We start from the raw sequence: 258,693 nt of genomic DNA on the forward strand, positions 1-258,693 counted from the left end.
AAGATACTTGTGAGAAAGCAAAGGCTATAGAAAAAAAGAAAGTGCTGGGAAAGGGGGAAGAAACCCTTTGTATTAAACGATGCCAGTGTAAAGAGCTGAGGAAAGTTTTGTATCATGAGAATGATGGTCACCAGAAACCATTTTTACTTCACCAAAAGCATTTGCAAAATGGAAATTCACTGTTGTAACTGACACTCAATTTCCCATCTATAAATTAGAATTCTTGGCTTCCAAGTGGGTCTGTCACTGATAAACTCTGAGGCTATGTGTATGAAGATTGATTCCAAGTATGGATGGACAACAATGAATTGATCCATATCCTAATAAGAAATAAGTTGAAAACTGTTAGTCAGGTATAGTATTGGCCAGAGTTTGATTTTTTTTTTTATCAACACAAAGATATGAATGGGGATGTGTGACGTTTCCTTTAGAATTTGTCATCGGGGAAATAAATGTAAAATATTTGAACCAATCCTCCAACCCCCAACTATATTTACCAAACAAAATATGATTGACTTGATAACTGATGCCAATATAAGGTATAATTGGGGAATCTGTAAGTCAACAGAGTAGATTATGAACTTCAAGGAATCAAGATTCTCTCTTCTGAGAGCATTCAGAACTTTTAATGCCTTTAGAAGACCAGAAAAGCATACTTTTGAGTGAATGGCAAAAGTTCTAACTCTGATATAAAATACTGTACTAAGTTATCACTCATTCTACACAAAATATAAGATTGTAATTAATGATTAAGTAAATATTCAAATGGACCCATGATTTCATTGTTTTGGATGTTCTTGGTAAAGATAGAGATAAAAATACATCTATACCTACCTATTCTGGATGACTGTTCTACATGTCCTCCCATAGTTCACCTCAGTGAATTTAGCCAGCATGTTAGTTTCCTGATAGTACAAAGACACCCAGTAGTAGTTGTGTGATCTGCCTGTTGTCCTTTCTCACAAGAACATATCAGTTTCTTTTATGATAATACATTTTCCTTATAAAATATTTTACTCCTGTTTTTACTTTTGAAGAAAGAAAGAAGGAAGAAGGGGAAGGGGAAGGAAGGATAAAAAGAGAGTAGAAGGGAAGGAGAGAAAAAAGGGAGTGAATATGGGAGGGATGAAGGAAGGAAAGAAAGATTTATTAAGCATCTACCATGTGCTAGGCACTGTGTTAAATGCTTTACAAATATCTCATTTAATTCTCACAATAAACTTGGGAGGTAGGTGCTATAATTATATCCATTTTACAGTTTTAGAAATTGAGGCACATAAAGATTAAGTGACTTGCCCAAGGTTACATAGCTGGTAAATGTCCAAGGCTAGATTTGAATTCAATTCGTTTTGACTATAGCTCTAAGGCTGTATCCCCTTACAATCTAGCTGACTTTTTTTTTAATTAATAAAAAGATAGGCTTTTGTTTCTGAAAGATGGTTGGAGTCATTAAAGGATATTTGTAATTTCCTGAAGACAATTCAGCCCACTTTCTTCTTCCCATTTAATTTTTTGGACCAACTTGGTATCCATTTGTACTTTCTGTTCCAGGTGTACATAAACTATTGAACATGTTGTATAAGTTGTCCATCCAACTCTATGTCATATTCTTCTTCATCCACTTAGTTTTTCCAAGTGCACAGCCAGATTAAATTCTTGAGTAGTTACAAATCTTTTCCAGGACACTCTGCAATGTTCTGAGACACAAACAGAAGCATCTGGAGGACCTCATTATCCACAGGGAACCTCTCTTCAACCTGGATCTCCTCTATCAAAGCAGAGAAATACCCTTAAGTAAACATACTTTCCCTTGTTTGATTAGAGGTTCATTAACAAGGTTATTTTGATCTTGATCAATTACTAGTAATTTTTCAAGGAATATTGATATTAATATGTGGATGAGATAACTTATTGGAAGGTGACTTTTTCTCTAAGAAATAGAAGTTCGGTGTTTTTTTTTAAACATCAACAATGTGTATATTGGGAATTTGAGCTCTATATGGTGATGTACATAATGAAATAAAGTTGTATTCTACTAGAAAATCTCACTACTGAAATTCTGGCTATTCCCAAACAATACCTGCATTAAAGAAGCTCTCTCCATTTGTTAAATATTAAATATTATAATTTAATTAAATTATATTCATATTAAATATGAATGGGAATGTAGGCATACGTAAGTAGTCATTAATATTATCTTGTTTACCTTTTTGCATGTGTGTTTGTTAATATCTGAGATTTTCCTCACACCTTTTAATATATTACCCTTCTTCAGATATTTTGTGAATCAAGCCCTCAGCACTCCTACAATAAGGATCTATTCTGTATACTTTGTCTAATCTGGCAGATGTGGTTGCTAAGCAACACATATTTATATTTAATAAATTGTGGAAAACAGGAGAACTATGAAAGTATTGGAGATGGGCAAATACTGAACTATTTTGTCTTATTTTTTTTAAGAGAACAGAATCTGCAAACTATAAACCAGAAAGCTTGGATTAAATTCCTAGGAAAATTCTAGGACACTCATAAAAGAGATGGTTATTGAACATCTAGCAAAGGAAGTAATAATTACAAAGAGCCAACATTGCTTCATTGAAAAAAGATCAACTAGTACTCCTCCAGATTATTAAACTGGTAGATTATATGAATGTTGTAGAAAGACTTTAACTAGTCTTTCTCCAGAAAGCATTTGATAGAAAGATCCAGGAAAATCTGTATTCAAATCTTCCCTTTGACAATACTGGCTATACAATCCTAGACTCCTTACTTATTTAGTCAGTGCTCTAATTCTCTAAGATAATTAAGTGGCATAAAACCTATCAAACTGTTATTGGTAATGGAAGCTTCATATGAAAGTTTCCTAAATCAGTAACTTCACAGGTCCAGTTCCTATCCTCTATTTGACAAACTATTCATATTATTCTTTTGGAAAGGTAGAGATAATAATGCATTTAGAGTAAAATCCAATCTGTTGAATGACTGAACTCAAAATATAATTGTTTATGGTTCAATGTCACTTTGGCAAGAGATCTCTTGAGGAATTCCCTGAAGATATATGTTTGGACTGGTCTTTTTAACTAAATATGACATAAATAAGGATTAGTTAACACAGTGAATTAAAATCATGATCTAAAAAAGTTTTAATAAGCTATATTATTTCACTTAAATAAGATGAAATTCAGTGATGCTGTATATAGTATGTCTAATACTTGGGTTCAAAGAGTCTACTACACAGGTTCATGATGGAGGAGACATATATAATAGCTTGTCAGCAGTGACAACCCAAAAAGCAATATGATAATGAGCAGCATTTGTGTGGTAAATCCCCAAAAGGCTACAAAACCATGCATACCCTTTGACCAAGCAATACCATTATTAGATCTGTATTCCAAAGAGATAAAAAAAAAATGAAAAAGACCTATATGTACAAAAGTATTTATAACATCTCTTTTAGGGGTGGCAAAGTTGGAATGACTAAACAATTTGTAGTATATAGTATACTATACTATAAGAAATGATGAACAGGATGCTCTCAGAAAAACTTGAAAAGACTTACATGAACTGATGCAAAACAAAATGAACAGAACCAAGAGAACATTACACTCACTAACAGCAATATTGTACAGGGATTAACTGTGAATGATAACTATTCTCAGCTATACAATGATCCAAGACAATTCCAAAGGACTTATCATCTCCAGAGAGAGCTAATGGAATCTGAATGCTGATTGAAGTATATTTTTTAAATTATCTTTCTTGTAAATTATGTTTCTTGTTTATTTTGGTCTGTATTTTTTTTCACAACATGACTAATATATTTGTATAACTACACATGTATAATCTATATTCAATTGCTTGCCTTCTTAATGACGAGGGAAGGGAGGAAGGGAGAGAATTTGCAACTCAAATTTTTTAAAAATATATTTAAAATTGTTTTACATGAAATAAAATATTAAATTGATTAAAAAAAAAAGAAAGTTATTTTTCAAAAGTGACATAGCTCTCAGGGAAAAAAATAATAGTTCTTCTCTAATCTGTCCTCATCAATTTAACTAAGTCAACATTTATTAAACACCCATTATTTTCTAGGTACCTTTGCTTAGTGCTGGTGAGACAAAAAAAAAAAAAAAAGCAAAAAGTCCTTGCATTTAAGGAATTTACAATTTAATGGGAAACACAATGTACAAACAAATATGCACAGAACAAGCTATCTGCAGGACAAATAGGAAATAACAAAGAAAAGACACTGGAATTAAGAAAGGTTGGGAAAGGCTTTCACTGAAAATTGAATTCATTTGTGAGAACTACAGTTAGATCAGGATATTCTTAAACTAGAAATAATCCTGAGAAGGATCCACCAGGATTGGTTGGAAGAACTAGGGGTGTTTAACCTGAAGAAGAGAAGAGGAAAGGTGGGGAAAAGATAGCTATTTTCAAATTTGTAAAGATTTGTCATATAGATAAAGGATTAAACTTGTTCTATTTGACCTCTGAGGACAAAACTAGACATAGTGAGTGGAGGTTGCAAAAAAGAATATTTAGACTTTCTATCAGGAAAAATAACAGCAACAACAAAACTAACTTTTCAACAATTAGAGCTGTCCAAAAGAAAAATAGGCTACCTCTGGATCACTTTACTTAATCGGGCTTCTTTCCAAGTTCAAAACTAATTTTATTTTGCACTGATTTTCTCTGCTTTATGAAACAATAGTGAATATTACATTCCATCATTCTTTTCCATAAAATTTTCATATTATATTTAGTTTATACATAGTTTAAATTTTAAATTGGTGTCAACCTTGGCTGCCATGTCTTTCTGTTGGGCTTCTACTAAAGTGCTTCCTAATAAAGGTACTTTTTTAGGGTCTTTTGGCCTCCTTGTTATGAAAATTGGTATAAAACAGTTAAGACTTCTACATGAAATTATTATAATGAGAATTTTTTATCCATTACCACTTTTTAAAATTAATATCTTATCTGAACAAGCTAAAAATGAATTGTTTCAATTACATGCCATAACTTTTTTCTCATTTTTCTCTTCTTTTAACTTTATGCTAATTTTTACCTTTGTTCTAGCAAGGTAGTAGTCTTATACACTATACACAGAGAAGCTGACAATACACAAACAAATCATTTCTTGTCCATTTCATTTTTCACGATGTTATTTGCTGCTCACCATGTCTAGCACCCATTGATTCTTTTCCTGATGAATATATTCATGATGTAGAGTGTTGAGGCTTCCATGAAATCCACAGGTCTCTCTCATTCCTTATTCCTTAGCATGCTTTTCAATAATTTCCAATATCTGAAATATTACTACATTTTTGTATTGAAGTCACTAGTTTCAAAGTATATGATGATTTAAGTTCAAGAGTCTTACTGAGTTCACAGAATTCTACTTTTTCTTTCTTTGAAATATATTGGTTCATAAACTGCAATTATTTCCAAAGTAGCTAGAGAGCAGCTAGAGGGCACAGTGGAAAGAGGGTTGAACTTAGAATGTGTATTATGTGTATAATATATTGTTATATGTTATTATATAACATATATTATTATTTTTATCTTATTATAATAAGGTCCTGGACAATTCACTTAGCCTCTGTTTACCCCAGTTTCCTCAACTATAAAATGAAGATAATAATAAAGCACCCACCTCCCCAGGTTGTTATTGATGAGGTGCAAATGATGAGGCTAGTGGTAGTGAAGAGGTGTGAGAAAGGAATCCCCTTTGGTCAGCGCAAATCCAATGTGAAAGAATTCGCAAACCCGAAAATCTGTATGGCAAAAGGGAATTTTATTGTTTACTAAGAAGGAAGCTTTCTTAGTAGTCAAAACTCCTCATTAGGAATTTGGTACTGAGAAGCCAGCTTTGTTAGGAAGAAAGACTTCTTAGTGAGTAAAGGGGCCTGTTAGGGAAATAACAAAGGTTAACACTGAGAAGAGAACATCTTCATAGTGGGCAAAAGTCCTGGCAGACAGCTTTGTCAAGAAGAGAGCATCCTTGAGAAAGCAAATTCCTGTTTTGGACTTCTGCAAAGATTTGGTGTTCAAAATTGTCTTTTATTAGCCTTCTGAGGCTCAGGCTTCAATTCAATATTGAATGAGATTCCTTCAATGTTGTCAGTGCCTGGGGCTTAGATTTCTAATAGAAAAAGATCATTTATTTTAGGAGTTGAGCTACTGGGAGTGGTCCCAGACTAATTTCCAACTGAATGAGACCACTTAACTGGGTATTGCCTGGGAAAGGTAATCTTTTCCCAGGGGCTGGGAGCTCCCCAGAAGGAGATCTGGAACCCCCCCCCCCAAAAGATCTGTTTACTTCATTCTGAGAATAAAATGAGATAATAATTGTAAAAGCATTTAACACAGTGCCTGGCATCTAGGAAATGCTATATAAATGTTAGTTATTATTATTGTTTAGCACAATTATTATTATAGTGGTACTTTCAGTACTTATGAACCCTATAATGATTAAATATCCCATGCCTTTGAGACCATCCTAAAACTTAACCTTTCATTGCTTTGTCTAGTCTTCTACTCAATGGTAACTTCATTCTTTTTTTTTCCAGCATAAAAAACTAAGAAAGGAAAGTAAAGGGCTTCATCTCTCTCTCAAAGTGCCAGATAACTCCTAGAATTGAATTTGAAAGAGAAGATTCTAAATGTAAGGTAGAAGGTGTGGGAGAAATAGAGAGGATGGCCAGTGAAAGGTTGGACATAAAGAAAAGGGTGTCAAGTAGTAATTGGCATACTATTGGACCAAAAAAAAAAAAAAGACGGAAAAAATCCAAGCTTTCTCAGACCTTCAGCACTCCATTTTCTTAAGTTTTTTTTTTTTCCCTCCTGTGAACTTCTGAGTATCTCTACTATTAACACTTTTTAGCATGTATATCTTTCATAGCATATTCCCTTTAGTCCAACCATACAAACTCTGATAGTCATCCCACTTTCCAATTTCAGTGATAAAATTGGTTCTCAGAACTAGGCTGGCTATACCTCCCATCCCTTATGGTTCTAGAGAAACCCCTGAGGTATGAGGGGTAATTCTTTAATGTCATTTGCTTAAAGCCCTACTGCTCTGTTACACACACACACACACACACACACACAGATTATCATTTAGTCAACTGGCCTTAAGTAGATTTTTTTGAAAAAGGGGTATTTACAATATTACAATAAAAAAAAAGTTATTACAAAACAGCTCTTTCCCCCCCAAAAAAAATTTGTGATATGTTCTTTCACAAGTACAGAGTCCAAAGGACTGTCAGATGTATTATATATGTTCACATGAATCACCTAAAATGGATTGCAATTTTCTTTTTTGACACATCTTTGTAAAGTGGTAGTTATGTAACTACCTTAAGAATATAGTAGAACTCTTTCTAATTGGTATCACACCAAAAAGCTTCAGTCCCATTCTTCAAGGAATTGCCTCTTGCCACTCTTTCCTTTCCTTGCAGATCCAAAATGGATGGGACAGCTTGAAGACCTGCATTTGAAGCTTGTCTCTTTTATTTACTAGCTATGAGATCCTGGACACCTGTAAAATAATTGGAATCAATGGCTTCTGAAGTACATTTTAGATCTAAATCTAGGATTCTATTATATCTCACCTGAAAGAACAGCAGTTGCTTTCCTGTTAAGTATATCAAATTCCTGCTTCTTTGGGACAGCTTGATAGCTAGAGTTTTGTTTTGTTTTGGCTCCAAGTGTTTAGAAATAGTCCCTTATACTTCCCTTTCTCCCTTGTTTCAATACAACAAACATGTTAAGTAACTATAGTTTGCTAGGTATAGTTCTAAGGGCTGGAGAATTGTTGCTGTTCAATGTCTGAATCTTCCTGACCCTATGCACCATAGCATGTCAATGCTTACCTGCAGGGTTTTCTTAGCAAGGATTAGAAAAGTCTGCTTTTTCCTTCTCCAGTGGATTAAGGCAAGGTTAAATGACTTGCTCAGGATCACATAGTTAATAAATGTCTGAGGCCAGATTTGAACTCAGGATGAATCATTACTGTAGAGAGTCACAGTCAGTGGGGAAACTATGGGTAAGGTATAAGACCCTTCAGCCCAGAGGGAACCTGCTGACAATGTCTGGTTTGGCTCCTCATCTCCCCTAAGGGCTCTCAGCCTTCCTGAAAAGACAGGGGATGGCCGACAACCTGTGTTGAGATTGAAGCAGAGTGATACCAGGGGGCAAACTATGTACAATAGCAAGTTGTTTGGTAGTACCACATGCATAGTGTTGTTTTTGTTACATTATATAAAAGGGGGAAAGTCCCTGAAATAAACGGACTCCATTTTCCCACCATCCTCCGCAGTCCCACCTCATCACTTCCCCACTAGGAAAGTATATTTTAATCATCCCAGTGTGGGGGCTCTAGAAAGCAGGACACAACACATTACCAGTCATCTTGACTTTGCTCTGTTACTGGTCAGTGGTGGTTCTAGAAGAGAGAGTGAGGCTGATGACTTCAATCAACTCTGCCTAATTTAAATCCAATTTATGCACGAATTAAGACATCACCATACCATTTAACCATTTCTATTCTTAAAGCCCTATGGGATGGGCAAGCAATAAAGCAATAGATGTAGATATACTGGGCTCTGTACTTGCATCCCTGTGCATAAGTAGACTAGGATATAGGGCCATCTTTTCTTTGGAAGCAGCAGTGGGATTCAGCAGCCCCTTGGGTATCTAAGTAGCCTTTTAAAGATCTCACTGCTCACCTCCATGTGTGGGGAAAGGGATAGAAAAGATGCCCTAAAAATTGCCTGCTTATCTAACCCTGATCTGATTACCACAGCAGGTGGGGATTTCACCCTGTGATCAAGATACTAAAAAGTGTACAAAAACTTCTAAAAAGTTGATTCCGCTTATCATCAGTAGATGGAATGTATGCACACTTAAAGACATTCAAAATCCAATTGACCTGAAAAAAGAGCACCTCTTGTGAGAAAACTCAACAAGTATTACATCCAAATAGCACTCCTGAGTGAAACAAGACTGACAAATGCAGGCCAATTTACAGAAGTCAGAACTGGATATCCCATTTTCTAGAGTGGCTGCAGTGAAAGGGAGCGCCATGAAGTTGGGGTAGGTTTTGCAGTCAAAACTAATCTAGTAAACAAACTCACATACTTTCCAAAAGGAGTAAATTATCATTCATGAAGATGTGATTGCCACTTGCAGGAAAAAACCATCCCGGCATGTTCTTACCATGACAAACCCTGATGAAGTCAAAGAAAAATTTAATGATGATCTGGAAACCCTAATCATCAATGTTTCAAAAGAAGATGAGCTAATAATTTTGGGTGACTTTAATGCTAGACTAAGTTCAGACTACCAGACATGGCAGGGACCCCTTGAGAGGAATGGAGTTGGAAACAGCAACAGCAAGGGCCGTTTACTATTGAAGACTTGTTCATCTTGTGATTTTCCCATCATCAACACTGTATTCCATTTACCTAAACGCAATAAAACTTCACAGATGTACCCTCACAGCAAATATTGGCATTTAATAAACTATATTGTAATGGGCTGAGGCTTGAGTTGATGCACTGAGGTCCCAAGCACATGAGGCTAAATAGTAATTGGACCATACTCTATTAATAGATAAGCTTGGAGAGAGAATGGCCCCCACCCACTCTTTGTGCAAGTCCTGATGTGTTGTATAGGAAATGACGATTTTGGTGGGTGGAGGCAGGGGAGTGGAGAAGGAAGGGGAGGAGAGACCTTTGGGACGGCCATTGCCACAGTTGCCGACACAGTTGCCTCCATGGTTGCCTCGGCTCGCGTCGCTCTCTCTTAGCTGGCTTCCTGTCGCAACTGCCTATATTTGCTATCGCAATCTTTCTTGCCTATATTTGCTATAGCAATCTTTATTCACCTCTTCGCTTCAATAAATATTGAAGATTTTCCCCTTAACCTGAATTCCTGACTCCGGCTGACTTAGGTGATGTGGAGAGACCCAGAAAGTGGTGAATGGAAGGGACCAGATAGGCTAACTGCTTGGGGGAGAGGGTTTGCTTGTATCTCTACAGGTGGAGAAGGAATCAGATGGGTGCCAACGAGCCGTATTCGCCTTGTCCATCGCAGAGAGACGGAGCAGACCCTTGAAACGAAGGAGAAGACCCAAGAAACATCGGGTGGTTCTGTTGCTGATTGTGCTCACCATTGAAAGAGTGTGGCAGTTATGACGTTTGACTCATGGACATAGAAAATCATTGGACTTCAAAACCCTCAGAAATCATTGGATTCTCTGAGACATAAGATTGTTGTAGGACTTTAAAGCCCTCAGGAATCATTGGATTTTCTGAGAAATGATAAGACTGTTACACGACTTCAAAATCTGCTGGAATCATTGGCTTCCCTAAGACATAAAAAGACTTTTGCTGGACTTCAAAAACTTGGGGGATCATTGGATTCCCTGATATGTGAAGCAATGGACAATAGACTGGTTTTGGACTATCTCTTGGCTGCTGAAGAGGTGTATGTGTGACTGCTGTTTACATACTCTCCTTCTAGGACTTCTGGCAATCTTTTACATCATACTGTTGATTTATATTGTTTGTTATACCGTTACTTGGGTGCATAATTCATGTTTGTTACACCACATCAAGCCTGCACTGACTGTGGGAGAGTCATCACTAATAGTCTCTGCGTTGTTGCTATGTGCTATGTGTTCCCATGCTGATGGGTTTGTGCATAATAAGACCCTTGAGCCCAGAAACCTGCTAGCAACCCCCACTTCCCTTTGGTGCTTTTCATCTCCCTTCCTGAGATGTCAGGAGGGCGTGATTATCTCCTTTTTAGTGCTTTCACCTCCCTTCCTGAGAAGTCAGGGGGTCGTGATCACTTCCTTTTCGTGCTTTCACCTCCTTTCCTGAGAAATCAGGGAGGGTGTGATCACCTCCCCTTGGGGGCTCTGACCTCCCTGAAGAGTCAGGATGGCATGATCACCTGTGTTCTAAAACAAAAGAAAGCGGGAGATGTAATGGGCTGAGGCTTGAGTTGATGCACTGAGGTCCCAAGCACATGAGGCTAAATAGTAATTGGACCATACTCTATTAATAGATAAGCTTGGAGAGAGAATGGCCCCCACCCACTCTTTGTGCAAGTCCTGATGTGTTGTATAGGAAATGACGATTTTGGTGGGTGGAGGCAGGGAGTGAGAAGGAAGGGGAGGAGAGACCTTTGGGACGGCCATTGCCACAGTTGCCGACACAGTTGCCTCCATGGTTGCCTCGGCTCGCGTCGCTCTCTCTTAGCTGGCTTCCTGTCGCAACTGCCTATATTTGCTATCGCAATCTTTCTTGCCTATATTTGCTATAGCAATCTTTATTCACCTCTTCGCTTCAATAAATATTGAAGATTTTCCCCTTAACCTGAATTCCTGACTCCGGCTGACTTTAAATACGCGGTCATTACACTATATGATTGTAAGAAGAGACAGACGGGATATAAGAATGACAGATGTGTGGTGTAGAATGCTGTACTAATCATAGACTTATCTTCTCCAAGGTGAATATTCATATTCAATAAAATTGGTGGCCTCAAGGCAAAAAGACAATTAGAAGATTAATCTAATTAGCAATTTAGAATACTCCTCTCTGAGAGGGAAGAATTTGTTGACAAATTAGAAAATAAATGGAGCCAACAATTGGAAACAATGGAACAGAAAAGGAGTGAGCAGCTTTCAGAGATTTAATGTGCAGCACTGCATTTGCTCATCTAAGTCAGAATAGTAGCCAACATCAAGCCTGATTTGATGAAAATGATGGGGAAATTCAGAAATTGCTAAATGAAAAATAAGAACTTCACTAATATACCAGCAGGATAATTCATCCATTTCTAAGAATTCATCCATTTCAATTCCATCAAAAGTAAAGTACAATCGAAACTTAGGTGGGATTTTTGGTTCAGTAAGAAGACAGATGAAATTCAATTTTATGCTAATAGTAACAGTTCAAAGCATTTTTATGATGCATGAAGGCTATTTATGGGGCAAAGACCTAGCGCATCTCAATTACACAGTGCTAATGGTGCTACATTGATTAGTAATAAGGACATGATCCTAAGAGACAGGGACTGAACACTTCCATAGAGTTCTCAAGAGATTGTCATCAATCAACACTGAAACTAATGACTATTTACCCTAAATTGAAATCAGTCACTTCCTAATTGAAGTTCCAACTGAAGAAGAGGTTTTGAATGCCATTAGTCTACTTTCATGTGATAAAGCACTGCGTGTTGATTCTATTCTAGCTGAGATTTATTAGGTCAAGTTGGAGCTGGGGCTGGGGGTGGGGGGGTGGGGAGGAGGAGGGGGAAGAAAGGGGTAGAGGAGAAAGGGGGGTTTATTGCTCATACAAAAGCTGACTGAAATTTTCCAGATTATATGGCAAGAAGATATGCTCCCAGAGTTCAAGAATGCCTCCATTATCCACTTTTTATAAAAGTAAAGGGAATAGATTGTCCTGTGACAATCACAGGGGTATCCTAGCCATTGTTATCAAGATTCTTGCCAGAATCCCCCTTATTAGACTGATCCGGGGAAAAAGGTCATCAATTATAGCAAATGGTGAATTTTTTAATGATGTGGATAAGTTCACTTACCTTGGCAATACACTTTCCAGGAATGTCCACATTGCTAATGAGATTGACACACGCATCAACAGAGCTAACTCACTGTTTGGAAAGCTCCGAAGGAAAGTGTGGGAGAGAAATATAAGAAACTACCAAACTGAAGATCTATAGAGCTCTTGTGCTGACCTCATTGTTGTATGCCTGTGAAACCTGAATAAAAAACCAGCACCATGCCAGAAAACTGAATTATTTAAATCTGAATTGTTTTAGGAAGATTCTAAAGATCACCTGGCCAGATAAAATATCAGACACTGAGGGCCTTTCTTGAACTAAACTGACAAGTAATCTAACTCTTCTGCAGAGAGCACAACTCCATTGGGAGAGCCGCATTGTTCAAATGCCAAATGTACACTTGACAAAAAGATTATTTTATGGAGAACTCACAAAAAGTAAGCACTCACAAGGTGATTAGAAAAAGTGATTCAAGTACACCCTCAAGGTCTCTCTTACAAACTTTAGAATTGATTGTATAACGTGGGAGACACTGGCCAGGACTGCATGCTCTCCTCAGAGAAGGTGCTGTGCTCGACGAGCAAAGCAGAATTGAATTAACTCTTATTGCATTAATTGAATTAATACAAGATGCACAAAGTTAGAGACGCAATCCCAAAAGTTCAAAGGAATTACATGTATCCAAACAGTGGCAGAGCATTTCAAGATCATATTGAGTCTCACTCACACTGAGAATTTGATCCATTCTGATTCTTAGGAAGATTGATATTTTGGTCTTTAAAACAACAACAACAACTCTTAACCTTGTTCAACAGTTCTATTTGAATTTGTGCCCAAACTTTGTTTTTCTTTGAGGATTTCTCTGTAAGAGTTTTGGAATCATTCTTTTCTTCTGGGATTGTGAAGTGTATGTCACTATTACCATAACAGCTCTTTATGACAGGATACTTTGTACTCATTTTTTCCAACCTACTTCCTAACCTCATATTTTATGTAAACATTGAGTTCTGCATATTGCTTGACAGAATGACTTGAGTGTGTTTATGTTTTTTAGGATACTTTTGCTACTTGAGGTTATTGAATATTATCTTCTTCTAGGACCTCAAGAACAGTTCAGGCTAGGGCCCTGCAAGCTTTCAGTATTCTCAAAGTTCCTGAATCAAGGGAGACAATATTTACAAAACATTTAGGAAATTGTCAAGCACATCAGAGGTACTTAATAAGTGTGTCATTCATTTGCTCCTTTCCTTCCAGAGTAGCTTCATTCCTAGAAAGTCTTCTCACTGCCTTTCTGGTAAGTTTTATAAGTTCCTGATTTGAACTTGAGTTTGAGCAACACACCTGTGAGAAGGGCCCTGGTTGGAGCTCCAGTGAACTACTGTTGGACTCAGCCAAAATAATTTGGAAATTTTCTGCTGGAATGACAAAACTGAATATACTCCATTGTATTGTGATTCCTACCCTGCTTGTTCTCCCTGCAGCCTCTAGACTAAGCTGGAAACTAGAATTATGTCTCTACTCTTCTCCTGGGGTCAGAGCCATAGAGGCACTGCTTGGTTCTGACTTTGCTTTTTCCTCAGTACATAGCCTAGAGTCTATAATGGGACCATTATTCACTCATTTTGCACCCATTATGGCACATTGCATAAGATTGGGCCTTATTTTAGGGTCTGGTATACCTGGGATACAAACTCTCCTTTTGTTTTTAAGGTTTTCACACAGGAGAAATTACTTGTATAATGATTTTAAGAGGAAATTTTTAAAGTAATAAGTTCCTCCTTTAAGGTTATTAAGTAATTGGAAACTACTTTTAAAAATCCTTCTATTGGATTTGAATCTGGAAAGTATCTTAAAAACATTTAACCTAATCTTTCATTTTTCAGATGAAGGAACTAAAATATATAGATAATAAAATAATTTGCCCAATGTCACACAAATATTTTTTAAAATTTGTTTTTAAAACTTTTAGTTCCAAATTCTCTCCCCTTTTCCTTCTACAATCCCCTCTCCCCCCCCCCATTGAGAAGGCACATGTGAAGTTATGAAAAACATTTCTATAAAAGTCATGTTGTGAAAAAAAACATAGGTTCTCCCCTCCCAAAGAAAAACCCTCAAGAAAAATAAAGGAAAAAAAGTATGCTTCAAACTGTATTCAAACACAATCAGTTCTTTCTCTGGACAAGGATAGCATTTTTCATCTAAGTCCTTGAAATTAGGCTTGGATCATTGTATTGTTGACAATAGTAAAATCATTCACAGTTTTTCATCCCAAACATTGCTACTACTTTGTAAACAGTACATTCCAGTTTATGTAAGCTCATGAAGGACTTTCCAGTTTTTCTAAGAGCATCCTACTCATCATTTCCCATAGAACAATAGTATTCCATCATAATTACATTCTACAATTTATTCAATTATTCCCCAATTGATGAGCATTCCCTCAATTTTCAGTTCTTGGCTCTAAGAAAAGATCTATAAATATTTTTGTATATATAGGTCTTTTTCCTTTTAAAAAATTTATCTTTTGGGATACATGCCTAGTAGAGGAGTATGCATACTTTTATACCTCTTTGAGCATAGATGATATCTTTTGATCATTTGGGAATTTTTTATAAATTTGACTTGGTTCCCTACACCTTTGAGGAATGAGGCCTTCACAGAGAAATTTGTTTCAATTTTTTTCACAATTACTATTGCTAATTGTTTTTCCTGCCCATTTATTCTATTCTCTTCTTTCACCCTCTTCCTCTTCAAAAGTGTCTTGCTTCTGACCACCTCCTCCCCTAATATGCCCTTTCTTCTATCCCCCCCCTCCTTCTGATATCTTCTTCCCCTCCTACTTTCCTGCCAGGGAAGTTAGATTTCTATATCTTTATTGAATACATCATACAGAAATCAAGACAGAACAGTGACTCTTAATTTATTAAGATGGGCTAGTTGTAATTAAAGCTTTTTCACTAAGGGAAAAAAGAACATGTTTTATAATTTTCTGAAAAAAATGAAATATTTTGAACATCTCAGCAAATTGCCTAAGAACAAACTGGCCTAGGTGCATTTCAATGGAATAGGTCAAAGCTTTAGGGTCAATTAGAGTAAGATCAAGCCAAAAGCGACTCCAGTACTATATCAGTGGGTGAGTTAGATAGATTCCGTAAGGATGGGGACCATATCAGGTGAATAAGTATTTATTAAGCATTTGTCAAATTCAAAGCACTCTGCAAAGTACTAAAAATATAAATAAATACAAGAAGGGGAAAAAATAGTATTTCTGCACTCAAGAAGTATACCCTCAAGGAGTATTAGTAGAAGGAAACATATAAATTTTTCTTTATATGAGGGAACAGGAGAGGTACTAACATGGAGGAACTGGGGTAGAGAAAATCCAGACAATCAGGAGTACAGACTGGAGGAGAATGAAGACATCACTGGCCTGAAAGTTTTCCTTAAAATATTCTGAAAGATGCCAATCACATCCAAAAAGAGAGCCTACTGAGTGTGGATCAAAACATAGTATTTTCACCTTTTTGTTTGTTTTTTTTTTCTTGTGTTTTTTTTTCTTTTGGTTTGATTTTTCTTGTGCAACATGACAAATATGGAAATATGTTTAAAAGGCTTGTATATGTTTAACCTATATCAGATTGCTTGCTGTCATGGGAAAGAGGGAAGTGGGGAAGGAAGAAAGAAAAATTTGGAACACAAAAGTTTCACAAAAATATATGTTGAAAACTACCTTTACATGTATTTGGAAAAATGAAATACTATTAAAAACAAAATAAAATAAAAAAAATTAAGTTATAGAAATGCAGGAATTCTAGGGACAAAATATTCATGCTATGTACATCATTTTCCATAAAATAATACTACAGTTATCAGTACATAAACATTTAATCATGTACGACTTATTTCAAACTAACTGATCTGACTTGTAAAGAAAGCATTCTAGAAAACTAAATATATTCTGGGATGGGAAGAAAAAAGAAAAGATTCACATAAAAAAATGTTCTGAAAGAAACTAGCTAAATAGAAGAACATGAAATAAAATATAAACTTATTAGAATCCTTACAAAGTGATGTCAGTTGCCTAATTTAGCATGGTACTTAGCAAATTCTCTAGCTCACTAATATATTTAAGTACTCATTGGAGTTCACACTTTTGGGAGATTCACAAGTCAGAAACCCATAATCTCACTCTCAGATCCCATAATACCACTCTCTCAGAGGAGGAGTCAACCTTTGGGAGATCATATATAAGAAGCTGACAGAGGCTCAGTTGGAAGTTCAGTTGAAAAGATTGACAGGGGAGCATCAGTTGGAGATTGAGAATCCACAAGTCGGAGTTGAGCTAGAGGCACAAACTTCAAGAGCTCTTGGAATCAAGGAAGGAGAAAATAAATGTTTGGATTTTATCAGCTGGCTGTAATTTGATTATTACGTGGAACTAAAACCAAGGCTGCCTCCAGAAACCTCCCCAAGAAACCTGCTCCTAGAGAGAACCATTATATTTTAAAGAAGAAAACTTGTATCTCTTCTACTACTGAATACAATATTCCCTATACAATGGTTGCTCTAGTAATGACTGCCTAATTGAATTCTAGCTCTGAAATAATCTAAGTATATACACATTAGTCCACTTTTCTAGGGATGGAATGAGTCAAGTGGAAGCAGCTGGTTGCCAAGTCCCACCTCCATTAGGCATCAAATTCTATTGCCTGTTAACATGGAACAAAATGATTTTTAAAAAACCCTTGAGGTCCTACTGATATGGGAATTTAGCTGATTTGTTTTTGGAGGAATTTCTATAATCCTAAGGGTCCGTGGAGGCAGTTGTAGATTTTTAGTACTAAAGAGGGAAGCAGACACCATTAAATCTGGTTAAGCAAAATACTTTTGTGTACTCATGGGAACTGAATGCCATTTCCATAGCTCAAATGAGGACTAATTCTACAATCATCATCTTCATTGTCATCATAATTTTAATAGTTCATATTTCTATAGCATGAAGCAGAGAGGTTGAGTCAGATTTGAAAATAAGAAGACATGGATTCAAGTTTTGTATCTAACAAACTCTGGTTGTATGATTCTGAGCAAATCACTTGATCAATATCCTGCACAAGACTTTAAAAAGAATTGCTTCTTTGCATTGATGGGAGATTTCCATGGTGTTATTCTAAACCAAATCCTTTTTATAGTGTTTTAATGTTTGCAAAACACCTTGCATTCATTTTCTCTTTTGACCCTTATAATAACCCTGGGAAATAAATGTGACTTCCTCTACAATTGAGGAAATTAAGACTTGAAGAGATTAATAGACTGCCGTGTATCCACATGACTAGTAACTATCAAGGTAGGATTTTTTCTGGACTCTTCTGAATTCAGATCCCAACATTGCCTTCCAAAAGTGGACCTGAAGGAAAAAAAAACTTGCTTTTACAAAACATACCTTTTCTATTTAAAATGTTTTTATTTAATATCTAGATAATCATAACCACATGATAGTGTAATGGGTCAGGTAGCAAAAATGGAGAAGGAATATAAAGACTGAGGTCACTTGAGATGAACTTTTTTTAAAAAGAATAAAGAGTTTCATTTTTTGTTAAAGGTGTATATGTGTTAGAGAATGAAAAACCCAGTTCAGCCACAGAATATCTTAAAAGCCAAGCAGTAGAAATTTTCTTATCCCACAAGTCTAATGTCCCCAAAACACCAGAGACTGAGAAACACCTGTTGAAGTGAAAGATAAGACAGTTTAAAAGCATTCAGTCTTCAGCTGTTTTCACATGTATGGGCTGTCATAACCAGCCTGAAGGTAATGTCACAAAGTGGGCATTTGGACCAATAGCAACTGAACATAGCCCCATCAGGTCCCAAACCAGAGACCTGCCAAATGGCAACCCATTTCTCTCAGATCAAATTATACTTTCAGTCTGGCTTCTGATAGCAGCCAACTAGATGGCACAAATGTGTGAGACAAAAGTAGTCAAATGTGCTCCTGACTGCGAGACTTTAGAAATGTTTAAGAATGACATTCTTAAATGAGGACCATTATATAGACCCCCAAATGGAAGCTGGTAATGGAAAAGCTGACACTGTCTGCAGAGAAAGTCTTACTATAAGATTGGACATCATTTCATTTTTCATTATCTCCTCTTCTTCCATTCCCCTTCCCCCTCCTTAATTTTGGAATCAACCCATAGCAATTCATCTATTTCCATAAGTTGATATGCCAGACTAAGACAAATCCCTATGGCTAGCTAGCTGTCTTTTCCATTTTCAGTTTAAATTTCCCATGGGGACTTGTAATACACTCTCAGATCATTAATACCTTTCACTTGCAAATCCCTCACAACTTTCTTAGTACCAGTGCTTGTAGCTTACCTGTCATCTTTCATCCACTCTGCCTAATGAGGAATATATCCTGACTGCTGGGATCTTAACCTCATCCCATCCTCCCTCCTTTCTCCTTCCAGATTCTTCAGCTTTTGTTAATCTCACATAGTCCATTTAACCAATGCTATTACATATGATCTATGAGATGAAGCAAACTAGGAAGAGGTCCGAAGCCTCTTTCCATTCTGAAGTGACACTGGCAGAATTAAAATGGGGTATGTAGGTGGAAAGGAAATGCAAACAGTGCTCAGAATCATACGGTTTTTAGATCCCTATTAACTCTTGGTAATCTAAATGGGAGATTTCTTGTCCAGTGACCAATAAATGTATGTACTACTAGAGAAACCACATTACATCAGTAATGATATTCTCATTATAAATTTTAAGTGAAATCAGAACAAAGAAGGCAGTTGTAACTAAATGGAAGGATGGCTTAAAGGTTCTCCTCTGAGAGATGCAAAGGAATGGGTAGAATGGATATAATTTTATGTCCAAAGGCTATGAGAGACATAAATTTCATGGGATGCTTTGAAAACATAAAAGCACTATAAAAATGGCTTGGTCTAGGATAGCACTGTTGTAGAGAACTCCTGGGGTAGAAACTTCTTCTACCAGTGTAAAGAATCAAGGACTCATCAATGTTTATGATAAACATTTATAAAAATAAAATATGGACTTGCAGATGGTTGCAACTTGGACACAATATCTGTTGCAGAGGATGTGGAGAATTCTACAAAAAATTAAAACTTTCAAATAAATTTTATATGAAATAAATTTAATGTGTAATAATCTCAATTCAAAAGAAGACATAAGGGAAGCCAGAAAAAAACAAGTTGAAAATATGATTCATGAATAAAAATAAGAGAAGCAAAACTCTTTCAAATCTTATAAAAGCCTCTTATCTATATGGTGTAGATATTTTATTGAAAAAGAGAGCCATTAGTAGTTGAAATAGTAAAAATGAATGGATGAATGAAAACACATTAACAAAGCATTTACTATATGATAAGCATATGCTGAGCACTGGGTGGATACAAATATGAAAAACAAGACAATATTCCTTATCAAAAAGATATTGGACTCAGTAGCCCTCTGTATTCCTTACTGCTATAAACCTATGATCCTATGATCCTTGCTCTCCAGGACTTTATATTTTAAAAGGGGAAGATGATATATTTAGGGGCATAGTGACCAAGGAGTATTTTATTATTGAGAAGTCAGAAGAACGATGAGTAGAGTAATAGGGCAGTTATATTCCAGAAAAGCTTGTATATTTGATTGGATTATGATTTCTAGAGCTAGAGATAAAATGAGGGGTGTGTTGTGGGTAGATATACTGCATCATACTATAAAAATGAATGAAGAGCATCTTGGTGGGTCTACATCTGGTTAATTACGGGAAACCTTCACTATTCAGGAGCAAACAGAGGTCCAGAACAAAAAATAGAGACCAGATCTCAGGCATGATATGAAGAAATCTGGGTTATATACTGTCTCTATATGTAATTGATTAAAATCCATCAGATAAGAAATGACTGGTTAGCCAAATAAAAGTCATTTCCAAATTCAGCTGAGAAGGTACTGAAAAAAATCAAAACCAATATAAAAGCATAAGAAAGAATAAAAATGAGATGATAGAGATACAACTTGGGTAGTTCCAAACTGTTGATGGCCCTAAGAAGAAAATGAATGAAAAAAAAAATATTTAGACTGATAGCATTTTCTAAAAAAAACAAAAAACCCCAAAAAACAAAAAACAGATCGCCAAAGATTTCAGGAGTCACTTTAGCTACTAGACCTAATATCCTAGCTAAAGAGACTTACAGATGACACAAATACAAACTCACATTATAAAGTTGAAAAATCTTACAAAGAAGGATGGTATGAGAAGTATTGCCTCGAAAAGAAATATATAAAAAGCTTTTTAGAAGACAAAACTACACTAAATAATTCCAAGAACATTGGAGTCTAAGAGTAGAAAGGAACATGAAAAATAGAAAAGATCTATCTGGATGTCTATAACAAAGTCTTTCCCTCTATCAAACATCTACATATGTGACAATGTTCCATTAGATTTTGAGGAAGTAAAAAAAATTAAGTATAAGTAAGAAAAAAGACAGGAAAATCAGTGATCTAAGCTAAGTATGAAACAACAAAATATGTTCTAGAGGTGACAAAAAATTGAGGGCACTGAAAGACTGATTATCAGTTTGTCTAAAAAAAGAAAATATTAAGTATCTAGGGGAAAAACATATCTTATAATCTTCTCTGAAGATAATCAGGATAATATCAATGACTACCTAATCATACATCTACTTTCTTTTATCAGTGAAACCTCTATGAAAATAATTTGCATGTTTATAGAGATATCCTTGAGAAATGTTTTTAATTAAAGCTTTTTATTTTCAAAACATATGCATAGATAATTTTCAACATTTACCCTTGTAAAACCTTCTGTTCCAATTTTTTTCTCTCTCCCTTCTCCCTACCCCTTCTCATAGACAGCAAGTTATCCAATATATGTTAAATATATGCAATTCTTCTATACATATTTCCACATTGATCATGCTACACAAGAAAAATCATATCAAAAAAGAAAAAATGAGAAAGAAAACAAAATGCAAGCAGACAACAACAAAAAATGAAAATACTACATTGTGATCCACACTCAGTCCTCTCTCTGGGTGCCAATGGCTCTCTTTTATCACAAGTCCATCGGAATTGGCTTAAATCACCTTGCTGTTGAAAAGAGCTTCATCTATCAAAATTAATCATTATATAATCTTGCTGTTGCCATGTACAAAATTCTCTTAGTTCTACTCATTTCACTCAGCATCAGTTCATGTAAGTCTCTCCAGGCCTCTCTGAAATCATCCCGCTGATTGTTTCTTATAGAACAATTATATTCCATAATATTCATATATCATAATTTATTCAGCCATTATCCAACTGATGGGCATCCACTCAGTTTCCAGTTCCTTGCCACCACAAAAAGGGCTGCTGAAAACATTTTTGCACATGTTGGTCCTTTGCCCTTTTTATGAAGATCCTTGATAAATGTAAGTGAAAGGATTAGACAGGCTTTTAGAAAAGGTGTTCCACAGCAGATTATGTAATTTTTCATAATAATCACACAAAGTATAGAAAGAACTAATATAAAATCCACTGGTACTTGTTTAATAGTTTAAAAAATAAACTAACTGATTTACTAGAACAAAACTCTGTCTTAACACCTAAATTCCATAGTGAATAGAGTACTAATCCTAGAGTCAAGGAGACTTGAGAATTCAAAACCTGCCTCAAACACTAGCTTGGTAACTAATCACTTAAGTTATTTTAACCTTCTTTTCTTCATCTGCAAAATGGTTCATTTTAGTACCTACCTAATAGGACAATTGTATGAAAAGCTACTGAAATAATATATTTAAAGCAATATAAAAATTATTAAAGGATTATAAATTATTCATATATGGTGTTATTACAATTCATAAAATATGCTTAGTTCATCTCCTAAGCATGGTATCAGTATCCACTGCTATACTGGCATCTCTGAAACATGATAGGAAAATTCAAATTCAATGAATTTGACATTAACAGTTACCTGTTACCAGGTAACAGTCCTGGTGACCAGGGGTTCATTGACTCCAGATCTAGTAGATGTTGGAGGTCATTAGTTAACCTTTCATTGAGCTCAGCTATATGGTTCAAAGGTTCCAAGGTGATTTTGCTTGTGACATACTCAAGGACACTCTGAAGAGTCAGAATGGAAAATAGGTGGTCAATGGAGAAGCCATTACCATCTTCTAGAAAAGTGACTCCACCAAAATTAAATTGAGAGATTGCAGGACCACTGGACTTACTCTGACTTCTACCTTTATAAGAGATGAGAGATCACTTGAAAAATAGAGTTAAAGATGTCATCATGTCTGCCCCTTATGCTGATGCTCCTCTATTTGATATGGGATTTAACCATAAGGAATACAGTAATTCCATAGATTTTTACTAATTCTTCCTGCTCTAACTTTTTGGGCCCCTGGTCAATGTCAGTGACATAACTGATACCCTGAAGATAGTAGGTGGCCCCTTTGGCGAATTGTATTGTAAATGCTGAACAAAACATAAACCTTGCTTTCATTGAAGCTGCTAAGGCTGTGAGCAAGGTCATCACTGAGCTAAATGGAAAACCTTCTGTGTTCCTACTCTCAGTGCATCTGTCATGGTTTCTGAAGAAACCTGCCAAATATGAGGACATCAGGAAAACAATGAAATATCCATGAAATTCTCTTGAAAAGCTTCTTGGGCTACATAGAAGACCAGATTGTGTCCTGTCCCTTTTACAGTAATACCCTCTCTTCTATCTTTGATACCGAGCTTGATTTTTTCCCTGACCAAGATGTCAACCTCATTTCCTGGTATGACAATAACAGTGGTTATACAGATTATATAGTACAGTGGCATCAAAATCAAATAGAAACAGATCACTAAGGGCCATATGTTGTCTTAGGAAAGCACAAGTCAAAATTAGTCATGTTTTATTGTATTTTAATTTATTTTTTAAAACTTAACATGGTACCCTCAATTAATTATTTGACACCTCTGGTATAGTAAACTTCAATGCTCTATATGGCATCCAAGGAATAAAATAGAAAGCCATGAATGTTTATCCCCAACCTAAAAAGGAATACCATCACTGGAGAGCATACATCCAAATTTATTGGTTTATACCCACTACCCACAACATATCCTGCCATTATTTTTGGAGGAGAAGAGGAAAGCATATTATTATAATGTATGCAATCAATAATAGCACCACATATTGGAAGAGAGGACCCACTATGCTATACATACTCAAATTATATCTAAGAACATTAAAAGTAGAAATGAAATCTTTTTAGAGATGATTTGCGTGACTACAAGTCTAGCTCTCTCCATGATGTTCTAGTTTTGCCAACTCCCATTTTCTCATATTTTCCCTTTGACATTGAAGGTTGCGTAATTTTCTAACCAAGCCTTTTAAAAAAACAATACATTCCCCTCTGATTTACCCCCTACTAATGATTTACCCCCTTTTAAATGACCCAGTACAATATATTTATAATTCCTTTCAGCTGTCGTTAAAAGAAATCTGTTTAGAGCCTCCACCCTGTTCAGAATGATCTCGCTAGGCTCAGCAGTTCTGACACCCCCCCCCATCTCCCCATCCTCCAGGCCCTGTACTGTGGGCTCATTTGCATTGATTCCTTAAACAATGAGGACCACGGTCTGCTCCCTTTAGACTGCACATAGTGTTTCCAAAGTCGGTCACAGTTTGGACTCAGAACAAGGGTCCCAGCAGGACTTGGGCTGGAATGTTTTGATTGTTAATGTCCAAAGTTGGTCTTCCCTCTATCTTTTATGGGAACAAATTCAGACATTATACCCAACTGGAGTGAAAGAGAGAGAGATGTTTTCCTCCTGCTTCTGGCTGACATGTGTTACCCTGCTGTTAACCTTTTCCCAGACTGCTTCAGGCCTCTCTGCCCATGTAGCCCCTTTTCCTGAGTAGGCTTTCTTCAGGGACATCCACCTGCATGCCTTTCCTGGGGCCTGAAATAATATTTCAGACCACCATATACTTTGCAGGGGTTGCTATTTTTACGCGTTCATGCTTTTGCGTACCTTTCCTGTAAAGCAGCTTGGGGGAAAAGAAAAAAAAGAAAAAAACAACCTGCAAAGGAATGGTACTTTATAAATCAAAAGAATAATACTAGACTGTACTGTAAAAATTGGAGGCTGTAAATAGTCTGGCACACCCATGGGGCTGAAGGAGCATCCGAGATGGGATCTTAGTTCTAGGAAATGGCAATACTGTCCTCTAGTGGCCAACATAGCCAGTCTCAGAATCCACAGGTCACCTTGAGTTTAGCATCACCCTGACCTTATACCTTTTCTAAGGAACTGAACCAAAGCCACCAAGAATTTTCTGTGCATGTGGAGTGATGGAAAAAATACTGCAGGACAGTTAAATCCAATAAAAAGACCATTTTAAGAGTCAAAAAATTTCCATATACCAAAATAAACATTTCTAAAAGTACTAACTTATGTCTATTTTTTTAAACAAAGAAACGTATCATTTCTTCAGTTTTGTTATACAATGTCTTCTGAGTGCCTCTCTAGAATATACATAACAGTGTATGTATGTATAATATACATAACAGTTAGACTGTCAGAAATACCAGATATGGAGTTAGAAGGACCCAGACTCGGGATCAGGTTCTTACTACTTGTTTATTTTTTGTAAAACCAGAGATGTTTTTTTCTTTTCTTTTTTCTTCCTTTATCCCTCTTTTTCCTTGCCTTTCCTTTCCTTTCTTTTTCCCTCTCCTCTCCTTTCTCCTCTCCTCTCCTCTCCTCTCTTCTCCTCTCCTCTCCTCTCCTTTTCTTTTTCGTCTCATTTCCTCTCTTTTCCTCTCTTTTCCTTTTTCCTTTCCTTTCCTTTCCTTTCCTTGGCTAGACTAAACTAGACTAGATTTCCCTCATTAGTTCAGTCTGGAAGTATAACAGTTACCCATTATCCCATCCCACTTTGATCAACATGGAAGCTTTAACTGGCTCCATTTTATGATTTGAACTATGGGCCTAGTTGCCTTATCCTCTTGGACACCATATTGGCATAAGGCTTAGTGAAGATATCAGAAGTTAGCTTCCCTTAACTCAAAACTCTAGAGCTCCAGTAACAAACCAACCTCAGCTTTCCATCAGCATTGACTACATAGATGTGCCACCAAACCCAGCGGGGTAATTTCTTGGAGATAGGCAAGCAATTTTATCCCTCTGAGTCTCATCGCTATAATGGACTAAGATCTCTAAGAATTCTGTCTTTTCTAAGTTCTGTGATATAAATTCTTTTGGGATGAGCAGACTGGAATTATCTATGGGAGGGGCAAGGTCATCTAGGAGTACCTTTTCTTGGATTAGTTTTCAGGATAATGGTAGAGGGAATGAGGTGGTATAAAGGTTATAGGACGGGGGTTTGGAAGACTTAGGTTAAATTCCTACCTCTAACATAAATTAGCTATGTGATCGTGATGAAGCTCGTAATCTTTCAGTGCCCCAGACAACTTTTTAAAATTATGAATTATAAATGAATTCTCAATCTGCATTAAAAGGGAGTTTTTTGTTTTTTTTGTTTTTTACTGGTCTTACCCAAAGGAAACCAGAGATCAAGACCAAAATAACCATAATGGTATCTAGTACAGTCTCATGCTTACAGTAAATATTGAGTAAAAATTTGATGATAAATTCTACCTTTAAAATTTTAACAAAACATTTAATTTTTTTTACTGTTATTAAAAATATTTCCAGCATAGGAGGATAAAAATATGGGAAATTTGATGGTCCATAATGACTTTTTTTTTTTTTGGCTGGGGCAATTGGGGTTAAGTGACTTGGCAGGGTCACATAATGACTTTTTTTTAGAGATTCTAAGATTTTACATTTTATGTCATGTAGTGTCATTAACACTTTGTAATCTTATATGAATTATAGTTTCCCTCTTTTACTTTGTAAAAAAATGTGAATCACCATGCCTTTCTCCCTCTGTTTCCTTTCCTTTCCTTTCCTCTCCTTTCCCCTCTCTTTTCCTCTCCTCTCTCCTCTCTTCTCTTCTCCTATTCTCTTCTCTCCTCTTCTCTTCTTTCCTTTTTCCTCTCATTTCCTCTCCTTTTCTTCTCTTTTCCTTTTTTTTTCCTTTTTCCCTCATGAACATATAATAAATATTAAGAAAATGATACTTGTAAGATTCTTCAAGAAAGCATTTGTTCCACAGGGAATTATGTTCTATGACTAAAAAAACTGAGAAATGGATACTATTATTTTCTTTATTTTATAGTTGAGAAAAAATGAGAGAGAGAGAAGTTAAATGTCTAAAATTTATCCATTTAACTTCTAAGTTAAAAGTCTAAGGTTAAAAAACCAAATTTGTGCTAAGGTCTTTCTGATTCCAATGCTAGCTACTACTTCATTTATAATCTGAGGTACCTACCTGACCAGGGGGAAATATTGTGTCTAGACATAGTACTTCACTGATGCGAATTGCTTTACACATTACTATAAAGTACTAAAAATATCACACAGAAAACAGAAATAATACTCTTGTATATTTTATATCATAAAAGTAAATTTAGTGAGAAGTGATAGCAATTGGAAGAAAGGTATTTTTCAATAGAATGTTTATTGAAATATATTCAGAAATGTTAAAACTAAAGAGCAAAGTACAGTTTTATGGCATTCTAGGGACATTAATTGAAAGAAATTCCAGCTTTAACTTACTCAGAAATGTAATTGCCATGCTCTTACATTTCAAAGTCAAAGAAAAATAATTCAAGGTGCCAGGAGGAGATAACCCATTTGTTAAAGAACAGAATCAGTACCACCCAAGATTACAAGAAGAAAAAAAAGTGGATATAATGCAATAAAAAAATAACAGACATTTTCTGAGCCCAAGGACAGTTGTTTAAAAACTAGATATAATCCTATGAGGGAGGGGGAATAAATTTTAGTATAAATTTTTCAAAAATTGAATTTGTATTTATCTCAGTGAAGAGAAAGAAACCAAAAAAAGTCAGTGATTAGGATTATAGTCTCAGACTAAGAAGGGGAGCATAGAGATCAACTAATCCAAGTTTCATTTTACTGATGAGAAAACAGAGATACATGAAGAGATCAAAGACCTTGACTTATTTATAGTCATGTAGAGAATACAAAGAATCATTGAGATTTGAATCCAATGCTCTAACTCCAGATTAAAGATGTTTTCTATTCTACCATACAAACTCACAAAAATTATGGGATAAAATAGCTTTTACAGAACCACATTCCCTGAAAAACTTCATAGGAGTGTGCTAGTAAATGTTTCTCTAGGGGGAAAAAAAGTGTGCAGAAACACTTTTAAGATTAAATCTGCATTATTAACATTTCATCAATACTTTCTTAGGTCTAGACAATTAACAAAAGAACCATATCAATTTTTGATTTGCAGAGTTTGCTGATTCTAAGGTATAAATACTCTCATTGAAAATTTATCAATTAATTTTCAAGCTATTTTGACACCAGTACACAACTAGTACTGCAAAAAGGGCCTTCTTTTTGGATAACCAGCCTAAAGGTGTCCTAATTGCTTTGTAGTCTATCTAACTTTCTCAGTGTTTTGCTGGTTAATCATAAAAGCCAGAATTCAGTTAGTTAATACCTAAAGTGAACAATGTTGCTATACTCATTCCTCTTAAATTCCCATTTAGGAAGGTGCATTGGGAAATAAAGATTCCTCAAACTAAACTCATGAAAGTTTATGAATATTGCAGTCTTGGTTACTGTGGGAAACCACAAGAGACAACTGCACAAGGAAGACAGCCCACCCAGCTTTACCAGCAAAAGTAATTAAAAAGAAAAGACTGAAATTGGCAAAGACAGTTATAGTTAATATTGGAGGGGCTCTGGGAGAGCTACAAATTGATCTATGCATTCTGAAAAAGTAATTTGGAATTATACTAAAAATCAAACAAATTTTAAAAAACACCCTAGAAAGTCTATTACCTTTGAATCCAGACCAAGAATCTCACTGGTAGATCTATATCCCAAGATAATTAAAGATAAAAAGAAAGATCCCATTTACTCCAAAAATATTAATTATTGTCCTCTTTACAATATAAAAGATGAGGACACAAAGTAGGTATCTATAGTTTAAGAAATAGTTAAAGAAATTATGATATACAAATGTAATAAAATATTACTTTAAGAAACAACAAATTAAAAATGAAGAGAAATATGGAATAACATATAAACTGACACAAAGTGAATCAGAGTTAAGAAAACAATGTAAGGATCAAAACAATGTAAATGGAAAGAACAGTTTTAAAAATATGTAATTGTAATGATCAAGCTAGGCTCTGAAAAAGATCTAAGAAAATGTTCTCTCTCTCTTTATTTCAGAGGTGGGAGACTATGAGTATGGAATAATAATAACTAGCATTTACATAGTGCTTTAAGGTCAATCCGTAAATTGCTTCACAATTTCATTCATCCTTATACCAACTGGAGATTAGTGCTATTATCATTAGCACTTTACAAATGAAAAAATTAAGTTAAGTTCTGAAGGTAAATTTGAACTCAGTTCTTCCTGATTTGAAGCTAATCCATGAGGCATCTAACATTTAGTGGATAGACAATGGATTTTTAAATTAGAAAGTCCTTTCAAATCCATTGCATTTGCTGTGTAATCCTGAGAACATCAACTAACATTTCTATGCCTTATTTTCCTCATCAATAAATTGGGAATAATAATAACTTCTATCTCTCAGAGTTCCTTTGAGAATAAAATGAGATTATATTTGTAAAGCACTTTGCAAATTTTAAAGCTTTATACAAATGCTATCATTATATATTGTACCCATTAGATGCTTCATATATAATGAATATCGCTTATATTGGACTAATATGGTCAAAATGCTGTTTTATTTTGATAAACAGTTTTATCCTTTGCCCCTAAATTTTTTTTTGCTTTAAGGGAAGATTAATAAATAGGGAAAATAGGAAAGATGAATAAGCTTTATTAAGTGGCTGCTAAGCACTATGATAACTGGAGCTAAGAAGGAAGATATTTGGAAATGAATTGTAACAAATTGATATCAATTTTCATAAAACAGTAAAGTACTAGAGGTTTGGTTACCATGTAACAAGAAATTTGAACTAAGGTGAAGATGGCCTCTTTTACTCACTGAAATATAAATTGCTTTCTCATCTGTCCCTGTGTCTCATTTCCAACTCTTCTTCCTCACTTCCTGTGTCAGATAATCTCACCTTTATTGTTTGTAAGATGAGGGGCTTGGACCAGATAAGTCATCATTATAGTCTCTCCCAGTTCTAAACCTTGTGATTCTGCCAAAAAGGCAATATTATCCCATTGAACATTCTTGTGTGCCTGGAACTGTTCTAGGTTCTTAGACTACAAAGGAAAAAAAAAATCTAAAACAAATAGAAAATCTTGCCCTCAAGGAATTTATATGGTATTGAATGAACTAAGAAAGGTGATCTTTCTCATAAATAGAATCCGTTGGGGAAATGATGGCTGGGTTAGTTTTGGCTCCACCTGAGTCCCAAACAGGACCACACCTCTGTTGCTCCCTCTCCCCAGGGGGTCCACCTTCCCTGTTTTGTCCCCCACTACCCTGGAATACACAAGCACCCTTGCTATCTGCAGCTGAAGGTGGCTACCCCAGAAGGCTAGGGCATGCCTCATGTCTCAGATCAACTTACTTTATGAACAGAACAGAAGCTAGACCCCACAGTCAGGATTCTCACAGCTGTAACCTGGGAACTGAGGGAACAATTGTTGGTACCAGTGACCAAGACCTCTTTCTGTGGCATAGTGGTTTGGCACATCCTGAGACTGCTCAGGCAGGCCCTACATTATGCTGGTGAGCAATCAGAAGATGTTTTCCAGAGGAGCCTGGGAAAGGGGAGGGACCCTGAATTATAAGGGAAAAACATTAAGAGAACCAGATCTAAAGATGCAAAAAAGGCCTCTCAAGAAAGTCAGGAAATGGCTAAGGCAGAATGAAGCAGGGCTGGGAACTGGGTGGGCTGGAGAAGCATCTCGGTTTAGGTCATTTCTATCCACTAAACTCACAGTCATCATGGGCTAGGCTTGTATCAAAGTGGGTATAGTGGAGGTCACTCCTTTCCCACAATCCAACTGAATGATGGCTGTGTGACTTCATCCCCAACTTCATTTGCATCTGTTGTTTGTAGGAACTCAGAGTCAAAATGGTAAATTTCTGTCAGGCTTGGGTAATTTCCTGTAAGGGCTTTGTTTTTGTGCAGTGGCGGGGAAAGCACTGGGACTTGAAGCTGGAAGGGGAAAGAAGCAGTCTGGTGGAATAAGCCCTGTATCTGGGGTAAGAGTACCTAGGTAGAGCCCTACTTCTGACACCAACTAATATCTGTGTTTCCCTGGTCAAAATTCATTGAATCTTAATGGTACTGAGTTTCCTCTGCTATAAAGTGATGTGGTTGGAATACATCAATTCAGGTCCCTGCCAGCTATAAATGTATGATCCTATAAAAAGGATCTTTCATGATAATCAATCACCCTTTATTAAGTACCTCCTATATGCCAGGAACCATGCTAGGAATACAGAGAGATATAAGCCGGTCCCTACTCTCAAGGAATTCATGTCTTAATAAAGAAGGAGACAACACGGTAAAGTTGTACCACAGTTCCCTTTTAGTGTCCTGACTCAGTTTCCCTAATTGTCCTGATTCAGTTTCCCTAAATTGGCCTGGCTTAGTTTCCCTGAATTGTTCTGCCTCAATTCTTAATTGTTCTGCTCAATCCTCCTGGTGGCACTACCCCTCCCTCCTAGTCATCATGATCCAGATAAGGAGAAAGATCTTCTCTCTAAGACCTCATGACCCCAGATCTTCCCTACTTATCAGAATGTCCCGTGCTTCTCCCCATTCTGTCATAGTTCTTCTTGATCCCAACTTATCAGAATGTCTGGTGCCTCTCCCCATCCTGTCAGAACCGGATTGATAGTCCATCCTGCTCTCAGTGCTCTGACTCCACCTCTGCTTCAGTCTACCCTGGTTTCTTGGAACCACGTGCATATATACTTCATGGGAAGTATGGATTGGTGGCTGGATTCTTGCAGATAATAGTCACCCTTAGCCCTGGGAGCAACATGCCCCCAGGACAATCTCTCCCTCTCAAATAAAATATTAAAAATCTCTCTAATCTCTATCTTGCCTCTGTTTCTCCAACATTACAGTAACAAATACATACAAAGGAAACTACTTTATGACTTGACTTATAACTTGAGACAAGTCATGTATGTAACCTTTCTGAGCTTCAGTTTCATGGTCTAGAAAGTAGATCTAATGATCTTTAGATTACCAATCTTGTAGAGTTGTTTGGACAACCAAATGAAATTAGGTATAAATATGTTTATGAACTTGAAAGCTATTCTTATTACTGAGTTTGAATCTTTGCCCTGAAGATGGAATAAAAATAATTTCCTAAGATAATTTCTAACTAGTGATATCTATTTTTTATCTGATATATTTAGTTATTTAGGATCATGGAAATAGAGATAGAAATTTCCTGAAAAACTATGTTTTCCATCCCCCCCCCTTTTTTTTTTGCAGAAAAGTGTATTGAGAACTCAGAGTTAGGATGGAACATAGGTCCTCAGATTCTAGAAAAAAAGGCTTTTCTACTATCCTGTGAAGGGCCTCGATAGGTACCATATCTGTGGCCATTGATTGTGAAAGGAATTGTGAGTTTGACTTTATTCTCAGGTATGTGACCATTCCTAAAAGGTGGTTTCAGATTGAGTCACATTTAGCTGGTACAATCTGAAATAATGAGGAAGTGCTATGTTCATAGGAGATAGGCATTGCTAATGTCTACACCCTAAAACCTGAGTGGCCTCCCTGAAAAGCTGGATCCAGGGCCAAGCAAACCAGAAACAGTTCAAAGGGATGCCTTTATGAAAACAAGCCAGCACAGATAGTCCCGTCTGTTTTGACACAGGGAGAACTCAATCCAAACAAACACACTCATATACTTTGGAAAGGTTTACAGAAACCTAGAGAGGGGAGTGGGTAATGAACCCATGTTGTCACTTTTCCCAGCCTCCCTAGTCTTTGCCCCAGGCTTGTTGCCCTGAAATTCACCCCAACATCACCATCTTTTACCTTTTCAAAGGTAGAGTCAGAGATCTTGAGGATGATTCAGTGATGTATGCTGGTAATTGGAGGAATTGGACATTTTAAAAAGTGTTGATTGATGGCTACAATTTTTTTTCAACTTCTCAAGGTTTGCCAGAATAAGGATATAGTAAATGTAGGGACAAACCTTAAGTAAAACTGTGATTTTATCAGCCTCAACAGTTTTCCTAGTTGCAGTTCTCCTCTATTGTATGCCTTCCTCTTAAGGCACCGAACACCTTAATGTGCTCTCACATTACCTGACACCCCTCCTTCTCCTACTTTGTATCTCCATCAAAAGGTAATTTTGACAAGTCATTCAGTCAAAAGTTATTCCAACTGAAAGGGTAACTTTTGGCATTTTAGTAGAAAACAAAAACATAAGCCAAAGAAATAAAGCCATGTGATCTTGCCTCTGACATTATTATCTGTGTGGCTTTTGAAAAGAGACTTATTCTTCCTCTGAGTCAGTATTCACATCTTTAAAATGAGAGTGTTGGGCTACATAATCACCAAAGTTCCTTCCAACTCTAAAACCAGGATTTACTAATGAAATTTGTACAGGCAAATAATAGGGAACAAATGACTATTGTGATTATGCTCATTGATTATAAAACTTTAAATTTTTCATACAGTCTTGAAGGTTCTCCTCCAATAAAGTGATTCTCATGCCTATAATAGAATTATATAAGATTTGTTAAAAAATCAATCAATAGAAATAATTCTCATCATCACTATCTACTTAGATATAGAACAGACCAATGACTGTCAAAGCCATTGTTATTGAAAAAGCACAGAGTAAAATTGAGAAGAATAATTTCCAAAAGGTGAAGGACTCAGGTAATCCTTTTTATGGTTGGCATCATATCATGCCTGGAAATATTGCAGAACTTCTAAAATGAAATCTACAATTACTCTAAAAAGTTTTATGTAATTGTAGACAGAAAATCAAAAGGATGAACCATGTCTTTTGTCAATAGGGCATGCTCAGAGTTGCCCTGTCTACTCCTGACTAACCATATATGGCTCAGTGCTCAAATACATGGCTACAGCCAAAAGCAGGAAGGACAATTCAATGTGTGCTCTATTATTTTCTAATAAGAAAATGATAGAAAACTTACAGGATTTTGTCAACAACAACATGTAGCATGCACAGAACATGTAAATGTACAACAAATTGGATCCAGAATTAAACAAGAAGAGAAGAGCGGTCAAGGGATTGGTTTCTGATAATTGCAAAGTCTTTTTATTGACTCTGAATTTTTCTTTGAAAGGCCGACTTTTTAAAGACCAACATTCTTCAAGTATTGCATGAGTGCAAGTCATGGAAAACTGGAGAACTGAAAATGAAAATTACCCAAATGGTTATGGACTAAAATATAATGGGTGTGAGCAGGCTGCAATATATCCCAAACAAAGAATAATGAAGAAGTGGAATAAAGTATGTATCATAAAAGATAAATGAGATTTTTTTAAAAATGATAGGCTGATCTTACATTGAGAGTGAGGTATAACCATTGGATAGATAGCCTGTGTACTCTATGGGTACCTTCACAAGTTTAATAGAAATTGAAAAAAATCCCCTAAAAGTTTGGATTGATGTTCTGGGACAAACCAATGAGAGAACATGGACAAAAGTCACTCAAGAGCCACTATTATGATTGGTTTAAAATCTCTATCACTGGAGAATTATATTTCAATATCAAGCCTGTAGTTGGAAGAAAGATTGAGAGAAGAGAGGGAGACCTTTCTAGGCTCCTGAAATTAAAATACATAAGTGGTTACTTATAGTCAGCTCTCAAGATTTTAACATTAACTGGATTTGCCCAAAAGAGACATTTATGGAAAAGGGACCATTCTTAACAAGATAAAATTCATTCCTGCTTTAAAAAGCACTACCAAAAATAAAATGGGAGAGTGAAAGTGGTAAGGATGAGGTTGCCAATAGAAAGGAAAGAAAAGAAGTTTATTGAATCATTTTTAAATGATAGAACAAAGGGCAGAAGAATCACAGGGAAGTAGAAAAACTGAAAGATCCATATTGAATTTATCATATCCTTCAGAAGAAAAGCAAGTTCTACATAATTGAGAAGTATAGTTTCATATATCATCCCTTTCCCACCAACTCAATCTTTTTTTTTCCTCACCCTTTTTATGGTAATTGCCATTGCCATTTTATAAAGCTCATTGAAGACTTTGGAAATCAAAATAAGTAGCCCAAAAAAAAAATATTCCTTGTGTCCCTGTAGGCCACCATTTGACATCACCTTTGAACCTAGAAATATAAAGGCTTCATGCTTATTCCAAAGTATTCAGGCAATCTGAATACAGATGGACATTGTTGCTTAATGGAAAAAAACATTGTGATGTATTAGAAGACCTAGATTTTCATATCAGTAACCAAACCAACAGAAATCATATGATTATCTCAACAAATGCAGAAAAATCATTTGACAAAATACAACACCCCTTCCTTTAACACTAAAAAGCATAGGAAAATATGGAGTTTTCCTTAAAATAAAAAGTAGCATCTATCTAAAACCATCAGCAAGCATTATATGTAATGGGGATAAACTAGAAGCATTCCCAATAAGATCAGGGATGAAACAAGGTTGCCCATTATCACCACTATTATTCAATATTATGCTAGAAATGTTAGCTTTAGCAATAAGAGGAGACCTAGGTTTTAATCTAATTCAGACCTCAGTTAGCATAAAAACATTCTGTATCTCAATTTTGTCACCTTCAAAGTGGAAATAACTATAGATCTAAATTATTTATACAGGTATGCTTGTATTTTTCATTCACTTGTAAGGCATGAAGGGAACCTTCCTTTGTTTTATATCTGAGGAAATGGGAGATTCAAAGAGGTTAAGTGATTTGCCTAATGATAACTAATTGCCATGGCTAGAATCCAGGTCTCTGAGAGCTTTGGACTGATGGTTCAAATTTTTATATTTGTCCTGACTCTCCTTTTGATGCAAATACTTATTCAACTTCTAGAAAAGGTTTGTTGGTTGAGAAATTGGATCGAATAATTTATAAGATCCTTGCACTATGAAACTTTGAGGCTATGAGCTGAAAAATCTTAGAAAATGAAAAGCTTTTTTTAGGATAATGCATGGTAGAAAAATTTCTAATCCCTGTATTTGAACTATTTTAATTTTTTATTGCATCATTGTTTACATGCTTGAAGCTGATCAATATAATAATATAAGCCTATCCTCCTCCATTGCCCCATTTCTATCAGGGTTTACTATCAAAGTTCTCTTGAAAGTCTCTGACTGGTTTTAGCATCCTAGTGTGCCCAGAGTATAAGGGAAATCTATCGTAAAGTGGCTGAATAATTGAAACCATCCAAGTTGATGATTTAGATTTGGAAGAAACTTTTAAAAGAAATGTTATAAGTGAAGAAATTCTAAAGCCATTCATAGGCAAAACCAGGATTCAAAACCTTGTTCTCTGATTACAAATTTAAGAGTTCCTGATATCATTGTGGAAGAGATTATTCTCTCTGATGATTAGGATTTACTTTTTAAATCATGGCATGTCATCATCCTTCTCCTCCTCCTCATCACTAAGCATTTATTAAGGAACTCCATATAGTCACATAATGAAGGATTGTGATGTCACAAAATTATTGTATAAATGGGAAGAATATAAAGAAATGTTATCTGACCTAGATAAAATGTTGCACTCTTTCTCTAAATAAATGAGTTGAGATTATGACAAGGATCATAAAGGTAAACCAAAAAAAGAATAGTTGAAGCCATCTAGTACTCACAGATAAGGAGACTGACACCCAGAGAGGTTAGTTAGTTCAAAGTCACAAAAGTAGTAAATGACAAAGTTTACAAGAAAAAATTCCTTCCCCTACCTCCTCCTGTTACTCCTAGAAAAATGATCTATTATTCTAAAATCTTCATATTTGCCTCTGAATGATCTTCTCCTAGACCTTTGCTATATTTGGTTACATTAAATGTTGCCATTTGTAGTTTTTTTAAAAAATATGTTTTACCTACTGTCTGTGGCACATTTACTGTTTTCCATACTTGGGTTGGATTAAGCTTGGGCTATCCATGTCCTCTTAACTAGTCTCTAGTGTCTTCAAATTTAAATTTCTTTTTGTTAATTGAGACTAATACAGATCTCAGTGGAGATGTAGTCTCTCCTTTAGGGACTGCTTGACCAATAATTACATCTTTGCTGAAGCCCCTGTGACCAACAGTAACACTTGTGAAACAGCTGGTTAGGGTTAAGGGTTCAGACCTGTTAAGGGCTCCATCACTTGCCTACATTAGAAGGTGTTGGATGTTCCCCTCTCTGGACAATAGAGGCCCAGCAATTTCAAAGTCTTCTATTTCCTCTAAGAGAGCTGAACAGCTGCAGTAATGAAAGAGTCCTTTGAAGTGGTTTAGGCATCAGAACAGGCAGACAGGCAGCTAGAAGGGTGGGCGTCAAGCAGGCCCTGGAAAAATTCAGGGGGTACAGACAATGAAATGGAGAAGGTTGTGGCTTTTCACAGATTATCCAGGATAGTCGCTCCTGGGAGATAGCAGAGTCTGGATAAAAGGGGCAGTCCTGAGAAAGAACATCTGTTGCATTAGAAATGGGTGAAGGAGTTTCACATCTAACATGGGAAAGTGCAATAAACAAGTACCCTTAACTGAAAACAGCATTTATGGGCTATGGTCCTGAGACTGGTTGTGGTTTAATCTTTTGAACAGAATGAGCAAGAGATGTGGGGAAAACAACAACAAAAATTAATGATTTATGGATTCCCCGCCATGCTTATGGGTGGCCATTAGATCTAAATGTTAAACCAGGATCACAGAGGTGGATTCAACTTTTATGTCTGCTGCTTACTATCTATATAATTTTGGGAAGTCATTTGGCTGTCGTGGGGCTCAGTTTCTTCATCTGAAAAATGAGGGAGTTGAGTTAGAGCTCTGTTAGAGCTATGATCTTATGATTGGTTGAAATGATCAAAACAACCAGTTGTTTTGGTTTTGTATGCAGACAGGTACATAATAATTGGAATAGAATAAAAATCCAGATGGAACTGAACTTTTAGTAATCAAAGGAATTTAAAATAAACCCTAGAAAGATTTTTTTGGATGAGAGGATACCAAGAGATATAATTTCTACAATCTAAAATTAAAAGGTAGAGTTATCTTTTCGTTAAAGTAGTATCTTTATTGGAGAGAACTCTGGGCTGGGAATCAGAAGATAGTCCTAGGGATGTCTGGCTCTGTGACATTAGGGAAGCCACTTAACCTTTCCAACCTTCAGTTTCTTCATTGTATAATAGAGGACTAGTTGATTTGTAGAGTAACTTTCAATTATAATATTCCATCAGTTATCATTCTGGGATCAGATCACTTGCGGGCAACAACACATTGAAGAATGAGGATGAATTGAAGAACTAACAGTCTGCTGATTTTATGATCCATTCATTCTTTTGGTTGGTCATTAGTTTATTCAGTACTGTCAATTAGTCAATAATTATTTATTATTCACCTACTAAAAGGCAAAAGACAATCTCTGCCCTCTGAAGTTTACTCTCTAATAAGGGAGACCACAAACAATCTATAACATCCTCCCTCCCTTCCTCAATCCCTCTTTCTTTCTTCCTCCTTCCCTCCCTTCCTCCTTCCTTTCCTACCTTTCCTCCATTTTTTTCCATCTGATCCTTTCTTCTTTCTTTCCACCTTTACAACTCCTTTCCTCCTTCCTTCCTTCCCTCCCTTCCTCCCTCCTTCCTTCTTTCCTCCCTCCTTTCCTTCCTTCCTCTCTTCCTGTCTCCTTTCCGTCCTCTCTCCTTCCTTTTTTCCTTCTTTCCTCCTTCCTTCCTTCCTTTCTTCGTCCCTCCCTCCCTCCCTTCCTTCCTTCCTCCCTCCCTTCTTCCTTCCTTCCTTCCTTCCTTCTTTTCTTCCCTTCTTCCTGAAACTAATCATACATAATCATGAATAATAAATGATAATGCTCTTTTTTCCTTTTAGAATATCTGCTTCACAATTCCAATAATTTGGGATGGAAAGTTCCAGTCATATCCAGAGAGTGAATTGTGGAGACTGAAAGTACATCAAAGCACAGTATTTTCACCTTTTTGTTTATTTGTTTTCTTTCTTGGTTTTTTTTTTCTTTTGGTCTTATTTTCTTGTACAATATACCAAATATGGAGATATTTTTAAAAGCTTAGACCATATCTAACCTATATCAGATTGGGAAGGAGGGAGGTAAGAGAAAGAGGGAGAAAAATTTGGAACACAAAGTTTTATAAAAATGAATGTCAAAAATTATACTAACATGTATTTGGAAAAATAAAATTCTGTTGAGGAAAAAATTCTGCCTAATCTGGAAAATAAGAGGTGTGTATTAGATCAATAGTTCTTAACCCGGATTTTGTGGGGAGGGGAGGAAATTTTTTTAAGATAACTTTTTCTAACATAATTGGCTTCTTTTGTAATACCATATTTTATTTTTTGTTTTTAAAATATTAACCAAAAAAAGGATTCTTGATACAAATAAAGATAAGAATAGTTTCAAGGAATAATTTCTAAGGTATTTTCTAGTTCTAAATTCTATAATTCTGTGCTCCCATCTCTTGAAAGCAAGTCAAAAACAAACATATATGTGTATATACACACACAAACATATACATACACATAATATGTAAGTCTAAATATGAGCCAAGTTTTGATTCCCTTGGTGGATAGTAATATTACAAGTGACCGTAGTAAACTATATATTTGGAGGAAGAAGATGGAGAGTAATAGTGAACAGTGAGAAAAAGGATGGGACCTTTATAAACTTCTGAGGAGCCTGGCTGGCATCATCAAAATGTGCTTGTTTTCCCAATCCTCCTTTTGTGGGATATTCATTTAATTAATCTTTAAATTCATTTATGAAGCGGGGTGGGGAATGGGGTAGGGAAGATGCTAAGCTACTTCTCGTAAGGATGAAAAGATGAAAGCCAATCCCTCCATGTTTTATAGAGGAGGGAGCTGAGGTCAAGAGGCTGGCTTTCCATAAGCCCTTAATAACAAAGACTTTTTATAAGAGATGATATTTTCCCAAGTGTTTCCACCAAATTTCCAGGCACTGACTGAAAACTTTGGGTAACATAGAGGCCAGCTGATCCCTAGAGTGTATTTGACACTCCATAAAAGTTGTACTAACTTAAACAATTCCAGCATGACTGTCCAGTGAGTGAAACTGCAGACTGATTGTCCATGCAGTGCCTTAGGATGACCTGAGCTCACTGGAGGTTTTAAAATTATCAATAAAATTAAAATTATGAAAAAATGTGGAATAAAATTTTGATTTGAACTGAATAAACTATAACCACAGAAATAGAGGCACAAAGATGGAAGTCCTAACTGTGGAAGGTTACAGTTTTCCTTGCAACCCATTCTGCTTAAAGGTACGTTGTCTTTCTTAGAAGTCCAAACCTATGATTTAATTAATATGAAGAATATCTGGTGTAGAAACTTCCTACACCAAGACAGATTGGCAGTCTGCTGCAATTTATAATGTTAGAAATTTGCCTGGGGGCATTGAAAGGTTAGTATATGCCAGGATAAACTCAGCTCTTGTTGTCAATAATAAACTTTCAATCCACTCTTCAACCTGAAGGCCTCTCATATGGCCATATATTACCCCAACAATATAAGTAGCTATGTTGGAGTTCCAGGTTAGTATTATGTGGTATCTCAAAAGAATTTGCAGGTTTAGCCCCATCTCCAAGTCAAGGGACAAAGTTTATAATGGTAATGTCGATTAAAGCTGTTAAATTCCTATTTTTTTTAAATTTTTATTTTTTTATATAACTTTTTATTGACAGAACTCATGCCAGGGTAATTTTTTACAGCATTATCCCTTGCACTCATTTCTGTTCCGATTTTTCCCCTCCCTCCCTCGACCCCCTCCCCCAGATGGCAAGCAGTCCTATATATGTTAAATAGGTTACAGTGTATCCTAGATACAATATATGTGCGCAGAACCGAACAGTTCTCTTGTTGCATAGGGAGAATTGGATTCAGAAGGTATAAATAATCCGAGTAGAAAAACAGAAATGCAAGCAGTTTATATTCATCTCCCAGTGTTCTTTCTTTGGGTGTAGCTGCTTCTGTACATCCTTGATCAATTGAAACTGAATTAGCTCTCTTTATCGAAGAGATCCACTTCCATCAGAATACATCTTCAAACAGTATCGTTATTGAGGTACATGATGATCTCCTGGTTCTGCTCATTTCACTTAGCATCAGTTCATGTAAGTCTCTCCAGTCCTCTCTGTATTCACCCTGCTGGTCATTTTTTACAGAACAATAATATTCCATAACATTCACATACCACAATTTACTCAATCATTCTCCAATTGATGGGCATCTATTCATTTTCCAGCTTCTAGCCACTACAAACAGGGCTGCCACAAACATTTTGGCACATACAGGTCCCTTTCCCTTCTTTAGTATCTCTTTGGGGTATAAGCCCAGTAGAAACACTGCTGGATCAAAGTTTGATAACTTTTTGAGCATAATTCCAAATTAAAGCTATTAAATTCCAAAAGAAGTTAGCAAAGAGTCAGGAGCAAGCAGGTAAATTTATAGGGAAAAGGAAGAGAAACCAGGTGTTTCATGTTATTGATTTGCTAATTTTATGGTATAGAGGTGGGAGTTAAATAGTAGTCTGGTTCTCACTTTGTGTGCAGGTGCACAGGTACAACCCCTATAGTTCCCTGGGCAAAGCTCAGGGATGGGTGGGGGGAATCCTTCTGGAAGTGTGTTTTTACACCTGAAATGTCACTAAGTCAAGTGGCAAGCACACAATTTTGTTCTGCACCTGTGTTAACTTTAAGAACCTCATTATTATTGCTCATTAGTCTGAAAAACCCCATTATCACTGACTAACAGGCTGCTTTCTGACAGCCAACAAGCTTTTGGGTTTAGCATCCTGGATATAAAGTAAATTGTCAAGATAGTCTAAAGGGAAGAAATATATAATTCCTAACTACATCATTCCCAAGCCAGGTAGCCCAAAAGTTATCCCTGAAGAGCTGTTCCACATCAGCTTACATTACCATTTCTTATCAAATTTTGTTCACGATACCATTGAGAATAAAAGAAAAGGTTGTATGGGGTGGTGTAGCAGTGAATTCAGAGCTGAAAAGATCCAAAAAAAAAAAAAAAAAAAAACTTTTCTAAGTACCACCTGTGTTCAGAGCCTGCTAACTTAGCATGTCAGAGATATAGGAGCCAAAAGAAATACTTTTCATTGATACTGTTGGGAAAAAATGCAAGGGAAATATTGTTATATTCCACACAGACCAGGAAGTCAGCTTTTCTTAGTCTACTTCCTCAATCTCTACATTTGTCATGAATAAGATAGGCTTTTCTGGGTGGGTGGGCTGTCAGAATGGGCTCAGCAAAATTGTATGATTATATATTTGGTTCAGTCTCAGTCTTCTAGAAGAATATCAGGATAGAATTCTATCTATAGTCTTCACCTCAAATATCTATAGTCAAGAGTAAAATATATTCTAAATAAAAGGCACTTTCTGTAATCACTCTTAAAGAAAATCATAATACTTACTTCACTAGCATCAGATTAATCCTTTTTCACCAAATGCTGAATACATAGAGAAAAATATCATGGATATTTTCACTTCTTCATTTCTTTCTGAGATCTGCTCTTAACTCTCCAATTTTTTTTCTCCAGAATTGTCCAACAGCCTTCTCACCCTGGAAGATCCTTTTGCCTTTCTGATTCCTTCTTCTGATTGGTAAGTTTTTCCCAAATTCTTCATCTTAAGAAAAAGAATGACTCTTCACTTCTTTCCCATTAATGGCATTGTGTTAGTATTTCATGCACTCACATACACACTTTTCACCTTCCATGTATATAGTATTTTCCTCCATTAGAATATAAGCTCCTTGAGGGTTGCCTTTCTTTCTTCTTCTGTTTGTACTCTTAATTCTTAGCATAAGGTCTATCACATAAGTACTTCCAAAATGTTAATTGGTTTGAGATGGCAAATAGCTAATAAACCTCTTTATCAAAATAATCAGGAAACATAAATAGGAAAAATTACATAGATTAGATATGTGAATAAATACATAAGAGCAAATGAGTTCTTCAAATGGTAGCAAGATGAGATCAGTTTTTTCCTAAAAAAAGATAGTACAATTAATCTCTATGAGGAAATTCTATTCTTATCAATCTCTAAGGGTTGCAGAAGTTGGAAATCAAAGTGAGGCTAGTTTTTCCACATTTGAGAATCTCTAGTTGACGATTCAAAAGTTCATACTTGCTTTTCTTGACCATCTCTATCCAATTATTTCCCTAAAGTGTTCATCCAATATATAGATACTTGAGAAATCAATCAGTAATTACTTTTCCTTCTGCATACATGTCGTACAGTGCAACAGGGTTGCTCCTCAGGGACACTGCCCCAAACTTGACAAAAAAGAGTTTCTATCCATTTATCTATCAGATTGGTTCAGAACTAATTTCATTGGTAGGAGGTGAAGAGGAATTCCTTCTTCCAATGCAAGTTGGAAAGGTCTCTACTGTTTACAATCTTAAAGACTTGTCTAAACCACTAGATTGTGCTTCCCTTTTACTGTGAAACAGATCTTTCTTGTCAACCTTCTAAATTGTCTTGGATGGGAGAAGTGTTTTATCCCATTCTTTTGTTGGTTCTGCTGCTCCAAAATTCATTTTGAGACATTGTTATAATTGTTTAGAGGTGAATTTGGGAGAGTTCAGATGTGTTTCAGCCTTACTCTACCATCTAATCTCCACTCTTAACATACACTTATTAAGCATAACAACAATTAAGAGAAAAGTTATTAAAACCTTTTCACCTGGAGGTTAAAGGCCTCCACTCAGAAAACTTCTACAACTCCTCTCTGAATTCACCTGAATATGTTGGAAAGTAAATAGGAGAGGGAAGAAGTGAGTATATCTCTGAGTCACCAACTCTGTTCTACAGAATATGATTCAGATTCTAAGGAAGCATGAGGAGAGAAGTTATTGTTACCATGTCTGACTCACCAATGTTATGGGTTTCATAATGATCCCTAACTCTTAAGATCTCCTATTTCTGTAACAACTTTATTTTTTTTTATGGTCATTTCTGTAGGCTCTCATTTTTTATCTTGGTTCACTGTAAGTAGAAGTATGTAGTCTACTATAGAAGCAACCCAGAGCTCTGACTCCCAAAATCCATTGCTATTTCTCTTCGCGTTGGGAAGGAAGTCTCAGTCTGATGACAATTGATCAACTTTCTACACTTCCAAATGGTGGAAAGGAAATGTTTCTAAGAAACAAAGGGGGGGAAAAGAAGTTGGGGAATCCTGAACCCTGACTAGTCTCAAAATTATTTGCCCCAAAGGAGTTTCTGGGGTCTTCTTAGCTCCCACAGAGATAGGGCATCATTAAAGAAATCCATATTGCATATGAATACTATAGTATATCATGGTGGTCTTACTTTATTCCCTTTGGTTTTGTTGGTATTTTGTACCTTTTGACTCTACCTCATTGCACACTTCTATGATTTCTAATGAAATAGAAATCATGCTCACAGTTTCCAAAAACAGGGGCAGCCCAATTTTCTGTGTTCGCAGGAATGAGCCTTATTGTTCTGTCCACTATTACACCAAAGAAAGATTTTTTTTATTAGAACAGTTTTTGAATTAATAAAGATTAGCTATGTAGAAGCCTACTGATTCTTTACTAGTTATTAGTAAATTCAGAAATCAGACTGAAAAATAAGCTAACAGAAGATCTAAAAAATTTTGTCACTGAATAAACATTACCCTTCAAAGATAACAGAGAACAGTGTGTGATAATAGATCATGGTAAAGTAGAAATCATATTTGATCTGAGTTAGAAGAGACAGGTTCAAATTTTGGCTCAGCCACTACTGTAAATTCAAATACTGTTGTTAATTTTGGCACTTGTCAATTTTGTAATTCAGTGAATTTGATATTTGGTACATTTCTATGAGAAAAAAAATGTTTCATCATTTGAAGCTTGCTCAGGGCAATTAGAAGGAATATATATAGACAGAGGGCACAAATATGAATTGAATATGAAAGGATGATATCCAAAAGAAAATAAAATTAAGGGCTTAGAGAGGAATTCATTGGGAGAAAGGGATAAGGAAAGGTAGAATAGGGCAAATTTTAAAAAATTTAAAAAAGAAAAGTTTTTACAGTGGAAGAGAAGAGATGTGAACATAGAGGAGTGAGTAAAATTCACTCTCAGCAGAACTAACTCCAATTGGCTATAGAAATCTATCTCACCCTACAGAAAAGTAGGAAGGGAAGGGAATAAAAGAAAAGGGGGTGATAGAAGGGAGGGCAGATTGGGAGATTTAACAATCAAAGGCAGAATGCTTTTGAGGTCAGACAGAGTGAAAGGAGAGAAAAGAATAAACAGTGAGAAATAGGATAGAGGGAAATGCAGTTAGTGATCATAACTGTAAAAAATTGAAGCAAATTTCTCTAATAAAAGTTTCAATTTTAAACTTACTAAGAACTGAGTCAACTTTATAAAAAATAAGAGCCATTTCTCAATTGATAAATGATCAAAAGATATAAATAATTTTTCAGGTGAAATAATCAAAGCTCTCTACAGCCATCTGAAAAAATGCTCTAAATCACTATTGATTGGAAAAATGCAAATTAAAATAATTCTGAAATACTATCTCATATCTATTTTATTGGTTAATAGGATAGAAAAAATGGAGGGGATATGGGAAAAATAAGGCATTAATGCATTGTTAGTGAAGTTGTGAAATGATTTAACTATTCTATAGAGCATATTCTTTGACCTAGCAATAACACTAGTAGGTCTGTATCTAAAAAGAAATTAAAAAAACAAAAAGGAAAAGGACCTGGATGTGCAAAAATATTTATACTAGCTCTTTTCTGGTAGCAAAGAAGTGGAAACTGAGGGCATGCACACCAATTGGGAAATTGCTGAACATATTGTGGTGCGATTGTGATGGAATATTATTGTGCTATAAGAAATGATGAGCAGGATGGTCTCAGGAAAAACCTGGTAAGATGCATTGAAGTTGTTGCAAAGTGAATTGTACTATATACAAAGTAACAGTGATATTATAAGATGATCAGTTGTGAATGATTTAGCTCTTCTTAGCAATACAGTGATCCAAGACAACTCTGAAGGACTTAAGATGAAAAATGCTATTTGTCCCCAGAGAAAGAATTGGTGGTGTCTGAACACAGATTGAAGCCTACATATATATTTTTAAACTTTTTCTTGAGCTTTTTCCTGTCTGTTTTCTTTCATAACATGACTAATAAAAATATATTTTGTATTACTACTCATGTATAACTTATCTCTAATTGTTTGCCTTATTAGTGAAGGAAGTGGGGAGGAGGAAGAAAGAGAATTTGAAACTCAAAGTTTCAAAAAGTTTTGAAATGAATATTCAAAAATGTTTTTACATGTAATTGAGGGAAAATAGAATACTAAACAAAAAAAAATTAAGTTATCAGGAAGGGGAGGGGAGCAGAGAATTAGAAATGTTTGGAGAGGAGATGAGATTGTAAAAAGCAAATAACCACTCCACTCAAAAAAATTAAAAAAAAAAAAAAACTAACCCCAAACAGATCATCAAGGAAATGATCCATTGCAAAGAGAAAGAAAAACTGTTGGAAAGTCTGGGTGCATTGTGGCAAAAATATTCGATTTAGCATAGGAAATAATAATATTAAAAAGAGACAGATGATACAGGAAACAAGTTGTCAATATCTAGTTCAAGTCTGAGAATTTATATTTAACAGATTCAATCTGTGGAGAGTAAAAGTTGACAAAGAAAGCATTTTATGAAATTATTTGGGGGGCAAATTCTTGAATTCCAAATTGCCTTTCCCAAAGATATACATAAAAGATCATAAAGTTGTTTTAGAAACGTTAGGAGAGCTTCAAAAATTTTTTTTAATTTAAAGGTCACTTTTATTGAGTATATGGCAAGGTTTAAAAATATGCCTAATATTAAAATTAATTTTAAAATAATTAAAAGTTAGAAAAGCCTTAAGAGCATTTCCAAAGTCTGGCTAATATTCACATAATATAAAAATTGCAGAGGAAATTTTATAGTGAGCAGGTGTTGGAGATAATTAAGTGAAGAAAGAATTCAAACATTAATTAATAAGAATTATGAAAAATATCGTTGAATTATTTTCTTCCCCATTGACGTATTTCTAAATTACTCACAGAGTAATATTTTTAAAATCCATTTGTTTTAAGGAACAAATAGAAAATTGATTTTTATTTTTTACCCTACAAGATAGAGACATGGTTGTTGTTGCTCTTGAAGAGGACCATGACATCAGGGAGGGGGTGCCATGACATGAAAATAAATTGGAGTTAATGAGGAAGGGCTGTGCAAAGTCACCAGCCTCTTTTTCTCCTCTGGAGCCACCTGGCACCAGCAGGAAGTTATAGATCAGGACGACTTGAATTGGCATTCACTTTTAGATTTTCCTTTTGTTTTCTTTGATTTTCATTTTTTTTATTTTGGGGAGCTTATTAGTTTGTCAATTTTCTACATTTTTACATTTTAAATTTTGTGCTCAATTCATAACATCATAGATTTAGAGTTGAAAATACCCTTGGGGGTTATTAAGTCTAGACCCCTTATTTTAGAGAAGAAATGAGGCATAGAGAATTTAAGTGGCTTGTTCAGGGTCACATAGTTAATAGGTAATCAAGGCAAGATTTGAACCTGTGTTCCTGATCTAAATTCAATTGCTCTGTCTACTCCACCAAAGTTTCTTAAACTGTGAAATGTGACCCCATATGGGGTCCTGTGACTGAATGTGGGATTTGCCAAATTATCATTTATTATCAGTAAATGTTTTATTGCATACTTATTTTATATACCCAGTGTTATATAAAAATTTCTCAGGTGAATAGTCATGAGTGAAAACCATTTAAGAAACCATGCACTACACTACTCAACTTCTGATTATTCTTTGATATTCTTGGTCTCATAATTTTTCCTTTGAAACTTCATTCAGCTCTATCCCATAAGTTTTGACATGATGTCACTATTATTTTCTTTAAGATAATTATATATTATTTTTATAATTTGTTTTTTGGAATTATTTAAGACAGGATAACATTTAGTTTCCAGTTAAGTAGATATTCTTTGATCAGATGTTCCTTATTAATTTTAATATTTGTTGTGGTATAATCTTTTGGAGTTTTTTATACTTTAATACACAAAAAGCATAGAATGTAGAAAATAGCATACTCTTTAATATTCTTATTTAACAAATTGTCTAAGTGATGACAATGAAAAAGGGGTTGTGAGAAGTTAGTGACACTAATTCGGATCTGGTGGGATTGTGAACTGGTTCACTATTCAGAAAAAAAGATAGGTAATTATGCAGGAAAAGTTGCTGAATTACTTGATCTTTTGACCCAGAATTTTCATGACTGGAACCATATGCCAAGTCGCTTATTGGCTACCAAAAGAAGATCTATATGGTCAAAAATGTTTATAGAAATTCTATATATCATAATAAAAAGAAAGAAACAAAATGTTTGTTCATCTATTAGGAACTAGGTACATAAATTATGATATACAGGTATGATAGCTTCTACCAACAGAGTTGTTATAAGGAAAATGCTTTACTTTATCACTTCCTAATCAATATGCTATTCTACTTAATACAATTATTCTAAACCTTCTCATCTTTCCTCAAGCTTATCCCTTTCTCCCACCCTCTTTCTTAGTTGAGGAATCGATAATCCCTTTTCTCCTCCTCTCTGCAAATACTGTTACTCAAATATCAGTCTCCCCACCCCTTACACTATTATTTCTTCACCTACTATTTCTACTTCATTTTTTATTTACGCAAAGAATTGTCCCTTCTCCTTGCCAAGGCAAACCTTTGTGTTTGCACATTTGATTCTGTCTTCTCCAGCAGAATGTATAATCTCTATTCTCTCCAGTCTTCATTCTTTTCCTATCTACTAGATTCTTCCCTACTGTCTTCAAATATACCCACATCTTACCCATCGTGTAAAAAAAAAAAACCCTTATTCGATCCCTTTACTACCTCTAACTATCATCCTACAATTCTTCTTTCCTTTACTAACCTCTTTAAGAAAACTTCCAACACTGGGTACCTTCACTCACTTCTAAATCCTCTGTGATTTGTATTACAAGCTTGTCATTCACCTAAAACTATTATATTCTCTCCAATTACTAATAATCTCTTAATTGTCAGACTTTTTTTCTTAATTCTCATTCTTTTCAGTAGCCTTTAATACTATTGAGCACTCTCTTCTCTTGGATATTATTGTTTCTACTGGTCATTGTAACATTGCTCTCTCCTTCTTCTTCTACATGTTTGACTGCTCCTTCTCAGATTCTTTTGCTGGTTCTTCATCTGTGTAATAATAACTAATTGTAAATTCCCCCCAAAACTCTGTTCTGGCCTCTTTTCCCTTCTTCCTCCATATTATTTCCCTAATCATCTCATCTGCTTCTATGAATTCAATTATTATCCCTTCCCAGATGATTCCAGATTTATTTTATGCAACATCAATTTTTCACTTGAACTCCAGTACCAGCTAACTAACTGCCTTTTGGAAATCTCTAACTGGATATTGTGTAGATATCTCAAACTCAATATGTCCAAAACAAAATTGATTTCTGTGCTCTCACACCTTTCCTTCTTCCCAAACTTCCTTGTTGATCTCGCAGGGGTCGTCAAACTACAGCCTGTGGGCCAGATGTGGCAGCTGAGGATGTTTATCCCCCTCACCCAGGGCTATGAAATTTCTTTATTTAAAGGCCCACAAAACAAAGTTTTTGTTTTTACTATAGTCCAGTCCTTCTACAGTCTGAGGGACAGTGAACTGGCCCCCTATTTAAAAAGTTTGAGGACCCCTGGACCTTATTACCACCCTCCTGGTTATCCAGACTCCAAACTTCAATGTCATCCTCCAGTCCACCCCCAAACCCTTGTTTATTATTTCACATCATCTCGCATACATGTTTCTTTTTTTCTACTTCATAGCCATCATTCTGTCCAGGCCTTTATTATCTCATTCCTAGATTCTGATTTCCTCTACTTCAGTGACTTTTCTCTGAGATTATCTCCCATTTATACTTTATCTATTTTGTATATTCAGCATTGTTTACAGATTGCTTTCCCCATTAGAATGTGAACTTCTTGAGGGCAAGGACAACATTTTTGCCTTTTTTTGTATCTCAAACACTGAGGCTTTAGCCTGGTATATAGTAAGCACTTAAGAAACGCTTATTGACAATAGTTTTTACCATTTTTTCTTCTTCATTTCCCCAGTTCCCTATCTAGAGCCTGTCCGTGGCACTGGTGAAAATTATCTCTGCCAGCATTGACCTCTACTACCCAATTTCCAGATGTTGACTATCTGGACCCAGACATCTTTGAGGTGGATACTCAGAACAGTGCTCTACAATGAAGGGTTTTAACTAGAGTTAGAATCAGAGGACCTAGCTTCAAATCCTCTGTGCTCCCTATTTGTGCATCCTTTTCTAGACTTCAGTTTCCTTTCTATAAAATGATGGAGTTGCACTAGATGACTTCTGAGATTCCTTCCAGCTCTAAATCTATTATTGGTACTCTTGTGTGATGCCCTGCACAATGAACCCTGGAGGATATGCTGCTGGAGTGTTGCTCCTCCCTCTCCCATTTGAACCCAAGCTATTGATGTCAGAGAACTAGAAGCAGATAGAAAATTCAAAAATACGCAAGCACTGGGGCCCATTGTCAATGCTTCCACCAACCTGCTATCCTTCCACAGGATTTGGAGCTTAGAGGACATTAGAGATAAATATTTACATGTGCAAAATCTGATACCCATGGAGTTGAAGTGGTTTATCTAAAGCCACACAGTAAATTGTCAGAGCTAGGACTGATTTCTCTGACTCTTAAGTTGAGCATTCTTTCTAATATACCAGCCTTCCCAGGGTCCAATGAGATGTTTATTTTAGCCCAAGGAAAAATAAAAAGTTTTCCTCTGAGGAAGGGGCATCCAAATTTATTGTGAGAAAACTAATGGGCTCTTCAGCTATTAGGTAGGCATTCAAGTATAGCATCCATGACATGACTCCTGAGACTACATAGATGTTCTTTGAGAACAAATAGATTCCATTCTAAGAGACTCTGAGCTTTGGTTGTGGCCAATACATTCAGAGCTGTGTCATTTATCACTCCTAACTAGGTGGAGTTCTATTTCTTGTGTATATGTGCATGTGTGTAAAGTTTTTAAAAATTAAGTCTTCAACATTTACTTTTATAAGATTTTAATTTCCTTTATTTTTTCTTTCTTCCCTCCCCCTTTTCCCAAGACAGCAAGCAATCTGATATAAGTTATACATGTACAATCATATTAAGCATATTTCCACATTAGTCATGTGGTAAAAAGAGAATCAGAACAAAAAGAAAAAAAACACAAGAAAGAAAAAAAATGTAAACGGTATGTTTTGATCTGCATTTAAACTCCATAGTTCTTTCTTTGGATTTAGATAGCATTTTCTATCATGAGTCTTTTGAAATTGTCTTAGATTACCTTATTGCTGAGAAGAGCAAAGTCTGTCAAAGTTGATCATCCTCACAATCTTACTGTTATTGTTGTCAATGTTCTCCTGTATTAAGGGACAGGTCAATTCTCCGAGAGCCCTGAAGGAATTTCTGGGCAGCCTTTGCTGACACAGGTGTTGCAGACTGGGAATGAGATAAATGGGAGGCCAAGGGAAGAGGAGAGAAGTCAGACAACGCAACAGTCTCTGTCAGAGAGGTCAGAGAACAGCAATTGCCTCTCAGTCTCCTTGTATCAGACTTTCACACGAGGAGATCCATTCTGCAGGTCTGACTTGGATCTCCAGCAGCCATTGTCAGGTGGCTCCCATGAATTCCAACAGCTCCCGCATTACAACACTCATGGGTCTGCTCATTTCACTCAGCATCAGTTCATTTAAATCTTTCCAGGTTTTTCTGAAATCTGACTGCTCCTCATTTCTTATAGAAGACTAGTATTTCATTACATTTATATGCCATAGTTTGTTCAGCCATCCCCCAATTGATGAGTATTCTCTTGATTTCTAATTCTTCGCTACCACAAAGAGAACTGTTACAAACATTTTTGTACACATAGATCCTTTTCCCTTTTTTACAATCTCTTTGGAATATAGACTTAGTAGTGGTGTTGTTGGATTAAAGAGTGTGCAGTTTTAGAGCTCTTCGGGCATAATTCTAAATTGTTTGTAGAAGTCCTATTTCTAAAGTTGTATGTAAAGAAGAAAAAGACTTTGTGGGAAAAATTAACTGGTGTTTTTCTCAGAAAGAATTCTAAAGCATTCCTCTAAGGCAGGGTTTTTTAAACCTGGAATCCATTAGTTTTTGTTAATATTTTGCAATAATTGGTTTTCTTTATGATCCTGTGTATTTTATGCACTTAAAGACATTATTTTGAGAAAAGTTTACCCTGATTTAAGATATGAATAGATCTAGATGTTATTCTACAAGAAGTTGAATCTGTAGAATCCAGAATGGACCTACTACTTGAGTCAGTGACAATGGGAGTTGGAGGAAGAAAAGCTTAGCCTAGAGTAAGCAGTCCCAAAACCTTTGACAGAACACTAATGATAACACAGAGCTGAGCATAAGTACATTTTTGTTAGATATAAATCTTTTCTAGAAAATAAGACATTAGAAATTTCTTTTCTTTTTGAATAATGTCTAATTCTGATAGTTTCTCTTTTAACTTCCATTATGGCTAGGGTTCTTGCAAATGGAATTGGCCTTCCAAGTTTTTTGAGTAGAGATCTCCAAACCAAGAAAACATCCTACCACTAATGGGTTGGTTACCTGAATGCTTTTTCCATGGATATCTCTGAGTTCACATTAGTTGTAATTAATTAAAACATGTCCCACTTATCAGGGTTCCTAAAATGAATACAGCTAATCCATCAGCCACAAGATAAATAAAATATCTTTGTTCTAGTTTGACATATAATAATCACTTATGTATTTTTAAGTCAACACAAAAAAAAAAACCACTTTGATCTGACAGTCTATTTTTAAAACCTAGAAGTACATGTAACATAAGCAATCTTTACATAGCTTTTTCAATATGTCAGTTCTGAAAACAACACCACTAGTTGACATGAAAGCTCTGATGTCACCACTGTGGGGGCCATTATTGATTGTGGCTATATAAATGTGCTTACACAGCATATTTGCTTTCAGGTGGTTTAACATTATTTTTTATTCTTTCATTTGCAATGACTGAGCTTCATGGAAGGTAAAACCAGCCATCAAAAAACTACATACCCAAAGCAAATTTCATTAATCTGAGCTCAAACTAGAAGGCACAAGTAGAAGCTATAAGGAGATACAATATCTCTTACTCTAGAAAACAAGCTACAAAAGTATATGCAAAAGCACAATCCTTAACGTAAAGACATATCACCTTTATCAACCTGACTGAAGTTCCTAGGAGATGAGAAAATAATTCAATTGTAGAGAAATAATTTCCCATCAAGTTTTGATGTTTTTATAATAAATCTGGACATGAGTTAAAAGAATAAATTTCAGGAAGGGATTAAAAAGTAGAAGTGACTGAGATTTGGCACAAAGGAAAATGAGGATAAAGGATAGAAAATAAAGGATGGGTTAAGAGAACAAAAGGTAGAGTAATGTGTAATGAGAACTAGGATGCAGTAGGCTCAAAATTTCCATAGTACCTTGTAACAGAGAAGACAGAATTGGGTAAGAATCCATATTTGGGGAACAAAACAAGAAAAAAATATATCTTTGTAAGATAAACAAGATGTAGTCACATGAACACATGTTATTCTCTCTAAATTACATTTGCATCAGTGTGCTAGATTATATACACATATACATAGATGCAGAATTATCTTCTGTTAGTGTTGAGGAGGGGGAAATGAAGTCAACACCAAGTTAGATAATGAATCATTAACAATAAATGCGAAAATATATACAGTAGCATAGCAGGCCAGAATTACAAAGTTAGCTCAGGTGGAAAGCTAATGAAGAACTACTTATATAGCAATCATAGGACTATGAGTTATCTTCCTGTGTACAGATTCTGGATAAATTTTAGGGTCTTATAACTATAAATGTGTACACTCTTACCTAACTCCATTGCAAGATACATCTTCCCTATGTTTGAGAATGCAGCATCAAGATTCAACTTTAACTGTCTGCCAAAGTTATTAGAGATGTCCAATAGAAAAGCATAATGAAATTATACATATACATATATATACATATATAGATATATATATGTATGTGTATATATATATCTATATCTATATATGTATATATATAAAGAACTCTGAAAACTTTAAAGCACAATATAAAAAAGTAAGGGAAACTTAGGAAGAACAATAAGACTTAAATCTTTTATTCAAAGAAAAATCATATCCCCTTGGAAAATTGATCACAATGATTATGTTCATATATAATCTACTGTGAGGCTTAGGTCCTTGCTTATATTTGGCCTGACTCATCTGCTTTCCAGCCCTTCTTCCCCATACATATTCCTGACCTGCTGAAACAAGAGAACATTAAAAAATAAGAACTTATAGTGGGATCAGCCCCACAAAACTACAAAGTTATGTAATATAATTCCAAACAATTATATAACATTCCTTTATAAACTTAGACTGAAATAATTAACTCTGCAAAGCTAACACTTCCAAATATCCCTATTAAAAGCACTCAGCTAGTGTTGGGGCACTTTCTCACCCAAGTGTAGTTCTTAAAACAAAAATCTAAACAAAATACATTTCCAAAATAGACTCATTTCTAAACACCAAAGTACTCCACACTCAGGAATCATTTCGGATCATCATTGATGAATTTCACACCCTTAGTTTGGTCTGGGGCATCTCAAATTCAGGCTAGAATCTAGCGAAATGGACCTGATAAAGTGGATCAAAATTGGAGCTACATCCAGCCAGGCAAGAAAATATCGGGGTAGATTTTCCTTGCTCCATAGTAGAACACACTGTTCCATAAGGGGCTTAAAATCAGACCCTTGTGTCCTATTTAGCATTTGAATGAATGCCAGGACCCTGTGGTATAAGTGATTATTCATGCATGCATTGGCTTATAACTTTCCAAATCCACTGCATATCATCAGCTAAAGATAGCCTAGTAATATAAGACTTCAAGCATACAGTTGCTTTCTCTTTTTTCCCATAAGGAAACCAAACTAAACATTGTAAGCATAGTCACATAAAAACAGGAGGGGAAATCAAGACTGGAACAAAAATGAATAGGCCAAAGGAAAAAGAGGAGAGAAGTTTGATGGCAAGAACTTTTGAGAAAAGAGGCAGTTTCATGCCCGGCTTTCCCAATACCTTTCCATAGGACCTTGGCCAAATTCCATAATCTTAATTGCCTATAGTTCCCACAAACCTGTAAAATAGGAATAAGCATTTTATACATATTTCTTTCTTGAAGCCATATTGGAAGTATTCGCCAATTGGACATTGGAAATGTGAGGAATATGTCAAGAACATTTGATCAGTCTTCACTTCTATTTACCAAATCATCCATAAAACAGTCCCCTTCAATATTAAAGAAAGAGCAGAGACCCAAAACAAAGACATTATTGTAAGTGATCACAGCAAAACAACTATTTGAAAACAGGTACCTGGAGAAAGTAAATGAAAAAGTGTGCATTTGCTACAGAATTTGGAAAGTGATATAGAATTTGGAAAACATTTTTCATTTAAAAAATATTTCATGTTTTTCTTTTTTTAAAGACTGTGGTAGTTTTGCTTTTTTTTCTCCTAAAAGTATAGTTTGTATGCAAAATAGTTTATTAGTCACAGGTATTTCCTTTATTCAATCTAATGAAATAGCTTAATAGATCATGGAATAAACTTTTCTAACTGGGAAATTTGTCTTTCTTGTACACAGAAGAACTTAATAAATGCTTAATCCTCATTTGTTAACAAGTGAATGTATTGATTTTCCTTACTTTAAAGTTATAAATTCAGTTTCATGTGTGACTTGTCATAACTAAAGTTTATTCAGACATTGTACTTAGTACCCCAAATCACTTAGGACTAGAAGCAACTCCTTCCTTTTCCAAGGAGAGTTTGCCTGCTTGCTATGAATTTGGATATAGTCATTCACTGATGATTTCAGAACTCTAACAAAATTAGAACAAAGTTTGAAATCCAGGGGGTTAAGAGATCCTGTCTTTGACAGCTTTCCCCAACTGTTTCAATTAGTAACAATCATTGGCTTGTATACTGCCAGTACACAAAGTTTTTCCCTGTTTTATCATGAATGAATTATAATAATCATGAAAATAATTCAGTTGTAACATAAGCCAAAGTAGTAAGTTTCTTGCACATACTATATTATACAAAAAAATTTTTGCCACAAAATCTCCATGATGTAATTCTCATAGCTTAAAACTTACAAGTAGTTTTCCTCCTCCACTTCAAACACAATTTCAGGTTTGAAAATTTCACATCACTTCCATCTCTAGTCCACCTGCCTAACTGAGCAACAACTAACATTACGGTAAGCTCCATCTATAGAGAAAGCAAAAGGCAGCAGAAAAAATTGTCTTCCCAAAGTAAACTACTATAACCATCTCAGACATAAGGTAAAGGATGTGGGGTTCTGGTATTTACACCTCCTTGGGAACAACAGCTGTTGGTTTCCTCTTCTGGGAGCTTCCTAACTTAAATGTTTTTTTTCTTTTTAAAGCAGCTCAGTAATACAGTTAAAGAGGTGGAGTAACTTCATTTGGTAAATGCCTCCAGTCATTGCTGGGGTCAAAACATCAGAACTGCTGATTTTTCCAAAATGTCCTCAAAAGGGCAGCAACCACAGCAGTTTTCCTGCAAAGGAAACAAAATAAGGATCTTATTGATTCAGCAGTACTTTTAAAAACTAATAATTACCTGGTTATACCTTCCCCTATCCAGGAAAACACACACACGTATATAAGTGGGAATAGATATGTATATAAATATAATACACACACACACACACACACACACACACATACATATACACATATATTTGTTGTTCAGCCATTTCTGTTATGCCCTATTCTTTGTGATCCCATTGGGGGTTTTCTTGACAAAGATACTGAAGTAGTTTCCTTTGTTATTTCCTTCATCTCATTTTACAGATGAGGAAACTGAGGTGAACAGAATTATGTGATTTTCCCAGATTCACACAGCTAATAAGTGTGAGGCCAGATTTGAATTCAGATTTGAATTTCCTGACTCCAAGTCCTCTATTCAATGTATCATCTAGCTGCCCCATAAGAAACCTCTTGCCAAATACCACTGTTTACAATGTTTAAAAAAAAAATTGCAAAACAGACTCTTTATTTAATGTGAATTGGGGAAAGGGACAAATGTTTGCAGGCTGCCCATTAATTTCATTTTTTGTTATTCATACCCTGGGGATCAAATGCAGGATGGCCATCATGCATGGGAGAGTTTCCACTGGTTTATGCAGTCATATCAAAGACTGAACAAGCCAGATCTCAACCATCTCCTTTGTAAAATGATTATGGCTCTAGAGCAATATTCTCATAAATGGGTCAAGAACTGAAACTGGATAGAAGAAAGAACAAGAACTGAAAAGTTGTAAGGTTGATTTTCATGGTATTTCCTTCTAAACATCAAATTGTTTCTAACAAAGAGTAAATTTATAACTTACAACATGGATTTTAAGTCATATTCATTTGGCTTTTAAAAATCTTTTATTTTTTCCACTGAAATAGCTATTTGTCACCAAATTTTAAGAATCAATATTATCTTAGGGTTGTACAATCTTGACACTGTTGAATGGTAATATGGAGCTTTCTCTTTTTTCTTTTATCTGAACCAAAGTTGCTTCAAGCATTAGTACTTTGAATTTGTATTTATTTTACACACATACATAGTCCACCAACAATTAAAAAAATACAAACAGATTAAATCTTGAGCCATATACCTCTTTGATTCTTCATGGTCAACTAATGGCTTGGAAAAATTGCTATATGTTTCTATTTAGTGCTTACAGTAGCAACAAAGCTACCAACCACAATATACCAGAAAGGTACAAAATGTCTCCTGCCAGGATTGTGGTGGGGGCTTATTTGATTTTCTATGGTACAGTGTGATTTTTGGGAACCCAGGAAAAATGGGTGGCTAGTACAAATGACCAGGGTAAAAGAGGAATGTATTAAAACCTCAAAATAATATCTTATTCCAAAAACAAATTGAAAATAAATCTAACCATAGAACTCAATACTTCATTTTAAATCAGTCCAAATGCTTAACCCTATCCCATAGCAGGCATCCCATTGGAGTTGAACTTGATTTCAAGAAAGTTGGCTTTCATATTCCCCCCCACCTTTCTCCATTCCCTACATAACCAGCCCTTGGTAACTGGCTCTTCTTAGAATCTAACCTCACTTTCGCCCACTGATCTAGTTCCCACAGTGCTTCAAAGGTAGCACCCTTCTTTATGGTGGGAAGGTGGTTTGCGGTGAACCCTCAGGGTTTGTGACAACTAGGAATGGATGGTTTTTAACCAGCTGAGAAAATGTTTCTGCAATAAAAGGTGAGAGAAGAAAAGGACAAAGGAACATGTCCAGTGTGATATAGCCCTAAACTATGAGGATGAGGATGAGTGTACAAAATCTGAAAAGAACATAAATTCAAGTAAAGAGGGGAAAGAAAAGATAATCCAGTCTCTTTGGTCTGCTCTGTATAAAATAAAAATAAGCCCCCCTTTTTTTCCCTAATTTTCTAACATTTAATGTCTTCAGAAAATTCAATTCAACCATTCTAAATCCTCTTTTACTTTCCTTTTGGCCCATAAGCCATTGATTACTAAATAAAAAGTCAATATGTATACAGCAAAATATTCATAGTAGAATTTCTTATGGTAGCAAACTAAACAAAATAAAATAAAATTTAAAAACCAAAAAACTAGAAACAAAATAAGTGCCCATATATTGGGGATTGACCGAAGAAATGGTTGCTTTAATGCCAGTGGCTATAACTGTGCTTTAAGAATCAAAGAGGACTTCAAGAAATGTATAAATTGACTGAGTGAAGAAGACCAGGGAACAATAATCATATGACTATAATAGGTGAAAAAAACACTAAATCAAAACCCAACATTGAATAATTGGGATGAGCAATCTTGGCCTTGGAGAACAAGTGATGAATTGTTGTATTCTCCTTTCAGGAAAATTGTTAGTGTTTCAGGGATTATGAGCATGGAAATTTGCATAAACTGTGAGAGAGAGTCACCATATTAGTTCCTTTTACTTATATGTATCTTGATTAGGAGAGGATCCATTCAGTGCATTGAGTGCATTTATGTAAAATAAATGTCTGATATAAATGTAAAAGTCATCAATCAAATTTATTATTTCAAAAAACCAAAATAAAAAGAGAGGAAGGAAAAACACAGTTAAACATCAATTTTACTCTTTCACTCAATAGTTATTAAAAAATACTGTATATTCAACTCATGGTATACAAAAACAACAATAAATAACACAAAAGCTCCTTTTTAGATTCTTTTCTAAGCCTTCTCTTTTCCAAGATAAATTAAGCTAGCTCTTTAGTATGTAAGTTTCTAGAGGACAGGATTGTTTTCTATTTTAATTTTCAAATATCAAAAACATTTTCATTTTTGTCTTTGCATTCTTGGTACTGAATATAGTACTTTGCATAGAGCAAAAGCCAAATAAATATTTGGTGACTGGACTGGTTCAATCCAATTCAAATTCAAAGATATTTTTCAATGAGTACAGGAAAGTTCTCACTTTCATATAAATGAGACAATTTTCTCGGATATTTTCCCTTGTTATATAAAAGGAGAAAACTGGAGGGACCCAGACAAACCTTCCATGTTGGAACACTCTTCAGCAGGGTCCTGGGTGACCAGTTACTGAGCTTCAGAACTTCGGTTCTTCTTTTTCTAGGAAAGTCACAAGATATTTTGAAAGACATTAGAGCTCTGGTTTAACTTCTCACTTGTAATATGAACAAATTTTCAAGTTATTTGCTATAAGGTAGAAATGGGGTATCTCTCCCTTCTTGAAATCCACGGGCTTTATGCCATCCCCTCCTCCATAAAGCCTTTCCTTATTTCCTTAATCAAAAATGACCTTGCACATGGCATTTTGTTCTATAATTCTTTAATTAATTTAGATGGTATTATTTTGCCTATGCCTTTCCCTCTTAATAAAATAAAGAACCATGAGTTTATGAGTCATGTTTTCTACTGCAGAGTAGGTATTTAACATTTATTGAACATTCTACCATGCTTCTATAGCTTCTTTTGTTCTATTTTGTTTTATAGTTAGAGTGTCACAAAAATCTTAGTGCAATTTTAAGCTATCAATGTTTTTTAAAGATTAAAACAGAAGTAAAATTTTTGGAACATGTTATACTTTGCAGATACCAGTGTATCACTTGGGCTAATAGTATATCAAATACTAATGTGTCACTGCATTTTTCATTCTTCATCCCCTTGGTTTTTCCTCTGTGGATTGCTAAACTAATCTTTTTTTTGAACAACTGAGGATGTTATCTGAACTGGCCTGTTGTGTTCTGAGACTAAAAAGTAATACTAAGCACCTAAGAAATCCTTCATTTATTTGTGTTTTGACAGAATTACCAACCAGCTCAAATACCTTTGGCAAGCATATGTTTCCCTGTTGTGTGCATTACAGAGGTAACAGTTCAAATGCAGTTTCAAGACACTCACTATCTGTGTAATCCTGGACAAATCACTCTGTCCCTATCTACCTCAGTTTCCCCTTCTATAAAACCAGGAATAACAATAGTAACCACATCCCAGAATTGTTATAAGGATGAGATTGGATCTCTAAAGCACTTTGTAAGCCTTAAAGGATTATGAGAATGTTTACTATTTTTGCTATTGTTGATTTTTGATACTCAGTTGATTGTTGAAAAAATGCCTTTTTATATTTATCAAAGAACTTGATAAGATCTTAATATATTCTTGGAATACTTTTTTTTAAAGATATCTTTTAAGATTGTATTTACTCTACTAGATAGAGGTATACTACTAGCTAAATGGCATGCCAGAAAATTAGGCCAGAATTCAAATCTGAACTCAGACACTTACCAGCTATGTGACCATAGATAAGTAACTTAATCTCTATTTGTTTTAGTTTCCTCAACTGTAAAATGGGGATAATAATAGCACCTGTCTTCCAATGTTGCTGTAAGGATAAAATGAGATAATATTTATGAGGTACTAAGTATAGTGTCTGGTGCATAGTAGGCTCTGAATAAATGCTAATTTCCCTCCTTCCTACTAAATCAAATTATGTATTGAAAATTTTTAAAGCAATAAATGCAGGGTGAGGTTGGATACTATAAAGTTTACAGTTAATTATGTGACTCTGAAACTGTAGTATGCTATAAAAATTATATGCAAAAAATTTACCTATTTGTCATCTTTATTACAAATAACCTAAACATATGCATAAATTATTATCAAAGATTTTCCAGAGAAGTAGCTTATTGGTAATGCCACATGTAATCATTTGCATTCCTTTGATATTTTACTTCTAAGGCCCCTCCAGCTTTTAATATTCTTATAGATACCTTAAAAACCAATCACTCACATGCAATTGAGAGGAAAAATAAAATATTATAACAATTTTTAAAACTATCATTCAGTAGCTTTAAAATTATATCTCCTTCAAGACAAAATTTTATACATTATTTGGTCATCTAGTCTTCCTAACTTTGTAAGTTGCTTATCTACTTCCTCACATCACACACTGGATCAACGAAATGATTGATAACAAATGCAGAAGTTCCACTATTAGCCATCCAAATTGGCCTTGCTGCTAATCACCAAACTTGAGACACCATTTCTCCCAAATATGCCTTTGTTTTCTATGCTTTTAATGTATCCCCTTTTGCCCCCCCTTAGAACTCTCCCACCTTCCCTTTATCCTCCCAACTGCTACTGCCTTCTCCCCTTAATTTAAATGCCTTCTACCTACTTCACATATATCTTGTATGTAACTAGTTATTTAAATGTTCTCTCCCTCATTAGAACATTTTTTACTTTCTTGGTATCCTCAGAACTTAGCACAGTGCTTTAAACATTATTGGTATTTTTAAAAATCCCTTTTCACTGAATGGAAAATTAAAGTTCTTTTCCAGTGATATCTTACCAAAATCCCTCCCTGATTCTCCCAATCACTATGGCTTTTTCCCTTTTTAATTTGTACCTCCTAATCAATGTAAGTGACCTAAGACAAAAATGAAGTTTTTTTCATTTTTTGTATGTTAATTCCCAATATTAACAGAGGCAGAGTTGGGCTTTGAAAATGTCTACTGTATAAAATAGAAAAATCCTTTTTCTGGTCGTGGGTCCACCATTTATTAGCTGTATGATTTAAGTCATAATTCACATTGGGTCTCAGTTTCCTCCTGAATAAAATGATAGAGATGAACAAGATGAAATCTAAGATTCAGAATAGCTCTAAAGTTCCACGAATCTGAAACTATCATGTGCTCAAGAATTCTAAGTTAAAAAAAAAAGTTTTAAACCATTTGCATTCAACTTAGAATCTGAAGGCTAATATGACACATAGCAATGGAAAGAACTTCAAAACAGCTGCATGAGTTTCTAACATCTGGTCAGCACAGTAAAGAAAAAGTTTTTTTTTAATTGCAAAAAAAAATAAAGTTGGCAACCTGTGAGCTGAGTCTGCGATGAAGATTATGATCTGACAACCAAGGATGCTTCAAGGCTTCACTTGCACTTATTCTCCAGCTAAAAGAGAAAATAATAGTTTTGTTAAGTAAATAAGGCAGGTCAGCCTTGGAATTCTATAAGGCTCCTGAAGGAGAGATGGCATTCCCTATCTGAGCACTCCCTGGAAAACAGTAACAAGTAACAGAAATATCATGAATTTATATTGTCTCTTTACTCTCAATATAACAAATAGTTCCTCCTATTACTTGACTTATATTTATTTATCCTCTTCCTGCAAAATAGGCAACCATAGGCAAAACCAGTGCTGCTCAATATTGATATGAGGGGATAAATGAATCCTACAGCAAGGGATGGAACAAAGAATCTCCATTTCTGGAGAACTTTTAGAAGGAATTAAAAATACCTACCCTGAATAGTTTAAATGTAGAGCTCCCTGATTTTCCTTTAATTTTCTTATCTGTATAACTATGCTAAACATCCAATTCCCATTTCACCTTGCTCCATCCCATCCCCACTAAAATATAACCTCTTTGAGAGGCTGTATCATTTGCTTCCTTTTATTCCCAGTGCTAATCCAGGGAAAATCAAGTCCCCTAGCACTTCTATGCCTCTAAAAGTCAACTCCTTTTAATCCAGCTTCATTCTTTTTTGTTCTCTTCAGTATGAACTAACGATTATTTAATATAATAACATACAGAAGGCTTATCATTTAAGTACTTGGTTAAAGTATTTCTTGGCAAACATAGGACTGGAGCAAAAGATGACAATAATGTTCTATCTATAAAGCCATACCAAAATTGTAAATTGTGCTAAAATAATTTGGTATTATTAGGCTGAGAGTTCCCAAGGATTCCCAACCATTCCATGGTATATTGGCCACCAATGCAGGTCAAAGTTATGGAATTTATCACAATTACCTCTTATCCTTAATCAGAAGCTTAGAGATGAATTCTTTGCCCTCTTCAGATGTGTCTTGGAATTCTTCTTCTTCCAAGTCCCACCTACAAGCTAAAATGTTGCTTAGTGTCTCAGCATCATTATCACCCAGAAAAGGAGACAATCCACTGAGCCTGAAAGACAAAAATAGAGAAATTTTAGAATGCCTACAGATGTGCTATTTCCCTTGACAATCATGTATAATGGATGGAATGATGGACTTCAAGTCAAGATAGATCTTTGTTTAAGTTCTGCCTCAGACACACTAGATATGACCCTAAATAAATCACTTTTTTGTCCAGGTCTCAGTTTCTCAATCTGTAAAATCAAGGTGTTTCCAGTGCTAAATCTATGATCCTCTGAATTCAATTCAATTCACCGGTCATTAAACATCTGTTTCAAATACTGGGGAAAAGATAAAAACAAAACCATTTTACCCTAGACAGATAGGTAATGCACTCAGGAAAGAGCCCTGGGTCTGGATTCAGGAAGAGATGAAATGTTTTGTTTGTGGAACAGCCATGATGCCAGAGTCACTGGACTGAGGGATATATGTTGTAAGAAGACTGGAAGAATGGTGGAAAGTTAGGTTACGAAGGATTTTAGACAACATTTAGTCTGATTTTTCCTTTGTGTCTTTTGTCTCTTCAATATAATTAAACTTATCTGTGAGTATATTGTATTGCCAAAGGGACTGTGATCTCTTTGAGGTCAAGGCTATTATGTTTTTCTCTTTAATACCCAGCACCCAGTGAAATGTTTTATGCAAAGCAAACATTTAATACTATACTTGGAGATGAAACTTGGTTCTATGTCACATTGCTGACACATAATCTCTCATCATCATCATCATCATTATCCCAAGCTCCTCGAGGACAGAGACTTTTTTTTTGCTCTTTTTGTCCCTGGGACCACGCACAGTACCTGGCACATAATAAGAGCTTGTTAACTTTGGATTAATGGATTTGGATTGGTATAACCTTGAACAAGTTAACTGACTTCTTTGAATTAAGCATTTTTAAAATGGGGATAATCATGCGCTCACTCCTAACTTCAGAGGAACTGTAGGAGGAAAAGGTTTCATGTACCTTAAAATGATAAATAAATGATTGTTGAATTAAATATACGGGTGACATATCAACTGAATGTAATTTTTAAAAAATAACAGTTTGTATTTCCCAAGATGTAAATCCTAAATAGAAAATATCTGATGATTACTGTGGCACAAAGTAAGGGAAAACACCTTCCATGAAAATACCCTTTGGTGTCTTCAGAATTTCAGTTCCCCTGAAACATCTAACCTTGTGACTGGAACATGCAAGTAGACTGACCCACCACTCACTTGTTTTGCAAATGAAAGGTTGGGGCATATTTCAGTTCATCAATAGTGCTCCTGCCTGTCACATGTAATTTTAACATCCTGTTGAAAAAGGTCATCTTTATTTCCATTTTTACTTTGTTCCAGTAGACCTTCCCTCCAAATGAAATTTTCTGCTCTTAAATTTTTTAAGGGCCCACCAGGCAGTCACTGATAGAGGATTTGAATCTGCCAATACTATCTAGAGCTGCATGACCATACAGCTCAGGATCATAAGAAAAGGCCTCCCAAAAGTTAGAAAGAATAAACAGATATAAAACAAATAAACAAAGCAAGCAGCCAATCAGCCAGGAGTATAGATTCCAGGTTATACCCCCTGGTTAGCGTCCTCCTATCATGCTCTTATATAAATTTGGCTTATAAATAACAATTATTTCATTAAAAAGTGGCCAGGAAAGTGTCAAGAGGCCCAAGAAATATCCACATCTTGCCAACTAAGTGCAGAGCAGGTATGCAATAGAAAGGGTGAGACAATATTGATAAAAACTAACTTTGTTCATGCTTCCCTGGGGAAAATTAAACAATCAGTCAGCTAGTATTTATTAAGTACCAACTTATGTGCCAGGCGCTGTACTAAGCACTATGGATATAAAGAAAGGCAAAAATTCAGGTCTTGTCCTCAAGGATCTCACAGTCTAATGAGGGAGATATCATGCAAGCAATTATGTACAAAGAAGATATAAATAGCACAATTTGGGGATGATCTCAGAGAGAAAAGCACTAAAATTAAGGAGTGGGAAGACTTTAGTTGAAACTTGAAAGAAGCCAGGGCAGCATGGAGGCGGAGATGAGATTAGAGAATGAGGATGTATACATTTTCTTTATTGAAATAAAAGGGACAAGGAGACATGTTTTCTCCCTCCTCAAATTACCTAGTGTTTTTATTTATCTGTAGAGTGGTTTTATCCATCCTCCAGTCTCATCTCCTCATTCTCCCTCCCCCAAAGAGAAGCACCTTGAGAGCAGAGACTATTTTTCCCTGGACCAATACTTTGCCTTGAACATTTTTGGACTGGATGTGGGATTTCATGGTGAAGAGATCTTCTAGTGAGGGACTTCCTCTACTAGTGGAGATCATCTCCTCACTTGCCCATGGCAATAAAAGCTTAAATAACTTGTCCAGCTTCTCATAGCCGGTTTAAGGCAGAGCCAATGCTTATATCCAGATCTTCCAGAATCTGAGGCTTGCTTTTTAATCGCCAATGCCCCATGCTGCCTCTTGCATTACTATGTTTTTTAACTGAACTGAGTAGAATTTGCAGTCCAGGAGAGAGTGATTTCAGAAAAAGAGAAGTATCAAATTATGTGTGGAAAGTGTATATAAGAAGGAAATATTTAATTCCCTTATTCACCTAGATCTTCTCTGCCTTTGAGAAGTGTCAAGTATACACTAGGTACTCAAATTATAAGAATAATGTTTCTTATTACTGATGCTCGCATTAAAATGCTCTGACTTCTGAGTCAATCCTCCCTCTCATGTCACCAAGAAATGAGCTACACTAGCATATTCTTAGTTACCTAAATTAATGAGCTAAGGATAAGGCAATGTGTAGGTGTCTGAAACAGAGGAATGCTAAGGAAACTCTGATGACTATTAGCCATGATGACAAAGAATAAAGATTATAACGGAAAAAAATAACCATTTATGTAGTACCTTCCATGCTCCCAGTATCATGCTGAGCACTTAAAAATATTATCTCATTTGATTCTCACAACAACCCTCAAAGGCAGGTGCTGTTATTATACACATTTTACAGTTGAAAAAATGGAAACAAATAGAAGTAAAGTGGCCCAGGGTCACACAACTAGTAAATGTATGAGGCTGGATTTGAACCCAGGTTTAACACTCTGTCACTGCACCACTATTAGAAAAGGGACCTCAGTAATCTTTCATTTGGCCATAGACTCACTTTTACCTCCAAAATAAGAGGGTTGAAATATAAATTATTCAAACCATTTTATAGTTTATTTTGGAGTGGCTTTGATGATGGTGGTGAAATGGAAGCAGAACACAGATTGGGGTGTGAAACTTTAATTTTCATTACATGGTACCTCCAGGCAGTTAGTTACCTTGTCCCTTTGGTAAAGGCAAATACCTTGATTATAGTTTCATATATATTATATGAGACATAATATATTACATATGTCTATGTATGTATATGCACGAATATGTATATATGTACATGCAAATGCAAACATGTACATATATGTGTGGGGGGTTTTGTTTGTTTTTTGCTGGAGGGTCACACAGATTTGAGAAAGTAAGAATCTGGTCAAAATAGATCATACACAGAAAAGGACTTTCTCAGAAAATAGCCTGTGAGCCATTTTCTGTACTCATTTTAGGACTGGGACAAATTTTTCTCAAACCAGCTAATGTCAGAAAACCACAGTCAGATCAGAAGATTTGTTTTAAGGCAACCCCTGAAGCAGAGCCTCAAACAGTATAGACCAAATGTAAGGAATCAGCATCCCAGACAGAAACAGACAGAAACTGTGAGCTGATAGACTGCATAACAAACAATGGCTTCAGACCAGTCACCAACTGAAGGTCACATAGAAAACAGCAAAAGGGCTTAGTCAACCTTGACTGAAGCCACAAATCAAAGAATAACCCTCACATGTTCTGTGTGTGGAAAGTACTTTCCAAATACACCCACACAGAGATAGTAATCGCCCATCAGTGGGGTCATCTCTGAACAGTAAGGTCACCAATACTTCTTTAACAGCAGACTCCTCGTAAACTGTCCCTTTCTAATGAATCAAGCCTGCCTGGGAGTAGGAGAACAAGGGAAGCTAACCTTTTCCAGTGTGTTCACTGAGAAAGAATGAATTTATTGTAGTTGTATATTGGTTCCTAGAAAGTAGCATTTGTTCTCATGTACCTCAAAATTAGTTTGTAATTAAGGATAGAAACCAGAAATGTGATTTCATTCATACAAGGAACCCCTCGATAGAAAATTCCCTCCACAATTCAGATTGTCATCTCCTTTGTGACTTGTCTAGGACAGCTGTCTATGGCATTTCGCCATCTAGCTAGTAGAGGTCAGAGGCAGCTCTTGAACGGGGATCTTTGTGACTTGAAGGACAGTTCTCTGGACCCTATGCTACACTGACTGCATTTTATATATGTAACCAGGGCTTGTCTGCTCATGTCCTGTCCACCTAATATGGAAGTACCTTGAAGTCTTTGGTGCAAGCCCAGATTTGCTAACATGGAGGTCTCTGCATCTCCTAGTGCTGGGTGGCTATAATCTTTTTTGACTGGCTATCTATGCTTTTTAAACTGGAGAGACTGAAAAAGTCTCACTCTTCAGACTCTCTTCTTTTGCTCTTTCTAGTTTCATCTGGAAGGTGAAGATCCCAGTTTATCCACAGCACAAATATCATGAATGAGCTAGAAAGATGGGAAGGACTTCTATGTCTACTCTCTCTCTTTTATCCCAACTTCAAATCAAAGGGCTTGGAGATGTTCATTTCTGTTTTTTATTTGTCCTCAATTCCAGGTGATAATGGCAATAGTCACTGTCCTAGGAATTCAAGCCATGATAGCTTTGAGCCTGGTTTGAAGGTGAGATAGTGTAGCCAGCCCCTGAGAAGCCAGGGTGCCTAGGACTCAAGGGGACTGAGAAAAGAGTTTGGACTTAGAACTGGGATAGGGCCTATAGGAACTGAGCTAAACTCTGAACTAATCTCTTTCCCTTCCTCAGAGATGGAAAATCATGTTTTCTACATATTGAAGGAGCAAATTTACATAATTATGATATGCCCTTTAAAATAAGTATTTCTGTATAAAAGCTAATCTGATTATTTGGAACTAGAGTGTCAAAAATTACCCCTTCCACTTAGAGTAAACATCATTAAAGGGGACTGGAGCCATAGTTAAAGAGCCTACATACCCTTAATCTTTAAGGATACTGGAGAACTCTGAGGGAAAGATGAAATCTAACTTAACTTGATTTTTTTTTCAAGTATCTTCTCAAGGCACCCAATTTTTCACTTTCCTTTGGTGTCTTGTCTTTACCATAGATTGTAAGTTCCTTGAGGGGAAGTATTGTCTTTCTTTTTTTCATATTTGTATTACCAGCACTTAGAACAGTGCCTGGCACATAGTAGATACTTAATAAAGACTGTTTGTCTTTCCAGGCAGTGTGGGTCACAATAGATAGATAGACAGATATATATACATAGATATGTGTGTCATATATGTGTATGTATAGGTGAATATGTATATATACACATGTATATTATATATGCATATATGTGCATGTATTATATAATGTCTTCTGTTTATTTATCTTGTACATGTTATATATATTACTCCAACACACAGAATGTTAGCTCCTTGACGATAGGAAATATTTGGCTTTTTCTTTATATCCCTAATGCTCCTAACATAATATCCTGTACAAGGTATATATTTAATAAAATGCTTGTTGATTAATCTCTGTGGGATCGGATGTAATGTTTTTATATAATTAATTTGTAAAAGACATTAACTTACTATGTGATTTTGTGCCTCAGTTTTCTCCTTTGTAAAATGATGAGTCTCAAACAGGATTTTTTTTAAATCTCCTTTTAGCTCTAACTTTTATGATGTTATCTATTATTGTCCCATCCATCCATCCAGAACAGCAAAATCTATTGCATAGAATGGGGATGAGAACAGTTTTGCAGATTCTGATTTTAGGCCAACTTACAGCATGTAGGCAATCACACCAACACTCCACATATCAGTAGGAAAAGAAACAAAATCATAATTCACAACTTCAGGAGCAAGAAATTCAGGAGTCCCAAAGTTCACTCTCAGTTTTTCTCTGGGTTTATATCTGCAATTGAGAAGAAGAAAGCAATGATATCAGAAATTGTTAAAAAGTTGAGAAAAATATTCACTCTGGTTGCTGTGACTGAAACTAGATATCAAAGGAAAATAACTTTTGCCTCTTTCAAGGGTTTCCATAGAAATTGTGGGAGTTTTAGTACTTATTTTTCATACTATATAATGATAATGACTAGACTTGTGATTTCATAAATTGTAAAGAATTCCCTGGTTAAACAAAAAAAAAAATTTCCCTCTATCAATGTGGGTCAAAACCTTTTCCACAAGAATAGCATAGAGACTTCATTAATGAACTGAAGGACAGGGCCTCATGCTAGTATTGTATCAGACAGATCTTCAACCTAGGAAGGAAAGAAGGAAGGAAGGAAGGAAGGAAGGAAGGAAGGAAGGAAGGAAGGAAGGAAGGAAGGAAGGAAGGAAGGAAGGAAGGAAGGAAGGAAGGAAGGAAGGAAGGAAGGAAGGAAGGCAGACAGAGACAGAGAGACAGAAAGACAGAGAGACAGAGAGACAGAGAAAGAGGTTCTTTCTTTTATTTTTGCATCCCTAATACCTAGGTATTTTAAAAAGTAGGTGTTTAATGTTTGTTAATTGACTTAAACAAAGTATTCCAAAAATCTTAGTGCATATGGCTAAAAACTATAAGACTTTTGAAATACCCTATATGTGACCTAAGATATCATAATAGTACTTCCCTTCCAGGGTTGTTGTGAGGACTAAATGAGATCATATTTGTAAAGTTATTAACATAATCCCTGGCACATACTGGGTACTAAATACTTATTCCCTTCCTATAAAAGATATGCATATGTAATATATAAACACACATACATAAGTTGTGTGTGTGTGTGTGTGTGTGTGTGTGTGTGTGTATACACACATATAGATATCACACTCATACAGGTAGATGGACCTGGAATCAGAAAATAGTTGGTTGTTGTCACTCTTGGTGACCCCATTTGGGTTTTTCTTGGCAAAGATTAACTGGAGTAATTTGTCATTTCCTTCTCCAGTTCATTTTACAAATAAGGAAACTGAGGCAAACAGAGTAAAATGACTTCACTTGGGGTCACACAGCTAATAAGTGTGGGAAGCCAGAACTCAAGAAGAAGAGTATTCCTGACTCCAGGTCCAGTGCTCTATTCACTGTACCACTAAGTTGTCCTGCAATCAAGAAGATGAGTTCAAATCCTACTTGAGATATTTTAGTATCTGTAATTCTGGAAAACCACTGAAACCAGTTTTTCTCTGTTTCTTCATTTATGGAATAAGGAAAATAATAACACCCAATTTCAAAGATTTTTGTGAGGACAAAATGAGATATTTGTGAAGTGCTTTGCAAACTTTAAAGTACTATAAAATGCTAATTATTATTATTCTATGTAAAGTTACACACATACACACATACATACACACAAAATCTCTAGAAGTACTAATACAAGACTGTCAAGTAAGACTTCATTAAGCCTCAAGTAAGGCTCATTAATTTATTGATAAAGATAGATGGTCATTAGAAACATCCAATTTCAAAGAAATAATTAATATGCTAAAATCTGTAAAACTTCCTGTTTCCTTAAGTTTTTTTCACACTCTCTTGAAATCTTATTTATACTATTAATTGGCTTCAGTAGACTCTCTCTTCAGAGAGAATAAAGGTGAATTTTATACCCAAGGCAAAATATCAAACATTTAAATTAGCAAAGCCTAAAATACAGATTCATTATCACAAGATGCTTTGTGTTTTACATTTGAAAATACTTTCAAATGATGGATTTTTCAAATGATTTTTACATATTCAGAGAAGCACAGAACTAAGAATGATTTAAGTGTTTCAAATGATGTATTTAAAAATATTTCAAACCTGAGGAAAGTACTTATGCTATAACAGCTAAGCACACACAGACGTACCTTCTTGCTAATCCAAAATCAATAATTTTAATTTGTTTGGTGTCTCTACTCACACACAGGATGTTTTCAGGCTGCCAGGAGAAAGACATTAGAAAGGATAGCAGTTATCATTCAACTGAATTTTACTTGAACCGTGACTAAATATAGGACAGTGCACAGGATAAGCCTATCAAGGCTTTTGGTCTGGCGCACATTTGTTTTTGTGGGTATTTTCTTCTTTAATTATGTGGCAGTTGAGGTTCTAGGTAGTCTGCCAAGATCGCCTTCTCCTCTTCATGGTTTTGCCATTTAACATAACACATAAGTTCAGACATAGGCCTTCTCTAGGGAAGTAAGGGAAGGGGAATATTACTAAGATGTTTTCTCAAATTTGACATTTAACTTCCAAAATTATTAAATATGATTTCTACCCTAGTTGGGGGAGAATTCTCCTACTACAGACATATGTTTTCAACCTAGTTCTAATAGCTGGATTTCCTTATTAGTCACACTGAAAATGAAAGAAAATTATTATATTCTTTTGATACTACTACAGACTTACCTCCAGTACCCTAAAAGCATATTTATATTATTTTTTATTCTTTTTCACATTTTTGCAATTATGGTCCTAATGCTCACATCCTATAAGTAATAAGTCTTTCTCTTGAAATGTGGAACTAACTCTTATTTCCAGAGTTTCTTCAGTGAAGCAACAAAAAAAGAAATATTAGAAGTAATAGAATGTAGACTTTGTACCATCTTTCATTTCAGCATGACACAATTTGTTCATTAGAATGATCCTCTTAGATTGAAAGAACCCAATCATATAGCCAAGAAAGGATTCCCTAATGCTTTTTCACTAAAATAAAAGTGGAACTCTAAACTTAGCTTAAAATTCCACTGAAGAGCACTAGGGATTCCAGTGGGGGCTTGGAGTCAAATAGACCAAGCTTCTGATACTTCTGCTATAAACTAAACTATGTGAAATTAATAGTCATCTTTGTCTCTTATTTTATCATCTGTCAAATAGTTAGAATGAGGTTAATCCTACCTTTACTCACAGAGTTGTAATAAAGATTGAATAAGAGGATAATAGATATAAAATTGCTTTGAAAATAAAAAAATGAAGGGGCAGCTAGGTGGTGCAGTGGATAGAGCACCAGTCCTGAAGTCAGGAGGACTTGAGTTCAAATCTGATCTCAAACACTTAACACTTCCTAGATGTAAGACTCTGGACAAGTCACTTAACCCCAATTGCTTCAGCAAAAAAAAAAAAAAAAAAAAAGAAAAGGAAAGGAAAAAACCCTTCCAACTGCAATATATTATTGCTAATTAGAAGACTGTGCAGAATTTCTGTTTCAATATTCAAGAATTTCTCTTCCTTGAATTGAAGTTGGGTTCACTGAATTTCAGACCTTTTACTAGAATAAGTCCAAATCACATTGTGTGTAGACATTTAAGCCATTAATTATTTCTACAAATTATCTCTACAGCTGCATGCTCCAATGACTGAAAGACAGCATGCAACAAAGGACTTCCATCCTGGACTTGAGAGTCAGGAAGGCCTGGATTCAAATCTTGCTTCAGATATTCATTAGCTGAGTGACCTTGGGCAAATCACTTAATCATTCATTCTGTGCTTTAGTTTCTTCATCTGAAAAATGAAAGGGTTGGATATGATGGCCTTTAACATTCTTTTCCAACTCTAAATCTAAACTCCTATGTTCAATCATATTGAAAAGTTTTTGAAATACTAAAGAAGACTTTTGCAGGATAACTTTACTTTTTAATATTTTGGAGAACAAAATCATCTGGAGCACTTTTTCAATGTCATTTATGATCTGTAATTGTTTTTTTTCCTTTGTCATTTATTCAAGCCAATTAAGCCCAAGAAGTCCTTGACTAAATAGTTCCCTGACTACATAGTTCGCAGCAAATCCTCAATAGTTAATTGATTATAAACTTCTATTAAGAATCATTAGATCTATAGCTAAATGACTATTTCCAGACCCCTTTAGAGTTCCTTTAGGACTTTCTGTGGAATATTCCTACTGCATTAAGAATTGACAAAACCACATAGAATTATGCTCATTTCCTAAGCAAATGCTCTGAAGTGCTTGTAAAAATCTCTATATACTCTTGGCCCCGTCAAATGCACTAGAAATAGAGATGGACAATGCATGTACATAGAGGAAGTTAGGAGCCAGATTAGAGCAAGAAAAATGAATATAAGAAAACCTATTTAAATGGTTCTGCAAAAATGTATACATTTACTTTCTTTTTTTTTCTTTCTTCCCTCCTTCTTTCCTTTTTCCTTTTCCTTACTTTCCAATCTTATTAAGTACCTCTTATATATACAGCACTATGCTGGAGGATACAAAAATATCACTAGTCCCTGCCTTCATAGAGCATGCATACATATTCAATTGTTTTCGTAGTTATAACACTGCTAGATTTGGCAGCTAAGTAGTACAATGGATAGTTGTTATTCATCGTCTTCTTGGAAAATGAAGGGATGAAGTCATGAAAGAGAGGGAGCGTTTGTCGCTGTTTATTGATTTTAAGTAGTGATTTGCTGATTATAAGTCCAATTCTGAGATTGGAAGTGAAGAGAAAGAAAAGCAAAGTAGAGGAATAAATGCTTCCCTCACCTCTAAAAAGCCCTTCTTGCTCTCTCTGGCAGCCTGACATGAGCCATTCCTCTGCCTCCTCTGCTCTGTTCCCTAGAATTTCTGTAACATGTGCCTAACTATGCAGTTCCCTATCTTTCCAGCATATTACTCAATTTTCTATCATCCCTGGCTATCAGGAACTTGAAAGATCCCTAGAGATTCCTGAAGATTCAGGAGAGTCAACTTGCCTGATTTCAACTAGGAGAACTGATTTGTTTGAAATCCTCCCACACACACATCTGAAAATAATGAAGAGAAAACACTCAGGAGACTGCTAACCATTCCAGCCAGGCCTTTAGTATTCATGACATTGCCATGGGAGCTGCATAAAGGTAGAAACCACGTTGTAGCTGAACTCTGGATTGCCTCCAATACTAAGCCCAAGTTATTTAGCAGGTGCTTAATTCAATTGTGGAATTGTTTGTTGAATTGGACATGGGGGACTCCTAATAATTGGCCCTGAAAGATTAGGACAGCACAAATAAGGGTGGAAAAAAATTCAAGGAGAGAGTTCTTATCTCCTAAGTTAGCTATGATATAAGTAATGTAACTGGGCAAGGCATGATGTCCCATGGGGATACAAATATCTGTTCAGGGCCAGATGGAAAAAGGTTAACAGTTTACATGATACAAAGCACATACTCTACCTTCAGGTCTAAATGAAGGATGTACATCTGATGCATGTGTTTTATCCCCTCACAGATCTGCTTGATGAACAGAATAGTATCCAGTTCAGTTAAATTGCAGTTTTCGTCAATAATTCGATCAAACAGTTCACCTCCATCCACACTATTGAGAGAAACAGCATGAAAATTTTAGGGTGTTTTTTTAAGTATTTTAAGTATTCATTGAATGCATCATAGAATACTGAGTTGTAATTTATATTCCCTAATTACCACAATAGAAAGGCATCAATCACATCCTAGTGGAAAAAAAGCTAGCTAGCTTTTCTATCAGGCAAACTTGAGTTCCAGTTCTATCTTTGCCATATCCTGGCTGTGTAACTCTGGGCTATTGATTAATCTTTCAGTGTCCCCAGAAAACTATCTAGAACTAGTGATGATCTTTACTCGAAAAGGGAATGAAATCTCAATTCCAGACAAAACAAACAAAAAACACACTAGTCCCCTCCTACTCTGCCTCCCACCAAATCTTTGATTGCATTTTATTAATGCCTTTGTAACAACTTTTTTTATGTTGTTTGTTTTCTTTTTTTGTTTTGGAGGTAATTTGGGGTTTAGTGATTTGCCCATGATCACATAGCTAGTAAGTGTTTGAGGCCACATTTGAACTTCGGTCCTCCTGACTCCGGGGCTAATGTTCCTAACATTTTAAACAAATATATTTCAGCTATTCTTGTTTAACTATTCTGCTTTTGCTCCTTTAGCAGCTTGCCTCTTTAGAAAGGAGGTCAAATGAAAGACTTGGTTTTGCACATTTATAACATTAACTTCATGGATGTTAAGACCTGCAGAACGTTTTGGGCAATTAATACAAAACTTAAGTGAGTCTTAATTTATTATGTTCTAAGTATATTATGAATCCAAGAACAGCAACCAGGATAAAACCTGAGGAAAGACTAAGTAGCAGGTGAAAATTAATAGAGAACTGCTTTAAGTAAGTTAGAGAACTATAAAGCAACTAGGTAGTGTGGTAGATAGAATGCTGAACTTGGAGTAGGAAAGTTCTGAGTTCAAATTTGAATTTAGACATTTGCTGTGCTATGCTGGACAGGTCACTCAAACTTTTTGTGCCTCAGTTTTGTCATCTGTAAAATAGGAGCAAAAATAGCATTAGCATTCTAGGGTTCTTGTAAGAATCAAATAAGACAATTTTTGAAAAATGTTCTGCAAATTTTAAAGTGTTATATAAATGTTAGCTAGTGTTATTATTATATTCTGGATTATTATTGAACTGTAAACTGCTTATTATAAGACTGGAAGTTCCTTAAGGGTAGGGACTAAGACATTTTTTCCCTTTTTGCATCTCTACTACCTAGAAGAATGTTATGTACATAGTTTTGAGTTGAATCACAAGTTTATGTTAAGGATGCAACTATTTTCATAAGCAGCAATTCTAAACTCCCAGTGCAAATGTTTCAGGCAGAGTTCATTATTGTTATTAAGGACTGTTCTCATAATGTTTAATCTGGATAACTCCTATTTTTAAAATAATTTAATTTTATTTAATAAATGCTGGAATTAGAGTTCTTTTGTTATTGAAAAATGCCTTTAATTTCAGTGTTTTAAATATTAAGCTCTAAAATTTGATGAGTTTGCTATCAATAGTTACATTCAAGATAATTGACTTATCTGGCTCAAAAATGATATACTGATCAGATATATATGATCTGAGGAAGTAGAATTGTTAAAGTCCTACTCAAGTGTTTAGTCATTAAACATTCACTAAGAGTTTACTATAGAACAAACACTGTGCTAAGCAATGGGATGGGCACGTGGTAAGTGCATAACAAATACTAATGGACTAACTTACTGACTAACCTTCAAACTTCTGAATGGAAGACCAGCATGGGAAACAGTGAGAGGAAAGCTGGGCTTCCCTGGATCAATTTTGCATCCTTGCTGAATATCCTTTCTCTGTGTTGGCTAAGTAAGCCTCCTTTTGATAACTATTAAATGGACAAGTGTTTTATCTGATTCCAATCTGGAACATAAGCTACTACAACATGCTTGGTCTATACCAAGGTGACCTTGGTTCTCAAAATTTGTCAGTAATACCCAAGTTCTGCCAGAATGTATAAAGATCGAAAATCTTTGATTATGACCCTGGCAAGAGATAGTATATCAACTGTCCAAGGACCAGCCAAGGTAATTTCAGAGAGGTCCATCACCACAAATTAATTTTATATATATATATATATATGTGTGTGTGTGTGTGTGTGTGTGTGTGTGTGTGTGTGTGTATGTATGTATGTATGTACTTGGCCATGGTAACTCGAAAATCAGCAGCTAGATGGTGAAGTGAATAGAGTACTGAGCTTTAAGTCAGGAAAACTCACCTTCCTGAGTTCGAACCTGCCCTCAAATTCTAGCTATGTGACCCTGAGCATATCCTTAAATCTTGTTTGCCTCAGTTTCCTCATCTATAAATGATCTGGGGAAGAAAATGGTAAAAAATCCTTCTAGTATCTTTCTCTAGAAAACACCAAATGGAGTCACAAAGAGTTAAACATTGACTGAAATGGCCAAAAAACAAAACTTAAGAATAAGGCAGATAAGGGTGGTGATTTCCATCAGCATATTTAATGTGTAAACTAATAAAATCAAAGAATCTTGGAGTACTAAAATCAGAATAGGATGAGAAAAACACTGAGCCTGGAATTAGTGGACTTCATCTGCAGTCCATCTTTGCAATAGGACTTTATGATCCCATAAATACAAGATCCCATAAGTAACTTATGCAACATAGAACATATAGATCTTTGAAACAACCACAATCAATAAGCAATTATTAAGCACTTATTAGTCCCATTATCATACATGGAAGAATTTATGAACAATTTCTCCAGAAGAGTGGAAAGAATTGGAATTGAGAGAGGAATTCAAATACCTCTTAGCTGTATAACCCTGGAAAAATCACCTCATTTACCTTTCAAAAAAAGTGGAAATAACACTACCCATTTCACAAGGCTACTGTGCAAAAAGCACTTTTCAAACCTTCAACTACTTTGCCAAAGTAAGCAATTATTCATAAGATCTTACAGTTTTCTTAAAAGTCAGCATCAACAACCCACAAATCCTGCAGTCTCTAAAGGGTTACTGAACTACAACAATAACTGTAAAATCTGGTGGAAAATATTATCATTGTGGCAATCTAAGCTTTGAAGGGGAAATGGAAAAGGAAGAAAGATAGGGAAAGTCAACAAGGAAATGAAAACACATACTATTCCATCACCAGGACAATGTCATTCTTGGACTCAAAGGCATCATAGAGCTGGATGAGATTCACGTGGTCCAGCTGGTTCATGACACTGATTTCATTCTTCACTTCATCCTGGAAGGAAGGAAGGAAGGAAGAAAGGAAGGAAAGAAGGAAGAAAGGAAGGACTCTTAGACCCAGGGCTGTTTAAAATGTAGCAAGAATGAGGAGGGGGAAAGTCCGCATTACTCAGTACATACTTTTTCCTTAACCCCTCTGGTCTTAATGATTTTGGCTGCTAATTTCAAGCCTGTGGCTTTTTCTTCACATTTGTGTACTTGGCCAAACCGCCCTCTGGAAAACAAAAATAGCATGAATGACAATGTGATCACACAGGTCTAAACACCAATGGTCAACCCAGAACATGGCAATCGTTTTCCATTAGATGTTTCCATGTGTTCTTAATGAACAAATCAAATGAGTACACTATTATCCTGGTGGTTTCACTTTTGAGGCCATATGGGCAGGCCAGCAGTCCATATCCTGTACCAGATTCCATCCAATTTTAATCTTCTAAATAAATCCAATCATACTGAACATATCTGGATTTAATAGGGATAGCTCTGCCAGCATTCTAATATAATCACTCTTGCATGTGGGCTTGAGCTTAAAATGCAAAAGACTGAGATTTCCAAAGTTATATAAGACTGGGTCGCTTTGATCTCATCTTTAACTTTGCAAAATAAGACACGGTCTGTAACTCAATGAATTCCCAATTCTAAATATTATTTCTCAGTTTGAAAGCCAAAGAATGGGACAGTTTCTAACTAGGTTTGAAACTGGCTTGTTTCAGAGATGAATCAACCTAATTAATGCTGCATTTAGCTACCACAACCCCTTCAACCCAACCTTTCTTAACCAAAAACAAGAGATGGAAAAATTGCTAGAAAATCAGGGTAGAGTAAAAGAGAGAGAAAGAGGGAACATTCACTCTTCATCTGCTGAAATTCCGGATAATTTTGGAGGTAGGTCTGAAGATTTAAGGGATTTTAATAATAGCTCTAGAACTCAGGCAAGTAGTAGCAAAACTGAAAAGCCATGTAAGCCAGACAGATATTATTCCAGTAGACGAGATTTCTCTGGCTCATCTTTTTAAAGTGTTTAATTATATAATATGTTTGGTTACCAATTCTAGGCTGGCATCCACTTAAGAAGATCTAGAGATTTTTCTTCATCAACACATTCTCTGCTGAATAAATTCTTATAACAAGTATTGCTTACCCTCCTAAGATTTCCCTCCTGTTCACAGTATAAAGACTATTGATTGCCATTTGTCTGGCTGTGACAATCCTGTGATCAAACGGAGCAGGAGGAGCAGGAATATCATCTATAAGAGGAAGAAAAAAAAGAGAGAGAATTATCTCTTAAATTCCCAGTTCTTCCAATACTGCCTATTAATATACTTCATGCTGAAATTTTCCTCATTTCATAATCAAATGAACACATGTTTTATTCCTAGTGAATTAGAACTTTAAATACAGTTTTCTCTTTTTTAATGCTAATATCATGCATTACAAAAAACAGAAAGTTTGATGCTGATATTTTAAAAGAAAGTATCTCAGAATGGAGGAGTTCCTATCTGTGCTATCTTTAAGACCCCCAACCTTACAAACATCAAAAAGAGTTTAAGAATTTCCAGTCTGAATATTGTACCATTGGATCCCCCTCCCAAATTCTAGACCATTTCAAACACAGAATAAGAAATTATTTGGAATATCATCAAAAGCATTACTGAAACTGTAAGTTATTTTAATCAGAGTTGAGAGAAAGAAAAAAAAAGTAGGGTTTCTTAATGCTATTAATACTTTAAAAATTTATAGATCACTTTCCAAACTATTTTAGACTTTAAATAAAGTCCAAGGCACAAAACTGATTTTCCCTTACTGGAAATGAAACACCCTGTAAAATTGAATAAATTTTAATTCTAAAACTACTTAAGTTTTCATAGTTCCTATCCTTTCTAGTGGGAAAACAACCTGCTACAGCTTGAATTTAATCAAGCATCATCATCAGATAACAATAATTCCTTAACGGTCATTTTCTTTTCTATTCCTATCTCTTTTTAAAACTGCTAATTCATTCTTTATTTATCACTCATGTATCCATTAATTTATTCCATTCATTCTTTCACCTTCATTAAATCATACCTTACTTCACTCACTCACTCACTCAATAGGATCAATACAAATGAAGCAAAGGACTCAGTCCTTTACCTCCAAGACCTTCCAATTTAATTCACTGATACAGAAGAAAAATCCCATTAATCTAAAAAGAGAAGAATCAAACTCATTTGCTGTAGATTCAAAGCCCAAACTATTAAAAACAACTGGTGCTTTTCCCAAATAGGTGGGTGACATTGACATCTCTGTACCTCAAAACATTCCCAAAAAGATTAGAGGAGAGAAGTAATCCTTAGGGCAGAGATTCATAAACTTTTTCCTCTTGGAACACCTTTTTACCCAAGAAATTTTTATATGACCTATTTTTACATAAAATAGGTATAAAAATTTACTGATAATAAATCATAATTTTGTGATCCCCCTTCACTTACAAGACCCCATATGAGGTCATAAATCACAGTTTAAGAAGCTAGACCATAGAGCACAAGATGACAGATGAAGAGGTGAAGGGAATGGGCTGCCCCCTATACTGGCACGACTACCTCCACAATTAAACGCTTCAAAGGCCTACCTGCATTTTAATACGCACTTCCATTCACCATAATTTTTTTTTTACAGATGCCAGGATTTCTAGTTATCATTCTAGTTATATTTTCCACATTTTATTTTGACATTTCAAATATTATGAATGTGAAAGAAAAAGAAGGTTATTAGAGAACTATGTAATTGGGTTCCATCAATCTCTACATTTTTAAAAAATAGAGACTTTAAGAATATTTCAGTACTGCCTATAGACGAATGGTTCTCAAATTTTTGTTTTCAGTGTCTTTATACTATTAAAAATCATTGAGGATTGTTTAAAGAGCTTCTGTTTAAATGAATTATGTTTATATTTACCAGATTAGAAATAAAAACTAATTTTGAATTTGTAGACCCTCTGAAAGGGTTTCAGAGATACTTTGAAAGTACTGCTTTATGTTTGTAGTGGCTAGAAACTGGAAAATGAATGCCCATCAATTGGAGAATGGTTGGGTAAATTGTGGTATATGAATGTTATGGAATATTATTGTTCTATAAGAAATGACTAACAGGATGAGTACAGAGAGGTTTGGAGAGATTTACATGAACTGATGCTAAATGAAATGAGCAGAACCAGGAGATAATTATGTTCTGCAACAATACTGTATGAGGATGTATTCTGATGGAAGTGGATCTCTTCGATAAAGAGATATAATTCAGTTTCAATTGATCACTGATGGACAGGAGCAGCTACACCGAAAGAAAGAACACTGGGAAATGAATCTAAACCATCTGCATTTTTGTTTTCCTTCCCGGGTTATTTCTACCTTCTATATCTAGGATATACTGTGGAATATTTAACATGTATAGGACTGCTTGCCATCTTGGGGAGGAGGTGGAGAGAGGGAGGGGAAAAATCGGAACAGAAGTGAGTGCAAGGGATAATGTTGTAAAAAGTTCCCCTGGCATGAGTTCTGTCAATAAAAAGTTATTAAAAAAAAAAGAAGAAGAAGAAGAAAGAAAGAAAGAAAGTATTGCTTTAAACTATTAGGCCAACTACAATTTTTTTAAATGATTATGGAAATAAGATTATATGATGATCAACTGTGATGGACTTAATTCTTTTTAATACTGAGGTGATTCAGGCCAATTCCAATATATTTGTGATAGAGCCATCTGCATCCAGAGAAGACTATAGGGATTGAATATATATCACAACATAATATTTTCATCTTTGTTGTTGTTGTTATATGATTGCTTATATTTTTCTTCCTCATTTTCTCCCTTTTTGATTTGATTTTTCTTGTGCAGCATGATAAATGTGGAAATATACTTAGAAGAATTGTACGTGTTTAACCTATGTTGGATTATTTGCTGTCTAAGAGAGGGGAGAGGGAAAGAAAAAAATTTGGAACATAAAGTATTGCAAGGGTGAATGTTGAAATCTATCTTTGCATGTATTTTGAAAAATAAAAAGCTATTATTATTAAAACATAAAACAAAATAAAATGACTGTTAAGAAGAGTTAATGCTGGAAAATAAATATTTTCCTACCGAATGGTATTGCCAGATCCTTCCCTTTGTTAGTAGGCTTTACTAGATGGCCATTTTTAATCCTAGATGGCTCCTGAAACTTGCCTAATAGGCTGCCAGTGGATTGTTTGATCTTGGTGGGCTCCTTAGCTTTGCATTTTTCAGCTGTGCCCTCTATGTCAACTCTGCTCTTCTTCTTGTCATCAATGAGAAGGCCTCCATCATTCACTCGCCGCTTACTGCTGTGGTCGGCTACAGCTGCTAGTTCAACATTCTGGGAAAGGGGCCTTGTGGATTGACCTCCTGGGGTTATTGCTGAAGAATTATCTAGCTTATTGTTGTTATGTCTGAAAAATACAATATTGGTAAAGTTCTAAATTTTAAAAAAAGGTAAAACAATGGACTCCATTAAATGATATCACACAGAAAGAAAATGCTAAAATATAATATATTTTATCTTTTTTTAACAAATAGTATTCTTACAGAATTAACTTTCAGACACTTTCCTCATAATAGCTATATGTATAGACTGATAGATAAGCATAGATAGATATAGGCTATTTCTATCTACCTATGTTATTTATATATATAATATACCCATATATGCCAAACATCCATACATATATATGAGATATATATACATATGGACATAATATCTATATACATATAATACATATATGTCTGTGTGTGTGTGTGTGTGTGTGTATGGGTAGGCAAACAAATGCAGAGATATACTGTTTTCCTCCAATGTAAGTTTGTTAAAGACAGGGGCTATTTTGTTTTTGTATAGACAAAGATTTAAATTTCATGTAATTGGATATATGTGTATATATGTATATGTAAAACACATACAAAACAGACACAAGGTAATCTTGTAGGAATGAAAGGAAGTTGGGGGAGGGAGGAGAAGGAAGGGAGAAGAAAGAGTAGGTAAGTTCTCATGTGGAAGGTATCACTTGAGCTATTCCTTGAAAGAAATCCAAGGATTCCAACATGCAAAATCTGACTCATTCCAAATCCATCTAATTTTCCTATCATCTAGGTCAGAGATAGAGTACCTGCAATAGCCTCAAACCAGATTAAACTGTAGTTGTGAAATATTTGGTAACATAAAAATACAATAGAACATAGATAATGTTAATATATAGTTTTATAAGTCAATATGCAACCTGCAGGGTTGCATGTACTAAAAATGGTACACGGGTCTCCCATTTCTATTTGACATTACTGATCTAGAAAATGTCACAAAAGAAATTTTGTTTATCAAAATATTTACTTATAAAAACTTCATTAAAACCTAGGTAAACTATATTTATAGCACTCCCCTACTTGAAAAAGAAAATAGAGTTGATCTATATGAATTGCTCTTAATGAACAGGATATAAATAGGTTCAGAAAGGTAAGTTACTTTGAAGATCACACAAGAATGATAAAACCATGATTCATTTCTTGTTTTTTTTTCCTCTAATAATCAACATTGCCTAGAGGCATTATTTTATTCATTTTTACTATGATTAATTTTCATTAGATTCTCAAACTGAATGTGTGTCTGTGTGTGTGTGTGTGTGTGTGTGTGTGTGTGTGTGTGTGTGTGTAGGGAGGGGAGGAAACAATACTAAGGACAGTAACAATAAAGTTTTGAATAATACCCATTATGAGACTCAATGTGATAGAAATTCTACAGATTATCTGTTTTGGATTATAGATAAGCTTTTCCTGTAGTCCTTAAAATAAAACCTTTACTTTTCTATTTGCAAAACTGACCAATATCATTTTCATCAGTTTCTGTAAAATCCAGCTGTGAGGTGCCACAGTGGATAAAGTACTGAGCCTGAAATTTGGTAAGTCCAAATACAGCCTCATACAGTCTACCAGCTGTGTGAACCTAGGCAGATCACTTAACCTCTGTCTTCCTTGGTTTTCTCAATTGTAAAATGGGGTTAACAAGAGCACCTACCTCCTAGGATTTTTATAAGGAAAAAATGAGGTAATATTTGTAAATAGCTAGTGATGTAAAATAGTTAGTGATGATGATGATGATGATTATCAGGTGGACAAAAAAGAAAAGGTAGCAAAAGAAGATAGATCACCTTTAAGGATGCACAATCATTTACCAATTGTTGAGGCCATGAGTGTCATCTCTTAAATGATTACTTTCTTTAATGGAAAAAAGTAATAGCATAGGACTCGGGATAACTTGGGTTCTGGCTCTAACTCTGTCACTCATCAACTGGCTGATCTTAAGAAAAACTTTCCATAGGATTTGAGACTGGGGAAAAATCTCAGAAAATATTTAGTCCAACTTTCTCATTTCATATGGGAAAATTAAAAATTATATGACTTACTTAAAGCAACACAGAGGGTAAAAAATCTAATCAAAACATGGAGCCTGGCTCTCTGACTTTAAATAATTGATGCTTTTCTCACTGAAACGCTTCTGTAGGTCTCAACATCCTCATTTTCAAAGTGGAGATAATAATACCATCCTTGCCTAGCTTTCAGAGACAGTGTGAGGAGCCAATAAGATAGTAAAGACAAACACTTTACACATTTTTTGTAAAATGGCACATTGGACATTATTGGTGTGGCTATTCATTGAATGTCTGAAATCATAATGAGCCCATATGGCTATTAAAGAATAGCAAGACAGTCTGTGCTTTAAACTAGAGGTGTCAATCATACAGCCCGCAACAGTGCTGTGTACTGTTTGATCAAATGTCACTAGGAAATATTTAACAAAATAAGTTAAAACATAATAGAACACAGATAATGTTAATCTATATTTTTCTCAGTCAACATGAGGCCAGTAGGGATCCTTGTATACTGTTTAGTGACCTCTGTTTCTTTTTGAGTTTGATGCTACTGATTTCAACTCGACCTTGCACAAAACATTTTCCCATCAGTTTTATTAACTTGCTGTATTGAAAGCAAATTCATATACCTTTCTACTGTTTCATTTACAGCAGATGTTGATCCTTTCTCTCCAGTTTCCTCTTCACTGCTATCTCTTTTAGCATGAAGCTCATTTTTCTCTCTTTTGGAGGTCAGACTGTCTTGAGATCCTTTCACATTTCCCAGAGCTTTGAGTTTTTCCACAATATCTTGGTTATCTCCACTGAGGGTTACCTCTTCTTGCCTCCCCATCTTTGTTGCACCTTTTCCAATAGTATCCTCTTGATACTCTTCTCTGGAAGTCAAATCTTCTACCTTGTTTTGAAATCTTCCTGTGGAAGAACTTTTCTGAATGAGGGAGGTACAGGCCTTTTCAGCATTTTCCTTATTGAGTTTATGAATCTTTTCTTTGTCTGAGCAGGCTTGGTTCTTCTGAGTAGATCTCTCTAGAAGCCAGTACAAATCACAGTTACTTTATTAGAAGATCAAGAGATTAGTATAATTTGATGACATAATGGGTTGCCATTTCCCTTTCTCTTCTCCCCCTTCTCCCCTGCATATATGTGTGGTTATACAAATATATATAATGTGCATATATTATACATGTGCATATATATGTGTATATATATATACACACACATATATATATATATACATGCATACACACAGACCACCACATTTTTATTTGGTTCTGTGAGTTCTATAAGTATAGAGAACTAAGACTTCTAGAAACTCCCTCCACTGATGCAACACTATCAATAACTCATCTATGGCTGATAGTCTTAGAAAGTTGCTTAGTGCACAAAAGCATGACTTATGTGATTTGTCTTGGATTATACAGCCAGTATGTGTCAGAGGCAAAATTTAAGCCCAGGTATTTCTGACTACAAGCTTATTCTGCCTCCCATCAAATACAATATTATACATCTCACCACACACACACATTTATACATATGCATTTTTTCCTCTTAATAAATATAAACTTTAAACAGAGCTAGACAAAATAAGATAAAGTAATTGCCAAATAAATTTTTTAAGTATTCCTTACATGCATTTGATGAAAACTAGAAGCCAAGTAAATATAAATCAAAGAATACAGCCTCTGTAAATCATACTTTTTAAGCATATCTTTCATGTGGTCAAAAACAACAATTAAGTTTAACAAAAATCTTTTTATCCTTGAATCCTACCTGTGGGATCTAGAGTTCTCTTCTTTATAATACATGTTTCCTTCAGGCTTAAATGATGCCACACTGTCTCCTTTGCCTGTGGATATACAAGTAAGGTATTATAGAATGTGCTTCTAGCATCTAGGAAATGCTCCAAAGTCACTGAGAAGAAGGTTAATATGAATTACAAATAAAATGCTACTACTTTCAAGAAGCAAGATAATCAGATTTTGAATTGGCATGGATCTGGGAAAACTATTCCAAATCCTTCCTTTTGTAGAAAAAGAGATTAAATATATATAGCAATTAAAATGTTATGATTTGTAATTGCTTAGTGGAGGAGGCCCAGCTTTAATTAATAGATAATGAATTTTACTTAACATATTTAGCCTGAATAATTCTGTTGTTTTCAGTCATGTCTGATTCTTCATGACCCCATTTGGAATTTTCTTGGCAAAGATGCTAGAAGGAACTGAGGCAAACAAGGTTAATTACTTGTTCAGGGTCACACAGCTTGTAAGTGTGACTGGATTTTAAAAGTCTGGATTTGAACTCATGAAGATGAGTCTTTCTGATTCCAAGGCCAGTCAGTGCTTTATTAGCACTGTACCACCTAGCTGTCTGAGTAATCCTGACCTGTGACTTATTTTGCAAAGATATCATTTGTATATAAATAAGTTTTTTAACCTTCTAGAGGGGATAGTTTTCTTGGGCAAACAGTTCTGACAATTTTCTTTGCACTGTTAATGGGCTGTAGCAAATTTTGTTTACAAATCTGAAACTAAGGTAAACATTAGTTCTTTTGCTGTGTCAACATAATAAATTCCCAGTTTGTAGAGTTCAAATTAAATGCGGGAATTCTTTTTGTACATGGGTTGGGTACACTTTAAAATAGAATCTAATTCTCTTATTATTATTGTATTCTATCTCTCACTCTGCCAGGATGTTTTAATAAATGACAACTCTCAATATATCAAGTAAAATCAAAGCTCCAGATTACAGTCTTCACTCTCTGTTATATGCTATATGTTCACAAAAATTAAATAAGCCATGGTCTGCTTCCAACAGCTAGTAGCCTTAACAATCACCTATCTGGAAGCAGTGTGGTACAGTGGGAAGAGCAGTGGATTTAGAGGCTCAGAAGAGCTAAAGGTTGAATTTCTTCTCTCCAATTTATTACCTGTGAGACTTTGGATACTTAACATCTCTGAGCCTCAGGATCCTTATCTATAAAAATGAGATGGCTAGATGAGATGATCTCTAAGGATTCTTCCATTGATACAATTTTGGTCCTATGAGTGTTAAAAAATATTTATCAAACACTTATTAATTCATTCAATTTAGCAAGCATTTATTAAGTGTTAGGCACCAAAGATCCAAAGACAAAAAGAAATAAAAAGAAAGTGTTCAAGATATATGCATATAAGTAAAGAGAAAGTATATAGCAAATAAATGCAGATAGCTTGCTGGATGTGAAAGGGGAGGAAGAATTAATAAAGGAAATAGGAAACCAAGAAAAGTCTTGTGATAGAAGCTACACTAAAATTGAAAGGGTGTTTTAGAACGAGTTTGACAGATACGGAGGAGTACAAAGATATATTAGCCAGAGCTAAGAGTTATGATAACCCAGAATTTCTACATACAAATTCTAAGAAGTGGAGTTAAGGAGGAATAGCATTCCAGACATAGAAGATAACCTGTGCAAAAACTTGGTGCTGGAAGATGAGAATGTTATGTATAGTGAAAGATTGTCAAGCAGGCCATTTTTGCTGGAATGCATAATAAATGAGAAGTAGTGTGAAAAGGTCTAGAAAGCTAGGCTGCAGCTACAATATAAAGAGTTATAAATGCCAAACAAAAAAACACTTTTTTTGCACAAGGCCCTTCACTAGGTAATGTCTGTAATAAAAAAAAAAAAAACCCAAAACATAAACTGTGATGCTATCCCCCCCACTGGTAAAGAGACCTAGGAGAAATCACCCAGAAAAGTAAGTAGAATCCGTCTAGGGAATTTAAAGGAGAATATAGACAAGGATCTGTTTGTATGACAGATGAGATGTCATGAGATGATAAACAGGAGATGTGATCAGTACCACTGAAAGGAATGATCACACCCATCAGTTCACAGATCCTTCAAAGCATTCCTAGCATCTAGTCGGGTCTTAAGTAGAATAGGCCCTCAGTATATATTTGTTCAATTGAATTGTTGACATCAGTAATATAATCAAGCTTCAGTTATCTTGTACCACCTGAGACTACCAGCTGGCAACCCCGATTGCTCTGGAGGGCAGGTTTGGTCTCAAGTGAATAAGGAGTGAGCCTGTTAACAGAACTAGTGGGACAGAGGCCCAAGATTTGATCTTGTATGTAGACATGTGTCAAAACAACTGGGTATTAACCAGCATCCCTTTAAGGGATGAGAAAGAAGTTTTTTCCACCAGGTGAGAATACTGGAACATCCCAAAGCCACAAAGGTCAAAGAAAGATTTAGTTTAATTCAGTTTCCAGGTGTGAATTCATAATGGGTCAGTAAATGAAAGGCAGCTGCACAGGATTAAAGGATTGCTAAGGGACACTATTTTTCACTCAACCATAGATTTATAAGTCACTTTTTTGAGCTATTAAGCAAATCCTTAGCCTCGAATTGCTCCTATTCAGCCTGATGGAATCATAGCTCACAACAACTACAAGTATTAGTGGGAAAGATTCACATTTATGAAGTGTCTATGGGGAGAGAAAAGACCAGAAAAGGAAAATGCTTGACTGAGAAAGAGGAAATAAAACAGGAAATTAATGAGTTAGAAATAAAGTCCGAGATTTCCTTAGATGAGGCTGGGCAGTATGGTTTTGTTGGTGTGTTAGTTTTCAGGGAACAGTAGATTTGGTATCAGAAGACCTTGGTTCAAACCCTAGATTTTCACTTACTATCCATGTGGATTCAGGAAAGTCACATGACTTCTCTGGGTTTAAATTTCTTCATCTCTAAAAGGAGGAGGTTAGATTAGTTAATCTCTTAAAACTGCTTCTGGCATTATGACCATTTGAGCTAGGATTGGTACAGTTAGAAGTATCTCAACACAAAAGTCTAGCTTAACTATAATGTTTAAAGGCTTTCACCCAAATCAGTAAAATAAGAAATATCTTTTAACTCTTCCAATGAGTATGTCTTTGGAATTATCCTATAAATTTGTAGGTAGTATTGTTGTCATTCCTATGGAATGTAATTTAATTCATGGTTTGTATTTATTTTCTATGGGGATATTCATAGTAATTTGAACATGCCTACATAATTGGTACTCCTTCCCTACTTCCTTCTCATTCTGGAAGATGCTTTAAATGGATTATGTAGAGTCTTTCATTATGTAGTAGGTATTTCAGCATGACCTACCTTATGGACCGGTGCCTTAAGAAATAGAGTAGGGGTCCTAGAGAGTGAAAGAGCAATTAACTCAGTCTGTTACTCTCACCCCCAGGCAGCTCAGGCACTTGGTTTTTTTGGTACCCATCCCAGAGTAATGAGTCTGTTCACCAGAAAGGCATATCTAATATGACATGGTAATTCAGACACAATCCAGGCTTTATTCTGCAAAGGTAATTGGTCTGAGATTTTACCCATCCTTTCAGAAGTCTATTTGAGAGCTCCAGTCATAACACCAGGAGCCATTTTCAAATCATTATAGTTCATATAGTTTATAGCTGTCTCTAAGTGGAATTTCTAAAAGCAGTGACATCATTCTTGATCCTCAGCAGTCAGACATTCCAGTCCACATTTAGAAATACAAGAGTAATACCCTCCCCCAAAGAATCACTGTACATTAATAATATCACATGTGATTATCAACAAGAATGACTTTCAAAATGCAGACAGCGTCATTTGTATTTCCTGATGTAATACTGACATCTAGAGGAACTTTGTAATAAAAAGACTTCCAACAACAACAACAAAAAAAGGTTTTTTTCCCTTCTTTTCTCATTCTAACTCCCTGATAGAAAATTCAACAGTAAGCAATTTCAGTTGCTGTTTCTAAAGTATAAGATAAACACTAAAATAGGAAAATAAAACATTTAAAATAATCGCACTCTGACACTTTCTACAGGAAATGGTTCTAGAGTCAAGGGACCTGGATTCAAATCCTACCTTTGAAGTTTACTATTTGTATGACAGATGGCTTAGTGAATAGAGTGCTGGGCAAGTTCAAATCCAGTTTCAGATACTTACTAGCTGTTAGAGCTTGGGCAAGTCAATTAACCTGTTTTTACCTTCATCCCCTGAATAAAAAAAAAAAATTCAAACTACTCTAATAACGGCAAGAAAATCCCATATGGAGTCACAAAGAATTGGACACAATTGAAACAAATAACAAAACTGTGTATTTCCGATGAATATTATGCTATTTTTATTTTTAAAAAACCAAGGAACCATTTAAAACAAAGAAAGATATATAAACTCCACTCCCATCCCCTTTCCCAAAGAAAAAATCTTCAAGCTCCCAGTGAAGGGGCTCAAGGGAAAAGGAGATACAAAGAGACCTTGACATGGAGAAAACAGGAAATGTTTCAGCATTAGTTTCTGTCCTGACAGTACTTAATCAACCCAAGAAGAATCACTTCCAAAGTCCTTCCTTTCTCTCCCTTCTAATGCTTCTGAGCTCTCAATGGCTTCTTATAACTCTAGTTCCATGCTTCTTTTGCTTAGCCTATCAGGAGCTAAGTTCCTCTTTGAATATCTTTGAGTATCAAGTGAAATGACTTGTCAAGATTACCCTCAATTATGGTCTATCGATTTTTACCCCATCTGTTTCCTTTTCTCTTAATCCATAAAACTAATTTGCACTATATAGCACAAAGAGATTACCTTGTGAGTAACTTAATATTTTATTGTCATCACTTTCCTATCATTAGATCTCGCCTTTCCCTGAGTTTAAGGGCAGCTAGATGGATAGTGGATAAAGCATTGGACTCACTTTCCCAAGTGCAAATCTGGCCTCAGACATTTTATTAGCCGTGTGATTCTGGGCAAGTGTGATTCTGTTTAATCCTATTTGCCTCAGTTTTCTCATTTGTAAAAATGAGCTCAAGAAGGATCCAATATCTCTGCTAAGAAAACCACAAATAGGGACAAGAAGAGTTGAGCACAAATGAAAAAAAATTGTTTGAACAACAAATCCCTCTGAGATTACATTCCATCTACTTTGTAATATATTTCATATGTATATAATTTTTGCATTTTGTCTCCCATTAGGACATGAGTTCCTTGGAAATCAATTACTTTTGCCTTTTTTGCCTATTTCTACTACTTGGCATATAGGAGGAGTTTAATTTACTGACTGACTTTCAAAGAACCACTTTTTGACAGTGGGATGAGTGGCAGCCTACTGTATTTTTCTTTAATAGGGCCTGTGATTCATCAGTTTGCTTCTGGAGAAGAACTGGCCAGACTAAAACAGATCAGCACTTGTGCAGCAACTTGTAATCTTAGAGGGTTACCTAAGGGAAACGGATTTGTCCAAGGTCACACACACACAAGTATGTGTCAGAGGCCATCCTTGAATCAGGTCTTCTTGACACAGACCAGCTCTCTCTGTAAACCCATTCTTCATTTCAATGACAACTTTCTTCAAGGTTCCTAAAGACATTCACCCATAGTTATCCGGTTAAACAAATGATGGGAGACAGTGGAAGACCCAGAGAAATAAAGTCACTTGCTCAAAGTTAGCAAGGATTAGAAATAGGATTCTATCCTCTCTGTCCTATTTTCTAAGCCATGCTGTTTTTCAGAATCTGATTTCCTAAAGTCTGTGTGTATTTCATATGAAAGGCTCTTACTTAGGCAGCAAGGATCAGGGCATTCTAAATACATTTACAAGGTTTAGGGGGAAATGCTTTACTTCAGTTTGGACTCTTTTTTCTTTTTTCTGAAAAGCATTGCTTTCTTTAGAAATTAAACATGCCAAATGAAATATGTAAGTATATAATTTGTAATAATAGTAACAAAAACATGCAGAGAAGAAAATAAGATTTGAAGGGAGCTAACACCAAACAATATATTTCTGCTATTATTTTGTTAAAATGACTAACATCACAAATTTAATGCTGGAAGGGACTTTGAAGGTCACCTTATCCAATTTCTTCCTTTTACAAATGAGAAAACTTTAAAGGACTCATCAAAGATTATATAGGTAGCTGTTGTTCAACCATTTTCAGACTCTTCATGATTCCATTTGAGGTTTTCTTGATAAAGATACTGAAGTGGTTTTCTATTTCCTTCTCCAGCTCATTTTACAGATGAGAAAACTGAGGTAAATAGAAAATATTTTCTCTGGAGAAAATGTAATGGAGACAGAAAGGAATACACTTTCTTTTCAGCAGTTCATGGAACCTATACAAAAATTGACCATGTATTAGGACATAAAAACCTCAAACTCAAATGCAGAAAATATTTGAGGCAGAATTTGAACTCCTGCCTCCAGGCCCAGCACTCTCTCCACCTAGCATCCAATAGATAGTGGCAGAATAGTTAGGCTTCAAATCCATTGTTATTTTGCACTGGATAATGCCACATTTCCTCCAATAGATTATAAGTATTTTGGATTTTGTAGTTGTTTCCCAACTGATTTAATTTTTTAAATTCAGTTTTCTTAAACTAGATTTTGATAGTTTATAACTTTAGAACATCAATCTAACCAATGTACATTTGTCAATATGGGACAGCTATGAGATTGCAGTCACACTTATGCAAGAAATTTTCCTGCCTGAACAGGAAAAATAATTCCCTAAACTGCTGAGGAACTTGTTTCTGCTTTGCCTGAGCCTGTGTCTAGGTGACACAGTAGATAGAGCACTGGATCTGGAATCAGAAGAACCTGAATTCAAATCCCACCTCAGCCAATTATCAGTTAAGTGATTGGAAAAGTTACTTGACCTATCTCAGCCTCAATTCCCACACACACACACATAAGATGATAATAATAGCACTTATCTCCCACAATTGTTAGGAGGATAAACTAAAATTATATTTGCAAAATACTTTGAGACTGAAAGTGCTATATATAAAGGCTACCTATTTTTAATTATTCCTTTTCCTCTGCTTTTTGTTATCTTCCTTTAGAGCCAAAGGGCAATGAAGAAGGAGAATCAGCAGAAAAACCTAGAGAGACTTACATGAACTGATGCTAAGTGAAGTGAGTAGAACCAAAAGATCATTGTACACAGCAAGAAGGTTATGTGATGATCAACTGTGATGGACTTGACTCTTTTCAACAATAAGGTGATTCAAGCCAATTCCAATAGACTTGTGATGGAGAGAGCCATCTGCATCTAGAGAGAGGACTGTAGGGACTAAATATGGATCACAACTTAGTATTTTCACCTTTTTGTTGTTTTTGCCTTTTTTCTTATTTTTTTTCCTTTTTGATTTGATTTTTCTTGTGTAGCATGATGAATGTGGAAATAGCATTAGAAGAATTTCACATTTAACCTAATATTGAATTACTTGCTCTCTGGGTTGGGGGAGGGTGTAGAGGAGAAGGAAGGGAGAAAAATTTGGTACACAAAGTTTTGAAAAGGTGAATTTTGAAAACTATCTTTGTATTTATTTAGAAAATAAAAAATTTATTATTAAAAAAAAAAAGGAGACTAGACAGAATTTCTAACTTCAACCCACCCAAAGACTTTTTTGATATAGGCCATTTGAGTAAATTAGACATTGATTGTCCTATTTCCATTAATTTGTATGTTTTATTAAAGTCAGCTGTGAATAAAAATAGGCAAGGACATATGGTAATACACTGAAGTTTGGTCCTAGAAAGCAGAATTATAAGCAATGGGTATAAATTGCAAAGAGGTAAAATTCGGGTTTGCTTTAAGAGAAAATTTCCCAATAACTAGAGCTACTTAAAAATGAAACAGGCTCTCTCAGGGGAAAAGGGATTCTTTTTCATTAGAGGTCTTCTATCCAAGGTTGGATGAATATCCCTTGGCTATGTGAGCATTGTTTTTTGAACAGGGATTGGACATGATAACTACTGAGCCTCTTCTAATAAAAAAAAATCTGTGATTATGTAATATATTTTGGGACTATTAACCCTGAGTATTATGCAAATTGTTTTGTAACCTTTAAATTATTTTATATTAAAATAATTAGAAAGAGAACATGGTCGAAAGAGAATATGGTCTAGTGGGGAAAAGGCTAGTATTGGAGCCAGAAAGACTTGGGTTCAAATCTTACATCTGATATATGCTAGCTGCATCACCCTAGGCAAATGACTTAACTTACAGGAAAGTAATTGTATCTGTATTGGTAGAGAGGGTTTCCATAGAGGGAGTTCTTCATGCTGATGGAGTAATAAGTCCAGACCAAAAATCTCAAAAAAATAAATAAATAAAACTGCAGAAGGAATGCTGACCTGCCCTGGTAGCCTCAATGAGTATTCTGATACCCACAAAATCACAGGTTCAATCCAAAATAAATTATCAAAGGACATAAGCTTCTTAATAAGACAGGCACTTCAGTCTAAAAATTGAATGGGATGCCGGACATGAATTGACCCTTCCTCTCCTATACCACATGTTCATCCTGTGTGTGACAATATAGTTCATATTCTGAATTTCTCACCTGAACCCAAGAAGCATTCCATTACAGAGCACACTAGAATCCATGTTTTCCTGTTAGTAGTAGAATCATTTAGAGAGGCTTGAGCTCCATGAGAAAAAGTTTCTGAGTAGCTCCTCTAGCAATCCCACTGGACCAAAGGCATGTTTTTCTCACCAAATGATGTAGAGACTGAGCCTTTATAGAGACAGACCTCACACATCTCTTTTGATGTGATTATACTCTAATCACAGAGCCCCAGAGCTTGCCTGCTTCCTACTCATTACTTGGGCTAGCTACTTCCCAGCAGAGTCAATGCTTTTCAAACAGCTGGGCTATGTTTGATACCACTGGAATTCCTTTTTTTTTTTTTTCTTTTTTTGCTCTGAAACCCCTGGCTAAGGGCAGAAGTCACATGCCCTTGCCAGATGCCTTTAGGGGATCTCAACATCATTTTATGGGATGCCTAGGCTTTCACACACTTCATACTGTGGAATCAACTGTAGGATATTCCTTTTGACCTTCTAACATCTTCCATTTGTGGAACACAGTCAGACTAACGATTTACCTGCCTTGTACTTTGTGCCTTTCATATGACTGCTTAATGAAATTCTAAAATGAACACTTTTTAAAGCAGTTGGAAGTTAATATACTGAAAAAGGTAGACCCAAACGTGAAAACTAATGAAAGAATTGTAGCCATTTATTCCAACCTCATTTAACTTCTAGTAAGTTCCCGACAAAGGAAAGAGGAAAACAAATCTTAAGAGAAAATTAACAGAGGAAATATAAAAGTAGGAAAATTTTCAGGAGAAATATTTAAGTTTGGAGCACTAAAAGATGATTGTATAAATAACTTATAGGATAACCCTAAAAAATTGCTTCTATATGAGCATTCATTCCTCCTCACAGCAGACTTTTAATTCCTTGTGTATTAAAATAAGAAAATATACCTGATTACTGCTATCAAAAAAAAAATTCCATCAAAGTCAAGTTGTTTCAAGGTCTATAGAGAGAGCCACAGTTTAAGACAGGCAAGATCGGAATGACGGGGTCCAGGAAAGTAGAATGTTTTAATGACCTCAGATCTCTGTAAATGAATCTTCACTGGGCTACTCAAAACATCAAATGTAATCAATCACAATTGCCTAAGTAAACAACTCTGCTTGGAAAACTAGACCTTTATGATATATCAACAATTAGGTGAATCATGCCTCATTCAGGAGTTAAGCAATAATATCCTCATTCATTGTCCATATACTGGATTTAATACTATGAAAGTTCTTCAAATTTAAGGAACTGACCTTAAGAGTTAATGACGACTTCTGTCAAATTATGATGCCTAGGTGATTTAGCTATGTTACTATGATGATACAAATCAAGTAAAACATGAAATAATCTGTCATTATCTATTTCTTGTGAGAAAAGACTATAAACTTTAATTGGGTGTATTTTAGAAATGCCTATTAAGATTTATATAATGGGTAACCCTTTACAGAGAACATTTTTAAAGCAAAAATGAATTTTTTAAATGTATTAAGTTCTCTATCTATAAAGATGAGATAAAAACCCCGAAGAAGATAGTTGGGCAGCAGCTATACACAAATGGGGCATGTTAGGTAAAGAGAAAGGATCAGAGAAGCAAATTATAAGGCACATTTGATTTCTACCCAATGACTTTTCTCTTTTTCATTTATCTAATCTTTCTTTGTTAGTTTCAAAAGGACAAATGAAAATGTTTGGATAATAGAAGATACAATCTTGATCTGAAACAAAAGGGTCTAAGTTCCAGCTAGTCCATTTATGAGAAGTATTTAACTTTCCTAAAACGGGGATAATACCATGTGCTCTATCTCTTATAGGATTGTTGAGGAAAGTGATTTTTCAATGATCAAGTATTATAAAAACATGAAACATAAGTGTAAGTTAGGAATTTGACTTTCACTGTAGACATATAGGAAAACATTAATGAGCATTATTACTGAGCATATTTCATGTGTTAAACAATATTCTTCCTTCTGTTATTTATTTGATATTTAAAGGATTTGTTTAGGAAAAAAATCTTATTTTCAACTCATAATCTTTCCTCCTCCAACATGGAAGATATTGCAACTTCCCTACTCATATCTCTACCAAGAGAGGAATTCCTTGCTTCTTTTAATTTCTTGTGTTTCTTCTCTCCTATCTACTTCACAAGCAAATCTTGTCATTTCTCCGTGTTCAATATTATTCCATCATTTCTTCTTGTACTGCTTTTCTTGGGTTAGTCATTTAGGCTCTTGGAGCTTTGGAGTTTCTGATCTCTAAAAAGAGATGGTAATATTTTCATGGTATAATTGGAATTAGGAAGACCCTGGTGCAGTCCTTACTTCTGAGCATACTGTCTGTGATTCTGGGCAATTCACTTAATTTTACAGAATCCTAATTAACTATCTAAGCTTCTAAGAGACATATGAGTTGCCCACAAAACAGGGTAAAGGAAATTGCTATATTGGAGGTCCTCTCCACTGAAAGTTCCCCATCTTAATGAAATATCAGATCTTGTTCTTCCCTTCTGTCTCAATGAAATGATTTTTGAATCTCTTTGAAATAATCTATTTTCCTCATTTACTTCAGAGGGTTGCTTAAATTCACAGCCTGGTAAAGTCTTAAAGGATATTCAAAGCCCTCCTTAAATACATGATGAGGCTCCTATGGGTCTATGATCATTTGATCTATAGCTAGTAATCTATAAAAAAGGAAGAACTTTGGGACCTCTAGTGGACACCAGTTACTATTGTACCTAAAAGGATAAAGAGTATATGTTATATTACTTTTCAGTCAAATGAAATATTTTAAATTATGGCTTTAAATAATGAGTTCCTTTAGAGAGTATTCTATTTTTAAAAACTGATTAATAAATAGCAATTTGAGACATGTATCCATATAAATGAATATATAGCCATATGCATATGTATATAGCCACACACATTTATATATTCTATATATTCTATTTCATTAGTCATTTCAAATGAAAGTAAAAATTAAGTTATTGTTTCTTTATGAACATTTGACTTTTAAAAATGAGTCTTAGCTAGTTAAAATTTTATTTTATATAGTTCAAGGACTAACCAAGGAATGTTTTAAATGAAGCTTATAATGTTTTTTATTCACCTAATAAAACCCTTTGATTTCTTCCCAGTGCAGATGGCTTTATAATAAATTATTTCATATTGTGTTCTTGGTTTACATTTTAGTTTTTTACTTTAGGGTCTTTTTTTTTAATTACACCATCTATCTCTTATCTCCTAATTCCCAAAATAATGATTAAGAGTTTCAGCTCTTTCTCTCACAGTGGACCAACATATTCAGGAGAAGGTACTGTGTGATTCCCCAAGAATTTCTATTTTTCATACAATGAAAGTAGTGTGTGATTTGCTGAAAAATAAAGATCTAAGTCTTCTTGTCCTTACTCTCTGATTCATTTTCTGTATGACTTCAAGCAAAATACTTAAACTAATGTTTTTGCTTCCCCTCCATTTCTCCAAATAATAGGAATATTATAAAAGCTAGCCTATTCAAGGTTTTACAAATAAAATATATGTGATGATTAATAAAAAGCTGTCTTTTAAATATGCTTGTGTTAGACCAGCCCCCTGATAAGTTGTTTTTGATAGTGGGATGAAATGAGAGATTTAAAAGTTAATAAAAAGAAATTTAAATAGCAGAAGAGTAGTCTAAAACAGTATTGTCAAACTCATATAGAAAGAGTTTATTATCTTAGAAAACTACAAGTTAATATTATCTATCTTATATTTTTTGGTTAAACATTCCCAATTACATCTTAATTTGATTCAGGCCCTATTGCAAGACTGGCAACTATCATTTACAAGAATGTCTATTGAGGACAACTTGAATTTATTCAAGTGAGGAAAGATGCCCTTCTTTCTGAGGTACCCATGGTGATCCACCAGCCAAGTATCAAAGTGTGACTGGATCTTTCATTATCACTTTATATAAAGAGAACCAATAAAGTAATATCAGCATTCCTGTATCTTTGGCCCTCTGAGTCATTTAAGACTTAAGGATAGTTTCCAGCATTTAAGGAAAAAGTAATCTAACATGCCTGGGGAGAAAGTGGAAAATAGAGAAAAAGTCAGGATATTGTCTCCACCACAGGCTTCTTGGAGAACTCATCATTTTTCTAAAGGAAATGTTTGTTTGATGAGGTCTTGTTCAGTGTCTCATATAACTGGTCCTTTGGCCATAGAAGGATGATTGATCCTCATGCAAAGATGGAATTGTTGAGTTAGATCATGCTTCTCCATGGCTGAGCAATATAGTTTTAGGCTTCTGTTTCTTCCTGTGTCACTTTCTCTATGTTCTTTTGTGTGTTTCTGCGAAAACCTTAGGTTCCAGGCCATGTTGCCTAAGATCTTGAGTACAAACCACACTGAAAGATTTGGTGGTAATGAATCCCTGTTGAAAGCTCAATACAAAATGCACTCGACAATACTTCTAAAGCTCTCCCTGATTTACTAAGTATGCTTATATCTGAAGTCAAAGATTCTGTAAGTCAGAGGTCATAGGACCCTGATACTTATCTTCCTCCCTTAAAAAAATACTATCTATATAGAGAACCAATGCTACATTAAATATTTATTTGTTGACTTAATGATTCCATTCTACTAAGTTTATCTTTTATATAAATATCATATAAATATAAATATATTTTATAAATATAAATATGATTATATTATGTCTGTAATATAAATTATAATGTAATTTTCTAAATGTAAGTTTCTAAAATCTAGTACATAAAATCATGTACTCTTACTGGGGTGAATATAATCACATACAATTAAATTTTTAATAAATTTATTTTGATGATATTACTATATTGTGTTTGTTATTTTAAATGAAGAAAAAATTTTGACTTGAAAGACTTAGAAATGTATAAAATAGGGAAGTTACTAGGGAAAAGTTTTGAATATAAGAAATTATTTCATTTCTTTTGACGGTGTAGAGAAAAGGACAAATAATTATGTCCTTTGCCATTTTCTACTGGTATAACATTAAACAAATTATTTAACTTCTTCAGTGCTCAGTATCCTCAAATCATAAATCCATGAAAAATATTTATTAATTCACTACTTTAGTAAACCACTGTTGACACTGTTATAGATGGGGAGATACAAAGTTTAGATAAAACACTATACTCTATCTGTCCATGTGTCTTAGCTCCCTCCAGTTCCAAATCCTATAATCAGCAAAGTTTGTCATTTCCTCAGCATAGTTGAGATAAAATCTCAAGCAATGCCAGATAGCATATTAGACATATAGCTAAACTGCTTTCTGGGGAATTCTTTTGGAAAGCAGGCCAGAGCCATCTGTTGCTCTGCTACTACTCCTTTTTACTTAATATTATGAAATCACATTTTTTTTTCCAGAGGGTATGGAAAAGTTATATTTACTTTCCTAAAAGTATTTGCTAAAATCACATTTTTTTAAAAATCACTGAATCTAGTGCTACCCATGGGTGGGAGCTTAAAACTTTGTTTTGGCTTCTTGCTATGACACTGGACTACAAAACTTGTATTTCTCCACTGCAGAAATCTTCAGCATTTTTTATGTGAGTGAAGGAGTCTGTATTTGTGTATTGTCCTATATTGAATAATAGAAGGCTGATTTAATCAGCTATCCTGAAACATGTGAAAGATTAACACAGACACCTTCAAACTACTTAACAGTTTGGCTGCTCTGATGAAATTCTGTCACTGTCCCTTTTCCAAGCACCTTTATATTTTAGATTGTACCTTACACTGTGTTGTGATTTATTCTTAATAATATTATAGGATAATGATTTTAATGATAGCTGGAATTTATACAGGTTTACAAAGCATTTGCATATATTAACTGAGTCAAAACTTACAATCACCCTGTCATTTAGGTGCTACTATTGTTCCCAGTTTACTTATGAGGAAACAGAGGCTGGGAGGTTAACTTCCCAAGATCACACAGCCAAGCCACCGACATTTATAAGAGGCTACAAGGCATAATAGTTGGAGTAATGAATTTGTAGTCAGGAAAACCTAGGTTTAGATTCTCTGCCTCTGACACACACTTACAAATGCAAGTTGTTGATTTTGTTTTTGTTTTTGCTAGGCAAATGGGATTAAGTGACTTTGCCAGAGTCACACAGTAGTAAGTGTTGTGTCTGAGGCTGGATTTGAACTCAGGTTCTCCTGACTCTAGGGCAATGTACTCTGTCCACATCATCTAGCTGCCCCCAATGCAAAATCTGAACTCAGATGTTCCTGCCGCTGAGTCCAATACTCTATCCATTTTAACACCTATCACATTAGAAACATCATGGTTTCATAAATGCCAATTTATGGAAAACATATAGTGTGAAAGGAGTTTCATACAACAATTTTGAGGTCTCCTTAATTATCTTTCCCAAGACTTCCAAGTGAAAGGAAGCCCCATACTTTCTGAGACCAAACTGGAGGATTGGAGAGAATAAGTAGAGATGTCCAGACACCAGCGGGAAGCCTCACAACTCAAACCCTTGTTACTTAAGAGACAGCAATAGAGACACTCATATTAAGCATCAAGCTAAAAAGGCTTTCTAGTCTGTTGCTACTACAGCATTTCTGAAGGTGACTGTGCACACGTTGTGTTCTGAACAGTATATTGTTGGATAGCTCTAATGGTTAGGAAGTAATTTCATCAAACCCAAATCTCACTTTCCCTGACCTCCTCCCCTATTGCTCTTGTTTCTTCCTTCTGGGGCCAACCAAAACAAATTGAACTCTCCCTCCAAATGTCAACCTTTAAATATTTGAAGAGAGTTATCATGTTCTTCCTGAGTCTTTGCTCCAGGACAAACATCCCCAGTGGGGGAGAAGGGATTGGCCAGTAAAGGGATGGTCTTTAGAACATGGGCTCTATGTTCTGCCTTTACTATGCACATTCAGTTCTAATTTAGTCCTTCTGGTTACCAAGGAAAAGAAGTATCTTTCTTCTGCTCAAGCCTTTTTGTGGGTACAATCAGTGCTGGCTCGGTCTCCAATTAAAGAGGCTTTAATTGCCATACCATAAGCCAATAGGAAACAGTAAGAGAATATTTACACATACTCTGAATCAGGGAGGGCTCCTCCATCATCATTACATCATGCATTTCTGGAAGCAAACTCACCAGACTTCTAGGTGGATTGACACTAGGCAGAGCTTATTGTGCATGCTTTAAGATCAAATAAGATAAAATTTTCAAGTCTCTTAGCACAGTCCCCTACATATAAGAGGCATTTAATAAATACACCTCTTCGTTTCCCCCTTCTACAGATCACACCTTTGTGGGCCATTCTCCCCTTTAAACAATAATTTGGTGATCAAAAGTCAGGTACTGTGACTATAACACAAGAATTACCTTTCAAATTGAGTCCTCAAAAATAATTGTTGTTATCAGTCAACTGATTTGAAATCTGAATATTTTATTTCATCTACTTTTTCTGTTGCTTGGAACAGAAAAAATAGGAACTACCTTAAATTTTTTTTACTTTACATTGTGGGAAGAAATGTAATGAGATTCATATGTAAATATTTTAAAAATTAGTATCTAAGGATAATGACTCATTATCTCACCTCTGTATTGTGTTCACAAGCAAAAAGAAAAGGTTGGCTTAAATTTCAGCAGAGGGAACTTAGGTTGAAAATAGAATCACATCTAAGGGTTGGAACAACCCTTGAAGGTCATTTGATTCAAGCCATACCTGAACAAGAATTCCATCTATGATGTCCCTAACTAGTAGTCATCCAATCGTTGCTTGAAGACCTCCAGTGATGGAGCTTTACACTCAAATTTTAAACAGCTAAAATTTTAATTAGATTGTCCTTGCATCAAACTAAAACTTGCCTTTTTTGTAACTTCCACCCATATGTCCTGGTTCTGCCTTCTATTGCTAAGAATAACAAGTTTATGATAATGTGATAATTTTTGTGTTCTTTGTGGTAATTTTTCAAAACTCGAAGGTAGCTTTCATGTCCCTTCCCTCCCCCAACTTTCACTCTCCATCCCCCAAGTAGTTTCTTCTCCAGGATAAACATCCTCAGAAGAACTTGATGAGTGCATCAACTGTTGAGGCAGGTACTAAATAATTTTAAAGTTTATAAAAATGTCAAAAACAAATAGAAAAACAGATCAGAGATCAAAAGAATCAGAATTTGGGAGCTGGAAAAAACTATGAGACCAAACTGGAGGATTAGAGAGACTAAGTAGGGATCCAGACACCAGCTGGAAGCCTCACAACTCCATCCCTTGTTAATTTAGAGACGGCAATAGAGACTCTTATTAAGCATCAAGCTAAAAAGGCTTTCTAGTCTGTTGCTACGACAGCGTTTCTGAAGGAGGCTATGCATACTTTGTGTTCTCAAACTTTATTCTTGTTGATTAAGAAATATTTATTAAGACTCTACTATGTGCTAAGAACTATGCTAGGCTCTGTGTTAGAACAATAGACAGGGGGAAAAAAAGAAAATGGTGAGTGTGGATTTCTTTCTTATATGACTACTTCGATCAAGAGTTAAATCCCTGTCAATAAAAAGTTATAATAATAAAAAAAGAGTTAAATCCTATTTTCTTCTAAATTTGATTTTATCTCTCAGACATATGCCCTTTCAAGCATATAACCTGATAGATTTTAAAAGGTAAATTAGAAGCAGATTAAAGAATATTGAAAAACTGTCAACTATTAAAGTATTGGGTTCAGATCCTGATTTTTCTACTTCTATAACTTTTGGCAACCTGCTTAACCTCTCTGGGGCTCAGGTTCCTCATCTATAAAATGGGGGAGTTGAACCAGACGACTTCCAAAGGCTGATCTAGCTCTAACTGTGTAAGCCTATATACTTCTAACATTCTCTAGTCTCCCTGCAACTTCTGACACTGACTGGCTGAGTTGTCAATCAGCACCAGTAAAATATTCATCTGTCCTGAGACTTATCTATTGATTCTGTGTGATCTGTCTGACCTGTGTGATCTTGGGCAAGTCACCTAAGCACCATAAGATTTCATTTCCTCTTCTGTAAAATGAAGGGATTGGCTTAAGGGCCTCTGAGACTCTCACTAAATCTCCCAGCCATTTGACCCAAACATTGATGAAAAAATTATCTCCTCTACCTGAATTTTAATATATACCATAACTAGGGCTCAATAACATAAAAATTCTGCATTTGTTTCTAAGAGAACACTCCAAAGACCTTAATTTATGAAGGTCAACAAGTAATGAACATTTTTATTTTCCAAAGAGATAAAATATTTGTTGCTTCTAATTCTCTGATAAAATTTTCAACATCTTCCTATTCTCTGGGGGAAAAAAAGGAAGAATAAGACCTCCTGATTCTAATCTGACATGTGGTCCTTATTTTCTATTATTGGATCTTATCGTCCTTTGCTATTATAAAGCAGTCTGTCCTAGGTAGCCATCAAGTCTGACCAAATGGGTTCTCACAGAAAGGACCATGTCCTCATCATGTTGAAAATCATCTCCAAATATAGAAAATTGCAAAATCATAGGACTTTAAAAACCATCAGTCCAAACCCCTTCTCATTTTATAGACGAGGCTACATACAAACTAGATGGGTAAAAGTGAATAAACCAGTATTATACTGGTCAAGGGAATAGGCAGGTATGCAGAATAGCATGGGAATTAAATGGCATGTTGAATCTCCCTGAGAATTGCTTACTTTTGGCACCAGAGTGCTATAAATATTCCATCCATATCATGGGCGGGTAAAGTGAGCCATAAATCAACAAGGTGAGGCAGGAACTAAATAAACTATAGACCCTGACAAAACCCACAAAATTATAGACCTACTATTTTTTGAATATCACTTTTAATGTTACAAGGGAAATATATGAATGCGGGCCTGCAAAGAGTTATGTTTGCTGTCCTTGACTTTATAAAAGGTCCTACTTGTGCTATTTTTAAGATCAAAGGTATTGCTAAGTGGGAAATGGAAAAAAAGAGACTGGATTCTGCACTAAATATTGTAGTACTGGGTAGTTCCAAATGAATTTGAATCCAGATCTTCCTGATTTCTAATTTATCACTCCTCTTTCCCTGAGACCCTGCTGTCTTTTCTGGTACTTGCATGGGGGTAGTGAGAGGAAGTCTTATTTCTCACATCTCACAGACTATTTGCTGAATGACACCCAAAACAGCAATAAATAAATAAAAGCTGACAATGAGGTGACAGCTGGCCTCTGCACCAGAAACATACCATCACAGATGGAAAATCCAACTACTAGTATTCCAAGAACAAAATTTAAGTCTGTTTTAAGTTAGGAACTAATAAAATTGTGCTCAGTCTATATTTACTGCATGCAGCTGTAGCTTTCTGAGTGTCTTGATGAACTTTTCCTCCTATTTTTCAAAGAAAAGGCATTTAGCAAGAAAACAAAAATATTGAGCTAAGATCATATTGGCAGTTCTGTAGAGATACTCACCTGTCTTTCATTCACTGAGGCATTGACTAGATCACACATCTATAAAATTTGCTATTTTATCCATTTTTCACAGTGAAAAATAAACTGGTAGGTGAGAAACTGCTAAGGAGGTAGGATATTATAGGGTCAAAAAATCATGATATTTTGGAAAGAAAATTGGTTCTGAAAATAGAAAATCTGGGTTCTAATCCTGGCTCTACTACTTGTGTGGGCCTTAGTTTCTTCCTAAAAGATTATTTTATAGAGAAGTTGCACAAGGGAAGAGCCCACATGGAAGCAATATAATGACACTCTCAAGGTCTCTCTGAAGAATTCTGGAATTGATTATGAGAAAATAGTGAAACATTAGCACAGAACGGCATGTCCATATCGAAGAAGGTGCTGTACTCTATGAGCAAAGTAGAATAGCAGGAGCTCAAAAGAAACATGAAATTTCCATTCCGAATGTTCATATGAACTACTTGTGCCCAATCTGTGGTAGAGACTACCAAACTCATATTGGTTTGATCAAATGGAGTAAGACATACTGTATCTTGACTGACATAGCAATGTCATTTTGTTTCTCTTCAAGCATGAAGGACAACAATTTTAACATCCAAAAGGCTGATGATGAGTAAAGATCCAATTTGGATTAAATTATATTTCAGGTTCAGTTCTAAATTCTATGAGCCTAAATAGAGAATAAGGGTTAGGACTAGAACAGACTTGCAATCTTCCAACCTTAAGTAATTGAGAAAGGATTTGGTGAAGCCAGCGTTAAGAGTATTGGCCATCAATATATTTCCTTGATATTTTTATCCCGTTTTTCTCTTTTAATTAAATTATTCATTTCATTCCTTCAATATAATGTCATGAAATTGACAGTAAAACTATTTAGTGTTTTGATTAAGAAATTCAGAGAGACTAAGTCCATGAACACTTGAAGAAATTTAAACTCTAACCAGCTTCCAAGCCTGGAAATAGCTGAGGGTGGCTACATAAATTTGATTTCAACATGATTCTATAGAGAAACTTTTGTTAAACATCCTAACTGTGATTTGCTGTTTGACATTTGCCTCAAGAGACTGGAACCAATGTGTAACAAAAGAATTTGAAAGGGCAGGGGGCCACATAAATTTGAACATGATTCTATAGAGAAACTTGTTAAACATCCTAGCTGTGATTTGCTGCTTGACATTTGCCTCAAAAGACTGGAACCAATGTGCAACAAAAGAACTTGAAGGGCAGAGATGATAAGAATAATAATTAACATTTATATTTATACTAGGCAATTTACAAATATTTGATCCTCACAACAACCCTTTGAATATAGTTGAGGAAAATAAGGCAAACAGTGACTTGTCCAAAGTCATATAGCTAGTAAATGTTTGAGGTGAAACATCAACTCGGGTCTTCTTGACTCTAGGATCATTTCTCTATCCACTGCACCACTTAAATGGCCTGGAAAGGACCATGAGGCTGATATTCTTTGGCATCAACACTGTTTATTTTGGACATGCATTTAAGATGCAACATAATTTGTGGTTTGGAATGACTAAGAGGATGAGAGAGACTGGAAATTTGAATTTGCCTTAAAGAAAATAAAATAAAAATATGTAGTCAAATGAAAGTTGTGTGATTTAACTAAAATTCTAAAAAGTAGCATTTCAAAAAACAGTTCGAAGGGGACAAACATTTCTTCATAGTAACTGAAATTACTGCCCTTAATCTCTTGTGTCCTTGCCAAAAGATACTAGTCTAATCTCTTGCTTCAATACTTTGATTATAAGAAATATGAGATACTCAAGTTCCATAGAGATGAATGTACTTTGGAAAATGAAAAGATTTTAGAAGTTGTTTTTCAGAGATGAATGTGATAATGTGGAATAAAATAAAACCATTTCTCTACTAATTCGCACGGCAATGTGGATATCTGAACGATTGATATAATTTCCTCTACAATCATGCCTTAAATGTATTTCTGAGACACTTAATAGGTTGATCTCTCCTGAACAGAGTTCACCTATCTGATGAGTTGATTCTTTTTTGACTTTCACCTGTTGTGAATTTGAGAGTCCCCAGGCTCTGACAGATTCTAGGCTAGCCCATTTAAGGTAACCTGGATCTGATAGATTCATAGAACAGAAATTTTCCCATGTTCAGGCCAGTTTGTCATTCTCTGAATAACATCCGAATGAGCCCTGTCCTATTTTGGAGATCCCCTCCAAAACAGAATCAAGAGAATTGTCACCACCCTCTTTGAAACAGTCTGTAGTGATGTAAATGATCAAGCCCTGGCTTGGAATTCTACATCAATCACTTATTGTGTGAACATGCGTAGCTCATTTAACTTTTGTGCACTCTATCCTCAACATAAAATGAAGGAGGTGGACTGGATAACCTCTAGGGTTTCTTCCAGCTCTCCTTGGATTCAAAAGATGAATGAAAATGAATAAAATGAAAATAAACAAATAAAAAGAATTAAAAAATAAAATGAATCCCTTAGAAAGTGCTTACAAGACATTCAGGTTTGAGGATTTGACTTGGATGATTTCAAAATGGTAGCAGAATTAATTTCTAAAGAAGCTAAGTGGAATAAATAAACTTCTGCCCTAGCTAAAAACTCTAATGGTTTGGCTCGCTCTAAAGGTTCTCTCTGAAGCTGGATAGGATCAATCTTACTTGTACCTATCTGCAAAAGACCAGATTTCTGTATAAGAACTCAAATATAAACAAGACTATATGGAGATATGACCACTCACACAATATTTACTGCCACCAATATCATGTTGAGACCCAACATTGTACTTCTAAATTTAAGGGAACAGTAGTCAGGTACTCCAATTTTGTTTTTTACTGAGGCAGTTGGGGTTAAGTGACTTGCTCAGGGTCACTAAGCTAGCAAGTGTTAAGTGTCTGAGGCCATATTTGAACTCAGGTCCTCCTGACTTCAGGGCTAGTACTCTATTCCCCTGCACCATATAGCTGCTCCTCCAAATTCTTAAAGGAGACAATTTCAGCTCTTGAAAAATATTTTAGGAAAATGTCAACTTGAATTTCTTTATAAAAAGAACTAGATTTTATTCCCATTTTCACTAAATAATCCACTACATGATCTTGAATAAGGAAGTTAATGTCTCTGCTTTAATTTTCTGCTGTGGCAAATAGGAATAATATTAATATTACTTACACCTACTTTACATTTTGTTTCATATGAGACAATCAATGTGAAGGTAATTTGGAAAGAAAGAGTATTAGGTAAATGCAAATTATTGCCAACTGACTAATCTTTTTGACTAATTGAACAAAGATTTATTAACTGTTTATTGGATGTTTTTATTGTTTGCTTTGATTACTATTTTCTTTAATGCCACAGTAGTAGGTCCCCCTCACCTCTGAGTATTGAAAACTTTTGTTTGTCTATAGTTAGCTTCTTGTCACTGGGACTTGTCACCACTGCTGAAATATAAGCTGTCTCTGTGTGACCCTGAAATTTGGAAGAACATTCCCTCTTTTGCATAACAGACATTGCAAAGCAGTCATTGGTACTACATTAGTCTAAGCCTCCCTGTCACTGGCTTGGTAGGAGAGACTTTAACCATGAGCAATCCATGGAGAATCAACTGGATTTTAACATGAATAGGAAGTTTATATCAATATTTCTTTTGAGTCTTATGCTTACTAGAGTATAGGCAAAGTATTTTATTCTTCTTTATCTACCTTAACATTATATCTTCCATATAATAAACATTCATTAAATAATAGTAGTAATAGTTCCTGTGATTTCATTAATATAATAAATGAAGAAATGAAGGAACCAAATGAAGAAATATTTATTCAACCAGTGTGTGTCACAGATAGGATTTAATCTAGCTGAGACCAGCTCTCTAGTCCACTATAACATCTTGCCCTTCATAAATATTAATGAAGAATGATACATTTATGCAAGAGTTAATGTTTAGAAAGCACTTTCTTCAAAACAGGCTTTTGAGGTCTTCAGAGCAAATTCTAACCTTATTTTTTCTCTCAATCTTATAAATAAGGAAAAAATTTCAAAATATTAAATGCCTTTGCCATAGTCACACATAAGTAATTGTTGAAAGCAAGAGTTTGAGTACTGGACTCTTTCAAATTCTGTGTCCTTTTAAATACACCATAATGATTAAGTTGGGCAATGTCCTAGAACACTCTGGGAAGAAAAACCGAACTTAAAAAAAAAAACCTTATAATCACTCCCACCCTTGCCCAAGGTTAAGAATTAGTTCTCAAGTGAAGAATGTCGATTTCATTCATCTTGCTGCCTTCTGAAAAGTCTTAAAAACTTAAATTAGTAAATGCTTAGTTCTAGTTTTCAAGGCTGTACTGAAGCCTTGTACATACATATCTACATTAAGGAGACAGTGACACTGATAAGAGATCAAATCTCTAAAAGGGAATGCGAGTCATGTGTGGAGCACTGCCAAATTCCAAGCCAGAACTGGGCCTGTCAAGTCTCTCAAACGCATCGTCCAGAGTCGATCGTTCTCGAACAATGATGCTCTTGTCAAGGTCTTTGCACGCAGAAGTCCCTTCCCCTTTCCCTTTTCCAAGAGCTCCATATGCTCGTTCCATATGGAAAATAAAAGGCTTTTCTATGTCAGTGGAGGAGATGAAAAAGCTTGAAGTCTGCACAAGAAAGTTCAGAACTTGTACCAACCTGAGGTCCCTAGAAATTAAAGATTTATGGACCTCTTCCCTTCCAGGCACAGGAGCCCACAGTTCACTACGTGTCACCACCACCCACTCCACCAGGACTGCTGCCATTTGAGCATCTACACCCATTCGCCAAAGCTCTTTTTTCCACCCCCGTGAATGCTCCTTTGTGGGACCAAAAGGACAGTACTGAGCTCTGAGTGACTGGGCTGCTTACAACAGCCTTGCCGAAGGCACTGCCCAGGCTGGCTTTGTCGGCTAGAACTGAGTGAACCATAAATAATATAGCAGGGCGTCGAATTCAGGAGAAGTACAAAAAAGAGCACAGATGGACCGACATGTATGAATCACAGCGCCTCAGCCTGTATTTCTACCCTTTTAGGCTTTAAAAATAACTTCTCTGCTCACTCACAGAGGAGGGCTGGACACCACTGACAACCCTGGGTAACCTGAACTTCTGAACCTTCTTTCCAGAAGTACTCTGTGGAAACAAAAAAGAAAGAGCAACTTTGTTCACTTCTAAAGTCCAGTGTATACTTCAGGTGATGTCTGACAGTCATTATGGCATTTCAGACTCCCTTATTAAAATTTCTCTTTTATGGTCTTCTTGAAAGAAGTTCACACCTGATCAAACATCTTTAAATGAGCTAATATTTTTTTAAAAATAGAAAAAAAAGAAGAAAAATGCTCAAATATATTATGGCAGATGCCTAAGCAGACCTCCGGAATACAGCTTGGAGGGGCAGTTATCCCCATACTTTTCACAATCCCAACGGCACCTGCTTCTGGGATGTGCTTATTTGCAATATGATTGTTTTGCAATGAAAGGAGATAATTTTGAGAGTTAACCTTGTCAACCTCTTCTTACATGTGGATTCAGTAACTGGGATTTATGAGTATGACCTAAAATAGCTCAATTCCTTATCTAACAATTCTGCCTTAGATCTGGTTTTCTGAATCAGGAACTCCTCCAATGCTAAGAGCATCAGTGTAGCTAATTAGCATTTCTATGCTAATTAGTATGCTTGGGCAGAAGAAGAAAAAAAATCCTTGAACCACATCATGATCTGCTTTAACAGAAAAGGCATTAGACCAAAGCTTCTTTTTCTTTTCTTTTTTTCCTTTCCTGAGGCAAAATGGGTGACTTACCCAGGGCCAAACAGCTAGGGTCTGAGGCAAGATTTGAACTCAGGTCTACCTGACTTTAGGGCTGGTGCTCTATCCACTGTACCACCTTGCTGCCTCAAGACCAAAGCTTCTTAAACTGTGAGTTGCAACCCTATAGAGGTCTTGTAACTGAATGTAGGGGTTGTGAGATTTTGATTTATTGTCAGTAAATGTTTGATTTGTATACATTACTTTATCTACCTATATATCCAGGGTCTTATAAAAGTTCCCAGGGAAAAGGGGGTTGTGAGCAGGAAAAGTTTAAGAAGCATTAGACCACAGATTGAGAGAAAAGGCTTTTAGTCCTAATTTTGCCATTGATTCGACCTGAGGTATTAGGCAAGGAACTCAGATTTGTTATATGTAAGATAGGAATATTTGCCCTTCTTACAAAAATTTTTTATAACTTTATGTAGTATGTAAATGTGTTACACTGTTGAAATTATGTATAAGTACACATGAATTTATTTAACTGCAGCCTCACAGAGAGATGTGAATAATATCTCTGGAATTTTACATCTTTCTCTAAGGAAGACTTTGATTTGAGACAGGAGTAAAGAGGCTGGCTGTTCTGTTTTCCTCAGAGAGGGAGGACCAAGGTAGATTTGCCTTTATCTATACCCGCTAAATACTAGCTGATTCAAGGAAATAATTTTGTAGTCTAAGTCCTTCTGATCCCTCTCCTTAAATGTTATATCCAAAGGCTTGACTTCTTTCTCATCAAATGCTAATTATACAAAGGTCATCACAAATAGAGAATAGGAACAAACCCATTTATACAAGCCAACAGCAAACAGAAATCAGAGAAGTATACATTAAAATATACCCAAAAATGAATACATAAAATGAATTTTTGCAGCAGAACTGAGAGTAAGTAGTTTTTTTTTTTTTGCTTTTGCCTTTGTATTCTTAGTACCCAGCATAGTGCTTGGCATAGGGTCAGAGTTATTAGTTATATCTGGTCCTAGGCCCTCATTTTATGGATAAGAAAGTGAGGTTCCAAAAGTTTCGGAATTGTACAAAATTACCCATTTATTTCCAGGGACAGTCTTCACTATCCATGCTATCTGATTTTTCTGTGATATTATATAGTAGTATAGTGTAGTGTAGCAATAGATTATACAAACAGAAGTTATGTTTGAAAACCAAATAACACCATAATCTCCATGTATATAAAATGTTGAACATGTCTTATCTTTTCAATTCCAGTTGTCCACTTGTAGAAAACTATACCATGTTATTTTCACACAGAATGTGTGTAAAAAACATAAATATATAAATGCAAAGGATAAAAGAAAAATGTTCTTCAAAAACCATTAGGAAATATTAAAAACCTATATACAACCAAGACAGAGCACAAACATACATACAAACCACAATATATCACTAGATTTTTAGTCCCAGGCACATTTCCCCACATGTTTTATATTAGTACTCATAAGAGTTTAGAGAAGGCCACCATTCCATGGGTAAAACTGTGGGATTGAAACTAATTAAATCTTGACTATTTCCCACCTCCTAACAGAAGTGACTGTGCCAAATAATTTAGTCTTAATTGACTGTGAACATTCATAGCATTTAATAGCCCTCGAATTTCTTCCCTGTGTTCGTGAGTTGATGCAAATGGTACATTGATGCAAATGGTACATTATATTTCACAGCTTTTCTTTCTATTTTTTTCACTACTAGTAAGGCTTTATTAATTCAGAGCAATAGGTTGTAGGGGGAAACAATCTAAATTAGTGAAAAATCTTAAATGCATTCAGAGAAATTTTCAAAAAGTAGTTAAACAACACAAATAGTTAAATAGCTAAGTATTATCAAGAAGAGATTCTAACAATCTACTTTTAAGAAATACATTTTTAATTAGCATATGATTTCTAAATGCATAATTGACATCAAAGTACAGTTTCTCAGGTGATTAAAACAAGGCATTAAGACTTTTGTTTACATCAATAATTTGATAAGTAATTTTCCCTTTATATTTATATAAAATAAAATTATAATTAAACCTGCCTTGAATAGATCACTGCTTCCAAATTAGAGAAGTCAAATTTTAAGGGTTTTTACTATGTTTTCTGATTTTGATACCAAAGCTCTTGTTGTCAAAAATAAAAATAAAAAGTAAGGGATAGAGGCATAAGGGATAGAGAGCTAGCTTCAGAGTCAAGAAAACCTTGATACAATTCTGCCTCTATCACAAATTGGCTATATAATCCTGAACAAATCACTTTCAATGCCTCAGGTAACTTTTAGAACTAGGTGAAGAACATATGCTTATCTGCCTTGAGAGGATTTTGCTCAAAAAAAGAAATCAATCTCCAAATAAATGAAATCGTAGGTTTTTAAGTTTTCTTTTACCTCTGACATCTTAAATATGCCATACATTTCTTTTCATGGAGGGAAGGAAGTAAAAAAGAACTATGATATCTCCAATAATTCAGTTCTTACTTAGGAATTAAAGGTATACCTCATTTTATTGTGCTTCATTTTATTATATTTCACAGATTTTTTTTTTACAAATTGAAGATTTGTAGCAATCCTGAGTCAATCAAGTTTACCAATATCATTTTTTCTAACAACTTGTTCAAATCATATCTCTATGTCACATTTTGCTAATTCTCTCAATATTTCAAACTTTTTCATTATTATTGTAGATGTTATGATGATCTATGATCAGTGATTACAGTGATGTCACTATTGTAATTGTTTTGGAGTTCAATGAACTGAGCCCATATAAGATGGTTCTGACCAACTATTGCCCAACTATTCTCAGACTCTCTCCTTCTCTTCAGCCCTCCCTATTCCCTGAGACATAACAACACTGAAATTAGGCCAATAAACAATCTTGCAATGACTTTTAAATGTTTAAGTGAAAGGAAAAGTCAATCAATGCAGCAAACTTCATTGTTGTCTTGTTTTAAAGAAATTGCCAACCTTCAGCAAACACTACCCTGATCAGCCAGTCACAAACATGCAGACAAGACCCTCAATGCTGCTGGCTCCACCAGCAAAAAGATTACAGTTCTTTGAAGACTTAGAGGACGATTAACAATATTTAATAATAAAGCATTTTTAATTAAGCTATGTATATTTTAGATGTAATATTATTGCCCACTTAATAGATTATAATATAGTGTAAACATGACTTTTATATGCACCACGAAACCAAAAAATTCATGTGACTTGCTCTATTGCAATATTCATTTTATTGCCATGGTCTGGAACCAAACCCACAATATCTCTGAGGTGTGCTCATATTTTGTTTTCTCAATTATTTATGTCTACATGTTTATAATTTTATAAGCTTTTGAAAGTTTTGGCATCTAAACCCAAAAATTAGACAAATTTTTTAAAAAAAGTTTTAAATGGAGCCTCAAAAATACAAGTTTAAGTAGGAGGTCTCACAATACATTTTTCCTGATTTTCAGATTAATACTCTGCCTTGTATTTCCAACCTATATCATAAAGAACTATTTCAAGGCACTAAGATAAATTTTTTTCTAAGCAAGTCAATATTCCAAGCCACTGGAAGAATAAAAAGAGATATAAAATAGTCTCCAAGTAAAGACTGTACCACATACCCTATATAGAAGGAGTCTGAAGTTCTCATTTCATAATTTCACATTACACCTCTTCCCCCAACTACCCCGCATCTGTCCTTCCATTTTGGTCTAGTCTTTTTTTCATATTTCCTACTCTATTTATTCATGGTCCAGACAGAGCACCTCATAAATTTATAGCTGTTGGCATCCAACATTATAAGAAAGAGTTCAAGTGGAAATGACTGAGTAGTAGACTCTAATTCCAATAGTTTCTGGCTAAAATCCCTGAATTGGGTTAAGTAATAACTCATAGGAATGTGGGTATTACTGCCACCTGAGGACACTAACTCTAACAACAACAAACCTGTCTTCTCTACTGAAAACTTTGACCACCTGTGACATTTGCTTCCATTAATTTATTATCATCAAATACATATTCCCCACTCCTCCTTTACCTTTTGCCAGAAAATTGGTCCCCTTTTCCGGTTCCTCTCACAGCACCTGCTGCAGATGAGGATGTATAGTGGCCAAATACATTAAAAACATTCTGGATGCTGCTTAATCCACAGTAGAGGCATTTCCTTGCTCTCATATCATTTCTGTCCCTAAGCCTCTATGGAGTGAGTGATAAAAAGAAAACATATAATGGGGATTTATGAAAATTGAGAATGGACTACTGTGTTCTAATCCTAATTATGAGGAATCAGACCCTCATTTTTGTAGAAACTAGTTTAAAGAGTCATTCTCACCCCTAATGTAAGGATAGAAGATATGTAAAAGTACTAAGTTTCTGAGCATCATCCTGAGAGAAAGCTTAAGGCTTATAGTTCTCTGTTCGGTTCTGCAAACATATATTGTATCGTATCTAGTATATACTTCAACATATCTAACATATATAGGACTGCTTGCCATATAGGGGAGGGGGTGGAGGGAGGGAGGGGAAAAATCGGAAAAGAAACAAGTGCAAGGGATAATGTTGTAAAAAAATTACCCTGGCATGGATTCTGTCAATATAAAGTTATTATTAAATAAAATAAAATAAAATTTTTTTAAAAAAGGCTTATAGTTCTTTTGGAGATGAAAATTACTTGAGAGAAATCCACTTTTAATCAAAATTGTAAGTATTTTGGCTGAGTAATCCGATCAGAGGCACTGAAATAAAATATCTTGGCAGTTTCTTCCTAAACCCTTAACCAAGGACTATACCCATGTAGTTTTCTGGCATAATTTCATAGACAAAGTGGCCTTTGGTGAAGATCACATTTAATCTGAAATCCTCAAATTAGAAAAACTTACCTATTCAAAAATAAAGAATTTTCTATCTTATTCTTCCTTCTTCTTACATACACACATTCCCCTTTAATCTTTAGTGCTCTACTACCTCTTTCCACTCTACCCAAAAATATATGCAGGTCTTTCCTACCACTAAAAACTTTTGTTCTTTCTTCCCTTGTAGACAAGCATCCTCTCTCTCTAGAATTCTCTATTTTCACTATTCCGATTTTATCACCTGTTCATATTCTGTTCTCTTTTGACTTCTTTAGACTGAGCTACATGGTTTCTTGAACTATCAAAAACTAACTTTGTCTATTTCCTGCCCTGGATGAAACAATATACAGACACACAGCAGCTTCCTCTTCAACATTACTTTCATCAACAACATTCGATTGAAATGGATCTTTCCAAGGTTACCGATGATTTCTTAATACTCCCTCCTTTACTCACTCCTCATATGACATAGTATCCATACTAGTTACCTGCTTCTAAATCACTCTGACAATATTCTTCTGATACTCAGAACTGAACACAATACTCTCATTGTTGGGAGTATTGATAGCCTCATGTGATCGTGCTTCTATTAACACAATCTAATATTTTTTATATTTTATAAGAGTTCAACATATACAAACATCTATAGTTCAATAGTTTCAACACTAAAAAGAAGGGATTTAATCACATAGAAAGTGATGGTATTTAAATTTAGGCATCTGAAAGACTGATAATGCAAAAAAAATTAACTTGAAAGATTTGATAATTTACTTTGAGGTTTATAAGAGCTTTAAATATATATAATGTATATAGACATGTATGCATATATGTGTATGTATATAAATAATCTCTTTTAATCCCTAGAATAATCATTTGAGGGAAGTACTATCATCCCCATTTTACAGATGAGGAAAATGAGGATCAGAGAGATCCTAACTCCAAGCCTAGCCCTCTTCTCACTATAAAATGCTATCTTGGATTTGAATTATTCATATCTGCTCTAATTAAAAGCCAAGGAAACTAAAAGGTACAGTAACAAATTTTGTTAGCTTAAAAATATTTTAACACACAAAACAGAGTAAGACTCCATACAGAATATAAAGTTAATGGGGTATCTATTTAAAAGTTTTATATCATTTTATATAGATCTACACTTAGAAGTTGTAAGCATTCCTGTTTCTCCATCAGGTTTCTGAAGTCACCACTGGTGAAAGCACCAAACAAAGAATAAAAGTCTTTCAGTGTAATTTTTAAGGAGTTAATTTTCCTGCACTTACTCAGCAATTTCAGTCAAAAGAATCGGGCCAGTGTGTCAGAAACAGTAGTGGATGAATGGCACAGTGTGGGATTCCCCTGATACTAATGACATTAATGGTTGTAAGTATATCCAAGGGGCACCCTGTACTCTTGAAGGGGGAGGGCCTTCCTTGTCCCTATACTCCCCTTTTTCCTACTCATTTGTAGGGTGGGGAAAAGAGGTTGAATTTCTACACTTTGGAAAAACATAAGGTGAAAAATTATCCACTAGCCCTGCAAAACACTATTTCCAGGAAGCGGGTTTTAAAGGAAAATTCTTGACGTCCTGAGGCTAAAACCAGGAGGTGTCATAACTTTGAAACTGAAAAATGAAAGAAGTACTGTCTCCAGGTGCACTGAAGGTTGTACCTCATTTCATCTGTGAAGGGAGCCTGGTTAAAATCCTTGGTCATGGTCCAAAAAACACCCTGGCAGTTAGCATCCTGCATTAAAATTTATAAACCACCAAAGACCTTTTCTTACAGAAAAGTTAATTCAGGATGGATAGCTTGAAAAAAAAAAAAAACTTGAAAGGGATAATCATCAGAAGTGGTTATATGGAAAACTCGATGTAAGTAATGCCTTTTACTCCACCAAAGTGAACTAAAAATACTAGAGCTAGGGATTTCAGCAGGAGGGGGAAATACACCAATTGCAATTTCATGTCTAAAAAGTCATAGGAAAAGCTTGTTTTGGAACTGCCAGTATTGACCACTAGAGATGACAAAAATTAGAAGGAAATCAATCCCCACAAAAGGATGGAAATATACAATTATTCATGCAGATCCACACAGAAAAAGGCAAACCATGACAATCCTTTGCAGTCTCGAGGCTGCATCAGTCAGTTTGGGCTAGTATAAGACAATAGGCCATTTCAGACTGTATGACATTTAGCTAGCCTCCAGGTTTATGTATACGTTTGTCTACCACTTCAAGTACCCTTACTGTCATGCTTCCTATTTGGTTGAGAGGTGGGAGGTGGGGAGAGATTGGGCTAATGGAAATGAATCTTAAGGGGATGGGAGAAGTGTGTGGGAAAAGGATACTAAATTGGGTGGTTACAGTGTTTTTCCAAACCAATTAAAATGAGATTACCACATGACACTCAATATATGAGAGCCCAAAAGATAAACAATGCCATTGAGTATGTCTTGGTAAGAAGACAAAAGAGAAAGAATAATTATGACTTGGCTCCCACAGGTCTCTTCTAAGTAGCTCAGTTTCAGTAAAATATATCTGTCCTATTTCAAGGTCATCTGACTCTACTCCCACTATCAAAACCAACCTTTGTTATTTACTGCCTGGGCTAGTTGCTTCAAATATTCATTCACTAGGAGTAGGAACGATGTTTATTACTTCATTTGTCACCTCCACAGAGCCTGCTACAATATTAGACATGCTGTAAGTACTTAATAATACTTACGCGTTAAGAGGGAAGGAAGGGAGGGGGAGGGAAGGCAGGAAGGGAGGGGAAGGGAAGGAAAGAAGGAAGGAAGAAGAAGGGAGGGAGGAAGAGAGGGAGGGAGGAAGAGAGGGAGGGAGGGAAGGAAGGAAGGAGGAAGGAAGGAGGAAGAAGGAAGGAAGGAGGAGGGAAGGAGGGAGGGAAGAAGGAAAGGGAGGAAAGGAAGGAGGGAAGAAGGAAGGAAGAAGGAAGGAAGGAAGAAGGAAGAAGGAAGGAAGGAAGGAAAGAAGGAAGGAAGGAAGGAAGGAAGGAATGGATAAAAAGGGAGAGAAGAAAGGAGGGAAAGAGGAAGGGAGGGAGGGAGGGAAGGAAGGAAGGAAAGAAGGAGGAAGGGGAGGAGGGAGGAAATGAGGGAGGGAGGGAAGGAGAGGAGAGAGAGAAGGAAGGGAAGAGGGAAGGAAAGGAGGAAGGAAGGAAGGAGTCTTTTAACTGATCAGTTCCATTTTGTGGGCTAACTTTACTTATAGAGATTGTTGTTTGTCCTTTTTTCTTGAAAAAGACCATGACACCAGGGAGATGATACCAAGACTTGCAAGTGAATTGGATTTATTTATTTAATTAGTTTTTTTTTTTTTGTTTTTGTTTTTTTGACTAGGTGAAAAAGGGGATTCTTTGCCTCAATTGCTACCTATCCTTGATCACTGAATAGTGCATTCTCAGTCAAGCTGAGACTTGTCGAAGACCTTTGCTTAAAAAGGCCAGGGTCTACCACTGCTTTGAAGATCATCTCCAATGATCTTAATCTATATTTTGCCACTGGACCTAGATGATACTAGAAGGGAAAATGAGGCAGGTGACCTAACACAGCCTTCCCTCACTAAAATCCAATTCACTTGCATGTCATGGTATCATGTCCCTGATATCATGGTCCTCTTCAAGGACGAAGGACAAACAACAGCAGCAACAAGGTACTTGTTAATTTGACTCAACCAGAGGAACATAAAATCCTTGAGTTTCTCTTCTAATCCCTTGGCCAGAAGGCATTGGAATTGGACAAACAGGTGTTTAGGATCTTGAAGCACTGACAGAGTTTATATGGTCACCTTAGGAATTCTAGTCCATGTCAGAGCATCCTATATGGAAACTGAGACCTTGCAAAGAAGAGGTGGATTATGTGCAAAGAAGAAAATTAAAATACTGGAGGATGACTGAGCCCTTGGATTAAGGCTACTAAAATTCAAAGTCAAGAAGGCTTTGATAAAATTCCAAGAGGATTAAGTTAAGCATAAAATTGTAGATTTGAGCTGGAAGGATCCTTAGGATAAGAGATCTTCTAGTCCCAAATGCTTACTTACCAGATGAGACACACTGAAGATCAGAAAGATAATATCTTATCCAAGGACACACACATTGGATAGAGCTATGTTATTAACTTTGGTCTTCTGATTCCAAATTCATTGTTTCTTTCATTACTCTTATCATACCTTTTTAGATCTTGTTTCTACTGAAGGTATTTCCACTTTTCAAAAGACCAGTGTATTATTCTTCCTTCTAAAAGTTCCTTTACTTCTTATGACCAAGTGTCTAATAAACTTTTGCCCACACCTGAACTTTACAGTGAAATAGTGGGTAAAAGTAAGATCCATGCATCTTCTACAATTCTATTCAATTGGAGTTATAGCTCACAAGGAGAAAATACAAAATGACATCTACTTATTTGATTAGAGTTATAATCAGTGAAAGGAAATTTAAAATCTTTTAAAAATCAAATGCTTCCCAGTACTTTAAGACTCATGCTAAATTCCAAAGCACTTAAATTGAAGTGTCATATTATCTTTTGAACTCATTAGGGGTTTGAGAATAGAAACTGAGTCTGTGATTTTATTAGAATAGAACCTTCCTTCTTTACCTTGCCCATTTCTGTCAAGTATGTTTTGTTTATTTATGGGAAAATGCTCCCTAGGTTTATTGGGATAATATTTTGTAGCTACTCCCCCTCAAACTTTAAGTAAATGCCCCTGTTCTGAGTAAATGCATTTGTTCTAAGTCAATTGTATCTACTGCTGATTGTTAATGAGAAACATACCAGTGGGGGCTTGTAAACAGTAATGTTAGAAATGCAGACCTAAAATGTTATCTCCCAGAATCTTAGCTAATAGCTGCCTACTCAGCTGCCAGACAGTGCTTAGTCTAAAACCATTCTTAATCCCTATTTTATCTTTCTTGATCATAAGTGAATACGTATTTGAGTTGGACAATGGACAAATCTTGCGAGCCTCTAAAGGTCAGAAGTTACCAGAAGTCGAGTAACTAGAGCTCATAGCAGAATCAGTGAGTAACCACAAGAGCTGTCTGGATTGGAACTGGCCATGAGTAACAGCAGGCTTAAGCCAGTCCAACAGTGCAACTTAGCATATGAGATCAAGAGAGCCACTTGTCTGATGGCTTGGTGAGAAGAATGTTTGGAAATCACAACTTTAAATCAAGTCTACTCTTTCCAGGGGAGCAAGAAAGAATGTAGAAAGGAGGAATGCCTCGGACCATTGGTTTGGAAGGATGGTTTTATACTTTGGTTCTTGCTACATCTTCTCAGTAACTATATCTTTGTAAAAGTTAATTAATGTTAACTGGTTAGTTGACGATGGGGAAAGGATAATGGTTTAGATGATTTCAAGGGGAACACACCAGAATTGGGATGGGGGGGAATGGGAGGGGATGAACTAAATATGTACTTTAGCCCATATTTCTATAACTTCAAGTTTATCTACCCATAGAATTCTTGGAACCCAACTTGTCAATCTGTGAGTAGGGGCTAGGAGATATTCACTTTTTCATTACCTATCTTTCAATTCCTTAATTTGTACAAGGGGAGACAAAAGGTTTTTTTTGTTTGTTTGTTTAATTTGGAAGAACTTTACTGCTGTCACAACATTTTCAGCCTAATATATTTCTATTCCTCCTCAGTCCTGCTTACTATTCTCCTGGAATGAGAAAATGAAAGAGTAGAGAGGGAAAAAATAGAAATTTATTAAGAAAATCTAACAATAATATGTTTACATAGTCTAGTAATGCAATAATTTATTTAAGATTATTATAATTCCTTATATAATGTAATAATATTATTGATGATGATTATAACAGCATTTATTTAAGCTTGCTATGTGACAAACACTTATATTAAGCACTTTACAAATATCATCTCACTCTATCCTCACAATAATTCTAAGTAAATTTCCCCCATTTTATAGTTGAGGAAACTGGGGCAAACAGGGTTAAATGTCCTGTTCAGTGTCACAAAGCAAGTAAGTGACTGGGGCTGGATTTAAACTCAGGGCCAGCAATCTATTCATTGAGTCAGCTAGCTGCCTAAAATATAAAGAAAATTGCTAGAATACAGAGAAGCTCTCACTGGAGAATTTGGAGAGTTGGAGAAAAAGGCTGCCATAATAGCTGAGGGACAGAGTAGAACAGCAGCCCTACAGAGTGTACAGATGATTGAAACTTGAGTCCATTTTTCATAGCACAACTAACCAAAATTAGATTTGAATCAACTGTTTTTGCTGTCACAGTATCACATTCCGCAAAATGCCATATATTCAATTTAGTTCAATCTTAGGTGCTGATAGGCAGTTCTTAATATAGACTCATTAACATTACTATTTTTAGGGGTGTCAATCAAAGCCTTTGATTGGAAAGAAGCAGAAAAGGAAGAAGGAAAGTAAATCAAACAATTTAAATTTCAAGAAAAAGAAAATGTAACTTGAGCAAAGCTACGTTTAATTAGATGTCCAAATTCTTTTGTTAGGAAAATATAAATTTTTTATATCAATGTGGGAAATTCACTTGGAAGAACCTCAACCAATGCAAGTCAATAATTATTTTGTAACTTATAGCTTTAAAAAGCTGCCTGCATCAGATATTAGGTAATTTGCTCAGGGTCACATTTACCTCTTACTGTTAGAATCAAGACTTTGCATCCAGATCTTCCTAACTCAATAGTTGTCCTCTATCCATTATACCACACTGACTCTCCTTAAAATATTATCCTTGTAATGAAACATATGAACCATATTTCAAATATCTTCCTTAGAATATATATAAGGTAAAATGATTATTACATAAAATGTAATGTTCCACAAGATGCTTAGTAATCAGTGGATACAGTAAAGGACTTGAAGTCAAGAAAACTCAAATTCAAATTCTGTCTGTTGTTCACTAAATGTGTGATCCTGAGCAAATCATTTTGCTGAATTTTCATCCCAATTATACTCTTTATAACACTGGATATCTTCCAAGATTCTGTCTTGGGCAGCCCTCTTCTTTTCTCCCTCTACACTATTTCACTTGTTAATTTTATCAGTTCACATGAATTCAATTATCTCTATGATGATATTATTTACATCTACTTATTTAACTCAAATCTCCAGGCTTCCACCTCTTCCTATTAGACATCTCAAACTGGATGTCTTGTAAAAAATCTTAGACTCAACATGTAGAAAACTGAACTCATTACCTTTCCCTCTAAGCCCTCCACTCTTTCTAACATTACTCTTACTGACAAAGATACTCCATTTTTCCAGTTACCCAGGTGTCATCATACAACTGTTATCTTCCACTGTTCACTTTTTTTTTCTCCCCATATCCAATCTCCAAGTTCTGTCAATTCTATCTTTATAACATTTCTTGTGTATATTCCTTTTTGTACTCTGATACTGCCATCACTCTGGTACAGTCTTTTATCTTTTTAGGACTAGATTATTACAATAGCTTGCTGGTTGAGCTCTTTGTCTCTCCACAGTCTGATTGATTCTCCTCTCAACTGTGAAATTTATCTTTCTAAAGCACAGGTCTGATCATGTCACCTGTCTCCTATTCCATAAACTCCAGTGGCTCTTTATCACCCCTAGGTTCAAACATTAAATTCTCTAGTATTTAAAGTCCTTCACAATTTGACCTCCTCCTATCTTTTCAGTCTTCTTAGAATTAACTCCATGATATGTCTTCTAGGATTCCATGACCCTTACAACTCCTTGCTGTTCCTTGCACAAAACACCCATGTCCCACTCCATGCTTTTTAACTCTTCATTCCTGGTATTCTCTTCTTCCTCCTCTTTATAGGGGACTTTCTTCATGACTTCCCTGACTTTCTTCAAGTCCCAACTAAAATCCTACCTTCTACAAGAAGCCTTTCCTATTTACCCTTAATGCCCTCTGTTAGTTATCTCCAATTTATTTTATATATATATATGCATATATATATATATGCACATATATTATATATATCTTTTTTGTATATGATTGTTTCTATGTTGTCTCCTCCATTAGACTATAATATTCTTAAGAATAAGAATTGGGTTTTGCCTTTCTCTGTGTTTCCAGTGCTTAGCATCCAGAGCCATCTCCAGTCATCCTGATCTATATCTTGCCACTAAACTCAGATGGCTCTGGAAGAGAAAGTTAGACAGATAACTTCACACAACTTCCCTCACTTAAATTCAGTTCATTTGTATGTCATGGCAACACTTCCCTGATAGCATAGTCCTCTTCAAGAACAAAGAAAAAACAATAGCTTAACAGTTATTTAATAAATGCTTATCAACTGACTTAATTTCTCAGCCTCAGTTTCCTCATTTGTAAAATGGGAATAATAATAACATCAACTTCGTTAGCATCTAACTCCCACTCTGAGCCATTCTACTTTCAACATTTTTGTTAATTGTTATTGAAGTAAATGCCACAAAATTTCTCATCTTAATTTCCCTTTGCCACAAATAGAATCCCTTTCTTAATGATAATGATGATAATAATAGCCAATTATTATGAGGATCAAATGAGATTGTGTACATATAACACTGTCTAAATCTTAAAGTACTACACAAATACAAGATATTATCATTACACAAGACCAACAATGAAAAGTACATTGTACTTGACATCAGGAGTGATAAGAATTCAAATTCTATCTTTGATACTCACATGATCAAGTATAAATCAAATCATTTAATATCTCTGAGCCTGTTTGTTCATCTATAGTAATACTAAAAATACATGGATGTTCAAATATGATAATATCTGTGAAATGTTTTGAGAACAAAGGTACTATTTAAAAGTTTTCTATCTTCATCATTTTCATTAATAATATGTGACATAGGGAAAATAGGGCAAGAAGAAATTCTTAAATAATAGCTAATTAAGATAAATGTTAAAGGTGAAATATCTTGGGGGGGGGATTTTGATGAGGTAAATACAGTAGATGAATAGGAAAACTTTATTCTAAAACTTAATAAATCCAAGCTTTACTATAAGGTATTCTGACGATCAGTTACTATTTAAAATAGTATCATTTTTATTTAAAATATAAAAGATGGGCATCAATAGAGTATACTTAATATTATACTAGCAAAGTTCATATATATATATATATATATATATATATGAATTTAAGATTTAAGTAGGCAATTTCCAAAATGAAAAAGGCACAAAAGAAAAGTTGTCAAGCTTATATGTAGGGTTTATTTATAAAAGTTCTTTTCTTTCAAAGAAACCAAAGAATTTAGACCTTAGAGATCACATAGTCCAAGTGTCCTTTGCCCATCCTATTTAACCTACAAGGAAAGTGAAACTCAGTAAGATCAAACCATTCACTCAGGATTACTCAGGAGAACTACTAGTTCTAGTAGCTACTAGAATCCAGCTCTCCAGGCTTCAAGTCCAGTATGGTTTCCATTATCCATAGTATATTTGTATTTAAGTACAAGAAAAACCTTAAGAGTAGGATTCAGATGCAGGAATTCAGACGCACATAACCCATTTCACTACAAAAATTTCTGTTTACAAATCCACAGTAGACCACACCAGAGGTATTTCCAGGAGGTATGTCTGTTTGCCAACAGTTAGAGAGGCACTAACTCAGTGGGGATTCTACAACTTTTTGTGTCTTAGATTAGACCTTTCCTGAAATAATCTGATGCTTTGCTGACCATTTTAGACTTGGGAATTTCCATGATGCAGGGTCTCCGTCAGCATCTCTTCATGGGTTCATTATTTCGTGAATGGGCATAGAACTTGATGTCTGTATTTGCCCCACAGAGATTACTAGCCTAAGCTTAATGAGGAGTGCAGTGTGTGCCTTCCTGTCACTTCATAAACAACTCATGATTGGTCATTTACCACCAGCTTATCAAACTGGCTGTAGTACAAGTTCTGTATTTTGTCTGCCTGGGAAATCTAATGGAGATGACTATTAATAGGCATATTTATTTTATCATGGAAAATATGCCCTTACTCTTCAGGAGAGGGCAAAGAAATTTCCCAAGGAACAGTATAAATAGCATTGGAACAAATGTATACATGAACTTATAGGAGGAGACAAAATGAACATTTAATCTTCTAAATACATAGATCATTTTTTACATCTTCAACTAAGGGAGCACTACTTGCTTTCAAATTTTTCTTTATTTATTTTTAATGTGAACTCTCGGTTAATAGAACCATTCATTTGTAGCCATGCCAGAGAAAAACAGTTCTATCTGTTGGGCCTAGACCATGAAGAGAATAGAATGATCATTTAATCCTATTTCCTCAGTTTACTGATCAGGGAAGGATAAAATAATTTGTCCAACATCCTATAGGCAAGTGAAATGAGACCACTAATCCACACATAAGGATTTGGGGGTTGTTTATTGAGTTATAAAACTACATATTAATATTATATTATATTATAGTTTTATTTATTTTGTCAAATTTTTCCCAGTGATATTTTAATCTGATTGGGGTCACATTCAGGACTGTTGTAAACATCAATGTTGCCAGCAGGAGGCATGTTTGACACCTCTGACATCAGCAATAGTAACAAAATAAAGATCTCATCCCAGATCTAAATCCAAATTTTTTCCACTATGTGTCTGTGGCAGAGTCAGCATTTCTGCCACACATGCATAGCTAAGAATTGGATCACAATACAGCATATATAGTATTGAAATTATTTTTAACATAAACTTTCTTGGAAGATTTAGAATTTAATTCAGGATTTTGCTGTCATCATTGTGAAAGTCAGATGCCAATAAACTACAATTGTGCAGAAGTAACAATTAATAGAAAGGTCTGGTTAACAACATGCCAGATTGTAAAAGTTCCCTATACTTTAAATTAATGTTGGCAAACTCAAATAGAAATGGGGGTCTCTAACCCCTACATAAGGATCCCTGAGGGATTGCCTTAGAAAACTATATGTGTTTATATATATTTCTTTTTTATTAATATATCCACATATTAGAATCAGATAGGAATTATATTTTAATCTGATTCTGGCAGCACTGGAAAATATGGTGAGCCACATGGAGATCATATGTTTGACACCTCTGCTTTGAGGTACATGTAGAACTCTACCCATTTTTTTTTTTACTTTATGTTATAATACTTGACCTTAAAATGAAAAAAAAGTAATTTGTATGCAGTCAAATTACCTCAGCTCTCAAGACAGATATTGTTAGTCTAGAAACAAAATTTTTCAACTATAACTTAATTGTGTTATCTTGGAAAAGTATGAAAGAGACACTTCTGAATGTTCTTCATGTTGAAGTTTGGCTTTCATTTTTATTTGCATGCTTTAAAAAAGCATTGTAAGCATTCTCCTTCTATTATGTGTCCTGAAAATATAAACTACATGCAGGGTTTGTGGGCAATAATTAATACACAAATGACAGAAAGTTGGAAGATGCACAAGCCTATGGGGAGCTGTCCAAATTGAGCCACTGTACAAGGCTATGCTATCTGTAGTCAAGCTAAGAAGTCCATGTGAAGATTACCAGCTCTTCTATATTTTCTGCCCTAGTGCAACTTATTTTAAGATATATATATTTTTATGTCAAATTATTGAAATAAGAGCTTACATGCACCTATTGTTTACATTAAACTATTGTATCAATATTCTATCATTTTTCAAATAAAATATTACTAGTCAAGGAAATGAGCCAATCACTTAGCAAAAATTCATCTCCAACTATTTCTCCACACTACTCTGACCACACTGTCCTACGACTGAAAACTTGTCAATGATTCTATAGTTTCTTTTCCATGGAAGCAACCACAATTTACTACCTACTTGCCCTTTTCATATTATTCCACATTATTCCCTTTTACTTGCTTTATGACCTGCTAGCTGTTCATCATATATGATATTCCTTCTCCCTGCCTTCCCTGACTTTGCAGGGAAATATACTCTGTTCTCATCTAGAACTCTCAGAATCATTCTCTAGCTTCCTTCTAAACACCAATCAGTTATCATGTCCTACATGAGACTTCCAGATCTCTGGAATAATTAAGGAACAAATGGAAAGGAAATAACTATTTATTAAGCACCCACCATATGCCAGTTTATTAATATTATTATTATTGCTTATTAGTATTATAAATACAACCTCATTTGACCTTCACAACAAACTTAAAAAGTAGATGCTATTATTATCTTCACAGTTGAGGAAACTGAGGCAAACAGAAGTGACTTGCCCAAGATCACATAGTTAATAAGGGTCTGAAGTCATATCTCTGGCCCTCTGGCCCTCCTAACTCTAGAGGCACCATATTAGCACCCCAACCCTCTTGAAAAGACTTTCCATTTACATATATATATTTACATTTATATATCTATGGGTAGATACATACCATGTATATATGTATGTATGTGTTTATATATGTATATGTTCACTGTCCTCCACTCCTTTCTTTCCCCTTTCCCCACAATAGATATTCCTTAAGGATAAAAGGTCTGTCTTCAGGATCTAATACATTACCTTGCATTTCTATATAATAATAGGGCCATAGATTTAAAGCTATAAGATACCTTTGTGATCACTGAATCCAACCTCCTTCTTTTCTATATAAGGAAAGCAAGTCCCAGAGAGAGGTTAAGTGATTTGCCCAGTTTTACCTAATAAGCCTCTGAAGCATGATTTGAACTCTGTTGCTTCTTAGTGGTTTAACAAATGTTTGTGGAATTGAATTGAACAAATTGATGCAAATTGGATTGACCATGTGAAGGTTAGATTGTTATCCATAAAATATTAAAGAACAAGAGGAAGGTCTCTGGAACATTTGGGAAATTGTCTGCAGGATTTACAGTGAGACATAGACAAAAATTACTCAAGAGACATTCTGGAACCCTCCCATTTGGCTGCTTCACCTGTCCCCAGAATCTATGCCAAAAACCCCACTATGCTTTCAAGGATAAAAAGGCCACCTGGGGTCTTCCAGAGGTTCTCCAAAATACCGAATGCCAAAATTGAAATGACTTCATGCACTAGAAATTTATGGAACATGACTTCAGCCAGGCCCTTGCTGCTTCTCAGCATCCTTCTACTTTATCTTTCTTTATCAACCCCATTCTCATTCTCCAAATATTTGTTCCAAACCTTTACTTTTCTTTCTCCATCAATTGTACTCTTATTCTTTTTTTAAGAGTTTAATTTTTTATTCTTTACCCTATCTCTTTATTTTCTTCCCACTTCTTTCTACATAAAACATAGTAGAAGGAATGATATAGGATTAAAACAGCAGAGGTTATTATGTACCATTATTCTTACAGCAGATGACCCAGTCTCCTACTTCAAGAAGATATTCTAAGCCATCTATATGAATTTCCTTCTTTTCATTAATATTTCTCAGCATCATTATCCACTTTCTCCTCTGATCATTATCCACTTTTTTCCCTTTTACATGCAGGGAAAAGAGGGGGAAGGGAAAAAAATTTACATATCAATTAGTATGTGCCAGATAAGCATGTTTTTAAAAAAATAAATATCATCCAATTGAATCCTTATATAGGTGTTATTATTATCTCAATTTTGTAGCTGAGGAAAATAGGAAAACCAATCAGGTCTTCCTGTTTTCAGATCCAGTATTCTATCCACTACACCATTAGCTGTTAGAGTTGCAGAAGTATTCCTACTCCTTCCCAAAGCTAATCCTTTAGTTTGATCCCTTGATTCTATTCTCTTCCCACCTCTTCCAAGACCATGCTCCATCATTAATTCCCTCATTTATCTTTTTATCTCTCACTATGCATTGGCTTTTTCCCTTTTGTCTATAACACAATCGGAACTTGGGACATTTCCTCCAAGACTCAGCTAATTAATGTTTTAAAAATATGAAATTGTTTATTTATATGTGCATGGAATACTTTTCTTAAACTTCTCTTAAGATTAAATGGATAAGAATCTAACATTTAGAAAGCATGAACAGGTTGTGATCTGCCCTTACACAGGGAATTGTTGGTTGATTGCCCTTTGTTCTCGAAGAATAGCATGACATCAAGGAAGTGAAGCCATGACATGAAAGTGAATTGGATCTAAATGAGGGAGGACTGTGCAAAGTCACCAGCCTCCCTTTCTCTTCCAGAACTACTAGGGGTCAATAACAAGATAAAGATCATGACAACTGGTCATTGAAGTATTAAAATAATCATCTTTAATTGAATTGAGATCTATTTGGTCATTATTAATTAAAATACATTTGGGAAGATAAATCCAAGGCAAGCACCAAATTATGTAGCTCCAAACCAAATGAAAGGCTCATTTATTTGTTCTGGATTATTGTAGTTAGATGGTCCTGGACCTGGAAATCAGAAAACTTGAATTCAGATTGAGACATTCTTCAGCTGTCCCTGAGACTCTGTTTGATTCAATTTCCTTAACTGTAAAATGAGAATAATAATAGAACTCATCCTGAAGGATTGTTGCAAGGAACTAATATAAAAATATTTATAAAGTGGTTAACATAATCCCTTGCATATAGTAAGAACTTAAGTACTCATTTTCTTCCTCCCTAATGATGTAGTCTGTGTGGATATTTAAGATTTGCTCTGAGATTACTAAATGCCAATTATACATAATGAACTATGATAATCTTAAAGAAAGGAACAACTAGGTGGCACAATGGATAGAAACACTGGTCCTGGAGTCAGAAAGACCTGCATTCAAATTTGGTTTTAGATACTAACTGCGTGATACTAACTGTGTGACTCTGGGCAAGTGATTTAAATCTATGTGTCTCAATTTTTCCACCTATAAAATGAAGTGGAGAAGAAAATCCACTCCAGTATTTTTCCCAAGAAAACCTAAATGGGAACACAAAAACTGAATCATAATAAAAAGTCACAAAGGACATTATTTAGCATTTCATGGCAGATGCATTCAGAATATATTTTGTGTATTCATGTTATATTCTTGAAGGAAAATATTAAATCTTATTTCCCATTTGAGGTTTCCCTTAACCAGTGGAACTGTAGAATAAGGTCCTTGTATGTTATTTTAATAACCAGGATGTTCATAATTAACTCTTCAGTTCATTTCCTTACCACTAGAGGTCATTGTAATGCCTTACTACAATGTAGTAGTCACAAATAGGAACTATAAGATTGTTTGGAAAGAAGCCAAATGTTCACTATTTTCTACTCTGTGGAGACAGCTCCATTTTTCCATTCTAGCATCTGATGACCTAGAATTGTAAACACACACACACACACACACACACACACACGTAGAGAAGAATACATATTTATACATCTGTATGTACATTGTGTAATAAGCGTATGTAAAAATATTCCTACATATATTCACATGTGTATATATACAGATATGTAGTTATACATGTATGCAAGCATGCACATTTCAAGGAATAAAATTAAATCAAGAAAATATACCAGCTTTTAAAATTATTTCATCAAAAAGACAGAACAAACTAGCTGCTTTCAACATTTTTACAAGTGATAATAGATATTTTTTCAAACAATTAATTCCATGAATTAAGATAAGTGATAGATAGTCTGAATTTAGTATTCTGATAATCTTGAAATACTGAAAGAATAAGCAAAAAATTTCTACCTAATCTCTCTTATTGGCACATCCTTTGTCAACCTATCATTCATTAAGTGACTACTATATGTGGCAGGAACTGGGAACACAAAATCAAAATAATCACTGCCCTCAAGGAGTTTTCACTATCCAGAGGATTATGGAAAGGTCATATTATAAAAATAAAATAAAAAGGAATCGGAAAAGAAGAAAATCAATTACTTTTCACTTTCACTACTATGGCCAAGGGGAAATTTCAACCAAACAAGGGATAAAGGCAATAATAAAAGATAAAATACAAGATTTTGATTACATAAAATCAAGGATTTATAGGAAAACACAAGAATTGTACAGAGTGATAAGATGCAAAAGACATGCTTTCTGCAGTCCAGTAAGTGTCCACATTAGTAAAATCCTAAATTCATTGATAGCACAGACCCACATATATCCAAGAAAAGAATGAATATGCTCTTTAAACATTTCTTGAATATTTTCTTTAAAGTTCTGTAACCTTCTCAAGATATGATTTTGGATAAACTTCAAAATAAAACAAGATTCTAACAGGCAATAGTCTACTATGTTTTAAGTAAATGTTGTTCAATTGTTTTTCAGTTATATCCAATTCCTCGTGAATCCAACTAAGTTTTTTCTTGGCAAAGATACTAAAATAGTTTGCCATTTCCTTCTCCAGCTCATTTTACAAATGAGGAACTGAGGCAAACAGAGTTAAGTGACTTGCCCAGGGTCAAACAGCTAGTTTGTGAAGTCAGATTTGAACTCAGAAAGATGAGTCCTACTGACTCTAAGTATACAACTCTTATCTACTGTACCTAGTTGTCCTAAAATGAATCTTTATTGTATTAATTTATAATCAATCATGAAGCAGGAACTTAACAAAGACCTTGGTCTATTCTCCCTTCAGTTTGTTCAGTCATTATTCAATAGTACCTGACTTTTTGTGATCCTGTTTGGGATTTTCTTGACAAAGATACTGAAGTGGTTCGCCATTTTCTTCTCCAGCTCATTTTATAGATGAGAAAACTGAAGAAACAGGATTAAGTGGCTTGCTCAAGGACACAAAGCTAGTAAGTGTCTGAGATCAAATTTAAACTCAGGAAGATGAGTTTTACCATCATTTGCCATCATTCTATCCACTGCACCAATTAACTGTACCTATTAAAACAAATACTCTCAAATTATTTTTTTAAGTTTGGTGGAAAAACAAAAATAAATCTAAGAAAACAAATGCATTTCTGTGTCTTACATGATCAGTGAGAAAGGACATATTTAGCAACGTCTTATAAAGAGTGAGAAGAAGTCTGTTTACTTGTCATTCTCATACTGAAAGTTTCTAAATCACTAACTTTCATCTGCCAGGCTGAAGGGGAGCTCCAGCAGGCAGTATTTGCATATTTCTATATCAGGCTGAGGTCTGAAATGACTTATTACTACTTACTTACACTTTCAAAAAAATGACTTGTTGGTTTACTTCTAGATCATACTTTTGTAAATGGGTTATTAGGAATCATTAATAAATAAAAACTGTTCACTTTTTTTACAATTATACTTCAAAAATTTTCTATTTTTGGTCAAAGAATTAAACTCAGCCAGTACTTTCCTAAGGAAACACCTGTGATCTGTGTACATATGAAGTCTTACTTAAACTATTACTTAGCTTTTGAACCTGATAATTAAATAACTTCATGCATTCATCTTTTATTTATACTTCAAGTGTTTATTAAATATCTTCTAAGTCCCCGGTCCTGAATTAAATCCTATAGAAAATTCAAATAAATATATAAAAGAGAGCAAGCCTACTAGTGATCTTTTCTAGCTTAAACTCATAATTGTCTATAATTAAAATGTGATGAATAAATTCAAGAATTATTCATTTTTATAGTCACTAACAAAAGTTAGCAATTAGATATGATCTAGACTTTTACTTTTTTCACTGTTCTGGCCAAGGAAGAATTTTCAACCAAATAAGATAAAGAAACAATCTCAAAAGATAACATAGATCATGTTGATAACATGAGAATAAATCCTGAGGCTTTTCATTGCTTTCTCTGGGTCCTCCCATCCTTTCAATATGTGAAACTGGGCTAAATACAGACTCAGTGACAATTTTACTTCTTTTCTAGTGGAACAAGTCTGAGAGGCTGAAGCTTGATTTGCATACTAAGTAATTACTGGAAAGATAATCTTACCCATTTACCACAATACTATACTATCTGACTTCTTTTCTTTGATATAGACATTAGTTAGAATGCTAAAACTAGATATAATTAGTTATAAGGATCTTGACCAGAACTGTGCTGTACTGTGTTTTTGATTTAGAATTTCCAGTTATCCATCATTTAATCAAAGTGGATATTCCCTCCTTGGCTATAGAATGAAACTCATTAGCAGCAGGCACCCTTTTATATTCTAGTATCTCATTTGTTTATGTGGTTTCTTTTCTCCAAGAGTGTGTCAACTCAGAGTTAAGAAACAAAAACTGAAAAGTTAAGACTAAAAGTGGTTAATTGTTAGGCATGTGTAGACTAACAGCTACGTTTTTCTGAGCACATTCTTCCCCCTTTTCCATGACTACAGTATTGCTACTGCTTCTGAAGATTTTACATAGGTCTGAGAGACAGTTTGTATGTTTCATATATGTCAGTGCTTCATCCTGTCTTCCTCCTACCTTCTTCCCCAATTATGCATTTCTCCAGTAAATATTCTGGAAACAAAACTAGCAATTTTTTAAAAAGTTACTGCAACTGAAGCATTTATCTTTCTATGTTATTATTATTATTATTTTCATTCCATGGGTAAAACAAAAATACATTTCACAGTGTATTATGGGGTATCCCTAAGTTTACTTGATTAGCTACTACATTTCTAATGGGACTCTAGGTCCCAAATGATGAATTTGATTGAAGACTTTGAGTTCCTACAAAACATTGTGATGGTAGTACAGGGGATATCCTTATAGTAAGGACATACATTAAAAAAAGGGCAGTCAAGCCCTATAGTGAAGGAGTAGATTTCAAGTCATGGAACCAACCAGGCCTGAAGTTGCAATTGGATTTAATGAATAGGTTTCCTGCCTAAATACTGTGTGTGTGTGTGTGTGTGTGTGTGTGTGTGTGTGTGTGTGTACCTTAGCTAAATACTATGTATAGGAATGAAAGTAGAAGTGGCAAGAAGGGAAAGAACATAAAGAATTTAAATAGAGAAAAATGTTTTTTAAAAAATGTTGTGGGGCAGCTAGATGGCACAGTGGATAGAGCACCAGTTGTAAAAGGAGGATCTGTGTTCAAATCCAGCCTCAGACATTTAATACTTCCTAGCTATGTGACCCTGGACAAGTGACTTAATCCCATTTGCCCCAAGGGAAAAAAAAAAGTTGTTTCCTGAAAGTAAAACCTTGCCCTAAAAAATTGTTTTAGTTATTCCTAGTCCTTGATAGGAAATTCAGTCCTTGAAAGTCACTTTTACATCTCCCAAGTGTATTTGTAGAACTATTATCCTGTTACCCTGTATATCCAAAAAGATTAATTGTTTAATTACATTTTCTATTCACATCATTGACCTAAATGAGATTATTGTAGTAATAAGCTTTCTGGGAATGTTGTCATTTATAGGAAAAAAAGTAAAATATCTATCTCAAAAGATATTCCTAAAGCTAAGCTTTTACATAGCTTTAATGCTTTCTTTAAATGAAAAATTCTCTCTTCAATTTTATCTTTTAGAATAAAACTACTTTTTCTTTGATATAGACCAGTGGTCTTCAAAGTGTAGTCCAAAGAATTGTTGGGGTCTCTGAAACCCTTTCAGAGGCTCTACAAATTCAAAATTATTTTTTATTTCTAATATAGTAAATAGCTATAAATATAACCCATGTGAACAAAAACTCTTTGAACAGATCCTTGATAGTTTTTTAACAACATGAAGATACTGAGAACAAAAGTTTGAGAACCACTGATATAGACATTAGTTAGAATGTTAAAAACTGATAGAATTGGTTATGGGGATCTTAACCAGAATTATACTGTAATGCATTTTCAATTTTGAATTTCTAGTCATCCATGATTTAATCAAAGTGGATAGTCTCTCCTTGGCTACAGACTGAAATCCCGTTAGCCTCAGACACCCTTTTGGATTCTGGCCTTTCATTGTTTATGTGGTTCCTTTTCCCCAAGAGTATATCAACTCAGAGTTAGGAAACAAAAACTAAAAATTTAGATACTATTTCAAATGAAAACTTCCTGATCTTTCCCTTTACTTGTTTTTTCATTTCTTTCTTCTCTTTCTCTTCCCCTTCTTCCTAATCAATATTGATCTCTCCCCCTACCTCCTCTTGGATCTCTCATAATTCTTGGTACTCATCTCTTGTATACTTTCCATGTAGTTTCAAAAATTAATATTATACCTCATAGATCACATTACCATCGCTTTAAGCCTGGAAGAAAACTTCTACTTAATTTAAATCAATCTCTTTATAGATAAGGAATATTAGACTTGGAAAAGTTAAATGACTTGCACAAGGTCATTCAGGTTCTAAGTACTGGAACTATATCTGAGTCAGGGTTCTCTGATTCTAAATCTAATACTCTTTGTATTGGAATTGTACCACTATCTATATGTTTCATATCCCCTACTTTAGAGTTCCACAAGAACAGGGGCATTTTATTTAACTCTATACAGTGCCAATCACAATGATTTCCACATGGTAAGTGTTAATGTACATTATTCAGCACAATATTTGTCCTTAGATAATAGATGCTTAGTAAATATTCGTTAGATTGAATTGAACTTTGAAACATGAGAATTCCCAGTGCAAGGATGAAATTCTTTCACTGCTTTTGGTAGTGGGAATAAATAGGGAAGGAAACTTGAGACTGAAATCCTGATTACAAACAACTGACTAGTGGTGACTAGTGGAACATTCAGCAGAAGCTGTCAATTACACTAACACATGTACCTCACAAAGAGAAGACAAGGTTGGTGAAAATATTTCATGGCAGATACATTCCCTATTTTTAGACCTTTACTTCTCTACCTGGCATTTCCCTGTTGAAGTCCAGAAGCTGACATATAAAGTTCTCCTATTTGTACACAGGAGTATTCAGGGGGAACAAGGACCAAGTTGTGCAACTAACTCCCAGATGTTTGTCTGACTGCAAGGATATATGACCCATCAGCCACAGGGACCTAAACCCAACTTCTAAAGCTGTACTCAGTCTCCCTTTCATAAACACATCCTTTGTAATTGCACCTCTGCTTCCTCAATCTCACATTTCACAATTGAAATTCTGAATTTTATCCTCATTATTTTATTCTGATGGAAATATTTAATGGAGATAACTTAGCCATACATATGTATCATATATTTTGATAACATATTATTATGTAAAAATATACAATATATAAATAATGCATAAGAATAATATATTATAATTATATGTGTATATTATATATATATACATATATATGTATATACATATTTGTGTGTGTGTGTGAGTGTATAAAATTCACAGATTTATACACACATATAGAGAATGAAAATTTGGTCTCTGGAGCATATTGACCATTTTGCAATTTAAGAATGCTTATTTTAAAATGTATATTTAATACTGTTCTTCAGGGGCAGCTCGGTGATGCAGAGGATAGCATACCAGCCCTGAAGTCAGAAGGACCTTCATTCAAATCTGATCTCAGACACTTAACACTTCCTAGCTGTGTGATTCTGGGCAAGTCACTTAACCCCAACTGCCTCAGCAAAAAAAAAAAAAAAAAAAAAAAAAAGAGAGAGAGAGAGAGACTACTCTTCAGAGTAAAAATATATATATACATAATTCTCTCTCTCTCTCTCTCTCTCTCTCTCTCTCTCTCTCTCTCTCTCTCTCTCCAAATAGCATATTTGGCATACAAATATATTAATTAGACTGTGAGCTTCATGAGACCAGGAATTGACTTTTTCTTTTCTTTGTTTTCCCCAGAATTTAGCATAGAGGAGGTATTCCAAAAATGCTTATTGACTGACTAGAATCTTAAAGAGTCACCTATTTATTTCTTTTGTGCACTTCTGGCTCCAACCCAAGCTAGGTTGAAGAAGGACAGTTTTGTTGTGCTATGTGTGCCAAAGGAGATCTAATTTCAGATTGTTGGGAAAAGGCTTGAGTATGATGCTGTACACCTAGCTGAGGAATGGAGCTAGTACCTTGGGAAAGACATATGGAAACTGAAAGACATATAGGGTGAATGGGCTTCTCAGCATATCCCTGATTTCCAGCTTGTCCCCTCAGAAACTTGGGAGAAAGAATTTTCCCTTGGTTGAGATCAGGGTCTCTCTTTTGGCTGAGCCAAAATCAGATCTTGGTCCCATCTAAAGAGATCATTCACTCACATATTTTCTGGTCTATTTTAATATCTACAACTGTTATGGTTTTTATCTGCTCTTGTCTTGGATAAGTTAGATTTACTAATTGCTATTTGTGACCATCTTCTTGGGAATAAGCATTTGGTAGAAAAGAGTTAAGCTAAGGAGTGTAAACTAAAGGTTACCTTTTTCCTTTTGTTTTGAAATCTCCAGGATTGTATCCCTTAATTAGCAATATTTGAAGATGCAAATAGATACAAACCCAGTCCAAAATCTCTCTTGGAGATAAACAAGAGAAGGACAAACATCCAACCAAGGTTATTCTGCTGCTCCCTTCAGTATGGAAATTATAATTTCACTGGGACAAGAGGTGAAACAGATTCTAGAGACGCATATCCTAGATGTCTGAAGAGGACATATCAATCCCCCCAAACAGTCCAGATGTGTATCTTACAAGGGGATGCATTTTATACTTCACTTCAGACAAACAAGATTTTTGCACTGCAAACCATTAGTTCAGAGTCCTGGAAAAATCTTTTAGACACTTTATTTCTGTACCAATCTTTAACCTAATCACACACACACACATACAAAAAATCCCATATTGCTTGATAGAATATCTGAAACTGTCAAGTTTGAATCAATTTCTAAGGAAGATCATTTAATCAAATATCTAAATTCATACTGGTGATGGAAAAAGGAAGAGATATATGATTTTATTCATCCTTTGTTTTCAAATGACATCACAGAGTAATGTCTTGATTTGCATAAAGCCAGACTGTTGCACAAAGTCATCAGTTTATTCTCCCTTCCTGAGTCCTTAAAGCGCAATGGCAAGACAAAAGTCAAGATGAGTAGGAATGGCCCAGGAGATATGGATGACCTTGTTGTCTTTGATGTCTAACTAAACTCTCAGTGCTCCATAGCACCTGCTTCAGCTGTCTACGTGGCTATTGGAACAAATTGTTTTGATCCACCCATTCTGCAGAGGAAAGTCTTCACATACTTGCGGTAGCTCACCAAAAGGCTTGAGGACTGTTGGTTTAGCCCATCTACCTAGATGGTTTACCAGAATATGACCAATGAACATGCTACAGCTTCTTGAAGCCACAGATGAGAGTTGGGTAAAGACAGACACCAAAGATGTATGAGCATTCCTAAGAAGGGCTCAGCCAGCCACTTCATACACCCTAGATATATAATAGAAATAATTATTGGGTCACTTCAAAAATATTTGTTAAATCATAGTATTTATCAATAATGATAACTAATATGTTAATGGTAATAACTCATTTCTATAGTGCTTTGAAACTGAGAAAACACTTTCCCATAGTATTTGTTTATATTAAATGAAAAAATACATTTACTAATTCCAAACCATGGACTACTCTACCCATGTAATTCAGAACCAATTTTTCAACTTGTCTATGTTACATTTATTCCAGCAGATGAGTAGGATCAAATGATCAAATTCATTCAACCAGATGTGATTTAAATATGACTGATGTTTGAAGCTAATTTCGTGCTGAATGAGGTGAGTGAAAGATCTTGATACAATATAAAAATAAGTTTCTCTGGCAATTTCAAATTGAAACATTTTTGGGAAACAGGTAAGAAAATTGTTTTAAGAAAGACCAGTCAAGCATAAAGACTAAAAGAATATTCCTTGTCTTTGTCCTTTCATCTTTCCTGCTCTTCAACTAGTTAAGTCAGGTCAGATTAGTGAAAAATAGAGTCAAATCATTTCAATTTGAACTTAATGTTCAGAAAAACCTGTCATTCTTCTTTGCACATAAATCAGTCACTCTTGCCTAAAGTCCAAAACAGATGAGCTATCATATTTTAAAATGATACAAACTTAATTTTAGATTGAATTTAATGCATTTCTTCAAAAAAAAGTTACAATGAAAAAAACGGGTGACAAGTATTATTTTAATTTTCATATTGAGAAAAATCAAGACAGAGATGCTGACTTGAATGTAGTCCCACAATAAAAAAAAAATAGGATCTTCTCTCACCTCTAAGTCTACTGTCTTACTAGGTTGCTGAATTGATCATATCTTACTTTAAATTGAACATCTGTATAGTATATTTATCCAGTCTTATAATTATATGGAAGAGATTACAGAATGTGTTTTACAGTTATACAAAGCCATTTTTACATAAAGTTATTATGCAGACAACTTACCCATTAATCAATCAGTCAACAAACTAATTATTTGTTAAGAGCCCTTTGTGTGAACCACTATGCTAGGGGCAAAAAAAAATTAAATATGCTTAACAATACCTTAATGTTTCTTCAACTTTATTTTGTTGTTTTTAATATCATTTATAAAGTGTCAATGAACTTACAAAGTTTCTTTGAAAAACATCTTCTCATTAACACATAACATAAGTCATAAAGTGTTAGCCCTTTTTCATTCACATCAAAAGGAAAGACGGAAGGTTCAGGTGCATACCTCACCTGGTATACCAGAAGGAGCCTGGGGATAAGCTTTGTTGATCGTCAACAATACCCTTTTTTTTTTGGAGGCTGTACAACTACTATGTAGATAAAAAATATATATCTTCAAACTTGAGATAATACAACTTTGAATGGTCTTGCAACTTAAAAAAAAAAGTTTTATTTATGAAATATTTTTGTACTACTAGCATTTCCCAATATATCCACCATCACCATAAAATGAAACTGAGCAATCTGGTACATGTGAGATTTTGTCCCAATAGTTCCCCACCTTTCCAGGGTGAAAGAAGGAAGAGTGTTTCACCATCTGTTCTTTGGAGTTTTTAATTACTCTGATTTCTGCCTTTTAGTGCTACTTTCAAATAATTCCTTTCCAATGCTTAGACACTTTCAAATGCATTGCTTCTTCCCCATAATAGTAATTTTGAATACAAAGATGAGGATATCATCATTATTTGATGATACTATAAAATAAAAAAGGTTATAAAAACCACCTAAACCATCTACTTGAGATCTTTGAAACAATAAAAGGAAATACTAATAATGGGATTTCTTCATCTTTTTTTTGTCATGGATCCCTTTGGCAGTTATGGATGCCTTCTCAGATGGATACTTTTGCCTATATTCATAAATGAAGAAAATGCTCAATTTCAATTAAAGGTTAGTGAATATAAAGCTGTACTTTGGTTTTTCCTATCCAAGATTGTCTTGCCTAAGGACTCTAGTTTCTTTTAGAAAAATGCTGAAATACTGAGTCAAGTCTACATTCTTTCTATTCTTTCTGACCTCTCCTTACCATTTCCCTTCTTAGATTTTCTTCTGGACTAGTTAATAGGCAGAGAGCCAAAGAAAACTTGTTAGAAGACTCTACTTATCTTTCTCAGAAGACATCGCTATTGTTTTAAAAACTGTTTCCTCAAGAATTTTATTTAATCAGAGTATGAAGGGATGCAAAATACTATTCTTTAAAGACATAAATCACAAGGAACAGGATAAGAAGATATTTCTGTTTTAAAAGCCCTGGCAACTAATGTAATTATGGTATGTACATAATTAATATAATCATAAAGAATCTGATGTTTTCCCATGGTAATATGCTGCACTGATGCCATTAATACCTTCAGTAATTCCACGAGTGATAATAATTCTAATCTACATATTATTTTCCTCAGAAAAACCCTATGTGAGTGTATCATGCAAATATGATTACCTCCCATTTCTTCTCCCTATGGGATATATAGTTCAATTATTATCATCTCTATTTTGTAGCTTAACAAACTGAAGTTCAACATGCAGCTAGAAAATGTCAAAGTAGGGACTTGAACTCCTAGCTTTCCTTGATTCCCAGGCCAGCATCTTTTCTATACCACATCTGCTTCTTATAATGTCAGACACACATTTACTTAGGGGCATGCATCCCGTCTCACTGAGTGAGCAACCTTATTGTAGTTAGAAGCATCAAAACTGATGTGTGAGACTAATCTATCTTAGTTAAAAACAGTTCTACCTTTGCATCTTCAAGATTTGGAGTCTGTCTGCTTCTTTCCCGGGTTACCACAGACCGGAATATGTGCCAGATGAATGAAGAACTTAAAAGGCATAAACTACCTACAATCCAAATATCTTTTCCTTTCAATGACAAGTCCATTCTGTTTGAACTACTCTATAACTCACTTATCTTGGGAGCTTAATTTTTTTTCTCCCCTGATTTCAGCAAGAACTATTTCCCAAGCACCGATCCTACCCTACTCTGCATAGTAAGTGTTTCCTCCTTGCAGAGGACATAACCATGGAATGGATATGTTCAGTGACACCAGTCCACAAATGTTCCACACCTTTAAAAGGAAAAATATGACAGTCTTATGATAGCATTGAAACAGGTGCAGTAGCAGAGAGCTGAGACACTGAAGATAATTTACACTACCATGAATGCACTTGTCACTGGTTCAAGGACTATTAGCACCAATGGTAATTGGCAACTGACTATTCAGATGACTGGCCAGCTGCCAAAACTCTTTAACCTTGATCCCCCATCCCCTCAGGGTAACATGAAGGGAATTGGCGGTCAGAAAAATGAACTAAAAACAAACAAAAAACTTTCACTGTTAGCAAAGTTATTTGGAGAGTTAAACTATATTCATGAACTCAAAGGGTATCATATCAGAAAAATGCTGTCTCGCAGTCAAGTTCACTAATTACTTGGCTCTCAATTCTAGTTAATAGATTAATTCAGAAGTCCTGAGCAATATCTCTCTCCCACCATACTTCCTCTCAGTTAAGAATCTCGCTTAGTCTTTTATGTCCTTGTTCTAGGGAGTTGAAAAGTCCTATCATTTTTGTGTTTGGCTCTTCTGTCAACACTGCATGTGTTTCTTAGCCGACAGCTGCCCCACATTCCACCGCCTTGGACATGGTAGGTTTTGAAGCTGGTAAATGTGAAAGATTTTTAGTTTTTTAGTTGTTTGTTTTTGTTTTTTTTTATATCTACTAGAATCCAACATCAGCCTCCAAAATGTCATTCCTGAATAGAATGACATTTATCTGTGACTCAAATGGAGTATGTATACATATGTAATATATGTGTTCATACATTTCTACTAGCATAACCCTGTATTAAATCTTACACGGTGATTTAATAAAACATTATGAGATTTTTTAGGAGCCTGCAAAAGCATGTTATAAAGAACCTCATTTATCCTCATGAGATTGCTTTGTTTCTTTTGTAATTCTAATAAAATGGGGACATGTCACTCATGAACATTTGGGTTTTTAGTATTTCTTACTAGTGCCATACTTGGATTTGAAACTAGGGTTTCTAGATTTCCTAAGTCAGTATACTTTTCTTTACAGCAAATTATCCAGTCCAGCTACATCAGAAAATAAGGAAAGAGAGAAGTGACTGGTTCAAGATCATGTAGGCCTTAGGTTAAGCTAAGATAGAATGTGAACTCAGGTTCACTGAATTCAAATCCATCTTTCTTTCCACCATACCGCAGTAGAATTTAGAATTGCAGGCAAATTCAGAAACTAATGTTAAATTTTCAGCATGAATATTTACACTTTGCAAAGCAACAAAAGCTACAAATCAAACCTTCATTTATTGTTTTGTTGATTTTTTCCAGACCAAAGAAAGTGGAAAGAAAATGTAAATAATACAGATTAAATTCAAAAATATAACCTAAGTATTTTTTTTAAAGATGGTTGTTAAACAAGATTAGAAGGGAAGCAACAAACTGGGAAAACATCTTCACAGTTAAAGGTTCTGATAAAGGTCTCATTTCCAAAATATATAGAGAACTGACTCAAATTTATAAGAAATCAAGCCATTCTCCAATTGATAAATGGTCAAAGGATATGAACAGACAATTTTCAGATGATGAAATTGAAACTATTACCATTCATATGAAAGAGTGTTCCAAATCACTATTGATCAGAGAAATGCAAATTAAGACAACTCTGACATACCACTACACACTTGTCAGATTGGCTAAGATGACAGGAAAAAATAATGATGAATGTTGGAGGGGATGCGGGGAAAACTGGGACACTGATGCATTGTTGGTGGAACTGTGAACAAATCCAACTATTCTGGAGAGCAATTTGGAACTATGCCCCAAAAGTTATCAAACTGTGCATACCCTTTGATCCAGCAGTGTTTCTATTGGGCTTATATCTCAAAGAAATACTAAAGAAGGGAAAGGGACCTGTATGTGCCAAAATGTTTGTGGCAGCCCTGTTTGTAGGGGCTAGAAACTGGAAATTGAATGGATGTCCATCAATTGGAGAATGGCTGGGTAAATTGTGGTATATGAATGTTATGGAATATTATTGTTCTGTAAGAAATGACCAGCAGGATGAATACAGAGAGGCTTGGAGAGACTTACATGAACTGATGTTAAGTGAAATGAGCAGAACCAGGAGATCACTTTACACTTCGACAATGATTTGTATGAGGATGTATTCTGATGGAAGTGGATTTCTTTGACAAAGACTCAGTTTCAATTGATAAATGATGGACAGAAGCAGCTACACCCAAAGAAAGAACACTGGGAAACAAATGTGAACTATTTGCATTTTTGTTTTTCTTTCCGAGTTGTTTTTATCTTCTGAATCCAATTCTCCCTGTGCAACAAGAGAACTGTTCGGTTCTGCAAACATATATTGTATCTAGGATATACTGCAACATATCTAACATATATAGGACTGCTTGCCATCTAGGGGAGGGAGTGAAGGGAGGGAGGGGAAAAATTGGAACAGAAGCGAGTGCAAGGGATAATGTTGTAAAAAAAAAAAATTACCCTGGCATGGATTCTGTCATTATAAAGTTATTATTAAATAAAATAAAATTAAAAAAAAAAAACAGTACTAATCTCTTCCCAAGAGAAGAGATAGCAAAAAAGAAAGCACCATAAACAGTGAAATTTCTGTGAAAAGTATTTGTGGTTTTTTTTTTTTTAATTCTTGGAAGAAAAATGTCATATTTTAAGGATTTGTTTCTTTAGTCAAAGTAAAAGATGGAGACATATTAATCTAGCTCTGTCTACATACCTGGTGACATCTGAGCTGCTGGAATGAATCTCACCACCCACTGCCAACCTCTGCTGGCTCCTCTGGCATTCATTCACTAGGAAAGTAAAGACCCTCATTGCCCATCCTCTCCTGGCTTCCATGCAAAAGGAAAAAGCAATGCACCCCTGTCAATGTTCTCACTCCTCAGTCAGGAAAAGGAAAAAAGTAGGAAACTTATTGCTGACATCTCCTGACCCAAACATTTAAAATAAACAGATTAAAAGGGACATGTGGACACCCTAATTATTTTGTTTCTTCACATCTATGTAAGAGAACATAAAACATAGCTATAAGCCTCCAGGAAAAATGGGGCCAGTGAGTACAAAATGCCAAAATCTAACAGGCTAAAATTTGTAGCCTGATGCTTCTTTATAGGATATTCAAGGGTAGATATAAGTTAATTAAAATTCACATTCAAGGCACAGATCAGACACTTATTAGCCTCATGATTTGGGCAAATTTCCACACTTTTTTGAAGCTCAATTTCCTTATCTATAAAATTTATATTTTAACTTATGTACCTTGTACACCCTTGTTTAAGATAATTGCATTTGTACTTAGAGTTGTTTTATGGGACTATAAGCCTTAAAGCACCACAGAACTGTGCATTATTATCATTATTCATTCAGAATATATTTATTAGGAACAACTACATGAATTGGAAGAGAGGAAACCTAGAACAGTTGAGAGAGTTCCCACCTATAATACTTAGTTTTAAAACCATGGACAATTACTTTATCTAAACCTCAGATAAGTGGAAATCATAAATCCTTATGTAATGAATGTCCATGCCCTATGATAATTGTTGTAGAAGACTTGAATTTTAAAAAAATGTTCCTTTCTTCCCAGGAAACATCTAAAGCAGAGGTTCTTCATGTGTGTATGTGTGTATGTGGGGGGCGGGGGGGAGGAAGAGGTATATAAAGAACCCTTTTAACAATTTTGTGAAGCCTTCTAAGAATGATTTTTAAATTTACAAAATTCATAGGATGCCAATTATATTGAGATAAAAATATAGTTTTTAAAAAATAATCTAAGTTCAAGGAGGCCCTGAAATCTAAACATTAAAAACCCCTGATGTAAAGAAAGCATTTTATTCATTTTCAGAAAATATTCTGTGCTTCAATGTAGTATGAGAAGAAGAAATCCCTCATTATGTATATTGCATCTGAGCATCATTGTGCTTTTTTGAGCAAAATAAAATCATAAACTTTTGGATTATAATGGCCTTTCAGAAACTACTAGAGTTTACCTAAATTATTCAATCATATAAATGTTTTAAAGGGAAAAAAAGATATGTGTTATTATCTTATCTCAAAGAATCAAGGTAGGAAATAATTAAGATGATTACTAGTTTGGGTAAAGTAACGGGATACAAAATAAATTCACAAAATGATCAGTATTTCTATTTAGGACTAATATAACCAGGAGGACATGATAAGAGAAATTCCATTCAAAATAATTAAATAATTTATGAAATATCTGAGATTTAACTTATAAAGACACAGTTATATGAAAAAACTACTACAATACACTATAGCAATGAAGAGACAAATAATTGGAGAGGTATTTATTGTCCATGATTGGGTCATGCCAATATAATAAAAATAGTAGTTCCTAAATTATAGATTTTTATGCTATATCAATCAAAATACTAAAGGAAAACTATATAGAACAAGACAAAATAATGATAAAATCAATCAAAAAGAACAAAAAAATCTTGACTCAAAGAAAATAAGAAAAAATAAGAATTAAGGAGAAGATTGCATTATCAGAACTCAAACTGTACTATAAATTTGAAATTATCAAAAACAAATTGACAATGATCAAAAGATTAAAAAAGTAGATCACTAGAAAAGAAAAAAAAACAGAACTAAAGCAATGCAAAGGGGAAGTATGATATGTAGTAGTACCCAAAGCATAAATTATTAGAGGTAGAACTTTCCATTTGATGTGAACTGCTAGAAAAAATGAAGAGCAATTGAGCAAAAATTAGATTTAGATCAGCATCTTACAGTGTGAAAGACAAAAATTTTCAAATTGACATGTGAACTAAATAAAATCATTTAGAAAACAGAAATGAGAAGCAAGTACCTTCCACAAACATGGACAAGAGAAAGATGCTTAACAATAACAACAAAAGCAATAGAGGTATTGATTTTAAAAACAAAATAAACCATTTTATTGCTAAAATCCAAAAGATTTTTTCATAAACAAAACCAATGTAGGATAAAAGGAGAAATTATAAACCAGGGAAAAAACTTTTGGATTAAATATTATTGATAAATACAGGGAACTGAAAAAGTATATAAAAGATCAGGAACCATTCCTCAATAAATGAGGTAAAAAGAAAAAATAGGAATAAGCCATTTTCAAAAGAATTATATGCTATCAATAATTATAAGGAAACATATTATAAGTCCCTGATAATAAAAGAAATAAAAATTAAAATAACTCAGATAGTTTTATTTTATTTCCTTCAAATTGGTAAAGCTGGTGAAAAACTGAATAATTAATGTTGACTGGCATAGTGAGGATGAGATAGGGGATTGCAAATACACATAGAAAGGAAGGGAGATTTGTTGGAAAAATCAGCACTGTACTCCAACTGTCCTGGATAGCAATTTTGAATTTGCAAAAAAATGGGGATTACCTATTTTTGACCCAACAATCCCAATACTAAGTACATAACTCAAGGAGGCTAGTGATTCTGATATATCCAAATAGTCATAGCAGAACTTTTTGGGATAGTAAAGAGCTCGAAACAAAACCAGGCACCACTGATAGGGGAATGGATAAACACGCTACAGTATATTAATGCAATGGAATATTACTATGCTGTTAAAAAAATATGAATATGAGAACTTTGAAGAAATATAGACTGATTTATAAGAACTGTTACAGAATGACTTAAGCAAAAGCAAAAGAAGATGTATAATTACTATAAAAATACAAACTAAAAGATGACAAAAAGAAAGCCAAACTCTGAATACCAAAAAAAAAAAAAAAAAAAAAAACTAGTCGTGGTCCTAGAAAATAATGAAACATACATTCCTCTTCTCAAAAGAGAGACATGAGATTATAAGAACAATATATTACATACATTTGTTAGACATAGTTACTAAATAAGTTGTTTTGCATAATTTTTCCACTCTTTACTGTAAAAGTGGGCTCAATTCTGGTCATGGGAGGGCAACATAGAGATATTGTAGCATTCAAAAATTACAGAGATATAAAATCAAAAAGATCAATAAAATTTTTAAAAATATATAATCTCTGAGTAGATATTTAAATAACATCCCAGGTTGTAATGGGCCAGAACTCTGGAGAAACATACTTAGGTAAGGATTCTTACAACAAGGTGTTAACTCAGTGTAATTGATAAGACAATGGTTATTTAGTTTAGATTAATAGTTCTCTAGTTCAGTACATGTACTTAGTACTTAATATAGTTCTACAAGATTGACAGCTATTCTACAAGATTGACACCTACGATGATGTAATTATAATAGAGTATATAAAAGCCAACAAGGACTGGACAAAAGACATTCACTCCATCTCCCACCACTGTGGGGGCTGGCCTTTCCTCCTGCTTCCCCCCCACACCCTCCCCACCTCCCCCACCCCCCCTACTCCCCCCCACCCCCGCCTCCGGCCCCCAGACCAAAGCCCGCCTGAAGGGCTTCCAGAAAGCTAGCTAAGCCCCAGGCAAGGAGACAGACTGTGAAGAAGATAATAAAGAATTTAGACTTTATCCCTGGCTATTGTCATGGTGATTACTCTGCTGAAATAAAGACTTAGTCCAAAGACCTCTAGAAAACCAACCAGAACACTACAAGAGGTGTTATAAAAATTAATTTCCTTTGCCTGCCCCCATTCCAACCAGTCCTAGTTAGTAACATTGACTGCCCAAACTAAATTCCTCTATCATTTCTCCTTTTTCTATTCTAATTATATTGATTCAAAAGAGATCATAGAGTGAAATATCAATGGCTATAGTATAAATGGGGGAATAGGCTCTTTACTTCTAAGCTATCATTTGAATAGAAATAGATTAACATGGTAACTGACATAATATTACTGAAACCCGTATTTATCCTAATTCTATTCTTCCCAATGGCTGCCTCAAAGCTAGTAGAGACTCATGGATCCATAATTTGGAGTTTTAGGACTCTTAAAAGTCCCTCCAATCTGCCTCCAATCTAGATTATTATTCTTAATTCTCCAATCATACATTATCATTCTAAGTACTATAAGGAAGGCTCTGTTTAGGGTATTCCCTGTTTCCCTGTAACTATTAAAGCCAGGGGCTTTAGAGTCTTGCTCCTTCTATGGTACTCTATGACTGACTCTGCTTTTCACCTCACCATTCCCAAAGCAGGATTCTCTTTTGACTGTTCTGGCAGGAATTTCCTGTCTAGAAAAGTGTAATCATCTTACTGTTACTTTTATTTGTCACTATGAAATCAGGAGACCACTTACTTTCTAATTTTTTTACATTTCTTTGGAGTGACCAAGTGGTGACTTTGGATAGAGCACCTTCCCTGGAGTCAGGAAGATCTGAGTTCAAATTCAACCTGAGACATTTGACCCTGGATAGATTATTTAATCCTGACTGACTAAAAAAAAAAAAAAAAAAAAAAGTATGCTTCTTTTATAATAAGGACCATTCTCAGGTTTAGGATTCAGAGACTCTTAATTGTTCAAAATAATTTCAAACCTGAAACAGAGGCAGTAAATGTAGGTTACCAGATACTCTTGCTATATTTGTAATCAGCTTGGTTACATTTTTAAAAGTATTTAACATTCCTTTAATAGTCTCTCTCTCTCAACAACATGCTGGGAATGAGGGAGGCTAAAGAGTTGAAGTATAGTAATCAGTGGTTTCCTTATTTTCCTTTACTGGGAACTTCATTCAGAAATCAAAATTTTCTATAAATATCACTACATTTTTTTTTCATTCAATTTGAGGTATGAGACTGTGCCAGACACCAAAGTGTGAAAAAGCAGGGGATGAGGAAACTCTCCATATAAAAAATGCAAAGTTTCTCCACAGGGATATGGTTGAATTTCTGTTTGATCATGTAGAAAACTACAAAACCAGAAGTTTAGATTTTAACCCACAGGTGGTACAATAACTAACATCAAAACCTGAAAAATTTCCACTGCAAACTAAAGTTTGCTTTAAGAAGAGAGCTCTGACCATAAGTCATAAGCCAAGGCTTTCTCCCCAATCTCCTAAGCTTTCCCATGCAAAACTAAAGAGAATGAGTCTTTTCTTATGTGATCACTAATCTCTCCCTCCAAAGTGGAAAATAAATTCTTTCAGATCCAAACAAGTTGCAAAGACTTCCAGTAGAGCCCTATCCCAAATTACAAATTTGTCACTCAAGAACTAGCACAGTTAAATTCCAAGAGTCTCATCACCAGGATAGTCACTGGGTGGTTTGTTTATTTGTTTAACCATAAAAACTTATGAAGACTCTATTCAGGTATAGAAGGATTGCAAACTGCATCAGTGGAAGGAAGACCAATACTGAAAAAATTAATTGCTCTTTTCAAGTATTTAAAGTATCACCACAACTATTTATGAAATACTTATTTGCAAAAGGATGTGTATTTACTAAGCATTCCAGGCGCTATAAATACAGTGAATATTCTGGTGAATAATGGATCCAAAAAAAACCCAAAAAAACAAAAACACAAATCATAGGACCTCAAACTAGAAATTGTTTTAGAGGCTTTTGTGGAGGCCCAAAGCAGTACATTATTGTTTGTTTGTTTGTTTTTTTAACAAAAACAAAAATTGAAATCTTAAGGCAAAAAAAGAAGACTCTCTAGTCTCCAAATCCAGGTGAGTCCTAAATTTACTTTTTCTGTTTTAAAACATGAATACCAAGAAATGAAATCACCATTTGCATCTGGAAAGAAGATAGTCTCCCCAAATCCTTAAATGAAGAAGCTAAGGGAAAATTTAAAGCTTCCCTAAATCACCTTATCAGAATACAACCAATTGTTAAAGTGTTAAAGCTGCTTTCCCAAAAATAGAGTTTGAAATCCAATTAGCTTCAATTTCCCAGGGATTTTTCCCTTCCCCACTAATATGAATCAGTCTCATTTCCCAGATCCAAGCTTCTCTCTCTTCTCATTGCTTGGTCCTGTAGACCCAGATAGGAACTTTCCCCTAAAATCTACCAGACTTTACTAAGGCCATTTTAAACTTATTCTTAATTTCTTCATTTAGGGATTTGGGAAGACAATTGTATTCTTTCCAGATGTAAATGGTGATTTCATCTCTTGGTATTCATGTCTTAAAACAGAAAAATAAAGTCAACTGGACTTGGATTGCCCCATTTTCTCCAAGGCCCTATGGGTAGGGTGCCTAATTTTACCCTAAGGGGAACAATGGCCCTGAACTATTTCCAACATTCTCTCTAATCACCCTTCATTTTTCTCCCCTCAATAAAATGGACTTGTTTTACTGTCCTGTGAGCTCCAAGTGTCCTTGTACAAAATAGTAGCATTTCAAATCTCTAAATCTATGTTTAGGAAAATATCTGGTATTGCAGGAAAAAAAAGTTACAAAACCCTAAGATACAGCCTATGGTTCCTAAATTTGTGTTTCTGCTTTAAGTTTTACCCCTGATAAATATTACCAGTATGTTATTGAGGCAAACAAGGTGAAGAATTACTTGCTCAAGGTCACACAGCCAATAATGATCTGAGGGCAGATTTAAACTCACAAAAATATGCCTTCCTGATTTCAGGCCAGCACTCTACTGCACCACTTAGCAAGTCTATTGATAGTATAAAGTCAAGCAAATCACTTAATTTCTCAGTGTATCATGCAACTCTCTAAGACTATAAATTGCATAAATTGCAAATCTGTTTTAGTAGAGGGAGTCTCCTCACTGAGAGTGCCTTACAACCAATGGAATCAAGATTGCCATGTAACAATGTCCAAATACTCTTAATATCAATAAATAACTCTTAAGGAATTTTCTGAGGTAAATAAAGGATAAGTGATTTGCCTAGCTGTGAAAAATGGGATTTAAATAAAAAATTTCACAACTCCCTCTACCATATCACAGCACATAGTCTCCTACATATAAGTGTACAATCACAAAATCATAATGTTCTTCTAACAATATCTATGTAACGGGGAGAAAATGTATCTGTTATCTTCAATAAACAAAAACTATCTCCTAAATTTCCCAGTTAGAAATATCTGGTTGATTTTTATTCTATATAATGTTATATAAAAAGTACTTGATGTTCATGAAAGAGAAACAGAAATATACATTTGTCCTATACAACAAAACATAAAGAAAAAATCTTATTGTGTGAAATATTGCTCTAGAAAACAAAGTTAACTTAGATTATATGGCATTTTTTACTTATTAAAGAGCCACACTTTTAATTGGTCAAAGCTAACGTTTTGGACATTGTGAATGTTTACAAACAGTTACTCCAGCTCAACAAAGGTTTTACTCTATTTGAGAAATAGTAATTGCTCTATTGAGTTTACTCAGAATTTTCTGATCATTAGTATTCATGGTTTTGATGACAGCTGTATGGGGAAGTTGGAGTAGTTACGTGGTATAGTGGAAGATAGAATGCCATGCTGGGATCCTAAAACACTGAGTTTCAAATCTAACCACACTTATTAGCTGTGTGACTCTGAGCAAGTCACTTAACCTTGTTTACCTCGGTTTTCTCACCTGTAAAATGAGCTGAAGAAGGAAATGGCAAAATACTCCAGAATCTTTGCCAAGAAAATCCCAAGTGGGATCATAAAGAGTACAATACAACTGAAAATGACTGAACAAGAACAATAGGGGAAGTCATTTTGTATCACTAAAAAGGGAAAATTGACCTTCTGAGATATAGCAGTCCAAGAAAGAACTAAAATCCAAATTCCGTAACTCTACATTAGTAAATTATCTAAATCTACATTCATTTAGTCTGGTATCTTAGCTTGAGCCTCTTCTCTATATCACAATTATCTATAATTGTTTCCTAAATTGTAAACTACTTTCAAAGATATTTTATATATTTTCTCTCATGATAATATTTGAAGATTTTTCTAGCACTATGAAATTTATAAAATAATATTTATAACAGCAATATCCTTTGACCCAGACAGGGGTATATGTACTAGAGCAAGCTTTAATTAGTTTACTTTCCAGATTGACAAATTGTACGAACATTTATACTTCAGAAATCATCTACACAAATCAGGGTTTGATTTATTGTTTTATTGATTGAATAGATTTAAGGAAATCTCAGTAATATAGATTGAAATTAAAAGTGTATAAATATATTTTAAACATTTACCCAACATACTCCTATACTGCTTTATAAACATGGATTAAACACAGAAAGAGTGTAGTAGAAAGCTCAGGGAATGAAATCATTACTAAACTAGAGATAATAATAATAAATATAATAATATCAAATATATATTATATATTATAATGCATATGTAATATATCACATAATATTTGATATGTAGAAAATAATGTAGAACTATATGTCATTATATACAATTATACCTATTATATGTAAGAATTCTATATGTAATTATTTAATATATGAGTATAAAGTAATAATATCTATTTTATAACTACATAATTATATATTTAGATATGGTTATGTAATTCTATCACATAATATGTAATTAATTCTATATAATTGCATCTAGACATATAATTACCTATAATATCATATATAAATATATATTTACATATAATTGTATAATAGTATATAATATATTAATAATAAGATAATAAGTGGCAGTTATATAGTACTTTAAGGTTTGCAAATGGCTATATATCATTATCTCACCATTATGATGTCTATACCCCAAAGAAATAAAGGAAAGAGGAAAAAGATCTATGTATTAAAAAAAAAAAAAACCTTATAGAAGATATTTTCATGGAAGCCAAAAAGTAGAAACTTGAAGCTATTTTCCTATTGAGGAAATGGCTAAACAAATTGAGACTTATGAATACAATGGAATATTTTTGTGCCATAAGAAATAATGAAACAGATAATTTTTGAGAAACTGGTAAGATTTTTATAAACTGAATACAGAGTGAAGTGAGCATACCTACAAAAACAATTTATACAAAGATAACATTATAGTGAAAAACAACTCTAAAGAACTTTAGAACTCTGATCAATATAAAGATGAACTATGAATCCAAAGGCATAGAAATGAAACATACCACTTGCCTTCTGATACAGAAGTAAAGAACTTAAAATGCAGAAAGAGACATATATTTTTGGACATGATTAAGGTAGAAATTTGTTTTGTCATATTCTATGTTACTGTGTATTGAGGGTTTTGTTTTTTGTTTTTCAATGGGAGTAAGATAGTAGGAAGAATAGATTAATTTTTAAAAATAATTAAAACCTGAAAATTCAAAAAACATATAACAAGTCTTATATGGAGTAGCATAAGAAGCATGGGATTTAGAATCAAACCTTGGTAGGTCATTTAATCTTTATAAGTTTTGATTTCCTCATCTATAAAATAAGGGATAGGACTACAAGACCTTTAAAACCCTTTTTTGCTTTAAATCTGACCTAGGGATCCTTGGACCTCATTTGAGCCTCACAACAGTCTGATAATGTAAACTGATGATGTAAAGTCTAATGATTGTTATTACGTTATTACCATAAACTAGAAAACTGAGGATTGAAGTTTCCTTGATTTGTGTGGGAACATATAGCTAGCTAAATTAGGAGAACTTTGTCATCGATTTGGCTGCAGGATGATGATTTTTTTTCATCCACAGAAACTCATAAGGAGAATCTACAAAGTTGGGTGCTGTATCAATCAACTGTATCAATGAAGCAAGCATCCACGCCAACAAAATATTGAAGGCAAAGTACTACTAGCACACTCTCGATGATCAGTGTACAGTTTAAAGAAGTGGGAATGGATAGTTTAGAAGAAAAATTTAAAGATCCTGATGGAAGAAATTTGCACTGGAAGTAAATTTTTAAATTTACTTTCAGGAATCAATTTTCAGATATTTCTGATATTTCTGATAAGATTCCAAAAGAATAAAAGAGATAGCATCTGGTAATTGTGAAAACCAATGAGAACAAGCAGAAACTACTCACCTCTATACCTATTTTCTTATCTTTATAATATACATATGTATGTAAATATATTTTAATAAGAATAATTTGTAGACTTTTCACTCGGCCCTCCTCTCCAATTCCATTCCAATGCATTAGTTGAGCCCCCAAGTCTGGAATGCTTTCCCTTCTCACCTTCACTTCTCAGCTTTCCTGGGTTCCTTTAAGACTCAGCTCAAATGCCTGCTTCAACAGGAAGCCCTTCCTGGCTCCCTCAGCCATCTTACATCTACTTTATATATATTTTGTTTGTACATATGATCAATTACATGTTTTCTTTCTCCATTATAATGTGAGCACCTTCATGTCTGGGATCATGTTTTTGTCTTTGAACTCAGTGCCCTGTACATAAAAATGCTTAAAATACTTATTGACTAACCAATTTTCTTGAGGAAAACACATTTGTGGGGAAAAAGTCCTTTTCAGATAATTTTCTACAGCAATCCATGTATTTATACAAAATGGACTGAATAGTGCAAATAATACAAGATTCCTCTTGTGTATATTGATTGACCCTATATATATACACACACATACACATACATACATACAAATTCTTACAGGTTCACATCAAATAATGTGTTTGATGTTGTGTCAAGATACTCTAAGATTATAATATTGTTAAGTCATAGTAACAACTTTGTTGAATGATTCACTGAGTTTGTAACTTTCAATGATTAATTGTATAATTCAAAAGTTAGCTCAGGCCCAGTCATGAAAACTCATCTGTAACCCTCCTCTAGGATTCCTATAAACCCTTATTTACAGAAGCACTTCTCCTTACCCTACAATTTAAGAAAACTTCGCATTGTTCTCTTGACTTGTAAAAAAAAAGAAAAATTAAATACTCATATTTATGCAAGATTTTCATTTCCTTGGAAATATTTCTGAAATATTCCTAGAAGAGCCCCTATGTAAAGTTAGTTTTGACAAAGTCATTCATATAAGCGTAGAATATATATGCCAAGGGGCATAGCCATAATCAATTAAAAGGAAAAAAAAAAAAAACTAACAAGCAAAACAAAACCCAAAATTAAAAATCTGAGAAGTGGACTCTCTAATTATAGAGTCTAAATAGATATTTTGATTTAAGAACCAGAGATAGAATACCAAAAAGTAGTACAAATAATAGAAATGCACAATTAGATCTATACTCCCTCTATTTGTGAACATGGTACTATAAGGAAGAATTTCACCACACAGGCCCAGGAAAAGTAGATCCTGGGATACTGAACTAGAATGTATAAGGGAGGGGATATGTGGGTTGTTTCACCCTTACTAGAACAGTTCGTTTGTCAAATATGCATCTTTGTGGGTATCATTGAATAAAAGTGGAATTAAAGACACATAAATGTGCGTGTGGTGTTATTTCTGTACTGTGTTTCACTATTAAATAGATCTCAGAGATAAGGACTGATCAGGTGCTTGCCCTTTACTCAAGGGCTATGAACTATACCTTTATAACCCCTCAAAAATTGAGTATCAAAACACATGTAAATATAAAAGATATTTAGCCATTTCATAGAAGTTGTTCTAGGAAACATCCAAAATCTTAGAGAGATTTCCTGTGGAAACATTTTCCAGATGCTGCTGGATACTGTTTTTGAAGAAAGCTGCTATGCTGACTGCATGAAGTTCTAGAATGACATAATGTATCCTCAATTAGATTCACATTTACTTAGAAGATCAGTCTATATATCCACACTTGGAGAACAAAGTAGATGAAGATTGCAATATTGTTCAGATTATGACATGTATTTGGATAGGAAGTCAACGGAGTTAGTTTTATCAGTACACATATGGTAGACAGGCATTGCAAATAGACAATGGGCTGGAATGAGTGGAATAGAAGGGTATCAGGCTATTGAATTAAATTATAAATAAGTGTCTCATAGCTCCTCAAGAAATTTTAGACTTTAAGCTCCTTGAAGGTACGAATTGAATTCATCCCCAATCCCTTCAATCACATCTTATCTAGTATAGAGAATCATCAGAAAGTGTTAGCTAATGGATAGCTACACAATTAAATAAAAGATGAGCCTGGATCATACTTGATAAATTATAAAGTATTCAAAATGATCTCAGCTTGATCATTGCTACTAAACTCAGTTTTTCCAGTACCAATATTCTCCTAGTAGATATTCTATCATAGAACAGTAAAGATATAATCAAAAATTGAAGGTGAATCAAACAGCAATAGAAAAATAGATGGTAGCTGTAGATAGGCAGCCTCATATTTACAAACAATTGACTTGCCAAGTAATAAAAGCAATAAAAGAAATTATCAAGATAAAGATGGCTAGAAGAAATGATGGAACAGTCATGAGGTCAGATTGAGATATAACAAATAGATGCTCATCTGCCACATAGATACCTTCTAAAGTATTAAAAGACTCAAAAGAAGGCCTTTCTCCTCTCTAAGGAGGATCATTAGAAAAAGTAATTGACAAGAATCTTACAAGATGGAAAGCAGGAAGGGCTATTACCTGAAAACATCAGGAATAAGGGCTCACACAGATGGAATCATGGATACAATAAAGTACTAAATAAGTACTATCCAAACAGGACTGATATCTCTTTGACACGGAAGCACAATTCTTGGAGACATTGGCTTTAACATATAGTAAAAAGAGAAGCAGCTGGAGAGTCCCAGAATATGTGTGAATCCTGCCTCTCTTTCTTTCAATCTGCTATGTTCAACTTTGAACAAGAATTTCTCTGAACCTCAGTTTTACAATGTGTAAAATATTAGATTTAAAATAGAACTCTACTCATGTTCCAGCTCTTGATCTATTATCCTATGATAAAAGGGGGGAGGGGAGAAGGAGGGGAAGTGGAATCTATAATAATGAAGGAAAAGGGAAATCAAGAAGTTTAATTTTCATAGAAAATGCATCTTTTTAAAACATGTCCAAATTTAGCACAGTAGATGGCGCCATCTAGAGGAATATAATATTCTTGATTTAACAGTAGTTAAATGTTTGAGTACCAGCAAATCTCAAAATTAAGCTTTCCCTGCCAAGTGGCGTTGAACACAATTTAGAACAAAACAAGCCTCGGTTTCTGAATATCTAAAGTAAGGACAACAGTACTTGCATGGTGTAGTAGATAGAAGGGTTTAAATTCTTCCTGTGACACAAAAAAATCTCATATAGTCATTGGGAAGTTAATTTTTCAGTGCTCCAGGCAACTCTCTAAGTTTAATTACTAACTGGGTACTGATTTCTGTACTAATGAAAGGACTTTTCTAAACTGGAAATTCTTCTAATTATATTATAGATTCAAACTCTCCCAAATTATGACTTTATTAACATATCATTTGATAATAACTCATGATAACTTTTTCTCATTAGTGGTTAGGTCATTATTTTCCTCACTGTTATTTCTCAGTCAAGAGTTATCAGAAAGACAGCCAATTAATCTTTCTGTGTCACAAAAACCCTTACTGTTTTGTAGTTTTAGAGTATAGCTGTTTTTAGAATATGAATAGAGTCTAAGTTATAGTTAGCAAAGGCCTATCACTTCTTTTGGGGGTTCTAGGATTAAGAGTGTAGTTTACAATTTTTTCTAGGCCCCAAACTCTCATCTTTTAGTCTTGCTAATCAAACAGATTAACTGAATCACAATCTCTGCATTTCATAATTTGAAATTGTATAAAAGGGAGTCTCTCTCCTTTTGAAGGACAAAATAATTTATCATATTTTGTACAGTGAAAATTCTCAATAAATGTGCATTGTTCCTCCAAACTATAGTTTTCACTCTCTGAACTTCACCATCATGGCCCTATATATAGTTTCTTCCTTCTATTGAATTCCCTATATCCTGATTCAGTATAATATATGAAGTAGGTGGAAGGTTAACTTATGACCAACAATTAAAAGTCCTAGATTTAATGAACTATTTAATGGACAATCTTGGGGAGGCTTTCCCCAAATTATTTGATTTATTTTCCCTAAAAATTTATCCTTAGAACCTCAGAATTTGGCTCTATAAGGAAAAAAAGATAAAAGGATCCTCAAACCTTGCATACATAGAATTTTGGACAATCTTTATTTCCCCCCACAAAAAGTACATAACATAACAAGCTTATACATCTAATAATTAATTGATGAGCAATTATTAACTCTATTAGTCAAAACAACTCTCTACCTCCTTCTTTGATTTTCCCCTCATTCTTATCATATCTAACTTCTCCAGGATCCTATGTAGTACTTAAGATCTATAGTTTTTTACATTTTGGTTATCTCCCCAAAAATAAACAAATATGGAATTAGAAATCTTCTGCACAATTCACATAATTCAAAGTTATAGTGGAGAAAATATCTAGATTTGCTCCTTCATATTGTAGCTCAATATTTTGGTCATTTTCTAGCTGTAGAGCTAAATGGTGGCCACTTTTCTTTATAGGAAGCTGTCTCCAAAAATTCTTTGGCTGGAGGTTCCTCTTCTCACCTGCCATCTCTGTATTCAGAGGTTCACTAGGGAGTTTTATATACAATGGTTGTTCTTCCCTAGGAACCCAAGTCCAAGTTTTGGTCTGGTCTCTGGTCTTTCTACCATATCTCCTGGAATCCTTTTAAACATCATGTCCATGAGTGAATCTTGGAACTAGAATGACCATGTCACCCTCAGTAGGCAAACAATAGGCAAACACAAGACAAGGCTATTCTTTACATCCTCACATAAGGACATGTCATCAGTCATTCCAAGAGTGGTATCCATGGGTACCTTTGATGGGAAGATATTCTCACAACCTAAGCAAGGCTCTCATCTTTTTTTAGTCTTGCTAACCAGAGATTGCTCTAAATCACAATCTCTGCGTTTCATAATTTGAGATTGTACAAAAAGGAGTTTCTTTCTCTTCTTTTAAAAGGACAAAAAATATATTGTATTTTGTTCAGTGAAAGTTCTCAATAAATGTGCATTATGTTTTCCTCCAAGTAGTAGTTTTCATTCTCTGGACTTCACTATCATGGCCCTATGGCAGTACGTTTCTTCTATCCCAAACTGCTTTTCTGTTCCTATTTGTACTTTATCTTGTCCCATTTGAATGTAAGCTACTTGAGGGCAAAAACTTTCTTTTTGCTTATATTTGTATCCCTAGTGCTTAGCACAGTGTATGGCACATACTAAAAGCTTAATAAATGCTTGTTGCTTTGCCTTATCTTGCTTTGCCATTGCTATAGCAAATGAAATATTTCATTTTGGAGATGAAGAGTACTATAAAATGAAACATCTATAAATAAATATTATGTAATATTGGAGTCCTCCAGTAGATCTGGATCAGCTGGTAGATCTCAAAGCCTTACTTACTCTGCCCTTTTGGAATGTGTGACTTCCTTCAAAACTCAACTCAAATGCCAACTCTTGAAAGAAGCATTTTTCTGTCCCCTCAGATGCTAGTGTCATCCACTCTAAAGTTATTTTATTTCTATCATATCTTTATCTTGTATATATTAATTTATTTCTATGTTATTCCCCCCATTAAAATGTAAGTTTTTTGAGTATGGGCACCTATTCCATTTTTATTTTGTATCGCAAAAGCTTAGTTCAGTGCCTGGCAGATAGAAAAACAAATACTTGCTGACTGATTGATTATCTGATAGAGTTCAACGTAGTCATTTCCCATCAAAGTTTTTACTCTTCCAGAAAAAAATCTAATTTTTTTCCCTTTTTTTTTTTTTTAAAGAATGAGTCTTTTAAAAAGACTCTCTCTCTCTCCCATTAATTTCTTGTAATAAAGAAAAACATTCAAGTAAAGCCAACCAATGGAACAGACACATCTCACGATATATACTTTGTCCTATCTCTTATCTACAATGTGATAGAAAAAAAATTCCTTACCAATTCTTCAAGACTGAGATATTCTACTTCAGCGGAATTAATGAAAAGAAAAGCAAATGAAATAGAGCAGTTGATCAGTGGAATAGGTTAGATTTATAGAACAAAATAGTCAATGACCATAGTATTCTAGTGTTTGATAAATCCAAAGACCCCAGATTTGGCGATAAGAATTCACTATTTGACAAAAACTGCTGGGAAAATTGGAAACTTAGTATGGCAGAAACTAGGCATTGACCCACACCTAACACCATATACCAAGATAAAGTTGAAATGGGTTCATGATCTAGACATAAAGAATGATATTAAAAAATCAGAAAAACATAGGATAGTTTACCTCTCAGATCTGTGGAGGAGGAAGGAATTTGTGACCAAAGAAGAACTAAAGTTCATTATTGATCACAAAATACATAATTTTGATTATATTAAGTTAAAAAGTTTTTGAACAAACAAAACTAATGCAGACAAAATTAGAAGGGAAGCAATAAACTGGGAAAACATTTTTACATTCAAAAGTTTTGATGAAGGACATATTTCTAAAATATATAGAGAATTTATTCAAATTTATAAGAATTTAAGCCATTCTCCAATTGATAAATGGTCAAAGAATATGAACAATTTTCAGATGACGAAATTGAAACTAGTTCTAGTCATATGAAAAAGTGCTCTAAATCACTATTGATCAAAGAAATGCAAATTAAGACAACTCTGAGATACCACTACACACTTGTCAGATTGGCTAAGATGACAAGAAAAGACAATGATGAATGTTGGAGGGGATGAAAACTGTGACACATATATTGTTGATGGAACTGTGAATGGATCCAACCATTCTGGAAAGCAATTTGGAACTATGTTCAAAAAGTTATCAAATTGTGCATACCCTTTGATCCAGCAGTCTTTCTACTGGGTTTATATCCCAAAAAGATCTTAAAGGAGGGAAAGGGACCCACATGTACAAAAATTTTGTACCTTTTTTGTAATGGCTAGAAACTGAAAACTGAATGGATGCCCATCAATTGGCGAATGGCTGAATAAATTATGGTATATGAATGTCAGGGAATATTATTGTTCTGTAAGAAATGACCAACAGGATGATTTCAGAAAGGTCTGGAGAGACTTACATGAACTGATGCCAAGTAAAATGAGCAGAACCAGGAGATCATTATATATGGCAACAACAAGGCTATACGACGATCAATTCTGATGGACGTGGCTCTCTTCAACAATGAGATTCAAACCAGGTCCATTTATTCAGTGATGAAGAGAGCCATCTACACCCAGAGAGAGGACCATGGGAACTGAATGGAACACAACATGGCATTTTCACTCTCTATATTGTTGTTTGCTTGCATTTTGTTTTCTTTCACATTTTTTTTCCTTCCTTCTTGATCTGATTTTTCTTGTGCAGCAAGATAACTGTATAAATATGTATACATATATTGGATTTAACATATATTTTAACATATGTGATATATTGGACTACTTGCCATCCAGGGAGGGGATGGGAGGAAGGAGGGAAAAATTTTGAACAGAAGGTTTTGCAAGCGTCAGTGTTGAAAAATTACCCATGCATATGTTATGTAAATAAAAAGCTTTAATGAAAAAAAAAGAAAAAAAAGACTGAGATATTCTAGAAAATATACTTTTAATGAAGTATTAAAAAAAACCAGTCCTTATAATTTCTGTAATCCAAGTTTTAATCCAAAAAACATAGTCACTTAATCTCTAGCCCAATCTTTATAATTTCCCAGAATTCCTTGATGAAATTATAATATAGAAATGGCATTCCTTGCTCCCACTCTGCTTAAAAATTTTATTATCTCCCCATCCTTCCTTGATCCCTATCCAGTTTCAAGACTTTAAGGTAAATAATAATTCACAACTCTGTCAAAAGTTGTAGGACCTCACAAAAGGAAAATCTAATTCTATTTAATGTTTCTGAATCCTGTCTCCTTTTGAATTTGGCATTAAAAGGAAAAAACCAGGCACAATTTTCAATATTTTTTTCTAATATATGAATGCAAAATGTCTTCCCCCCCTTTCATTAATTCAATAAGCATTAGCTATAATTTGCATAATGTTGTTATTTCAAGGAGGTTTCAAAGGCTTAATTCTTACTTTACCAAAAGCCTAATCCCATTATTTCAACTTGGAATTTTTAATTAAATGAGATTTATTTTTTCACTCCTATTAACTCTTTATGTCAAAATAAAATCATAATGGTTATAATTTTAAATGAATGAGTTAAATGAAAGTGTTATACATGAAAAGAGAAATGTAAAATCATTACTACTTTAAGGACAGTTAAATAAATAATGAAATATTTTACCTCATTCTCTTCAGCTCCTGAATCAAGTTCATTGGTGTTTTCCTTCAAAAAACACTGTACAGTCTCACCTTTTTCTACACATTGGAAAAAAGCCATTTTCTCCAACAGGTTACTATTGTAACGGGTATTTATTCCTTCCAGCCTATTCATTTTTAACATCTTGCTTGTGAGTTTGATTAAGTTACTGTCTGGAGTACGGTTTTCATCTCTCTCTGTCTCTGATTTGTAAATCGTAGAATAGTCACGCTCTTTGATTTCTCCTGCCTCTTGACTGTAATAAAAAGAAAAAAGAAAATAGGTGTCAGTAATTTTTCATATTTTACTTTTTGAGCAAAAGCCTAAGATTGATGTGGAGGATTCACTCTTCTATTAAACTTGGAAAGGATAAATCAGTGGTCAGGGGAACAAATATGATATCACACCAGGGTTTTAAGAAGAGGTGTTTTCCATCTCCATACAAAAATAAAAACCCAGGGATTTGTCCTAAATATTGTTCAATGAATTTTTTTTAATTACAAGTGAATATCAAACAAATCACCTAATTGTAAAAGATAGGTGTTTGTTTTTTAAAACAAAACCATTTTTTAAATGATGTAATGAATTATATAGAGAGATATAGAATAGAGAATTACAAATTTAAAGCTACCAGGATTTTACTTCAACCCCTTTGTTTTAAAAGAAACTGAGGCCCAGGGATTTTGTTCTTTATAGACACACAAAAAATAACACAGGTAAGTAACTCATCAGCAAGCTCAGTAAAGATTATTGAGAAACCCTTTTAAAATTGTATTTTATCACATGATATATAGCATTCCTAATATTTCTTGGCCATTACATATGGTTAATATATAAAACACATAAAAATATATGGTTAATTTATAAACTACATAAAATAATACATAAAAATAAAATATATATAAAATAAAAACATATTTAAAGTATTATCCATTTTCATGGCTAAGATCTGAGGCCCTCTGCTGGGGATTATCATGAAAAATCACTTTTTTCTGTCTTTTATGTAGCTATAATTGTATTAGTTGGAATTTGTTCTTGCTTTTTTATGTGATAAATATGCAGTGAAACCTACCCCCTCACATTCACAAAATTTGAAAAATAAAATAGACAAAACTCTAATTAGTCACAAAACACTTAAATTCTTATTTTTAAAATTCCCAAATATCATTAGCCAGAACTTTATAGATAGAATATACACTTAGAACTCTCTTTACTCTGAAGAAAGCGTTACTTTTCCTAGATGGGTAGACTCATAGCTATTTCTAAGGCTGATTTTGATTAACATATTCTATTCAAATGCATTTGGTGCTCAAGTATGGATCAAAGAAAACACAACATATAACATCCTTAGAGAAGTGGCTAGCAAAATTAGCTTATTGATATTGCAAATTAACAGCAAATATTTAACACAGAATTGATGATATGAAGAACTAATCTAAATCTAAATCAAAAGAGAAAGAGATTCATTTCAAGGTGTAAGATAAAAACAAATTTACATACTGTATAAACATGAGCGAATTCCTGTGTTTTCATCTTTGCAGGGGGAGAGTAGTAACTAGTTCCACAGGAAAAGGGAAGTGAAGAATTCAACCTCATTAGGAAACTCCCTGGGCGAAAGTTATCATTGTTACTCACAAAAACTCTCTGTAACCTTCTCTGGAGTATACTCCCTTCTCTGAATGGAAGTTCCCTCTTTCTATAATGCCAGTTTGAGCTCCTGTTTAATTAATACGGGTCTTGATCTCATATTGCTCAGCTGTTACACAGTTAGTCAGATGGGGAAGATTTTTAATTTTAGACTCCAGCCTTTTCAAGGAGGTCAGGTAAGGAGAGGGTGAAATAGCACCATTGGATGAAATATCACCTTCTCCTGTTCTCTCCTCTTCTCTGTTGGAGGAGGACACAGCCACCTACAAAACTACTAATAGGAAAGGGTCCTTCTAGAGCAACAGTGGCTAAAAATGGAAATCACCCAGTCATAAAGCTGGAGAGGATGTTAAGAAAAATTTAGTGTAACACTATCTTCCTTCATCTTCCTTCAAGAAGTGAATGTTCAAGTATCTGCGATTTCATTCTTAAAAAGAGACCCTCATAAACAACCTCTCTTGTTGATCCCAACCAATGAATCAACAATCAAGTCTTAAAAAATCTACTCTCTGCTCTCTTTCTGTGCTCTCGTTTTTCAGTCCTGAGCTCTCTGTGCTCGGTCCTAGTCATGCAAAAATGAAAACAAAACCATTTCTGACCTCAGGGAGCTTATATCTGTACTGCATCACAATAATGACTAAGTTGTTCTTGTGTGTGACTGGAATACAAGAGAACAGTCCTATTTTCCGCATAGTGCTGGAAACTGGAGGCAAAATGCCTAAGCAGTTTTATTTTTTAATATCCTCTGTCCTAGAAACCACTTATTGAGAGAATTATAAAGAATTTCTCCAAAATGGCCAATAGAGTTCATTTTTACAACTTTTCTTTGCCTGAACAGCCAATATCAAGACATTTTTTGTCTTCCTTCTTTTTTCTACAATAGTACTAATTCTTCTATATACATCATCTCATCATTGTGGAAAAGACTTCAAATTGTAACGATTACAATCCATCCTAGACTTTTCTTCCTGTGGGTCTTCCTATCAGATTTCCACATATGCTCCAGAGGTCTTTCTACAATGCACTAGAAGCCTTTCTCTAGGTTTTTAATATATCTCAAACTTTTAATATATCTAGATTCTCGTGAACCTACTTCCTTTTCTGACTATATGTTTCCTTAGTAATATCGTGCAATATTTTTATGCAATTCTTGTTTATATACACTTTTTTATATACTGTTTATAACACACTTCTCTATTGCCCTCTGAATTAATTTGGATTCTTCAGAGATTGTGATTTCCATGACTGACAATCATATATCAATATTCTAGGGTTATTCTATACCAAATGCTCTAGAGAAAGTCCCTTGACCTGACTTCCCTTTTTTTTTTAACACTAGTTAATTTTTGACTAGTTAATTTTTAAAAACTTTTTCAGATAGATATGAAATAATATTTGTAAAAAAGAAAAAAGCTTAACTTAGTACCTTGTAAATAGTTGGCTCTATAGAAAAGTTTATTCTCTTCCACTCACAACTCTAATGAAATCTATATTTAATATCTACTACATACTATGCACTTTGTGGAATACAATGAACACAACAAACTACCTAAATAGCTAATAATCTAAAATTGTAACTTGGGCAATATAAATCAACGGAAAGAATACTGGAGCTAAAAGCCAGGCCCTTCATTGCAAACTGAACTCAACTCACATGTAACCTCTTGCACTGGATGACAAATAAAAGTGTCACTCCTACCTCAGAACAGAGGAGTCCATAAGGAACCAATTAATATAATGCATAATCCATGTGACACTATCATATGGAACAATAATTATAATAATTTTTATATAGCTTTTAACATACATTGTTTTATTTGGGTTTTACAATGGCTCTCTGAGGTTGGTATTTCTAGTATTATTATTACTCTCATTTTACAAAGGAGAAAAGTAAAATTTAGAGGAATAAAGCTACTTGTCCATGATCACTGTGCTAATAAATATCAAAATCAAAATTTGAATCTAAGTGTTAATGACTGTATATCTAATACTCTGTTCCTTATACTATGCTTCTACTATTAACATTTTATAGAAAAGACTTCTATTCCAGCAAAAATATGAACCAATGAACAAGAAATCTAATTAGAAACTATAGTAAGTGGTTTCTTCCACTCCAGAAGTATATAAAAGGTCAATCAGAAGTCTAAGGGCAATAGGAAAGGCACTGTCAGCAAAGTCACCCAAGGGAAGATAAATAAACTATAATCTCCCAGGACAAACAGAAATGAGCCAGTGAACGTTGTAAGGCTCTATATCTGGACACAGTGAGAGTGGATGAAGTCCCAGGACAGTCAGAAAAGCCCAAGAGAGTTAATAATTCATAGAAGTGGACCTTGAATGATTTGGAGAAGAACCAGCAACTAGTGCTATGACAAGTACTCAGAAAAGCACATCCTTAAGAGATGCCATTGAAGGTCCTGAAGATTTTCTACTCTGAATTTCATAGATTGGATGGGGGTGGCCCAGAAGGTGGAGTCAGTATAAAAACTCAGAAAATCCACAACAAAAAAAAGTAGGGCCAATTACTCTACCCACAAGTACAACAAGAAGCAGAGACTGGTCATGGCACAAAGCTCCAATTCAGAAACTGAGGCTGGTGACTCAAAACATTTTTAAAAGAATACCACCACTATAAGGAAACCAAAGAATCAAAAACAAAACAAAACAAAAATAATTACAATTCCAGTAATGAACAAAAATCCAGCATAGAAGAATGTAATTCTAAGACTATAAACAAAAACTCAAGAGGGAGGGGGAATGTATTTTCTACTAGGACTACATTGATATCTAGAGGATATTAAAGAAGAAGTAAAAAAAAATGGTAGAAAAAAGAATTGGGAGGAGAAAAAAATAGCTTAGAAGAGAAAGTGATAAGAAATAACAGACTGCAAAACACTAGATCAGATCAAAGAGAAATCAATGAATCCATGAAACATAAATATTAGAGAATCATAATAATTAGAATAAAATGTAAACGATCTGATATAAAAAAAATAATGACTTAGAAAATAAGTTACTAAGAAAAGTTAAAAATTATTGGACTTCCTGAAAACTGTGAGTTTAAAAAAAATCTAAACAGTATATTTTAAGAAATCATAAATGAAAGTTTCTCAGATAAATTTTATCCAAAAAGGAATGTAAAAATAGAATCTACTGATCATCTCCTGAAAGAAAAAATACCCCTGTGTCATTGCCAACATGCAAGGTTCCTATGTCACAGAAAGAATACTATAAGCATACAGAAAGAAGCACTACAAGTACCAACAAACCACAATTAAGACCTGGCAGCTTCTACTTAAAATGAAAGAAGATCTTGGAATACAATATTTCAGAAGTCAAACATATAGTCTTTCAACCAAAAATAACTTATTCTGCAAAGCTGAGTGTAATCCTACAGGGGAAAAATGTATTTTAATAAGATAGGAGATTTTTAAGCATTTATGATGTAAGGTCAACAAAAGCTAAATAGAAACTATGAAATACAAGTATAAGACTCAAAAGAAACCAAGAAAGGTAAACAAGCAACTTGAAAGGGTTGTATAAAGATAAAATACAAATATTTTAATAAAGGAGATAAAAATATATGTCAATTCAAAATTTTATAGTTTCAAAGGGTATTGAATAAATTAAATGAGAAGAGTTGGGGGGATGGGTGGGATGATTTCCAGAAGGAAATGAGAAGGAAGGGTAAAAGTAATATACTAATTTACTTGTGTAAAAGAAGAAAGGGGTGGAACTTGCTATTTCTCATAGTTGATATATTGGTATATACAAGAAGAGTATACAAACATGGAGGAAAATCTGGTAGAAAAATCAGATGAACTACACACCTGAGACAAAAAAAAAAAAAAAGGTTGAACACAAATAGCTAGTTTTGTATAGAAATATATCAAATTCAATAGGGAATCAAGTTAAGAAAAGAAGATGAGTTAAAAGGGAGAGTAATTACCAGGAGATAATTATCATAAACAAAACAAAATTTCTGCTCCCAAAGACAAAAGTAACTAACTAGATTCCAAAAGGATATCTACCATTCATAGTTGACTATACTGTAGTATATGAATGTAATAGAATATACATTCTATTCATATTCAATAGAATATGAATGGAATGGGAAAATGGCAAAAGAGATGATTTTAGAGCATCCTAGGGAGTATGGATTTATGCAGAGCCATTCTTACAAAAGGACAACAATATTATAAATAAAAACATTTTTTTTTTTGACTGAGGCAATTGGGATTAAGTGACTTGCCCAGGATCACATAGCTAGGAAGTGTTAAGTGTCAGAGGTCAGATTTGGACTCTGATCTGGACTGGTGCTCTAAGCATTGTGCCATCTAACTGCCCCCAAGAAAAACATTCTTAGGACTTAAAAACTATAATCTTAAAGCAATGACCAACCAGATTTTCAAGGGATCTATGATAAAGGTTACTCACTTTCTAACAGAGAGCTAAGGGTCTCAAGATCTAGAGACATTTGGAGACATTGCTAATGTATAAATTCATTTTGGATAATGATACTTATGTGCTACAAGGTGTTTTTTTTCCTTCCTTTCCCTTGGTTTTTAAATGGGCAAGAGGAACAGAGTTTACAATAGTGATGCCAAAAAAGAAGACCATTAAAATATGTTTTTAAATACTCAGAAGAGATTTAAAAAAAGAAGTTTAAAAGGAAGTACAGACACATAGTTTCCAAAATAATGTTTGGAATTTATTATATACTGTTTTAAAAATACAAATAGTATTGTAGGGAGTATGTGTAGATAGTGTAGGTTGCCCATGTAGGTTATTTGTGTCCACATGGGTTGTCTAGTTATGGTTCACAGGGAGCCATGAATTGGTATCCCTGGAGTTTTCTCCCCTTCTCAAAGGGAGAGTATAGAAAGCAGAAAGTTGTGTCCAAAGGCAGGTCACTCTTCTATTCTCAAAGAGAGGATAAACAAGGCTAGAAATCTAACTGTCCCTTAAATATTTGTAATCCGGGAAAATAATTTGGAGGTTCAGACTGCATTCCTGATTACTATTACTTAATGTGAAAGGAGGGTTCCAAGCTTTATATACAAAGTTTGACTCCCTACTTACCATACATAATGCTACTTTCACAATAAATTCACATAGCAAATCAACTCATTTATGCAAAAGAGAAAATCTACATCTCCTTCTGAAGTCTTTCCCTTCAGGTTGAAGGGAGTTGGAAGTATATGCCTTTTGTTTTTAAGTTGGAAGGCAGAAGACCAGCTTTCACCAATACTCTCCTCTCACACAGATGAAAAGAATCAAGCAATCAATCTTGACCAGTGAAGATAATCCCCATACAAATGGGCTTTGAGGCTTAGATTACAGTATGACATGGAGGTCACAGTTTCATATAAATCTTTTTGTGTTTTGCTGTGAATATAGAAATGCTTTTTTAAAATTTAAATTTGAATTTGAAAAAAATGAAAAAAATTAAATCAGAAGTTAAGTGTAAGGGTCAGTAATTGTTAATGTCCTCAAACATTTTAAAAAATATTATAGATTAAACTGTTTTGCCAATATCTATATTTGAGACAGGCAATTCAAATAAGTATTGCCCTGGATTCAGAAGAGGCTGAATTTAATTTTGAAAAATGGTCATTACAAAAACCTTATTAATTTTTTTTATTATTCATCTATTCAGTCTCTGTCTCTCCCTTTTCCCCCCACATACAAACATGAGGTGTTTGGTATGAGAAGAAGGTGTTTAATATTAGAGAAGACTAATACCTCTGATGTGAGGGGTTACCAAATCCTGTACAGAGTTACTGATCCATTTTTAGTGTGTACCTTCACCCAATTCTCATCTGTGCCTCCAAGAAACTGTAGCATGTATTGCAGCCACATACCAGTAAACCATTCTGCAGATGGACTAAACTAGATTGAGGATAACAACAGATCTCAATCCATCAATGAGTTAGAGGGATTTTTACCTCAACCTGGCAGTCTGTTCCAATAGCCATGAAGGCAACTCAAGCGAGTGCTATGGAAAACTTAAAACTTGGTCAGCCATTGAAGATATGAACATCATTCCCTGGCCATCACCAGTAATCCTGATTTTTGTCTTGCCTTAAGACTTTGATGACTCAGGAAGAGACAGTGAGGCAGATGACTTTGTGTAACTCTGCCTTACTTCAATACAATTCATTTGCAAATCAAGATATCACTTCTCCATGTCATTGGTCCTCTTTAAAATGGAGGATGAATAATATACATGTAAATTGGATAGAGTGTTGGACTTAGAATCAGGAATACTGGAATTCAATTCCAGACTAGTAGCTGTAAGATTCTAGATAAGACATTGCCTCTCTTAGCCTCAGTTTCCTGATCTGTAAAATGAAAATAATAGCATCTACTTCACAAAGTTGTTGTAAGCACTAAATGAGCATCACAGATGTAAAGGGCTTTGCAAATCTTAAATTGTGATATAAATACTTGCTGTTTTTACTTATTTTTAACCTAATTATTTACATGTGATCTCCATTATAATCTCTTGGGCTTTTTTTCCCCACTTCACTCTACATCAGTTCATATAAGTTTTTCTAAATTTGTCTTTTTTGTCATTTCTTATTACACAATAATATTCCATTGCATTCATATACTACAATTTGTTTAGTCATTCCCAAAGGATACAAACATACCCTTTTTAATATCAGTCTCTTGATACCTACTCCAAGGTTCTGCTATATTACTATAGAAGCATGTGTAAAACTTCATAAATAGCAAAACTGAAAATATTAACAAGTAATATTTTTTCCTAAACTTCTTTCCAGATTCTTGGGATACTTGGAAAGGTGACAAGTCAGTATATTAGGTGAATAATCACATTTAACTTGTTCACATTATTGCCTCCCCATCCCTTTGAAATGATTGTAACTAGCACCCACCATTTTGTATTGATAAAAGATTAAGATAGCAATGGGAAAGACCCAGTTTAACTCTAGAATTGAGATATCTAGGAAAGAATGAAATGACAATGTGGTTACTCAATAATTCTGTAAAATCATAGACTCTGTTTTGAGATGTCTTTTTCCTTATTCAAGTTTTCTATAAATATTACATGAAATTATATTGGGGTAGAGAGTCATTTTAGAGCACATGAGGAACTATATCAGTTTGAACATCTCTCTTTTCATATTAGAAATGGCTTAGACAAAGATGCTGTGGATCGAGCTAGGCCTGAAATCAGAGAAATCTGAGTTTGAATTTAACCTCAGCCACATATTAGCTGTGTGATCCAGGTCAAGACATTTAACTTCTTTTTGCCTATTGCCTCATCTGTAAAATAATATTTAATTATTACTTTGAAATAATAATAGCACCTATCTCCTAGGGTTGTTGTGAGGATCAAATGAAATAATATCGGGGAGTACTAGAATATAGAAGGCACTATACAAATATTAGCCATTATTATTTTCTTATGTTAAAATTGCTTCTAGCAAACAAGTTTAAATCAAAGAATAAAGTATTAATATGTTTTCCTTTGACATGTTGTCCCTCTCTTGCACATTGTATTTCCACTTACCAAATTGAATTAGTCTATGCCAAAATCTAAGCTATATAGAGCATTAGAATCACCACAAGTCTTTCATGTTTAGCATTTCTTTTTGAATTAGAATAAAAAACCAGTCCCATGCCTGATTCTTATTATACAATGAATGTTTTACTCTCTTTCCTATCTATTTTGAAGAAACCCTCACATGAGGCATAATTTACTTTATGCCATAAGTAAATTTATCTCTAAAATGGTAAAGTAGGAGGATCTTAAGAAGTATGAGAAAAGGAAGCTTAAGAAGAGCTTAAGCAGAAGGGAGCTGAGGAAAATTTTATCCTTATACCTGGTTAAAGAACAGAAAAATACACATTATCACATGTTGGAATCTTTACAAACTGCTAACTCATTAGAGTTGATGTTTTGGGCCAGAACCTGAAACAAGGTACTAAGTAGAACTAATTGATACAATGCTTGTGTTCACACCTTTACTCATTGGAGTTCACACATTTGGGAAATTTCAGGGTTTTGTATGAGATATCTGAATTCACACCTCCCTTGAAGCTCTTAGGGCCAGAGAGCACTATGGGAGAAAACCCATAATCCCATTCTCTCAGAAGAGTCATATATAAGCCAGTGAAGAGTGATTCATTCCAGAATATTTTCCACTTGGCTGGCTGGTGGCAGAAGAAGAGTTTTCAGAGGAAGAAGCTACGAGTTGAGAGTTCAGTGAAGATTGAAAAGGCTCTCTCAGAAGCAAGACAGATTCAACTTGGTGCTGGTGCTGGAGGATGAAGAAAGCAGAGGCAGAGACTGAAGGACAAAACCTTTGGATTTGGAGAAATTCGGAGGGAGCTCTTGGAACCAAGCAGAGAGATAGGCCTCTAAACTAACCAGGCTACTTTGGAAGGAGAAAAATAAACATTTGTATTTTTACCAGCTGGCTGCATTTGGGGTAATTATTGATCTGAACTGATACTAAGGCTGCCTCCAAGAAAACCTCCTCGAGAAACCTACCTCCCAGAGAGAATCATATTATATTATTTTAAAGAAGAAAAAAGATCACCGTAATCACAGTCTTTTGTACCTAGCCATAGTTTCTCTTGGTTGGTTATATGTTAAAGTACTTATTACATAAAGCAATTCGGAGTATGAAAATAGGTTTAATTTCATTTTGATCAAAAGTTCCCTACCTCCACTCATTCTGAGAATATTCCCTATCCCAAATCTTGAGCATTAGCATTTGGGACCTTTGTCAATATATTTCAGTTCCAAAAATATTCCATGGCTCAATTTGTCCTTTTTGTCTTAGATAGTACAATTAAAATGCCTTCAAAACTATATGTCTTGCATCTTCAGAGTAAAGTTTATTTTAAAATGTCAGTTTTCTCATTTGATTTTAACAAAAGCCCTTGGAGATATGGTAGACCAGGAATATCATCTCCATTTTGCAGATGAGAAAATTCCCCAGACCCAGAAAGCTAGAAAGTAGCCAAACTGAATCATAACAGATTTCCAGATAGCAACTCCTGTGCTCTATCCATTATAGAATTTAATATTCTACTCTATTGGTAGTTTACCAGTATTACAATATATAGTTATTAAAGTCCCTTCTGTCAAAGAGAAATTCTGAGAAAAAAAAAAAAAAGAGGCGTTTTTCTATCAAGAATTGTATCAACTTGGCAAGAAATTGGAAAGTGAGTGGATGCCCATCAGTCGGAGAATGGCTGAATAAACTGTGGTATATGAATATTATAGAATATTATTGTTCTGTAACAAACAATTAGCAAGATGATTTCAGGGAGGCCTGGAGAGACTTACATGAACTGATACTAAGTGAAATGAACAGAAGAAGGAGATCATTGTACATGGCAACAAGATTATACAATGATCAATTCTGATGGACCAGTTCCAATGATCTTGTGATGAAGAGAGCCATCTACACCTAGAGAAAGGATTGTGAGAACTGAGTGTGGTTCACAACACAGCATTTCCACTCTTTGTTGTTTGCGTTTAATTTTCTTTCTCATTTTTTCCAGTTTGATTTTTCTTGTGCAACAAGATAATTGTATAACTATGTATGCATTTATTGGATTTAATATATATTTCTACCATGTTTAACATATATTGCACTACTTGCCATCTAAGGGAAAGGGTAGGGAAGGGAGGGAAAATTGGAACACAAGGTTTTGCAAGGGTTAATGTCAAAGAAATATCTATGCATATATTTTGAAAAACAAATAGCTTTAACAAAAATTATTGAATAAGAAAAAAAATTCAACAACAACAAAAAAGAATTGTATCTACTGGAGATGGCCTCCAAGTCAGGAAGGATTCTGGTAGCATAAATATTCTCTACATGAATAATGTCATCAGAACGATTAGAAGTGGAGCTCTACTCATCTGTCATATCATATGTGTATAAGGACAGTATGACATTCTTAAAATGCTAAAATAGATACTCTTGCTTTTCAATTTAATTTAATTTAAAAAGTAATAATGTCTACTTATACCAAGCATTGTGCTGGGTACTTGAGGTATAGAAACAGACAGACCAAAAAAAAATGGAACACTCTCTGGCCTTCTAGGGCTTCCATTGTCCTGGAATTTGGAGATGAGACATGAAAATCAGTAAATACAGGCAAAGTCATTTTAAGAATGGTAGAGTGATAACTAAGGCAGTCATGGAAGCCGTTATATAGGAAGTGGCTCGTGGGCATTGTTTTGAAGGAAGCTAAGAATTTTATTTTGGAAGGCAGAATTGTTTCATTTATTTTTCTACCTGTAAACCTTTCCACAAAAAAAAAATAAAAACAAAAGTCCCTTCTGAAGAGCTTGTGGAGAGTTGGTCCAAGTCACCAGTGTTGTAATACAAGAAGATAAAATCCTTCCCCACATATGGCAACTCATGGGGGATACCAGGAGAAAACATTTCAAAAGAGAAGCAGTGAGTAAGGGAAGACTTAGTACAGTTGTGTCTTCTTTTCTTAGTTTAAATGCTATTTCACTGATAGGTTTTGTTTCTAATATTAAAAAAAAAAAAAAAAAATCATTGCCTCTGATTTCTATTTCCCGTGTCTTGTCTGCAGAGTAGATAATTTAAGCATAGAGACCGGTAGTATTACAGAGTGTTCGGGCTTGTTTACAAGTCAGTTTGACATTAGACTCTTGAAATTTTCAAGTGTCAAGGAACCAGTTGCTAAATTGTGACTAATCAAAACTAAAAATATAATAGAAGGGCAAAAAATTCAATTCAGTTCCAGGAATGGAAAAGAGGGGGTAAAGCAATTTTAATCTAATTTAAAAATTTTGAACAAAGCTCAATTTTTTTTTTTAACTTTCATGATGACTAAGAAATTCTTATATTTATTATCCATCTTGTGCACTTTTAGTCCAACATGTAAATAGATGCTCTGTAATAGTTTACTGAGTTTGTCCATTTCGGGGAGGAGAAAAAAAGAACATATGTAAATCATCCTTAAAGAAAATAAAGAAGTCCTGCAAATTTTAACAAATCATTGAATAAATCATATGTACAAATTTTAAGATAGGCTTTGATATGTGACTTGTAAAACCCTAATTAATAAATCAGAGAACTAAAGGTAGAGAGAGGGAAATTCTTTTTTTTTTTTTCATTCTGAAGATAAACTTCAAATTACTTCAGCCATCAATAGCTACTGTATTTGCTTGGGGAGATTTCTGAAAAAATTTCCTTGCCCAATTTTATTTTTTACTTTTTTTAAAATTCTGAACATCAAATAAAATGGATATTTCCATACATATAATTTAGAGTAAGATGATATATATACATATGTATGTATATATATATTACATATATATATAATATGAAACTTCAGTTCTTTATTATGTTTAGCTTACTTTTTTCTTAAATATGCAATAAATTCAATATGTGACTCTCCAAACTGCCTCACTTGTCTGTATTTCTTTATGGTGTTTTTTCTGTTCTCTTCAGGGTGTTAAAATGCTTCTGACTTTTTCTTTCTTTTCCTTTTTTTGTAAATCTATGTCTATAATTTTTATGCCTCCCACTAAACCTAATCATTGAGAGGGAAAGGAGAGAGGAAAAATAATGCCTTTGGTTTTTGGTTTTTGGTTTTGTTTTTTGCTGAAGCAATTGGGGTTAAGTGACTTGCTCAGAATCACACAGCTAGGAAGTGTTAAGTGTCTGAGGTCACATTTGAACTCAGGTCTTTCTGACTTCAGGGTTGGTGCTCTATTCACTGCACCACCTAGTTGCCCCCCAAATTTTGATTTTGAAATAAATGGACTTTTTTTCTTTTAAAGAGACAGAGATACTTGTATCTACCTGTTAATAAAGTGTTCTTTTTGCTAAAAAAAAAAAAAAAAATTAATGTCTTTGTAACAAATATGACTAGTCAAGCACAGAGATTCCTACATTTTATGTTTGAAAAGGTATGTCTTACTCTGTAGCTTAGATGCTTCATTTCTTTGACAATAAATGAGTAGCATGCTTCATTGTTAAGTTCTCTGGAATTGTACTGGTTGGTCATTGTACTGATCAGAATTCATATATCTTTTAAAGATTTTTTTATTTAGAGGTATTATTGTTTGTATTGGTTTCATGGTTTTAGTCACTTTACTATGTACTTAGACAATACTTCTCAGATTTCTCTGAAACTGTCCATTTCATTATTTTTACAGAGCCAATAGTCAAGTATAAAGTATTTACTATATACTAATCACTCTGCTAAGCTCTGGAAATACAAGTATAAATAATGAAATGATCCTTACATTCAAAGAAGAATAACAAATATACAAAAACTACATTGCATAAAAATAAAGTTTGAAAATTCAAATTTGACAACATGATTAAATGCATGAAAAAAAGGCCTCTAGAATTGAAGAAATTGGGGAAAGCAAACAGTCATTGCATCTTAAAAGGAGAAAGGAACTCTGCGATGGAGGTAAGGAAAAAATGTATTCCAGCCATGAGAAATGATGTATGCAAAGGCAGGAAAACAAGAGATGGAGTGGTATGTGAAGAACAGAGAAAAAGTCAGCTTTGCTAGAGTACATCAATGAAGCTGGAAAGAAAAGATGAGGATAGGTCATGTAGAGATTTAAAAGCTAAACAGTTTATATTGTATGCTAGGGGCAAGAAAAAGATGAGTTTTTTGAACATGTTCAGATTTGGAAAATTATCTTGATAGCAATGTACAGGATGGATTGAAATGAAGAAAGATTTGAAGAAGCAAGACCAATTAGGAAGCTATTACAATAATATTTCATTTCATTAAAATATCATTTGTTTAGCCATTGCCAAATTGATTGTTACTGCCATTCGTATTTATGAATTTCCAAGTTGGAAATTCTGTTGATAGATGAGGGAATGAACTGTATTTTCATTATAATTGCCCAAATAAATGGTTGCTATTTTTTGCTGGCTTCTACCTATTCAAATAGTTTTTATAGTAGTTCAGTAGAGAGAGAAAAGGCAAAACGCTCTCAGAAGAAAGGTTGCAGTAACATCATATATTTTTTAAAAATATGTTCTCTTCTGTATTTCTTTTATACAAATAAGTCTAGCTGTCTTTTGCTTTTATATTATCTGCACTTCCCTATATATCCTTTTCTCTCTTCCAAGTGCTGAACTTTAATACAGAGTACGAAAGATAAAGAAAAAACAGTTCAGTAAAACTAGTCTACACATTAACAAGTTTAATATTGCATGAATGTTCCATACTCACAATACTTTTGCTTTGCAAAAAAGAGAGTGAGTCCTAGTGCAATACAGGAGTTATCTATTGATTAGCCTGTTTTTCTTCCTTTTCTATTTGCAGTTTATTTGTTTCCACCATACACAGCATTATTATCATTTTGGGTTATCCTCAATTTTGATTTCTTCATTGCAGTATTGCAAAATTCACATACATATTATATCCCCAGGCTTTGAGGCTTTGTATGTTGCTTTTATTTATTTATTTATTTTAAATCAGGGATTAGCTTTGAATTGCTACCAAATAATTTAATAAAACCAACTCCACAGTTTTCCAAATGTAATCTAGTATGCTTTCTTCTTATAGTTCAAATGTACCAACTCATTGTCCTTTTGTTTCTCCAATGCCATTTTAACACTGTAATCTCAATGAACTGGCCATAACACATCATTGTACGGACAATAGGTAACTGGTATCCATAAAATTTTTTCCTATATAAGTTGTGTGAGAAATCAGTGTTGGCTTTTGTATTTAATATTGAACCAGAACCAAAGTTTTTTTTTTTTCTTTTCTACTTGCTCATCTAGAAATTGACCAGGGTTGTAAATCTCTTTCAAAAAATGCACGGAAGACAATCAGATAGTAAACACATTCTAAATTTGGGCTAATGGGTACATTTCTGCTCATTGTATTTGCTCAAATAGGTCTGAGGAAGTGTTGATTCTCATTTTTGTCAGATAAGTGATATGGAAATTGCTAAGTCTCTTTGAGTAAAATTTAGGTAAGTCATATACTCCAAGATCTTCATCACAGGCCTTCATCATGATACTCATTTTCTCATTAATTGTTAACCAATCAACTGTTCTTTAAAAGGTGTTATAAACTGTGAGCACACTAGCACAAAGGATCTTTGGTCTATAAGAAATGACCAAATAACCATCCATTTATTAATAAATGTGCTCGCTGTACTAATAAAATTATTAAATTACCCATATACTATTTCTCTTAGAAGTTTTTTTAACTATCAAAATTGTTAGACTGATCTCTTTTGGGTAATCATGGATTTCATTGAAGAACCTGAAATGTTCTAGGAATACATACAATCAACCCAAGATCCTATTTAAACAGAAACATCTGGATGACATCTTCATTTATAGGCAACTAAGAAGCTAGGTAGAAGGCTGGAGAACACAAGACCTGGAATTGGAGACACTTGAATTCAATTTCAGTCGCAGATACTAACAGTGTGATACTGGGCAAGTCATTTAATTTGTGCTTGCTTCCAGTCCCTACTTTATATAATGGGGACAACAGCACATACTATGTAGTGTTGTGGAGAACAAATGAAGTAATAAAATTTCTTTGCAAGGTTTAAAGTGCTATATAAATCTTGACTATATTACCTCTGGCAGGTAATATATTTAAAATATATTTTTATAACAATTTCAGTATAACTGGCTTCCTTTGTGACCCTGCTGTAAACTGAAATTTTGGGAGGGAAATGATGTAAATTGTGTCTCCTTTAACCTTTGGGGGGGGGGGGGGGGCGGATGTAAACTATGTCCCTTTTGGGAGGGACTATCAAACCCTGGGAAAAGCACACCTTTCCCAGACAACATCCTTAAATTGAGTGGTCTCATTCAATTGAAGATCTTGACCAGGGATATAATTACCACTCTATTGAAGTGGTGATTAGTACCTCAAACTGCTCCTAGCTCAGGGGCCTGGAAAACCCCAAAAAAGCCTCAGAAGGCTAAATAAAAGGCGACTTTGAAATCCTATCAGGATCTTGCCCATTGCTGAAGATATCTTCTTCTCAGTGGTAAGCCACCTTTGCTATATTCCAAAGAGGACGTTGCCCACTAAGGCTGTCTTCCCAATTCTTAGATGAAGAAATTGAAACTATTTCTAGCCATATGAAAAGATGTTCCCACAGAAAAAGAACAGCTTTTCAACCCTGAAGAGACTAATAGCAGACAGTCTCCAGACAATTATTGGTCTCCAGTACAAAAGGCTCTCCTAGAAGAGACTATTAAAAACCTTAAAAGAGAACTAGAAGAGAAATGGAGAAAGGAAAGAGAAGCTATGCAAGAGAGCAACAACTTCCTAAAATGTGAATTGGAAAAGATAAAAAACTCCCAAGAAGTGCAGGGAAACAGAATTTGCAAATTGGAAAAAAAAAAAAAATAACTCACTAAAAAAAAAATTAGTGAAATGGAAAAAAATTCCATAAAGCAAAACAACTCAATTGGACATATACAAAAAGAAGTAAAAAAAAGCTAATGAAGAAAATAACTCACTAAAAATCAGAACTGAACAAATAGAAATGACTGATTCATTGAGACATCAAGAATCAGTCCAGCAAAACCAAAAAAATGAAAGATTGGAAAAAAATGTCAAATATTTACTTGGAAAAACAATAGACCTGGAAAATAGATCTAGGAGAGATAACCTGAGGATCATCGGACTACCAGAAAATTATGATGAAAAAAAGAGCCTAGATACTATTTTACAGGAAATCATCAAAGAGAACTGTCCAAAAGTAATAGAACCAGAAGGGAAAATAGGCATTGAAAGAATTCATCGAACACCTTCTGAAAAAGACCCTAAAATAAAGACTCCGAGGAATATTGTGGCCAAACTTCAGAATTTTCTGACTAAAGAAAAAATTTTACAAGCAGCCAGGAAAAAACAGTTCAAATACCGAGGTGCCACAATAAGGGTCACACAAGATCTGGCTGCCTCAACATTAAAGGATCGAAGGGCCTGGAATCAGATATTCTGAAAGGCAAAAGAACTTGGAATGCAACCAAGAATAAACTACCCAGCTAAGCTGAGTATTTTTTTCCACGGAAGAAGATGGACATTTAGTGAAACAGAGGAATTCCATCTGTTTCTAAGGAAAAAACCAGACTTAAACAAAAAATTTGATCTCCAACAACAGGAATCAAGAGAAGTAGAAAAAGAAGAAACTAGACAACATAGTAAAGTAAGAGAATACAATTCAACCCAACTCCTCCTACAACTACTTCAACAAAGATGAGAAATTGAAGGATACGCTGCAAGACTCAAGTGTTTCATTCAAGTCCTCTATCTTCAGAGTCGATGTTCTTTTCACTTGCCATTGTGCTTCCCATGGTCAGGCACACTGTAACATGCCCTTGACTCCTGTGCCTCCAAATCCTGTATTTGGAGTGACCAAATAAATGTCTCCTCTCCAACCCACTCACAAAAAAAAAAAAAAAGATAGAGCACAGGACCTGGAGTCAAGAAGAACTGAATTCAAATCTAGCCTCACATCCTGCCTAGCCCTGGACAAGTCATTTTACCTCTGACTATCTGACAAAATGGATCCACTGGATCCACTAGGGAAGATCTCTGCCAAGAAAAGGCCAAATGGGGACAACAAGGGCTGGACAAGGCTGTCACAACTGAGCAACAACCAGAGAGAAGTTTTCCTGATGCCAGGACCAGCCTTCTAGCCACTGTGCCACCCAAAATGCCCTTATTAATATGCCTATTAGCAACCTTTGTGTTATATATGTTTATTTTAATATGTGCCTATTAACACTTTTGTGTTATATATTATGTGTTAATTTTAATATGTGCCTATTAACAATCTTTGTGTTATATGTTATATATTAATTTTAATGTGTGCCTATTAAAAAAAAAGAGAGAGAATACACTTAAGAAGGATTAAAAAAAAAAAAAAAGATGTTCCAAGTCATTATTAATCAGAGAAATGCAAATTAAGAAAACTCTGAGATACCCGTACATACCTGTCATACTGGCTACAATGACAGGGAAAGATAATGCGGAATGTTGGAGGGGATGTGGGAAAACTGGGACACTGATACATTGTTGGTGGAATTGTGAATACATCCAACCATTCTGGAGAGCAATTTGGAACTATGCTCAAAAAGTTTTCAAACTGTGCATACCCTTTGATCCAGCAGTGTTACTACTGGGCATAAATCCCAAAGAGATTTTAAAGAAGGGAAAGGGACCTGTATGTGCAAAAATGTTTGTGGCAGCCCTCTTTGTAGGGGCCAGAAACTGGAAACTGAGTGGATGCCCATCAATTGGAGAATGGCTTAAAAAAATTGTGGTATATGAATATTGTGGAATATTATTGTTTGGTAAGAAATGATCAGAAGGAGGATTTCAGAAAGACCTGGAGAGACTTACATGAACTGATGCTGAGTGAACTGAGCAGGATCAGAAGATCATTATATACTTCAACAACTATACTGTATGATGACCAATTCTATTGGAAATGCTCCTCTTCAACAATGAGATGAACCAAATCAGTTCCAATAGAGCAGTAATGAACTGAACTAGCTACACCCAGTGAAAGAACTCTGGGAAATGAGTATGAATCACCACACAGAATTCTCAATCCCTCTATTTTTGTCCACCTGCATTTTTTATTTCCTTCACAGGTATAATTACCTGTGAAATTTCAAAATCCGATTCTTTTTGTACAGCAAAATAACTGTTTGGACATATATACATACGTTATATTTAATTTATACTTTAACATATTTAACATGTATTGGTCAACCTGCCATCTGGGAGAAGGGGTGGGGGGAAGGAAAAAGCTGGAACAAAAGGATTTGCAACTCTCAATGCTAAAAAAGTACCCATGCATATATCTTGTAAATAAAAGCTATAATAATAATTTTTTTTAAAAAGGGGAAAAAAAGGCTGTCTTCATAGCAAGCTGTCTTTTTACTGTAAATAAATTCCATTCTTTGCCACAGACCTTGTGCCTGTATAAGTTGGGGTTTGTGAATTCTTTTGCAAAAGTTGCCAACAGCCAAGGGGATCCCATTGCTTTTAGGGATCTCCTACCCTCAATTCTTGTACCTCATCAATCCTGTGTATCTTATTTTCTGAATTTAGAAAGACTTTCGAGGTGGGAAGCAGTAGCTAGGTTTCAGCAGACTAACAGAAGAATCCATGACAGAAAAAGTTAAGAACCCAGGTCTATCCTTTCTACATTTGGACTTCATGCAAAATACCCTCTATGAGAAAGATTGCACTTTTGATAAAAATCTGCCTCCCTGATTTGTATTTCCAATAATTATCAAAAAAATTTGAGTGCAGAGAAAACCTGTCCATCAAAAATCACTAAATTTGAGACTCAAAATACATATACACATGGAGCCATTCCTCAGTTCACTAAGTAGGCAAAGGAGAAAAAATGTTAAAAGACCAGCAAACTATAAATGACCATGCTCCAAATCATAAATAACAAGAAAAATGCAAATTTAACTATTGTTTTACCTTACAACCTTCAAAGTGGTAAAGATGACAAAAATGGAAAACAGTGTTGGAGAGTTATGAGAAGACAAGTATACTAATATATATTTTTATTAGAAGTGTGGATGGGTCCATTTCTTCAAGAAAACAATTTGGAATTATATAAGAAAGATGATTACATGATCATAGCTTTTGACCCAGCAATCCATGTTTAACTAAGCACATAATGCAAGGGCACTAATCAAGAAAGACAAGAAACAAGATTCTAATACAAAGCAAAATAGCAGCATTCTTTGTGATACCAACTAAGCGAAAATAAAGTGGACACCCACTGATTAAGAGACAGCCTAAACATACAATAATATATGAATAACATGGAAAATTATTGTGCGTTAGTGATGAGGAACTGAAAAGAATTTACTAATTTTTGTGTGAAAATGAGAACCAGAGAAATATAAACAAGAATATAACTATGCAAATTAAAAGATAATTAAAAAAAAAAAAAAAAACCCTGAGCTTTGAGTAAATGAATGTAATGGGCTGGAACTGAGCAGATGCACTGAAGTTTGGACAAGCAGACACTTAAGGCTAATTATCAATTGGACAATACTCTATTAACATTTGCTTGCAAAATGGCCTGCTCTACCATTCTGTGCGGGCTTGATCTGTTGGTGTATAGAGAGAGGAGGAAGAGGGATAAAAGGGTGGAATAAGAAAGTCAGAGTGACTCCTGACCAAATTCATGTCTCCATCTCTCTCACTTTGTGTCGCCATTCCTCTCACAAAGAATAAAAAGGACTTTTGCTTATCCTGACTCCAGCTGATTCTAAAGTATCCTGGGTTCTAACGCACACATTTGGCGCCCAAACATGGGACCAAGGACCCCACTTTCACTGAAGAAGTCCCTGGTGACCAGGAAATAAGGTGAGTATTTTAATAGGCAAACAGGGAACTGACTTTGTTAAGGGCTAAACTAGTAACCTTTTCTGGCTGAAGTGGGGCAGATGTTAGGAAAAGATTTTCCTCCAACCTCAGCCCTACCCCCACCCCCAACCCCACCCCAAAGGAGAGCTGTAGGAAGCATACTCAGACTGATAAAGAGACAGGGTTTATTTATGACTTGGGAGTAGATTGATGGATTCCTGGATATTTTAGAATATACATCCCCTTGGTTCTTCAATGAAGAAGAAATTATGTTAGATAGTTGGAAAGTTGTAGGAGATCAACTATGTGAATATTATAATGATAATGATTCCCAAGTCAATTTCCAAAGAAACATTATATATACAACATAATACAATTGGCTTTAAAGTGTGAGGAAAAAGAGAACAAAGACAAAGAACAGTTTAATGACCATATCCCCACCGGGCATAGGAGATTTAAGTGAGGTTCAAGGGTGTGGTGATTTTCCATCTCACCAGGCAGCTTTAACCCTGTCTATAGCGCAGATAATTGACCCTCTCCCATCAACTCCACCTTTCAGGATAGAGGGAGGAGGAGGAGTGGGAGGGGCAGTGATCCCACCAGCACCTCCCCGCCAGCAACCACCCTCTCCTATGACTAGATTGCAAAAGGCAGTACTTAAAGCCACAGAAGAAGGGCAGAATTTAGGTGATCTAAAAATAGGAATGTATCCTGTGATTCAACAGTTTAACTCTTCAGGTCAAGAAAGTAGAAGATATCCTTTTGATATAGAAGTCCTCAAAGACCTGAAAAAGGCTTGTACTCTTTATGAGGCGACATCAGCTTATGTTAAGACGTTATTACAGAATTTGGCTTATGAAATCTTAACCTCTAGTGCCTGGAAATCTATAGCAAGGGTATGCTTAGAACCTGGACAAAACTTGTTGTGGCTTTCTGAATATAGTGAGCGCTATAGGATACAAGCCCAATGAAATAGTCAAAGTGGAGTTCATACTCCAATCACCTATGACCAACTAACAGGTATAGGTTCTTATGCAGACATTTCAGTACAGATTAATTACTCCATAGCAGCATATGAGCAAATTGCTGCTGCTGCTATCAAAGTGTGGGCTTTCCTCCACAATAAAAATGACAAGAGTGAAGCCTTCACAAAAATAACACAAGGGCCAAATGAATCCTTTGCTGATTTTGTGGGATTTTTGCAGACAGCTATCATACAAACTAATGATGAAAATATAGTAACAGACATTTTGATAAGGCAACTTGCTAAAGAAAATGCTAATGAGGTTTGTAGAAGAATTATACTAGGACTATGCAAGGATGCTCTTTTAGATGAGATTATAAAATGCTGTGCCACAGTGGGGACAAATGCCTTTTATAGCCAGGCTATGATGCAGACTTCCCAAGATCCCAACATGGGAAGACAAGGTCCCTTCTAGCAAGGAACCTCCAGAGAGACTCGTCAATGCTTTCAATGTGGTAAAGTAGGGCATCTGAAAGCTCAATGTTGGTATAGAGACAGAGTGAGAAAACAGGGTGGGAGAACAAGACCCAATACCCCATGTCCAAAATGCAACAGAGGCTTCCATTGGGCCTCAGAATGTAGACAGATTCAGGGAAACAGGACAAGGGGCCCAGCCCCAGGGCCCAAGGCAAAAAACATTTGGGGCATGATGGCAGCTGATGGTGCACCCAGAGAGTGCCTAGAAGTCCAGTACCCAGACATAACCAATCAGTCAGGAAGCCATCTGATGGGAGAAAGGGATTACACAAACAATCAGGCAGGAAGCAATCTGATGGGAGAAAGGGATTACAATTGAGGAGAATAGAGCTGTATGCAGCTAGGACAATTGAGATACCCCCTGGAGAGGTGAAATCTGTTCCTCTCCAGCCTATGGATCCCTTGCCTCCAGGCATAGTAAGTTTGACCATTTCACCTCCTGAGAGTTCTTACAAAACAGTGTCCATCCATACACTGATGTGGAAAACTGGGGAATGTGTAGATAATATCCCAGTCACTAATACAGGTAGACAATGTGTGACTTATCAAGCAGAAGAAATAGTAGTAAATCAGATTTACTGATACAGACTCCTAAGAAGCAATCTGGTGATAGTTGCCCAGATTCTGACTCCAAGCAACAAAATCCAGGAATATACTGGGCAACAGCTGTGACAGCTGACCGACCTATGCTCACGATCTATATAAATGGCATACCATTAGAAGGATTGGTAGACACTGGTGAAGATCGTACAGTCATTAGAGGTGCCAACTGGCCCAGTCACTGGCCAAAGATTAAGGCAGACACCTACATGTCTGGCGTAGGGGGATCAATAACAGCTGAAGTTAGTGCTGCCCCTCTGAGATGGACTTTTGAAGGCAAACAGGAGTTTTTACTCCTTTTATAGTTGAAAAAATCCCCATCAATCTATAGGGAAGAGACATTTTACAACAATTAGGGTTAAAAATGAGTACTTTGGTTTTTTAGGCAAGGCCTGCCAACACTTTCACCTGTTCCTATCCAATGGAAAACTGATACACCAGTGTGGATAGAACAGTGGCCCTTAGGTAGCAATAAAATTCAGGCCTTATTAGATATAGTACAGGAGCAACTTGACCAAGGACACTTACAACCTTCTCTAAGTCCTTGGAATTCCCCAGTATTTGTTTTAAGAAAGAAATCTGGAAAATGGAGGATGTTGACTGATTTAAGAAAGGTAAATGAACAGATGGAAACTATGGGAACTCTTCAGCCTGGGCTTCCATCTCCTACTCCATTGCCTAGAGAATGGCTTCTTTGGGTTATAGACATTAAGGATTGTTTCTGTTCTATCCCTCTAGATAAGGAGGATATGAAAAGATTTGCCTTTTCAGTGCCCAGCATTAACTTAGCTGAGGCTTATAAAAGATATGAATGGACAGTTTTGCCACAGGGAATGAAAAACACCCCTACTATGTGTCAAATGTATATTGCTGCTGCTCTTACTCCAGTAAGAAAAGCATTTCCAAAAGTAATGTTATTACATTACATGTATGATATATTGGGATGTGAGGAACCTGAGGAACAAATGTTAGAAGCATGTCTACAAAAGACCATAGAAACATTAAGGAACTACAAATTGCACATAGCTCCAGAAAAAATTCAAAGACATGCTCCTTTTCAATATTTTGGATATGAAGTATACCCTAAGGTACTTACAGTACAAAAACTGTCCTTAAGAATAAAGAAGCTAAATACTTTAAATGACTTTCAGAAATTGATAGGAGATTGATATGCCCAGTAATAGGTTTATCAATTGCAACCATTATATGACATTTTAAGGGGAGACAATGCTTTAAACTCACCACACCAGCATACAAAAGAAGCTCAAGAGGCTTTGAGAGAAGTTGAACTGGCTTTATCCAATGTGATTGAAAGAGTCACTCAAAAACTCTTGGAAATATCAGTTTTTGCTACACAAAAGGCACCCATAGCAGTCCTTCATTAAGGAGACAATGTGATAGAGTGGGGGAACGTCCCAGCACAACCAGAACAAAGCTTTACTCCTTACCCAGTGCTTGTGGCTAGAATTTTATTAAAGGCCATTAAGTGAGCAGTACAATTATCTGAGATAAGACCTAACAAAGTATACACCTTTTATACTAATACACAAATTAATGTGTGCTGTGAAACCATCCCAGAGTGGCAAATTTTATTAGCCATGGCTCCAAATTTTACACTCGGGTCTCCATTAAAGATAACCAGACTATTACATAATTGGCGATAGATTCTTGAAGAAAAGTTTTCTAAAGTTCCTCTTAAAGGACCAACTATCTTTACAGATGCATCCAAACATAATATTTGCGCTGTATACTCTCATGACTTAACTATAGAGTAGTCAGAACTCCTTTTCAGTCCACTCAGCATAATGAATTGTATGCAATCATTCTAGCTTTTACTTATTATCCAGGAGATATAAATATAATATCTGATTTAGCCTATTTAGCAGGTATGGTACAAAGAATTGCCACAGCCCATATAAAATTTGTAGCCTCTAATACATATCAGCTCTTTAAGGAACTTCAAGAGCAAGTGAGAAAGCATCCAGGTAAGATTTATGTCTTGCATGTCCACTCTTATAGTGGACTTCCAGGTCCTATTTTTGATGGTAATTCAAAGGCAGATAGCCTTCCAACTATGTTGGCCAATACTCCTTTATTCCAAGAAGCCTAGGAATCTCATTCTAAATATCATCAGGCTGCTCGAGCTTTACGTTTACAATTTGGAATAACAAGAGAGAAAGCTAGGAGCATAGTAAAAGCCTGTACAGCTTGCCTTTCTTTCTATGCTCCTACACTGCCTCCAGGGAAAAACCTTTGTGGTTTGAGACCCAGTGAAATTTGGCAAATGGATGTGACCCATTATAAATCTTTTGGTCGCCTTTTATCCATGTTGTGGTAGACAACTTTTCAGGATTCACTTTTGCAATGCCAGCAGCAAAAGAGACAGTCCAAGTGGTCACTGAATTCCTCATCCAAGCATTTGCAATTATGAATGTGCCACAAGCAATAAGACGGATAATGGACCTGCATATACTTCTAAACATTTTGCACACTTTCATGCACAGTATCAGAATTTTCACACCACTGGCATGCCCTTTAATCCTCAAGGACAGGCAATACTAGAGAGGAGAAACAGCCATCAAGACACTCCTCCAAAAACAAAAGAAAGGGAGAACCAGAGGTAACCGTAGAGAACTTCTAAATTTAGCTCTTTATACAATTAACTTCTTGACTTTTGACAAAGATGCACTGGCTCCAGCAGACAGGTTTTATAACCCACCAGAAGGTCAGTGTCCAGGGTGAGCAGCTCCACTATCTTTAGATAATCGCCAGGTGATGTGGAGAGACCCAGAAAGTGGTGAATGGAAGGGACCAAATAGGTTAACTGCTTGGGGGGAGAGGGTTTGCTTGTATCTCGACAGGTGGAGAAGGAATCAGATGGGTGCAATGAGCCGTATTCGCCTTGTCCATCAGAGAGACACGGAGCAGACCCTTGAAATGAAGAAGACCCAAGAAACATTGGGTGGTTCTGTTGCTGACTGTGCCCACCACTGAAAGAGCGTGGCAGTCAAGGCATTTGAATCATGGACATCAAAAATTGTAGGACTTGAAAACCCTCAGGAATCATTGGATTCTCTGAGACATGATAAAGCTGTTGTAGGACTTGAAAACCCTCAGGAATCATTGGATTTTTTGAGAAATGATAAAACTGTTGTAGGACTTCAAAATCTGCTGGAATCACTGGATTCCCTGACACATAAATAGACTGTTGCAGGACTTTAGAAACTTGCGGGGATCATTGGATTCCCTGGCATGTGAAGCAAATGGACAATAGATTGGTTTTGGATTATCTCTAGGCTGCTGAAGAAGGCATATGTTGTTTACATACCCTCCTTCTAGCATTTCTGGAAATCTTTTACAACCATGTTGATTTATATTGTTATATCACTACTTGCATGTACAATTCATGTTTGTTACACCACATTAAGCCTGCACTGGCTCTGGGGAGAGTCATCACTGCTAACCTGTGCGTTATTGCTATGTGCTTGTGTAGCACTTCCCATCCTGATGGGTTTGTGCATATCTATTTCTTATAAGATCCTTCAGCCCAGAAACCTGCTAGCCATCCCCACTTCCCTTTGGTGCTTTTCACCTCCCTTCCTGAGAAGTCAGGGGGAGGGGGCATGATCACCTCCTTTTCGGTGTTTTCACCTCCTTTCCTGTATTTTCATCTCCTTTTCTGAGAAGTCAGGGATGGTGTGATCACCTGTGTTCTAAAACAAAAGAAAGCAGGAGATATAAAGGGCTGAAACTGAGCAGATGCACTGAGGTTTGGACAAGCAAGCCTCTTATTGTGGCAAGTATTTAACTTTTGCAGAAAATTAAAGTCGGTGATCTTTGCCTTTTTCTGTTTTCCATTTTTGGGGCATCAATGACTTGAATATATCTTGAATAGGTATAAGTCATCACAAATGTTCCAGTCTTTTCATATTAGTCTTTCTTATATTTTAAATTTTTTTTATTCTGAACTTGAACACCAAATAAAATTTTTATTTCCATGTATATGAAAACAAAGATTTTATATACATATAAGTATATAAGATTTTATATACATATATGCCAGAAAAAAAATATCCATGAAACTAGGTCTTTATTAAATATAGCTTGCTACAATGTTTAACACAAAGTGCTTAATGTTTATTGGATGACAGAAGTTCAGCCTGTTGTTGTTTGTCCTTCCTTCTTGAAGAGGACTGTGTGGGATGTAGAAGACCCTTACCCAAAATGACTACACAAAGATCACTCAGTAGAAAACAGAAAGGTCGTTTGTTATATTTTATTATATATATATGTATATATATCCAATGATTCCTGAGGGTTTTCAAGTCCTACAATTTTTGATGTCCATGATTCAAATGCCTTGACTGCCACGCTCTTTCAGTGGTGGGCACAGTCAGCAACAGAACCACCCAATGTTTCTTGGGTCTTCTTCATTTCAAGGGTCTGCTCCGTGTCTCTCTGATGGACAAGGCGAATACGGCTCATTGCACCCATCTGATTCCTTCTCCACCTGTCGAGATACAAGCAAACCCTCTCCCCCCAAGCAGTTAATCTATTTGGTCCCTTCCATTCACCACTTTCTGGGTCTCTCCACATCACCTGGCGATTATCTAAAGATAGTGGAGCTGCTCACCCTGGACACTGACCTTCTGGTGGATTATAAAACCTGTCTGCTGGAGCCAGTGCATCTTTGTCAAAAGTCAAGAAGTTAATTGTATAAAGAGCTAAATTATATATATATATATATATATATATATATACATATATATATATAAATTTTTATTATTCCTCCAGAAGATGAGACGTTCTATCACAAGATAAGGGAAAGAGAAAACTCTGGTAGGAGGGCTAAAGATACATGGCTTTTATACAAGAGATTACATCACAAGTAAGAAAGCATTGAGAAGGGGAGGGGGAGGCATCTAATTGGTTGTTGGTATTCAGAGAGATTGGAATGGAAGGTTTGTGTTTCCCTGCAATCACCTGATTTCTAGGAAACCAAAAATCAGGCGTTCAGGCTTCAAATATAGCTGGCCAAGAAGGCTCAAGTAAATATGGGCCTGTACATATTATACAGATCACAGGGGAAACACAGAAATAATAAAAATAAAATACAGAAAAATAATTCATACATTCCTGTAAGTCCTTCACCTTATCTCTCTATTCCACATAGGACCATGACATCAGGGAGATGATGCCATGACATGCAAGTGAATCAGGTTTAAGTGAGGGAGGGCTGGGCAAGGTCACCTACCTCACTTTCTCCTCCAAGGCCATCTGGGTCCAGACCAAGAAAACTGGAAGGTGGCCCTAGATGAAATTAGATTAACTGCTAAAATCCCTTTTCTTTACTAAAAAACCCATATGGATATGCTTTTTAAGGCTTTTTTAAGCTAAACTTTTCAACAGGTCTCAGTTTGACTGAGGGCACACCCATTCAGTGATTAAGGCTAGGTAGCAATTGAGGCTATTTTTGCCAATACTAGGTTTCATCTAGTCCAAAAAGAACTAAATAAGTAAATGAAAGAATGAATCTGGGAGGGACAGACCCTCAGGGTTTCTGACCAAAGCAAAAATGATTGCTATTTACATTCAATCAGAGTCAATTAGGACTCAAACAATGACCAAATGGGGCTTGGCTTAGGACCTATGGGTGGCCAATTATTATCAGATTAGTCCTGGTCCTTAAGAAAGAAATCTAGCCAGCAAATCCCAAAATACCTTGGGAGGGTGCACATTTCAACACTAATCGCTTCTTCCTGTTCTGTTCTCTACATTTTTTTAAAAAACATGGCTCAATAATTATCCCAATCCCCCTCATCTCTCATTCATCCCTACTAGAAAAAGAAAAAAACAAAACAAATTTCTTGTAATACATATAGACAAGCAAATCAATTTTGTTTAGTCTTTCTCCCAATTAGATGTTGCTTTAGATCTTTGTTTTAACTAATCAATAGTCAGATTACAGACACTTGATTGTGCTATGACTCATACCAGCAACCAACTGTGGCAACTCTCTTAAAATAGAGTCATTTTCGGTTTTGATACTAGGCTTTCTAACTCTCTTCTGGGAGAAAGTGTTCATGGTAGATAGGTGTGAGGCTGCAAGGAGTTAGCTTATTTTATTTTTCACATGAGCCATGTTTATTCATCTCCCTTTATGTTCACATTCACCTTGAAATCATAGAACATTCAAGTACATATTAACTTGGAGATCTTTGTCAAAATTTTCATTTATATGTGTGTGTGTGTGTGTGTGTGTGTGTACACATGAGAGAAAACTTGATAATATATTTATATAAATTAAAACTATATAACACACATAAATATATAAAATATGTTTATTTTCTACATGATGATGAACCCCATTCTCCCTAAGTCTACTTCTCTGCTTCCTTCAATAGTTGTACTTCCACTCCTGGATCCCTTAATCTGGGGGAATATTTTCTTTAGCTTTCTCTCTATTTGTACACTTTTTCTCTTGGCAATCTAATTTACAATTCTGGCTACAAGAACTACCTCTATGCAGGTAATTCCTCCTCTGTTCTAACCTCTCTTTTGAGTTCCCTCCCAACCAACATTTCCAACTGTTGATAAATAGCTTGCACCTGGATGTTCCACTAGTTCCTCAAATTCACTATGTCCCCAATTAACATAGTACACATGATGTTTATAAAGTACATGCTCTGTACAAGGGACTATGGTAGGTGTTACCCTCAAGGTAGTTGTATTTACAAGAATGAGATGGGAGAGATACATGTTATACAGATAAGTAAACAAGTAATTTGAAGATTCTGGGATGAGGTGGCAAATGAATTGATCCTCCAAATATTAAAAAAGTATTGGAGGAAAAGGATAGATTTAAGGGGAAAGATAATGACTTGGATTTAGTGACAGCACATCTATTCCTAAATTTCCAGTCTCCTATATTCATAAGATTGTTATGAATTCTTCTGCTTCCCTCAACTTTCTTATCTAATCAGTTCATGCTAACCTGATACTTCTCAACATCTTGTCAGTTCTTAACTTCTCTATTATTACTACCCTAATAGGATGAAACAATATACATATGGTGCTTTGTAAACCTTTAAAGAGTAGAATTTGTTAGTTAACATTATTAGTATTAGTGGACAGTGATGAACGTGTAATCAGGCCTGGGGTCTAAATCTTATCTCTTAATTATGATTTGTCTCTTTATAATAATGTTTATTGCCATAGTTGTTTAGTAGTATTAATGGAGTAAGCTAAGACCCCAAAAAAACCAGGTTTTTTGGTAGCTAGGTAGATTATAAGGAGGGATGTTAATAGGAGAGGATCTGAATTACTGTATACAATCTGGAAGCCAAGCTACTCCCAGAGGCAAGCAGTGAGAAGCACAGATAAGAATCCTTAAGTGGACCTTTTGTTCTTAAGTAAATTCTTTGTTCCTTGCTTTGACAAATTGGAGATCCCACAATTTACCATATTCAATCAGAAAGTTATCAAGTCATGAAGAGGTGTTCCAAATCACTATTGATCAGAGAAATGCAAATTAAGACAACCCTGAGATACCACCACATACTTCTCAGATTGACTAAAATGACAAGAAAAGATAATGACTAATGTTGGAGGGGATGTGGAAAAACTGGGACACTGATACATTGTTAGTGGAATTGTGAATGAATCCAACTGTTCTGGAGAGCAATTTGGACCTATGCTCAAAAAGTTATCAAATTGTGCACACCCTTTGACCCAGCAGTGTTACTACTGGGCTTATATCCCAAAGAGATATTAAAGAAGGGAAAGGGATCTGTAGGTGGCAAAATGTTTGTGGCAGCCCTGTTTGTACTGGCCAGAAACTGGAAACTGGATGCCCATCAATTGGAGAATGGCTGAATAAATTGTGTTATATGCATGTTATTTATTACTGTTCTGTAAGAAATGACTAACAGGATGATTCAGTGAGACCTGGAGAGACTTACATGAATTGATGCTGAGTGAAGTGAGCAGAACTAGGAGAACACTGTACACAGCAACAAAAAGATTAAATGATGATCAATTCTGATGGATATGGCTCTCTTCAACAATGAGAGGATTAGTTCCAATTGTTCAGTGAGAGAGGACCATGGAAATTGAGTGTGGGCCACAACATAGCATTCCCATTCTTTCTGTTATTTGCTTGCATTTTTGTTTTCCTTCTTCAGTTTTTTTTTCTTTCTTTCTAGATCCGATTTTTCTTGTGCAACAAGATAACTATATAAATATATATACATATATTGGATTTAACATATACTTTAACATATTTAACATGTATCAGACTACCTGCCCTGTAGGGGAGGGGGTGGGGGGAAAGGAGGAGAAAAGTTGGAACAGAAGGTTTTGCAAGGGTCAATGTTGAAAAATTACCCATGCATATATTTTGTAAATAAAAAGCTATAATAAAAAAAAAGTTATGAAGTCAAGCCCTGAGGTTATATTTCATAAAAAGCTTAATTGATTTACTTCTATAACCTCCCAATTTAGCCCATCAACTGTTTTTTTAGGATTTTAGCCCACTTTATAGTTGTGGGTTTATTTTTTAGAAACTTATCATGTCTTAAGACATCTTCCCCTTATTAACAGCTAAAATCCCTTTTCTTCACTAAAAACCCCATATGGATATGCTAAAAACCTTGCTGCAATGAATTCTTTGCCTCTTGTTTTGGGGACATCTTAGCCTACAAATCCTTTTGAGACACTCTGAAAGACAGCCTGTAATTCTAATATACTTTTGGGGTGTTATATCCCCTCTTGCCAACATTTGGCGACAAACCCCATTAATATCAGTTCTATATGACCCCATTTTTTTTTTTTCAGTAAGCATGCTGACGTGGTTTGCCATTTCCTTTTCCAGCTCATATTACAGATGAGGAAATTGAGGCAATTGGGATTAAGTAGCTTGCTCAAGTCACAAAGCTACAAATGTTTGAGACCAGATTTGAACTCAGGAAAATGAATCTTCCAGACTCCAGGCCCAGTGCTCTAGCCACTACATCATTAGTAAGCTGCCCTATAATAAGAATACTAATACTTATACTGTCTACCTGATAGAGTAGTAAGGTTCAAATAAAATGACAGATGGGTGGACAGGATAGATAGGATTTATTAAGTGCTAAGCACTGGAGATACAAATGCAAGTCAGATAGTCCCCTGAGCTCAAAGAAATTTTATTCTAATAAAGAAAACAACAGATAAAGGGAGAGTTAGGAAATGAGTGGAGATAGAAAGAAGTACAAGTTGGGAAAAGTCTGGGAAGTAAGATAAAAAGTTATCTGCGAAATCTGCATATGCAACAAAACATCTTTGCAAACTTTAAAGTGTTATAAAATTTCAATTATCACTACCACTACCACCATCACCAATATGGACAGTTTGCCAGAACTCTCTTAATGTGTCTTTCTGCTTCCATTTTTTTTCCTCTTTCCAATCCATTTTTCACACCATTCTCAGAACCACCATTCTTCTGCCTTTAATATTACTCTTCTCAAAAATCTTCAGTGACTATGTTGAAGTCCTGGGTTACTAGATGGGGCTGGCAGAGAAAAAGGGTAGGGAAGAGCCCTGTTGCATATCAGTTCAACCTTACAGTCCCACTCTCTGTGGAGGTTGTGGTAGCTCCACCTTGGTATGTCCAGTCAGAAATTAAGATTATGTCAAATCTCCAATGTTAAATTTCCCCTATAAACCTGTCCATGGCTCATGCCATCTTTGCGGAACTCCTTTTAGGGTATAACCTGCCACAGGCATTCTGCTTCATGGTGTCTTTCCTTTCATTTCCACCATGCCTAATGGTGTCTTTCTCCTTCTCATACAGCTAACTCTTTTAGAGTGTTAAACTCCTTTATGGATTTATCTTGCCAGTCAATGGCATACTCCCACTTCATGACATTTTCCTTTAATGGATTCTTTCACCATTCCTTGATAATCCTATTCTCCCAAATCTATTTCATATTTATCATTCATGGTGTTTATTGTATCTCTTCATTTTGTCTGTAACTTCTTCTAAATAAATTTATATTTTGCCAAAAAGAATGGCAACTATGAATTTGTAGTCTGGTTCTGAACATTAAACACATTAGCTCCACTACTATTTACTGATAAAATTTTCTAAGCTTTCTTTTCTCCACAATTTGGTACTCCTCTAGCTTTTCAGTCATATATGTGCTTCCCTCCAGACTGTGTGCAAAGTCCTTACAATGTGTTCCTCTCTTTCCACTATGGCTAACATATTCCCAATTTTAATCCTATCTTCTCAGCAAATCATACCTGATTCCCTCAGGTTATTTATGGCTTCTTCCAAAGATCTCACTAAATTTAGCTTTACTTTTCTTTCTATTGCCCTCCTAAAGTTTACCTGATTGTTGTAAGAATCAAATGAGATGATTTGTATTTTCCGATATTTTGCAAATCTAAAAACACTTTATATATGTTAGCTGTAACATAACATAAAGATGTTCATTTTATATGTCTTTTATCTCCTTACTCAAGAGTAAGCTTCCTAAAGGTAAGGATCACCTGTGTCTTGGGGGCCAGCATCTAGCTCAGAAAGACCCCTGACTAATGAAGGGGATATGGCAAAAGAAAATTTATGGTCTCTTACATGTTTAAATCTATTATCACATGTACTATACTTTGGGTGTGGAAGTGGATAGAGTGTCGTAATTGGAGTCAGAAAGACATCTTCCTGAGTTCAAATCTGACCTCATTCACTTACTTACTGTGACTCTGGGGGAATCACTTCACCGTTTGCCACAGTTTTCTCATCTGTAAAATGAGCTAGAGAACAAAATTACAAACGACTACAGTATCATTGCTAAATAAAACCCAAATGAGGTCATGAAGAGCCCCAAAAGCCTAACCCCCCCCCAAAAACAAACAAACAAACAAAAAAAAAAAAAAAAACAAAGACGGCTGAACAACAATAACATGCTCTGTACTGGCCAGTAACTTAAAATGAATTGTTGAATGGGATATGTTAAGAGCCTAAAAAAACCTTGGAGGTTATCAAGTCTAACCCCCACGTATTTTACAGATTAAGAAAGGAGAAGCTCAGGTTGGGTACCGGACTGGCTCAGTCACCAAAGAAGGAGAGACAATATGATCACTCTGGAGATTCCTATTCTGGTCCTTCTTACCGAATTAGATGATCAGATAAATTTAGAAGACCCTTTAACGATAATTCTAATTCTGAGTCCATGCAGTATAAGAGTGTTTTGGTTTGAACATGGTTACATCAACTTAATAAAGGTTGCAGTGACCCTCCATTTTCTCATTCATAAAATGTTAAAATAACAATAATGTTTGTAAAAATAACACTAAGTAACAACGTTATTGTGAGGAAGATGCCTGATAAACCTTAAAGTCCTTTCTAAAGATGTAATTATGTTGCTGGTGGTGGTGGTTTTTATAATAAAACAAGGGGTGTAGAGGTGTGTGTGTGTGTGTGTGTGTGTGTGTGTGTGTGTGTGTGTGTGTGTGTGTGTGTGTGTGTGTGTGTGTGTGTGTGTGATTTTTAAAAAAAGAAAAAAGAATACTATATTCCTGAGTTGCAAACCTCAACTCAATCAAAGAGCTCTTTCTCTAACTCCCCATCTGTTCCTAGAAGTTCAGGGCAGCTGAGAAGGATTAGGGGGGTGGGGGGGAAGAGAAACTGTCAAGCGTAAAAGGCGGACAATAATACAGTTTTACCCCCGCAGCTCCCAACCCAATCTAGATGCTCTCGAATTTGAAGCACTTTTTTCCTCCGCCTAGCTCTGAGCCCCTGGGAGGTAAAGAAAAGACACAAAGTAGCGGCGCTTCCCGCCAAGACCACCCCCAAGGCTCTTCTCCCCCCACCCCCACTCCCGGCAGCGGAGCAAGCAGGAAGTGGGGCTGGGCGCGGCCGAGCCCGGGCGACGGCGGCTACGGCGGCGACGGCGGCGGCGGGACTACAGCTCCCGAAGTGCTGCTCGAGGCGCCGCAGGCCCGAGCCCGGGCCGGGACGGGAAGTTTGGAGTGCCCCTTCCTTCCTCTCCCTCTCCCCGTTCCCGGGCGCGTCTCCGGCCGGACTCCGGGCGTCCCAGAAGCCGCCCGTCAGTTCTCGGCCCCGGGGCTCCCGGTGGAGGCCTTTGCTTCTTGCAGGGCCTGGGAGCCGGGGCGGGTTCCGGCGGTGGCCGGAGCGGGGGTTGGGGGAAAGAAAGGGCCGCGATGGAGGTGAGCGGGCCGGAAGACGACCCTTTTTTGTCGCAGTTGCACCAGGTGCAGTGCCCGGTGTGCCAACAGGCGCTGCCCGCCGCCCACATCAACGCGCACCTGGACAGATGTTTGCTGCTGCACCCGGCCGGCCTCTCGGAGCCCGACGACGACGAGAGCCTTGGGTCAGCCGAGCCCGGGAGGAGGCCGAGCTCACCACCGCCACCACCGCCACCGCCGGGCAGCTGCAAGAGAAGGCGCCTGTCCGGGGGCTCCCTGCGCTTGCCTCCCGCCACTCCGACCGGTGAGAGCAGCGACGGCGAGGCCGAGGAGCCCGACGAGCCGGGGCCACCCGACGGCAGGGACCCCTACGACCGCTGCCCCAGCCCCTGTGCCGGTGCCCACGGCATCCCCGCCTTCGCCCGGGGCCCGGCCGGGAGCCCACTCCCCCTGCGGAGGAAGGTGTCCGGTAAAAGGCCGGTGGCGGCTGCAGCTTCGGCGTCCGCCACCGCCTCCTCCTCAGCCGCCACCGTTTCCGCATCCCCGCGGTGCTGGAAGGAGAGTGAGCGCTCCGAGGACGACGAGGATGAAGACGACGATGAAGAGGTGGCGGCCGCTGCCGCGGCGGCGGCGGCGGCAATGGGAGACGAGGACGACGACGAAGAGGACCAGGAGGACTGGGAGGCCTCGGCGCCCTCCACCGCCGCCTTCCGGGAGAGCGCCGGTCACCTGGGCCCCGGGCGCGCTCAGCCGAGGCCCCCAGCCCGCGAGGAGATCTGGCAGAAGCTGGTGGGCAAGCCTCTGGCCGACAAGATGCGCCCCGCCACGCTGCAGGAGTACATAGGGCAGAACAAGGTGGTGGGCCAGGAGACCTTGCTCAGATCCCTCCTCGAGTCCAACGAGATCCCCTCCCTCATCCTCTGGGGGCCCCCGGGATGCGGCAAGGTGAGTGGGGGTTCGCCCTCAAGGAGGACGGGAGCCCTCTCCCCTTCCCCCACCTCGGAGCTAAGCTTTCTTTCTCTTGGTGCCCCGGGACCTATTGTTAGTGCTTTTTAAAATGCCCGAGTTAATACAATGGCTCAGAGGCCTAGGCAGCTGCTCCTAGAAGGGTGCAAGCTTCTGCATGAATGATGCAGAGAATATTTTAGCCCAAAATCCTCCCTTCTCTCTTTGGGTGACCAACAGATACCAAATTAGAGCTTTAGAATAGGAAGGACCTTGGAGTTACATTCTAGTCCCACCCCCTCATTTCACACATGATTCACTCTAGGCTCTAAGAGGTTAAATGATCCCCCCAACCCCACACTCCTCCCCTTCAACTTTCTTTAATAAAAGAAAAAGTTCTAGGATGTAAACTCCGATCCAAAATCTGACTCCACATCCTATGTGCTCTCTTTGAAGTTGACTGCTACTTATAATTCTGTAGCTTTCGACTTAAGTGAGACAGTAGAGTGACAAGAGATTGAAATAGGACAATCAATCAACCAGCATTTATTAATCGCCTCCTATATTTAGGCACTGTGCTAAGGGCTGGGAATAATATAGGGGCAAAAGACAGTTCCTTGTAGTCATGTAATGGAACGCACTGGCCCTAAATTACAGTTGGCACCTGCAGCTTAAAAACTAGAGTAATAACTTATCAGACGATAGCAAGTGCACTAATTCTTTCTGATCACTTAACCCCCTTCAAAACCGAGATAAAATAACTAGGGGCCAGATAAGAGCTCAATAGACGGATGTTTTTAAATTCAAAGTATACCTTGCATTTGTACATCTGTTTTTCATTTTAGTTTATGTCTTTTTACATACATTATCTCTCACAAGTTGTAAAGAATTCAGACTTTACAATTCCCTAAAATTACTGTTGCCCATTTTACAGAAAGTGACATAGGACCAAAGGGGATATGATTTGCCAAAAATTAATTGAGCTAATGAATCTCAAAGCTAGGGCACTGGAACTCACATTTTATATCTTTTGGAAAGATGCTCTGGGTGCCTACTTTTATAAGAAATAATAACAGGATATGTCTTTATTTGTGAACTTAATTGGATTGGATTCATTAAGGCAAATATAACATTCATCCTTTTAATTATTAGAAAGAGACAATTGTTGAGTCTCTGGAGCTAACCTTAGGATCAGAGGACCTGATTAGAAACAAGGATTTATGGCCAGGTGTAGCCCCACTTAATGGATGGAAAGACTCTGCTCAAGTCACTTAACTCCCCAGTGCTCCTGGCAACTAACAGTTGAAGTTCAGTTTTTATAAACTATGATAGACTTTTCTCTGGAGAGTGTAATACACCAATAAGTTTATTTAACACACCAATAAAATTCAAATCACAGCCAAAAACAAAATATACATGAACCTCATTATTACCAGAAAAATGGAGTTCAGAATTTGGTTTTGGAAGTTTTACCTTGGCCAATTTGACATTTCCAATTAGTAGCTAAAGGGGTCTGGAAGACCTGCTCTTTGCCATGTGAGTCTCAGCATTCCGGGCCACTTTGTAAATATAAATTATAAATGAGTTACCAGACTGCATCTATGGAGGGAATTTCTATCCTGGGAGTTCCCCTTATTGATTGTTGATTGGCCTGTGAACCAAAAGAAAAGTTTCTTTTTCAGGGAAAGAATTGCCCTCCCAGTGACATAATTGAATACTACTTTAACTCTAGTCCTGTGGAGACAAAATAAATAAGTATCCTTTGCTATTATTTCAGTTATTTTTTGCTGATTATTAGCTCAGAGAAAATGGCCAGAGTAAGCATTTAAAAAGTTGTTTGTGGAGTGTTCTTTAATAATATTATATTAGGGATGTTTGTATTTTTTGTGTGACAGCTGTACTCTAACTAAAGAAAAAAAAATTCTCTCGCTATCACTCTTATTTCTTCTTTTGGCCAAAACAAAGGAAATACAAGGGATACAATACTTAAATAATTGGGTATCCTGGTTTTTTTGCACTCATTTGTCATTATATCCACATTAAACACTATCCCTTCCTCTGTCCTCTTTGGAAGGAGGGAAAACACATCAGTTCCCAACTCTCTTGGTGTCGAGTAGGTGTTAGGACTGTTATTAGAATTGCGTGTTTATTGAAATTTAAATACATGGTTCTAAACAGAAATTTGATGGGCCTTTCTGTTAGTAAACAGTAAAAATAACCTATTTTTCTAAAGAGGTGTCCTAATAAAGTGGAGGGGAGGGCAGTTATTTTTCAAGTCTAAAAAGTGATATTTTAAAATGTTTTTCCGCTGGCCTATTCAGTATTAAAGCTGCATTCTTCTAGTCTAAATTGTATAGGAAGACTCTAGTGACCATTTCAAGACTGGATTGCATACAAGCAGTTGCTAAGTAAAGTGGCAGTTCTGTTTGATAAATATTATTTCAGCTTTAAGAACAAATACTATTTGTTGATGTATCTATATGATTCAAGAATACAAAATAGAGATACATCAACAAATAGTAAGAGTTATAGGCATCATTACTTGTAATGCAACTATAATCTTAGTAGGATTCAAGGCTCATTTTTATGATAAATAAATTAATTACTAAAGAACTTGTAAACTTGAGCTTGTCGCCAAACATCTTTAATTTAAATTCTTTTTCAGAACATTTTGGGATTATTCTACAAGTACATTAGGCTATTCATTTTCCTTTTGAAATGCTAAGGTACTGTAATAATTAAATAGGACTCAAAAGTGACAGCCTGGAGGCATATTTGTTGCCTTATTTTGTTGTTCTTTCCTTGTACTTATACTTTCATTGATGGAGTGTCTAGTACAGAAATTTTTCTTAACCAATGCTGATTGGTTTAGGTAATTTGGGGGGAGTTTCTTGGTGGCATTGAGAAGTTTAATGCTTGGCCCTCCTCCCTTTCTCCCCCTCCCCCTTCTCCCCGGCTAGCATGTATCCACATTTTGAAGGATTTGAGGATTTGAATCCCAGGTTTTCCTGATCCTGGCCTTCTGGTCACTATACCAGATTGCCTTCCAATTGGTTTCTTGCAAAAAAAATTGGGAGAGTATACAAGTAATGTTTCATCTTAGTATGAACTCCCCTCGCCCCTTCATTTGTCATTTTTTCCTCAGCAAGTCCATATAGGAGAAAAGGTCGGTGGTGTGGAAGATGTTGTGGGTATGCAAAAGAAGCTACCACCCAATCTCAGACTAGGAAGCCAGGAACTTGTTTGGGCCATCAGGGAGGTTGTGAGAAAGCAGGGCTTTCCATTAAACTTCTTTTAGCTGTACCACAATTTTTACTTTTTTTTTCTTTTAAGATTTTTTTTAACAGGGAAGGGAAAACAGAACTATGATTTTATTGAAGAAATTCCCTCAACCAATACATATTGGATCTACTTTGTTACTTCTAGTCTTAGTTGCTTGAGTACTATATCTTCTTGACTTAAGGTCTATCATCTGAACTGCACCTTTGTTTTTTGAGTATTGAGTCTTTAATTTCAGAGTTCCTCACTTGGCATTTTATCTCCTGTGTTGTGTGTAAATTAATCCAAACCTCCAAATAACTTTTTTGTTTTACTGTAGTTCTGAATATCTTTTCCATTGCTATCCTTTCCTGGCTTAATTCCTTTTCTAGTGTGACCTTTGGGGGAAGGGGTGGAGATTGGTGGAGTGATGCTTTCCAGAAGGTTTGCCCTTCAGCTTCTTGTGGATCACCACTGAAATGGATGTACTGGCATTGGAGCCGTCACATGGTGAAGAAAAGGTGTTTGGGGTTGTATTGGCAATCAAGGAAGAAGAAAGCTCATGGCAATGGGCCAGGCAAATGGATTTAGGAGGGACACTGCTTAATGGAATGGTTGCTGACCAATAGTCATGGCATCTGTGATGTGGTAAGCTAGGTTCCCAAGGTCAGGGGATGTGCTAGAAAAACCAAGAGGTGGTGGTTGTTATTGTTGTTTGTTCTTCATCTTGAAGACAACCTTGACATCAGAGAGATGATGACATGACTTGCAGGTGAATTTGATTTAAGAGAGGAGAGCTGTGCAAAGTCACCAACCTTACTTTCTCCTAGAACTGTAAGAAATGATGAATGATGAAGAAGATGGTTTCAGAGAAATCTAGAAAGACTTATGTGAATTGATTCAAACAAAGGGAATCAGGAGATCATTATCTGCAACATTGTAAGAACGATCAGCCATGAAAGACTTAGCTACTCTCATCAAGACAATCCAAAACCAATCCAAAGGACTCATGATGAAAAATGGTATTTATCTCTTGAGAGAGAATTTAGGACTTCTGAATGCAGATTAAAGCATACTTAAAATTTTTTTTAATTTTATTTTTGTTTTGGCTTGTATTTCTTTTTGCAACCTGGCAAATTGGAAATATATATATTTTGCATGTAGAGTTTCTTTTTGAAGGTTTTAAATTTTTGAATCTTTGAACAATTCATTAAGGTCTAGTTTGCTATTAACAACAAGGAAGGGATTTTGTCTTCCTGAAATAGTTTTCTTTTTCATCCCCCTTCCCCCTTTTTCCTCTTCTTCCTCCCAATCTCCTTTCTTCAGCCTAGACTTATCTGCCCATATCTTTTAATAATAATAAAGTAGGTATTACTTTTTTGCATTGAAGAAGAGAATTGAAAAAATTCTTTGTTATGAAGAATGTCTTTCTGGGAGAAGGAAGAGGAATCCAAGACAAAATTTAGGCAGTGGTAAAGATGGTAAAAATAAAAATTTACTTTAAAAAAGGAAATTGTAGTCATTTAAAATTGAAATGCAATCACTTAAGTAGCAAATCATATGAGTGAGTTCTATAAAGTTTATAGGCTTCTTCTAAACTTTATGTCACTGGTTTTCCCACCTATTAAATGGGAGAAGGGGAGACAGTAGATGTAGAGTCTTAAGTCCCATCCAATTCTACTATGTAGTGATCTTTATCTCCTCCCTTGTATCTTTTCCTTTGTTTCTGCCATAAAGAGAAATAGAATGGGGGTGGGAGAATTTTTTGTTTGCTTTAGTGAGATACTACAGCTGTCATCCAATGCTAAATTAGGATACTGGTTCTTTTTTGCAGGGATACCAAAGATTCTACAGGCCTAGAAAGGGGGATCAAGAAAGGAGAAGTAGGAAGAAGAGGATTCAGAGTCAGGAAGAGATTTAGTTGCTTTCCTGTTTCTCCTGATTTCTTTAGGGGGAGGGAAGGATAAGAAGGCTATTTGAGCTTTTGAAATTGCTATTACACTGATAAATTCCTTTTTAAAGTGTAGAGGCAGCTAAATTGTTCTGGGCTGCTCTTTTGGGTTGGCTAGTGCAGCAAGTGCTTGTTTGGGTTGAACCAGTGTCATAAGGTTTCTGTGCTTGTCATTTTTTTTTTCAGACAACTTTGGCATATATCATAGCCAACAACAGCAAGAAAAATAGCATGAGATTTGTGACTCTGTCTGCAACAAGCGCCAAGACAAGTGATGTCCGAGATGTCATAAAACAAGCCCAAAATGAAAAGAACTTTTTCAAAAGAAAAACCATCCTCTTTATTGATGAGATTCATCGTTTCAATAAATCTCAGCAGGTACTTAATATTTTCTCTTCATCTTAGGGTGACCCTTAGAATTTCATAAGAAGGGACGTGGACTGGGTTACAAAAATTAAAGGTAATGCACAGAACAGGGCATTGAAGCAGTAGATTTGAATCCTAGTTCTGCCACTTTTTATCCATGCAGTCTTGAGCAAGAAATTGAAATTCTGGGCCCTGATATCTCATCTCTTATCTAAAATATGGGATTGAACTAGATGTACATTTTTGAACCATACAGCTCTCTAAACCTGTGATTTTTTTGCTTCAGAGAAGAAATATAAGACTGGTCTGTCTAAACACCTTTAAAAAGTCTAGATTTTTTTCACTCCTTCAGAGTGTTTTGTTTTATTTACTTGGGAGTGATTTTTCCACTTGGGAATTGAAATACTTTTCATGAAGCATCAAGAATAAAGACAATGTTGGACTAAATTTCCATTCTTTAGGATTTCTAATTTATATTTTGATTCATATAATTGTTTTCAAAAGCATAATTATTATTTTTTTCCTTTATGTAAAATAGAATTTGTATTTTTGTCCCTGAAGGATCTGCCTTTTCTTCCCTATGAGCCTACTTTTTCTTAGATAAATCTCTAAAGTCAGGTATTTCGATCTTTATTATGATTTTTGTCTGGCTTTCTAAAATAAAAATGAAATCTAGGTTTCACTTATGCATTAAGTGAACCAGTATACTTTGGAATCTCCCTCAATTAATGCTGAATAAAAGTTTTTGTAGGTGAGGAACTTTTTCTTGAATTTTTTTATTTTAATATTTTAGCCAGGGGTAGAAATTATAAATTGAAATTAAAAGCTGTTCTCTAAGTGAACTTTGCTTTTGTTTCATTTTGCAATCAGTAATTCAATCTTGGGATTGAATTGCTGATTGATTAAATTTCTTCATTTATCTTTTTTTTTTTTGAAGGGCCTGGATTTTGCAGGACATTGTTGTAGGAAATTTGGGGTGCAGAAACTTTTTTCACCTATGCATATTAGCAACTCATCCATAATTTATACTATTAAGAGAATTAGCAGGGACACTGAGGAAGTTAAGTGACTTACCCAGTCAGTGTCAGACGCAGGATTAGAACCCTGCTCTTCCTGACTCCAAGGCTAGCCCTCTGTTGATTATATTTCATACCTTCTGAAAGTCACATAGCCCACAAGAGTTTTTGGAAGGATAATAGCATGGTTAAGTAGGTCGCAAAGGGAGAAAAATTGTGTCTATTAATGAATGGTGCTTTTTTTTTCATATTTATATTCTTTTTTGGGGAAAAACAAAGAAAAGGTTCTGATTTTAACCTGATTGTTTCATTTCAACTTGGGCAAAGTGGAAGGATGAGAAGGTATAGGAGAAGTAGTTAGGGACAAAGATTCCTTATCCAGAAAAAAGTAACATTTATGTCAAAACTAGATTAGCGTTCCACATACATTAGTTTGTCTATCCAAGGAAGACGAGCTCATACATTTTATGGTGACTCAGAAAGTTCTTTCTGGAGTCAACGACAAGAGCCCAATTCACCAAAATAATTGGTACCCACATTTATATTTCACTAAATAGAAGATGATGCATATAAACCCCAAAGACAGAAACCAAAAAGCATGTGCTAGTAACTAACTCACATTGGTTTTTGCAGGTTGTCATTAACTGGAATCAGTTTCTTCTGCTTTCCTCCCATGGCTAGGACACTTTTCTTCCTCACGTGGAATGCGGGACGGTGACCCTGATTGGAGCCACTACGGAAAACCCTTCCTTCCAGGTCAATGCTGCACTTCTCAGTCGGTGCCGGGTGATCGTCCTGGAGAAGCTCTCAGCAGAAGCAATGAAAACAATTTTAATGCGAGCGGTCAGCTCCCTGGGGCTCCGGGTTCTGGACCAAGGCAGGCCCACAGACTCTGTGAGCCACGGCAACAGCAGCAGCTGTAGCAGCAGCAGTTCTGAGTAAGTTGAGTATGAACTGTGGCAGAACACATACAACCCAAAGAATCTCTTGGCAGGTGGCCAGAGAGGGTGGGGACAGAGGAGACAAAAATAAAAAGAGCCCAGGGAAGGAGCAAGGGATATATAGTTGTCCTGACTAGTATCTCCAGAAAATAATCCCCCTTCTCTGGATCAGGATGCAGTTTTATAATGGGGTGTATAGTAATTATGTCTATAACTCTCATGAGTCAGTAAGCAAGGCCTTGGCATTTATTCTTTGCTGTGAGTGCCAGTGCCTAAGTCACAGGGTGTAGGAGGAAAGTGCTTTGTAAAGTATAAAAGCTTACTATAAATGGGAGCTGCTATTATTATTATTAATATCATCAGTTAGTAATAATTATAGTGATGATAATAGGAACATTTGGTCATTTGGTTTCTAAAATGCTTTAAAGGAGATTGTAAGAAACATTAGTGCTCCATTAGGAAAAACAATAAAAATAATAAAGTTTTATCCCTATTTTGTGCAAGTCAATTTGCCATTATCTGAAAAGATGAACATAAAGGAGCTTAGTACATTACTGGGAGAATACAATATGTATATGGAAAAGTATAATACAAGGAAGACATGGTAAGGACAAAAAACCCATCTAGACCAAGTACAAGCAGGAAATTTGATAGGAGAGAGGACACTTTTAAGTCTGTCCGTATATTTTGTGTGAATAGGAAAAAGGACAGCTAAAAAGAGAAATATTTTTATAATAGACTGGATCATTGTTTTCTAAGTTCATTTGACCATAGAACATTTGGAGACTGGTTGTTATATTAGTAGAACTCACAAATATTAGTCACTTGGGGATACAAAAGGGGGAGGTGTATATCTCTCTGTTTTGATATCTTGAGAGAACTCAGTTTGAAGGGCCCTATACTAGGGGAAAGACAGTGTTCTCAGCTCTGAGAACCAAGTTTTCTGGGGTAGGATCTCCAGATCTCACCTCCCATATGTTCCTATGGTTTTGCGAGGAAATGAGGACTACACTTATCCACTATGATCACATTCTTCAGTTCTTCTCAAGTTAAAAGTTTGTGAAACATACTGTAGCTCTTGAGTGCAATTTAGAAAGAAAAGGTCCTTAAGGTTTTGTTTTTTTTTAAAGAATTTTGTTTATTTTTTAATCATTCAAATACCTTGTCATTCTATAATTTGCTCTTTTAAAGATAAATATATGTAATTTACTCTAAATTGTTATAACATATTTTTGTTCTTTGAATGAGTCCTCCCAAGAATCACTTGGAAACTCATGACCATAAAGATATTTCAACCAAAAATGAAATTCTGGAGAACATTTCTTTAAAAAAATTTTTTTTGCGCAGATAATCTTTAGTTTCCTAAATCCTCATTACTTTTTGAGTTTGTAATATAAGTAGTGTGTATTGGGATGTTTAATTTGGATTATACAGTTTAGAGTTTCCTTTTTGTTAATACATGTGGTCTTCTTTAAGCCATCATGTCATATACAGTTTATCCATGTTTCATTTGAACAAGTATAGTGGAATATTATCTGGGCCTAGGAAGAGGTTAATGCTACTTGGTTTGTACCCGCACAGCTGTGTTAGCGGCTGCCCCCTGGCTAAATTTTGGAGACTCTCCCTTTTGTAGGGATTAAAGCACAAGGCATAGTTTCAGGCTCCACTTGTTCAGGGTTTGGGTTTCACCAGTCTCTCCATGTCCCTGACCTCCCCCACTTGCTATGTCAGATCCAAGAATTATGCTTTGCTTAATGAAAGCTGTGAAACATTTTTGGCCCAATGACCAGAGGGAGGATAAGGTAGGTTCATTTCAGAATGAAATTGTAACAGGATAGTGGCCAAGCTATGAGCAAGAAATGTGTCAAACATTTTAATATCCATAATGTACACCAACACTTAAAGGCCCACAGGGTGCTAATTAAATGGGCATAAATTGTGGAACGAGTTTATATGTGTTACTGTAATAATTGTTTTATTAGCTTATCAAAAGTTTGGGTTGGTGACTGCTATCTCCTAGGATCTCATATGGCTTTTCTTTCTAACTTCATAGCTATGGGGAATTGTTTGAGTTATTCATATGTTTCCATTTTTTTTCCTTATTAGTTTAGTCAGGTTAGAATTTAATAATACTATAAGATTTGGCTTATGTTCAAAAGAGGATGGGTAAGTGGTTGAGATCAGATATTCTTTCAGTATGTGTAGATTCTTGTTTGTGACTGACCAGGACTGAGTAGGAAGAGAAACATTTAAGACCAAGAGATTGTCTTTATTTATGAAAAATGAAGAGAAACCATTCCAACACCTTTTGGAAATAAAAGTGCTAATGAGATCATTTATAAAGATAACATCCACTGATGATTCTATCCCATCAATATTGTTGCTGACAATTTATAATTAAACTTTTATTAGGACTTCTGGCCTTCCTGTGTTCTCTACCTTTCCTAAGCTTTATCTTGGAAAACTGTCATTAGAGAAATGAAAGTGATCTGGTTTCTGACTATTGATAATCAACTCAGATAATCAACTGGCCATGATTGACCAGTTTTTAAATTATCTAGGATCTTGATCTCTTTGAAGTCATTTATTAGTGATGATGATAATGATGCTAATAACTCACATTTATAGCATCCTAATGTTTACAAAGCATTTTCCTCACAATCTATTGTTTCATTTCTTAAAAGAAATGGGTAGGGGAAATAAAGAGATTAAACTCATATCAATTAATTGTGCTTTTATATAGCTACTGTGGGGGTTCTTAATTGTACTGGTGTGGGTATTCCCTCCACCAAGGCTGATGTTAACCTCTGCTCACCTCCTTATCCTGTAATTCTTGTCCAGGTTTTCACCATAAATCCTTCGTAGAGGAACTACCAATGTGCTGGAGACCTTCCTTTTGTTCTTATAATATCTTGAAGGTACCCATGTATCACTTGCACTGTCCATCTATTTATTGTCTCTTATTCTCATTACATGACCAACCCTGCTCCTTTTCTGAAAGGTCATTCATACCCTTGAGAATGTCTTTTATGCTGCTTTTTAATCAAGTAATACCCTGAAGCTTGTTGACACCCAATGTGTATCTTTCCATTGCTGTTTTGGGTTACTTGTCATTTTATTCCTTTTGAGATCATTTTGTTCCATAATTCATAGCCACAAAACAGCATCGTGAAAATATTGGTATTAAAGATGGGCTTTTGCAACATTGGGCATTTTGGAATCATGGAAAGCACTGTGGAATTTCTTAAAGGGATTTAGCATGATAATTATTTATTGTTCAATTCTGGGACCAATATCTATATATTGTACCTGCCTTAATAGCCTCAACAACTATTTGCCATAGTGATAATTAAATAGCATTTTAAGATTCACAAAGTACTTCCCCCTCCTTAACAATATTTGGTAGATAATGCAAACATCACCATTTTCAGATTAGGAAACTGAGACTCAGGAGGTGTGTCCTTTGTGGAAAAGAATCATATAGGAATAGTAAGCATTGATGGGTTGTGAGTCACATGGATTGAGGGATTATTTACATTGATGAGATCGTGGGTCTTATGATGCATCTACATCTACTTTCTGACTCTGTTGCCTTGGATAGCTTATAAATTAATAAATCATTTTTTTGGTTAATTGAAGTGGAGAGTCTCACTTTGATGTTGGCCAATTTCTAAATACTTAAATGCTTTGTTGATATGATAAGAGCTTTTGTATAACCAAGCTACATCTGGATGAGAAACTTCAGAGCTGAAAGTATCATTAGCTAGAAATAATGTAGCTCAACTTTTGAAATCCAGAGTGACTTGCCTCTTAATGTAGTTGCTATTTGGTGCTGGAGTAGGGACTAACACTCAGGTTCTCAGGTCATAGATCTAAATAATAGACAGCATTTATTTAATACTTTCTAATGCCATGTATTGTGCTGAGACTGAGGATACAAATATAAGAAACTCATAACTATTACTAACATAGTAGGAAGGAAGTGGGAAAATCTAGAAAGTGAGAACCTGCTTAACAGCTAGAGCTGGAAAGAACTTGAGAGGCCCTTCAGTCTTCTTCTCTGCCTTTTTTGGTAGATAGTGAGACTAAGGTCTAGGGAAACTTTGTTTCCAGTTCTTTGTTAATACCAAAAAAAAAAATGCTACTATAAATATTTGGTGTATATGGACTTTTTAAAATCACTGGCCTCCTTGGACTAATTTAGTTTTATTATAAGAGTAGGTGTTTAATGTTCATCCTTGAACTTCCTTAACAGAAGCATATTCTTTTCTTATGTTTGCCACCCACAAGGATGTTTATGCCTATCACCAGAGAAATGGTAGTATAATAAAACTTGTTTAATTTTTGCTTTTATTAATTCTTTAAAATATTTTGTGGATGTGACAAATAATATTAGGCCAATTTGTAAAAGAAAAAACTTTTAGTTGGGATAACCTCATCTAATTAGCCTCAGTTGTTGTTCATATTTAACCTAATATTAAATAGCTCATTATTTGTGCCTAAGTAGAAGAGATTTCAGTGAGGAGGAAAGTTCTAGACTTCTTTCAGAGATGTTGTGGTTATTTAAGTGGGGAGGGGGAGGAAGCCTTAATCAGAGCAAGACAGAAATACATACTTCTCAAACAGATACATTTTTTATCTTCTCTGCAAGAAAGAAGAAAGGGATTTATTTTTGTACTTTTCTTCAGTGAGCTAAAGGGAAAGGCTGAGGACCTTTTTAGATGAGCAGTAGCACTAGTAAGGTTTTGATTAGCTTTGAAACAAAACAGTAAAGGGCAGCTAGTTTGTGCAATGGATAGAGAACCAGTCTTGAAGTCTGGAGAACCTGAGTTTAAATCTGTCCTCAGACACTTAGTACTTTCTGGTTGTATGACCTTGGGCAAGTCACTTAACCCTAGTTGCCTCAGGCAAAAAAAAAAAGAAAAGAAAGAAAGAAACAAAACAGTGGATTTAGATCTCCTATAGAGAGATAACGAATCTCAAATGGATACCAAAGTAATTTTAAAACTTGTGTTCCAGATATTTATCCTCATGGCCATTGTGTAAGATTTGGAACATTTTTTAGAAAGCAGTAAAGGAGCCACCCTGTGGCACCTACCTGTAATCCTTGCTAGGAGGAAGCTAATGAATTGCTTGAGTTTAAGTGTTCTGAGCCTCTCTAAATCTACACTAAGCCTTGTACCTGTGGTTAGCCCCTTCAGGTGTGGAGGAAGGGATCAGGCTTCCCAAGGAGAAGGGAATTGTCTGGGTCAAAAAAGAGGTGATCAAAAAGCTTCTTTGCCAGGATTTTGGTCCATGAGTAGCTGCTGCACTTGCAGCTACTCTGCGCACCTCCCACTTACCTTAAAAGTAGTTGAAGGATTGATTTTTAAAAAGAGAGAGAGAGAGAGAGATGCTAGTATCTTAGAGCAGTGAATTTAAAGTTGGAGAGCATAGAATTGAATTCCAAACTTAAGTGAGAATTTTAAAAATAAGTATATCAGAAATGGGCATTTTAAAATTTTTGAGTTTTTGTGTTAGGCCTGTCCTCTGAGAAGACCATAGTCTTGGAATGTTAGGATTGAAGGGGACTTTAGAAAACATCTAATCATCTGACTGAAGTCAGAAAGACCCGAATTCAAATCCATTCTCAAACCTTCATATTTATATGATTCTGGACCCTGGACAAGTCACAACCTCTGACTCAGTTTCTTCAACTATCACATCACATAATAATAATATATCACCTTTCTTCCCCAGTTCCCCCAGTTTTTAGAGTTGTGATGATTGAATGAGATAACATTTGTAAAGGGCTTAGCAAAATGCCTGGCACATAGTAGGTACTTAATACATGCTTATTGATTGATTCATCATATAGCTAGTAAATTGGGGAACCAAAACTTGAACCTAGCTGTTCTTATCCTAAATCTTGGGTCTTTCTCTGTCATAACACACTACTTCAAATCATGTATATAATCACACATAAAATTTGATAAGTACTTTATCATAGGCCCTGAGATCTTAAAATATTTACACTCTTGAGGCTCCTCATTTAAATTTAAACTCAATGAATTTCTTTTGACAATATTGAATCCCTGGTTCTGCCCATCATCACTCTCTTTTTGCAAAATGTTCTTAACATAGGTAGTTTCTATTATTGTATCTTATTTGTATGACAATTGTCATTCCTACCTATGATCTGATTTTATTACAGGAAGAGAAATGTTGACAAGATATATTTGGGTTTAAAAAATATTTATTCATTCTGGAGGGGGTAAAATTTGGAATGTAAGATAATGTCTAAGACTAGGAAGAAGAATGAAGAAATGGGAGGTCTGTTGTTAGTATTTCTGTGCTCTGCTTTTATTGCAGGAGTTTGACTGTACCTGTGACTTGTAACCCAGCTAATGGACAAAGAACACAGCAGAACCTATCCTTTGTTGGGTTATTTAATTCAGGCATTCAAAAGTTGAAGTCTGTACTCATGCCTGCACACTGAGGCCGATCAAAACCTCGTCCACATGTTACCATGGTCAACAACATTGATTACCTGATGGCCTATATGATGGACCTTTACAGACTGAGCCACGCCTGTCTCAGCTGATGGCATCCCTTTCTTTACTAGGCAGAGCTGAAGCCTTTACAACTTGGGAGAAATCTCTAGACCTTGCACATCATTTCCAGAATTTTTAAGGACTCACGTCTCCTCTACAAGATTTTGAGGCTTTGGAGTAGCAGTTCAGTAAAGATATATTTTAGTTAGGAATTTTAAAATTCAACCAAAGGTTTTTTTTTTTTTTAAGTTGTTCTGGAATTATTAGTGTGAATGTTTTTTTTTTTTATTCGTGTGTGTGTATGTGTATTTTTTACAAATTAAAGAAGTGAACTTTTACTATGGGGATCAATATTTTGAGAGATCCCCTTTTGTGTGTGTGTGCATATATATATACATATATATATATATATATATAATATATATATATATATATATACACACACACACACATATATGTACACATTTTTTTCTTTTGCAGTAAAAGATACAAAGAGTCCCCTCTCCCCCTTTTTTAGTTTGAATTATATGTTGGAGTTAGAATGACCTGAGTTAAATTTCTGTTTCAAACACAGTGACTCTAGTTTTATACTCATTTAACCCCTTATGACATCAAGCAATTAACTATTAGATTCTACATTTAAGAGAAGGTCATGTTGAGAGGGACAATCATATATTTAGTAAAACTTGATTTGAAGCTATAACAAGTTTTACTGATTGCTTTTTTAAATATGGATTGGCTGGCTGTACGATTCTTTTTATTGTGGAGAAGCATAGTGAGTGCTCTAGAGAAGGAAATGGCAAACTTTGTATCTTTGCCAAGAAAATCCCAAATGGTTCACAAAGAGTCAGCACAACTAAAGTGACTGAACAAGAAACATAGTGAGTGCTAAGAAAATAAGCAGCCCTTTTGTTACAGCTTTAATAGACACTCCTATTTGCCTTTGTACTTGGGAACTTATTTTTTAAAAAAAAAGGTAAAAGACATATTCAGTCCATTTCCTAATTTGTAATTCAGCCTATTGCAAATTTAGAGTCAACAAACATAATGCTTGATGAGTTAAATACTAATTCAATTTGAGCATTATCAAGGCTCATTTTTTTTGCCCTTTTCTCCTTTTTGGCCATTTTATTGCTTCTTTTCATTAAGAGTTAGGGAGGGGAGAATAGTGGAAATCAATTTTGCCAACTAATGGAACGAAATCATGTCTTAAGTTATCTGACCTCAGTGACTATCTTTTCCAGGAATAGAGAATATGTAGATTATATGTGTGTGTGTGTGTGTTTTTTTTTTTTTTTTTAACTATTGATGCCTTTAAAAAAATTTTTCCATCATAATCATTTTCTGATAATTCTTCCACATATTTAGAACTCTTCCTTGTAACAATGGTAAGAAAAACCTCCTGCAGTAGCTTCTGGCCACACGTACAGACTTTGACTTCTATAGTTCTTTTGGCTCTGCGCGCATGCACAAGCACACATACACATACACACACACACACACACACACACACACACACACACAGGTATGTTCCTTTTCTTCCTACAAGCTATATTGGTTGTTTATTGCTTTTAATCTTGAGTGCAACTGCCTTTTTTTAGTGATGTTTTTATTTGCATTATTATAGTACTGTGTACATTGTTTTACTGGATCTGCTTGCTTTGTTCTCCACTATTTCATAAAGTCTTTTAAGTTTCTTTTAGTTCTTCATACTCATCATTTCTTCCAGCATAGTCTTTTTCTGTTGCATTCATATATCACTTGGTTCATTCTTCACCCAGTCAGAAGACAACCTACTATGTTTCCAGCTTCCTCATGCCTTTTTCTATTAGCTTGTGTTCTTACAGTGCAATATCTAATTCTGATCCTTAGAGCAAAGATTTTCTTTTGCCTCGTATTCAGTATCTATCATTCTTTTAAACATTATCTTTCAGAAACTGTGGTAGCACATATTGGGTGAGGAATCGACCCCCAATCTTTGAAAAATGCCAGTTGAGTGGCACTCAGTGTCTGATGTGAGTATTCTCTTCCGCTGTTTGTTGATCGACATTGAAACATGGAAGGAGAAAGAGTTTGCTATTGAAGTTGTAGTACTGAGGCCTCTTGTCATTGTTGTACATCCAACTAATATGACATTTGTTATAAATGGGAGAGTAATTAAGCTAATTGATGGAAGATTAAAAAATCAGCATGATTGAAAACCTTGGCTTTGTTAAAGGAATGAACTAAGTTAGAATTATGGTATCTGCATTAATATTTCAGTGATAGAAATAATAGCAAATGCAGCACACATTTTTATACTCTGGCATTGCAGGCCCTCCACATCTGATGCCCTCCTGCCTTTCCATACTTATTCCATACTATTTTCTTCCTTATAATTTATATTCTACTTAAATTGGATATTCATCATGTCTTATACTTGTTCCATACTTTACTATGTCCATGCTTTTCCTCATACCTAAAATGTTCTTTTTCCTTTACACATCTTATTACCACTTGTTTACTTTCTTCTCATCTTTTAAAGTCTAACTCAGATGCAACCTCTCCATGAAATTTTGTTTCATCTCTGCCTTCTATGATGATCCATTTGGACTTCACCTAGTGCTTAGTCATGTGTGATTTTTGTACTATAGTTATTATTTTCCGTTGTACCATTGACTCTAATAGACTCTAAGCTCAGGGCCAGAACTGTTGTATCAAATTTTTCAATCTCCTCTAGTGCCTAGAAAAGTGCTGTGCACAAAGAAGCTTGTAATAAATGAAGAGTTGTAATGTACATAAATAGGTTCGTAGATGTGAGCTGGGAAAAATCCTCAAGGTCATCAGCCAACCTCTTACTTTTATAGTTGAGAAAGCTAATGGTTACACAGCAGAGAGGTATTTCCAGGATACAATGTTCCATGTTTCAGCCTCACTCATGTTTTATGTCATGTGGTTTTTATACTTAACTATTTTTCTTTGGATGCATTATATCTTCAGAAGTTGACAGTGACTTCTTGTCAAGGGTAGGGTCTTAATTTTGGTTTTTTAGTGTTGCTTCATTCAACATTATTAATAGATATTTTTGAGAATTCATTTTGAATAAAGCTCTGGGGCAGTAACCATGTACTTCTATTAATAAGGGTCTGTCTCAGAGAGAAAATGTCATAGTTTAAGTTATTAAATTTTTTTTTTTATTTAGTTACTTTGCAAATGTGTAACCAGCAACATCAGGGCAGTGATTCAAATTCATCATTATCATTGTCCAATTCCTCTTTTCTTTCTTTCTTGCTTTTTTTTTTTTACTGAGACAATTGGGGTTAAGTGATTTTACCCACTCTCACACAGCTAGGAATTATTAAGTGTCTCAGATCAAATTTGAACTCAGGTCCTCCTGACTTCAGGGCTGGTACTCTAACAAATGCTATATGCATTCTCAATCAAAAAAGAAAAAAGGAGGGCAGCTAGATGGTGCAGTAGATAAAGGCCAAAAAAAGATTTTTGAAATGTTTTATCTTTTTTGGACTTAACCTATGATTTCAAACTCCCCATGAGGAAATATCCTGAACCTCTGCCATTACAAATCTACACCTGCTCTGCAACTTAGTCTTAAGAGAATTGCTAACTTTTCTAGGAAGAAGCAGATAGCATGTATTAGGGGTGGGGCTTAAACAAAAGTTTTTCTAACTCTGAGGCCATATTGATAGTGGATAGAGTTCACCTGTATATAGCCATTCTTAGTTGACTAGAATAAAAGTGGTAAAAATTATGTTTACATTAAAAAAAAAAAAAGTTGCTTGAATGGCAGAGTGCTAGAACACTTGTAAGAGTGGTGGAACTGAAGTCACTTACTAGTTGTTTGGTCTCTTAATAACCCCTTCTACTTTCCAATTCTCTAAATGAGTAAGAGGCTGCTATATGTTAGTGGACAGAGGTTCCATATGGAATTCTCCACACTAAGGAAGTCCAGGTCTTTTGTGATTAATTTTTTTGTACCAGATAGTGAAAGGCTTCATTTTTTGACAATAATTATTTTGTTTTTAATGTTACTTTCATTTCTCAATATATCTTGTTTCCTCTCCAACCTGTCCCTTTATAAAAATGGTGGGGAGGGGAAAACATTTGCCACAACTAACACATTAACCAAATGTGCCCTTTAGAAGTTTTTCACATGCACGATACCCTACTTTTACAGAGAAGGGAAAGAAATACATTTTTATTTCTTCATAGCATTTATTTTCAATTGTTTATATTCTTTTCATCTTATGTTGCTATGTCATTGTGTATATGTTGTCCTGGCTTTGCTTCCTTCCTTTTATCAATTCATAGGAGTCTAATCATGCTTCTCTATATTCTTCATATTCATTATTTCTTGTAGCATAGTAATATTTCGTTATTTATCACAATTTGGATGGGCATTTACTTTGTTTACAGTTTTTTACCTCTATAAAAAAAGGTGTTACTGTCAGGTTTTTGGTGCATAAGACACCTTTATTTCTATGTGACTTCCTTGGGCTTTATTCAGATATTTACTCTGAAAGGAAAGAAAGATCTAAATTCCAAATAATAAAGTGGAGTCATAGAATGATTTTTTCTCATTGATTAAGCTGCTGACCTAAAACATTGTATTTCTTTGTTTTTAAATTTCTTCATGAACTATCCCATTCTCTTGCATTTGTTTACACTTAAAAATTGAAGTGAAAAATGTGATTACTTTGGAGCAATGAAATTTTTTCACTTTGGACAGGATTCCAAAGCTTCAGAAGATTTCAGGGAAAAACTTTGACCTGCTAGCATTGGAGGTCTTAATTAGGGGTTTATACATTTATTCTTTAAATATTTTGATAGCTGTATTTCAGTATAATTGATTGCCTTTTTGATTCAATTTATTCTATGTTACACATTTAAAAGCATTTTGAGAAGGGGTCCCTAGACATGGCTTTATCAGTCAGTCAAAATTGCATGAATGAACTGTTGGCTTGTAGAGGTCAGATAGAACCTTGGAGAACATACAGTTCTGTTTATTTTTCAGGGGAGATCAAGAGTAGCTATATAGTTTGCTTGGGTTTCTGTAGCTAAAGTGCCTCACAATTAGAAACCAGGTCTCCTCACTCTCAGTGCAGCATTCTTTTTACTGTTTCCCACAGGTAAAACTCTGTTATAAAGGGCCTAACTCTAAGCTGTTATTTCATTAATATATTATAGATCCAGAAGGGGACTGGACTGGATAATCAGGAAACCTATGTCCTTGAACCTTAGGGTCCTTGTCTATCAGATTAGAAGATTATGCAAAATGATCTCTAAATTCTCTTCTAAAAATAATATCTAGAGGGTCATACCCTCGAACACATAAAACCTGCATTGTCTCTGCTTTATAAAGGAAATTCTATTGCATGTCACCCAGTGCATCTTTTACATATATCATTGTGCTTATGCAGTAAAACCCACAACCCAATGAGTGGAATTCTAGTGTTTTATGATAACTTTGTTAGGAATAAAGATTTCCAAGGTGGTATGAAATGAAAATACATACTATGAGCATGATGATAATTAGTCACTAATTTTATTGCAGGCCCCCTGTGTACATAGAGGACAAAGCTGTCAATACTCTAGCTTATCTCTGTGATGGAGATGCCAGGACTGGACTGAATGGACTTCAGTTGGCGGTCCAGGCCAAGCTAGGCTCAAGAAAACCATTTTGTAAGAAGAGTGTACAAAATTATTCTGGTGAAGGAGTTTTAATCACAGAAAATGATGTGAAGGAAGGCCTGCAGCGATCCCACATTTTATATGACCGAGCAGGTGAGTTGTTGAGACAATATTCTTGAAAGTACTGAAACTGAAACTCAGAATGACTCACTAACAGCAAAACTTCCAGATTCCTAACTTTCAACTATGTCTTAATTATACAAAATATTCCCTGTAGTATGTCAGCAATTAGGAAACAGAAATAGGTCATTCCTCAAAGTGAATGAAATCTGGTTTGAAACATTTCTCTCAACTCAACTACTTTGGACAAAGATAAGGACACAAAACTGAACTATTGCAGTTTAGAAAGTATCTGTTAGAAATGTACAATTTCACATTTGTACTCTAGAATAATTAGTTTTTCGATTTTAGTTATAGATCACTGTAGTTATTATTTAGTTAAATATCTTAAAGGGCACATTTAGTGTAGAGCATTACCCGATAACCTTTTGGGGTGGTAGGTAGAAGGGGAAGGAGCAAAGATGTCCTGGACTTTTTAATATAATTAGTATAATGAATTTCTGATAGGAAAATTCCTTCCTTTATGTCACATTCATCATTTGGATTTTCTTCTCTATAACAGCCTTAGAGATTTGCTAGGGTCACTAGAAGATTGGTTGATTTGCATGTAATCATCCAGCTAGCTAGTGTGTATCTATCTTGATGAGATATGAACTTTCTTGCCTCCACAGCCCACTTTTAGCCACCAAATCTGTTGGTCTCTCTATACTAAGTAGTTAGGTACTCATATGTGGTGATCAGAGTGGTACTGAGCATGAGAAAAAACTTCTTTGTTTTTAGCCCTTTTATTGCAGGTGAATACAAACCTTTATTGTTTGTATCTTAGCAAATATCAAGACTAAAGCTTCTCCCATCCCCATTCAATTTAACTGGGTCCTGATGCTTTTATTTTTGGAAAAGCTTTTTAAGGAAATGAATTTTGTGGTTTACACTTGTCAGGAGTTTTACATATAAGTGCATTTACAAATAGAAAATCTGATACCAGCCCTTAATGAAAATTGTGACTTGGCAGCATCATTTGTCATAAATAGGGCACATTTCTGGGTTTTTTTTTTGTTTGTTTGTTTTGTTTTTTGTTTTTGTTTTTGTTTTACAAAGAAAGGTAGGTGGGTGATAGGGACCAGCTTAGACTGGTCTTCTGGTGTTTAATGTCTGTAGGACAAATAATACTGCCATGAATGCAGATCAGGTTTTTTACACTTCTGTTACCTCTGCCAGAAAAGGAAGCTGATAATTCAGTGTCCTGGTGTATCATATGATCTGAACATCCCAGCTTTCTACAAGATATTACTGAATGTTGTTTGGAGGGAGTGCTGGGTAGTGGTTAGAACCAGGAACAGAAAGTGCATTTGAGATTCCTGGTATCTTGTCTTGACTCATCATTTGACCTTGGTTATATGATGTAAGTATTTTGACCTATGTTTGCCTTTCCTGATGGCAGACGCTGTGGTAGGGTTTAATTGGAGTTAAGAGCACATTAAGAACATTTAGATAAAAAATACTGGTAAGGAATCAAGATTACTGATGCTAATGTGAACTAGGGCAGATCAGGGGCAGCTGTCCTAGACTACAAAGGGAATGCTAACTGTTTAGCTAATTTTTGACTGATCAGGCCACCATATATACCCACCCTCAAAAGACTCAAAAAATCTCAGAACAAGCTTACCACAATCTTATTTTCCTTTTACCCAACAACATCTCTTCTTCTTAACTATAGATAGATGCCACCATGCCTTTGGTGAAAATCTCTTTTTATTCCTATGATGGTGAACCATATCCCACCAGAGTGGAATTGTTCCCCTCCCTATTTGTCATGATGTTCAAGCATTCCTTTCTTATTGCCTTCTGATTTATTCTCCCAGGGCACCATATCCTGAGAGGAAAAGCAACCCCTCCAGTATATTGGGAGGCTCTGATCTTAGGATTTCCATCCCCACAAGATCCATACAATAACCTGGGAAACCATACTCTTTGGGAACCACTTTCCACTTATTTCTGTATTAGATCTGGCAGGCTTGGGAGTAAGACCAAAATTGACTGGATCTAAAGGCTCAACATTTTGAAGGATAGATATCCCTAAATATTGCACAAGCTTTCACACAAAGTCCTTTTTATAATATATTTCAATAAATCATTTTTGCTATTTAAAAAATTTTTTTTGAGTTCCAGATTTTCCTCGTTCCCATCCCTTCCTTACCCATTGAGAAAGCAAGCAATGTGATGTTATACATATGAAATCATACAAAACATTTCCATATTCCCCAAACTCTCTTATAATATTCTCCGATTGCCTCCTCTTAGACTTCATTTTCCTTTCCACTCCCTCATAAATTACATGTTCACATAATAAGCACCATGCAGAGTACTAGAGTGCCGCAGACAGGGCCATGGATGTAGCTGAGCTTGGAACATTATGAAAGACAAGACAAGAAGCTGCTAGAATTAATGGAACATTGACCTCTGACAACCTTTATTCTGTAAACTAAGGAGAAAGATTTTGGGGTGGCACTTAGGAAAGTATAAAAAACTGCTTTTGAAATACCCTTTACTTGTAGACTGTCCACACCAGGATAGAGATTTTAATTAGCTCTTTTCGAGTGTTGTTGATTTTTCCTTCTTTGTTTTTAAATCAACATACTTACTGTTGAGATCCAATGTATGAGAAGTTCAACTAGCTTAAGTCCTTAAGTCAGAGCCAGTGTGGTCCTTGAGTATTATGAGAGAAGCAGTGAGTGAAGAGCTGGCTCTTGCTCATAGAACTCATAACGAATTGAAAGGGGACAAACCTGAGTTTGTTTCAACTTCTGGTTGAAATTTCAAGATAGGAAACGATACTATAATGGTCAATGGCATACTTGTCACCTAGAAGAGAAAGCCCCAAACAAACCCTCGTACTCTATTCTTTTTCCGCTACTTACACATGCCATGGAGGAGTTTCAGGGGACCACAAGTGCAATATGAGTCAGCAGTATATTGTGTGGCAGCCAGAGAAACTTAATGTGCTTGGGGGCCAATTAAGGAGGGACATAGCTTAGAGTTAGAGTAAAGTGATTAAGTATCCCCTTACCAGGGAGCTCATCTGCTGGTATTTGCTACTGGGGCTCATAATACTATGGAGAAGAGGAGACACATGCAGTATGCTCTCCTCTGCCCTTCTCAGGCCTCCTCGGGCATTGTGGGCTCAGTTCTGGAGCCTGGAGCTCTTGAGAAAGACTTGATAAGCTGGAGATTGCTCAGAGGAGAAGTAACACACGTGGAGGGCACTGAGCTCCTGACATACAAAGCTTGGTCGAAAGAACTGGGTATCTTCAGCTCAGTGAATGGAAGACTTGGAGCACATCATAGCTGTCTGCACGAGGAGGAAGGATCAGATTCTGTGTGGATGCTAGTCTCTCTTCTACATCACTCTGTCTCCTTGACCTACTGGTCTTTACAAGGAGATTTTGGTAATGCTGTATTTTTTGGAATTATCAGCACAGAGGATGAGGTGCTGGATTGATAGACTGGAGAAAGTGTGACAGTCACTTGAACTAATAAACCTAGGATATTGACTTTCCCCACAACTCTGCTTGGTGCTCAGATCTTAAACCCTGGAATTAGGAAAGTCCAGTTCCACCTGGTAAGAGTGATCATCTTGGACTGTTAACAGTAATCTGATAGTTGTGGAGAAACTTTTTTACTTGCCCTAGCTGTGCTCTGAAATCAGAGGTATTGAGTTCGTTTGTTCTCTCTGTCTCTTTCTCTCTCTCCACTTCCTTCTCTTCTCCCTCCTTCCCCCCCGCCTCACCCCCCATTAGTCTGACTGCCCTTTTCTTTTTGATAGAGTCCAGTATCTTATTGAGGACTCTCTTACTTAACCAAAAAAGACTTAAGTATCTCCTTACCAGGGAGTTCAGCTGCCGGGATTTGTTCTTGGGGCTCATATGCTATGGGAAGGAGAACACAGGCACATTGTTTGTGCTGGCCTCATGATGGGAGCATGCCAGGTGCCTCTTTTGAAAGGATCACACTCTTAACACTCTTAAAAATAGCTGGCTGCATTCTCCCGTGGGCAGTGCTGTGGAACACCCTTCTGCATGCACAATCAGGATAACACAATATAAAATGGGAATGCTTTATAAATTCCACAGCCTTTTTACTAAAGCTTTCATAGTTAGCTCTAAGTTCCTATTGGTCTGTGGCTTATCTTTCTTTTCCTGGGATGTATTTTACGAATGTTTATAGATCTTAGAAAAAATAGCCATAGACTGTTGAAACATAAAGCACCAGGGACTTAGTTTCTGCTATAAAGGAGACTGTTAAATTATTTCTTTTTGTTTTTATTTTATAATGGAGGCCTTAGTGCTATGTGCTGTTTCCACAATATCAGATTTATAAATATAGTGTATTTAAGTCTTAAAGCTCTCTATAGCGGTGATGGTGGTGTTTTCCATAATTCTTTCTGCAGATATTCACAGATTTAGGGCTGAAAGGACCTTAAACATCCTTTAGGGCAATTCTTCTATTTTAGAAATAAAGAAATGAAGGTCCAGGGAAACTAAATTACTTGCCCAAAGTCAGTAGTAAATGGGAAGAGTCTAGATTTGAACCCAGCTTCTCTGACTTCAAAGTCATTTTTCCTTGGTGTGCCATGCTTAGAATAGAAACTAGAAGATGTTTTCATAACGCTTGGAGTAAATGAAATCTTTTGTATTGGAGCTCCCATCATGAGTGAATATCTACTACCTCTCTTCCTTCTCTTCTGTTCACATATACCTTTTTTTTTTTTGAGTGGGACACTCAAGAGTTTAAATGATTGGCCCATGGTCTCAGAGCTAGTAGTTTATGTCAAGTGTCCTGGTGTTCTAGTTGTTTAGGGCTGGTGTTCTAGTTGTCCCCAGTCCCCTCCATTTTAAAGAATTCATGAGCAGCACAGCTCTCACCACTCTGATTCCCATCCTGGTCACCAATTCTAAATATCCAAGGCAGCCACACACATTTGTAGTTTTGGGATTAGCTTTTCCTTTAGCCATACAGTAATAATCAGTATTAGAATCAATTGCCCCTTACCTCAAGATAGAAATAGTAGATGTCAGCAAATCTGTTGTTGCCCCTTCAAGGATACCTTTCCAGAAAAGTGTATTCTCCAAATTCTTATTGCATCCAAATTCCCTGAGTGAGAATAGAAGGTAGGATTGAGAATTGCAGCAATTACCAAAGAAGTAGACCCTCTAAGAGGTCACATGACTTGAAGCACATTGGTGCCACACTAATTTGCACCATCTTGCCCATTTAAATAGGGTACAGTCTTAAGTATGCACTCTCCCTTAAGAGAACAGCTGTCCGTTTTCCTTAAGCTGTTCTCATTAGCTTACTATTACCAAAAGCATGATAATCGGCCAGTTGATATTTATTTGTGGATTTGTTTATCCTCTTGTGAGCCTTGTGGTTTACCTTCTCCCTTCCTTATCTTTCATGGTTTTTTTCTTCTAATGTCCAGGAGAAGAACATTATAACTGTATCTCTGCACTTCATAAATCCATGCGTGGCTCAGACCAGAATGCTTCACTCTACTGGCTTGCCCGGATGCTTGAAGGTGGTGAGGACCCGCTGTATGTAGCCAGGAGACTGGTGAGATTTGCTAGTGAAGACATAGGTGAGCATGATGGGATGGACCCACAGCTCTCTGGAAGCATTTCTTCTTGATATCTTCAACCCTCAAGCAATTTTTAGCAGAAAACTTTGGATCATTGTGTTGTCACGAGGGAGGAGAAAGTTGGGGTGATTTTTAAATGACAAGCATTCATTTTGTGGTAAAGTACATTTACTTTGTATTTGTTATTTGTTAATTTGTTAATCCAGTAACATCTGCAGCTCTTTAGAGTATAGGTACCGAATAAATATTTGTGGATTTGTATTCTGAAATACAAATCCCAGAGGGCAGGGAGTGGGCCACACATAAACTTGTAGGTACACGATAAATGTTAGTTGGATTGAATTGGATTGCTGTAAAGCAGAATAGAAGTACAGAATCCCAATTACTGGACAGATCAGACTCAGAAAAGCTACTTTAGTTGTGTTCTTAGCAAGCTGTTACTGGTGAGATTCTTCTCAAATTTGTTCATTCTTGTGGTTCTATTCATCCCATTAGTTACCAATTTATTGAATATGTTATATTTGGAGCTTAATCTGTAAAAATTTGGCTGTAAGATTTAGCACAAACAGTAAAAAGTAAATTTCACGTAACAGGCCTCCAAGTATTCAATAAATGGAATAAATATGTAGGAAGAGAGTGTACAGGGAGTTTGATAAATGGCACATAAGTTAATTTGGGCGATATTTGTTTTCATAAAATACTCTTATTCTGTATTTTGTCTTAAACAGAGAAAAAGGCAAAAAGACCCTATATTAGTATTAGTGTATTAGACCCTAAATGTCTGGGATATAAACAGACTCTCAAACAATAAACTCGTGTCATTTTACTAACTTTCTCTTTGTTGGTTTGGGGGTTACAGGCCTTGCAGATCCTTCTGCATTGACCCAAGCAGTGGCTGCTTACCAAGGCTGTCATTTCATAGGGATGCCAGAATGTGAGGTATGATACATCAGTTGAGCTTTATTAATTTATTAATTCAGTTGTTTTATGTTCTTTGCCTTCCTGGATATGAATATAAATTCTCTATTTTCCTCTTTGCTATGTGTAGTCTTACTAAGTCACTTGGATTTTGGTTTTCCATTAATTTATTTTTTTAAAAGGGGGGATAATAGCACATCAATTCATGATGAAAGGAATTTTATGATAATGTAGTTAATGGATTTTGAAAAACATATATTATTAGTCTGTTGTTTTTTAGTCAGTTAACTATGTGTGAGTCTTTATGATGCCATTTGGGATTTTCTTCTCAAAGATATTGAAGATATAGATATAGATATAGATCTCAAAGATATTCTCCAACTCATTTTACAGATGAGGAAACTGAGGTAAACATTTAAGTGACTTGCCCACCTTCACACAACTAGTGTCAGGGGCACTATATTTGAATTCAGATGAGTTTTCTGATTTCAGGCTCAGCACTTTGTCCATAACACCACCCAGCTGTCCAGAAGTGAAGAACACTAGTTCTAGAATTGTGTTTTGTTTTTGTTTTTTGTTTATTGGTATTGTTTGTTTTCAGTTGTGTCTAACTCTTTGTGATGCCATTTGGGGTTTTCATGGGAAATTATACAGGAGTGGTTTGCCATTTCCATCTCCAGCTCATTTTACAGATGAGGAAACTGAGGCAAATAGGGTTAAATCTCTTGCTTAACATCATATAGCTAGTAAGTGTTTGAGATTGGATTTGAACTTTGAGATTCCTGGCTCCAGGTCCTATACTCTATCCACTGTACCACTTAACAGTGTATTTTTTTTTTTTTTACTTTTAATAGCCTTTTATTTACAGGTTATATGTATGGGTATCTTTACAGCATTGACAATTGCCAAACCTCTTGTTCCAATTTTTCCCCTCCTTCCCCTCACCCCCTCCCCCAGATAGCAGGATGACCAGTAGATGTTAAATATATTAAAATATAAATTAGATACACCATAAGTATACATGACCAAACCATTACTTTGCTGTACAAAAAGAATCGGACTCTGAAATATTGTACAATTAGCCTGTGAAGGAACTCAAAAATGCAGGTGTGCAAAAATATAGGGATTGGGAATTCAATGTAATGGTTCTTAGTCATCTCCCAGAGTTCTTTTGCTGGGTGTAGCTGGTTCAGTTCATTACTGCTCCATTGGAACTGATTTGGTTCATCTCATTGCTGAGGATGGCCAGGTGCATCAGAATTGGTCATCATACAGTATAGTTGTTGAAGTATATAATGATCTCCTGGCCCTGCTTATTTCACTCAATATCACTTCATGTAAGTCTCTTCAGGCCTTTCTGAAATCCCTTTCTGAAATCCTCCTGTTGGTCATTTCTTACTGAACAATAATATTCCATAATATTCACATACCACAATTTATTCAGCCATTCTCCAATTGATGGGCATTCATTCATTAACTGTGTATTTTAAAGCAACCTAAACATAAATCATGACATTCCTCTTCTGTGTTGTCATTCTGCATAGGTCCTTCTAGCACAATGTGTGGTTTATTTTGCCAGAGCCCCAAAGTCTATTGAAGTGTACAATGCCTACAACAATGTCAAAGCCTGCTTGAGAAACCACCAGGGTCCTCTCCCACCTGTCCCGATGCACCTGAGAAATGCACCCACCAGGCTCATGAAGGACTTGGGCTATGGCAAAGGCTACAAATACAACCCTTCCTACAAGGATCCCGTGGAACAGGAATATCTGCCTGAAGAATTAAGAGGAATAGACTTCTTTAAGCAAAAACGATGCTGAACTTTAAAGTGATATAAGTAAAAGGTATGGTGTTTTTCTAGGGAGGGTTGAGAAGGAAGAGCCCCTGGTTTGGTGTTTTTTTTTTTTTTTTTAAGTTTATTGCCTGTTCAGGAGGGAGGGAGGGTAGGGAATGGTTAAATTATCAACAAATTTGTGCCAGGATTTTAAGTCCTTCAAATGGGAGGCAGAATTACTTCTGTGACCAAATGCCTGACCTTGAAGTGCTGTTCATTTGTACTCTGCAAAGCAATGCTAAGGAAAATAACTGGCAGCAATGTGCAATGAATGAGTGTGTCAGTAAGGAGTTAGCTATTTTGTCAGAGTATTTTAAGTTGCAAATTCATTTTGTAATTCAGTTCAGTAGTGTTATAGTTGTTTTCCTTTTTTAAAAGTGTATATTCTGGGTAAATTTAACTGTTAAGAAAAAAATTTACAATTTAATACCACATAGTGTTTAAGTATTTTTTTTATATGGAAAGGTCTTATGAACCAATAAAGCTATTTCAAAGTATTCTTGAATCTTTATTTTCCCTTTTCATTGACTCATAAATGATACAACTAGAGGTGGGACTTTGATTGTAATATTTTGTTTACTGATTAAAAGCTGTGACAAATGCTAAGGCCAAGCAGAGTAAAGAGATTGTGAAGCGGGTTGAAACTTTAAGAAACTGATTTGAGATCCTTTCAGATTGATTTGGGCAGATTACTCCCAGCCCCTCATTGCTGATGCATTATCATTTCAGGAAGCCTGCACCTTTGATTCACAAATCCTGGTCAAAAGCACTCCTTTGAATTCCAGTAGGAAATCTGGGCTTGTCCCAGCCCCCACTGGATCTGAGCCAACTTGGGACTCCACCCATGGGCCCCTTTAGCTAAATCTTTCATTATAAAAGGAGCCAAACTAAAACCCTCTCTTGGCAGAGGTTCCAAACATGCCAGCACCATGCCTGGCACCCCAAGGACTCTCTACCCACTGGAATACTGTTTCCAGTGCCCTCTCTTTATCCTTACCTATATCCTATTTTCCTCTCCCGAATACTAAATATATCATCATAAATAGAGGCAATATTAATTAATGCAAACTGTGTTCCTGGCACTGTCCCAAGCACTGGAATTACCATCAAACAAGACAGTGTATGCCCTCAGGGAGTTAACATTCTGATTGAGGAAGACTACTTAAAAAGAAGAGCTAAAAAGTTCTAGATAATTGAACAAGATACAGTGAAAACTCACCTTTCAGAGCTTGGATTTCCCTGGAGTATGAAATCCAAGATTTCCTGTATTCCTTTGATGAGGAGGATGAAAGCCAGAGTAAGGCAATATGCTGTGGCAATAGATGTATCCAAATATGTGAAACTATGAAAATATTCAAAATCTTCTTTGGTCTAGAAATTCCCAGTTGCCTCTATTCTTATGGATCCTGTCAATATATGTCAAGCTCCAAAGAGTAACATGGACATATTTTTGGAATTTTGGTTAGTGGACTCCTTCCCAATTTGAAAAAGCATTCATCTACTACTACTAGGTGGTTTAGTTGGGACATATCTGGTAATCGCTCTTATTGAATTAATGTAATTATGATAACTGGGAAAGAGTGAAAGAAATCGTGACGTGTACTACATAGTAAATTGACTAGAATTCCTCAGTTTTAAATATATATTAAAAAATTTTTTTCCGTGGGTCTCTTTCCCCAACATGCAAATGAAACATGCATGAAATTTAAATATTGTTCACTGGAAGATGTTAATAACTGATGGAAGGTAAGACAGCTTGGTTGAGACAAAAGATGATTTATCACACACCATAGAATTTTGGATGGGTCTTCAGAGATCATTTAGGATAATCACTGAGTTTTAAAGATGATAAATAGACCCAGAGAAAATCTTCAAGACAGAGGAACCTTATAAATTGAGTCCAACTCATTCTTGTAAGGGTTAAAAAGTCTCTAGAAGCAAGGAATGCAATTCAAGGCATGTGGGAGAACCTGAGGGATGAGAGGTTCTGAGGCGCAGGCGAGTCCTACGCGGAGGTGGATCTTAGCCCCAGGAGGCAGTGTCTGACCCCAGGTACCACATCTCCCTCCTTAGTGCTCTCAAAGCCTAGCACACTTCCCTCCTTCTTCTTGGGCCAATCCTATTAGGCCAGGTTCCTAGAGGACCTTCCCTTCCCCCAGAACCTCAGGGGGGTATAAATATATGTTATCTAAGAATAAAGTTCTCTTACGCTTCACCCCTACTTACTGGTAGTCTGTCTCTATGGGATCTGGGTTGGTGCCCGAAGACAGGTAAGTGTGGCCTAACCATGCTGTTGATGAATGGGCATTAAGAGTAGCTCAAAGAGGAGCAGGTTAGAGTAGTCCAGAGGGGCGTAACAATTCTGAAGTTAGGAATTTCCTCTGGAGCAGGTGCCCAAAGGCCATGTGTCTGTCCTGAGGTCCTGGAGCGTGCCCTCAGGAAAATTTTTCCGTAACCTTATGGAAAGAAAGGACTTTAAAACATGGCTTGATATAAACTGCACAAGTGGTGCAGTTTTAAGGCTTTTCACAGTTGTGGCCATCTTATGGCCCAGCTTCAAGTACAGATTATATGCCAAATTAGACTGATTTTGGGAAAGGTTTTGTCCAGGCTTATAAAATCTGTAGATCAAGGAACTGATGTTGTATAGAAGTAGACCTAGAATTTAGCAAAACCCTCAATAAGCATCTGTTGCTCTTGTGAGAAAAATGCAGAGGCACATACCGTCAATGGTTTTTACACTTGTATTCCAAAGAAGTAATTTTGTAAGTAATTGAAGGGGTAGTGGGTGCTGAATATCACCTATTGATTGAGCTTGTAGTTTGATAGGTAAATGTCTCTCTCTCTTTTTTTTCCCCCTCATGAATTCTCCAGCCCTGTTTCCCAACCCATTTCTATTCTATATTCATTCAGGACTTCTTAAACCCAAGAAGAGGATTTTACTTTTGTATCTCTCTTTCTATCGATATATTAGCTGTGTCTCCCTTTGCTTTCTACTACTATGTTTCTGATAGTAGGTTTTTACACAGATGAAGATTTTATTAATAGACAATCTGAACTGATACATTATAATAGCTTCTTATTGGCATGATTACAGCTTTGTACCATCTCTGGTTTAGGATTCCTGTACTCTGATGTGGCTACCACTCTGATGCAGATCTTCCTTATCACATCCATGGACCACTGCAATGGCCTGCAAGTGGATCTAACTGCCCCAAAGCTCTCTCACTCCAATCCATCCTCCATTCAGCCAACAAAGTCATTGTCTTAAGGCAAAGGTCTGATCCTGTCTTTCTGTGCCCCTCTCCCCTCCCCTGCCCCACCTCAATAAACTCCAGGGACTTCCTATTATCTCCAGGACCAAATCCTCTGGCATTCAAAGCCCTTCATGACCCAGCGTCTTTTGATTTTTTTCTAAGCTTCTATCAAACACCTTATTCTCCAACACATACCCTTTTGATACTCAACACATGCTTTTCAATATACTTTTCATGCTCTTCAATAATTACAGCAACACTGGGTTTCCTGGCTGTATCATGAACAATATATTTCATGATAATTTTAATAGTGAGGCAAAAAGTTCTTAGGTTTGACAAGTCTTGGGATCTTCTGCTTCACATAAATGTTTGCCTCCTAATTAATAACCACTTTTTAATTTTTAAAATTGGATATCTGAAATTAAGAGATCTGTGTACCACAGTAAATGAGTTCTTCAGTTGTAGTGAGATAAAGTCAGCTCAAGAAAGGAGAAAAAATGATCTTCCTATAGATGAAAACTCTCAGCAATCTCTAGTCCTGGGAATCAAAGGGCATGTTGAGGAATGGTTTCCCCATATAGTTGTGGTTCAGAACATCTCTAGTCCATCAGATTTGCTTACAAATTCACTTGATTTATTAGCTATCTTTTCACATTTTTTTTTTTTTAGCAATTTCTGAATTCTAATACCCTTGCTCTTCCCGAAGCTGACATTTGAAGATTCCAGATAGCTAAAATGTATCTTACTATAATAGTTGGGTCTTTCTTAGAAGTTTTTTAATAATCAGGAATAGAGATAATAATCAGGCACTTGGGCAAAGAGCATGAATTTGGAATCCAGGGATATGGATTTGAGTCTCTTGATGTCTCTTAATGTGGGGCAGCTAGGTGACACTAGAGCTCTAGGCCTAGAGTCAAGAAGACTCATCTGTGTAACTCTGGGGAAGTCACTTAACTTTTGTTTGCTTGGATTCTTCAGCTCTAAAATGAGATGGAAAAGGAAATGAAAAACCACTCCAATTATTTTTGCCAAGGAGATCCCAAGTGCAATCTAACTGAAAAACAATTGAATAACAACTGCACTTAAGAACTGTGTTCCCTTAGACAAGATATTTAAGTTGATCTCAAATTTTCCCAGGATAATACTGTATTTGTCTTGCCTACCTCACAAGATTTTAATGAGCATCTAATAAAATAATCTGTGAGAGAATTTTGTAATGTGCTTTTTGTGCAAATATGACAGCTAATAAGATTACAGGTTGGATATCTAGCTTTCTACCACTGAAAATAAAGTGAAAATGATTTAATTATGCTATTTCTGTATTTGAATAGAATAGTGCTGACAGCCATATAAGGATGTTCTGGTAAAATGACATCCAACTCAAAAGTAGAAACTTGACACCTTCAATGTGGTGTGTACTGTAAAAAATTTGTGTGGAAGTTGGCCATACTTTAGGAAACACAGAGTAAGCCAACATTCCTCTGTGAATAAATCAGAATCCTTGCCTATTTACAATGAAATTTAGCAAATGGGGATTGTCCTTACAAATTGAACCTTAACCAATAGATATTATATTGCTGATTGTTTATAGGTTCAGGAAAAGGCAATGGCTAGAGTTACCAAAAACTTTTTTCTTGAGCATTAAAGTTTTTATTTGTAATTTTATTCTTCACTTAGAATTTGTGTTTCTTTAAAGAACAAAAATTAAAATATAGAGCACTATCTGGGTTAGCCAAATGGAAAAGATGATTATGAGGAGCTGAAGAATGAAAATGATTGCTCTTTATTTTAGATTTCAATATCAAATTTGAGTAGTATCTAACCACCAATGAGAAATTTTTGAGCTTTGTGTAACATGAAATGGTCAGAACCCATTCTTTGATGATAGTTGCAACCATTGCCCATAGTTTATAATAATCACATATATTTATTGAGAACTTTAAAAGTTTTCAAAATGTTTTAATATCCATTATATCATTCAGTCCTCAAAAAAGCCTCTGAGCCATGAATTATAAAAGAAAAGATTTGGTTCAGTGAAATCCAGTTTGTCTGCTAACAGATATGGGGGTATATGTATTGTTGGGGTTAAGGGGAAGTGGAGGGAAAGGAGATGAGAGGCAAGTTACAAGCTCTCAGAGCCTTAGTTTAGAATATTTAAATTTTCCATCTCATATTGTAGGAAAGCACTTTATAAATCTTAAAAATACCATAACGGAGTTTTTGTTATAATTATCTCCAGTTTTAAAAATAAGGAAATTAAGGTTTAAAGAGTGACCAACATGGCAAAGGCAAAGAGCAAGGATTTAAATCTAGGTTATACAACTTCAAATCTAATGTTTTCTCCATTAAAATATAATTTCTCTAGGATGTGGAAAAGTTAGGACACTAACTGTTGGTAGAACTGTGAACTGATACAACTATTTTGGAGAACAAGTTGGAATTATACCCAAAGAGAAAACTGTCACTATGCCCAATGGGCAATTGTAAAGGGCTGAAACTCTTGAGTTCATGCACTGAGGTTCAGACAAGTACGCACGTAAGGCTAATTACCAATTGGACAATACTCGATTAGCATTTGCTTGGAAAATGGCCTGCCCCACTATTCTGTGCTGGCTGGATCAGTTGGTATATAGGGAGATTAGGAGGAAAGATAAAAGGGGTGGAGGACAAGTGAACTGATTTTAAAGTATCCAGGATGCTAAGGCAGTCTTCACAGGCAATCAGACTTTGATCAGCAATACTACGATTGAGTCTGTATCCCAAAGACATAAAAAAGAGAAAAGGACCCATATGTGCAAAAATATAGTGGCTTTCTTTGTGGTGGCAAAGAGTTGGAAATTGGGGGAATGCTCATCAATTGGGGAATGGCTGAACAAGTTTTGATATATAAATGTAATGGAATAATGTGCTACAAGAAGTGATGGCTAGTCAGATTTCAGAAAAAATTGGAAAGCTTTACAGACAATGATGCTGAGTGACGTGAACAGAACCAGGAAAACACTATACAGTAACAATACCACTATTGATGATAAATGTATGATTGCCTTATCTCTTAGTAGTATAATGATCTAAGACAACTCCAAAAGATTCATGATAGAAAATGCTATCCACATCCAAAGAAAGAACCATGGAGTCTGAATGCAGATTGAAACCTATTTGCACTTTTTGTTGGTTTTTTTGTTGGGTGTTTTTTTTATGTGCATGGGTTTTCCCTTTTGTTGCTTCTTTCACAACATGACTAATTTGGGGAAAAAATGAAACTATGTCTACCCTTTGATTCAGCAATCCCACTATTAAGTCTGTTTCCCAAGGTGATTAAGAGAAAGGGAAAATAATTTATATGTGCTAAAATATTTATAACCGCTCCCTTTGTAAGAACTGGAAATTTCAGGGAGACCTGTGAATTTGAAAATGCACAAGTTGTCACATGATTATGATCCAATACTACTGTGCTATAAAAAATGATGAGCTGGTTGATTTTAGGAAAACATGGAAACACTTGCATGAAATAGTGAAGAGTGAAATGAGCAGATCCAAGGGAACATTGTATATAGAACCAGCAATATTATTCTAAGAACCACTTTGAAGGATTAAGTTTTTTTGAAGGATTTTAAGTGTTACAAATACTCAAACTACAGAGGGCTTATGAAGGAAGATGCTATCTACATCCAGAGAAAACATAAATAGAAGTATGTATATTATGGTTTTACATATATACATACATATAAATATATGTATGTACATAGATATCTAATAGCTTTCTCTAAGGCAGGGGAAGAATACAAAAGAAAACTTAGAAGAAAGTGCAGAAAAGTAAGGTAGCTTTGAAAATGATATGTAGTATTTATTGCATAGTTTTTCAAAAATAAATCAAACTAGAAAAAAAAATTTTTTTTTTGGTTTAATCATCTCTGATTCTTCATGAGTCCATTTCAGCTCTTCTCTCTCTCTCTCTCTCTTTTTTTTTTTTATATATAACTTTTTATTGACAGAACTCATGCCAGGGTAATTTTTTACAGCATTATCCCTTGCACTCACTTCTGTTCCGATTTTTCCCCTCCCTCCCTCCACCCCCTCCCCCAGATGGCAAGCAGTCCTTTACATGTTAAATAGATTACAGTATATCCTAGATACAATATATGTGTGCAGAACCAAACAGTTTTCTTGTTGCACAGGGAGAATTGGATTCAGAAGGCATAAATAACCCCAGTTTATATTCATTTCCCAGTGTTCTTTCTTTGGGTGTAGCTGCTTTTGTTCACCCTTGATCAATTGAAACTGAACTAGCTCTCTTTATCGAAGAGATCCATTTCCATCAGAATACATCCTCAAACAGTATCGTTGTTGAGGTATATAATGATCTCCTGGTTCTGCTCATTTCACTTAGCATCAGTTCATGTAAGTCTCTCTAAGCCTCTCTGTATTCATCCTGCTGGTCATTCCTTACAGAACAATAATATTCCATAACGTTCATATACCACAATTTACTCAACCATTCTCCAATTGATGGGCATCCATTCATTTAACAGCTTCTAGCCACTACAAATAGGGCTGCCACAAACATGTTGGCACATACAGGTCCCTTTCCCTTCTTCAGTATCTCTTTGGGGTATAAGCCCAGTAGAAACACTGTTGTATCATAGGGTATGCACAGTTTGATAACTTTTTGAGCATAGTTCCAAATTGCTCTCCAGAATGGCTGGATGTCAAATTAGAAATTGATAATTTTATATTAAATCTAATTTATATTGTACTGTGTATGTGGAAATGTTCCTTTTTGTCTTTTGTATTGTTAAAAATTAATGAAAATTAAAAAGAAAAAGCATATAATAAATTCAATATACTTTCAATTAAAAATGATGTCTCTGAAAGAAATAGACATGGAAAGCAGGTTCTGCTCCTAATGAACTTGTAACAGTCTTATTATCAGTACTACAGTATGGGAGCTGAAAAATAATATTGTGAAAATCAATCAAATTAGCAGGTCTAATAGTAAAAAAGAAAAACATTTATAAAACACGTACTATTGGGACTACAAATATAAGACTGTTCCTACCAGTGATGGCCTGAGAACCACAAATCTGTGGGAGAGTGGACCTATATAGCTATAAAGAAGTTATAGATCGACAGGCTGTTTCTAGAAGTAATATTGGTAGTGATTTGATTACAATTCACAGAACAAAAGGAGTAGGTATTTGGCACATGTCAAAAAGACGATGGGGTGGACTATCAGATGCATCTTCTGATAGTATAGTAGTTCAGTCGTCTGGGGCAGGCTAGAGTGGGCTGTGAGAGTTTGCACTCTAATCAGAACAGCTGGGGTGCAGGATAAAGATTCCAAACCTGAGAGATTTAAATTCCTCAATACTTAATCTCTGGAAGCCTCAAAAACAGGACAGCTATAGAGAAGATGGAAAAAGAAAGGCCTGGGTAGACAGCTGGAGCTATCATCTGGTGGTCTAGGGTGACAATATAGGGTAGAAAGAACTGTAGGAAGCACCTGGAGCACTGCCCCATTTGGGTATATCCAATTCCTGGGTAGAAATAACTGCCCCCCCCCAACCCTAGTTACTTATATTTTTGTATGATTCAGCTATTTCTGGGGCCTCAATAATATACACTATATGCTTGCCCCAGATCGCATGAGGGCTTATCCTAGTTCTACCACAGTAGTCTCTTTTCATAGCATTTGAAAATGAGGAAAGTAAGCTTTGACATCCTTATTTTTTGGGGGGCCAAACACTGGAGTGGAGGGAAGGCTTTCAAGTGGTGGGGTCTGCTGGTCATTTCAGTGCTCCAGATGGGGGTAATCTGCATTTATAAAAACCTATCAATTTCAAATTCATGTTTGTTTATTTCCTTGCAAGGCATAGATCTTTAGAAGAATAATACAGCATAAAATCTTCTTTGTACCTCAAATGGTACTTCGCTACATACTAAGCATCCAGCTTTTTAGCATTTCAGGTTGTATAATTTTAATGTTTAATTCTGATGGTTTCTCATGAAAGTTTAACATTCATCTGTGCTTCATAGTTGTGACCACAAGAGGTCAGACATATGTCATGATTGAATTAAGCTCCCTTGACTTTGCTGACAAGAAAACTCTTAGCAAACTCCATAATGTCATTTACCTATGAACGTAATTTAACAACAGAAGTCACATAGAAATGACTCTTGAAGGGAAAAGCCTATTGTGAAAGTTTAAAAAACGTACAAATGTGTTACTAAGCAAGGCAGCTTACCACTTGTTTTGACTAGTAAATTTTAAATCTATATATTTTTTTAATAACCTTTTTCATTAAGGGCCTCCAACCTTTCAGAATGAAACAAACTATAATAATCAAATTTAAATGCAATTCATTTGATCTACATAAATTAACATTTATTAGTCGCCTTTGTTCAAGGTGCTGTACTAGGCACGAATATGAGACAAAGGTAAATAGTTTCTTCCTTCAAAGAGAAATATCGATTAGAAGATAACAGATATTGATAATAGATAATTGGGACCTTTTACAGGAATTGAGATATATCCATTTATAGTTATACTATAACATGGAATATGGTAGGGGTATAAGAAAGATTAAGCAAAGTGATATAAGTATTCAGTCCAATGGAGAGAGGGAGAAAAATTTGAAACTCAAAATATTGTAAAAATAAAGGTTAAAAATCTTTTTGACATGTAATTGGAGGAAAAACAAAATATACCTTCAAATAAAAATTTTTTTTTAAAAAAACCTTTAAAGAAGAAACTGCTCTTGGCTGAGGAATAGGGAAATTTTCATGCAAGGGAAGACATTGCAATCTGAGCCTTGAAGAATGGAATTTCTGTAATAATAATATTTATGTAGCACCTAATATATGCCAGGATCCAGGGTCTTTGTAAATATTATTTCATTTGATCTTTATTACAGGCCTATGAAGTAGGTGTTCTTATTATCCCCATTTTTACATATAAAGAAACTGAGGCAAACAGGTTTAAATGATATGCTTGGAATCCAACAGACAGTATTTGAACTCGGGTCTTCCTGACATCCTAGACTAGTACTTTATCCACTAGTCCACCTAGCTGTCCTAGGAGAACAGAAGATAGAATGGGAATATGTGGGGGTTGTTAGAGGAAAGGAGAGGGCATTCCATCTATAGGAAGGAGCATAGGCCAAAAAAGTACAAAGATGGAAAATTTGGCAAAATTTTGTTTTAGTAAGTATTTGTGTCTTCAGGGTGCAAGACATTGTGCTAGCCTCTGGGAGGTGCAGAGGCAAAAGGAGATTGTCTTTACCCTGAAGGAGTCACTATTTACTAGAGGAGACAAAAACAACAACAACAACAACAACAAACAAACAAAAAAACAAAACAAAACAACAACAACAAAAAAAAAACCAATGCATTTCTAGGTCATTACATTTAGGCTCAGCCTCAGCCATCTTTTACTTCATTTCACTTTACTCATGTCAGGCCATCTTGGTATATGGCATAAGACATTTGTCTATACCTGGTTTTGCTACAGTGTTTTTTAGTTTTCCAGCAGTTTTTGTCAAATAGTGAGTTCTTGTACCCAAAGCCTGGCTCCTTGGGTTTATAAAACACTAAATTACTATGGTCTTTTACTATTATGTATTGGGTACCTAAGCTGATCGATTGATCCACCATGCTATTTTAAAGTCAGAACCAAATTGTTTTAATGATTACCATTTTATAATATAGTTTTAGAATTGACATGACTAGGTAACCTTCCTTCACTTTTTTTTCATTGATCTTAAGATTCTCTATTCTTTGTTCTTCCTGATGAATTTTGGTTTTTTTTTTTCCCCCAAATTTATTTTATTTGAAGAAACAAGATAAGAAATACAAATACAAGTAATACAAAAGTAATACAAAAGAAAAGAGAACATTATTATGTGCCTATGTGCCCAGCAGAACATCAGGGAGGATTCAAAATATATAACAATTAAATAAAGTGTGTGTATATATATATATATATATATACACACACACACACACACATACATACACATATATGTGTGTGTGTGTATACATAAAGAAATTATGTTCATGAATGTCCATCTTTTCTTTACTTCCTTATAAATTGTTCTTTTATTCTCTGCTGAACATCTTTTTCACTTTATTCTTTTTTCCCTCTTCTTCTCCCTTTTATCGCTCCCCTCCCAACCCAAGGCTACAATTAAGAAAGGATATATTTATATGTTCATATGTAGATGGTTACCAACACATACATATACATACATAGACACACATATCTCCCTTTCATCCCTCCCACCATGTCCAAGCAAACTACACTTAAGATATATTTATGTATACATATGTAGATATATACATATACATATTCACATACACATGCTCCATATACATGTCTTTCCTATCATTGCTCATACTTTCATTAAATTCTGCTCCATAACTTGGCTTACTACTACTTAACCTCCCCTCATTCAGAAATCCTCCTTATCTTCTTTCCTCATCCTTTGCTTTCCCATCTGTCCATTCCCCCCTCCTCCACCTTATTTCTTTATAGATTTTGGACGGTGTTATGTCCTTCATGGTAGATATAGTATTGTCTATTGAATCCATTCCTGATGTCAGTAGGTTTTCCAAACTATGAGCCCTTCTTCCCACTCTAATGCTTCTGTGTCTATTATTCTTCCTCTGTATCTCATTTGTATAACATGATTACTATTTTTACCATAACTCTGCCAATCTTTCTTTTGAGTTTACTCTATTGTTGATGTAAATTTTAAACATAAAGTATACATTTCCTATGAAAAAAAATATAAACAATTTGTCCATGTTTAAACAGTTTGTTCATGTTGAATTCCTTAAAATTGTTCTTTGATATTGACTCATATGTTAAATTTTCTGTTAAGTTCAGGTTTGGTTGATGGAAATTCCTGAAAATCTGCAAGTTCATTGAATATCCATTTTCTTCTCATTCAAAATTATAGATAATTTTGCTGAATGTGATATTTTTGACCATAGGTCTAGTTTTTTTGATTGCTGGTGGTTATGATTCTAAGAACTGGGGTCTTTTATTGTAGCTGCTGGTTAAATTCTGTACAATTCTAATTGTAGCTGCAGGGTATTTGAATTATCTTTTTCTTGTTTTTTGCAAGATTTTATCTTTGATAAGGAGTTTTTGAAATTTGGCAATAATATTAGAGAGTGTTTTCCACACAGGATCTCTTTGAGATGTGATTCATGGGCTGCAATTCTGGCAAAAAGCTAACCAGGTGATAATGTATGATCTTTGTGATATATTGCTGTAATCTTGTGTTTTATTTAAAATTTTTGCATCAATATTCATTAGGGAAATTTGTCTATAGGTTTTTTCTTTACTTTTTATTCTTCCTGGCTTAGGCACCATATTTGTGTCATAAAAGAAATTTGGTAGGATCTTTCTTTGCCTATTTTCCCAAATATAATTATCCCTTCCACATTGTGAATTTCATCTTGATTTCAATGCATCACATGTTAGATAAAAAAATTAAATGGTTTTTTTGGAAGAGTTTTGGGAAAGGCATTGATGACATGTGAAGGCCATGAGACAACACAAAGCTTGTAACCAATTTTTAAATTTAAATTTTACTGCAAATACCCCATAAAGAAAGAAAAAAAATCAGACTTCTCTGACATGAAGGGACAGTCAAAAAATTTAATACAGATTTTCCGAATTATTGGGCCACAGTTCTCCTAACATCTATGATATGGAGAGGATAACCGTAATTTATGTAGTACTAGAATTAATTGTTCTTTAAATGTTTGAGAGAATTTGCTATGGCTCTATCTGGTACTGGGAGTTTTTTGTTAGGAAGTTTGCTAATGGCTTGTTCAATTTCTTTCTTTTCTTTTTTTTAAAAGATAGAATTCCTAAATAATTCTATTTCCTCTTTTGTAATCTAGGAAATTATGTTTTGGTGGCTTGAACTGTCAGATATATGGACATATAATTGGACAAAATAACTCCTAATAATTGCTTTCATTTCTTGTTCATTTGAGGTAAATTCACCCTTTTCATTTTTGATACTGGTAATTTGGTTTTCTTTTTAAAAAAATCAAATTAATAGTTTAATCTATTTTATTTGATCTTTCCTGCATAAGCGAGCTCCTAGCTTTAAAAAAATATAATTCAATGGTGTTCTTAATTTCTGGCATTTCAAGTAAAATACTAATCTCTCTTTTGGTTTTTAGCATTTTCAATTTAGTGTTTCATTGGGGATTTTTAATTTGTTCTTATTTCTAATTTTTTAGTTGCATACCCAATTCAGTGATTGGCTCTTTATTTTATTGATACAAGTATTTAAAGTCAGAAAACTTCTCCTAAGTCTGATATTGGCCACATCCCATAAATTTCAGTATATAATCTCATTCTTATTCTCTTTAATAAAATTATTGTTTCTATGATTCTTTGACCCATTCATTCTTTAGGAATAGATTATTTCATTTCCAATTGATTTTAATTAATATTTTCACAGCCCTTTATTGAATGTAACTTATTGCATAGTGATTTGAAAAGAATGCTTTTCTACATTAGGTTGTGAGATTTTTATTCCCTAATAAATGATTAGTTTTGGGGAAGAAAAAGGAATATTTATTTTCTATTCCCAATCAGTTCTCTTCAGAAATCTGTCATATCTTAGTTTTCTAAAATTCTACTCACTTCTTAACTTCATTATTGTTTATTTTTTTGGTTAGTTCTGAGAGGAGAAAGTTGAGATCCTCCACTAGTATAATTATACTGTCCATTTTCTCCTATAAATCATTTGACTTCTTTTTTTTTCTTTTTTTTTAAACTTTTTTTTATTTACAAATTATATGCATGGGTAATTTTACAGCATTGACAATTGCCAAACCTTTTGTTCCAATTTTTCCCCTCCTTCTCTCCACCCCCTCCCCTAGATGGCAGGATGACCAATACATGTTAAATATATTAGAATATAAATTAAATACAAAATAAGTATACATGTTCAAACCATTATTTTGCTGTACAAAAAGAATCAGATTCCAAAATATTGTGCAGTTAGCCTGTGAAAGAAATCAAAAATGCAGGCGGGCAAAAATATAGGGATTAGGAATTCGATGTAATGGTGCTTAGTCATCTCCCAGAGTTTTTTTGCTGGGTGTAGCTGGTTCAGTTCATTACTGCTCCATTAGAACTGATTTGGTTCATCTTATTGCTGAAGAGGGCCAGGTCCATCAGAATTGATCATCATATAGTATTGTTATTGAAGTATATAATGATCTTCTGGTCCTGCTCATTTCACTCAGCATCAGTTCATGTAAGTTATAGTGTCTTTTAGCAAGATATAATTTCCTTTCCTATCTCTTATATAGATCTATTTTTGTTTTTGCTTTGTCTGATGTTATGATTGCTACTTCTGATTCTTAAAATTTAGCTAAAGCATAACAAATTCTGCTCCAGCCCTTTACCTTTACTCTATGTATATCTGTTTCTTTTTTTTCTTTTCTTTTCTTTTTTTTTTTTGTTAAATAACATTATAGGATTCTGGTTTTTAACCCCCTCTACTCTTTACTCCTGTTTTATGGATGAATTCATCTCATTCACATTCACAGTTATGATTACAAATGGTGTATTTCCCTCCATCTTATTCCCTTCTCTTCATTCCTCCTCCTCCTCTTCCTCCTCCTCCTCCTCTTCTTTCTTCTTCTTCTTCTTCTTCTTCTTCTTCTCTTCTTCTTCTTCTTCTTCTTCTTCTTCTTCTTCTTCTTCTTCTTCTTCTTCTTCTTCTTCTTCTTCTTCTTCTTCTTTCTCTCTCTCTCTCTCTCTCTCTCTCTCTAATTTGCTTCTGACTGTCATTTCCCCTATTCTGCCCTCTTCTATCAGTCCCTCTTCCCATTCCCATCCCTTTTTACTCCCTATAGGATAAAATTCTTCTCTGAGCCAATTCTGATGAGAGTAAGGTTCAAGTGCTGTCCACCACCACCATAGATTATTCCTTTCATTGTAATATCTCTTTTTTTTGCCTCTTTGTGTTAGATAATTTACTCCTTTCTGCCTCTCCCTTCTCTTTTCCCACTTCTTTTTCACTCTTAATTTTTTTTGGGGGGGTAATGTTGGGAATATGAATCAATCCCATGAATGACCTGCACTCTCTATCTATGTATATTACCTCTAAATTCCTTAATACTGATAAAGTTCTTAACACTTACAAGTATCACACTATCCTTTCACCTAATAATAACACTACTAGGCATGAATCTCAAAAGAAAATTTCAAAAGGTGGGGGGGAAGAGGGGAAGAGGAAAGAGGAGGAAGAACCTATATGTACAAAAATTTATATAGCAGCTCTCTTCTCAGGACAAAGAATTGGATATTGAGGGAATGTCCATCACCTAGGGAATGACAAAAGGAATTATAGTATGTGATTATGATGGAATCATCTTGTTCTATGGGAAATGAACAGAATGCTCTCAGAAAAACCTGAAAAGTCCCCCATGAACTCCTGCAAAGTCAAGTGTACTGTATACAAAGTAATAGCAATGTTAAGGAATGAATGGCTGTGAATGACTTTGCTATTCTGAGCAATACAATGATTTAAGACTAATCTAAAGAACTTATGATGAAAAATACTACTCATACTCAGAGAAAAACTGATTGTATCTGAACACAGATTGAAGCATACTTTTTTTTTTAACTTTATTGTTCTTGAGAGGGCTTTTTTTTTTGGCGGGGAGAGATCTATCTTTTCTTTCACAACATGACTTTTATGGAAATATTTTACAAAACAATATGTACCTTATGTGCCTTCTTAACAGTTGGGAATGTGGAGGAAGGAAGAGAATCTGGAACTCAAAGTTTTAAAAACAAATGTAAAAAAATTATTTTACATGTAACTGGGAAAAAATTAAAATATTAGATTTTTTAAAAAAAGTATCATCTTTCCATTATGATTTTTCTTTCCTGTTTATCTTTTTATGTTTATATTGAGTTTTGTATTTGAAAATCATTTTTTTAACTGTTGTCTTTTCATCAGAAATGCTTGAAAACCCATTTGAATATTCATTGACTATCCATTCACTCACTCAATTTCATTGGGTTGGTGATTCTTGGTTGGATGTAAATATCTATTACATACATGTATACAAATCTTTTAGGAACTAATTACAGAAAAAATATGCAATTATGTGTTTTTAAGTTGAACAAATTCAAAGTTATTATAAAGCATCACTATAAAAAGATTCAAAATTAATTTAATGGTTTTTGTTTTGTTTTTTTTACTATAAATTTGGCTTTTTTTTTTTTTTTTTGCCAGAAACCATTTTACAAATATCAGATATCAGGTATAAACTTTTGTGATAACGTGATTTTTTGATATGGATGATAGATGCTCACTTCTTAATCTCTCCTGGTGAGAAGTTTCAGTAGCCTTCAGGAGTGAACATAACTACCTGAAGTTTCTTGAAACAAGCATGTTCATTTCAACAAAATGTCTTGGTGAGTAAAAATAAAAATGTAGAACACCGATTTCATTATGTTTTTGATAGTGTGTTACATCAAATCTCGATAAGTTCCACTTGAATGTTACTTTTCATTCTCAACATAAAAAGAAAATGGAGCACTGAATAGCAAAAATTGTTTTTCACACATTTTGACCCTCCAAATTGGCTTTCAAAATAAAAAAGCAATTCTCGAATATTTAAGACATACTTCTAGCTGTACCAGATCTAAAATTATATTATAAAGCAGCGGTTACCAAAGCCATCTGGTATTGGCTAAGAAATTGACTAGTTGATCAATGGAATAGGTTAAGTTCAAAGGACAAAACAGCCAACAACTTTAATAATCTAGTGTTTTACAAACCCAAAGACCCCAGTGTTGGGGATAAGAACACATTATTTGACAAAAATTGCTGGGAAAATTGGAAGTTAGTATGGCAGAAACTAGGCATTGACCCACACTTAACACCGTACACCAAGATAAGGTCAAAATGGGTTCATGACCTAGACATAAAGAATGAGATTATAAATAAGTTGGAAGAGCATAGGATAGTTTACCTCTCAGACCTGTGGAAGAAGAAGGAATTTATGACCAAAGAAGAACTAGAGATCATTATTGACTACAAAATAGAAAATTTTGATTATATCAAATTGAAAAGTTTTTGTACAAACACAAGTAATGCAGACAAGATTAGAAGGGCAATAATAAACTGGGAAAACATTTTTATAGTCAAAGGTTCTGATAAAGGCCTCATTTCCAAAATATGTAGAGAATTGACTCTAATTTATAAGAAATCAAGCCATTCTCCAATTGATAAGTGGTCAAAGGATATGAACAGAAAATTCTCAGAAGAAAAAATTGAAACTATTTCTAGACATATGAAAATATGCTCCAAGTCATTATTAATCAGAGAAATGCAAATTAAGACAACTCTGAGATACCACTACACACCTGTCAGATTGGCTAGAATGGCAGGAAAAGATAATGCGGAATGTTGGGGAGGATGTGGGAAAACAGGGACACGAATACATTGTTGGTGGAATTGTGAATACATCCAGCCATTCTGGAGAGCAAATACTATGCTCAAAAAGTTATCAAACTGTGCATACTCTTTGATCCAGCAGTGTTTCTACTGGGCTTATACCCCAAAGAGATAGTAAAAAAGGGAAAGGGACCTGTTTATGCAAGAATGTTTGTGGCAGCCCTGTTTGTAGTGGATAGAAACTGGAAAATGAATGGATGCCCATCAATTGGAGAATGGTTGGGTAAATTGTGGTATTTACAAGACCACAGGATGGTCTTGTAGAAATGACCAGCAGGATGAATACAGAGAGGCTTGGTGAGACTTACATTAACTGATGCTAAGTGAAATGAGCAGAACCAGGAGATCATTATATATCTCAACAACAATACTGTATGAGGATGTATTCTGATGGAAGTGGATTTCTTCGACAAAGAGATCTAACTCAGTTTCAATTGATCAAGGACAGACAGAAGCAGCTACACTCAAAGAAAGAACACTGGGAAATGAATGTAAACTGTTTGCATTTTTGTTTTTCTTCCAAGGTTATTTTTTACCTTCTGAATCCAATTCTTCCTGTGCAACAAAAGAACTGTATGGTTCTGCACACATATATTGTATCTAGGATATACTGTGACATATTTAACATGTATAGGACTGCTTGCCATCTGTGGGAGGGGTGAAGAGAGGGAGGGGAAAAGTTGGAACAGAAGTGAGTACAAGGGATAATGTTGTAAAAAAAATTACCCAGTTATGGGTTCTGTCAATAAAAAGTTATAATAAAAATAATAATAATAAAAAATAAAAAAGACATACTTGCTGAAATTATAATAACTACATGACAATAATTTTTTACATTTAGGAAAATAAGTCAAATAATTTTTTTTTGTTTTTCCCAAAGATCAAGTCTTATCTAAAAATGCTTTAATGCAGTTGGTTGTACAATAACACTACAATCTGATAACCAACTCTGAAATTTTAAACTTGACTCATTTAAATGCTCTGTAAGACCTACAACAAAAAACATATCCTGAAATCAGTTTTTATCATATTGTTCTGGCAACTCATTTCTTTTTTTTTTTTTTTTTTGAGTGTCTTGGAATTAATCTTTAATGTTTTCCTTTTTTTCTGGATCTTTTCTATTAAATTTTCCATTGAGTCCTGGTCTTTTTCTTACAAATACGTGAAAGCTTTTCAGTTTGTCAAATGTCTGTTTTTTCCCCTCAGTCCATATTCTATTCCAGCTTTCTGGGTAAATTATTCAGGATGCAACTCAAGTTCTTTTGCTCTTTGAAATTTAATGTAACCAAATCTATGGTTTTTTAGAGTAGAAACCACTGGGTTTTGTGAAATCCTGATTTTTCTGCACTATTGAAGTTGTTAATAGTTTCAAAAAGTTTCAAGGATTTTTTTAAACCTCTTTCAAATTGATTAACTTTTTTTTCATAATTTCTTGGATTGCTTTTATTTCTACTCCACTAATATTTCCTTGATCTCTTGCTTGACTTTTGAATTTCTTTTTATGATCTTCTAGGAACTCCTTTTGGGCTTGTTATATACCTTGGATATTACTCTTTGGGACAGGAATGGCTTGTTTTTTAACCTCCTTATCTTCTGAATATTAATCCAAATCTTACATTTTTACCACTAGATAGTTGGTTTCCTTCTCTTATTAAATATCACTGATTGGTTTATTTTATTGTTTTTTCATAAAACCCAGTTTATTAATCAAGTTGTTTTTTACTGAGTTTTATTAATTTCATCTTTAACTTTTAGAATTTCAAATGTAGTTATTTAATTGGAGATTTTGTTCCTTCTTTTTTCTACTCTTTTATATACTCATCTCATTTGTTTCCTTTTTCTCCATTCTACTGATGTAAGCATTTAGACATACAAAACATGCTCTGATCATGGCTTTTGCTGTATTCCAAAGGTTTTGATATATTGTCTCATTGTCATGATCTTATATTTTTATTTGTTCTTTAACCCATTCATTAAGATTCAGGTGTTTAATCTACAATTACTTTTTAATCTGTTTACATGGTCCTTTATTAAAGAAAAATTTTTATTTTTCTGTACAGATGCAGAAATTCAAGTAGGAATAGGTTAAATGGCTTACTCAAAGTCACATAGTCAGAGAACTTGGGTCTTCTGGCAACTTATTTCTTTTTTTTTTTTCATAATTATAACTTTTTATTGACAGAACCCATGCTTGGGTAATTTTTTCCAACATTATCCCTTGCACTCACTTCCCTTCAGACTTTTCCCCTCCTTCCCTCCACCCCCTCCCCCAGATGGCAAGCAGTCCTATACATGTTAAATATATCACAGTATATCCTAGATACAACATATGTGTGCAGAACTGAACAATTCTCTTGCTGGCAACTCATTTCTAAAAACATTTTTATTTCACAATAAAATAGCTAATATCACTTCAAAACCTCAAGACAGAAAAACCAGTAAATTCATGTATAGTAAAGTAAACCTCCCTGCTCACTTTCAATTTCCTGGAGTAATGAAGAAAACTGTTATTGCATCAGTCCTTTAGAACTTAATAAATGTCAGGTCATTGTCCATTTTTTCCCATTTGAAAGTATGGCAATTCTCCCCCTCAGAAACAACTCCATTCTGTTTGGTCACTAATTGTGCTAAAGGTCCATTCATCCTCCCTTGTCCTTGTTTTTGCCCCATGAGAAACTACATACTATTTAGACATTTCTACAAGGCCATTGGTACTTGCTTCAAAAGAGCTTTACTTGTTGAGGGATCATTAAGAGAAAGGAGATTAAGCAATTCTTCATTTAGAGTAAGATTTTTATCCCATGTGCAGATAAATGCGTGTGGCTATTGGAAAGATGGACACACACAAAGAGAGACAGGAATACACTTTCACATAATAAGAGGCTCACCCAGAATGGGAAAAAAACACATACACAGATACCCACAGAGTAAGAGATGCTCTCTATTTTGGTCTGTGTATGCAAGAGACAAAAAGAGAACAAGAAACATACACAATGAGAAATACACACAACAAAACATACAGCAAAAGATATACACAGAGTGAGAGAGATACACATAGTGTTAAAGAGATAAACAGAAAGAGAGGTGCACAGAACAAGAGAAAGATGTACACAGCAAGAAAAAAACACACAAAACAAGAAACACAGCAAGAGAGACATAGTAAGACACAGTGAAAAAGAAAGAGACACATAGGGAGATATACAAAGTGAGAGAAATACACAGTCAGTCTCTCTCTTTCGCTCTCTGTCTCTCTGTCTCTCTCCCTCCTTCCCTCCCTTTCTCCTTTTCTCTCTCTCTCTTTCTCTCTCTCTCTCTCTCTCTCTCTCTCTCTCTGCCTTTCTCTTTCTCTTTCTCTTTCTCTCTCTCTCTCCTTCTCTCCTTCTCTCTCCCTCTCTGTAACTGTGAAAAACTTTTGAAGCAATTTTTTTTTCTGATAAAGGCTTCATTTCTCAAACATATGGAGAACTGAGTCAAATTTATAAAAATAAGAATCACTCCCCAATTGATAAATGATCAAAATATATGAATAGTTTTAAGAGCTAGTTATAGCTATATGAAAAAGTGTTCTAACTCACTATTGATTGGAGAAATGCAAATTAAAATAGTTTTGAGGTACTTCCGTCATATCCATTAGATTGGCTTATAGGACAGAAATGGAAAATGACAAATAGTGGAGAGGATATGGAAAAATAAGACATTAATGCATTATTGGTGATTTGAAACTATGCCTAAAGGATTATAAAATCATGTATATAATTTGTTACCAAATACTAGGTCTGTATCCCAAAAGGGATTTTTTAAAAAAGGAAAAATAATACAAAAATATTCCTAACAGCTTTTTTTTTTTCTGGAAGCAAAGAATTGAAAATTTAGGGGATGTCCATCAATTGGGGTTCAATTGGGGAAACAGCTTAACAACTTGTGATATGTGTTTATGTTAAAATTACAATTGCATTGTAAGAAATGGTGAGCAGGATGTTCTAAGAAAAACCTTGAAAGAAATATCTGAGCTGATACAAAGTGAAATGGACTGTATACAAAGTAACAATAATATTGCAAGATGATAAATTGGGAATAATTTAGCTATTTTCTGCAATACAATGTTTCAAGACAATTCTGAAAAATCTATGATGAAAAATGTTATCCATACCAGAAAAAGATCTGATGGTATCTCTATACAGATTGAAGCATTCTGTTACTTTATTTTTCTTAAGGTTTTTTTTTTTTTAAATTGGTCTATGTTTTCTTCCACATGACTATTATGGAAATGTTTTGCATGACTACACATGTATAATCTGTATGAAATTGTTGGCCTTTTCAATGATGTGGAAATATTTTTACATATAACTGGAGAAAAAGAAAATATTAAATCATTTTCATTATCAAAAAAATTTTAAAGGAAAGGATGTGTTTGTGGACCAAGCGAACTGTATGTCTATATGTCTATAGCTGGCTGGATTTAAACTACAAATGATGTGTGAGACTTATATGTGTTTATTTTTAACATTATTTTCCCAAAACTTCATTTACAGTTAATAATAAAGTTATCAAGCTATGATTAGTTATTTGAGATAAAATCTCTTGGGAATGTGATTTAATATTCTTCTGAGATTTGATTTTCTATAGAATTATCTAAATAATCATTGAAGCAATAATTCAGAGAAAAGCTAAGTACTGCTCAAAGGAAGTACTGTCTGAGGACTGCTGCAGTGGCTGTCTATGCCTGGAAAGGTTATGGGGCATAGGTGAAATTAGTATTCCTTTGACTCATTTTTCCCTTTGTGTTATTTCTTTCTGAACAGGAAAATTTCTTATAACACTTAATTCTGCACCTGATTGTGGTACTCTATGAACAAAGAGAAATTTAGCCTTTAACTTTGGAGCTGCTAACCATCCACTACTGACCCTTTCATGGAATTAGACAAAACAAAAAAAAAAGTTTATGGTAATATCAGTTCATCCAGGGTCCTTGAAGGAACAGCCTTGATCACTATTTCCCTCCTTTTCTCTTTCATACCAAATTTCTATGACAAGGGTAGGTAAATAGTAAAAGCATATGATGAATATTTTTAATGCAATTTTCAACAAGAGAGGAACTCCCATGGAGTACAAGAATAAAGGCTCTCAGAGTTTAAAATTTTACTGCTCTGAATTGATAGAAATAGATAGATTGGTTAGAAATTCTTGTATAGAATTATCTCAGTTTTTCTGGATGATTTCAGGAAACTAGATTCTCAAATTTAAGGAACGTGACAAAAATGTGATGCAATGAAAGGTAGAATTGGCTTTCAAAAGTTTCTACAAAGAACTAGGATAAAGGCCCCACCTTCACTGAAGAATCAAAGTCTCCCGACAAAAGCAAGGAAAGCAGTTCACACAGGAAATTCACAAGTCTCATCCCGCACTGTCCCACAGGATGAGAGCAAAATCTAAAATGTACTTACTGGGTTTTGGCTGCAGTTTCACAATCTGAAGGAGCTCTCAGTCTTCTTCAAGGTCCTGGAGTGGAGACTGCGAGTGGGATTCGTTCGGGATCGTGCTCCTCAAAGAAGCACTCGAGAGAAAAGGAGTGAGTGACCAGTACCAGGATGGGGACAGTGGGGAGTTCGGAGCCCGGACCTGCGGAGTGTCTGCTGCATCGCGACCAAAAGAAGCGCAAACACTGCAACGAGGGAAGGCTTGGGCAGCTGGAGCAATGAGGACAGGCCAGCGAGAATGCAGGGATGATAGGGGAAGCAGTCATCTCCCGAGCGAAGTCAATGACCGCAACAGAAGCATTCACAGACTCGAGAATAGCCAAGCCAAGCCTGCAGAACGAAAAGGGAAGAGAGAGAAGAGGGATGAAACCTCCGAAGCTGCCACCGGTCCCAAGGCCAGCTCTGGAAATGGCTCATCTCTCAGCATCAAGGACACCACTGAACTCCAGGCACAGCTGGGCCTCAGACCTTTCCAAATCATCGTTGCAGAGGAGGCAAGCTGAGCGTTTCTAGGCTCAAGGTTGAATGGCATGGATCAAGATCCCCTCATGGGTCGCGGAAAAGAAAGAACTTTGTGGTGTCACAGAGCCCAGCAATCAGCTGGGAGATGGATAGTCTCAAAGAGGAGATCTCTTGCAAGAGGCAGCTAGTAGAGGACAAAAAACAGCAGGGGGAGAGGAGGAGAAGTAAAAGGTATTTTAAACGTAGTGAACTTGCCAAAAATGAAGAGAAGCTTACTTTAAAAGATATACTTCCAAGGTACAGCCTCAAGAAAAGGATAAGAAAGCACTAATTTCCTTTCTTTCTCTCCAGTGGTATAACTAGATCCGACAAGAGGAAAAGTTACCAGTGAATCTTTCCAGGCAAGAAAGAGGCGAAACTGTAAGATTGTTTGGAGAAACAGATTATGATACATTTCAGTCGTCAAGAAAGATAGAGATTCTCATGCCTGAGATTAACAAGGATTTGAGGAACGACTTGAAGGCAACTTTGGATAAAGTTGAGCAACGGCATTTTCAGGAAATTGGTGCTGGTGAAGCTCCAGGAGAAGACACACAGAATGATCTGAAAGTCCATTAAAAAAAAAAACAAAACACTTCTACTTGGGACTGCAATTTAATTTGCATTGGGACAGTTCTTAGGAAGGGGAGAGGATTATATACTATTGGGGCTACATTCTTATTAATTGATTTCTATACTACAACTAAACCAGATGGTATGATCACAGGGCATACTGATCTGGCAGAAACTAGGCATTGACCCACACTTAACACCATACACCAAGATAAGGTCAAAATGGGTTCATGACCTAGGCATAAAGAATGAGATTATAAATAAATTAGAGGAACACGGAATAGTTTACCTCTCAGACCTGTGGAAGAGGAAGGAATTTATGATCAAAGAAGAACTAGAGATCATTGCTGATCACAAAATAGAAATTTTTGATTATATCAAATTGAAAAGTTTTTGTACAAACAAAACTAATGCAGACAAGATTAGAAGGGAAGCAATAAACTGGGAAAATATTTTTATAGTCAAAGGTTCTGATAAAGGCTTTATTTCCAAAATATATAGAGAATTAACTCTAATTTATAAGAAATCAAGCCATTCTCCAATTGATAAATAGTCAAAGGAAATGAACAATTTTCAGATGAAAAAATTGAAACTATTTCTAGCCATATGAAAAGATGCTCCAAGTCATTATTAATCAGAGAAATGCAAATTAAGACAACTCTGAGATATCACTACACACCTGTCAGACTGGCTAGAATGACAGGGAAAGATAATGCGGAATGTTGGAGGGAATGTGGGAAAACAGGGACACTGATACATTGTTGGTGGAATTGTAAATATATCCAGCCATTCTGGAGAGCAATGGAACTATGCTCAAAAAGTTATCAAACTGTGCATACCCTTTGATCCAGCAGTGTTACTACTGGGCTTATATCCCAAAGAGATCTTAAAGAAGGGAAAGGGACCTGTATGTGCAAGAATGTTTGTGGCAGCCCTCTTTGTAGTGGCCAGAAACTGGAAACTGAATAGATGCCCATCAATTGGAGAATGGCTGAATAAATTGTGGTATATGAATATTATGGAATGTTATTGTTCGGTAAGAAATGACCGGATGATTTCAGAAAGGCCTGAAGAGACCAAGAGATCATTATATACTTCAACAACAATACTATATAATGATCAATTCTGATGGACCTGGCCATGTTTAGCAATGAGATGAATCAAATCAGTTCCAATGGAGCAGTAATGAACTGAACCAGGTACACCCAGCGAAAGAAGTCTGGGAGATGACTAAGAATCATTACATCAAATTCCCAATCCCTATATTTTTGCCTGCCTGCATTTTTTAATTCCTTCACAGGCTAATTATCTAATATTTCAGAATCCAATTCTTTTTGTACAGCAAAATAATAGTTTGAATATGTATACCTATTTTGTATTTAATTTATACTTTAATATATTTAACATGTATTGGTCATCCTGCCATCTAGGGGAGGGGATGGGCGGAAGGAGGGGAAAAATTGGTACAAAAGGTTTGGCAATTGTCAATACTGTAAAATTACCCATGCATATAACTTGTAAATAAAAAGCTATTAAAAATTTAAAAAAAAGATTTGGGATAAGAATTCACTGTTTCACAAAAATTGCTGGGAAAATTGGAAACTAGTATGGCAGAAATGAGGTATTGACCCACACTTAACACCATGCCAATATTCGTCAGGGGTGGGTTATTACTCCAATATCTTTCAAGCTTTTCTCCTATTTAGAACATATTGGAGCTGCCTCTATTTTACACAAAGGTTGGATAAGGACAAACATCCATTCCCCATTCTTTTCTCTACAAAGCTACTTCTTTTAAACATTTTCCTCATCAGTAAAGCAGTTATCCACTCATTCAGGATTTATTCCCTTTTGATGGTCTCTAACATGTCACTATCTTGTTTATTGCCTCAAGGTCTTGTATTAATCCATAAGTCTCATCTGATTTCTTAAGGGGCAAAATGGGAATATTGAAAGGGGATATACAAAGTTCTAATAGTCCTGAAGAGGGAGGAGAATTGCTCCCTTTAAGATAATCACTCTTAGAGATTGTGTCCCTTTTTCTGATCTCAGAGATCAGGATCTCCCAGGCTCCAAGGAGTTGAGACAGAGCCCATCCTTCCAGGATAAGAAAAGCAATACTATGCAGGGGCAAATCAACTCCCATAGAAAGTCTAAATTCTCATTCAACTGAGGAATCCTGTTATGAACAGCTCAGGCTGTCCCAGCCCCAACCAAGATGCACATATAACAGCTTCCCTCACCTAAGCTCTTTGCAGATGGCCCTAGATAGCTTGCTCAGCTGCCAGAATCCTTTTGCCTGCTGAGAAAGCATCCTCAGCACCAAAACTCCATTTCCTTATTAGATCTTTGCCACTGTAGAAGTCAGTCCCTTAGTAAACTGATTTCTGCCCAACAATCAACTTTGATTTTACAACTAATAATTTGGGAATAAGTGTATTCTTTCACTTTTAAATCTGTGACTGATTAAGGGAATTGCAACAGCTCTCTTATTGCCACTAACCCCATGACCACCAGGAATTGAGAACATTCAAACCGCATCATTTTATCCTTCACAAGTTCCTTTATTTCTTATTGCAATCTCATTTTTCCTCTATGATATAGAATATTGTTTAACACACATAACACATCTTCTGGATTTTTAAGACTGATTTTAAATTGGGAATTTTTAAACCTCCCCCATTTCTGCCCTTCATATTCTATCGGAAGACAAGGGTGCATTTTAAATACTACTTGATGATTCAACATCTTTAATTGCAATACTAAGTGTATCCAACCTCTGCCTAACAAATTATTCTCCACCTCTGGGATTTACATCAATCCTTTAATTTTTCCCATATACAAGAGTGACTTCTATAAGAGTTATATAGAAATCTTTTCTTTTACTCCCATCAGTTCCTAAAATTCCTGACATTTACAGAGCAAGGATCTCTCCACTCCAGTAAATACTAAGTCTTCTCCTTTTTACTCTTGTTGTAGGTTGCAGCCAATACAACAAATGGGCTAGTGGAGGTTGAAAATAAGGAGATGGGGATGCTGATAATTCAACAGAACTGTTTACTGAGAGAAATCATGTTGCTTATATATCTTCACACAATGTTACTATGAAAAACATTGTTTTGTAACCAACCCTGGTTTCTGTTTTCTATGAGCTAGTTTTCTGAAGCATATTGTTAATTTCTAAGGACTCAATCTTAAAGTTCACAATGCCCCAGTAATTGTGCCAGGAGCTTATTTTTTTTTAATGATTTCAAGCTCAAATGCACTCTTAATCAATCTGAGGAGGAGGGTAACATCCCAGTTACTGAAGTTTCTAGCTTCCTGGGAGTTCTCTGCAATTCTACACACACAATAATTACCGTAGGTTTTAACAACGAACAATCTTAGAATTTTCATAAGTAACAGCCAAATGGTCTTAGCTATAAATTCCTTTTAACTTACAAAGGTGGAAATAGTCTCATAAATTATATTGGATCAGTTAGAAGGTTGATAATAACAGATTCTTTAACACATTTTTTCACCTCCTGAATAACATTCAGGGTACTAGATAACAAACCAAATCTAGGTTCTATAATATCAGAAAGAACCCATTACTTATCAGTTCAAGTAGAACAGATTATCACAACAAATTAAGTTACCTATTTTAATTCGCATACCAATTTAAAATTATTTTTAAATTGTCCAGTGCTTTAGTCTATGAGGTTCCCTAAAATCTACCTAGGTGTTTCATTCAAGCAAAATTACCTTTTAGTTGAGGAAGATTCTGGAAAGATGTCAGAGAAAGTTAATAAATTTCAAACTCTCCAGAGAGCTGTCCTTGGAGAGCTATTCTCCAGTCTATATTTGCCCTGGGGTGCAAATTTGTTCTATTTTGAAAAATCAAGAAGACTGGGCAGAACAGGGGTTCTCCTGATACAACTCCAGAAGATCTGAAGAAAATCCATACAAGAAGGCTAGGATTAACTCATGTGAAGTGTAAACACTTCCTGGCTAGCTAGCTAGGTGTGACTGGAGTCTCAGCAGGAATCACAGAAACTTTCATCTCCCTAATTGTGGAATCTGGGTCTGAATCCTGGAAGACTAAGGGCACCTCAGTTGATTGAAACACAGACTCAGGAGTGCTGTGGAACATGGCCCTGGGCTAGAAGGAAGTAGCACACGCTTGAGTGCAGAGGCAGCAAGGCAGAGATGCTGCAGGCTGTGGGCACTCATTGCAGGATGAAGCTCTTGGTTTCCTGGTCAGAGGGGAGAGCTGAAGTGAATCCAGAGACACTATCCCCCCACCCCACGATTGGAGGGGTTTACACTAATACCTCTTATTTTAAAAAATAAGCCAGCAAAGAAGAAACACTATAGGAACAGAAACACACTATAGGAACAGAAAAGACTGGAGTTTGTCTTCAGAGAAGGACACTAAAATTTAAAAAACCTACCCCAAAGGGTAACATGAAATGACTCCCTGCCCAGAGAGAATTTATAGAACTCAAATTTTTTTTTAAATCAAATGAGAAACTGAAGAAAAATAAAAACTAAAAATAAAAACTATCCAAGAAAATTATGAAAAAAATTAACCAACTAGAAAAGGAGGTACAGAGTCTCAAAGATGAAAATAACACTCAAAATTAGAATTGGGCAAGGGCAAGCCAGTGAGGCTATGAGAGATAACAAAACAGATTACAAAGAATGAGAAAATGGAACAGATTGTGAAACATCTCATAAGAAAAATAACAGATCTGGAGAACAGATCAAGAAGAGAAAATATAAGAATAATTAGACTGCCAGAAAGTTGTGACCAAAAAATGGACCTTGGCACAATAATGCAAGAAATAATCCAGGAAAATTGTCCTTGAGTGATAGAACATGAAGGGAAAGTAGAAATAGAAAAAATCTATGGATTAAAGAGATTCCTTGTGGAAAACATATAGGAACATTATTTACAAATTTTGAAAGCTCCAGATCAAAGAGAAAAATTTGCAAAAACAAGAAAAAAGATAATTCAAATACACTGGAACTACAATTAGAATTGTACAGCATTTATCAGCAGCCACAATAAAAGATCATAGGTCCTGGGATCATATCTACCAACAATCAAAAGAACTAGGCCTGCAGCCAGAAATATGATATCCAGTAAAATTATGATATTGAACAAGAAAAAATGGACAATGAACTTTCAGATTTTCAGGACTTTCTATCAACTAAACCCAAACTTAATAGAAAACAACATATTACAACCAATATCAAAAAGATCAATTTCAAGGAATTCAGTATGGATTAATTGTTTATGGTTTTTTTTTCACATGGGAAATTTATAGCATATGTTTAAGATTGACATCAACAGTACAACAGCTCAAAAGATTGGAGCAGAGTTAAGGTAAAAGTAGTAATTATGTCATATAAGATATGTGTGTGTATGTGTATGTATTTATCAACATATCTTTATATAAGCATATCCTTTTTAAACTATAACCTGCTTGAGGGGTGGGGAAAAGATGAAAGGGGAAAAAAGAATAAAATAAAAAAAAGTGCACAGAAGAAAACAAAATAATTTTATAAGGAAGTAAAGAAGAGATGGACACTCATGAATATAATTTCTTTTACTAATATACATATATTTTCTTGAATTGGTATTTGTTACATATTTTGAATTCTTCCTGATATTCTGCTAGGCATATGACAATTTTCTCTTTTGTTTCATTTTGTTTTGTATTCCTTTTCTGTTTTTTCTTATTGTTTCTTTAAATAAAATAAATTTTTGGGAAAAGAAGAAAAATATCTTTTAGTTGTTTTCCCACTTCATAGAAGACTCTTCTTTTTTGCACTTTTTTTTGTGACCCTTTTTTAAGTGCCAATTTTTGCTTCATATGGGTTTTTACTTTGAGATTCTTGTTGGCATGGTTCCACAAGCCTGAGTTCTAATAACAAAGTTACAGGTTCCTTGCTTGCAGTTTTAAAGTGTAGTATACTGTTTTTCCATTTTCCCAAAAGTTCCCAAACTCTCTAATCCATTTCAGTTTATATTCTTCCCATTCCTACTTGCTTAAACTTTGTCACTTAGCTTTCTATTCTACCCTCTTCTACTTGCTTTTGCCATATTTACTATACCAAATATATTTTCCCCATTCTCTCCCCCTCTTCAAAACTGCTACAGTCAGAGGCAGAGGAAGACAAAGAAAGATTCTCTTTCCTGAATTATCCTAAACCCTAAAGAGTCCATAGAATTAGCCCCCAAATTATTTTTATCATTATCAAAGACAAATATACTCACCCATCCAAAATGATTTCAGTTTCATATATTCTCCAGTCAGAGTTTCAGTTTCAAATGAATCACAACCTCAAAGCTGTCTCCATGGGATAGATTCCCTCTCTTTCCATGAGACAGGAGAGATACCGAGTGTCCTAGTTCTTATTTCTAGAAGTGCAGGCTCCAGGTCCCAAAATCAT

At 35.3% G+C, this 258,693-nt stretch overlaps 2 protein-coding genes and 1 pseudogene across 6 annotated transcripts; 2 read left to right on the forward strand and 1 right to left on the reverse strand.

Annotated features, from left to right (window-relative positions):
• Positions 1-54,191: 54,191 nt before the first annotated feature.
• MYLK4 (myosin light chain kinase family member 4) lies at positions 54,192-207,034 on the reverse strand. 4 transcript variants are annotated; one of them, XM_051970791.1, is made up of 15 exons: positions 206,945-207,034; positions 163,443-163,713; positions 86,462-86,537; positions 85,321-85,717; positions 82,485-82,726; positions 79,429-79,534; positions 78,408-78,501; positions 78,173-78,282; positions 74,916-75,057; positions 71,618-71,688; positions 69,573-69,701; positions 63,476-63,628; positions 62,537-62,615; positions 59,693-59,768; positions 54,192-56,671 (listed from the first exon to the last, which is right to left on the reverse strand). In XM_051970791.1, the coding sequence occupies exons 1-14, from the start codon at positions 206,998-207,000 to the stop codon at positions 59,736-59,738; spliced, it is 1,959 nt and encodes a 652-aa protein (XP_051826751.1). In that variant the 5' UTR covers positions 207,001-207,034; the 3' UTR covers positions 54,192-56,671; positions 59,693-59,735. The 4 variants fall into 4 exon arrangements, with proteins under 4 accessions (XP_051826751.1, XP_051826749.1, XP_051826750.1 ...); XM_051970789.1 differs by having other exon boundaries at positions 82,401-82,726; XM_051970790.1 differs by lacking the exon at positions 206,945-207,034 and adding an exon at positions 164,958-165,186 and having other exon boundaries at positions 82,401-82,726.
• On the forward strand, positions 198,706-228,431 carry WRNIP1 (WRN helicase interacting protein 1). Of its 2 annotated transcripts, XM_051970787.1 has the most exons (8): positions 198,706-199,734; positions 205,130-205,321; positions 207,007-207,263; positions 215,734-215,814; positions 219,351-219,580; positions 225,027-225,182; positions 226,042-226,121; positions 227,645-228,431. In XM_051970787.1, exons 1-8 carry the CDS (start codon positions 198,805-198,807, stop codon positions 227,918-227,920), a joined length of 2,202 nt encoding a protein of 733 aa, XP_051826747.1. In that variant the 5' UTR covers positions 198,706-198,804; the 3' UTR covers positions 227,921-228,431. The 2 variants fall into 2 exon arrangements, with proteins under 2 accessions (XP_051826747.1, XP_051826748.1); XM_051970788.1 differs by lacking the exon at positions 215,734-215,814.
• A 22,369-nt stretch (positions 228,432-250,800) lies between these two features.
• Positions 250,801-253,755, forward strand: LOC127544250 (pre-mRNA-splicing factor 18-like; annotated as a pseudogene).
• Positions 253,756-258,693: the final 4,938 nt, after the last annotated feature.

The sequence above is a fragment of the Antechinus flavipes genome, chromosome 1 (assembly GCF_016432865.1).
Source record: "Antechinus flavipes isolate AdamAnt ecotype Samford, QLD, Australia chromosome 1, AdamAnt_v2, whole genome shotgun sequence".
Taxonomy (NCBI): Eukaryota; Metazoa; Chordata; class Mammalia; order Dasyuromorphia; family Dasyuridae; genus Antechinus; species Antechinus flavipes.

Excerpts from the sequence above, each read along its gene's own strand:
- MYLK4 (XM_051970789.1), bottom strand. The coding sequence starts at position 207,000 with ATGGGAGGAAAGCAGAAGAAACTGATTCCAGTTAATGACAACCTGCAA. Across the intron at positions 163,714-206,944 it reads GACAACCTGCAAAAACCAAT|TCAAGAGGCAGGAGAAATCA; the intron begins GTGAGTTAGTTA and ends TTTTTATTACAG. Across the intron at positions 85,718-86,461 it reads GAGAACTCTAGATCCCACAG|AGAGATCTACTCAGAAGAAC; the intron begins GTAGGATTCAAG and ends ACTGGCTTCTAG.
- WRNIP1 (XM_051970787.1), top strand. The coding sequence starts at position 198,805 with ATGGAGGTGAGCGGGCCGGAAGACGACCCTTTTTTGTCGCAGTTGCAC. Across the intron at positions 199,735-205,129 it reads GGCCCCCGGGATGCGGCAAG|ACAACTTTGGCATATATCAT; the intron begins GTGAGTGGGGGT and ends TTTTTTTTTCAG. Across the intron at positions 219,581-225,026 it reads CATTTTATATGACCGAGCAG|GAGAAGAACATTATAACTGT; the intron begins GTGAGTTGTTGA and ends TCTAATGTCCAG.